Source organism: Lepidochelys olivacea (genome assembly GCF_965140295.1).
Source record: "Lepidochelys olivacea isolate rLepOli2 genome assembly, chromosome: 4".
Classification (NCBI taxonomy): Eukaryota; Metazoa; Chordata; order Testudines; family Cheloniidae; genus Lepidochelys; species Lepidochelys olivacea.
Window position 1 is genome coordinate 91834772 of NC_140414.1, and position 288358 is coordinate 92123129.

General features: G+C 40.9%; 3 protein-coding genes across 8 annotated transcripts; 1 reads left to right on the forward strand and 2 right to left on the reverse strand.

Moving 5' to 3' along the window:
* Positions 1 to 12014: 12014 nt before the first annotated feature.
* On the reverse strand, positions 12015 to 163495 carry MICU3 (mitochondrial calcium uptake family member 3). 6 transcript variants are annotated; one of them, XM_084625407.1, is made up of 15 exons: positions 163095 to 163494; positions 136780 to 136933; positions 107135 to 107166; positions 92023 to 92101; positions 80275 to 80322; positions 74745 to 74827; positions 62343 to 62414; positions 60857 to 60895; positions 53525 to 53620; positions 45429 to 45529; positions 42778 to 42949; positions 33042 to 33150; positions 28688 to 28845; positions 21110 to 21184; positions 12591 to 14442 (listed from the first exon to the last, which is right to left on the reverse strand). In XM_084625407.1, exons 1-14 carry the CDS (start codon positions 163440 to 163442, stop codon positions 21116 to 21118), a joined length of 1560 nt encoding a protein of 519 aa, XP_084481533.1. In that variant the 5' UTR covers positions 163443 to 163494; the 3' UTR covers positions 12591 to 14442; positions 21110 to 21115. The 6 variants fall into 6 exon arrangements, with proteins under 6 accessions (XP_084481535.1, XP_084481537.1, XP_084481536.1 ...); XM_084625409.1 differs by lacking the exon at positions 53525 to 53620 and having other exon boundaries at positions 12015 to 14442; positions 163095 to 163495; XM_084625408.1 differs by lacking the exon at positions 60857 to 60895.
* Positions 126164 to 128669, reverse strand: LOC311519145 (uncharacterized protein). Its single transcript, XM_084625413.1, has 2 exons — positions 127541 to 128669; positions 126164 to 126873 (listed from the first exon to the last, which is right to left on the reverse strand). The coding sequence occupies exons 1-2, from the start codon at positions 128073 to 128075 to the stop codon at positions 126716 to 126718; spliced, it is 693 nt and encodes a 230-aa protein (XP_084481539.1). The 5' UTR covers positions 128076 to 128669; the 3' UTR covers positions 126164 to 126715.
* A 9858-nt stretch (positions 163496 to 173353) lies between the features above and the next one.
* On the forward strand, positions 173354 to 179181 carry FGF20 (fibroblast growth factor 20; the record flags this gene model as incomplete). Its single annotated transcript, XM_084627326.1, has 3 exons — positions 173354 to 173829; positions 176748 to 176851; positions 178936 to 179181. The coding sequence occupies exons 1-3, from the start codon at positions 173532 to 173534 to the stop codon at positions 179179 to 179181; spliced, it is 648 nt and encodes a 215-aa protein (XP_084483452.1). The 5' UTR covers positions 173354 to 173531.
* Positions 179182 to 288358: the final 109177 nt, after the last annotated feature.

Genomic DNA, 288358 nt, shown 5'->3' on the forward strand with positions numbered 1-288358 from the left:
ACCCCGGCTTGATCCTATTTGATCAGTTCTCTTTTCTTGACTTTCATGGAAGCACTGGGCTTGCTCCGTAGACTCTGATCCTGCCAACGCTTATGCACCTGCTTAACTTTAGGCAGATGAGTAGTTCTATTGAACTCAAAGAGCCTAAAGTTTTACACCTGTAAAAATGTTTTCATGCTCTTAGCCTATACAGACCTATGAACCGTGGACCTTATCTTTTTCTGTGTTCTGTATAGTGCTGAGCACATTGTCAGTAGTCAAGACATGCGTCCCTCAATTCCCCTAGCTGTAAAATAAGGATAATGATACTTAAACACCTTTGTAAAACGCATTGGAAGTATGGACAAAAGTACTATCTAAATGCTAAGTATTACTGTAAAATAACAGATACAGTAACTGTTGTAGGCAGCCAGGGATGTCACAATAAATGGTAGCTTAAACTTTAGTGAACATGGCAGTCAGTTCTACTTTTGACATCACAATGGGTTAGTTGGAAAGAGATGAGCAGATACAGTATGCTGACTCACTTTTCCCCAAACATGGTTTAATGAGTGTTCCTCACACAGAAACACTTTTGAAATGGCATAGTAAATCCAGATTATAATTAGGTATGTATGCACAAATTAGTTGCTGAATTAGAGTTCCAAAATTAGAACTGCCAGGATCAGCAGGGAGCATTTCTCCAATCTACTAGAATCTTTGAGTGTGTCAACAATATAGTAGTTATGAAAGAGCTGGTTGATTTAAGTGTGTTTGGATTTTCAAACAGCTTTGGACAGGATCTCACACAATGGGCTATTAATGAAACTGAAGTCACAGTGTGAAAGGTATAGATTGTCATAGATTAGAAATTGGCCCTGAGATAAAAATAGAGTAAGAGTTTTCAACATTGCAAAAGTACAGCAGGGGGTACCACAAGGTTCTGTACTAGGGCTGGTATTGTTTAGTGTATTTATTAATGATTTGGATAAGGGGATTTTAACCATGAGGTGGCAAATTTACATATCAGACAAAAGTGTTTAGGTTAGTCAAAACTAGGGAGACTGAGGAATTACAAAATTACAGACCAGGTGCCAGCTCATGCCAAGGCCCCTAGGCCTCAACTGAACTCTGACCAATACATAACTGGAAACCAGTCTGGTTTACCTGTGTATTAGCATTGTTAAAATAGATGTTAAGTTTATAAGAATGTGTTTAGTGTTAAGAATTTATGAAATGTTTGTAGGATGTTGTGTGTAGTAATCTCATTTATAAGATCTGTACCCCACCTTGTAAGGTTATATTGAGTAGTTGCATTATAAAACTCTGTACATTTGTAAATCAAACAGGAAAGGAGCATTAATTTATGTAAAATGCTGGCTTCCTACAGAAGATGGTAAGTCCTGCCCACTAAGAAGGCCCACTGAAACCAAATGAGCCACTGTGAAACATCAAAGAACAAGACTTTAATTACTCCCCTACTACACCCATGAAGAGAATCTGTGCATGTGGACTCATCCCACCAGTTTGAACTCTGGGAGAAGGGAATAAAAATCCCTAACCAGAAGAAAATGGATCTCTACGCTGTTTGGACTCTGGGAGGGCAAGATTTCTAAGCAGAAGCATCCCCAGTGCAAATAATCCCATCTAAAAAAAGGTACTACAGAAACAGAAAGGGTACAGAGTTGCACGATGAGCACTGTAGCTCATGAAAGCTTATGCTCAAATAAATGCGTTAGTCTCTAAGGTGGTACAAGTCCTCCTTTTCTTTTTGCGGATACAGACTAACACGGCTGCTACTATGAACACTGTTAGTCACTGAAAGACTTTGATATAAGGGGAGACTGAAAATATTACGAGAGGAGACAAGATGAGATATGACTGAGGTATTAAAAACAATGAATGACACTGATAAGGTAAATTTGACACTCCTATTAATCATTTTCCATAATACAAGAAAAAAAAAGAGACATTCAATTAACTAAAAGACAACAAATTACTTTTTTTTTTACACAATACACAATAAACCTGCAAAAATCATTGCTACAAGATATAAAGCTTAGTAGAATAATAATGAAAATGATTAGACATTTATATGTCTAATGAGAACATCCACAGTTACATAAAATAGATTTTAAAAGTATAAGGGATAAAATGCTTCCTGCTTCAGGGCATGTGCCAACCATTTACTGACATGAATTAGGAAGAAACAGAGGCAAGTCATTCCATTATTTGGCTTCTTGCACCTTCCTCCGAAGTATCTGGCACTGTCCACTGTCAGACACAGAGTACTTGCATTAGATGGATCACTGATCTGATCTGTTCTGTTATTCCATTTCCTGTTTTGCTATATGAGGAGGAGCTGGGAGCTGGAAACTCCAGGCATAACCTGGCGAGTTAATGTTTGTATAGTACTTTGAGGATTTAAAAAGCTATATAAATGCTATTATTATGTTTATAAACACTGCATTGTAAGACTAATATTTTAATATTCCAATATCTGATTGTGTCAGCCCTTCACAGGCTTTTTCAAGGATTATAGAAAAAGGAAGTAGTATTGTATTGCTTTTTATTTACTTAAAATTCTGTGAGTGTTCAAACAGCACCTGCATGCTGGTTTATGTGCTGCAGCAGAACATTTCTGATGGCATCAGAATGTCCCCATCAGCCATTTTACAGCACTGCAGGCTACCTTAGGTGTATGCTGGAAATAAGCATGGCTCATCAATCGTAATACATGCCAAGAAAATGTTGTAAACATAAAGGCATACATTAGTTTTTGAACTGTTAATGAATCCTTACAAATCTTTTTGTTATATAATACTTACATGTCTGTGTGGTAGGTTGTCAGTGACAGGAGGAAAAAAAGATGAATTGGTACAGAGAATATTTCAGTGTACATCACATACATGCTATGCATATGGCTTTTTCAGTTGCCTTCATGGAGGACTAGATGCTCTCATCCTGTTAGGGTGAAATTTAGCCCTAGTGTAACTCCACTGGCATTAATGGTATTGTACCACTTACCTGAGGGCTGAGTTAACCTTTATATCGTTAACCAGATTAAAACGAAATAACGATTGAGAACATGGAAAAGAAATTCCATACTCTATGTAAATGTAGCCTAATGTGATACTGCCACTCCTGCCTAAATAAATGAAAGTTGGATCAGTCCTTTCGTCATTTATTTCATCTCATTAGTAAGTCATTCAGTACAGAGTCAGTGAACCAACTCTTTAGCTGCTGTACATCAACATAGATCCATTAGCTTTAATGGAGACATTCTAGGTCACAGCAGATAAGGATCTGGTCAAATGTCTTCCTACATGTTTAGAACTCAGTGGGAGCTGGGTATTTGGCACTTTTGAAAGTTATTCTAGTCATTGAGGTTTTTGAATAAGGATTTAGGAGCTTAATTCTTGGCAATCAGATTTGAAAATCTTGGACATTAATTTCCCTTTTTAGCAACAGAGGTGGGGAAAATCTAAAATTTCCAACCTTTCCTTCTCATTAGTCATAGTTGTTTATTCACAGCAGAAATCACGGTGACAAAAGGAAAAAAAAAGGGGGTGTGTGAAATGCTGCCCTGAACAAGGCCATCTCCTGTCCACAGCAACATTATGTGCTTCAGGATCCGCACCAGTTCCCTAAGCATATTAACAGTCATGGGTTGATGTGTATCTTCCCTAGGGCCAGCGGTGCATCACTATCTTGCTAGAAACCTTCTAACTAAACAACCGCTGCAAGGATCTGGGTAACCATTTAGCCTGCTGACAAACATAAGGGCTGACAGGAGTTGAGGATGCCAACTGTCAGGTTGCTAACGACACCATTTACTGCAGCACATGTTCCTCTGTAGTGGGCCATATTGGTGACAGGCCTTCCATATCCTGAAATTGGACAAAATGATTAAAACTTCTCTCATAGCTCTGCAATGTTCATGGTGACACCAACCTCTCACTACACTGACAACCATCATACGCTAAGGCAGGGGTGGGCAAACTTTTTGGCCTGAGAGTCACATCTGCATGCAGGACCATGAATGTAGGGCTGGGGCAGAGGGCTGGGGTGCGGGAGGGAGTGTGGGGTGTGGGAGGGGGTGCAGTGTGCAGGAAGGAGCTCAGGGCAAGGGGTTGGGGTGCAGGAGGGGTGCAGGGTGCAGCAGGGGTTGGGGTGCAGGAGGGGTGCAGCAGAGGGTCAGGGCAGGGGGTTGGGGTGCAGGGTGCAGAAGGGGTTTGGGGTGCGGGCTTCAGCCGGGTGCCACTTACCTTGAGTGGCTCCGGGGTGGCAGTGGCGCGTAGCAGGGCTAAGGCAGGCTCCCTTCCTGCCCTGGCCCTGCGCCACCTCCCAGAAGTGGCCAGCACCATATCCCTGCGGCCCCTGGGGGAGGAGGGGGCAGAGGGCTCCGTGAGCTGTCCTCACCTGTGGGTATCTCTCCCGAAGCTGCCATTGACCAAGGTTCCCCATTCCCGGCCAATGGGAGCTGTGGGGGTGCGGTGCCTGCAGGTGAAGGCAGCGCGCGGAGCCCTCTGCCCCCCCCCTACTTCCCTAGGGGACGTAGTGCGGGCCGCTTCTGGGAGTGGCGTGGGGCCAAGGCAGACAGGGAGCCTGCCTTAGCCCCGCAGCGCTATGGGGGTGGCAGTTAAGTGATATTCACCTGGAGCATTCTTAGGGACCAAGCCTAGGGGAGAAACCTGCAAGTTCTGCATAAGTAACTAACTGAATGACCCTGCTACCCTATTCTCATTTAATTCTTGTGCAATCTTTTTCTTTACAATATGTCCCAATCCCACTAAGGACTTCAAATTTTTACACATCACACGAATTATTTTCTCCATAAAAAGAATCCCCCCCACCGAAAACCCAGCCCACAAATATACCCTATCTATCCTGTTATGCCAGGTATACTAAACGAGCACCCTTAACACCTCCAGTTTAACTGGGCATCTTGCTCTTGTCCAACCCACCATTTCCAGCTTGTCTCCCACCCCTGCCTGTGTTTTGCCCCCATACTCTGCTCCTGCCCCCATGGGCCTGTAGGCAGCACTTGGCTACTACCCATCCTGTTCCCTCAACGAGACCTTTCCCTACTGATCTGGCAAGAACAGGCTGTATGGGCCCCAAAGCATGTCACAAGCATGCCTAAATTCGCAGATGCTATATAAACAAGGACTTTTACTGAATGCCCCGCAAATGTCATTACGCACCTCAGGCCTCTGTCCCTGTGGACTCTGGGTCCCCATGGCATCATCCACTCCAACCTCAGTGTACGATGTGGGATGTCCTACCAAGCCATGCCCCATAACATATTATATTCCCACCTGATTATATCCATATATTTAAACAATGCTGGGCTTCTGTCTGCGTAAGCCTCTACAATAACTCCCACATGGATAAGGAAGGCAGCTTCCCAATTTTCGCATATTCTCATCAACGTTGGCCGCTTGGGCATTTCATTGTCCTGCTTATTCTTCTGTGGCTTATTGTGTGTCAGCACCTCCTTGTGCAACAATGATAATTTGTTCACATGTTCATCTCTCAAAATTTTATTCCTAGTAGTACTGAGAAGGTGAATCCCATTGGGTCAGCCACCCCAGCAGAACCATACTTGAGACTGTCTGTTGGGGCACCCTCAGTGCTCTGTTGTCCTCCAGCTAACCCTGAGCAGCAATTTTATTCCACAAATTGCAGTCCTTGGCAATGAATGAGTTGAAAGGTGCCCAGAAATGTCCCCTCCATTAAGGACTCCCAGTCCCTGGAGAGGGGTCTGCTCCACCTGACTATCACCAGTCCCACAAACTCAGACCCATGCTGGGCTTCCATTACTTTGCTTCCCGACCCTCCACCTATGGGTGCTCCCAACTGCTGCAGTGACTGAAGGGTAGCTTGTAACAACTGTGTAATACCATTAGCACCCACAGAAGGTGTGTGTACCCCAGATATCTCTATTATAGTTCCTAGGACACCTGATCCTCCCCATATCCTATTTGTTACCCCACTAAAGTCCACCCTCTCCTCCACCATTTAAGCCCACCAAAGGGAAAAGTGTGCCAGGACCCTGAATCCCCCGAGGCCCCCTACAGACAACCATTGCCACACTAGGTAGAAGGAGCCCACCTTCACATCCTGCCCTTGCAACCTCTATCTGGTGCTGATCAAACTCACCCCTGCCAGCAGTGCTGCTCAGCTATCCTGCAATCTGTTCAAATGACTGTCCCAGCTCTGGCCAACCCACTGCATCTTGCAAACCTTGCAGTGCTGTGGAAACAATTTTGGAAGCAACTGCTCGGACCACTTGAATCAATTCTTGGTTGGCTGTCCCACCTGCAAATGCAGCCAATTCACCATCGGTGTGTTTGCTTCCCCAGGATCCACATCACCTCTCAGCTGAGAGGAATCCACTTGATAAGCAGACAGACCACCCTGGGATTTGCCAACCCCAGTCCTGGGTCCAGCATCTTGCCCGTGTGTCCCCCATGGTCTCTCCAGCCCCACCTCATCCACCCTGTGCTGGGTTTGAAAAGCCCTCCCCTCTCTGTTCTAGCATGCCTGCTATGCTTGGCTGTGAAGGGGAGCCAGTCCCCACCTGCTATAACTTAGAGAGAAACCTGAGACTGGATTCCCTACCCCTTCTCCCATGAACTGCCTAGTACTGGAACTGTTACTGGGGTGAGGACTTCCCCCCATCCTTGCTGATCTGTTATGACTCAGAGCTATGCCTGAAATTTCCTCTGCCTCTCCTACTTGTTATTAAATGCCTGCTTCTTCCTCTGTGGACTGGAATGGGGGGGAGGGGATTCCTCTGCCCTTTTCCTGCTCTCACTGCCCCGCTACCACAGGTTGCCATGAAGATTGCAGAGCTGAAGTCCTTGCTGCTCTGCCTGGTCTAGGTAAACAAGGGCTTCTCCTGCCTGGCATGTACTTATATAATGTCCCCTCTCTTCTGGTTACCCATGCTGACCAACTCTGCAGCTGCTGCAAAGTCACTCCACCTCTTTCTACCCCTTAAAGAGGAAGAAACCTTCCTCCAGCAACCCAGACAGCAGACCCCCGCTTAATGTGTGGCTCGGTCATTACTCCGATTCCCTAGCAAATACCTGACCACTTTCCTATCACCCTGTCTGACATGGTCAATCCAAGTTGGCTTGTTTGCTTCATGACAAACCCCTCTTGGGGTCATCTCAGACTATACCAATGAAATCAGGAGAACACTACTTAAACCAGGGGATTCCCATTTTGTGGGGTGGGTCCTATAGGGAAAGGAGAGATCCTGCCTGCTTCTCGGTTCTGTCCCTGTATTTGCTTTCTCTCCTCCCCAGTGTCGTACTGCACAACACTGCCTCTTCAACTTTCTGCCAGTAGTGGTAGTGCTGTGTAGAAATAGCAGTGGGGGACAAATGGATGAGTGAGGAAATGGTCAGTGAGGCATGGGGTTGTGGGGAGTCATCTATCCACATTGTTATGTTTGGGAATTCAGCTCAGCCCCGTTCCCACTCCAGCCTCCACACTGACACATAAAGAGCAATCAAAATGATGGCCAATGGGGCAGGGTTTGCAAGTAGTTAGAATTGTGTGGACTTTACAGTGAAGCCAGTTCTCTATAAACTTGTAAAACTGGTTGACGTTGTAGTACTGCATTGTCTGTAGAGCAGAGTGAATAATTACAAAGAATAATTTGTTTGGTACATTTATTGTGAGGGATTTCAGAAGTGAGAGGTAATGAATGGAAGATGATGATGAGGAAGTTATGACAAATGGTCATGTTCAAAGTTGGGAAGATTATACTCTTTGGAAATCTATTTTTCAGATTTAGTAAATATATTCAGTATTATGGCAAAAGTTGTATTTTTAATTGCATGGATATGCCTTTGAGACTCTTAGATAGTGTCTCAAAATGGAAACAACTCGATCTATTTAGGTTAGTGAAGAGAAGACTAAGAAGTGTACATGGGGAAAAGATTTCAGATTGTAGAGGGCTCTTTAATTTAGCAGAAAAAGGCATAACAATATCCACTGGTTGAAAACTGAAGCTAGACAAATTCATACTAGAAATAGGGAAGAATTTTATAGCAATGAGTATAATTAACTATTGTAACAGTTTACCTCTCCATCCCTTGGAGTCTTCAAACTAAGACTGCATGTCTTTCTAAAACAGATGATCGATGCAGATATTACTGGGTAAGGTTCTATAGCTTGTATTATGCAGATCAGACTAGATTATAATAGTCCCTGATGGCCTTTAAAAAAATATCTATGAATACGGTGGGGTGAGAGCAAAGTAAAAGTTCCCTGGAAGTTTTTCTGGAGTCAGCTTTCTGCCCTGAAGCTTCAACCCCTCTTCCATGTAGAGATGTTAGTTATTTTCTATTTCTGGTCAGGTGAGTGAGGCACAGTATGTGACCCAGCAGCAGAGGAGGTTTATGGGAGAGGAGACATTTGTGTCTCCTGAATACAGGACTGAAGTGAGCTGGATGAAGTTCATCATTTGCAGCCAGAAACCATAGTCTTGAAACAAAGCACATACCATGTAACTACCTGCTGTAAGGCTAAGAGGATGAAAGTAGATCACATCACCACATGCTTTCATCAACCAAATTTAGCCTCCTCAAAAAAAGATATCAAGTTAGTTTGACAGAATCTATTTTTCATAAACACACGTTGACTGGCATTAATTATATTACCGTCTTTTAATTCTTTATTAATCAACTCCTGTATCAGCCGCTCCATTATCTTGCCTGTGATGAAAGTCAGACTGGCAGGCCTATACTTACCCAGGTCATCCCATTACTAATTTTAAATACTGGTACAACACTAGCTCTCTTCCAGTCTTCTGAAACTTCCCCAGTGTACCAAGAGTGATTGAAAAGTCAACATTAACAGTTCAGCAAGCTCCTCAGTCCAAACCTTGCCCTCTATTGGTGCCTCCACATTGTTTAGTTGCAGCACATACATTTTCCAGGCTGCTAGCCAATTGGGGACAGTCTATTTGCAATGATCTCTTTAGCCAAGCATACCACCTCTGCTCCCTATCCAGAGGGTGCACCCCCACCAGATGGCATCTCTCATTGTCCTGCTTTGCTTTACCTATGTGCCTGGAACCTTCTCCCTCTCTGTGCAAAATTCTGTGGCAGGACAGCATATACATCCTGTGACATTCTATACCTTGGGGGAGCGTACTGTAACCCCCATAGTCCTCATTTTCATATAATTGTGATCTTATATATATATAGCATGCCTTGTAAGGTATCAGGGGAAAGGTTATGATCTGCTGAAAGTAATTTCTCTATCCGTAGATGTGTATCATTAATGCATATGAAGTTATGAGAACTGTGTTGTATGGTAGTCACTAAAAACATGCTGTAAATTGGGGAATCAGCCAGATATTTGCTCCCCAGAGGCAACAGCAAGGAAAGTAACCAACGCCCAGGCAGGGTGTCAAACAACCCATCAACAGCCACTGTCCAGCAAGGGAGCTACAATGCAATGACTCACCTATATGTGGCCAAACCAGTGGAATTGCTCAACCTTGCTGGGTGACTCAGCAATGCCCCCCAGACATGCCTGAACTTGTGCTCCCCAAGCACATGGACTGAGGGTATAAAACAGAGCGGATACATACTGGGACCTTCTCCTGCCCCCACCTATGCTGCAAGCAATCAAGACACTGAGAAGAAGACAAGTCTCCAACACAGGAGATTGGCCCAGGATTAAGGAACAAACCTGTATATTAAGGACTACAATAGCCAGTCGGGTGAGAAAAACTACTTAATCTACTTGTTGTCCAGTCTAATAGGGTTGAGAGTTTAGACCGTGTGCTTATATTTTATTTCTTTTGGTAACTAACTCTGACTTTTTGCCTATCACTTTTAGACTTTAGGAATTAAAGACTAGTCTTTAATTAAAGATTATGTCATGTGATGAAACCTCCAGGAATATGTCCAACCAAAATTGGCAACCCCAACCTTAGGGATAATGGCAGCATGGGTGAACTTGTATTTTGGTGTTCCCCCATCACCCCTGGCCCCCACAGGCTCCCCACCCTCCCATCACCTCTGGGCCCAGCTGCCTCCCCTCAGTGCTTAATTTGTATTGAAAGAGGTGCCAGAGCTCAGTCCCAGCACAAATTAAGCACTGGCAGGGCAGCCTGATAGCGGCAGCTGCTGGCCAGGCCTCCAGTTCTGAAGGCAACACCACAGCCAGCAGCAGTGCAGAAGTAAGGGTGGCATGGTATATGGCCATCCTTACTTCTGCGCTGCTGTGGTGGCTCGTGGTGCCTGGCACTCTGACTGAGGCTCAAGGCGAGCTTTGCGCTATCACATGGGGACTTAATCTTGACAGAGCCCATTGCCCTCCTGCAGCCCTCCGGCCACTCTTGGTTCACCAAGGATGCCATTTCAGATTTTGGCAGGGTGGGGCAACTTTAACCATTATTCCAGAGGCCAGTTAGGCACCTAAAAACTCTAGGATTATTTTTGTAGATAATAACTTAGGAATTAGCTGACAGGAGCACTGTATTTAACTCCTATATAAAGAAAGAAAGAATACATACAAACTCCAATTAAAGCCATATTTTAAATTTATATGTAAATTTAGAACAATCAAGAGATAATACAGCAAGATACTCCCAATCTCAAGCCTTCAAGTATCAATTCTGGAGCTCTAACATAGAAATCAGAAACATAAGTTTGATACTTTGTAAACTATCTTTAGTCGAGATAAATAAAAATAAATAAAATATGCTTAAAATCTCTAACAGACAAATTCTAGGTCACTGCCGTTATCTACTCTATTGTAGTTAATTGATTTTCACTCCATGAAAAACATATTTACTTAATTTTAACATATGTGATTAAGGTTTATTTCTCTTTTATTAAGAACGAGGATTTATTTTTCTAATTATTTTGGCATTTATGTTTACCAATCACAATCATGTACGTGCCTCACTAACATTTGACATTATCATTGCTATCTGTATCATACTTGGAACTGCATCTATTTTCATACAAATTTTAAGTTATTTTACAGATGTAACTAAAATTACAATTTGAAAATAAGCGATCTTCATCTGCATAGTGTCTAAAATTATGTGTTTAGCTAATGTTTTTTAAACGGGCACTGCTAAGACGAGTACAAGCTAAATTTACATTCTAGAAGGATACTATTCTTTGATTGTACCATTTTAAATAATGAATGGCAAAGCACAATATGGTAATAAAAGTAATAATGATAATTACTCCAGCCAGGACAGGTTAGGCATTTTAGAACTCACAACTCAAAGAATTAAATTTAAGCATAAGAGATAAATAAAATTATGAAATGCACAGACCAATCAAAAAACTAAAATAACAGCACTGTAATCCTTAAAGAACTCTGAAAGAATAAAATTATAGAGAATATATGTGCATTGCACATTTCAACATGCAGTACCAAGAAGTAATAAGAACAATAACAATAATACAATTGTATTTGCGGGGGGGAGTGTGTGTATTGGGGGAGTGAGAGAGAGACAAAGTGTGTGTGTGTGCGCATGTGTGAGAGACAGAGAGTGTCAGACAGACAGAGTGTGTGTGTTGGGGGAGTGACAGAGAGACAAAGTGTGTGTCTTGGGGGAGTGTGAGAGACAGCGCACTGTCACTTTAAGCACAGCACTCACTAGTCTGAAGGCTTGTTCAGACAGCAGCCCCGGCCAGCAGCTCCCACTCCTGACTCAGAAGCAGCAGTACAGACTACCCTCACCCCAGCTCAGAGGAGACCGGGTACACAGGTAGGGGAAAGGGGACACCCCAACATCAGCCTCCCACTGCCCCGCTCTGCACAACAGACCCCTGGGAACAGCTTGGCCAGAGGCTGCTCCAAAGTGTGGGGCCGGAGCTGCAGCTGGCTGCAGATGGCAGCAGAGCCAAGCAGCAGGGGGAGGAAAGGAACCCCTGCTCTGGAGGCGCCCCCCCTTAGAATGGCACCGTGGGCAGTCGCCTAGTCCGCCCACCCCTAAAGCTAGCCCATAATTTGATTCATCTGCACTGCAACAAAGGAAATTAGTTTGTTTCAAGTGCGTTTATTTTGAGATAAACAAGAATATGACAAGCATATTTTTTCATATTAGTGTACTGTTACATAATTTATTGTTATTGTACTAATAAACAAAGCAGAAAGCACAGTCTTATGAACTACTCTGACAGTACTATATTCTATTTTATGCCAGTCTACTGTACTTAGGCACCATATAGAAAAAAATACAAATTGGAAAAATGATACCAAGATTTTACATACATTGTGATTGGTCCTGCAATTGATTGCACATTGAAAAAGCAGTCCACTGCATACTGTTAATTACAACATCAGGGCCTATCAGCATTAGTACAAATCTCTTTGATTTTCTAGTTGTCAGCTGTGAGAGGAGAGTGCAGTAGGGACTGCCTGAGTATTTGTCACGGAAATGCTGTCTACAGTAGAATATTTCTGACATTTTTCTAGCTAGTATTTTCTTATTATATGATTTTTACCTAAAGCCAGATAAGCCATGTAAAAAGAAAACATTCTAACATTGATATTTCTGAAAGTGGAAATTCTAAAAAAATTTTTTTTAAAGTCAATTAAAAAATGAATAAAACCTTTGTAAATTGATTAGTCCTGAAACTTAATCTTATTAACATAGAAGAAAACATATTCTTTTCTATTCATGCATTTAAAAATACTATATGGTCTTTGAGTGACAGACAGCCACATTCTACATGATGGAAGAATAAAACTCTTTGTTGTGTTTGTGATAACAATGAAAGATTAAAAACAGTATGTTGTGCCTAATAGCTGATTTAGGACTGAATTGCACCACTAAACCAAACCTTTTTTTTTTACAACTGATAACAATGTAAATAGATTAATATTAGATAATCCGTTTTCATGCACAGATTGCTTTTATGTCAATACTGATTAATTTCATATTCAATAAATTTTCCTAAGAGTTACATTAAAATCGTGTGTGTTAAAGTGAGTTAGTATTAGGGTTTTATTTACTTTATGCTATCAGCCTTGTAGCCCCTTGTAAAAGCAGTGCAAAACTTTTAAATGCAATTGCTACATTGAGGCAAACCTGCCCCCCCAGCCAAACAAAAAAGACTGTGGATATGTAAAAACAAGCATAATTGTGCTCCATTAATCATGACTTTTTAGGGCCTAATTCAACAACAACAAAACAACAACAAAATCATTCTTCACAACATAGAAATCTACAGACATGAGGCCAGGGAGGCTACAGATTGCTTGCATAACCCATAGCTGTATTAAAACTTATTATTTAATTCTAGAATTTGATTCAGGTAGAATTCCAAAGTCTCATGGTGTTTACATTTTCCATTGTAACATTTTGTAACTGGCTGTAGCTCTGTGCTATTGCATGCATTCCTTTTAATTTTTTTAAAGCCACACCCCGGGGGCAATATTTTTTCAGTACTGCATGCCAGTCTAGCAGAACTGGATAGGATTAATTTCTGCCCCATACCATGCCCAAATTTTATGAAAAGTGCATTATTACAAGTAATACATAATTAAGCTGAAATCCGTACTCTGGCAAAAAAGTTACAGAAACACAATGCTATATATTAAGTAGCATTGTATTACCTAACATGATACAAATATTAGCTAATACTTTGCCATTTTATTTTCATTATATTGTACACAATTAGACATCTTAAAATCAGGAAATTTTATTAAACTGAATCAGTAAGATTATAACAGTAAGACTTACAGCTGTTGGACATCAGTACCTCTTAATTAACAGCAATCAATAATTCACATTATCCTATATCACAACTGCGACTTATAGTTGTTTTTAAATGACAGTTTTGTTGACTCATGAGTACTTACAACCTGTACATTCCACACTTATGCAACTGTTCTGCTACAAAGTGCATTCTCATCCCTGTTTTAACACAAATTTCATATAATATTCATTTTCTAAAAACAAATTCACATCCCCACCACATGGAAATAATTTTTCACCACTGCCAAAAGGCACATTCACCAGAATGAAAAAAAAAATTCTTTAAATGAAAGGCACATCTCAAAATAAATATAAACAACACACTTCTTTAAATACACATTCTTTAACATATACTTTTATAGGCCAGATGACAGTGTAAGTCAACCCTTAAAACAAAACACATACTGAAAAAGTGGTTGAAAAAAATCCATGAATAGATCAGCAAATCAAGTGAAAAAACCCAATGGTGATTCAGTGCATAGTGCTGCAAGTGAAAGCTACATAGTTTACCTGTGTTATGTCGTTTTTCACACACAATATCTAGGAAAAATAGTAGCAACCAAATGCTGAAGTTCTTTCTTTCCTTCAGTTTTTTATCCTAGCGTATCTCGACTCCGAAATTGCTTCCAGAGCTCTCTTAAATGTTCGCTTGTTACAGTCGTCACACAAACATAGTAATCCTTCAAACCATATTTTGGGGTCTCCTGTTAAAAATGAACAAGTATAGAATTAGAAACAGACAATGTGCATTAAATTCCTTGCCACTAGATTATATTTTACAGGTGTTCATACAAACTAGGTAAATTTTTCATTACTACAACCAGGAAGTGCTAAATCCTCAGATTAGGGAGAGAAGACAGGCGAAGTAATATCTTTTATTGGACAAACTTCTGTTGAGAGAAACAAGCTTTCGAGCTTACACAGAGCTCTTTTTCAGGTCTGATATGCAGATCCTTGCACATGAGCATGGTTGTGGATCTGTCTGAAGGTGAGTAAGCAGTTTCCAGAACTGCACCTCCATCACAAGCACATGGTTAGTATTCACCCAGTAACTCAGTCTATATTGGTAGCTAAATGAAAACATATCCTTTTGTTCAGAAGTCTCCTGCTTTTAAGATAATTTCTTCATTTTCATAGCTGTGTCAAAAGGTTCACATTTTTACACAATAAAATAAAAATACCAAAATATCTTGGTGCTTGTAGAAGACTCATGGCAATGGCTATAGCCAAGTATAAAATGAAGGCAGATAATACACAAACTTTCTTGCACTGTTATGTCAATTCTGAACAATGAGATTTCTGTTATTTCAATCCTGGAGCATCCTATAAAAAAGTACTATTCTGCTGAATGGTACTGCAGTTCTGAGACATTGACAAATACCCAGAAGAGAGTAGGCTGAATAGGGAGCAAGGATGGTCTAGTGCAGGGGTCTCAAATGCACAGCCTGCGGGGTTATTTCCTGCGGCCCGCCAAGCTCCCTGTGCCTCCCTGGAGTTATTTCCTGCGGGCCGCCAAGCTCCCCGCCCCCTGCACCCCCTCCTCCCAGTGCTCCGCATCCCCGCTCCTCTGCCTACCTCCAGGCACTTCCCGCTGCCAAACAGCTGTTTGGTGGTGCTTAGTGCTTTCCAGGGGGAAGGAAGGGGGAGGAGTGGGGAGTCGCGCGCTCAGAGGAGGAGGAGGAGAAGAGGCGGGGCTGGGGCAGGGATTTGGGGAAGGGGTTGGAATGGGGGTGGGGAAGGGGTGGGAAGAGGTGGGGCAGGGGCGGGGCCTCGTGGAAGGAGTGGAATGGGGGCAGGGCTGGGGGCAGCGGAGGGGTGTGTGTGTGTCAGTGATGCGGCCCTCGGGCCAATGTACTAGTCCTCATGTGGCCCTCCTGGTGATTGGAGTTTGAGATCCCTGGTCTAGTGGTTAGGGCTCTAACATGGGACCCAGAAGCCTAGGGTTCAATTCCCTGTTCTGCAAGACTTCCTGTGTGACCTCTGACACATCACTGAGTCTGTTACTTAGTTCCCTGGTCACATGCATCTTGTGTAATTTACTTACATACATTAACGATAAACAAAAGATCAGGTACTAGAGGGGCAAGGTAACCATAGATTTATCTTTACTTTTAAATTTGTAAGATAAATTCATCAATTGTTCCTGGGCATAAATTCAATATTTTTAAAATACACTTATAAACCAAGCTACTCTAGCCATTTATCTATGTATTTCTAATGTGCCGGCACTGCTGTAGTTAGTCTCAGTATATCAAATTAGGAGAATTTTTGCCTCTAAAAATCACACTCTCCAATGTTTTCACCCTTTTCTAAGTGAGTGTATTGTCTTGTTTTTTTTTAGACTATTTAATATACTCACTCTATGTATTTAGATGCACAACCCAATTTTCCCCTTTGTAAAATGTATGAAAAGAAAAATGGGTCTCGTATTGTATTTTTAAAGGCCCTCAATTGAGAACTTCCAAGATGAAAAATTACCTTATCTAGTTTGATGGCCTGCAATCCAGCACATTTAGATGAGGAAAAGCTTCATACGTGCACTCTGAAGGTTCTTAACATGGCCTTTCCAAATCTGATCTGAAGTAAATGTAGCTACCATCACAAATAAGCCGCTGCTGCCACTGCACACCACTGGCGGCAGCATGTCAGGGATATGTAGTTACACTTCCCAGTGAAAAGCAAGCTGTGGGAAAGACTCTGGCAGCAGGGAAAGGCTCTGGCAGCTGATACTTGTGTTGAGAGGCGTAATGTCAATATGCTTTCTAGAAGAAATGGGAGATGCTAGCTTCCTCTTACGTGGCTGGGAACACAGTCCATAGTCAGCAGTCAAATAACAAATACCCCAGTGTAACAAACACTGACTGAAGTACAGCACATTTTGCAGTGTAAGATTCTTCCTTGCAGAGCTTAAAACTAGACTTTCTTCAGTTATGAATCCAATATGATCTAAAATTTTCTCTAAAATTATGAGTGAAAAATAGTTGAGAGAATTAAACAATAAACCAAATAAACTGTGTCATTACTATATTCAATCTTTTTATCCAATATAATCCATCTACTTTACAAGACTATTGTTCACACAACACTAAAACTGGATTTGTAATCCCAGTTTTCTGCACAATCAGTAAAGAGAAGTCATTGCTCACCTTTCAGTTTGCCTGCCTCAGAGAAAAGACCTAGCAACAATGTTTCCGAGACAATTATCTGGTTTTCCTAATATTGCTTGTTATGATGGTCGAGTTTAAGTGTATAAAAAGATAGCCTTTTATTACGAGAATTGTACATTGGGAATGCATAGAAATTAAAGGTTTTTAAAACCTTTACCACATGACAAATCTAAATCTTGTTTGTATAAAACATTTATATTAGATAAGAAACTGAATAAGAAAACATAAATTAGCTTTTAGAATTCATACTTATAATATCAGTCTTCCATTGTCTTTTCTTAACAGTTTCTTGTCCCCTTTCCTCTTCAACCAAATGAACTCCTACTGATGCTAATTCACGTGCTATGCCTTGCAGGGACAGCCACAGAGAAAGAGAGACAAAATCTGCAAGACTATTGTTAACTGTTTGAACCAGGCGAAGTTTGGATCTTGTTCCCCAAAGACAGATTTCATTATTTATTATAAGGGTAGCATGCTTCATGCTGTGAAGCAAATGTCATTAGTGCAGTTTAGAGATATGTAACACATAGCAGAATGTGCTTCTGTTTCTTTTTGGGTACAGATTCCAAGTGTGGTATAATCAGTGATAAGCATGCCAAATATTTAAATATCTTTTATTACTGATCTAAGTTTACCATACAAATCATATCAAAGTATAGACTAAAGTCTTTACGTTTATATTTGGAACAACAGTAAAATTGAGAGTGATCATATTGCATCTAACCTTGGGTGATCTATATGGCAGATTTTTATATTGCAGACATACTATGTGTTTCTTTGTACATGAGGTTGGTGTTTAAATTAATTAATTTTCTGAAATAAATGTTCAGTTTCACACTGGTTAATGGCTCTGCCTTTATTCTCTTTTCAATTATTCTGTAGTTTAGTTTTGCAATGACTTTTTAAAAGGGTATATAAACTCACTTTCATTCAATAATACGTATAGTGTGAATAGTGCAGGTTCTATTGTCCCCAAGACAACTCTCAGAGCAGCAGGCTCAAAATCACATCACTTATGTTTTTAATTAATAAAGTTGGCCAAAGCTTGCTTCAATTTCAGCTCAACAATCTTCATAACATGGATTAGTATTATAAATGAATGTAACATCTTTTATCCAAAAGGAACTAAAATTACCTCACAAAGTACATATGGTATGTTTCATACATCACTACTGAAATGCAACTGCCACTAGGGTCGAGGGCATTAACCAATTGGTGCACATTAAGGGAAGGGGGAGTTTTAGCTTCAGCAAAGAAGGTTAAAAGACCAACTCTTGCAAGAAGCCCCAAGAGAATGTCCAGGTACATCAGACAGGACTTCAGTTTTTCAGTCTCACCTGAAAGAGTCTACACATAGATAAACTGAATACCATGCAGTGTACTATGTCAGAAGGATGAATTAACTCTGCTTGGATTTAAAACTCTGGTTTCAGGGAGTATGGGCACTTATACTTGATGCTTAAAGCACAAAGCCTCTCATATCAACAGAATTTTACTAGGTTTAATATTAATGTTTTGGAGTTCTTTTGAGTGATAACATTTTGTTCCAATTTGGTAAATACTTACTATTGAAACTCACTAAAAAGGCACAGTAAATGTACAGCACTTTACCAATCTATTTAAGACCTGATACCTGCCCTGAAGTTACAGTCTAAAGTATAAAGAGACAAACAAAGGTATGTCAAGGCATATAACAGTACAGGAAAAGGAGGATGCGTAAGGACTATTGGGGAAGAGAAAACAAAGTACTCCTGGAAGAAACTGCAGGATTGGGGTTTTAGTTAACGAGAGATTGAATAAGGTAGGAACAAAGGAAAGAAAGATAATGCTCAGGTTACCAAACTGGGAATCAAAATAGTGAGCCTTAGAGGTGATGTGAAGATAAAATTAATCTAAAATAATTCTTACCCTGTGTGACTAACCAGTTAGATTATTAAATTGAAAGAATTTTAAAAATCACTTTGTTTTTACCACTTCACTTGTGCAGAGAAACTAGAGTTTTGCCTGTTTAGAATGAGTTACTTTCCAGTTCTGAGGCACTAACACAATACTGCAGTATTTGGGTTGGACCCACACATAGGATTTTTAAACTACAAAGTGTAACCAAAATGTAGTTTTCTTTTTTGGAAATAAAGTCCTACTGATTCTAAGTTTCATATGTGACAGTGTGGGATATGTCTGAGTCAAATTTTGAGCTCTATCTTGTGTGTGTGTGTGGAAATTTTGGATACAGACAGCACAAGCCTGCACATACCCAAAGATAACCTATTGTACTACACTCCTGAGAGCGGCTCTGTCCAGCAAAGGTGTTGGATACCTTGCTGATGGACTAACACTAAGGGTACATCTACACAGCAGTTGGGAGGTATAATTCTCAGCTCAGGTAGACCTGCACGCACTAGCTCTGCTTGAGCTAGCATACTAAAATTAGCAGCATAGCTGCAGCTACACGGGTGTTGGCTCAGACTAGCTGCCCGAGTACAATCCCACCTGAGTCCCTGGGCACATACGCAGGCAGCTAGCCTGAGCGGCTGCCCATGCCCACACTGCTGTTTTTAGGCACTAGTTCAAGCAGAGCTAGAGCATGTACATCTACCCAAGCGGGGAATGACAAACTGCTATATAGATGTTCCCCTTAAGAGCCACTAAAATCCCAATCAGGGGCCAACAACTTTGTTTGCAACAATGGGCTTTCTACACAAGGTCCTGAAGGGGAAAAGGGGGAAGCATGACTGGTGGGCATGTAGCTTCTCAGTCTGAGTAAATGGCTAACAGACAGTGGCCTCATTCTGCTCTGTGCAGGGAATGATAATGGCCACAAGTAAAAACAACTTGAAGGAGAAAGGAGAGGAGGAACTCTGTGCAGCCTGAAACACTGACAAACCTCAGACTCACAGGAAGGGTAGATCAGCCTAAGGGAGGGTGCTTCTCAAGGGGTTTTGTGGTTTTCAAAGATCTGTAACTCTTAAGTGCTTTAAGTGTAAAGTAATTATGCTTAAGAAATTCTATTGCTAAGCATGTGTTCCTTGCTTTCCTGCTATGTTGTTCCCAAGTGGGTTAAACTAGAAGCTAAGAGCCTAGGTGGAGCTCTACAGCAGTGTGTGTAAATGACTGTGGATGGAGAGTGGGCTGTTTGGGAGGCCTCAGACTCTGATTTCAGAGTCTATGGCAGCTGGATGGCAGCATCTCATGTTCCAAGGAAGGACAGAAGACAGGTGGTCCGAGTCTGGCCTACGGTTCCAGAGCTAAAACAGTTACTACACTCTAGCCAGACCCAGTTGGTTTGGAAGCACATGGGACCTAGCAATTGTTTCCACTTGCAACAGACTAGTGATCGTACAGTGGTGTGTAGGGCCAGATTCTAACAGGCCCCTTTCCCCCCCATGAAACTATGTTTGGGACCTAAACTAGTTGTTAATGCCCCATGAGTAGCTACTATACAATTATTATTTCACCTTCCTCTGTAGCACGGGTCACTTGCTGGAGGATTCTCTGAACCTTGAAGTCTTTAAACCATGATTTGAGGACTTTAATAGCTCACACATAGGTGAGAGGTTTATTGCAGGAGTGGGTGGGTGAGATTCTGTGGCCTGCATTGTGCAGGAGGTCAGACTAGATGATCATAATGGTCCCTTCTGACCTTAATATCTATGAGTCTATTATGTACAGAAAGGAAAAAAAAATGGCATTTATGACCTTAAATCACAAAAAAGCATGAACACACACTTTCAATGGAAAGATAGTTCAAGCAGCAATGTTAGAAATACACCAAGCTATTAAAAATATGTACACTTTCAAACTAAAGTGGAATTAAATTAAATAACCATTTCTCAGTGGGAGAAGGGAAAATCTACCTTTACTATAGATGTCTTTAGTACCATATATATCATACAGAGTTATCTGAAGCATGAATAAAACTAGTTACAGAACAGACAGAAAATACCAACAGAAACTCACAAAATCTGTGCTGTGGGAGAGGGAGAAGAAGCGTTTTCTTTAATACAGTACAAACAAAGCAATAAGCCAACAAAACAATGACAGCCTGAAATAGAATTATATGACCTTGTAAAATACTATGATGATCACATTCTGATAATCTATTCCTTAATTCTGTAATGGCAAAACAGAACAGTGGCAGTTTAACATGCAGCCATTCCCATCAGCATGCTGGCACACTTAGAAAGACTAAGCAGCTAACACATACCGTAACTTATCGGCTATAGAGTTCCTTCTTCACGCAGGCTTTGAAAGTGGTATACCTCTGTACAGTTTTGTATCCCTGTGGAGCAGAAGATGGAGAAGTGTGCATATGCAGACAACATGTGAAGGCAGCCAGAGGTAAGCATAAGACAACAGTGGCATGAAAATACAAAAGAATGGGGATTAAACGACAAATAGCTAGAAGTTAGTCAGAGTAAATAGTCAATTATAGGTAAAACTTTTTTTATCATTCAGTCTTTATATTTCAAATGAATTGTAATTGAAGATAAAATTTATAAAGGAGAGGGAAATGGTTTAGCATTACAGTTTTAAAAATAAAATATATGAAAATCATTATCTTCAATCAAACAAAAAACAAGGAAAACAGTTTTCATTGTTATGCCTTCCTACTATATAATATTTGTACAAGCTTTTAACAAAAAACCTATGGCAATATTCTGACTGACCACTGGGTGGCAGTTAAATACATCAGATTATCTCAAAAACGGTTTTCAAATTAAACCCTCTCTCTCAGGTTATAACAGTTTTCTTTTAATGTCAAGTCCCATACTTGAAAAAGAGATATAAATTCTTTTATATAATATAAAACCTATTAGACAGTCAACTGTTTTAGGTCTATGCTAGTTTCTTAAATATTCCATTTATGAAGGCAGGTACTGGAAATTTAGTTTTCATAATGTTTTAATTGTTATAGACATCTAATTTATAGTGTTAAGTAACCCAGTTAGACAAGTAGACAGTGTAAGACAATGGAAGAGAAAATGACTGTGTATACTTGTTAATTTTGTATAAAGATTAGTATCTGGTCCTCTCTCCAACCCCATAACTTTCTGTCCTTTAACTGACATTCAAGTGAACGATCCCTTTTATAGAGCAAAACCTACAGTCCTGGCAGAATCTTTTTAGAATTCCAGTTTCACTTAGCCTCATGCTTTATTAAGTGCATTTGCTTTATTCAGGCTTAATGTGGCCACAGAACACTTTGTGCTAAAATACTTACTATTAATTGTAATAACCATAAGCTTCTTTGAGGCAAAACATCCCCAATAAAACAGAATTTTTAAACAATCTCAATTATTAGGAAACATTGCTCTAACAACTAATCAAAAGAACAGAATATTATTTTTCCTTTCAAGGCAGCACTCAAAGTTAAGAGGATTTTTTACTTTTATTAATCATCATTACTATGTCAAAACAGTCACATGACATGTCAATTCAAAAGGTACAATTGCAGGGTCTCTAAAATGTAGCAAATTGAAGCTTACTTGGCCATTATGAAAAACTACAGTAAAAACTGCAGGGTTTTATAACTAATATGAGAAGTTAGCATACAGGAGGGTCTCTGATTGTAGGGAATCATCTATAATTGCAATAATAATTGTATTATTTACATTAGACAAAAAAGAAATGCCATCTAGAAAAGCCACACTCCAAACAGATGCCTGCTGTTATTTAGTTTCTATTACTTTTTCTTACTAGATATTTTTAACTAATAACAAAGACTGATGCGACTTATGAGGGTGTATGGATGTATGGTATTTCACATTAAAATATTAAAACACTGCATCTGGACTTTATAAATTGAAATTTGATCTTCATTAAGTTTGACCAGCCAAATACTTCTCTGCAGATATAAAATATTGTATCAGCAGAAGCTATTAGTCTTCTTTTATCCATAAAAGCTAACAAACAGAATGTTAGTAACCATTAGGAAAGGGATCCACAATATGATAGAAAATATCGTAATGCCACTATATAAATCCATGTATGCCCACACCTTGAATTCTGGCTGCAGTTCTGGTTAGCCCATCTCAAAAAAGGTGTATTGGAAAAAGTAGGGAGAAATTTATGGAGGGGATGGTATGATGGGATCTTTGACTATTAGAGGTAAATATGCCCAATGCCCTGTGATGGGACACTAGATAGGGTGGGATCTGAGTTACTACAGAGAATTCTTTCCTGGGTGTCTGGCTGGTGAGTCTTGCCCACATGCTCAGGGTTTAGCTGATCACCATATTTGGGGTCGGGAAGGAATTTTCCTCCAGGGCAGATTGGCAGAGGCCCTGGGAGCGGTGGGGGGAGGGTTTGCCTTCCTCTGCAGCATGGGGCACAGGCCACTTGCTGCAGGATTCTCTGCACCTTGAAGTCTTGAAACCATGAGTTGAGGACTTCAATAGCTCAGACGTAGGTCAGAGGTTTGTTACAGCAGTGGGTGGGTGAGATTCTGTGGCCGGCGTTGTGCAGGAGGTCAGACTAGATGATCATAATGGTCCCTTAAAGTCTTAAAGTCTATGAAAAGGGCAACTAAAATGATTAGGGGTATGGAACAACTTCCATATGAGGAGGGATAAAAAAGACTGGGACTGTTCAGTTTAGAAAAGAGATGACTAAGGGGGAATATCTTAGAGGTCTATAAAATCATGAATGGCATGGAGAAAGTGAATAGGGAAGTGTTATTTACCCCTTCACATAACACAAGAACCAAGGGAGGTCACCCAATGAAATGAATAGGCAGGTTTAAAACAAACAAAAGGAAGTACTTGTTCACACAATGCACAGTCAAACTGTCAAACTCATTGCCAGGCGCTTATATGAAAGACAGAAGTATAACTGGATTAAAAAAAGAATTACATATGTTCATGGAGGATAGGTCCATCAGTGGCTCTTAGCCAAGCTGTTCATGGATGCAACCCCATGGTCTGGGGATGACAGCAGATGGATCACTTGATAATTGCCCTGTACTGTTCATTTACTTTGGAGCATCTAGTTCCGGCCACTGTCAGAAGAGAGGATACTGGGCTAGAGGGCTATTAGTCTCACCCAGTATGTCCTTTCTTATATTATGTTCTTAGCAAATGGAATTTGCAAAACTTGCTATGGACTTAACACATCATTATATTTATTAAGAAACCACTTCATTGAATCTTAGGACTGGAAGGTCTTCTAGAATCGAGAGGTCTTCTAGTCCAGTCCCCAGAACTCAAGGCAGGATTAAGCATTACCTAGACCATCCCTGACAGGTGTTTGTTTAATCTGGTCTTCAAAATGTACAATGATGGAGATTTCACAACGTCCCTAGGCAATTTATTCCTGTGCTTGAACACCCTGAAAGTTAGGCAGTTTTTCCTAATGTTCAATTTAAACCTACCTTGCTGCATTTTAAGTCCATTGCTTCTTGCCCTAGCCTCAGATATTAAGGAGAACAATTTTTCTCCCTCCTCCTGGTAACAACATTTTACATACTTGAAAACTGTTATCATGTTCCCCCTCAGTCTTCCCTTCTTCAAACTAAACAAACCCAATTTTTTCAATCTTCCCTCACAGATCATGTTTTCTAGACTTTTAATAATTTTTGTTGCTCTTCTCTGGACTTTCCCCAATTTGTCCACATCTTTCCTGAAATGTAGCCCCCAGAACTTGACATAATAATCAGTTGAGGCCTAATCAGAGTGGAATAGAGCGGAAGAATTACTTCTTGTGTTTTGCTTACAACACTCCTGCTAATGCAGAATGGTACTCGCTTTTTTCTGCAACAGTGTTACACTGTTGACTCATATTTAGATTGTGATCCACTATGACCCCAGATCCTTTTCTGCAGTACTCCTTCCTGGGCAGTTGTTTCCTATTTTGTATGTGTGTAACTGATTGTTCATTCCTAATTGGAGTACATTGCACTTGTCCTTATTGAATTTCACCCTACCATTTATCCAGTTTGTCCAGATCATTTTGAATTTTAATCCTATCCTCCAAAGCACTAGCAACCCCTCCCAGCTTGGTATCGTCTGCAAACTTTATAAGTGTACTGTCTATGCCATTATCAAAATCACTGATGAAGATATTGAACAGAACCAGACCCAGAACTGATCCCTACGGGATCCCACTTGATATGCTCTTCCAGCTTGACTGTGAGCCACTGATAACGACTCTTTGGGAATGGTTTTCCAACCAGTTATGCACCCACCTTATAGTAGCTCCATCTAGGTTGTATTTCCCTAGTTTATGAGACGATCAAACAAGACAGTATCAAAAGCCTTACTAAAGTCAAGATATACCACACCTACTGCTTCCCCCCATCCACACGCCTTGTTAGCCTCTCAAAGAAAGCTATTAGGTTGGTTTGACATGACTTGTTCTTGACAAATCCATGCTGACTAGGTTCCATCTTCTAGGTTTCTTCAAATTGATTGCTTAATTATTTGCTCCTTTATCTTTCTGGGTACGGATTGGTCTGTAATTCCTCGGGTTGTCCTTATTTCCTTTTTATAGATGGGCACTATGTTTGCCCTTTTCCCATCCTCTGGAATCTGTCCTATATTCCATGACTTTTCAAAGATAATTGCTAATGACTCAGCTATCTCCTTAGTCAGCTTCTTGAGTATTCTAGAATATATTTCATCAGGCTCTGGTGACTTGAAGACATCTAACTTGTCTAGTAATTTTTAACTTGTTCTTTCCCTATGTTAGCCTCTGATCTTGCTTAATTTTCACGGGCATTCATTAAGTTAGATGTCCAATTGCTACTAAACTTTTTGGTGAAAACTGAAACATGAAAGTCATTTAGCACTTCTACCAGTTCCATATTTTCTGTTATTGTCCCCCCCCACACACACATTGAATGAACAGACCTACCCTATCCTTGGTCTTCCTCTTGCTTCTAATGTATTTGTAGAATGTTTTCTTGTTACCCTTTATGTCTCTAGCTAATTTAAACTCATTTTGTGCCTTGACCTTTCTAATTTTGTCACCACTTGCTTGCGTTGTTTGTTTATATTCATCCTTTGTAATTTGATTTAGTTTCCACTTTTTGTAGGACTCTTGAGTTTCAGAGCATTGAGGATGTCCTGGTTAAGCCAGGGTGGTCTCTTGCCATACTTTCTATCTTTCCTACGCAGTGGGATAGTTTGCTCTTGTGCTCTTAATAATGTCTCTTTGAAAATCTGCCAGCTCTCTTGAACTGTTTTTCCCCTTAGACTTGCTTCCCATGGTCTTACCTATCAACTCCCTGAGTTTGCTAAAGTCTGACTTCTTGAAATCTATTATCTTAATTGTGCTGTTTTCCCTCCTACCATCTCTTAGCTTTGTTACTTATATGTTAATTTCAGTTTAGCATGAGACGACTGTTTCAGCACACTATAAATGTGACTATAATCATAGTTAAAGAGTTACACTGTACTTGCTTTGCCAATAATAAATACTGTATAATTCTACAAGGTCAAATTAGTTGGAAAGAAATTATCCTGGCTACAGAGGTGATATCTGCAACCTTCTGCAGCTTGAAAGATCATAGATACTTCCTGCCAATTTGGGCACTTAAGAAGCAGTAAGGCACTACATGCTATGCCCTTTTTCCTTTACATTCTGTAACTCAGTAATGTTTGTTTGTGTTTTATTAGACTTTATTAAAAAAAAGAAGAGAGAGTTTTGCAAGAGGTTTACAACAGACACCATTACTTACCCATGGTGGATGCTGACATGTTTTCTGTATTATTTCTGAAACCTTGCTAAAAACAGATAATCGTACCATGAAGTTTATTTCTGAGTGTGTCCTGGAGTGTTACTCTCCCGGGGAAATAATATATTTTTTAGGAATCATATGACAAGGCAATGGGTAGTTATAACCATTGTAAGAAAAATAAATAAATAAAATGAAAAAATAAAAGTGACTATATCATTGTTGTCCGTGTAGTATGGGACCAAATTTTGATACCCTTACATACAGTGAGTAGCACCTGATTCCTAGAGTAGTTCTATTGAAACCAATGGGATCACTTGTGGAGTAAGGTGCCACTCAGCCTGAGTAAAGATATCACAATCTAGCCTAGTGTGTGCAGTACACTCCCTATTTTGTGAACCAAGAGCTTTTCAAGTTGCCTATAAGGAAAGCATGGTATATGGAAAGCAAAATAGTGTCTGACGAAGGTGACTTTTAAAGCTTATATTTGGTTTCTGTCCTGCTTTTTAATAATGTTAAAAAGAAGCATACATATACTCCATATTCACAATAATTATTTAGTAACTACTCTATGCACTGCTTAAGTTAACATATACGACACATTTACAATTAGTTAACATAGTTAATCATGCAGTTAAACATCTTCTAATGGTTATAAAACAACTACACTTCCACACTATCAGGAAAAAAAATTATGGTTTGAGCATCAGCAGGAAATACATATGTGTCACCGCTTCTGAAGGAATGTCATCAACATGTTTTCTTCATGGGGCAAAATACAACAAAGAAAGCCAAGTCACCTACGAGATTCAACATCACCTTCTACACAAGACCTAACATTAATTAGTCAATTTAGAAATCTATTCTACTTTAAAAGTGAGTAATACAGTGGCTAAAATAGTATGAAAAAACAAAACCAAATTTCAATTTAACAAGTACTGTACTCTCTTTATATATGAGTTTAAAGCTTGTATCTAAATGGTTATATTGTCAGTTTGAAAAGAGCATATTACATTTTAAAACTAAATTTAAATAAATAATTTGTGATATTGCTGTATAAAAACAGTAAGAAAAATGTGTGACTTCATATGGTCATAAAATGATGCATTAATTTTTCTAACTGCTCCATTTAAAAATAAATTCTAAAGTTATTTCTAAATCCCAAATCAACTCATAAGTCTAGCAAAATAGCTATGCAATCACATAAACACCACTATGCAATGATGTTCAGGTGTAGGTCCCAATTGTCCAATGTTATTTAAAAATTCTCCTTTAAACTTTGACACTCCCAAAATTTTCTTCCTTTGCTGGTGGAGTGGGAAGAGAGTACAGAGCAGTAAGTTTTACAGATTTGCCCCGTGGCAAAGCTCTAAAGTCAATTTACAGGCTCATTTTCTTCAACAGCTTTTAGCAAATGATTTCTTATTCTCTACCAATCTTCCTGTGTTGTAATGTTGACTTTAAATCTTCTCGATACAGACCTATATGATCAAAAAGGAGATTTGGGCCACAATAACCTTGTTTATACAAAAACAAACAAAAAACTCCAAGCCCCACAGCTGCTGCTGAAAAGAGAGTCTTAACAACTGGTGATGAACACAGAAATATAGTTTGGTCCATGGCTACACTTGCAGCTAATCATGCTCAGCATGATTTCACTAATAGTTAACTTCACTAATTAAAACCTTGATCAACTGTATCTGTTGCAGACACCCATTGTCAGTAACTGCCTTTGCACAGATACACAAGGCCTGAGGTGGAAGGCACCTTCCTCCTTTCTCCCCTGTCAATGGTCCAGGCACAAACACAGTACCCGTTAAAACCTCCATCCCTACACCACTCCACACCAGCCAGGAGAAATGGCAGCGTGTACAGGAGAGCACTCTGCACTTCTGAGGTGGTCCTGTACTGTAAAGGCACAGTCTGATCCCCTATCTATGGTTCTCCCAGAACAACAAACTTCTACAAATCAGGAAGAGATTCATCTTCCAGACTGTTTCCTAAGTCTTTCAAAATATAAAGATTTAATTAGCTGTTAGTTCACAGGCTACTTTCACTAATTTGGCAATACTGAGTCAATTAAAATAAAGGTAATATTAACATTCTTACCCTGAACCCTCGATTCAATCTGTCCTTCATAATGCCAATAAATTCTTTATAACTCAGCTGGTCATCTCTGTCAACATCAAAGATCTTGAAGACTGTGTTCACCAAATGTGCTGAAAGCTTCAGGCCTGTAGCTACATACACAGCACGCTTGAATTCATCTATGTAAACAATACATCAAAAGAAAAAAGTAAAACACAGAAGTCATATTAGGTGTTTTAATTTCTGGATATATCATAAAAGCTTACATGATGTGATATAGCCTCTTCAGCATAAACTTTCCTAGTGAACCATATGTAATGAAATGCAAAAATGATGTTATTGCTAAGTTATGTTTGCACATTTAAGCAGTCAAAAGTAAGGATATATGCAAATTACAGTTGAATTTCTCAGCTCTGCCATACTATCTTTAGTTACATGATTATAGATGATTTTATATATACTTGACTATCGAAAGTTGTATAGGAAAAAAAAATAGTCTCAGATTCTTCATTGGTGAAAACTGCTGCAGATTAATTGAAATCCATTAATTTACACCAGCAGAGAATTTAGTTCATAGATTGCAATTTACAAAATATATTATATTGAGTGTAATCACATAATTGGAAAGTGTATCATAACAGAGATCTGATGCACTATATTATTGTATTATATATAAGGCACCGTAGATTTAGGTGGCACTTCCCCTCCAAGTTCTTTCTTTGATCCACTGTCCAAAGACAAAAGCCCCATCGGTACACATGTTAGGTGGTGTACCCAAGTTTGGAGATGAAAGATTGAGCCTGATCAGAAGCAGATACTTCTGAGTATATTTAGAAGCAATTTTTCAGTTGCTTATAACTTTATGATCCAATCAACTGTTCAAGTTTATGAAACATGCACCCCCTCACTAAGGGCTTTTTATGAGCCATTGCGCGCACCCCCCTCCCCATATCTTTGGGCAGAAGCCAAACATGGAAAACTGTATCCCATAGGCACTATGAGAAGGAACTGAGACACATGTGGAAACTGTTTGTCAGTTAAGGCGTACTTGTGGCACCTTAGAGACTAACAAATTTATTTGAGCATAAGCTTTCGTGAGCTACAGCTAACTTCATTGGATGCATTCAGTGGAAAATACAGTGGGGGGATTTATATACATAGAGAACATGAAACAATGGGTGTTACCATACACAGCGGGGCGGCGGAAAAAACTTTTTGTAATGATAATCAAGGTGGGCCATTTCCACCAGTTGACAATTAATTCCAATTCAGCAGTCTCTCGTTGGAGTCTGTTTTTGAAGTCCCTAATCACATCAGCCACACTATCAGAGGCTCGTTCACCTGCACATCTACCAATGTGATATGCCATCATGTGCCAGCAATGCCCCTCTGCCATGTACATTGGTCAAACTGGACAGTCTCTATGTAAAAGAATAAATGGACACAAATCAGACGTCAAGAATTATAACATTCAAAAACCAGTCGGAGAACACTTCAATCTCTCTGGTCACTCGATTACAAACCTAAAAGTGGCAATTCTTCAACAAAAAAACTTCAAAAACAAACTCCAACGAGAGACTACTGAATTGGAATTAATTTGCAAACTGGATACAATTAATTTAGGCTTGAATAGAGACTGGGAGTGGATGGATCATTACACAAAGTAAAACTATTTCCCCTTGTTTATTCCTCACCCCCCACTGTTCCTCAGACATTCTTGTCAACTGCTGGAAATGGCCCACCTTGATTATTACTACAAAAAGTTTTTTCCCCTGCCCCGCTGTCCTGCTGGTAATAGCTCACCTTAAGTGATCACTCTCATTACAGTGTGTATGTTAACACCCGTTGTTTCATGTTCTCTATGTATATAAATCTCCCCACTATATTTTCCACTGAATGCATCCGATGAAGTGAGCTGTAGCTCACGAAAGCTTACGCTCAAACAAATTTGCTAGTCTCTAAGGTGCCACAAGTACTCCTTGTCTTTTTGCGAATACAGACTAACACGGCTGCTACTCTGAAACCTGTTTGAAAGTTGTAAGTATTGCAAATACAAGGCCAAATCTACACTTATGTATGTATTTCCTTTAACAAATGAAATAAGATTATAAAGATTATTTGAGGATAATATTAATGGAGGGCAGGTATAGAGGGGAGTTAATATATCTGTAAAATTGGGGGTCCTACCCTATTACTGGAGAATCGCTAATATAGTACCTATTTTTAAGAAAGGGGAAAAGGCGAACCAGGAAACTATAAGCCCATTAGTTTGACCTCAACTGTATACAAGGGCCTGGAACAAATTTTGAAAGAGAAAGTAGTTAAGGATATAGAAGCAAAAGGTAACTGGAATAAAATACAAGGTGTTATAAAAGATAGATCATGCTAGACCAATCTGAGCTCTTTCTTTGGGAAGATAACTGATTTTTTAGACAAAAGAAATGCAGTATATCTAATCTACTTGGATTTCAATAAGGCATCTGATGCAGTTTCACAATGGAAATTATTAAACTGGCGAAGATGTACATTAATATGAGAACTGAAAGGTGGATAAGGAACTGATGAAAGGGGAGACTCCAGCAGGACATGCTTAAAGGTGAACTGTCAGGCTGGAGGGAGGTCACTAGTGGAGTTTGTCAGGGATTGGTGTTGGGACCAATCTTATTTAACATTTTCATTCATGACCTTGGCACAGAAAGTTGGAGTGTACTAATAAAATTCGTGGATGACACAAAGTTGAGACGTACTGCCAGTATGGAGGAGAACTAGAATATTATACAAGAGCTGGATGACCTTGAAAGCTGGAGTAATAGAAATGGGATGAAATTTAATAGTGCGAAGTGCAAGGTCACATACTTAGGGACTAAAAACAAGCATTTTTGATAATATGCTGGGGACGTATCAGTTGGAAGTGACAGAGGAGGAGAAAGACCTGGATGTATTGATTGATCACAGGATGACTGTGAGCTGCCATTATGATGAAGCTGTGAAAAATCTTAATGCAATCCTAGGATGCATCAGGTGAGGTATTTCCAGTAGAGATGGGAAGTGTTATTGCATTATACAAGGCACTAGTGAGACCTCTGAAACACTGTGTGATGTTCTGGCCTCCTATGTTTAAGAAAGATGAATTCAAATTGGAACAGGTGCAGAGAAGGACTACTAGGATGATCAGAGGAATGGAAAACCTACTAATGAGAGGAGATACAAGGAGCTTGGCTTATTTAGCCAAACCAAACAAAGGCTGAAGGGAGATATGATTGCTCTCTATAAATATATCAAAGGATAAATCCCAGGGAGGGAGAGGAGTTATTTAAATTAAGTGCCAATGTTGACACAAGTATAAATGGATATAAGCTGGCCATCAACAAGCTGAGGCTTGAAATTAGATGAAGGTTTGTAACCATCAGAGGAGTGAAGTTCTGGAACAGTCTTCCAATGGGAGCAGTGGGGGCAAAAAACCTAACTGGCTTCAAGACTGAGCTTGAAAAATTTATGGAGGGGTTGGTATGATGAGATTGCCTACATTGGCATGCGGTCCATCTGTAACTGCTAATATCAAATACCCCCAATGGTCATAGATAGGGCAATAGATCGGGAGGGCTCTACTACAGAGAATTCTTTCCCAGGTGTCTATCTGGTGGGTCTTGCCAACATGCTCAGGGTCCAACTGATCGCCATATTTGGGGTCAAGAAGGAATTTCCCCCCAGGTCAGACTGGTAGAGACCCTGGGGTTTTTCTGCCTTCCTCTGAAGCATCGGGCACAGGTCACTTGCTGGTTTAAAGCAGAGTACATGGTGAATTCTCTGTAATTGGAAGTCTTTAAATCATGATTTGAGGATTTCAGTAAGTCAGACAGAGATTATGGATCTATTACAAGAGGTAGTTGGTGAAGTTATGTGGCCTATGATGTGCAGGAGATCAGAGCAGATGGTCACGATGGTCTCTTCTGGCCTTAAAGTCTATGAGTCTATGAGTTGTATGTATAATATCTTCTAAAATTACAACAGATCTCTAGGCATATGAATAAAACATGAATTAGCAAAATAAGGAAATAATCAGTATTAATCAAATTCAGCTAAATATTTTTCAATTTTTGGAGGAAAAAGAATGATTAAATTAGTTTGCACTGATGGCATCTGTTTAAATGACAGTGTTCACCGAAAGTGGTGAAAAAGACAGCACTATCTTCTGATAAACAGCAGATGTATTTTTATTTTCAAATATCAAGTAAACTCTCAGTGATACAGTTATAGCCTATTTTCCTAGTAATATCCAGTTATGACGAAAAATTGTTAGGACAAGAGCAGGACTGCAAGTTGCACAAAAGATCTGTTTTTAATCACTTACTAACAAAAAAGTAATAATTCTCACCTTGTCCTATGGAACGATTTGCAAAATTATACATTTGCATTGCAATTGCAAAATCTTCTAGGTTGTTCAAAAACTGGAAAAATGATCTGAACTCATCAAATGTGATACCCTATTGAATAAAAGAACCATATTTGCATTAGTACTGTTAGAATAATCAATAGAAATGTCAAGTGAATAAACACGTTAGAAGATTGCATATGGCTATTTCATTTAGGGACATATCCGACATCCACTACAATAAATGAGAATTTTGCAGCAGACATCAATGAGAGCAAGACTTGTCCCGACATGAGTTCCTACAGATATAACACTTTTGCATGTTTGTCACAACTACAGGAAGTTAATTTTCACTGAAAAAACATTAACTTACAGTTAGGTTGTTTCATTGATTAACATAACCCTTAAACTAAGAAAATTATTATGATAAAGTAACCATTAACGTACTTTGATATAAATATTGGAATATCTTCACAGTTTAATATATACATCATGAATATAGATATATAAACAGAATGCAGTATTATTGTAGTCATGTTGGATATTAACCCAGGATATTAGAGATACAAGGTGAATGAGGTAATATATTGGACCAACTTCTGTTTGTGACAGTGACAAGCGTTTGAGCTTACACAGAGCTCTTCTTCAGGTAAATAGTTACAGATACACTGAATGAGTTCATAAGTACATGTTGTGAGTCTGAGTTAAGTTCTTTCCTGTGAATTTTTACATATTCACATTTGTAGATACTTGAGCTTTCTTCAGCTGATGCTCACAAGCTTATACTGGAGGGGCTCCTTCTGCTTTGCAATACAAGTTCTGAGTGTTAGCCAGGATTTGAGCATTGATTAATCTGCTGGGTGCGCAGTTTTTAAATGAGCACCAATGATTTTTCTTTTTCTTTTTTACTGGCTCTTCTGCTCCCTCTCTAGTTTTGGCTCCAAATCTATAGCCCTGATCACTAACTTCAAACCCCAGGCCCACTCCACAAGAGAGCTCAAGTACTTGTTGCGTGTATTGACTCCCCTGATCTCAGCTTTTATGGAAGATTAAATCAGAACCAGTACTCCAGCCTCATGCTCACTGACCTTTCAGATGCCTTCCCCACTGTTGATCATGCTCTTCTCCTTGAGGTCTTGTCCTCTCTTCACTTCCATGATTGTCCTCTCCTAGTTCTCCTCTACCTCTCTAATCACTCCTTCAGTGTGTCCTTTGGAGAATTTTCCTCATCTGCCCTCCAGCTTTCTCTAGGGGCTCCACAGGGTTCTGTCCTTGCTCCCCTTCTCTTCTCCCTCTATACCTTATCACTGGGTAATCTCAACTGCAAATACAAATTCTACTACCATCTCCATGCTGATGATTCACAGATGTACCTCTTTACTCCAGACCTGTGTGTGGCTGTGCAAACTAAAATCTTGGCCTGTTTCTCTAACATCTGTTCATGGATGTCTAGCTGTCAGTTCAAGCTCAATATGTCTAAAACAGATTTCTTAATCTTCCCTCCAAAACCCTCCCTGTTACTTCCTTTCTCAATCACTGTGGAAAAACCATTATCCTACCTGTCATTCAGGCCTGTAACTCTGTTTGACTCAGACCTCCCTCTAGGTCTTCAAATCCAGTCCATGTCTAAATCTTGCAAGTTCTTTCTGCATCACATCTCTACAATACAGCCTTTCCTATCCATCCACACAGCTAAAACTTATCCACACTTGCGTGATCGTGCATCTTGATTACTGCAACATCCTTTTCTCTAGCCTCAACAAACACAATCTTTTCCTACTCATTTCCATTCAGAATACTGAGACCATTTTCCTAGCCCATCACTTTGACTATGTTACCCTTCTCTTTGCATCCCTTCACTGGCTCAACCTTCTCTATTGCATCAAATGTAACTTTCTTGTCTTCACTTTCAAGGCCCTTATCCCCATACTATCCTATAAACTTTCATTTACTATTGAGGGGTCAGCTTCCACCTTCAGTCAGCCCATATATCAGCCTCCATCACACGTTTTAAATTTTCAAACAAGCACCTTCTTGCTTTATCCCATGCTGTTCCTTCCCATACACGTCTGCAAAGCTCTCTCATTATCTTCCTCTAAAATGCTCCTTAGCTGTGATGCCTACAAAACACTTGATGCCTGCTATGCCACTGCCTATCATGCTGAGCAATATTGTCACCCCGCTTTCCTTGTACAGGAACTCCTCACTTAAAGTCATCCTAGTTAATGTTGTTTCATTGCCGTTGTTACATTGCTGACAATTAGGAATAGGCTCGTTTAAAGTTGTGCAATGCTCCCTTCTAATGTCATTTGGCAGCTGCCTGCTTTGTCCACTGCTTGCAGGAAGAGCAGCCCATTGCAGGTAGCTGGTGGGGGCTTGGAACCAGGGTGGACCGGCAGCCCCCCTATCAGCTCCCTGCTCCCCTAAGTTCCCTGTGCAGCAGCTGCTCCGCAGGCTATCAATTGCCGGCAGTTCAGCTGTCCCTCCCCCCACTGCCATGTGCTGCTCCTGCCCTCTGCCTTGGAGCTGCTCCTGGAAACTCCTGCTTGCTGTGTGGGGGGCAGGGGAAGATGAGGGGGGCTAATGTCAGGGTGTCGCCCTCCCCCCTGCTCCTGCACTCTGCTTACCCCATCTTCCATAGAGCAGGGGGGACACACTGACGGAGGGAGCTGCTGCCTTAGGCAGCAGCTGGGTTGGGTCTCAGCTTGCTGATCTAATTAACAAGGCACAGTACTTCTGACCCCACTCTTCATACTTAAAGGGGAAATGTGCATCTCTATCTCTCAAACACACACAGGGTGTGTGTCTCTGTCTGTCCTCCCTCCTCCACCTCAACCAAGCTTCACAATCATCATCACTGTGTACCAGTATTAAATTGTTTAAAACTTGTGCTCTCTCTCTCTCTCTGTGTGTGTGTGTGTGTGTGTATAATATAGTTTTTTGTGTGGTGAAAAAAATTTCCCTGGAACCTAACCCCCTCATTTACATTAAGTCTTATGGAGAAATTGGATTCGCTTAACATCGTTTTGCTTAAAGTCACATTTTTCAGGAACATAACTATAACATTAAGTGAGGAGTTCCTGTACTCCCCTGTTTATCCATCTATGTCCATCTGTTTCTAGTCTTATACTTAAATTGTAAGCTCTGTGAGGCAAGGATCATCTTTTTGTTCTGTGTTTGTATAGTGCCTGGCACAATAGGGTCCTGGTCCATAACTATGGTTCCTAAATGCCATGGTAATACAAATAATAATAATTTGAGATGTCTTATAGGCAAGTCAAGGAGAGGAAAGGCCAGGGGAGCTGGGAAATGGTGTCAGTGGATGTTTTGTATATATTTCTTCTATTTGTATTTATAGAAGGATCAGGTTAACATGTCCTAGAAATACCTGAAAACAGTTTGACTTTATGAAAATCATCATATTTGCAACAATAGAGCTCACTCTGGCAGACCTTAGCAGGCCCACAAATAATAGAAAGTGCCTACCTACTTAGCTTAGCTTCTGGTGCAAGCCTTCATCTCTCTCTCACCCTCCTCTGGTTCCTTCTCTACAGATGGAGAGGGCATTTGAAACTGAAGGGGATGGAGTGTGAAACATCTCATTAGCATGCCACAATGACCCTTCCTAAGAATAATGTCCTGGCTTTTGCCTAGCCAGGGGGAGGGACAGCTCAGTGGTTTGAGCACTGGCCTGCTAACCCCAGGTTTGTGAGCTCAATCCTTGAGGGGGGCATTTAGGGATCTAGGCCAAAAATTGGGAATAGCTCCTGCTTTGAGCAAGGTGTTGGACTAGATGACCTCCTGAGGTCCCTTCCTATCCTGATATTCTATGATGTAAGTTATCATGTTGGATGGGTTCAGGACATCTACATATATGTGGGTGATTTTATCCACAGTGGGCAACAGTTTTACTTCCCCAGTTCTATTCATGTTTTAGATTTACCTGGGAAAGCAGTTTATATCATCCTCTGGCCTTTACCAGCCCATTCTTGCAACACATTAAGCCCAGACGGTCCCTTGCACATGAAAGCAATCCTAGTGAAACTGGCATTGGAATCAGGAAACTAGGTGCTATTCCTGGTTCTCTCTCAGACTTCCTGTGTACCTCCTGGACGAGTCACAAACTCGTAGTGTATTAGTTTTCAGCATGACTGTGGTCAGGCTAAATTTATTAAACATGCATACAGTACACTTTGTATTCAGATAGCCCCATCCATCCAGATTCTCAAAGGATAACATTAATGTTGATGGTGAGATAAGAGGTCAAATCTCACTCCCTGGCCCTCGTCAGGAATAAAGTAGCGAACCATTTAACAAACCAAAATCACAATGACAGGGTTGACAAAGGAGAAAGTGTTTTGACTTCTTTCCTAATTTTCTTACCCACAACAAATGAACAAACTCATCCACACATCAACCATGGCCAAAGCTCATAAAAAGACAAATCTGTACATCCCAAAACAATAGAGGATAAATCGCTGAGCTGAACCCTCTCTCCAACCACAGCTGTACATGACTGTTACACACGTTATGAGAACTGCTCAGAACTGCAATGATTTCTCTGACTCCTATAAATTTCCCAACTTGTGGCTGCAATGCTGCATTTTGCTTTTTTATTTTGGCTTCAGCAGTAGTCCAACCATTCCGCTGAATGGCTCAGTCTCACGAGGCAATATCATCTGAAAGTCACTGAGGTTTAAACACCCAAAGAGATCAGCAGGAGAGTGGGTTTGTGTGTGTGTGTGGGGTGGGGGGGGGTGAGAAAACCTGGATTTGTGCTGGAAATGGCCCAACTTGATTATCATACACATTGTAAGGAGAGTGATCACTTTAGATAAGCTATTAGCAGCAGGAGAGTGGGGTGGGAGGAGGTACTTTTTCATGCTTTGTGTGTATATAAAAAGATCTTCTACACTTTCCACAGTATGCATTCGATGAAGTGAGATGTAGCTCACGAAAGCTTATGCTCAAATAAATTGGTTAGTCTCTAAGGTGCCACAAGTACTCCTTTTCTTTTTGCGAATACAGACTAACATGGCTGTTACTCTGAAAAGAGATCACAGAGACTTTCAAATGGATTAAGCCCCAATAGTAAAATGCAATAAAATTACAATCTAGCTACTGTGCAACCTCACTGAGAATTATTTTTCAGGTCTTCTGCTATACTGAAGTTGGATTTTGTTTGGTTTTAAATGAAAGAAAAGATAACTGTATTTGTCAAGTCAAATCATGAATTAAAATATCACTGAACTTTGCATAACATGCTTCTGAGTTATTAGTAGCTAGAATTAATTATAAATATGTACAATTATGATAGATTTGATCTTCACTGCAACTAAAAATGCCCATGAGTGGACTGAAAACATTTGAAGTTTATGCTGATTTAGAAACTCTGGAATTTCTCATGAAGTTCTGGCTAAAATTGTGGAGCCTGGAACTGATTTGCTATAGCGAGCTCAAACTAGTGGAGGTGAATGACTAACCTGCCCTTCCCATATTGCTAAATGGGAGGGAGCCCTGTCTAAATGAGGATGTCCTGGTATGGAAAAGGTTAAGAGAACCATTGGTCTATGCACAGTACATTTTGCAGCTTCAACCTTCTGAGCTGCCATGAAAACTGTTGCCTTGTAGGAGTTGATATTCAGGGTAAAGTGGTTTATGTGATTTGACTGAAGAAGGCACTCACCATCATCCCAGTGTACTCCCCACAACCTTGAATGTAGAGGGATTTTATCTGGCCATTGGGAATAAAAGGAGTTGTGGCCAAAGAAGGGGGAAAGAGGGGAGGGGAGGAAAAGTATCACCTGAGTCAGAAGCAGACGAAAAGGACTCAGGTGACCCTCTGGACCATGCACATTTGAGGGTGGGAGGGTATTTATATTCTGTTCTCTCTTGGCAAAGCCCTCTTTCATGTCATAGCAGCAGCACCTACCCTCCCATCTATGGGATCAGAGTATACCAAGTATTATGGTCCACTGTGGACATTGCTCTAGTCACCTTTTTTGGAGCTGGGAAGGAATTTTCCCCTCACTGACAGACTGGCCAAGGTGGGGTGGATTTTCTCATCTTTCCCACAGCAGGTCAGGGCCCTGGCAGGGTAGGTAAGGAGGTATGGTTCAAGCTGTCACAACTTAACAGGTGACGGGTGCCCAGTGCAAGTACTCATTCTGTAGGAGGCCTGGTTCTCTGAAAACTCCATTTCCAAATCCAGTTTAAGGGAAGGCATCCACAAGGAAGCTGAGAAAGGGGGTCCTGCATGTGGCACAGATGGGAGACAACCCCTTTTTCCCAGTCCCTTAACCCGCTTATGGAAGGGAAGGTCCCAGCAATGGGCTGGGACCAGGGAGGGCTAACAACAGATCTCCCCAAATGTAAGTGGAAATGATTAAGGAAGGAATGATGAGTTAATACAGTTGTGGTGTATTTAAACTGCATCTCTCACATCTTGTCATTCTCCCTGTGTGGCCAGGATCATGTAAAGTGCATGTACTCCACAATTTTTGCATTAATGCCGATAAAAATAAATAGTGTGATCTCTGCACAATACAACTTTCACTGAAATCAACTGCAGTTCCAGATGCTCAGTATCTCTCAAGAGCAGGCCCACAATATTTGCTACAACAGCTCACCTTAAAGCTGGAAGAGGGGAAGGAGAAAGAGAGAGAGACAAAGGAAAAAATTAAACTAAACTAAAAAAAGGGAGGGGTCCTGGACATACAGAGTTGGATATCTTTTTCCGTTTCTAAAATAATTTTTTTGTAAAACTGACCATCTATAAAAGAGTAATAATCTAATTCTGAATATATTTTGACATGTGAAATGATCTAAATGGATTTCCCAGGTTCCTATTTAGTTTCCAGGTAAAAGTGAAGGCAAACATTTTCAATTCACTGGGCAGATTGTATTTTTAGCAAACAAAGTGGATTGTGACATGAATGTGGCACTTAAAAAGACGAACTTCCTTTAACTGCTGCTATTTGTAGTGTAATTAAAATGCCAGTCTAAATGACTCAGTATTTGGCACTAGTTAGCAAAAGTAGAACATCTTGTGAGCAGGCAGCATGCCAGCCAAATGTGTCAACATGAGTGCAGTCAGCCAAAAGATCATCACATTGTCTTATGGGCTTCTGCATATAGAAAGTCACAAAAAGACTAACCGTGTGAATATAGCAGCGTAACAGTCTGGAGCCATTTCTTTGAAAACTGAGTTCTTCGTTTTGCTTTACTGTTGGAGACTTTTATAATAATCAAACATTCTGTTTTTGCAATAGTGAAGACCTAATATTATAATGCTAAATAAGACATCAGTCATAAAGGTTAAAATTTTTTAAAGGACCTAATGACTTAGACTCCTAAGGCCCATTTTCGAAAGTCTGCAGAATATCTATGAGCCCTATTCTAAGGAGTTACTTTAGCTGCAGTCACAAGTGCATATTTTCAGAATCACTAGTATGTAACTGTAGAAAACTGAGATGTAGCCCAGCATATTGTTTTTAGAATTATGGGAATTATATGAAGGGACAGGGAAGACCTAGAACTAACATGTGAGTAAGTTCTCATTTGGATGATAGAGTTTACTAGCCAGAAAAGAAAATTTATCGGGGACATGTGGGCTGACAAGGTAGTTTCCCGGGCTCATGGTTCTGTTACAGAGCACAGCCAAGAGAAGGAAGGGAACCTACTGAGTTAAAGACTTTTCCCACCCAAAACTGACATTCGAGAAGTGAGATACTGAACTTCAAAGAGTATTTCTTATGTATAAATCAATACAAATACAGATCTTTTCTTTTAAACTAAACTATCACCTTATACAGTTAAATACATGTGTATCTCTATATCCATGATTGTGTGCCATTATTTTCCACTACCTTTGTGCTATATATATTATTGTGGCTATTAAAAATAAAATAAAGAATTTTAACAACAAACTTCTGTTTTTCCAAACAAGTCTTCACCCATATACATAAGGTTTGACTTCAACAACAAAATACATCTGGCTGCCACACAGCAGAAAAAACAATAACATACTGAAGCAAAATCCATTTCTATTGCATTGCAAGGGCTTTCAAATAGTGGCTCATATTTGGAACGGGGCCCACAAAGGACTAGTTTGTACCCCGAGAAAGGGGCAGTGAGTAGCTGCATTGCCCTGGAAGCAGACCAGAGAATAAACTGTTTCTTGGAAAGTAAGAATTTCTTCTCTGCTCCCCCTTGATCTAGAGAGTGAATTTCTTCACCCCTTTTTATCAAGCAGATTGCTCCTCCTGTGCCATGTACCAAGTCAGCTACTCTGGCTGGCAAGCGGGTGAGTGTGCAGAGCAAGGGCTCCTCAGGCTTTCCACCCGAGGGAATAAGAGTGAGAGTGGGAAGAGTAACAGGTGAGTAACCTTACTTCCTTGTACAGCTGAGTATGGGTTGTGACATCTCACCCAGAGCATTGCTGTGTCTCACATAAACTATAATAACATTCATTTTTGTGTGCTTACCTGTTATAAATATAACTTGTTTTACATTCAGCATTTTGTGTTAACTTTAATTTTTAAATGCCCTAGCTATTTTATGATATTTTAATGGTTTGTTTTTTCAGACTAACAAATTAAGGTAATTCCCAAAGCATACTTACTGCTTTTAGTTCCACAAGCGGAACTGTCAATACTATCAAAATGTATAGCCATTTTAAACAAAGTCAGACTGTTTGCAAGGACATATTAACCTGATCCTTCTATAAACACAAGTAGAAGAAATATATCCAAAACATCCCATGCTCTAAGGGGTACTTGTAACACAAGCTCTATTGATTTGCACTGATGCATTCAGCTACCATTAGATTTATCTATTGCTCAGATACACTACTGACAACACATTTGTTGCTAAATAATGAAGGATTAACTACCTAATGTTCTTTATTGTTCTTAGTTCACAAATTCTTTGAAAATATCTCTTCAGCCACTGATAAGAAACACTCACTCATCAATGGCTATCTACAAATGACCCACTATTAAGACTATTATAGAACTAGATAAAGAGTGTCAATATTGTTTTTGAAAAGGTCAGATGGTAGCAGAGAGAAAAAGTCAGAAAAAATGTGATTTTTCACTAAAGCTGAAAATCCTCAATATTAGGAAATTTCATTTCCTTACAGCACTAGCATATTGTTGTTTAAACTGAAGGTTTAATATAGTCTTAAACCACTGTCTTTAAACACCTCAAAAAAAATTACTAGATAATTCCCCCGTCATGGTTCCTTGTTTTTTAACTCTACACATTTAACAAATTAAATACTGTGTCATTCAGTATGGATTTTGTAAAACAGAAGATGCAAAGTAGATCATCAAAGATACTTAAGGTGAAATCTTGGTGCCACTGAAGTCAATGACAAAACTCCCATTGACTTCAATGGAAGTAGGCCCTGGTCTACACTGGTGGGGTTGACCTAAGATATGCAACTTCAGCTACCCGAATAGCATAGCTGAAGTTGGTGTATCTTAGGTCGACTTACCTGGCTGTGAGGTCGGCGGTGCGTCAACCGCTTCCGCCTCTTGCAAGCTGGAGTTCCGGAGTCGACAGGGAGTGCGTTCGGGGATCGATTTATTGCATCTCGATGAGACGCGATAAATCATCCCCGATAGATCGATCACTACCCGCCGATCTGCTGGGTAGTGAAATCCTGCCCTAGGATTCATCCTTAGGATTTTGAGGTTTTATCTGCTGCGCATCACTGTAGTATCTGAGCACCTACCTTTTCTTCAGGGATCCTGCAACGTACATTTTCCAGGTAACTTGATGTATTTTCCACATTTGTATATCTCAAAAGAATATGAGCAAAGTCTTCCTCGCTGATGGTATTCATCCCATTAGAATAGGAAAGGAATTCTATTTCTAGAACTTCGGTTTGTAGGTTATCCATAAATCTAAAGCACAAATATAATACATATGGAACAAAAAGTACTTTGCACTTCTACAACTCCTTTCATCCAAAGATCTCAAAGCACTTCACAAACTCAGTAATTAAACCTAACAAAATCCCTTTTTAGGCAGATAAGGGATAACCATATAAAAAGTAAGCACTGGTAGTACTGGTGAAGAAGCAGAAGCCAAACTTTCCACTTGTTTGAATCTGGCAGAAACATATTTTTTTCTTAATTTGATCAATGGTGCAATTTTTTGTGGCACAACTATACTTAGTAATGTTCTTTTAAGTGCCACCATTAGAATCAGTTTTCACCTACACTCATAATAGGTAATACAGTAATTATGGTACCTGTTGCAACAATTTGGGGAATCTGTCTGTACAATTTATTAATTCCCTCTGAGACTGTGAACTCTGAGTATGTATCTTTACCAGACTACAGGCTCCATTCGGCATATGGAGTTCTTCACCACCTTCATTGTTGTCCTGCTACCTCCATGTTGGACTGAAATTCCAACAAGGTAGTGGTACAGGGCTGACAACTGAAGGCTGTTAAATCTGGATGGTCAGCCACTAAAATTTAATTGCTCCAGAGACAAAACTGGATCCCTACCAGGAGAAATAGTTTATCAGGGGAGAGGTCACCAAACAATGAAGTCACCCAGCAAGGGTCTTGGATCAACTGTGGAGGCTGATTCAGGAGTCACCTGACAGAAGGACTGGCAAGTTATAACAGGCGGGACATAATCTATTTGCTCTCTGTCTCTCTGGCCATTTTTCACCATCTTAAAGATGTGGTAAACTGCTGTAAGGAGCTGATGAGGCAGGAGGAATGGGGACCCTGCTTCTCTGAACACAGATGGTCCCCCAAGGAAAGGGTGAGCTAGAGTGAGAGGAAATGAGTGTAAGTTTTATTATTTCTTGTCTGATTAAATAAAGAACATTAATGTGTTAGAACGTGCGCAAAGTCTGCCTGTCTGTGTTATATGCTATACTTACTCCATGTTTCCAGAGAGAATTAAACTGTAACCCTGAAGGCTCACACCCTTGGTGGGATTCTGGAGCCCATGTGTGTCAGGCACAGGCGCTGACTTCTGTTTTTGCTGGTGGGTGCCTTCGGCCTTCTGGTTTCACTGTGCGCCATGTACATGCTCTTGCCACCTACTGGTGCCTTGTGGGTGCTGAGCACCCCTCTTCTTTTTTTTTTGGTGGGTGTTTGAGCCCTGCAGCCCATATGGAGTCAGTGCCTATGCCATGTGTTTAAGCTACTGGAGTATCTTGGGGGTCAGTACTGCACCTGGGGGCCTAGGCAGGTGGACTGAGGACTATTTCCATCAAACAGTAACAGACAGAGTCAATGTTCAGGAAATGTACCAGAGACACCAAGAGAAGCAACAGTCCTTCAGCCCGCTAAGACCCAGGGAAGCTTAAAATATCCAGGTATCCAGATGGTTGGATTCCCTCACAGCAATCTAGTTCCTGAGAGGTCATAAGGGGGCAGTGAAAGTGGATCTGTGAAAACCTGCATGGTATCTTTTGGCAATTTTTTACTTTTAAATGATAACCACTGTATGTCCCTAGCAGAAGAGATAGATGTGAAGACAAAATCTCTGACCCAAAGAGGTTACGATCTAAACAGAAAATGTAACAAGCAGGAAGAGGGGAAGGGGAAAAAAAACTTAAGGGCTGCATCTCCTGCAGCCCAGTACAGCCGAGTACATGAGTACACAGGAGTGGGCATTAATTCAGTATTGGGTAGGGGCAAGAATACCACCTGCTGCAGTGGTTCTCAAAGCCGGTCTGCCGCTTGCTCAGGAAAAGCCCCTGGCAGGCTGGACCGGTTTGTTTACCTGCCGCATCCGCAGGTTCGGCGATCGCGGCTCCCACTGGCCGCAGTTCAGCGCTCCAGGCCAATGGGGGCTGCGGGAAGTGGCACGGGCCAAGGGATGTGCTGGCTGCCCTTCCCGCAGCCCCCATTGGCCTGGAGTGGCGAATTGTGGCCAGTGGGAGCCGCGATTGGCCGAACCTGCGGCCGCAGCAGGTAAACAAACCGATCCGGCGCGCCAGAGGCTTTCCCTGAACAAGCGGCGGACTGGCTTTGAGAACCACTGACCTACTGGACCACAAACACTACTTTCTATAGTGCAGCATTTCTTTGAGTCAACATACATAACTAATGACCTCCTCTAATTGATTAGCTTACAAAATCTGATGATAATAGAGGAATGTTTATTTGGCCTTTATTAAAACCAAACCAAAACAACCTAACAAATTTTGAATTCTGTGTATTGTCTTAAAACTTTCTTCATCCTTGTTTTAAACCTTTTTAGCAGAAAAGATAAAGCTAAAGAAATGTCTGATACAAAAAGATGCTTATAAAGAAAGAGTTACCTTCTTTAACTAGATATATTATGTATATATTATTTACTAACATATATGGAGGTCTTTGTTTATATAGAAAGTATAAAATCAAAGCTCACCTATAAAAATCATCAAAGTTTAGCTCAGCCTTTCCCTTCTTGCCAAAAAAATGCACAAGCAGTGTAGTATCAGATAGCAAACTTGAGATGTCATCTGCACGCTTAAAAACCATTAGAATAAGACAATTAGTTAAGGCTCTAATTGCTTTAAAAAAACTTTATCAAAGAAATCATTTTATAGTCAGGAGAAATACATTATGCAGCAAATACTTAAGATATGAATTCGTGCATCCTATGTTTGTAATGTTAGAAAGGTAATTATAGTATTCAAATCAGTGAAGTTATTTTAGTTATCACACACTTTCCATATGAAACATTCACTTGTTAATTGCAATTAGTACAACAACACACAAATCCCCCCGCCCCCCAATGAGTTAGTGGAAAATATCATGAGGAAAAAGCCATGAAAAATAAAACCAGAAATTTTAGGGGAAAATGGACTAGAAAGTAAGGTAGGACCAAGGATTTTTATTTATATTTATTTATGTGAAGAAATATATATATATATATATATAAAATTAGTTTTCTCAAGCTGCACTTTCCGTAGATACAATTTTGCAATTACATGAAAATAAAGCATTGCTATGAGTGTGTGTTTTCAAACCATCTCTAATGGTGTACTTTATACTGGAGCCACTGGGAGCAGGATTAGCCTATAGTGTGAGGTCTCAGTAGCAGACAGCAACGTTATAATACGCAAATGATATATATGGTCATAATTGCCTCATGATACAAAAGAGTCATCTTGTGAGTCATAGGAATGAGGGAATAGTGAAGATAACTAGACTACCTCTCATATTATTAAATGACATGTCATTGATATAGTAAGAGAGAACCCCCATTAGAATTTGGAGATTATGTATCATTCCACATTTTTGATATAACTAGTATTTGTTGCATTTACCTGTGTATGTGTGTGTTCATTTTTCTCTTTCATAAAGACCCTCTTGTTATAATGAAAGACTATTTTAAGAACTGGATATAACGATTCAGTAGAATGAGGCCCTGATCCTTCAACGTATTCAACATGGGCAGTGTTTCCTTGAAATCACTGGGGCTCTGCATGAGATCTGCCAGCAGAACACAGCTTCCAGGATCAGGGCATAAGAGATTTTTTTGAAACCTTGGTCACTATCTGATTAATGAAGAAGTTAAATGATTTATAAAAAATTTAGAAACAACCCTTAAATGAAGCAATCAGGCCACACATTTTGAGTGATATTGCTTTAGTTCTATCCCAAATTATTGGACTTGATAAAGGACTTTATGAAAATCTCCAGAGAAAAACTTCAGATAAATAAATTCCCTTTCTCCAGAAACAAGTGTCCTCAAAAGATACCTATTCTTAGAAATAACACATCCCCAGTAAAGGATGTTCAGAGTAGTAATTTGTGAGAATGTTGCTATTGACTTCTTTGGGGGCAGCACTACACTTAGAAACAGGAAAGCTGATTATGTGTACAAAGACTCTTACCTTGAAATGCACATATATGCCCTGATAAATTCCAGTAAAGACAAATACCAGATGCCCCCTTTATTTTTATGAAATGCATGTAATAATAGCTATAGAGACAGAGTATAACCAATCTGTTGAAATAAACCAAGGCATGGAGATTAGGAAATCAGTCAGATTTTCTGGATAAATAACAAGAAAAATGAAGGGAAGCAAGTGAATATGCCATGTCACAATGGCTACTTAGTTAGAAAAAGTTTAAATACTAGACTACATTTTTTTAAAGAAGTTATCAGCAATAACTATCAAATGGAAACGTAAGGGGTGCTCCCTATCCTATCTGAGGGAATGAGAAGAGAAGAGGTTGGATATGATGATAATCAATGGAGCTATTATTTAAGAAGTCCTAAATATGCATTAAGTCTTGAGAGATCAGTGAGGAAAGAGATTCAGCTGCTTTTCTTATGTAAAACGCACACAGTGATTTGGAAACGCCAAGAGAAAGTAAAGATGTAGGAATTAAAATATTGCCAATTATGAATATAGGGCCTAGTCTGATTGGATTTGACAGTGAAAGAAAAATTTATTTACCAAAGGATGGCAATGATGTGAAAATCATAAGTATTTCAGAGTTAGTTTACTAAAACTTCTGCAGCAGAAGCTGATCCGTATTTGGCATAAACTGGCATAGGTCTAATGAAGCTAAGACTTGGCCCTAAAACTACACATTCTAAGAATAACCTATGAGTCAGCATTACTGACACTATTCAGATATGTGAATCTTGGTTCATTATGAAGAGATGAATTGCAATAGCAAAATAACATTAAAATACATTTACTCAGCTGCATGGTGTATTGATAACAAAAATGATTTAATATCCATTGTCCAAATCCTTTAGGACATACTGTATTCACGTTTGAACGTTTTCAAAATTTACCTATTTTATTGTGAAAATTAACATTTCATATGTACTAGTAGTACTTATTAATCACTGAAGAGAAGATACTGAAGAACAAAAAAAGGAAGAAAAAGTAGTAACAACAAAAAACCCTTTCTTTTCATCGTACAAGAACTAAAGGAATAGGAGAGATACCTTTAGTAGTTTAATAAAGTCTGTTTAGGATTATCAAGTTTATATTTCACAAACTCTAACTATTCTTCTCTTTATTCCTGTATTCTTCTCCAGGGAGAAATATGATGGCATAATATATATCTGTAGAAAGACATTTTATATCCTTCAATTAAGATAGCTCTACTCCTGAAATGAACTGATTAACTGGAGAATAATAATCACCGACTATTTGTCCTTTAATTCTCTGTTGTCCTCCACTACAGGGCATAGTGCACTGAAATAGAGATACCTTGATTTTCTACATCTTTTAAACAATTAAGCTTCTAAGTACATTCAAGCAGTTTCCCTCAAGCACTCTGAACATATATCAGACAGTAAGTTAGTCTTTCATCCTGTAAATTTTTTTAATAACCTTGTTAGATTCAGGTTGCATTCATCCATATCTAAAGAACTGTGAGTACTAGCCTATTAGTTAAAAAGCAAAAAAACAAAACAAAAAAACTAGAAGTCTTTCTACCATTTCCACTTGGTCAGTCTCACTGAATGAAAAACAACAACAACAAAAAAATCCCTCAATATGCTTTTACACAGCTCTTCAATAATTTTGCACCCATGGACTAAGTCATGTTAGTCCTCTGTACCTTCATTTCCCCATCCTTAAAATGGGGATAATTATATGTATTCATCTTGTAAAGAGACTTCAGATCCTTGAATGAAAGGCAGTATGGCCTTCTATGATGAGATAACTGGCTCTGTGGATATGGGGAAAGCGGTAAATGTGATATATCTTGACTTTAGCAAAGCTTTTAATACAGTATTCTTGCCAGCAAGTTAAAAAAGTATGAATTAGATGAATGGATGATACAGTGGATAGAAAGCTGGCTAGATGGTCGGGCTCAACGGGTAGTGATCAACGGCTCAATATCTAGTTGGTGGCCGGTATCAAGCAGAGTGCCCCAACGTAGGTTCTGGGGCTGGTTTTGTTCAACATCTTCATTAATGATCTGGATTGGGGGTGGGCAAACTATGGCCCATGAGCCACATCCAGCTCACCAGCCAATTTAATGTAGCCCTCGAGCTCCCACTGGGGAGCGGGCTCTGGGGCTTCCACCGCTCCCACACTCCAGCCGGAAGCAGTGGCATGTCCCTCCTCCGGCTCCTATGTTTAGGGGCAGCCAGGGGGCTCCACATGCTGGTGCTGCCCCCACAGCTCCCATTGGCCAGGAACTGCGGCCAATGAGAGTTGCAGGGGCAGCGCCTGCAGACGGGGCAGCACACAGAGTTGCCTGGCCACGCCTCCACGCAGAAGCCAGAGCGGGACATGCTGCTGCTTCTGGGAGCTGCTTGAGGTAAGTGCTGCCCAGAGCCTGCATCGCTGACCCCGTCCTGTGCCCATATCCCTTGCCCCATCCCTGATCCCCCTCCTGCCCTCTGAACCCCTCAGTTCTAGCCTGGAGCACCCTCCTACACCCCAAATTCCTCATCCCCAGACCCACCCCAGAGCCCGCACCTCCCCTCCTGCAGCCAACCCCTCTGCCCCAATCCGGAGCCTCCTCCCACACCCTGAACTCCTCTTTTCTGGCCTCACCCCAGAGCCTGCACCCCCAGCAAGAGCCTTCACCCCCTCCTGAACCCCAACCCCAATTTTGTGAGCATTCATGGCCCACCATACAATTTCCATACCCAGATGTGGCCCTGGGACCAAAAAGTTTGCCTACCCCATATCTGGATGATGGGATGGATTGCACCCTCAGCAAGTTTGCGGATGACACTAAGCTGGGGGGAGAAGTAGATATTCTGGAGGGTACGGATAGGGTCCAGAGCGACCGAGACAAATTGGAGGATTGGGCCAAAAGAAATCTGATGAGGTTCATCAAGGACAAGTGCAGAGTCCTGCACTTAGGACGGAAGAATCCCATGCACTGCTAAAGGCTAGGGACCAACTGGCTAAGTGGCAGTTCTGCAGAAAAGAACCTGGGGATCAGGACCGGCTCTAGGCACCAGCAAAGCAAGCACGTGTTTGGGGTGGCACATTTCTAGGGGTGGCATTCTGGCCATCCTTTTTTTCCCCCTGGCCCCGCTCAGTCAACCAATGAGCCCCTGTGTGGGCCGGGGCGGCGGGCTCAGTGCGGGGGGTCCTGGTCCGGGGGCGGTCCCTGCCCTGGCCCCCCACTGTCGGGGGAGCGGGGCGATGCAGCTCCTTCCCCCCTCCTACCCCTGCTGCACGTGTCACAAGCGGCGGAGAAGCCGGAGCCAAGCGGAGGGGAGCCCGGGATCGGGGCAGGACCCGCGGCTGGTAAGGGACCCGCTGCCCCGGGCGGCCACCCGACCCACAGCTGATCCGCCTCACAGCCACTCTGTCGGTTACTGTCCCCTCTGCAGGGGTGGGGCCGGGTCTGAGATTGGGCTGGGAGTCCACAGGCGGGATGTACATCCCCAATCACCTCATTCCAAACACTGCTATAGCATTACGCATTCTTTTAACATTACCAGTATCAGTGGCTTCTGGTGAGCGCAGTTTCTCAAAACTGAAATTACTAAAAAATTATTTGAGGTCCACCATGTCCCAGAAGCATTTATCAGGACTTGCATTAATTTCAGTTGAAAGTACCACTGCAACAAATTTAAATTTCACTGAATTATTAAAAGACTACGCAAATATAAAAACCCGAAAAATTAAGTTCATATAAATTCTTTTAATGTAATGAGAAACTGGGCACACAGGAAGACACTAACATTTTTCATTACAGTGTGTAGTTGAACCCAAATTGTTTGTAGTTGTGATTTTGTTAAAATTAAATGAGTACACTAGTAGGAAATTGTTTTATTTCACTAACTACAAATTCTCTGTTTTCATTTCTTAAATATTTTAAACAGTCAATACAAAACAAAACAAAAACATTGCAAACTGCAAACATGAGTAAAAGCCAAAAAAAAGGGGGGGGGGAAAGCAGCCAACATTTTTTTTGCTTGGGGCAGCAAAAAACCTAGACCTGGCCCTGCTGGGGATTACAGTGGATGAGAAGCTGGATATGAGTCAACAGTGTGCCCTTGTTGCCAAGAAGGCTAACGGCATATTGGGCTGCATTAGTAGGAGCACTGCCAGCAGATCAAGGGAAGTGATTATTCCCCTCTGTTCGTCACTGGTGAGGCCACATCTGGAGTATTGCGTCCAGTTTTGTGCCCTCCCCCACATCACTACAGAAAGGATGTGGACAAACTGGAGAGAGTCCAGCAGAGGACAACAAAAATGATTAGGGGCTGGGGCACATGACTTACGAGGAGAGTCTGAGGGAACTGGGTTTATTTAGTCTGCAGAAGAGAAGAGCGTGAGGGGGGATTTGATAGCAGCCTTCAATTACCTGAAGGAGGTGGGTTCAAATAGGATGGAGCTAGGCTGTTCTCAGTGGTGGCAGATGACAGAACAAGAAGCAATGGTCTCAAGTTGCAGTGGGGGAGGTCTAGGTTGGATATTAGGGAAAAACTATTTCACTTGGAGGGTGGTGAAGCACTGGAATGGGTTACCTAGGGAAGTGGTGGAATCCCCAACCTTGGAGGTTTTTAAGGCCCAGCTTGACAAACCCCTGGCTGTGATGATTTAGTTGAGGTTGGTCCTGCTTTGAGCAGGGGGTTGGACTAGATGACCACCTGAGGTCTCTTCCAACCCTAATCTTCTATGATTCTATGATCTAAAATCGCTGATGTCAATGGGAGTCTTCTACAGTGAGTACAAAATATGTATGTTACATTCTATGTTGATAGACAGAGACATCTCTCCACAGTCCTATATTTTTCAAATGCTCTAGCAACTTCAGTAATTTCCAATACCCATTCAGAATGAATCCACAAGCTGAGCTCAGCAGTGTTCAACTCCACTGACCTATTGGGAGTGGGCTGTAGAACTACATAGTTTCACTCATTCTTCTCAGAAAGATACCAGAGAGTAAGGATGGGCAACTTCTCCTCTTGCTGAAGAGACCTCTTTTGTGGAGTCTGACAAGAACAAATCTTTTCTAACCTCCTTTTCAGTCTACACAATAGCACTTGAAGAGGCTGTAAGACAGTGCAGACTCCAGTGTTACCTAGCTTTATGTCACTTTTTCAGCACAAAAGTCCATGGTATCATCCATTTGTTAAGAGTGTCTGCGAGAGATAAGGATATGGATGAAAGCTAGCAAGCTCAAGCTTAAACAAAGCAAGACAGATGTGATTCTAGTGAGTAGTGGGAAATACTCTGAGAAGCTAACCAAGGATATTCGATTTGTATCAGTGATTTGCATGTTAGCTGAGAGGGTTATGCAAATGTTCATGGAAGAATTAAACGAATGCAGAAATTAGATGCTGGTAAGTTTTAATTATTGCAGTCTACAGATGTCAGTGTAACGCACCTTTAATGATGTGCTTAATTGCCTACTGGACACGTTCACATTAAAAAGGCTTCTAAAGAATACTAATCTTAAAATATTGTACATCTTGCTCATTGTTAATTTTGCTCATGTAAGTGCAACAGGTGTAAAGACAATCTGTCCCCAGCTTTGCTGCACTTCAAGCTAATCCATCTGACTGGAGTTACCCTCAGTGTGGGAGAATCCTCAGGTGACATAAGACTGGTAAAGCAGCTCCTATGCTTCCCTCATTACTGTCCCTGTTGTGATTTGCATGGCTTGAGATAGAGGTGTTACTGGGGAGCTGCTACAAGTGGCCAATCCTTGGGGCCATGACCAGCCTGGCCCAATGTACAGCAACCTCCTTCACACTGTAGCTGGGCACAGAAATGCCAGTTTGGAGGATCTGGCCTTTAGACTCTCTTTTAAATTATCAATACAAAGACATATACACATTCTGTTTATTCAATTTTTCAATGACTAGATAATGAAATAAGCTTTTGATTTTTATTATAATTTAGATACCTGCATACATTCATTTTTGATGGAATAGAGATATTGCTAGTCTTTCACAATGATTGTGCAATATCTAAAGATAAAGACTGAGATTAATGTATGCAATTGTTTTAGCTGCCTGAAACACCACTGTTTTCAATGCAATACGTTAAAAAGAATCTTTAGCAAAGGCAATATTGCTGACCATGACCTTCTGTAAAAATAAACTTGGCTACCATATGTTTAAAGCAAGTTAAGGGCCTGAACCCGCAAAGTCTTGGATACCTCATGAGAGATGCTGAGTGCGCTCTACTCTCATTAAAGTCATCACCTCACAGGATCAAGCCCTAAATGAAAAATGGTTCTTAATTTTTCAGTTATATAGAAATCAGGGTTTTTTAAAGTTAATATTAGATAAATATCCTAACACCAAGGATATAGTGATAGGACTTGATCTTCCAAATCTTGCAAAAGAGAATGCTAGCTGACTAGAAATGACAACTTCAAGTAATGCCACTGTATTCAGCCACATTAATTTCATATGACAGCTTTCCATAAACACTGTTTTTAAAAGAACTATTTTAAAAAGAAAAGAAAGAAGATCCACAACAATGGGGAAAACACTAAAATACAAAAGGAAATAAATAAAATGGCAATTTGTTCATGGACCAGACAGAGGTTTTATTATACCTCTGCAAGATCCGAAAAGAGAGCTTGGCTTGTGCTACGTCTCAATGTATCCCAATAGCTTCTGGGGACAAGGTCCTTTCCATCTGTCTTAAGTACCTGTAGAAGTTTCAAGAAGTACAACTGTTTGAAAACCACAAAACAATCATAAAGAACAACAGCTTATACACTTTAAAATCTTTTCTAACTAATCTTCAAAAAGAAGAAAACTGCATGAGTTTACCTTTGTTTTTGTTTTTTTTTCCCTGCACAAAGAAAAGTATTATATCACACTCCTTGTAAACCCAAGGCATTTTCAAAAGGGTAACAGTATCGATATCTATTTCCTTATTAGTCACAGTGTGGGCTTTACAAAACATAAGCGATTAATACACAATAAATTAACTAGATTAAAAAAATAGTCAGAATTAATCAGAGTTTTAACTGCACTGCTAAACAATAATAAAATACCAATTTAAATTTATTATATATATTTTTTGATGTTTTTCTACATTTTCAAATATATTGATGTCAATTACAACACAGAATACCAAGTGTACCGTGCTCAATTTATATGATTTTTAATACAAATATTTGCACAGTAAAAACAATTTTAAAAGTATTTTTCAATTCACATCATGCAAGTACTGTACTGCAACTTCTTTATAGTGAAATTGCAACTTACAAATGTAGAATTATTTTTGTCACATAACTGCACTCAAAAACAAAACAGTGTAAAATTTTAGAGCCTACAAGTCCACTCAGTCCTATTTCTTGTTCAGCCAATCACTAAGACAAACAAGTGGTTTACATTTACAGGAGATAATGCTACCTGCTTCTTATTTACAATGTCACCAAAGTGAGAACAGGCATTCGCATGGCACTGTTGTAGCTAGTGTTGCAAGGTATTTACATGCTAGATATGCTAAACATTTGTATGCCCCTTCATGCTTCGACTTGTAGAATATGCTTTTAAAAATCTTTTTTACAGTGCAAATATTTGTAATAAAAAATAGTAATATAAACTGAGCACTGTACACTTTGTATTCTGTGTTGTAATTGAAATCAATATATTTGAAAATGTAGAAAAAATCCACAAATATTTATAATACATTTAAATTGGTATTCTATTATTGTTTAGCAGTGCAATTAAAACTGTGATTAATTGAGACTATCTTTTTTAATCTCACGATTATTTGCGATTATTTTTTTAATCGTTTGACAGCCCTACTATAAACAGAAACATTCTGGAGTATATGTAAAATGTAAATGTATTGGCAAGCTTGTATTATTAGTAATTTCATAATTTTGTCAACATATTACTATATAAATAGATTAGGTTGCTTGTGATAGGAAGCTTGTTTTCTGATTTATCAAAGCATGACATGCACCAATAGCATTATCTAAATAGTTACAAATAATTTCATTCCAACAAAAGATCCATCCTAATAGTGTTAAGGAAAATAAGAATCAGGTCCACAGAGACTAAGTTCTAATTGCAGGATATACAGCAAGGAAACCTGATTGTGGGTGTCCACTGATCAAATTTACGATGTGCTCTATTTGAAAGAACTGTAAGCCATATCTTTTTGCCATGGAGGTGCTCTGCAACAATTTTAGAGGCCTGAGACACTTACATCTCTTACATTTTGCCCCACTTCCCCACTTTAAAACTACCCTTGGAGGTCGAACATGACAGCTTCCATCTTTCTGGCTAAGGAGAACTAGATAAGGTGATCTTGAAGGCAGTCAAGGCTTCTTCTAACTTGGCTACTGTTCTGTTGCCCTTTCCCCCGTGCCCTTTCCCCCATTAGTCTAGGCCTGATTCCCTACCTTCAGTGCTCCCAACTCCTGTCAGTCTGGCAGAAGAGACAAAGACTGGGAACTGAATTCAATCTTCCAATTACAAGTGGGAAAAATATCCTTACTTTTGTTTTTTAAAATCAGCATAAATTGTTGCTATTAAAGGTCTCATACGGTCATAAACTACAGAAATACAATGTGATATATGCCATCATGTGCCAGCAATGCCCCTCTGCCATGTACATTGGCCAAACCGGACAGTCTCTACGCAAAAGAATAAATGGACATAAATCAGATTTCAAGAATTATAACATTCAAAAACCAGTTGGAGAACACTTCAATCTCCCTGGTCACTCAATTATAGACCTAAAAGTCGCAATACTCCAACAAAAAAACTTAAAAAAAAGCCTCCAATGAGAAACTACAGAAATGGAATTAATTTGCAAACTGGACACCATTAAACTAGGCTTGAATAAAGACTGGGAGTGGATGGGTCATTACACAAAGAAAAAACTATTTCCCCATGCTAATTTTTCCCTACTGTTATTCACACCTTTTCAACTGTTAGAAATGGGCCATCCTGATTATCAATACAAACGTTTTTTTCTCCTGCTGACAAGAACCCACCTTAATTGATTAGTCTCGTTATAGTTGGTATGGCAACACCCATTTTTCATGCTCTGTGTATATATATCTTCCTACTGTATTTTCCACTGCATGCATCTGACGAAGTCGGTTTTAGCCCATGAAAGCTTATGCCCAAATAAATTTGTTAGTCTCTAAGGTGCCACAAGTACTCCTCGTTCTTTTTGTGCCCCATTGTACACTTTGCAGAATCCCGTGGGATTCCTTTTAGGACTTTTAGTATATCTATAACGCCACATAGATGTTGTGAGGAGTATTCTGCAGGCTTATTTTTGATTTTCCACACATTTAACGTCATATGTACTGAGGAAATTTAGACAGTTGAAAATTTAGAAAGGAGACCTGACAATTATATTTTAGGAAAAATCTCTCTTGAAATAGTATTCCCTATATTCTGTTAGCACAATATTTTCTCAGCTAACATATGCAGCCTTCACAGCACTCATGTTCCCAATTTAGCAAGTAGTAAAGTATGGTTACATGACTGAAGACATCATTTAAGTATGTCTTATCAGTGTAATCCACTTAATGCTCATGGGGCTGTCAAGGTTCCTCCCCCACTCTGAACTCTAGGGTACAGATGTGGGGACCTGCATGAAAACCTTCTAAGCTTACTTTTACCAGCTTATGGAGTCTTAGAACTGGTAAAAGTAAGCTTAGGAGGTTTTCATGCAGGTCCCCACATCTGTACCCTAGAGTTCAGAGTGGGGGAGGAACCTTGACATGGTGGCAGTGGTGGGATAAGGGGTCTCGAGAGTTCTTTGGGAGGTAGGTGGGGCCTTGGGTAGCCCCCAGTAATAGGGTGTGGTCTGGGGTTGTCCCTTCTGGTCTCTGCTCCAACTGCGACCAGTTTTCTTCTTCTCTGCCACCTCCACCCATCTGGCTCCAATCTCTCCTGCCTTGATTACAGTTTTGGGCTTCCCATCTAGGATGTATCTTTCTATTTCCTCAGGAACACCCTCTAAGAATTGTTCCATTTGCATTAGGAAGGGCAAATTTACTGGAGAATCAACACTTGCTCCTGATATCCAGGCATCCCAATGTTTCACAATGTGGTAGGCATGTCGGGTAAATGACACGTCTGGTTTCCACCTTAGGGCTCTGAACCTCCGATGAGACTGCTCGGGTGTTATCTCCATTCTGACTCTCGCCTTGGATTTAAACAGTTCATACTTGTTCATCTGTTCTTTAGGCATTTCAGCTGCCACCTCAGCTAAGGGTCCACTGAGTTGCGGCCTCAGCTCTACCATGTATTGGTCAGTAGAGATGTTGTACCCAAGGCAGGCACTTTCGAAGTTTTTTAGGAAGGCCTCAGTATCATCGCCTACCTTGTAGGTGGGGAACTTTCTGGGATGTGGAGTGGTACCTGAGAAGGATTGCTAGGGTTTGTTGGTATATTCTGCTGAGCCTTTACCTTCTCCATCTCCAGTGCATGCTTCCTCTCTTTTTCCCTCTCCTCCTCCTTCAGCCGCATGAGTTCTATCTGTCTTTCATGTTCCCTTTGTTTTTCCTCAGTCTGAAATCTGGCTAATTCCAGCGTTTGTCGAGCCGTGGATTTTGTCATCCTAACCTCTCTGTTTTTAACTAATTTTACACCCAAGGTTTAGAAATAAACAAACAAAACTTGGCTGTAAAATTTTGCTGTGCTGGAATAGAATACCTATTCTCTGATAGTGATTGTCAGCCTACAGAAAAAGACAATCCCCTTGTCTCTGCTCTGGCCCCAAATCAAAGCAAAAAACCTCCAACTACTTGGAAACCTGCTTACCAGCAGCCCAAAGGAAAATAAAATTCCTTTTCAAACTTGTGTTCCTTGTAAAAAAATCAAAATCCTAAAAAAAAAAAAAAAAGCCCCTGCCACTTTTGTCTCCAGGCAAATGGGTAGAACACACCCACATTTACTTTTAGAAAAAAAAAAACTGGTTTACCAAGACTGTGAATTTCCCTGCAGGAGGTTAAATACCCTGCCTCCAGGCAAAGAAACCTGCAATTCACAAAGATAATCCCCTTTGGTCTCTGCTTGGCCCCAAAGCAGAGAAAAACAAGCTGCTTTCAGTTTCAGCTGCTTTCTGGACCTCCTTTCCAGCAGCCCCAAAGGAAAAAAAATTTCCTTTTTAAAATCTGTATTTCTGGTTCAAAAAAATCTCAAATTGATCTCAAAATGATTTCAGGTTAATCCCACCACTCTGCCACCATGTCAAGGTTCCTCCCCAACTCTGAACTCTAGGGTACAGATGTGGGGACCTGCATGAAAACCTCCTAAGCTTACTTTTACCAGCTTAGGTTAAAACTTCCCCAAGGTACAAATTAATTTTATTATAATAAAATTTATATAAAATTATATTATATGACAAGAAATTTTTAGCCAATAGAACATTATCCCTTTTGTTGATTTGGACCATATATTAAAAAAATAAAAATATTGTTCCCACACCGTACAATCTCTGTAATTACCAAAGTCTTACATAGGTCTGAAGATAGTCTATCACTCAACTTTGGAAAAAATCTCTTGTCTGAAGTATGGAATCTCATTCTGGGGAGCTTCCAGAAAGATCCATAAGAGAGTACCCAATATTAAATACCATATATTGGACCTCCACAAGCCAAAATTAATTTCCCACAATTTTTAATATGCTGCAGGTAACAACTGTATACTATTCTGACCAGTATGAGGTTAGGTGCATTATAATATATTTTGCAGCTAACATTCATAAAAGTCTGAATAAAAGATAAAAACTTAATACAATTAGTATGCCTAACCTTTTCATTTCAAATTTAATGTCATGTTATAAAGCTCTTTATCTAAATAGAGATAAACTGGTTTTGATCCAACTGCTGATACATCATGTTGATTATGTATATTTTAATCTATGAAACTTCATATTTTTAAAAAAATTAACTAAAGTTAGACAAGAATATTTCTTCTTAAACCATAAAATATTGACAAAATATGCCAAATAAGTAAAAAAAAATTTCAACATGAAATCACTGCCTCAAGAAGTTACATATACTTTTGACTGCCTCATCCTTTATTTAGATACACATATTATTACATAATTATTAATTGAATAACCTGTCTTATTGGTGATGTACTTCATTTATCTGACAAAAACTGATTTATTATTGATGAAGTTAGTATTTCTGAAGCATGCACATTTTATTTTTCTACATGTTACTTTTATAATAATCCTCAATAATAAGATTGCATTCAGCTAGTCAAAACCCACATGCAACTCATGCTGTACTAGTCTTAATACACATTCACAGCATGCACCAGCTTAGCTCCAGAGAAATATCATGAGTAATATGAAAAGACATAAATAATCAAATTACTCAGACCCATTTATAGATGCATCTTATGTAAGATGTAGCCTTCAGAGCTTGATACTATGAAGTTGTGAGTACACTCAACTGCCCCAGATTTCAATGGGAGCTGAGGGTGCTCAGGACCTCATAGTTTGGTCTTTCAATGATAGAAATATAAAGTGTTCATTATTCCAATTCCAGGTCCACATTCATAGCATGCTAATAGATCTAATTCACCATTCACCCATTTATTTTATTTAAAACAATTTAAAACCCCTACTGTGCTGACTTATTTTTCTAAATGTGAGTATAAAAATAGATTTTTTTACTAGAGTCAGAAAATTATTATAAATTTAGAAATGCTTAAAGCTAAGTTTTGTTAAACTATAAAAGGAAGGAAATATAGAGATATGAAGCACAGAGTCTTTCACGCTTACATAGGGAATGATCCAAAGCACACTAAAGTCAAAAGAAAGGCTTCAATAGACTTCAAGTCAAGACTATAGTGCATACTTTTTGCCTTACTATCATCTTATTGAACAGGTATGTATTTAATATGTCTGTGCTGCCTTACCTGGGCACAATTGTATGAAACACACAGTGACAGAGTTAAAATGTAGGCATGATCAGAAACAGTACTATGTAAAAATGGCACTGCATATGTGTTCAGCTCAGGGATAAAAAGGTTCTTACCATTTTTTATTCTTGTTAATGCTGCACAGCTACAAAAGTCATGGGAAACAACTGTATATACAACTTCAAATCCTAGCCCCTTTTCTATAAATGCAGTCAAACTCCATCCATCCTAATTATCATGCTAATCTGGCTCAAAAGAATGAATTCCTCCCCATATGACCATGAAGATTGAGGCTTGGGTTTTTCCCTGGCTTTTTTATGCTAGGGAGACAGGGAAGACTATTTAAAGGAGTCTAAATCTGCTCTGCTCTGAAAGGGCATTCAGCCAAGGTCAAAGGACAGAGTTCATCAATCTAAAAATTCCTTCCATCCTCTGCCCAAACAGTAATCAAGTGTAATAAAGTCTGTCCTCATCTTGGGCTATGGGCTTCCTCTCTACCAACAGCCCCTGTTCTCATCCTACTCTGAAGTAGTTTTGTTTTATTTTATGCACAAACAGTGCAAGAAAAAAATGGTTGAGACCTTCTCTTCCTCTGTGCTGTGTTAGGATAAGATGCTGGGAAACTGACCGAACCCAAGGAATATGGTTATTACTGAAGGCTCTACCGTTATGTCCCATAAAAGGGGATGGAATTTTTATTATTAATTGTTGTTGTGGAATTTTATTTACATGGGGTAACCACCCCACCCAGAGCAGGTCTACAACTCCCTAATACACACCTGCTCTTTTTCTCCTTTTTACCTATCCAGAGGCATCCATCTGTCCTCTGGATGGGCCAGTCTGTTACTCTATGCCTGTAGCAAGTATGTGCAGCCTTCTATGGCCGTGAAGATAGAGTATACTTTTGACTTAACAAGACCCTATACTAGCAAAATTCATTTACTTGATAAAGAGCCAATTGTTATAACAAATGATTCCATCTCACTGGTGAAAACTATATACACAGAAAAATTTTGAGTACATACACTGTTAGTAGAAGTATGATATCCATAGAGTTGAAGGCGCTGACATACAGCAAAAATGGTGAAGTGAAGTACCACATTTCAGAATGAAACCAAAAAGAAAGAGAAAGAAGACAACAGAATAGGTTAAGACAGGCAAGGCTTTATCTTACACGTTACTAGAAATGTTGGTATGTTTTTTCAAATGGTGGCGAGCAAATGGTTCTTTTTTTACATCTTGTTTTTAAGACTCTTAAAACAGAAAAAAGTATAGGTTTATCATTACAACCATGATAAATTTAAGTTACAAGAATTATGCTATTCTACCTCCCTATTTTATCTCTGTAACATTCTCAAAAGTTTTCCTTCTAGGATGAAGTTTCTTTTGCTTAGACTTGGCCTAAACATGTCAACAAAATTAACTGAGCAATTAAATTTTGTTGCCAATGTGAAAAAAGTTGTGTCCCTTAGGATGAACAAATATTCTTTTCTGTGCTTGGGTTATTCAAAAATGTGATAGCTCCTAAAATTCAAGTTTCTTGTGGTTTGGGGGCCAAGTTCTGGGAAGAGAGCACACAGACAGCCCAAGATAAATTTGTTTTTACATTATGCTTTTAAAATTCAAATAAATAAATAAAAGGATTTTGCTGTACACAAAACAGTTCTTGAGCTGAGGGCTAGAATCTACAGCCCCCAAGTAGCCATAATGGTAGCCATAGGGATAAGAAGCAGATATATCCAAGTGGTACCTATATTGTGGGGTTTTGGCCAATCGATTTGCACAGTGCATGAATCCACCCGTTTTTCAAAGGAGGATTGGTAGAGACCTATCACTGAGACACATGGGGATTGCAGGGACACCTGGGGATTGCAGGGAGACGGGATGGCTGAGTGGGGGTGCAGGCACAAATGGGGACAGTGGCAGATGTGCCTGACTGAGAGAAGCTAGGGGTCAACCGGGGGAGGCTCCATGACATATTTCTCCCAATCACGCCCAGGCTCCTTCCCAGCAATTACTTCCCCTGACTCTACAAAGCTTTTGCACTGCTTCTGATGGATGCGGGAAATACTGTGTTTCTTTTCCTGAATATTTTTTGTTGTCTATATTGTTACATACATACTTGCCCCTAGGACTTGCCCACATGCATTTTGAAATAAATTACTAAACTAATTGAAACCGGTGTGATTATATTGTGTTATTTTGACAAATAAAATATGCAGAATTTTGCAGAATTTTAAAATGTTGTGCATAGATTTTTTATTTTTTTGATGCAGAATTCCTCCAGGAGTACCTATTATTCTCCGCTCAATAAACAGGCTTAGAATCAAATCAACCCTTTATATTGTTAGGAGTTATGTGATTCACTATGGTACCTGGTGTTGCCCAGAAATCTCAAAAGTGATTAGTAACAGTAAATAAATATTCTTAACTAATAAATATAACCACACTTTTGAGCTACATAAAATAATCCAAGAACCACAAACCTACAGCTATTCTAATTTTACTTACCAACATTATACGTTTCTCTTCATCTCCTTTTCTTTCTCTCTTCTCATTTTTCTTTCTAAATATCTCTTGAAGCTGCAAAACAAGCCAAGTTTATCTTCCGATCCAGGAACAGAGCTACTATGTACATAACAAACAATGCAGAATTGCCCCTGCCTGTCAATATGTCTACATACGCAATGCTGTATACATACATACACGTGCTGTAAAAAGTTGAGCTATTAAATATAGTTTTAAGAGAAATAAAATTGTGTATGACCAGAGATAGATAAATGTTCCAAAACTGTACTAAGTGGGTCATAGCCCACGCAAGCTTATGCTGTAATAAATTTGTTAGTCTTTAAGGCGCCACAAGACTCCTTGTTTTTGCTGAAACAGACTAATACGGCTACCACTCTGAAACTCGTCACCTTATACTCAGACTCTCACCTTCTAATCTCCAGCTCTCCTCACCCCCTTCTCCTCCATATGAAAAGGCAAAAATAATTGTTTGTTTTTAAATAAAATACAAAGTAAACAGCCCCCTTAGAAAACACAGATTTTAGAACAAGGGCCTCAGAGTTTTACATCATTCTCATAGTTTTAGTATCTGAAACTGGACTAGACAAAATTCTGGAGAATAAACTGTTGGGAATAATGCTACAATCCGGAAGTGATGGACCAGATGACCTAATGGGTCTTTTCCGATCTACAAGTTCTATAATTCTATGAAAAGACATATCTGTGTCTCTTCCTCCTACCGATGAACTAATTACTTGTGGTAAACAGGGCATAACTACTGGCTCATGACCAGGAGTTATCTGGTCATTCTATCGGGTCTATTCTATTGACAAGCTGTCAGTGTTGCAATGCTACTGTGCCCCAAGACTAAGGAGCAGGAATGAAACTCTCAATCTTAACCAGCAGTGGCCAAAGTAGCAACACAAATCCCTCAATCTTTTGAGCAACAGAAAAAGAATCACCTCTATACTATTCTCTGTTTTGACAGCCTGCAAAACAAGCATCTGAGATAAAAAATCAGATCTGGATCCCTTGTGTAGTAGCACAATTAATCTTAAGGAAAATGTGTCATATGTTCCTATGGTCACAGGGTATAATAAATTAATGTAATTAATTTCATCACCTGAATACGTAAATCAAGAAAATAGATCACTTATCATTAACTACTTAGCAGTGATGGTTCCTGAAGAGTGAAATAGTATGAATTTTCCATTTAAATCTGTATTAACTTCCAACTTCCACCACAATATAGAGCCAAAAATCATAGTAAAAGAAGAATCAAATCTGTTTATAATCAGACCTCTTAAAAAGGATTAGCATAATACCCATGCATAGTTATCTAAATCATTTATATACTATGTCAATCATATGTTAGATACAGTCAACTGCAAAACATAGATTAATGTAATATTACATTTGAGAATTTACAGGCTATACAGCCAAGAAATATGGAAGTGTTCCTATGGCAACGTTAACTAGTCCATGTTGCACATTTAAGATATGTAGTATTTTGGTTTACTATTTACACTGATTAAATATATACATTCATTTTCAGAAAACTATATGTACAATTTAGACAAGTTAATGTTGCTCTGAAAATCTTAATGTATATTTATTGGACCTACATGGGAAATAATTTTCCCGTCCCATGAGAATTTGAGATTTCAAAACATTGTCTTATTCCAAATTCAGATGAAAAGTCAAAATTTTAATTTTCACAAACTGATAACCTGTCTTTATTATAACACAATCTATCTAACAAATAACTCATTTGCTTATATAATGGTTGAAATACCACATACTTGGCACTCATATACTACACACTGCATAATTCAAGTAATTATACAGTTAAACTGACTTGTATAAAGTGTAATAAACCGTACTATTAGTGTGATATCATGGTTTTCAGCACTTTTAAAACAGTTTATAGTATGTCATATACAGGGCCCAATTATGCACAAGATTTGCATTGCATCTCTCAAAAATTTGTAATATTTTATGCCGTATAGGTGCTGTTGAGATGTCGGCTGTCATGTTTCTCCGTACACAAAGCACAATACACATTCTAAATTTAGATAATTTATTTTTTCAGATCAAGGAAAACGCCAGAGCCAGATTTGTATATGCAGTCCAGATTCTACTCATTGCTTGAGTAGCACAAAAGAGCCACATCCTGACTGCAAGTGGCTAATTGAGAATTCCTCCAGGGGAGGGAAGGACAGAGGTCTCACCTGGTACAATATTGATGGAGTGACTACTGAAATCTAACTTCTCCCCATCATCTGACTATGTCAGAACTTTGCTACACTTTGCCAATTCTCAGCTGGGTTATGCGTGCATAAGGTTCATAGCCAGTTTACATCAGTTAAAGTCTAAAGCTTAACCAATGCCGGGGCTGGAGCCACTATTTCTTGAGAATCAGAGAGTTAAAACTGACTCCCTGATGGCCCACAGGAGGGGAGATGCAGATCTTGGCACCGAGAAGAATCTAGCCCATAAAGTCCCCATAAGAAGGAAACAGAGACAAAGGCCAAAAGTGGAAGAACTTAGCGCAATACACAATGTGTTAGCATTCTACTGTTCAAAGACGACATCTCAGAAGCCAATTAATTAAATAAAATTTATTCCAAACTGTTGCTAGAATAAACAGCACTTTTGAATCTTGGAAAATGATTCTTCAGCAGGGGAACTCTGTCTGCAAGAGACAACAGCAACTGAATTCCTTTATTTACAGTAGTACCTCAAAGATACGGAGACCAGAGTTACGAACGGACCAGTCAACTGGACACCACGTGAAATCAGAAGTAACAAATCAGGGAGCAGCAAAGAAAAAAAAAAAAGCAAATACTGTACTGTGCCTGTATTGCATCTTAAAGGCTGTATTACATCTGGGCTGCCTGTCCCCACCCCCACGCACAGGGCAGCCACTTACAGCAAGACACTGGGGCTGCCAGCCTATGGCAGCTGGAGCCAGCAGAGCAGGAGCAGGGCTGGGGTCTGCGCTGCTTTCACCCCCCCGCCTCGCCAGGAGGGGAATGCACTGTTTTTACTTCTCTCCCCTGGCTGGAAGTGGGACGGGCTGTTTTCACACACACACAAACAGCCCTGCCAGGAGAAGGACAAGCTTGCAAACTCATGCCTGTGCCGAGTAGGGAGCTCAGCTGCTGTTGAAGCCTGGGCTGGAGTGTCGGCTGCTGGATCTGGAGACCAAACTGTGCTTTGTTCAGAGCTACGAACATTTCAGAGTTACGGACAACTTCCATTCCCGAGGTGTCCATAATACTAAGGCTCTATTGTAGTATAACAGTGAAGGTGCAACAAAAATCAATATTTTACATATCCCTACCAATGTGCTTCACAGATGACAGATTGTTTTAGCCCTTATATCCATTACACTTTGGCTTCTTAGCTGAGACTAGCACAGATTATGCCAGTTATTATGGTGGAGGTTTTGCCTGCTATAAATTACAGGGAGACAATGAAGGCCCTCATTCTGTAATACACTATGCACAGGCACGCCATATGGGAACAGATTTCAGAGTAACAGCCGTGTTAGTCTGTATTCTCAAAAAGAAAAGGAGGACTTGTGGCACCTTAGAAACTAACAAATTTATTTGAGCATAAGCTTTCGTGAGCTACAGCTCACTTCATCGGATGCATTCAGTGGAAAATACAGTGGGGAGATTTATATACATAGAGAAAATGAAACAATGGAGCAGGATCCTGTTGCATTCATTACCTAAGACCTGGGTGAACTTCTGGAAACTGACCTTTTGTGCAGAAAAAGAGCTATGGGATACAAATGAGAAGAATACTGAATGTGAATGAATCTGGGAGCACTATCTTAGGAACATTGTTTGAAACAAGATAATAGGACTGAACATTGAAAACAATGCAAAAAAGATCTCCAGCAGTAAGGGGACAAAATCCTTCTGTTCTCTGACCTCAGCCCTATGACATAAGCAAAGAAAAAAAGCTAACACATCTGAGGAATTAGTTTTTAAAAAAATTATTGAAGCCAGGGTGCTGTATCCAGAAAAGTTAAGGGTGATATAAATCTTCTCTTGGCATATTTCGAAGTTCTCTCTGCAACTAAATCTGACAAAGGGTTAATTTGCCCTATATTACAGTTCAGAAAGCCATTTTATTTGTAAAGCTTATACGGTTACTTTTGTTATTAGCTTTACTTTCAACTTTGCAGTATTTGAATTTTGTTTAATGGAAAGGTACTGTGGAAAAGTTTAAAAGGGGTCAAGTGGTCATCTATCTGACCTGTGGCCAAATTCAGCCCTGGTGCAAATAGGTGCAGTGCCACTGCATCAATGAAGTTGCATTTAGAAATACAGAAATGTAGGATTGCAAGGAACTATCTAGTCCAGCCTGCTGTGCTAAGGCAGGACCAAGTATACCTATACCATCCCCAACACGTGTTTGCCTACCCTTTTTTAAAAAACCTCCAGTGATGGGGATTCCACAACCTCCCTTTGAATCCTATTCCAGTGCTTAATTATCCTTATAGTTAGAAAGTTTTTCCTAATATCTCACCTAAATTTCCCTTGCAGCAGATTATGCTCATTACTTCTTCTCTTACATTCAGTGGACATGAAGAACAACTGATCACCATCCTCTTTGTAACAACCCTTTACATGTATGAAAACTTATCAGGTCCTCCACGCAGTCTTCTTTTCCCAATATTAACCATGCCCAGTGGTTTTTTAAAGCTTTCCTCACAGGTCAGGTTTTCTAAACCTTTTTCATTTTTATAGCTCTCCTCTCGACTTTCTCCAGTGTGTATCTTTCTTAAAGTGTGGCACCAAAATCTGGACACAGTACTCCAGTTGAAGCCTCACCAGTGAGGAGTAGAGCAGGTCAATTACCTCACATATTTTACATACAACACTACTGCTAATACACCCCATAATGGTATTAGCCTTTTTAGCAACTGCATCAGATTGTTGACTTACTCAGTTTGTCGTTCACTATCACGAAGGCTCCATGTTGGTCACGGAGGTAGCGGAAGTCACAGATTCCATGACTTTCCGCAACCTCCGTGACTTCTGCACCGGCCAGTGTGGCTGGCCCTGGGGCCAGCTGCTCAGGTGGCTCTGGGGACAGACATACTGGCCGCTCCTGGAGCAGCTCTCCAGTCAGCCACTCAGGCAGCCCTGCTGCCAGCCGCACCGGCCACTGCTTGAGTGGCCCCAGGGCCAGCTGCACCAGCCGCTGTTTGGGCGGCCCCAGGCAGCTGGCCCAGGGACTACCCAAGCAGTGGTCCCAAGAGCAGCTGCTGCTTGGTGGCCCCTGGCAGCAGTCCCAGGGCAGCTGGAGCAGCTGCTGCTCGGCGGCTGCTGGCAGCTGGCGCCACTGGCCCTGGCCCCCCGCTCCCCGAGCAGCGGGCCAGGAATTTTTGTTTATTGCCCATGACCTGTCCATGATTTTTACTAAAAATACCCATGACTAAATTGTAGCCTTAACTATAACCCCCAGATACTTTTCACCAGTACTACTGCAAGGTCAGTTATTCTTCATTTTGTATTTGTGCATTTGATTTTTCCTTCCTAAGTGAAGTACTTTGCACTTATCTTTATTGAATTTTATCTTGTTGATTTCAGATCAAGTCTCTAATTCATCAAAGTTGTTTTGAATTCTCATTCAGTCATCCGAAGTGCTAGTACCCCTTCCCAGCTTGGTGTCATCTGCAAACTTTATAAGCATACTCTATTCTCCTCTATCCAATTCATTAATGAAAGTACTAAATAGGGACCCAGGAGAGACTCCTGTGAAACCCCACCAGATAAGTCCTCCTAGTCTGACAGCAAAACATTGATAACTACTCTTAAATACATTGTTTCAACCAATTTTGCATCCACCTTAAAGTAATTTAATCTAGATGAAATTTCCCTAGTTTGCTTATGAGAATATCATGTGGGACTGTATCAAATACTTTACTAAAGTCAAAGTACAACATGTTTGTGCCTTCACCCCTACACACTAGGTCAGTAATCCTGTCGAAGGAAAATAGGTTGGTCTTGCATGATTTATTTTTGACAAATTCATGTTGGCTATTACTTATCACCCGATTACCCTCTAGGTGCTTACAAATTGATTAATAATTTGTTCCAGTATCTTTCCAAGTATCAAAGTTAAGTTCACTAGTCTTTAATTCCCCAGGTCCTCTTTGTTCCCCTTTTTAAAGACAGGTACCTCTTGGACCTCACCCATCCTCCATGAGTTTTCAGAGATAATTGCTAATGGTTCTGAGACGGCTTCAGATAGTTCCTTAAGCCCCTAGAGTGAATTTCATTAGGCTTGGCTGCCTTAACTTGTTTACAGGCTGAATTAGGCATTTAATCTTTTCATTATATTTTTGATATTACAGATTTCTTCTTAATAGGCAGCAGATATAAAACAAACAAAAGGAAGTATTTCCTCACACAACACACAGGCAACCTGTGGAATTCTTTGCCAGAGGATGTTGTAAAGGCCAAGTCTATGACAGGGTTCAAAAATGAATTAGACAAATTCATGGAGGAGAGGCCCATCAATGGTTATTAGGCAGGATGGACAGGGATGGTGTCCCTACCCTCTGTTTGCCAGAAACTGGCAATGCACCACAGGGCATGGGTCACTTGATGGCTACCTGTTCTGTTCATTCCCTCTGGGGCACCTGGCATTGCCCACTGTTGGAAGACAGGATACTGGGCAAGATGGACCTCTGGACTGACCCAGTATGGCCGTTCTTATGTTCTTGTGGTTACTTTACGTAAGACCAAGATGGAACCAGACTCCTGGCATGCAAAATTAAAAAGGTCATACAGAAGTTTTTAAACTAACGGCTAAAAAAAAAAGCTAAAAGGTGTGGACGAGTATGTGGTTTGGATAGAGACATCCCTGAGAGCAGGATTTAGAAAAGGGGATACTCTATATCCTAGAAAGAGCGAAGATCAGACAAAGAGCAGACAAAAAGCATACAAAGTCCTGAAAGAAACTGAAGAGAAACAAACTGTCAAACAAAAAAAGAGTCCCATTCATTTACATCACAAGAAGGCAGACAACTAAATATTGACAAATTTTATAAGTGCTTGTTTACAAATACTAGAAGTCTAAATAAGATGGGTACTTGAGTGCCTGGAACTAAATGAAGATATTGATGTAATAAGCATCACAGAAACTTGGTGGAACAACGATAATTAAGGTTAAGATTTTGTCAGGGTTATTTTTAGTAAAAGTCAGGGACAGGTCACAGGATCCCCCCACTGCCTAGGGCAGCTGAAAGCTGCAGGAGCCACTACCACTCACAGTGGCTCAGAGATCCAGGTCCTCTGCTGCCCAAAAGCTCTGGGGGCCCTCCACCGCCCGCGGCAGCTCCAGAGCTCAGAGCTCCAGATCCCAGAGCTCCAGATCCCTCTGCTGCCTGCAGCAGCTGAAAGCTGCAGGGGCTGCTGCCACTCACAGTGGCTCAGAGCTCCGGGACCCCTGCTTCCCATGGTGGCTGAGAGCTCTGGGAGACCCCTGCCACTTGCAGCGTCTCGGAGCTTCAAGATTGGTGGCTTGGAGCTCTGCCAGCTGGGGCTGAGAGCTCTGGGTCCCCCTGCCACCCATGGTGGCTGGGAGCTTCAGATCCCCCCACTACCCGCGGCAGCTGCGAGCTGCATGGTCTCCTTGCCAGTTGTTGCAGCTCAGAGCTCCAGGTTCCTCCGCAGAGGGGTGGTAGCTGCAGGGGCCCCCACCACTTATGGCGGCTCAGATCTCCAGAGCTCCTGCCGGCTGACAGCTCCAGCCCCGCCGCCCTAGGGCTGAGGTGGAAAATATCATGGAGGTCACAGAAGTCATGGATGCCATGACTTTGATGACATAATCTTAGCCTTAATGATAGTCAGTGGGACATAGTATTACCAGGGTACAAAATATAAAGGAATGAGAGAGTAGGTCATGCTGGTGGGGAAGTAGCACTATATGTGAAAGAAAGCAAGAGTCAAATATTAAATGAATCAAACAGTACAACAGAATCTCTATAGATAGAAATTCCATGCTTGAATAATAAGATTATAGCAGTAAGAATATACAGGTTGAACCTCTCTAGTCCGGCACCCTCTGGACCTTAGTGCTGAACCAGAGAATTTGCCGAGCCATGAAAGGTCAATGCAGACTTCCAGCGGGTCTCCATAGGCGTGGGAAGTAGGGGTGTGGGGGGTGCTGCAGCACCCCCAGGCTTTGCATCCAGCATGGCCCCCCGCCCAGGGGCTCCGATGCCGGCCCCAGGTCCCAGCCACCAGCCCCTCGCCCGGGGTCCCAGCCGCCGGCCCCAGGTCCTCCCCCTCTCTTCCGGAGCTTGAACACCGTGAATCAGCTGTTTGCAGCGCTTCGGAAGCACTGCGAGGGAGGAGGTGGAGTTGGTAAGCGCGGGGCCACTGGCACACAGTGGCAAGGGGGAGGGGAGCAAAAGGGGGAGGCTTGGCGCCAGTAGATGCTCCGCTCCCGCTAATCTTTCCCCATGGGTGTTCCAGCCCCAGAACACCCATGGAGTCGGTGCCTATGCCAGACCATGGATATTGCCAGACCAGGGAGTGCCGGACTAGAGAGGTTCAGCCTGTACTACAGACCACTTGACCAGGATGGTGACACGGTGGCTCTGAAATACTCAGAGATTAGAAAAAAGGAGTACTTGTGGCACCTTAGAGACTAACCAATTTATTTGAACATAAGCTTTCGTGAGCTACAGCTCACTTCATCGGAATGCATCCTTTTCTTTTTGCAAATACAGACTAACACGGCTGCTACTCTGAAACCTGTCAGAGATTAGAAAGGCTACAGAAAACAGAAAACTTAATAATAATGAGGGATTTCAATTATCTCCATATTGACTGAGTACATGTCACCTAAGGATGGGATGCGGAAATAAAATTTCTCAACATCATTCATGACTGTTTCTTGGAACAACTACTCCTGGAACCTACAAAGGGAGAGGGAATTCTTGATTTAGTCCTAAGTGAAGCACAGGATCTGTTCCAAGAGGTGTATACAGCTGAACCGCTCAGTAATAGTGACCATAATGTAATTAAATTTAATATCATTGTAGGGGAGAAAATACTGAAAAAACCCACCACAGTAGCTGTTAACTTCAATAAGGGGAACCATATAAAAATGAGGAAGCCAGTTAAATGTGAATTAAAAGGAAGAGTCACAAGACTGAAATGCCTGCAAGCTGCATGGAAACTATTTTAAAAAACAGTAATAGAGGCTCAAATTAAATGTGTACCTCAAATAAAAATAAAACAGTGAGAGGGCCACAGAAATGCCACCTTGGCTGGAGAAAGTAAAAAGAGACAGTTAGAGACAAAAAGACATCCTTTATAAAATCAGAACTCAAATCCTACTTAGGAAAATAGAAAAGAACATAAACTCTGGCAAGCCAAGTGTAAAATATACAATAAGGTAGAGGAAAAAAGCCAAAAACCAAAAAACCAATCCGAAGAGCAACTAGCCAAAGACATAAAAACTAGCAGCACATTTTTTTAAAGTACATCTGAAGGAATAAACCTGCCAAACTATCAGGGGGGTACTGGATGATCCAAGTGCTAAAGGAGCACTCAAGGAAGACAAGGCTGATGTAGAGAAGCTAAATTAATTCTTTGCATCACTCTTCACTGCAGAGGATCTGGGGGTGATTCCCACATATGAGCCATTCTTTTTAGGTGACAAATCTGAGGAACTGTCCCAGACTGATGTGTCAGTAGAGGTAGTTTTGGAATAAACTGATAAATTAAACAGCAATAAGTCACCAGGACTAGAAGGTATTCACCCAATAGTTCTGGACTTCATTCAAACAATAAAATACAACTAAATAGATAAAATTCACCTTTGGGCTAAACTACAGATTGAAAAATATTTATTTAGATTTGTAAAATAACAAAGGTACACCTCTCTCAGTTCAGGGCAACTACACCTGTAATCTCACCCTGTGGTCCAGCAAGGGCAAGTATTCACAGGCTTCCGGCTCCCCAGCCATCAACTCTCTTGGGCAGAGACACGTGCATCTCTCAAACTTGACCAGGGTATTTCCAGGCTGCACAGTTTCCTGCCTACACTGGCAATTCCCCACCAATGCAGATTGCCTCAGCAGGCCTGCTTTCTCTTCTCCTCAGTCTATAAACAGCGTAATTAGCCACAGTTAAGTTACAATACAACTCTTTTTAAGCAAGCACATTTAGTAGTAAAGTAAAAAATCATTTCAGAGAAAATATATTAAAACAATAAAATCAACAACAACACCCTACATGCATGCTAATAAGCTTAACAGAGATCACCCCTAGTTGGTGTCAGTCCTTCCAACCCTTCTCCAAGTATTGGGGCCCTTCTCTTGGACAGAAGGTCCTGTCTGTTTTCCGGAACATAACGAAGCCCCCGAGTCAGCTTAAACTCAGGTTAATTATCTAAAGTCCTTCCTTTGACTTTGGCCTCTGGAGAATCCACTTTGAACTAGCAGGGGCAGCGAGTAATATGGGCCCATGGTACCCATGCTCCAGCAATATTCAGGGCCGAGGGGCCTGGCTCCACCAATGTATGGGGCCGGGTTTCTCCCCCGGCCCTACCTGCTGCCCCCTGTGCGCCTCCCCTGAAGGTCCCCTGCCCCCCGCCTGATGCCCCCATGCGTCTCCCCTGGACCCCACAGCATCCCTGCCTCAAGCGGGCGGCTGTCCCCGGCAGCTATGCGCTGCGCTCCACTCTGCCAACTCCTGGCACCAACTCCCGCCGCAGGGTCCTAGTGCCCCCCCATCCACTAGTGTCAGGGCAGGCTGACCCTGCCCTTCCGCCTTAGACGGACAGACCCTTTCCTTTTCCGGTGGGACCATCCACCAGCACAGCCCCCCCCCCACCTGCAGTCACCGCTCCTGCCCCACACTGGGCAAGGGGCAGCCCCATTCCCTACCCCCAGTGAGGCTACAGTGAGGGGCAGCAGCAGGGGAGGAGGCGCACACGCACCTACCACACCCACCACAGCAGAGGTGAGGGGGCTTCCTGGATCTGACAGGGGCTCTAGGAGCACGTGCAGGGACAGTGGTGTCAGATGAATGTGCTGCCAGGAGTGGAGAAGGGGCCCCTCCCTCGGAGATCGCTGCTGCCAGTGCGGGGGAGGGCTGGAGGGCGTCCTCCTCTCTGGCCCCAGCCCGGAGAAGCCTGCCTGCACCCCAAACTCCTCATACCTGCCCCACCCCAGAGCCCGCACCCCCAAGCCAGAGCCCGCACCCCTCTGCACCCCAACCCTCTGCCCCAGCCCTGAGCCCCCTCCTGCACCGTGAACCCCTCATCCCCAGCCCCACCCTGCAGCCCTCCCCTCAGCACCCCAACCCTCTGCCCGAGCCCCTCCCATACCCCAAACCCCTCACATTTTTACATTATTTTAAAACATATATATTGGCTTACAAGGCAGGTGTGTGCACGCGCGCGCGCGTGTGTGTGTGTGGGGGGCTTGGACCCGTTTGGGCACTACCAAAAATTATACAAACCTGCTGCCTGCTGGATGTGTTACATCCTGAATGAGTACCCAATCACACTCCACTGTTCTTAGTTCCTTGAGGGCTGTAGTTACTCTCCCGCATGGAATTACATACAATCCCTGGCCCACAATGATACACGCAATACAGTAAGAGCTCCCCAAGATATTGCAGGAAATTGTCATATCTGTCACAACACCTAATCCAAAAGCTCTAGGTGCCCTGCCATTATTTAAAAGTACAAATTATTCAGACTCCAGTCAGCCTTGCCACCATCATCATCCAGGTGTAATAAAACTATTAAGGGCCCAATTCAGCAAATCACTTTAGCATGTGCTTCACTGTAAGCCTGCATTTGAAATCAATATGATTTACACAACATTGTATCGCTTTGATGAAATGGGACCTTAATGATATGATGGGGTTAAGCAGCACAGCAATATCTCAATTCCACCTCAGAGCCTCTCCAAATGGTCCCCAAAATAGACTAGCTTTGTAGCATGTCATGAAAGTTAACAGATTCAGGTTATTCTGGACCAAGTGGGGAAATAAACAAAGGCAAGAGGCCACCTGGAGAACATCCTGCCACAAGCTCTCTCATTGTTATACCAAAGTGTGCCTAGCTCAAGTAACTGCTGACCACAGCTGTGGCAATATTAGCCCAAAAGGAATTTTATTTGAGAAATTTATTAACAACAACAAAAACAGTAGACGGGAAATGGGAATTCAACTTCAAAGCACAGCATGCAGTACATCTATGCACCATTATAAATAGTTGACATTTACAGTTACCTACCATTTTATGCAATCTCTCATTGTCATACAGAATTTAAACATAAAAATAGAATGATAGCAAGATTATGTCAAAATACTCAGAAACTGATCAAAGAGCAATATCTAATATACATACCACCAAGAACTCCTTTTTGTCGACCATCTCATTGCCATCAGTATCAAACATGTTGAAAGCTATTTTAAAACCTGCATGAGGCTCTGCCAGAAAAAGAATACAATTGTCAATTATTTGCAAAAAGTGATGATAAAAGTTTAACCTTTATGAATATAAACTGAATATTTTAGATCAGATCCTCAACTAGTGTATATCAGTATATTTGTGCATATAAACAGTGTATAACTGACTTACAGCAGCTAGGGATCTCACCTTATACATTTGTTTCACTTTCAACATTTCAGAAGCTTAATGCAAACCTCAAAGTTCATAGATTGAAAAAAAAAAGAAAAGAAAGAAAAAGGGTAAAACATCTTGGAGCAGTGGTGGTTTGGTATTGAGGAGGGAGAAGCAATCACACATGGCTATTACCTGTTGTCACCTCCTAGGGGAAGGGCCAATGTTCCTCCCAGTGTCATTGTGGAAATTGAGGCAAAACCCATTCCGTGGGTGGGTGGCGAGGGGCGGGGAGGTTATGTGCTTACAGTATTAGAAGATTTAAGAAAAATATTTTTACAATACTGCTTAATTGAAGTGAGCATCCGTTGTGGCACTGAAGTCCAAAGAGCGATTCTGAAAAGATATATATCTGATTCCACACTTCTGATCTGCAAATTATGTTGATTGGAATGTCAGATAAATAGAGACTACCATATTGCTGGCACAATGCACCTTAATTCAGAGCCAGATTTCCTCAGCAAAAATACACACAGCCAATACATTTGTACAACTTTTGCTAGGAAAGGCATGACCCATCAAAATTAGTTAATAAGCCCCCCACAAAATTATAAGATTTTTGCAATGATGAAATATCATCCAAATTTTAACTTAAAAACTTCTTACCATTCAGTTTTATAAAAACTGGCTTCTACTATCCAGGAACAAGAACTTGCTAAGGACAATACAAGAAACAACATACTGACCAAGGTGAAATCCCTGAACAGCGTTAGGTGAGAAGTGACGGTCCTAAAGACAACCTTATCTTTGTGAAAGAGAGTAAACAGGCTATCTTTTAAAATACCCTACAAATCACTCATTGCTGTCTTTAAAAGCTTTGGAAACAGCCAGAAGAAATGACATCTTAAAAGAATACAGATAAAGACTAGTAAAGATTAAACAATAGAATTCAAAAGCCAGGCTATATTAGAAGCTTATGCAATAAACCTTTTAAAAATCTAGCAATATCGAAGTAAGCAAACAATTTAGTATCCTGTGAATTATGGCAAAAAGAACAAACGGGGCAACCAAATGAAATTTAAGATATCACTCACAGAACAGATTTAACAAGGAAATAGATTTAGAGGATACAAGGAAAAGGGAAATAGGGACTAGGCAACTAACAGAATCTCAAGACAAGGAATAACCAAGAGCTGTAAAGCCTTCTTCTGTTTAGCACTGTATTACTTATGTTAGGTAAATAAAAGGTGACAAACATGCACTCTCCCCCATCCCACTGAGCTCTATTATATTTCAAAAGCCTGGCAATTAAATACAAGGGGACACATTCACCCTATGTATAACTCCACTGACTTTTATAAGACTTAATGTCTCACCTGAGGACAAAGTATCAAATGACTTGGAAATAATACTAAGAGGCTAATAGAACATTTTGGTATACCAAAGTACCAGTAATTTATTAACCAGAGGTTTCAGAGTAGCAGCCGTGTTAGTCTGTATTCGCAAAAAGAAAAGGAGGACTTGTGGCACCTTAGAGACTAACAAATTTATTTGAGCATAAGCTTTCGTGAGGGAAAGGGAAGAAGGAGGATCCTGGGAACTACAGGCCAGTAAGCCTCACCTCAGTCCCCGGAAAAATCATGGGGCAGGTACTCAAGGAATCAATTCTGAAGCACTTAGAGGAGCTTATAGATCAGGAACAGTCAGCATGGATTCACCAAGGGACAGTCATGCCTGACTAATCTAATTGCCTTCTATGACAAGATAACTGGGTCTGTGGATGAAGGGAAAGCAGTGGACGTGTTGTTCCTTGACTTTAGCAAAGCTTTTGACAAGGTCTCCCACGGTATTCTTGCCAGCAAGTTAAAGAAGTATGGGCTGGATGAATGGACTATAAGGTGGATAGAAAGCTGGCTAGATTGTCGGGCTCAACGGGTAGTGATCAATGGCTCCATGTCTAGTTGGCAGCCGGTATCAAGTGGAGTACCCCAAGGGTCGGTCCTCGGGCCAGTTTTGTTCAATATCTTCATAAATGATCTGGAGGATGGTGTGGATTGCACCCTCAGCAAGTTTGCAGATGACACTAAACTAGGAGGAGAGGTAGATACGCTGGAGGGTAGGGATAGGATACAGAGGGACCTAGACAAATTGGAGGATTGGGCCAAAAGAAATCTGATGAGGTTCAACAAGGACAAGTGCAGAGTCCTGCACTTAGGACGGAAGAATCCCATGCACCGCTACAGACTAGGGACCGAATGGCTAGGCAGCAGTTCTGCAGAAAAGGACCTAGGGGTTACAGTGGACGAGAAGCTGGATATGAGTCAATAGTGTGCCCTTGTTGCCAAGAAGGCCACTGGCATTTTGGGCTGTATAAGTAGGGGCATTGCCAGCAGATTGAGGGACGAGATCGTTCCCCTCTATTCGACATTGGTGAGGCCTCATCTGGAGTACTGTGTCCAGTTTTGGGCCCCACATTACAATAAGGATGTGGAAAAATTGGAGAGAGTCCAGCGGAGGACAACAAAAATGATTAGGGGACTAGAACACATGAGTTATGAGGAGAGGCTGAGGGAACTGGGGATGTTTAGTCTACGGAAGAGAAGAATTAGGGGAGGTTTGATAGCTGCTTTCAACTACCTGAAAGGGAGTTCCAAAGAGGATGGCTCTACACTGTTCTCAGTGGTAGCAGATGACAGAACAAGGAGTAATGGTCTCAAGTTGCAGTGGGGGAGATTTAGGTTGGATATTAGGAAAAACTTTTTCACTAGGAGCGTGGTGAAACACTGGAATGCGTTACCTAGGGAGGTGGTGGAATCTCCTTCCTTAGAAGTTTTTAAAGTCAGGCTTGACAAAGCCCTGGCTGGGATGATTTAATTGGGGATCGATCCTGCTTTGAGCAGGGGGTTGGACTAGATGACCTCCTGAGGTCCCTTCCCACCCTGATATTCTATGATTCTATGAGCTACAGCTCACTTCATCGGATGCATTCAGCTGTAGCTCACAAAAGCTTATGCTCAAATAAATTTGTTAGTCTCTAAGGTGCCACAAGTCCTCCTTTTCTTTTTATTAACCAGAGAGGCTCAGAGAATTATGAATACCATTTCCTTTCAACTTCTAAATGCCAAGGCAGCACTAGAGAAAAAATGATGACTAAGATGTTAAATGAATCCTTCAGAGAATTTTCCAATATGATTTTCCTTTTAAAATATCAAATGACATTTTTATTAAAGTGACTGGCCAAAAGTTTGGGTAGAAAAAAAATAGATCTCCCACTGATTAAAGAGATGCTGCTATGTGCCCTTGGTCAGGTCTTAATGCTACCAACTAAAACAATCCATACTCATGTTCCCTGATATTGACAAGAGGAACAGTTGACAAGCCGATTCTATGATTTAAAGCACAGTCCTATGGCCATATATTCCATGTCTCTAAAAGGTATGCAATGTTTGCATTTACTCCACATGTACACCATTATTCTAGTAGGTCCTTTTGAGCACTTGGAAGGAAAAGTTGAAAACCCAGTCATATTAGCCTGAACTCCAAAGCTTATTACATTATTCAATTTAGTAATAATTTCTTGCCTTTACTTGTGGCCCTATGCAATGATGGACCAAAGCCCGCTTCTTACTCTGCCATAGTTACATAAAAATGGCATCAGCTGATAACCTCAGTTGTTTGGATTTCGAAAATTCCAGTTTAACGTCTAACATTCGGACAATTGAACTATTTTGTCCTTCAGTCAAAAAATGGGTAAGGCACCTCCCACTTCACTTCTTACCTATAATAAAGAATCTCATTTTTGGTCAGACATTAGTCCATTTTATGGATATTATTTGTAATGGAAAAAAAATTCAGCCAAAATATTCTAGAGCAAGGGTAGTCAACAGGGGGACTGTGGGAAAAATCCAGATCACTAGAGGCTTTTGACCAGACCACAAAGCTCTGGGGGAGCTGTGAGCAGTTAGTGTGTGTGTGGGGTGTAGTGCAGGCAGAGGAGTGACTGGCTGTGTTCTGGTGGGCTTGGAGGAGCTGGCTGCTGGGGCTGACTCATAACTGGGGGGCAAGTGCTGCCCTGCCCTCCCTAAATGGAGCCCCGCCAGGTACGCCGGAGCTTAGAGCTTCAGCCCCTGCTGGGAAGCGCTGGGGCTTCAGTCCCTGCCGGGCACACTAGGGTTCGGGTCTTCAGTGCCCCCGCCGAGTTACAAGTCAGTGCCAGGCGCCTGTCGGGCCGCTGCTGTCTGCACTGGGTGCCTTCCAGGGCTACATTTAGGGAGGTCTGTGATCATAGAAAAAGGGTTCCTCAGCAAATAGTACCTCAGGCAGTCCATAGACCACTTCACTGCCACGACCTCTTTCTCAATGATGGATACAACTTTCTCCCTGGAGAACAGCTTTTAGCTTATGTAGAGTATGGGGTTTTCTTCTCCCTTAACTTCTTATGAAAGAAGAGCCTCTAGCTCTACATCTGAGGTATCAGTTTCTCATATAAACCTCTTTGAAAAGTCTGGATTAAAAAGAACTGGGTTCTGACACATACAATCCTGTGTATATGATTCCATGCTTACACTTGAGAATTCTTGCATGAAATGCCCAAATAAATGAAGCACTGTTGTGGTTCTTGTGTTTGATTTTTAAATTCCAATAGATGACAGTTTTAAAAGCCTATTATTTGAAGTTAACAAAACTTCTAAAACTAGTTCGTAAATCTTTAATTTACAAATCTAAAATCTCAAACAATTGTGTTAGTTATGGAAAATCTATACTATACATAATTGACTCTAATACAATCAAACAATTAAACCTTCTACATTCTTCTATATTGTTTTCCCAGGTGGAAGACAAAACAAATATTTAATTCTGTTAGTGTTTGTTGTTTACCAATAAATATTTGGCTCAGTTTTAACAGATTTTCTAAAACTATGTAAGCGGATATCATATATAGATTGAAAAATAATATTTACAATTTATTATCTCTCTCCATCTTCAGAAGTCCTTTATAAACTTTAATAAATTTATCTAACAATTATGCAGCAATTTCAGAGGACTGAGATTATACACTACAAACTGATGTTCAATTCATCTGATAATCCTTAATCTCTCATTTTCAGTAAAGGGTGCCCATGTAATACAACACTTCAATTGAAACGTTACGAGATTACCCTGGGATAATACAGTGACCAAGTTATATGGAAAAGATGGATGTGATTTTTTCCCATATAATTTATATAATTTTTAAGTGAACATAAAATATTCTAATGTATAGCAATAAATTCAGAATCACAAAATTGCAGTGAGTTTTTTTCAGAATACTTACTTGTTAAGATACAAAGGAGAAACAGATATTCTGTGTAGGAAATCAAACCTAGAGACAAAAAAAGTGTCATGTCATATCAACTCTAATGAGCCTTCATTTGTCAAGCTTGAAAAATTAGAGGTTTTCTTTACACATATATACATTACAGCTGAGCAAAATTGTTCAGATGAAACTATTTTTCAGTCAGAAAGCAGATTTAGGTTGACTGAAACATTTTGCGAATTCATGTATATTCCAGCAAATTGTTTCAGTCAAAACAAAAAAAAGAGAACATTTTTCCAAAAAGTCAAAATGAATCATTTCAACATTAACAAAACGAAATCTTTTTTCAGGCAAGATTTCACACAGGGATCTAGGCATTATTCACAAAAATGGAAGTAGGGGCACTGTCATCCCCCTTATAACCTTTAGTGCAATGGGTAGGGTACTCATTTGGGATGTGGGAGACCCAGGTTCAAATCTCCACTCCAGAGCAGGGATTTGAACCCAGATCTTCACTCCTTCTAGGTAAGTACCCTAACAACCAGGCTACTGGGAATTCTAAAGGGGGTCTCCCTCGCTCTGTCCTGTTGAAGCTGTTCCACTTTCTATAAAATACTTGAACAGTCATTGAGGGGGGAGAGCAAAAATGAATGACTCTATAGCCTTGTGCTCAGGACACTCACCTGGGAGGGAGAACACCTACATTCCAATTCTTGCTCCAATGAATATTTATTTATACAAAATGGAACAGCTTCAAAAGAAAAGATTGAGAGAGCCCCACACTAGAATAGGCAGCCAATAGCCTGGTGGTTTAGGCACTCTGCTCCAGACCTAGGCTGTCCACATTCAAGGTGATTGCGTTAACTACTGGACGAATGGTTATAAATCACCTCCTCCTGTTTTCCAAATGTAGCCCTTCATTTTCTTTATCTTTTAGAACAAGTTAAAAATACCCAAAAGGTTTTGTTCAATGTGAGCTTACTTTTTGATATTTTGGAACTGTCAGAAAACTAAAATCTCTCTCTTTCTCTCACCAGCGGAGAGTGGTTTGTAGTCCAGGTAAGTTGTTCTACAAATACACTGCAGCCTTACTACTAAAACACTAGGTTAAACATATATTAGTCTCATCCCTTGAAAGTAATGTGCATGATGCATTACACCAAGTTTTTCCAAAACCCCAACCATGACACATGGAAGTATCTTATGGTAGGTTTCAGAGTAGCAGCCGTGTTAATCTGTATCCATAAAAAGAAAAGGAGTACTTACAGCACCTTAGAGACTAACAAATTTGTTAGTCTCGAAGGTGCCGCAAGTACTCCTTTTCTTTTTATCTTATGGTAGTATACAAAGGTTTCACATTACAATTAAAACTGTGTTCTCTCCTGATGTCATCTTTAAATTTGTTTAAGCTTGGGTCATAATTTTACTGAATGTTAGTACACATATCTAGTTAGGAATTTTGCTTCTCACATTGCTTAACAATACACAGATTTTAGTATTTGGCTGCCTCTGTGTATACATACATACACTCTAATTATGCTTTGAAGTTTACATTCAACTCTTATTAGATGAGCTTATACATTTTAATTAAATAAAAAGAAAAGGAGTACTTGTGGCACCTTAGAGATTAACAAATTTATTTGAGCATAAGCTTTCGTGAGCTACAGCTCACTTCATCAGATGCATCCTTTTCTTTTTGCGGATACAGACTAACATGGCTGCTATTCTGAAACCTTTAATTAAATATTGATTTTTAAGGCTTTGTTAAAAATTGAAGTGTAATGTCAGAACTATTTACCAATTTAGATATATATGAAGCACCTATTCTAGGCCTCTCAATACTTCTGCGATACTTTAAAAATCCAATCACAAAAAATTTTGAACTGGTTCAAACTGCAGAAAATAATTGATCAGGCTTGAACCCAACATCCGTATTATACACTCATTACCACAAATTGCGCTCCTTCTTCCCCAAAAGCCTGGGTAAATAGATAATCTTGCAGAATGCCCAGAAGGTCAGTGAATTAGGGATATTCTGGACTCTTTTCAAAATGGGCTGCTTAAGGAATAATTACTGCCTTGAGGGTCTACTGGAAAGGCTTCAGTTCCATTAATCTTTAATGGCAGACCACCAAAACTGGTCCCTAGTCCCCAACATGATAGGAAGGGCACTATCTCAAAAAACACAGGAATTATGAGTTGGTCTATAATATTAGCCAAACTCCAAGGGTGAGATTTTTTCAAGTTGCAGGTGCCTAGTGGGATTTTCAAAAGTGCCTAGACAGCTAACTCCCATTTATTTCAATGCAAGTTAATCACCTATGTGTTCCTGAAAATCCCATTAATCTCCTATCTGCATCTTTAGGTGCCTACATACCTTTAAAAATCTAGCCCTAAATGACTAACTTCCAGTCCCAAACCAAAAACTAGACTATCTGTGAGCACTGAACCAGGAACCACCTGGAATTTCTTCATGGTCATCATAGTGGCTGTGAAATCCAAAGCTCATTCCAACAATTTGTCATCCATACACATGTTAAAATCACTGATTGCTATTAGCCTTGGTACCTCCAAGGTGGGTCAGCAACTCACACGGATAATTTGCAGCACATCAGCTGGTTCTCCTGAACTTATGCCAACTTAAATGCATCCTGGGAATAGCACAAAATGAACATATTGTAATTAATCTAGCCTGGGTGCAGGAAACTTCCAGCTTTTCAGGCTCCATACAAAAATCATGCAGAGTAGATCTTCATCTGTCTTTTTTAGGCTAATACTGTACAGAATACCTCGCTTGACCCAACTGTGCCCAAACCGGTAAAATGGTAACATCCAGCCACGTTTTGCTAATACAGGCAAGCCTGGGGGGCAAAAATCCTAATTAAATCATGGACTGTTGAAATTCACTGATCTTCCACCTATCAGCATGAAGCTAAAACTGGGATTTTTGTCCTTAACTATAGGTAAAACCAGTGAAACAGAAATTATGCATTTTGACCTCACAAGGTATTTTTCTGACTTGTCTCCTCCCATACATGAATATAGGAACGGAGGAATCCAAACACCCACAATTAATTCTTTGCATACAATACTACCATATTCCCTACACATAGCAACATTTTTCAACTCTGTTGGCCCTCTGCAGTGATTATTGAGTGGTCATAGCTGCCACACCTCAATACTAGCCTGCATTGAAGATCCTTTGTCTACAAAGCCAAACTAAGAAGACTATTCACTCTCCCAAACACCTTTACCAATAACATCCCAAAACCTCACAGCCATTACCTTCAGAATCACTCCCTACATATTCTCCTGTACAACATTTCATTTATCCTAAATAATCCTACACCCAGGCCATTTATCCTAAAAGGGCAACGCTTCCATGATGGATATGTCTCCTACCCTCAAAAAACAAGAAAAAATACCCAGATCATTTTGGTCTTCCTACTGAGGCTGGAATGTGGGGATGATGTAAAAGGAAGGCAGTTGATTAAGCTATCATTTAATCACACCAAACCACCTATCCATCCCCCAAATGAACCCTTACACACCCGTAAATTCACTAAATTTGAACCTCTTTCCTCTCCGACCCTAGCCCAACCCCTAATTTCAGAAAATAAAATAAACAAACATATTTAATTCTTCCCCCTCTTCCTCAGTCTAAATGGAAATCCCTGGAGTAAACCTTCTGCTGCCGCTGGTGGTTGTTGTGGTGCAGCTAAAGTAGGGAAGGCTTCTAAGCAGTTCTAATACTAATTTATAAGGAAAATGGATAGTATCTCACTCCCGCCACCCCCACAAAATTGTGGATTTGTAAACAAAATGTAGCTGCTTCTGCTAGCATTTCAAGTTTAAAAGCAGTTACCCGAATAATAAATACAATCATGTATTCTGCCTTGTGTCATCTAGATTTTGTACAGTACCTCAGAAACTGAGAATTACTGTTATGTGTCAAAGACCAGTTCCAATTTTTCATTAGGTCTGTGACTACTTGGAAGGTCAGCTACCTAGAGATCAAATGAAGCTGAGATATAGATAAAGGGATGTAAAACATGCTTGAGTAATCAGTCAAATGTAAAAAATTATTTTACAGATTGTTTTTCAGTGTTTGATAATAAAGTGTTTTCAGTGTTTCTTTGTTGTAAAATAAAGGAAGGAAGAGCAACTGTCAAGTAGTATGTCAGCAGACATGAAGGGAGCTATCTAGGAGGCCTTGAAAGCATTCCCTCCTTTTGTTTGTACTAGTATATTGCAACCTATGGACAGATAGTTCTGGTTGACTGCCCTGAGTGTTATGGGAGAAAGATTCTGGAATGACTATAGCTCAGAAAGAAGGGATAACTTGAAGACCACATAGAAGGTGCAGAGGTCACTTGAGGTGAAAACGATTGAAATAAAAAGCCCTGGACCATATCCTTAGTTGGTGTAAATTGGTGTAGCTGAACTGACTTCAATGAAGCTCTACCAAAATACACCAGCTGAGGACCTGCCCATCTACATACTTTATATCAAAATGCATACATTGTAGCAATAAAGCCTAATAGAGAGACAGTGTGAACTAGGAGATTAAGACTGGATTGGGACTCTGGCGATCTCGATTCTATTCCTATCTCTGCCTTTGGCATGTCATCTCTCTGCCTCTCACATTCCCTATCTATAAAATGGAGACAATGATACCACTTTTGTAGAGTACTTTGAACCTACTAATTAAAAGCACTGTTATTATTCTACCACTTTGCTCCAATTTTACACCATAATTTTATTAATTTCAATTGACTCTCACTGGCAGAAAACTGGAATAAGACACTGGTGAATCAGATGCAGAAATTTTAGAGATATTTGTATTACACAATTCACAAAGCTTATTATTGGATACACTTTTTAATGGAGAATATTTTTAGAAGAGTTATTTATATTGCATATGTGATTGCCTACTATATGGTAATGTTTACATTATTTAGAGCATATCTGTATCTTTTAAAAGTAGAGTCACATCAACAACTATTAATAGAACATATAATGTAATTCTCAATTGATATGAAGATTATTTTATTATCAAATATTGATAAGAAACAAGCACCTTTGTGCTTTCTCCCATGCTGCCCCATGCTTGGGAGGATCTGCCTGTAAGTATCCACAAAGCTACTTCACTATATTCCTTCAGATCTCTTCTTTAAAATCTCCTTTGCTGTGATGCCATAAAAAAACTTGACAATGCCCGGGCCACTAGTGTGCTGAGACCACTACCTATCATGCCAAATGTAACAGAGCCCTCAGAGGGTCAGGTGGTTTACTGGGTAGCACACACAGTATTGCCTCTCAGCAGGAAAGCCTTTCAGTCCAGTTCCTCACCCAAGGATGGGTTTGGCTTCCCCTCAGGTTTGCAATGTCCTTGCCCTTTTCTTATCAGACATGGAGTAAGAGTGGCATGTCGCTTGTGCCCCCTCCTGCAGCAGTGGAAGTAGGTAGGGGAGCCTGGGTCCTCTCACTCCACCGGGCTCTGAACTAGGGCCCTATGAGAGTCAGTAGTGTCCAGCATCCTGCAGTGCCCTCGGAGTTACCCTCCCTCGGTCACTTCCTACCATCTGTCTCCCCCCAGAGCTCCCAGTCCAATATAAGGTAACAAAAGAAAAAGAAAAAAACAAACAAAAACTAAACCTTAAGCCCCAACTGGGCTCAGTATGCAGTCCTGTTCCTCAAAGGGAGGCTTCTTTGGCACCCTTGTCCAGGAAGGTCTATCTTCCTCCCCAGCCTCCCACTTCTGAGCTGAATTTCTCCCTTTAAGCTTGCTCTGCAGGTCTGGAGGGGAGGGGCTACCTGGGTCCAGTATTATCCTTTAACTCCCTTGGAGCCAGTGTGGGGTTTGTCCACCCCTTCACACCAACCAATACAATCTCATTGTTTCCTTGTACTCCCCTGTCTCTATCTACCTATGGTCTCTTGTCTTATACTTAGATTGCAAACGTTTTGAGGTCAGAACTGCCTTTTTGTTCTGTCTTGTACAGGGTCTACCCTACATAAAATAATTCAGCCTGGGAATAACAGTAAAATATGTCAAGATCATGATAGTTAAGAACTGCTGTAGATGTTTAGATAAGATGGTTTAGAAATGCTTTAAGATTTTATTTTCAGTGAACAATTCAATCTACACCTGTACAAAATAAAAATAGGGAGATCACACCTTTGCAGGTTATTGCATTTTTATACTGTATATTTGGTTGTGATATAAAGTATTTCCTTGGATTCAGTGTCAGTACTTAGCAAACTAGACCATAATTCATGGCACATTCAACAAAAGGAAATAGGCATTTTACAGAAGAATGTCATAACTTTTTTGAGATAAGTCTCTTATATCAACATAAACCAAAAGGGGACAATCTGACCTAAACAAATATCTTGAGTTACAGAAATAAGAGAAAGTCATGAGAAAGTAATTAAGGGCCCAATTCACAAAGGAACTTAGGCATTGCAGTGCTCAGCATTGCAACACCTAACCTGTAGGTGCCCTGGAAATCACTGGAAACCACAAACCCTGAGTTGAGTTAGGCACCTAGTCTCCCTATACAATGCATGGGCAGAGGTAGGCACTCGAGAATGGGATCTATAAAAGACATTATGCTAGGCTGGGAGCTGCCTAGGATAAGCAATGGGAGATGCCAATGAAGGGGGTTTGTCCTCATCTCCACCCATCTCATGGAGTTAGGTACCCAAGTCCAATCTGCTTGCGATCCACAGCCAGGAGTCAAGTGCATAAACTGGTTTCAGAGTAACAGCCGTGTTAGCCTGTATTTGCAAAAAGAAAAGGAGTACTTGTGGCACCTTAGAGACTAACCAATTTATTTGAACATAAGCTTTCGTGAGCTACAGCTCACTTCATCGGATTCATCTGATGAAGTGAGCTGTAGCTCACGAAAGCTTATGCTCAAATAAATTGGTTAGTCTCTAAGGTGCCACAAGTACTCCTTTTCTAAGTGCATAAACTGTTTCTTGCAAAAAGAGCAGCACACACTCCTAACACCACATGAGGACAACCAGTAGTCATCCTCCATTATAACATTTAGCCTAGTTGTTAGGGAACCCACTTGTGATGTAAGATCCTTGTTCAATCCCCCCGTCCCCTGATGAGAAGAAGGGATTTGAACAGGGAATCTCCCACCTCTCAGGTCTTAACTACTAGAATATGGGGTAGTTTCATACAGGTCTCTCAATTACGCTTGTTGAAGCTGTTCCTCTTTGTATTAAAAAATTATATATATGTAGGGCCAGAGAGAGAATGAGAATGACTCTATGGTCCAGTAATGAGGGTACTCAGCTGAGAGGTGGGAATGCCCAGTTGAATCTCTTCTCATCAGGCAGATGGGAAGCTGAATCAGCATCTCCCACATTCCAGGTAAATACCCTAACCTGATGGGAAAAGGTTATAAGAAAGGCCTCCTCCCTTCCCCGCCTGGCTTGTTTTGTGTGGCGTTAGGCAGCTCAGATCCTGCTTCTGGATCGGGCGCTGCAGGCAAAATACATGGGGCAACATCTATCTCTTCTGGTTTGAGGATCAAGTTAGGGTTTAAGTATGAGATAGGCACCCAGACACCTGCCCAAGGCAGCAGTGCACATGCCCAGAGGCAGAAACTTAGATGCCTAGGGAACTTTTTCTTGCAAAATGTAAACATTGAATGAGTTCAGGCACCAGCTGAGTGAACAAAAGGGAGCAGACAAAGATAAAGTTGGTCATAAGGATACAGATAGAAAGCTTTCAAATTAGGTACTGAGGGCCAGTTTTTAAAGGTAGTTAGGTGCCTTGTTTTCAATGAGAGTTAGGCACAGGTGTTTTTGAAACATGTTTTGAACTCACCCTGAGTTACCAACTCAGAAAGCTAGTTTCACAGATAAGAACATAAAAACATGAGAGCTGTCGTACTAGGTCACACAGTGGGCAGTACCAGAGCTTCCAGGGGAGTATACAGAACAGGGCAATTATGGAGCGATCCACCCTGTCTTGCCTCCTGGCTTGTGGCAGTCAGAGGCTTAGGGCTGCCCTGAGCATGGGGTTGTATCTTGACTATTTTGGTTAATAGCCATTGATGAACCTGTCCTCCATGAACTTTTCTAGTTCTTTTTTTAACCCATCTATATTTTTGATCATCACAACATCCCATAGCAATGAGCTCCACAGGTTAATTGTGCGTTGTGTGAAAAAATACTTTCTCTTGTCTGTATTAAACCTCCTGCCTATTAATTTAATCGAGTGACCCTTATTGCCATGATAATAGATGCAGCCAAATAATAGCACTGCCACTCCAGTAATTTTTTTAAAGACACTTACAATAAACTCAAAAAGATTTTTTCTCCCTTCTTCCTCCATCGTTTTGTAGCCAGACCATCTCACTGACCCACCCACAACACCCTTCTCTCCAATCCCTCAAAGGCCCCTGCATTGTTGTAATTTTCCCTCTAGCAAATGAGACCTACACAAAGTTCCCTGTGGAAAAACATCCACCACAAGAAGTTGCTAGAAAGGGAGGCAATACTTTTTCAATCAGTGATTACAGTGCCTCCACAATGCTCCCAGTCCAAAAGCAGGTGACTGCTTAAAAAATACTCCAATCTGTGCATGTAGGTACTGGGAAGGATTGAACATTATTGTGCATACCTGAAGTCAGATTTTAGTCTGAACCAAAAAATAAAACCAATGGAAAAATGAAAAATAGCAGAACTGGAATTTAAAAGGCCAAAAAAAACAACTGTATGTGTTCCTCTCCCATTAGTAATTAAAGTGTCATTTAGCATTCAATTTAGTCAAACTTTTAATTAAATAATTCCTTTATATTTTACTTCATACCTTTTCTAAATCGAAGGTACATTTGATGTAGATATCCAGTTTTGCACCTTGTATCATATATGAGGTACATGGAAATAATTTAATATTACTTTCATGTGAACTGCACAAGAACTTCTCAGCCTAACAAAGTAGTTCCATCGTAAGGTATCTTTTAATAAAGGATAGGTCACCAAAAACAAAAGTGTTGCTGGAATTCTGCAACAGCCCTGCATGAAGGAGACATACTTAAGGACTGAAGAGTAACACAGTTAAAATATATAAATAAATATATGGTTTTAACAAATGTTATGTGAAGAGTGAGAAAGGTGATTCCTATTGTTAAATATTTAAAATTTGAACCCTAATTTGAGCCCTAGTTCTTACAGAGTCTTTACTTATGTATGAATATTTTTCAATGGACTAAGGCATATGTAATAAATAAATAATAGTTATACCTCATGTAGTGCTTTTCATCAGTAGAGCTCAAAGCATTTTCCAATATTGGATTTTTACAGAACGAAAAACTGAAGCACAGTCACTTTGCCCAATGTCTCAACTGGAAATGGAACCCAGATCTCCTGAGTCCTAGCACATCGTTCTAAGCACATAACTTGACATCACTGAACCAGTGTTTATAAACAGTCTAAAAATGGAATGTTTGTGTTTTACTTAGATGATCTAAAACTCATATTTTTATGGAGCCAAATTCGTCATAGCAGAAAGCAAACTATGGTAATTTCTCTTGCAAGCATAACATATTTATAAGGTGCACACCAAACTTCAAGGAAGCTATTTTTTTTCTCTTGAGGAGTCTAAAAACTCCACAGGAGAGAGGTAATCTATAGCTCCATAACTTTACAGGATTAGGCTGCACAAGAGCTACATAGAGGACAGGTTTCACTGCAACTTTATACATGCTAAGTGTACTTGCTACATACTCTCTAGTTTTGAATTATCCTAAAGTTAATACAAATGGACTTAGGTACAGTAACTCCACATTTAATGTCGTCCCGGTTAATGTTGTTTCGTTGTTATGTTGCTGATCTATTAGAGAACATAGTCATTTAAAGTTGCGCAATGTTTGCTTATAACGTTGTTTGGTTATGGGGGCTTGGAACCAGGGTGGGCCTGCAGACCCCCTATCAGCTCCCATCCACCCTCCCCAGCGTCTCCCACCTACCCCGCAGGTCAGCAACTCCCCCCTCCCTCCCTGTGCCTCCCGCCTGCAGAAATCAGCTGTTTCGAGGCATTCAGGAGGCTTGTGGGGGAGGAGCGAGGACACAGTGGGGTGGGGCCTTGGGGGAAGGGTTGGAGTGGAGATGGGCCTGGGGCAGAGCTGTGGGTTGAGCATCCCCTGGCACTTTGGAAAGAACAGAAAGAGGAGCAGCTGGACAATCCACCCTCTTTCACTCTCTGACTCTACCACCTCAACCAAGCTTCATAATCATCATTGCTGAGTACAGTATTAAATTGTTTTAAATTGTTTAAAACGTATAACGTATATGTATATGTCTTTTGTCTGGTGAAACAAATTTCCCAGGAACCTAACCCCCTCCCCCCCATTTACATTCATTCTTATGGGGAAATTGACATCATTTCGCTTAAAGTTGCATTTTTTGCTTAAAGTTGCATTGACATCATTTCGCTTAACATCATTTCGCTTAAAGTTGCATTTTTCAAGAACATAACTACAACGCTGACGGAGGAGTTACTGTGTAATAAATCCTGAAGCTTTACCCCCCCAAAAAAAGCCTTATTTCAGGGCTTCAGTGCCTCTCTTCGATTTAATGCTGACAACAGTGAGCAGCAAATGGTTTTCATGACCATGAAGCTGAGGCATGCCGCAACACTTTTAGTACCGTTCCAAAGATGAGCTTAGTTTTGGGGGTTTCTTTATAGCTTATTGTAAATGTTTACTTCAGTTTGAAACCTAACAAAACTGAACTGCAGTCAACCCAGTATTGGTATCTGGCAACAGCACAGAAAAATACCTACAGCCCCAGTACTCAGAAAAGACTTAACTCTTCCAAGGTGTCATTCTAACAAGAATCACCAGTTCGGGCAGACTAGTATTTCAAGATCACTTTATTCAACCTGCTGTAATAGATAATATTTTTGGTTATATCATCTTGTAATAGTTGTCTGATTTAACTAATTTAAGGCCAGATTTAAATTTAAAAACTCCATGAGTCTTCTGCTACTGTGGAAACAAACACAAGACTAAATAGGTTAATTTGGATGGCTTTTACAAGTTTCCATAGTACAGAAACCAACAGGTTTTTAGTGAATATGTACTTTTTAAAAAATATATCAGAGATCTAGAGTGAGATTATATCTTTTCCCAATAATTAATGTGAAGTTTGATGGTCAGAAGCTATGAAGATTTTCAAAACCAAGTCAAGTCAAAACCTTGATCTGCAGAAGTTTAGAAATTGCTAATGCATAAATCTGATTTTCTTGATTAAAGAGTTGAGGTACTACATGGGATTTTAGAAATCATCAATTAGTATTGTGGGGAACATGAATAACTGAAGTTTTTCAAGGAAATCAATACACATTACTACCTTTGCACCTATCAAAACTGAAAGTCATTCTGTATCCTTTAATTAAAAGTATTTTATCTATGTCTCTTTTGTAGGTAATTCTCATTAAAAGGACAAAATTAAACTTGAAACATTTAAATACCAATACAACACACTTCAAAAAACTGTTCCAGATTCAGATAGTACTATATATAGCGATCCTACGGCAGCTGCAATCATGATCAAACAATGCAGATATTGAAGGAAATTTTGTTAGTCTCTAAAATGTAAAAGACAACTGTTTTCCCTCTTTTTGGAAAAAAAATTAAGAATTCAACTTAAAAGTGCATATTTTAGCAACAATATTTCCACTATACAGAATCTAAAATAGATGTAGTAAAGTCATTCAGTAAAATAAATCTTCCTCACCTTTCTCTCTAAGATTACGGAAAAGTTTTGATGATCCTTTCCAAACTGGTGGTGTCTCTATAAGTATCTGATTCAATTCCTGAAAAAAAAAAAAGAAAAAAAATTAAAAACCACAAAGTAACTGGTAAAGTCGTTATCAGATTAAATAGTGAAATCTAAAAAACTAAGACCAGAGGCAAGTAATTTTACACAAACCTCCTATTTAACTTAACTCCCAATGTATGGCAGCTATAAGTGGAAAAATTTTAGCTTACAAAAGCACATGGGCCCTGATGCGTCAAACACTTAAACACAGCATAAGGTTTGCTCATGTGAGTAGTCCTGATATCAGGATCAGGAGCAAATCTGTATTCATACTTAACCGTTTATAGGACTAGGGTCTTAACTCGTTTCAGAGTGGTAGCCATGTTAGTCTGTATCAGCAAAAAAAAAAAAAAAAAAAAGAGAGAGAGAGGAATACTTGTGGTACCTTAGAGACTAACAAATTTATTTGGGCATAAGCTTTTGTGGGCTAAAACCCACTTCATCAGATGCATGCAGTGGAAAATACAGTAGGAAGATATATATACACAGAGAACATGAAAAAATGGGTGTTGCCATACCAACTGTAACGAGACCAATTAATTAAGGTGGGCTATTATCAGCAGGAGAAAAAAAACCTTTTGTAGTGAACTCAATACACCTTATGCATGACTGAACTTTTCAGTTTGTTGCTACAACTCATTCATTAACGTATTTTTATTGGGGGACTGATCCATAGCCATTGAAGTCAATGGAAAGACTCCACTGACTTCAGTGGGCTTTGGTTCAGGCCCCAATTTGGTTGCATTACTTTTATGATGTCTAACTTCACTTACACCAAAACAAATTTCACACTAGAAACCTGAGCATGGACTCCTTAAGGCTTACAAGTTATTCACCACCTTGCAGGGATACCAGGATACATTCTGCTCTCAATTACACCCATGAAAAGTACAAATCAAACTGCAGTAATTCCAGTAAAGTCAATCAACATAATATACTTTAACACCACAAGGGGCGTAAAACAACCCAGGAGAGGGCTGTGGCTGGGGGCAAGTAGTTCCCAGGCTGATTGGGGAAGTAGACACAGCTGGGGCCATGCCCCAAACAGACCACAGCTGCCCTTATAAAAGGGCTGTGAGCCAGATATTCAGACAGTCTCCTCTAGTGGTGGAGAGAGATGGGTGTGGCTGCTGGGAGAGTATACCAGGGTACCTGAAGTGAAGCAGGGCTGGGGAAGGCCAGAGGAACTGGGAGGCTGCAGGCCTGGCAGATGGCCTAAGACAGGGTACTGGGGTTGCAACAGGGCAACCCAAGGGTAGGCAGAGGCAGCAGCTCCAAACTCCCCTTGCCTGTGATGAGTTGCTTATACACTGCTAGGTGGTGACTAGCAGTAGCCATATACTGAGGTGAGGATGGGACAGGGGGTTGGGGTTCCCTGGGGAGGGGAGACCCAGAGACTGGGGGGGTACTGCCAGGGGGTGGGACCCAAGGGAAAGGGGCACTGGGGTCCAAGGGGGACACTGGGCGCCAGCAACAGGTGAGATACCGGCTGACAGAGGGTGCTCTGAAGACTGGCAAGCTAATTCCCTGGATGACCAGCAGGAGGTGCTGCCGGGTGAATCTTGCATCGCTACACACCAGCATCAATAAGAGCAGAATTTTGTCAGCTGAGCACCCTTAACTTCTGCTGAGTTTCACAGGAGTTGAGGATGCACAGCACCCTCAAGAGGCATCCCCACACCTTGCAGAAATGGGTCACATGAGTTTTACACATCCAGTCAGAAGAAATGTATTGTGGAACCTTCATATCCATAACATTTTGATTTTCAAATCATTACTAAAAGCTGCTGGTAAATCTACAGAACAATAATTATTTGCAGAAATAACTTCAGATAAATCTGTTAAAATCATGATTTGTCCAGGGACAATGCACAAACAAAGTACTACAATTTGTCAAAGGGCTTTCTAAAAATTATTTTCTTAGCTCTACTCCTGGTAATCTGGTTAATTACCATATTAAAACAAATTTCAGATTTCTGATTTTGTATTATTAATTAACAACAAATAATTTTAAGTGAGAACAGATTTTACTGTAGTCTGACTGCTGTAGAGTAAACAAAAAAGTGTAGAATTTACATTATTTATTGAAGGCAATCCACTTGGAGAGATACACATGATAAGGTAACCAAACTACAGATCCTGTCTGGGAACATTGTACAAAAATAAAAGCTTGCTACTTTTAGATCTGGTGCCATTTCTTCCTAATAAAAGCCTCAGTCATGCAACTGGGTTTACATGGGTGCAGAAGTCTGCATAAATAGATCCACTGGAAGGATCAGAGCATGAACCTCGTTTCAGATTAGCCAGAAGCATAATGGAAGCCAAACAAATAAAAGGCAAATTGTTATATTTTGAGATTTATAAAAGTGTTGTACCGGTGTTAGTCACAGGATATTGGACAGACAAGGGCGGGGGTGAGGTAATATCTTTTATTGGGCCAACTTAACCATAGAATATCAGGCTTGGAAGGGACCTCAGGAGGTCATCTAGTCCAACCCCCTGCTCAAAGCAGGATCGATCCCCAATTAAATCATCCCAGCCAGGGCTTTGTCAAGCCTGACTTTAAAAACTTCTAAGGAAGGGGATTCCACCACCTCCCTAGGTAACGCATTCCAATGTTTCACCACGCTCCTAGTGAAAAAGTTTTTCCTAATATCCAACCTAAATCTCCCCCACTGCAACTTGAGACCATTACTCCTTGTCCTGTCATCCGCTACCACTAAGAATAGTCTAGATCCATCCTCTTTGGAACCCCCTTTCAGGTAGTTGAAAGCAGCTATCAAATCTCCTCTCATTCTTCTCTTCCGCAGACTAAACAATCCCAGTTTCCTCAGCCTCTCCTCATAACTCATGTGTTCCAGTCCCCTAATCATTTTTGCTGCCCTCCACTGGACTCTCTCCAATTTTTCCACATCCTTATTGTAATGTGGGGCCCAAAACTGGACACAGTACTCCAGATGAGGCCTCACCAATGTCGGATAGAGGGGAATGATCATGTCCCTCTATCTGCTGGCAATGCCCCTACTTATACAGCCCAAAATGTCATTGGCCTTCTTGGCAACAAGGGCACACTGTTGACTCATATCCAGCTTCTCGTCCACTGTAACCCCTAGGTCCTTTTCTGCAGAACTACTGCCGAGCCATTCGGTCCCTAGTCTGTAGCGGTGCATGGGATTCTTCCGTCCTAAGTGCAGGACTCTGCACTTGTCCTTGTTGAACCTCATCAGATTTCTTTTGGCCCAATCCTCCAATTTGTCTAGGTCCCTCTGTATCCTATCCCTGCCCTCCAGCGTATCTACCACTCCTCCCAGTTTAGTGTCGTCTGCACACTTGCTGAGGGTGCAATCCACACCATCCTCCAGATCATTTATGAAGGTATTGAACAAAACCGGCCCCAGGACCGACCTTTGGGGCACTCCACTTGATACCGGCTGCCAACTAGACATGGAGCCATTGATCAGTACCCGTTGAGCCCAACAATCTAGCCAACTTTCTATCCATCTTATAGTCCATTCATCCAGCCCATACTTCTTTAACTTGCTGGCAAGAATACTGTGGGAGACCTTGTCAAAAGCTTTGCTAAAGTCAAGGAACAACACGTCCACTGCTTTCCCCTCGTCCACAGACCCAGTTATCTCGTCATAGAAGGCAATTAGATTAGTCAGGCATGACTTTCCCTTGGTGAATTCATGCTGACTGTTCCTGATCACTTTCCTCTCCTCTAAGTGCTTCAGAATTGATTCCTTGAGGACCTGCTCCATGATTTTTCCGGGGACTGAGGTGAGGCTGACTGGCCTGTAGTTCCCAGGATCCTCCTCCTTCCCTTTTTTAAAGATGGGCACTACATTAGCCTTTTTCCAGTCGTCTGGGACTTCCCCAGATCGCCATGAGTTTTCAAAGATAATGGACAATGGCTCTGCAAGCACATCCGCCAACTCCTTTAGCACTCTCGGATGCAATGCATCCAGCCCCATGGACTTGTGCACATCCAGCTTTTCTAAATAGTCCCGAACCACTTCTTTCTCCACAGAGGGCTGGTCACCTCCTCCCCATGCTGTGCTGCCAGTGCAGTAGTCTGGGAGCTGACCTTGTTCGTGAAGACAGACGCAAAAAAAGTATTGAGTACATTAGCTTTTTCCACATCCTCTGTCACTAGGTTGCCTCTCTCCTTCAGTAAGGGGCCCACACTTTCCTTGTTCCAGGTGAGCCTGACTGTATAAAAAGCCAGTCGGCAGTGAACCAGAAGAGCAGCTAACAGCAGGAGTTTGCCTGGGAGTTCGCCTGGGGAGAGCCCATTGAGGCTTACATCTTGCCGCCTTCTCTGAGTAGTTACTGCATCTCCTGAGGAAGCTTGTAGGAGGAAGGTAATATGGATGGGGGGTGTTCAGCTGTTGTGATCTGCACTGGATGTGCTATGTTTGTCTTTCTTCCACAGGACAGAAGCGACTTTGTCTGTACAAAGTGCAAACTGGTCTCCATATTGGAAGAGAAGGTTCAAGGTCTGGAGCAACAGATGTTGACCCTGCGTTGCATAAGAGAAACTGAAGATTTCCTGGACAGACGTCAGGATATGCTTCTACGGGCACAAGGTTCTGAAGATTCAGAGCAGGCCGCACAGCGGGGACAGGAGGCCGGCGAAGAAATTTGGCATCATGTGAACTCCAGAAGAAGAAAGGGGAACGTCCATGTATCGGCAACGCAGATACAGGTAAATAACCGTTTTCATGTTCTCTCCACAGGTACCAATTCGGAGAGTGGACCACATGATATGTCTGAGGGAAGGGAGCAGAAGGAGACTCTGCCAGTTGGAAGGCATGAGATGCACCGTCCTAGGGTTGGGGGTTCCATGACCACCACTCCCAATTGAAGGAGGCGAGTGGTGGGGGTCGGGGACTCTCTCCTCAAGGGGACTGAGTCCTCTATCTGCCACCCCGACCGGAAAAACCGAGAAGTCTGCTGCTTGCCAGGAGCTAAGATTCCCGATTTGACGGAGAGACTACCAAGACTCATCAAGCCCTCGGATCTCTACCCCTTCCTGCTTCTCCACGTGGGCACCAATGATACTGCCAAGAATGACCTTGAGCGGATCACTGCAGGCTACGTGGCTCTGGGAAGAAGGATAAAGGAGTTCGAGGCGCAAGTGGTGTTCTCGTCCATCCTCCCCGTGGAAGGAAAAGGCCGGGGTAGAGACTGTCGAATCGTGGAAGTCAACGAATGGCTACGCAGGTCGTGTCGGAGAGAAGGCTTTAGATTCTTTGACCATGGGATGGTGTACCAAGAAGGAGCAGTGCTAGGCAGAGACGGGCTCCACCTAATGAAGCAAGGGAAGAGCATCTTTGCGAGCAGGCTGGCTAACCTAGTGAGGAGGGCTTTAAACTGGGTTCATTGGGGGAAGGAGACCAAAGCCCTGAGGTAAGTGGGGAAGTGGGACACCGGGAGGAAGCAGGAGCGTGTGAGAGGGGAGGGCTCCTGCCTCATACTGAGAAAGAGGGGTGATCAGCGGGTTATCTCAAGTGCCTATACACAAATGCACAAAGCCTGGGAAACAAGCAGGGAGAACTGAAAGTCCTGGCAAAGGGAAGGAATTATGATGTGATTGGAATAACAGAGACTTGGTGGGATAACTCCCATGACTGGAGTACTGTCATGGACTGATATAAGCTGTTCAGGAAGGACAGGCAGGGCAGAAAAGGTTGGGGAGTTGCACTGTATGTAAGAGAGCAGTATGACTGCTCAGAGCTCCGGTATGAAACTGCAGAAAAACCTGAGAATCTCTGGATTAAGTTTAGAAGTGTGAGCAACAAGGGTGATGTCGTGGTGGGAGTCTGCTATAGACCACCGGACCAGGGGGATGAGGTGGACGAGGCTTTCTTCCGGCAACTCGCAGAAGCTACTAGATCGCACGCCCTGGTACTCATGGGAGACTTCAATCACCCTGATATCTGCTGGGAGAGCAATACAGCAGTGCACAGACAATCCAGGAAGTTTTTGGAAAATGTAGGGCACAATTTCCTGGTGCAAGTGCTGGAGGAACCAACTAGGGGCAGACCTCTTCTTGACCTGCTGCTCACAAACCAGGAAGAATTAGTAGGGGAAGCAAAAGTGGATGGACACCTGGGAGGCAGTGACCATGAGATGGTCGAGTTCAGGATCCTGACACAAGGAGGAAAGGAAAGCAGCAGAATACGGACCCTGGACTTCAGAAAAGCAGACTTTGACTCCCTCAGGGAACTGATGGGCAAGATCCCCTGGGAGAATAATATGAGGGGGAAAGGAGTCCAAGAGAGCTGGCTGTATTTTAAAGAATCCTTATTGACGTTACAGGGGCAAACCATCCCGATGTGTAGAAAGAATAGTAAATATGGCAGGCGGCCAGCTTGGCTTAACAGTGAGATCCTTGCTGATCTTAAACACAAAAAAGAAGCTTACAAGAAGTGGAAGATTGGACAAATGACCAGGGATGAATATAAAAATATTGCTCAGGCATGCAGGAGTGAAATCAGGAAGGCCAAATCACACCTAAAGTTGCAGCTAGCAAGAGATATTAAGAGTAACAAGAAAGGTTTCTTCAGGTATGTTGGCAACAAGAACTTCTGTTGGTGAAAGCGACTATCTTTCTTTGGGCCAATAAAAGATATCAGCCACCCTGTCTCTCTGAGATGTATACAGTTAGTTACAATTGTCAATATATATTTTGAGGGATGTGATACACAGTGGGATTGAAAAATGATGTAGAGTTAAAGGCCAGGAGGGACCACAGGATCATCTTGTCTCTCATCCTGTATATCACAGGCCACCAACACACTGAACACAACACCCAAAAGTAGACCAAAGTATTACAGACCAGGAGACTAAACTATTATGTGCCACAGGCAGAGAATAGCAGGGACTGAAGTGCACCAATGCCTAAGACTCCCTGAAATCGAAGGGAAATAATTAAGTGTGATATACTCAGCAAGTGACTCTCTCCTCAGACTACAGAGCATGGTGGAAAAAACCCCTAGGCCACTGCCAATTTGACCAGTCAGCTAAGCACCTGAGAGAGAAAATGCCAAGTGCCAACTCAAAGCACCACCCCACCTCATCCACTGTTTCATCTCCAGCTGTGGCCATCTTGATGCTTCAGAGGAAACAAGCAAAAAAATTATATTGGGGGAGATCCCTTCCTGATCCCTGCAGGAGACTGGCAGAAGCCCTGAAGCATGAGATTTTAGGAACATAAGAAAAACCAGAAGGTACCTCCCAGGATGCCAAACCCAGATCCCACAATCACAGGCAACCTCATCACACAATCTGACTCATATATTTATCCAGCTCTCTCAAAACTAATTGTTTACTCCCACAACTCCTATGGGGAGGCTGTTCCAGAATCTCACTCATCTCATTTTGGGGGGAGGATAGCTTACTGGTTTGAGCATTGGCCTGCTAAACCCAGGTTTGTGAGTTCAATCCTTGAGGGGGCCATTTAGGGATCTGGGGCAAAAATTGGGGATTGGTCCTGCTTTGAGCAGGGGGTTGGACTAGACTACCTCCTGAGGGCCCTTCCAACCTGGATATTCTATGGCTAGAAACCTTCTAATTTCCAGCCTGAAGTTGTTCGGAGATAGTTTATACCCATTTGTTCTTGTGCCAACATTGTCCTTTAGCTTAAATAGCTTTTCTCCCTCCCTGGTGTCTATTCTCCTCCTTATGCATTTATATAGAAAGCAATCATAATCTCCCTTAGTCTTTGTTTTGCTCAGCTAAACCATCCAAGCAATTTTAGTCTTCGCTTCTAAAATAAGCTCTTCATTCCCATCATCACCCTAGTAGCCCTTCTTTGTACCTGTTCCAATCTGAATTCCTCATTCTCAGAAATGGGTGACTAGAATTACATGCAGTATTCCAAATGGGGTCTTGCCCTATCTCTACAGCAGATGCCTCGCCTGATACACTTGCCCTTTTCCATCATGTTGCTGACTTCCATTCATCCTGAGATTGACTAATACACCAAGGTTTTTCTCCTCCTTTGCCACATTTGACAGAGGCACCCCCAGCATACAGCAGAAATTCTTGTTGTTATTTTCTCAGGATACGTTTACAATGCAATACAACATCCATGGCTGGCCCACGTCAGCTGACTTGGACTCTCAGGGCTCAGGCTGCAGTTTATACTGCAATATTATAGCACATCTGTGATTGGGCTGGAGCCTGGGCTCTGGGATTCCATAAGTACTTCACCTTATTTCTAGCTCTCCAATTCTCAAGATAGTCCAATTCTTCCTGCATAATATTCCAATCCTCCTGTGTATTAATGATGCCTCCCAACTTTGAATCATCAGCGAACTTTTTGTGCAATAGTCATTAATAAAAACACTAAATAAAAATCAGTCCCAAGACCAGTCCTTGAAGAACTCCACTAGCAACCTCTCTCCAAACTGACTGTTCACCTTTCAGAACAAAACACTGCCTTCTCCCCTTTAGATAGTTCCTTCCCCAATTTATAATTCTTGTACTAATGCCCATCTTTTCTAGCTATTACTTTCCCATGTGGTACCATGTTAAATGCTTTACTGAAGTCTGTATATTAGATTTACTGTATTTCCCTTATCTTAAAAACAGTGAAGAAGGAAATTGTTAGTGTGGCACCTTTGGTAAACCCATGTTGCATTACACTTTTTCCATTTGCCTTCATGAATTTAATTATTTTTTCCTTCACAATTTGTTCTAAAGCCCGGACTACGGCTGAGGTCAGACTAACAGGTCTGTTATAATCCAGATCCCTTCTTCCCCCATCCCCGCCTTTTTTTTTTTAAATATAGGCATGATGTTAGCTATTCTTCAGTCAAAAGGTGCTACTCCTCAAAAGACTGAAATTTTAAAATTGTCGCTACCTGTCTTGCAATTTTATGTGTCAGTTCTTACAGTATTCTAGAACAGAAATTATCCAGTCCCCCATTTTGAGTACAATAAGCTGTAAGTTTTTCTTCCACCTCAGAAGTGGTAATTTCCATTTCTGTAAACTGATTTCCATCAGCCATGCTGTCCTTCATGCCCATATTCCATTTTATCATCCTTACTGAGAACCAAGGCAAAGTATTCGTTTAGTCTCCTCCCCATCCATACTGTATAGTGGCACAACCTCATCCTTCCTTATTCTTTGTATATATAATAAATACAAGATTTTTAGTTTTATATAATTTCCTTGGTAAGTGCTAATTCAGCTTGACTTTTAGCAATTTTTATTTTATTCCTACATTTTCCAACTTCCAGCATGTAGATTTCTTTGATCAATCCTTTTTCCCATTCCCTATAGGCTCTCTACTTACATTTATAACCACCTCAAAAATGTTATTCCATCCAATTGGGTCTGGAGCCTTTCCCTACAAGGTTTTTTCCCATTGCTTGGGATGAAAATTGCAAATACAGTAAAAGCTGTGTTATCCGGCACTTTATCAACCAGAAAGCTCTATTAACCAGCATTTCTGATATCTCCCAATACAAATCTTCAATCTAGTAACCGGGACTAGTATACTGCCCAGGAGGTTATGCAATTGCACATTCTGCAGTCTACTTTAATGCAAAAAAGGCAGAAGACAAGTAAGCAAGCCAATATCAGGGATTTATTCAAAAAAGCAACTTCCAGGGTGTGTCATTGGGCTGAATCTAATGACCCTATCTCCTACACCTTCTACATCTACAATAATAAACTGATCTTGATAATGGTGACCCTGAGGCACTGCAAGATCCTGAACTGCCTTCTGAATATCAAAGAAAGATTAAATTATGTTCAGTATAATTTTAGTGTTAAGTGTATTTTTAGTGATCTGGATGTACACCATGCACTCACAGCCCACAGTGATACATAGTGTCGTAAGATAACCTACTGTATAGAAAATTATACCTGTATGCACCGAAGTGCTTCAAGAAAGCAACCACTCTGCAGTACAGTACTACTATTGGATTGGTGAGTACCTGTATACTATTTTATACTTTATTCATTTTATTGTATTCTAATTCCTTGAAAATTGGTATTCCATTGGTAAGCATAACACTTAGTTAACTGGAATTTTTGACTAGTCTATTTCCCCCATGCCGGATAACACAGCTTTTACTGTAGTTTTTGTATACTTAATTCAAAAAAATTCCAAGCACATCCACATTTAAATCCCTGAGCTCTTCAATACAGTTGACTTCTTTAATTCCCTTAATTTCTCAGTCTGCTCTTTTGAAATAAAAAAAAAATAGTTGACAACCTGGTTTTGGTTATCCTTCTATTTAATTTAAACTGAATCAATTCATGATCACGGCATCCAAGATTACTTCCTATAGCTACGTCTATGATGGCCTCACTACCTACCAAAAACAAGTTTAAAATTGCATCATCACCTGTTGCTGGTTTGGTAACTACTTGATGAAGAAAACTCATCATGACCAGGAGTAACTGGACCCTACCAGTATTAGTAGCATTTATTCTTCAATCTATAGCTAGAAAATTTAAGTCTCCAATTATGATAAATTCCTGATAGTATTTCTCTAACAACGTTAGAGAGATCTCTATCCATATCCAAGTCCAACCCTGGAAATCTATAGCAACTACCCAGCACTGTCTTAATAGAATCTCTTTTGCAATCCTTCCCCAAAGTGATTTTGACCCAAACAGATTCAGTTTTGTCCATACTATTTCTTTACAGTTTATCGCATCCTTATACTACCCCAACAGCTTTACCTTTATGTATATCACTCCTAAACAGAAAACTAAAATACTCTTTAGTTTTGAATGCTATTTCACCAGGTTTCCATCATGTCTTATATCCGATTTGACCTCCTACACTATTTGTTCCAATTCCTCCATTTTATTGCCTAGACTCCTTGTATTCATGCACAAGCATGTCAGTTGTTTTCCTCAGAACTCTCTCAGTTTTCTAGTCAAACTAGAAATAGTCCTTTCACTAACTGTATCACCCACCTGACTACTACTCCAGTTAATATTTGTACTTTCTTTCTCTTTGCTGTTCATACTCTTTCTTACCTTCTGGTGTTCCCTTACCTCTTACTTCTTCATTTAGCTGATTTTCCTCCTCCTGTGTATTGAAGTCAGGCATGGAGATTACACCAATCTCTCACAGCCTCCTCCCCATATTTTCTAGTTTCAAGTCCTTAACAACTGTGCCAGCCTTGGACCCCCACTAGAGTGTTTGGGGTATTAACCTTTCGGGATCATCAGGCGAGAATAGTCTTCCTCTGTGAATGTCTTGCAATGGTTGATTAACCCCGAACTTTCCTCACAGCACTAATTCTCGAGCCACTTGTTGATCTGAATTATTTTGCTACACCTTCACTCTCCTTCTGTAGGGTCCAGAAGTATCCCACTGAAAGTCATCTAAGCTTCCACTTCGTTGAGCATCTTACCAAGGCTAACAACTGTCCTGGATCCACTCCAGTGGGAATCTAACAGTATCATTCATCCCAATATGCAGCACACTCAATGGATTTTTTCCCCACTCACATTAGGATCCTTTCCAACCTCACATTCACATCTCAGATCCTTGCTCCTGGCAGATAAAACACTCTTCTGTTCTCTGGTTATGATCTGGTGACAGGCCTGTCGATTCTTCTTAGCATGGAGTGGAGTCCCCATTGACAGAGTCTCTTTCTGGTGTTTATAAATCTGTCTTATGTTCTCTCTCTCAGTCACCGGTACATCATCCTCATTTTATCTTGGGTTCCACTCCATGACTCTCTCCATCATCTCTTCCATCCCTTATGCATACACTTGCTTCCCTTCTCTTCTTCCGCACTGTCGCAACTTCTGTCTGTTTCTCTTCCTCATTTTCCAGTGCAGCAAACTTTGTTCAACTCTATTTCACCTTCACTAGCCAGTCTCTTCTTCTGCATTGTCCTTGTGGTCAAGCTCTTCCATGGATCACCCTCCTCTTCTGGCAGTTCACCCTCAAGGTCCGCTTTTTTTCAGCAGTTGTCCAAAAATCTTGAGTTGTCTGTACCACCTTGTCTCCATTATAACTTCAAATCCCTGTCTGAATTCCATCATTGTCTAATCTCGAATACTTGGATCTTTTCTGCCATGAATCCTAACTGGCGACATTTCATGCATAAGTAGCTTCCATCAGATACATAATCCTAGAGTGGGTATGTCCCACAATTTCCACATCCAACCATCTTCCTGTCCTCTCCCCTTCAGATCACTTCTAATGTTGCATCAGTAGCCATCATCTCTTTCTAGTCCCTACTCCTAGGGGGGAAAAATGACAAACCTCCCACCTATAAGCTCCCACAAACTCGGCTGCTAGCTGCTCCAATGTCAACCAATGGCTTGCTTTTAAATTAGCCAAAATAGGGCCAGGTCTCGACTCAAAAGTTAAGTCGACCCAACTACGTTGCTCAGGAGTATAGACAGCATTAGGTTGACAGAAGAATTCTACCAGCGACCTGGCTATTGCCTTTCGGAGAGGTGGATTAGCTACGCTATGGGAGAACCCCTCCCATCACTACTGGAAGTGTCTACACTGAAGTACTAGACTGGCAAAGCAGTAGTGCTGCAGCTGTGATGCTGTAGCATTTCAAGTGCAGACAAGTCCTAGATCAGCATGGCCCCCTCGTTAAAGGCTACCAGCAAGCAATGGATCAAGTCACACACTTGGAACAGCTCACTCAGAAATCAAAACTGTGCGTCCAGAACACAATCACCACTCTCCTCTCAGGGAAAACTCCCACAGAAACTCTAGTTAGCTGCTAGTTGTTCACTGCCAATGTAAGGCACACTGTTGTAACACTACAGTGGTGAGTAAATGCTAATGGTTGCTATGATTGAGTAAAGCATGATCAACAGTTTCTATATTCTAAAAATAAAAACTGTTTTCATATTCCTTGAAATTGGAAATGGATGAATGTACTGAAATATACAGTGCATAAATACAGACAGACAATTTGTCATTGTGGTTTCTGCAAATATGGTTGTATTTTTGCTTAAATGTTCTGCGACTCCTGCAGTACTTTCAATGAAACAGTTTTCTTAAACTAACAGAGATCATGGAGTACTTTATTCTTTCAACAATAGACATTAAGAGGAATGGAGGGAGACAGCAGCTGAAGGCAGTATTTGCTGCTGAAGAAAGTCTTGGGAGACTCATGGGGATGGAGGTAGGGACAAGCTCCTTCAACCAGTCTGAGAAGCAAGGAATAAATATCTTTTGCTCCTTCAAAGACATCAACCTGTTGGAGGAGACGAGGCACAAGTATCCATTACACTTAAAGAACAGTGTATTTAGCCTCCATAGACTTCCATCCAGCCATGGGGCAGTGAACCAGCAGGAGTAGATTACAATGGAACCAGTTTTGCAGTCAAATTAAGGGTCTCCTTAGGATATTCCTCCTCATGGTTTTGTGACGGTCATTAAGAGGGTGTAGAAGGAAAAGAGTCCCTTTTTCCCCAAAATCTCTAGCCTGGCTAGATGAAGTCAGAACACAGCTTCACGTTCCCCTGACCCACATGGATCTCCTTTTAGCTGCTTCAGCAGCAAATACTGCATCCTGGGAGGAGGTAACAAAAAAGCCAGAGTTCAGCCCTGCTTAAAAGCATGTAAACGTCCAACTACAAATTGGTCACCGATCTGAACAAATGCACTTGGCCATATTATACTGTTTCTATTCTTGATTAATCTTCTCACAGTTGAGACCCTCTTGAAGACTGAATAAAATCAAATCACCGTCTCAATTACCCCATTAGTTTTGAATTCTGAGTAAGATGCTCTAAAATGAAATGACTAATGAGAACTAGAAAAGGCTAGTTATGTCAAATGATTAGACAATTCAATGTGGCATGTCTAAAAGTTATCTGAACCACTGAAAGCCTGGTTTTTGTAATTACAAAGTCAAAAACAAATGGCAGTGGGGGAAGAGACTAAGCATGCCAGCCTCTTATGCCTACCTTGCCCCGTATCTCCTGCACATCTAGAAAGCAGTGGAAGGGGTATCCTCCCCTCTCATCAATACAGAGCGGGTAGCCCCAAGACTCCTCCCACAGGCAGATTTAGCCCTTAGGAGAAGTAGACTTGGACAAACTCAGCAACCTGGTGATGTCGTAAGAGTTCTGTAGGCAGGTGACCCTACTGTAATACATAGTACTTCTAAACCTCATTTCCTTTAGGTGATTACGGGATCTTGGACAATTAGTCTCACTCACTCCTTCCTCCCAGTACATGGTATATGGATTAACATGGAGTTTTATATAGAACGGAACAGGCATATGTTTTTTTTTTATGCTGTTTAATCCAGCCTTCTACAATTCTATTCATCTACATATTTCAGGAAGTAACTTTTTTTAAATTGAACAAAGTTGTTTTTTCTATCACCACCACCACCACCACAAAAAGGTGGTAATCGGATTTTGTGCCCAAACTAGTACATTTTCAAGACAATTTTGCAAGTCTGCCTTAATCATGTTTTCATCATAGCTCCTTTTTAAATTATTGTTCACTCATTGCCTTACATTCAGTTAGAGACCAGTGAACAGCATCCATATCCGCTTTGGGCTTAAAATGCAGCAGCTGTGCCACTGTAACACTTTGGTGTAGACATTATCTAAGATGATGGGAAGGGTTCTCCCATCAGTATAGATAATCTACCTTCTCTTGAGCCAGCACTGTCCAATGGCGATTTAGGTCATTTTAACTATGCTGCTAAGGGGTGTGGATTTTTAACACCTCACGTGATACAAGTAGGCCAACCTAATTTTCTAGTGTAGACTAGGCTTTGGAGGAATAATTAATCATTAGAGCCAGCAATCCTTTTACTAGAGACTAAGTGACTATTGTGACATTCCAAGAAGCAGAAGAGGAAGTGTCTCTGTTGTTGGGTGTGTTTTTTGTTTTTTTGGGGGGGAAATCTGGGATTTATTAAAAAAAACAAACTCACCCATAAAAACAAAATGGTCTAATCCTTTCTCCTTGTGGATGCAAGTTTATAGCATATATTTACTTATATGTGGAGAAATCTAAGGTTGCAAGATACAGAAGGAACTATTGCTCACCTGTTTTGAAAGGGACCTCCACTTTTTAGCACCTGAAATGAGGGAGAAAAATTAACGTAATGGAATCAGTTAATAATTTAGCCCGTATGATTTGCATCAAAGAGAACATATCTCTACTATAGTTAACTTAGGGACATATTCCTGTCTTCAAGCAAATTGCATTTGGTTCCAAAGCATTTAGTATATGCTGTTAATGACATTTTTCACAATCATACAAAACATACTTTAAAAAAAACCTATGTAAAGATATATTTCCTTACTAACCGCCGCTTCGGTGAAAAATGATATCTACATGGTCTCTACCACCACAATATTCAGTTAAAAATTCTAAAGAGGGAATGGAGGATGATCCAGGTATACCTGTAGAGTCCGTACATTCAGATAATTTGTATTAGTAGTACTATTACAACTGAGATTGCAGTTCTTTTGTGCTAGGCACTGTACAAACACATAGTAAGAGACAGTCCCTACCCCCAAAGTAAGAGACAGTCCCTATCCCCAAAGAACTTAAGTCTTAATGGACACCACAGACAAAAGGTGGAGTGAAAACTGAGGCACAGAGATGAAGTGAGTTGCCCAAGATTACACAACAGTTCAGTGGCAGAGTCAGAAACAGAGCCTAATTCTCCAGATTCCCAGTCTGGTGCCCTGTCCCTGATAAATCATGCTATACCTCTGAGGACTGGTCACTAGTAGCCTTCCTTTCTCCTTCAAGACATTTTTTTCCTGCAGATTCCCACAATAGGGGACTTGCAACTGATGATAGTCCTTAAGAGGATGGTTAAACAGACTAAAGCACTGTTCTCCCAGAACAAGCTTCCAGAGGGAACTCGATCAAGACAATGTCTGTGAAAGCATGAACTGAACTGAACTCCAGGTAGCAGCCTTACTATTCACAGATTCAGAAACTTCATACCTCCTATGCTTTCAAGATTATCCAGATGCTGCTGATTAATTTCATACAACATTATAGTGGGGCACCAGCTCTGCTACATTTAAGGTTGAGAAGACTTTTTTTTTTAAAGGCTGAGTCTTCTAAATGCTCTAAAATCTGCATGTTTACTCCGACACATGGCTGGTGAGATGAAGACAGCTGGGAGACTAAGGGCAGGTCTACACTTAAAATGCTGCATTGGCGCAGTTGCACCGCTGTAGTGCTTTAATGAAGATCCCCTTACCCAACAGGAGAGAGCTTCTCCCATTGTCTTAGTTAATCCACCTCTGTGAGAGGCAGTAGCTATGTCATAGAATCAGAGGGTTGGAACAGACCGCAAGGGTCATCTAGTCTAACCCCCTGTCCAGATTCAGGATCTCGTGTCTAAACCATCCAAGACAGATGGCTATCCAGCCTTCTTTTGAAAACCACTAGTGAAGGAGCTTCCACAACCTCCCTATGCAATCTGTTCCACAGTCCAACTGTTCTTACAGTTAGGAAGTTTTTCTCCTGAGATTTTATCGAAATCTGCTGTGCTGTAGTTTGAACCCATTGCTTCTTGTCCTGCCCTCTGGGGCAAGAGAGAACAACTTTTCTCCATCTTTTTTATGGAAAAAAGTATTTGAAGACCATTATCATGGTCCCCCTCAATCTCTTCTTTTCCAAACTAAACATACCCCATTCCTTCAGCCTTTGCTCATATGGCTTGCATTCCATTCCTTTCATCATCTTTGTCGCTCGCTTCTGGATCCTTTACAGTTTCTCCACATCCTTTCTATTCACTGGTGACCAGAACTGGACACAGTACTTCAGCTGAGTCCTAACCAGTGCCAAATAGAATGGTATTATCACTTCCCATGCCTTGAATGCTATGCCTCTGTTAATGCAACCTAAAATTGCATTTGCTTTTTTTTTTTCGCAATAGCATCAGATTGCTGACTCATGCTGAGGTTGTGATCCACCACAACTCTCAGATCCTTTTCAGCAGTGCTGCTACCAAGCCAGTTATCCCCCATTCTGTATTTCTGCATTTGGTTTTTCCTCAAATGTAGCACTTTTGTCTTTGATAAATTTCACTTGTTGTCTACAGGCCAATTCTCCAATTTATCAAGATCCCTTTGAATTTTAGCTCTATTCTCCAAAGTGTTTGCAACCCCACCCCCAGCTTTGTCACCTGCAAACCTGATCAGTATGCTCTCTATTCCGACATCCAGATCATGAATAAAGATGTTAAACAACACTGGACCCAGAACAGATCCCCATGGAACCCCACTTGAGATCTCTTTCCAATCTGACATCATTCCATTCAGAGTTACTCTTTGTTTGCAGCTGTTTAACCAATTATGTATTGACTTAATGGTAATTCTGCCAAGTCCGTATTTCTCTAGCTTATTTATCAGTGTGTCGTGTGGGACTGTTTCAAAAGCCTTGCTGAAGTCCAGGTATATTATGTCCACTACATTCCCCTTATTCACCAAACCAGTTACCCTGTCAAAGAAAAGAATTCAAGCTGGTTTGGCATGATTTGTTCTTGGCAAATCCAAGCTGATTGCCAGTGATTACCCCTTCATCCTCCAGGTATTCACAAATTTGAGAAGCTCTCCTGCCAACATAGCACTGTCTACACCAGTGCTTAAGTCAGTAAAACTGAGTCACTCAGAGGTGTAGATTATTCACACCTCAGGGCAACATAGTTATACCAAAGTAATTCTGTAGTGTAGACTAGGGCTAAGGGTATTGTCTACGCTGCAATTAAAAATCTGTGGCTGGTTGAGGTGGGAGGGTCCCAGAACCAAGGCAGCTAGGAAACTAAAGGAATTAGCCTAGGAGGAAGGCAGGGAGGTGTGTTGCTGGGTTTTTTTTTCCTTTCCTTAACTTGAAGTACTCTTCACGGAAGAACACATCATGGAAAGAAAATGACATATCGCCAACACCACTGCTAGCTCTTCCTCTGCCTACATGGAGAAACTAAATTAATTCTTTGCTTCAAGTCTTCACAGCTGAGGATGTTTGGGAGATTCCAAAACCTGAGCTGTCCTTTGTAGGTGACAAATCTGAGGAATTGTCACAGATTGAAGTGTTGTTAGAGGAGGTTTTGGAATTAATTGAGAAACTTAACAGTAACAAGTCACCGGGACCAGATGGCATTCACCCAAGAGTTCTGAAAGAACTCAAATGTGAAATTGTGGAACTATTAACTATAGTTTGTCATCTGTCCTTTAAATCAGCTTCTGTACCCAATGACTGGAAGACAGCTAATGTAACGCCAATATTTAAAAAGGGCTCTAGAGGTGATCCTGGCAATTACAGACCGGTAAGTCTAATGTCAGTACCAGGCAAATTAGTTGAAACAATAGTAAAGAATAAAATTGTCAGATACATAGAAGAACGTAAATTGTTGGGCAAAAGTCAACATGGTTTCTGTAAAGGGAAATCATGTCTTACTAATCTATCAGAGTTCTTTGAAGGGGTCAACAAACATGTGGACAAGGGAATCCAGTGGACATAGTGTATTTAGATTTCCAGAAAGCCTTTGACAAGGTCCCTCACCAAAGGATCTTATGTAAATTAAGTTGTCATGGGATAAGAGGGAAGATCCTTTCATGGACTGAGAACTGGTTAAAAGTCAGGGAACAAAGGGTAGGAATAAATGGTAAACTCTCAGAAGGGAGAGGGGTAATTAGTGGTGTTCCTGAAGGGTCAGTCCTAGGACCAATCCTATTCAACTTATTCATAAATAATCTGGAGAAAGGGGTAAACAGTGAGGTGGCAAAGTTTGCAGATGATACTAAACTGCTCAAGATAGTTAAGACCAAAGCAGACTGTGAAGAACTTCAAAAAGATCTCACAAAACTAAGTGATTGGGCAACAAAATGGCAAATATAATTTAATGTGGATAAATGTAAAGTAATGCACATTGGAAAAAAATAACCCCAACTAAACATACAATATGATGGGGTCTAATTTAGCTACAACTAATCAGGAAAGAGATCTTGGAGTCATCGTGGATAGTTCTCTGAAGACAGCTGCGCAGTGGCAGTCAAAAAAGCGAACAGGATGTTAGGAATCATTTAAAAAGGGACAGAGAATAAGACAGAGAATATTTTATTGCCCTTATATAAATCCATGGTACACCCACATCTTGAATACTGCATACGGATTAATAGATTAATAGATATTAAGGTCAGAAGGGACCATTATGATCATCTAGTCTGACCTCCTGCACAATGCAGGCCACAGAATCTCACCCACCGACTCCTGCAATAAACATCTCACCTATGTCTGAGCTATACTGGCATTAGAAAAGGTTCAGAGAAGGGCAACTAAAATGATTAGGGGTTTGGAATGGGTCCCATATGAGGAGAGATAAAAGAAGCTAGGACTTTTCAGCTTGGAAAAGAGGAGACGGGGGTGGGGGGGATAGGATAGAGGTATATAAAATCATGAGTGGTGTGGAGAAAGTGAATAAGGAAAAGTTATTTACTTGTTCCCATAATATAAGAACTAGCGGCCACCAAATGAAATTAATGGGCAGCAAGTTTAAAACAAATAAAAGGAAGTTCTTCACACAGCGCACAGTCAACCTGTGGAACCCCTTGCCTAAGGAGATTGTGAAGGCTAGGACTATAACAAGGTTTAAAAGAGAACTGGATAAATTCATGGAGGTTAAGGAATAGTATCCCTAGCCTCTGTTTGTCAGAGGGTGGAGATGGATGGCAGGAGAGAGATCACTTGATCATTACCTGTTAGGTTCACTCCCTCTGGGACACCTGGCGTTGGCCACTGTTGGCAGACAGGATACTGGACTGGATGGATCTTTGGGCTGACCCATTATGGCCATTCTTATGTACACCTTTGGGGCCTCCCATCAGATAAGCATCCTGACCCTGGAGGCTTCTACCCAGCCCCTGGTCTTGACTTTCTGGGAACGTGTCCTACACATCCCTGCCAACAAAAGTCAGGTAGGGAGAATAACCTCATGTGAGAGGTGTCTGTTGGAGGAGGCCCTTGGGAAGCAGGCAGAGGTGAAAGTAATCTGGTACAGTCTGGTATGGAGTACCGGTAAAAAAAAGATGCAGTAATGTACTGGCAAATAAGTGGAACATTCAGTACTGGCTCACTTTCACATCTTTGTGGCTGCAGAACAAAAAGTTAAAACTCAAAGCTAATAAAAGCTTGGAAAGGAAAAACTCACTGTCACATCTGTTTGTTGTATCTCTCCCTCTCCTCCTCCAGCAAGGCTGCTGCGGCTAGGCTCCCTGTTCCCCCGACCCTTCCACTCTGCAGGGGCTCCCCTCTAGCTTGTAGCAGGGGGACTGGCTGAGGGAGAAGCCTCCCCAGGTAGCCTGCTGCCTGCATAAGAACAGTTTAAATTCAGCTGTTCACTCCCTGGTCTGAACCGGGAGTAGGGGCTATTTTGGGCTTCCTTGTTAATTTCACTCAGGGTTGTTGCTGGGAGTGGGGTTGTGTGAGACCAAGACAGGGGCAGAATACAATAGGCATTTGGCCGCACAGCTTAAATCCAGAGCTAATGAAAGCCAGTGAAAGGGGAAAACTCACAGTCACAGGTTTCTCTCCTCCCTCCTCCTCCAGCCAGGCTGCGGACAGGGCTAAGCTCAGTGCTTCCCTGAACCACTGCACTCAGCAAGGGCTGCCCTCTAGCTTGAAGCAGGGGGACCGGCTGATGGAGAAGCCTCCCCAGGTAGCCTGCTTGCCTGCACAGGAACAGTTTACATTTAGCTGTTCACTCCCTGGTTCAGACTGGGATTTGGGGCTATTTCTGGCATCCTTGTTAATTTCATTCACGGTTGGGGGGAGGGCGCGGGAGGTGGAAGGTGAGACCAAGGCAGGGGCAGAATACAATAGGCATTTTACTGCACAGCTTAAATCCAGAGCTAATAAAAGCCAGTGGAAGGGGAAAACTCACTGTCACATTGGTTTCTCTCCTCCCTCCTCCTCCAGCGAGGCTGCCCGTTCCCCCGACCCCGCCCGCCTCAGCAGGGGCTGCAGCGGCTCCCCTCTAGCTTGGAGCAGGGGGACTGGCTGAGGGAGAAGCCTCCCCAGGAGGCCTGCTGTCTGCATAAGAACAGTTTAAATTTAGCTGTTCACTCCAAGGTCTGAACCCCAGAATTAGGGGCTATTTCTGGCTTCCTTGTTAATTTCACTCACGGTTGTTGGGGGAGAGGGGGGTACTAAAGCCTGGGTAGTTCTTTTCTGCCCCCTGGATGAGGCAATCTTCAATAATATAATACACAAAAAATACAATCAAAGTCAGAAACCACTTCCAAGTTCAAATCTATCCCATTCCCTCCCCAGCAGAGGATCGTGGTTGTGATGTCCAAATTGCTTGCAGATCCTCTTTGAAATGTTACTGTTTTAAACAAAAACATGGAGAACATGGTGGGAAGATGTGTTCTGATGATTGGGGTTTATTTTGGGCAAAGCAATTTTAGTAAAACAACTAAAGATTCACAGGGAAAGCAAATAGCCCCATAGACAAAACCACAAAGGGACTGGAGGGGAAAACTGGATATTCAGGGAAATTATTGTGCCTCCTTTGAAAGAAATAGTAGTTTTCATTCCACCCGCTTTATATATTGAATTATACAGCTTAAATGTCTTTAGGACATAGGGGCTCAGATCTCTTTTTGTTTTGTGGGTGTCGGTGTCCTGCAGAGTGCGGAGACTGAAACTGACAAAACTTTCTCTAAGTATCTTGTATATTCCGTGGCAGCTATTCTAGTTGTCCTTCATTCACCCCGCCTTCCCCTACTAATAGCCACATATTGGTGTACCCCCTGCAAACTTTTATGCACCTGGGAGGGAGATTAAACAATCCTTGATATCTGACTTGCTAGGAAATAGGGAGCGTCCAGGGAAAGGGGGGCACCGGTGGGCATGGCGCAGTGGCTGCCTGGCTGCGGTTTTTGACTTGGTTACTTACCCATTTGCAGACCCAGCCCAATGGCACCTGCTGGCTCTCTGCAGGCAGCAGCCCGCAGGGGCTGGTTGCTGGGGTCACTGCTGGTCAGCAACAGGCTGCAGCTGCATCGTTTGTGACACATACATACTGTACGTATTGCTGCCCTTGTGCAAGCAAGCGGCCAGCCATTGCAGCGGCCAGGCACATTCTCCAGGCGTGCAGCCCGTGGGGAGGGCGCCAGTGCCCTTTTGGGGGGTGCAGGGACCACGGAGACAGTGTTTCTGCAGCTAACACCTCAGGAACTTCTGCAAGAGGCAAAGTCTGGCTGGTACTGTCAGTGCACCTGTGGACAGCCAGCTTTTGGGTTGCTGCTTAATGGTGTCCACAGGAAAACTTCCAGCCTCAGCAACGGCTACTCTGTCAGGTTGCAGGAGGGAGCCACCTGGGAGGCAGGGGAGGAGACAGAGGTCCAGGGGGCATGCAGCAGCAACAACACAAGCGATAGGGGGTGGCAGGTGGGGGCTGCCGCTCCAAGGGGAACCACTACCCACAGCAAAGCCGCCCCAGTCCCTGGCTCAGTCCTGGCACGTGGAAGGTGTGAGTTGGCTAGCCAATGGGGGCAAGAAAGGGGCAACCCTGGGAAGGACTAGATGGAGCAAAGCATCCTTATAGAAACTCCCACATTGGGCCATACAGCTGATCTTGCTGATCTCCCTGTTGTCGTGCCATGCCTCGAGATGAATGTGCTGCATGTCTGCCCTTTCCAAGCCACAATCTCACATATGGCATGGGATTCCACTGAGTATAAGGAGGTCTCACTGAGTATAAGGAGGTCCCACACCTGAAATGAATAGCAAGTCCGCCACATGACTAGTGGTAAGTACAGTCCATTTCACTGTAATGATGTTGTTCATCGCACTGAATCCTCTTTCGCAGTCAGCGTTGCTTGCAGCAAGGGTGTCCACTGCAAGGATGAGTTTAAGTTTAACAGGAATGTTTTTTCCTCCAGAAGCCTTGTATTCAACAAATCATAGAATCATAGAATATCAGGGTTGGAAGGGACCCCTGAAGGTCATCTAGTCCAACCCCCTGCTCGAAGCAGGACCAATTCCCAGTTAAATCATCCCAGCCAGGGCTTTGTCAAGCCTGACCTTAAAAACCTCTAAGGAAGGAGATTCTACCACCTCCCTAGGTAACACATTCCAGTGTTTCACCACCCTTTTAGTGAAAAAGTTTTTCCTAATATCCAATCTAAACCTCCCCCACTGCAACTTGAGACCATTACTCCTCGTTCTGTCATCTGCTACCATTGAGAACAGTCTAGAGCCATCCTCTTTGGAACCCCCTTTCAGGTAGCTGAAAGCAGCTATCAAATCCCCCCTCATTCTTCTCTTCTGCAGGCTAAACAATCCCAGCTCCCTCAGCCTCTCCTCATAACTCATGTGTTCTAGACCCCTAATCATTTTTGTTGCCCTTCGCTGGACCCTGTCCAATTTATCCACATCCTTCTTGTAGTGTGGGGCCCAAAACTGGACACAGTACACCAGATGAGGCCTCACCAATGTCGAATAGAGGGGAACGATCACGTCCCTCGATCTGCTCGCTATGCCCCTACTTATACATCCCAAAATGCCATTGGCCTTCTTGGCAACAAGGGCACACTGTTGACTCATATCCAGCTTCTCGTCCACTGTCACCCCTAGGTCCTTTTCCGCAGAACTGCTGCCTAGCCATTCGGTACCTAGTCTGTAGCGGTGCATTGGATTCTTCCATCCTAAGTGCAGGACCCTGCACTTATCCTTATTGAACCTCATCAGATTTCTTTTGGCCCAATCCTCCAATTTGTCTAGGTCCTTCTGTATCCTATCCCTCCCCTCCAGCGTATCTACCACTCCTCCCAGTTTAGTATCATCCGCAAATTTGCTGAGAGTGCAATCCACACCATCCTCCAGATCATTTATGAAGATATTGAACAAAACCGGCCCCAGGACCGACCCTTGGGGCACTCCACTTGATACCGGCTGCCAACTAGACATGGAGCCATTGATCACTACCCGTTGAGCCCGACAATCTAGCCAGCTTTCTACCTTATAGTGCATTCATCCAGCCCATACTTCCTTAACTTGCTGACAAGAATACTGTGGGAGACCGTGTCAAAAGCTTTGCTAAAGTCAAGAAACAATACATCCACTGCTTTCCCTTCATCCACAGAACCAGTAATCTCATCATAAAAGGCGATTAGATTAGTCAGGCATGACCTTCCCTTGGTGAATCCATGCTGGCTGTTCCTGATCACTTTCCTCTCATGCAAGTGCTTCAGGATTGATTCTTTGAGGACCTGCTCCATGATTTTTCCAGGGACTGAGGTGAGGCTGACTGGCCTGTAGTTCCCAGGATCCTCCTTCTTCCCTTTTTTAAAGATTGGCACTACATTACCCTTTTTCCAGTCATCCGGGACTTCCTCGGTTCGCCACGAGTTTTCAAATATAATGGCCAATGGCTCTGCAATCACAGCCGCCAATTCCTTCAGCACTCTCGGATGCAACTCGTCCGGCCCCATGGACTTGTGCACGTCCAGCTTTTCTAAATAGTCCCTAATCACCTCTATCTCCACAGAGGGCTGGCCATCTCTTCCCCATTTTGTGATGCTCAGCGCAGCAGTCTGGGAGCTGACCTTGTTAGTGAAAACAGAGGCAAAAAAGGCATTGAGTACATTAGCTTTTTCCACATCCTCTGTCACTAGGTTGCCTTCCTCATTCAGTAAGGGGCCCACACTTTCTTTGGCTTTCTTTTTGCCAACATACCTGAAAAAACCCTTCTTGTTACTCTTGACATCTCTCGCTAGCTGCAGCTCCAGGTGCGATTTGGCCCTCCTGATTTCATTCCTACATGCCCGAGCAATATTTTTATACTCTTCCCTGGTCATATGTCCACCCTTCCACTTCTTGTAAGCTTCTTTTTTATGTTTAAGATCCGCTAGGATTTCACCATTAAGCCAAGCTGGTCGCCTGCCATATTTACTATTCTTTCGACTCATTGGGATGGTTTGTCCCTGTAACCTCAACAGGGATTCCTTGAAATACAGCCAGCTCTCCTGGACTCCTTTCCCCTTCAAGTTAGTCCCCCAGGGGATCCTGGCCATCCGTTCCCTGAGGGAGTCGAAGTCTGCTTTCCTGAAGTCCAGAGTCCGTATCCTGCTGCTTACCTTTCTTCCCTGCGTCAGGATCCTGAACTCAACCAACTCATAGTCACTGCCTCCCAGATTCCCATCCACTTTTGCTTCCCCCACTAATTCTACCTGGTTTGTGAGCAGCAGGTCAAGAAAAGCGCCCCCCCTAGTTGGCTCCTCTAGCACTTGCGCCAGGAAATTGTCCCCTACGCTTTCCAAAAACTTCCTGGATTGTCTATGCACCGCTGTATTGCTCTCCCAGCAGATATCAGGAAAATTAAAGTCACCCATGAGAATCAGGGCATGCGATCTAGTAGCTTCCGTGAGCTGCCGGAAGAAAGCCTCATCTACCTCATCCCCCGGTCCGGTGGTCTATAGCAGACTCCCACCACTACATCACTCTTGTTGCACACACTTCTAAACTTAATCCAGAGACACTCAGTGAATCCCAAGTCTGTGTCTTGTTGTTTGATTCTCAGTTGATCAGCCAATGCTCTTATTTTCTTTTCTCCAAAATGGGGATTCTCTGGAATCTCTTGCCATTTTTCAAGATTCAAAACTGACAAACTGTTAAGTTCTTATAATTGGAAGTCCTTTCTTCATGTGTGCTTTGATTGGCTTTGTTTGAGGCAGTTGTGAAGAGCTTTGTCCTCATGTTGTCAATGACTGCTTGAATGAATTGAGACAAGTTGATTCTGGGGCTTTTTCCAGCGCCGTTTAATTTGCTGTTTTTGAACATCATGGATTGTTCAGCCTTCTTAGCTTCTTCAGAGTGAATTCCTGGGTCTGTTTTTAGGCTTTCGATTCTCTTGATGTATATTTGCATTAGGTTGTCTGCTTTTGGAATGGTCATGTTTCGTTCTTGTAACATCTCAGACAAGTTCTTCAGTTCTGTCAGCACATCCAGCATTAACAAAAGGCCCACTTTGGAGAGATGTTAACCCCTCTTGCAGAATGGAGCTTCAAATCTGAAACATAATGACATACTGTGCACCCAAGTTTACCGTCCAAAGCAAAAAGCCAGTAGTTTTTCTTTTTGAACTCCTCAAACTGCATTTTTGACCACACAGCAGGGTACGGTGGTGGAGTATCAGCTTTTTTACAGAGCAATTCAGCAGTTTCATTTGTCTCCTCTCTTTGTGGTGGCTGCAGCTCACCACATGACAAAGGTGTAAAAGTGTCAGCATTTTTTTCCCTGTGAATGACTAGTTACAGCTTCTTCATTTGTTGCTGTTCTTTTTGACTGACAATCCCCCATTTCCTCACTTTTACGTTTAAACATACCTGTTAGGGTCTGCTGAACATGTATCTTCTTAGGCAGCATTTTTTTCCCCACTTACTGTCCTCCTGCTGTTAATAGTGCGCCTGACAAGACTTGACCAATAAGAAGCAAGCCCGTGCAATTACCATGTAGCGGTATGGCACTCAAAAGTTAACTTTGGAACATCCACATGAATGTCTTCTTGTGAAAACAAAATCTTCTTGTCTTCCTTGACAGATCTAAATCTACTCGTATTCCAGGTATGTTCTAAATGTATCTGTTCAGTATGGATGGATCTCTCAGAAAAGATAGCTCTTCAGTGTAGGAATCAGACCAAAAGCCCCGCAGGGGCAAGATGCCATTAAGCAGCACACATTAAGCAGAAGTTCCTGAGATGTTAGCTGCAAGAGTGCAGAGGGCACACCAATGGGTGGCTATTAGTAGGGGAAGGCAGGGGTGAATGAAGGACAACTAGAATAGCCGCCATGAAATATACAAGATACTTAGAGAAAGTTCTGTCAGTTTCAGTCTCCACACTCTGCAGGACACCGACACCCACAAAACAAAAAGAGATCTGAACCCCTATGTCCTAAAGACATTTAAGCTGTATAATTCAATATATAAAGCGGGTGGAATTAAAACTACTATTTCTTTCAAAGGAGGCACAATAATTTCCCTGAATATCCAGTTTTCCCCTCCAGTCCCTTTGTGGTTTTGTCTATGGGGCTATTTGCTTTCCCTGTGAATCTTTAGTTGTTTTACCAAAATTGCTTTCCCCAAAATAAACCCCGATCATCAGAACACATCTTCCCACCATGTTCTCCAAGATATTTTTTTTTAAACAGTAACATTTCAAAAAGGATCTGCAAGCAGTTTGGACATCACAACCACGATCCTCTGCTGGGGAGGGACTGGGAAAGATTTGAACTTGGAAATTGGTTCCCGATTTTGATTGTATTTTTTGTGTATTATATTATTGAAGATTGCCTCATCCAGGGGGCAAAAAAGAACTGCCCAGGCTTTGGTACCTGCCCCCCCTGCCAATAACCATGAGTGAAATTAACAAGGAAGCTAGAAATAGCCCCTAATTCCATGGTTCAGACCTCGGAGTGAACAGCTAAATTTAAACTGTTCTTATGCAGACAGCAGGCATCCTGGGGAGGCTTCTCCCTCACCCAGTCCCCCTGCTCCAAGCTAGAGGGGAGCCGCTGCAGCCCCTGCTGAGGCGGGCGGGGTCGGGGGAACGGGCAGCCTCGCTGGAGGAGGAGGGAGGAGAGAAACCAATGTGACAGTGAGTTTTCCCCTTCCACTGGCTTTTATTAGCTCTGGATTTAAGCTGTGCAGTAAAATGCCTATTGTATTCTGCCCCTGCCTTGGTCTCACCTTCCACCTCCCGCGCCCTCCCCCCAACCGTGAATGAAATTAACAAGGATGCCAGAAATAGCCCCAAATCCCAGTCTGAACCAGAGAGGGAGCAGCAAGTTTAAATTGTTCCTATGCAGGCAGCAGGCTACCTGGGGAGGCTTCTCCCTCATCCAGTTCCCCTGCTACAAGCTATGGGGGAGCCCCTGCAGCCCCTGCTGATTGCAGGGGTCGGGGGAACGCGGAGCCTAGCTGCGTTGGCAGCCTGGCTGGAGGACGAGGAGGAGGGAGGACAACAAGAAAAATGTGACAGTGAGTTTCAAGCTTATTCCAATAGTAAAGTTTTATTACAGACAGTACTGGTAGAAGTAATAGTAGCTTTATTTTCTATACCTAAGTCATGCAATGGGAGGGATCCATGAAGTATGTAGGAGAGGTGGGTTGCTTGTGTTTGGACTGTACTGTTAAGAATTGTAACTTACGTCTGGCCCCGCCCCTTCCACCTGAGGCCCCGCCCCTTCCGGGGTGCGGGAGAGCAGGACCTGTACCGGTAAGAGCTGTATTTTAGTTTTACCCCTGGGAACAGGTACCATAGTTGGAGAAGGAGGTGACTCAGCTGCACAGCATCTGGGAGCAGGACAACTTCATTGATAGGATGCATCTGGGATGGAGGATGCTAGCCAACTACAGATGACTACACCAGCACCAGAAGAGGAAGGGAAACTGACTGCTATATAGGAGGGAGACTAGCTGCTAGCCACCATGTGCCATATATTATGCTCCACCCCTCACTCATCAATATGAAGAACCAGTATGCTATACTGCAACACGAGGTGAGGAGCAAACCCCACTGGGTGAGGAGCAGGAGCCAATTTACCCCCAAATTAGGAGGCTTATGGCCACCCTCACCCAAGAGTAGGAGGCATAAGGGGCTGGTGGTTGGGGACTTCCTTCTAAGGGGGACAATGGCATCCTTCTGCCAATCTGACATGATGTCTTAGGAGGTGCACTGCCTCCTTGGAGCCTGTGTCTGAGCCATTACAGAAAGGTTGCTGAGGCTCATCTGTCCCTCTGATCACTACCCCATATTGCTCATAGACATGGGCACAAACAATACTGCCAGGTATGACCCTGAGCCTATAAACAGTGTGTATAGGGCTCTGGGACAGGGGTGAAGGAGTTGGGATACAGGTTGTATTCTTGTCTATCCTCCCAGTTGAGGGAAGGACAAAAGCAGCGGGAGACATCATGGAGATGAATGCATATCTGCACAGATGGTGTTGACGGGAGGACTCAGGCTTCCTCAACCATGGGATGCTGGTCCAGGAAGGTCTGCTGGAAAGAGATGCAGTCCTCCTGATCAACAAGATGAGGAGCATCTTTGTGCACTGATTCACTAACCTAGTGAGGAGGGGTTTAAACTAGGTTCACAGGGAGCAGGTGACAAAAGCCCTCAGCTAAAAATAAAAATTGGTGATCTTAGCAGATGGCTAGGTCCATTATGGCTCTATCTGGAGAACTTCAATGACCAGAAAATAAAAAAAGAAATCATACAAAGAGTGGAAACATGGAAAAATTGCTCAGGAGGAGTACAAAAGAATAGCACAAGCATGCAGGAACAAAATCAGACAGGCTAAGGCACAAAACAAGTAACAGCTAGCAAGAGATACAAAGGCAACAACAAGAGGTTCCTTGAATACAATTGGCGGCGTAAGAGAGAGACAAAGGAATATATACGTCCTCTACTTAGTGGAGGTGAACTAATAAGTGATGACCCCAAGAAGGGTGAGCTGTTTAATGACCATTTTGCTTCTATCTTCACTAAAATGGTTAATGGTAACTATTCATAGAATCATAGGACTGCAAGGGACCTCGAGAGCTCATCTAGTCCAGTCCCCTGAACCCATGGCTAGACTAAGCATTCTCTAGACCATCCCTGACAGGTTTTTGTCTAATCTGCTCTTAAAAATCTCCAATGATGGAGATTCCACAATCTCCCTAGGCAATTTATTTCAGTGCTTAACCACCCTGACAGTCTGGATGTTTTTCCTAATGTCCAACCTAAATCTCCCTTGCTGCAATTTAAGCCCATTGCTTCTTGTCCTATCCTCAACAGTTAAGAAGAATAATTTGTCTCCCTCCTCCTTGTAACAACCTCTTATGCACTTGAAAACTGTTATGTCCCCTCTCAGTCTTCTCTTTTCCAGACTAAATAAACCCAATTTTTTCAATCTTCCCTTACAGGTCACGTTTTCTAGACTTAATTGTTTTTGTTGCTCTTCTCTGGACTTTTTTCAATTTGTCCACATCTTTCCTGAAATGTGGTGCCCAGAACTGGACACAATACTCCAGCTGAAGCCTAATCAACACAGAGTAGAGCAGAAGAATTACTTCTTGTGTCTTGCTTACAACACTTCTGCTAATACATCCCAGAACGATGTTCATAGTGTTTGTTTGTTTTTTTTGGCAACAGTGTTACTGTTGACTCATATTTAGCTTGTGGTCCACTATGACCCCCAGATCCCTTTCCACAGTACTCCTTCCTAAGCAGTCGTCATTTCCCATTTTGTATGGGTGCAACTGATTGTTCCTTCCTAAGTGGAGTACTTTGCTACTGAAATATTGAATTTCATTCTATTTACTTCAGATCATTTCTCCTGTTTGTCCAGATCATTTTGAATCATAATTCTATCCTCCAAAGCATTTACAACACCTCCAAGCTTGGTATCGTCCGCAAACTTTATAAGTGTACTCTCTATGCCATTGTCGAAATCATTGATGGAAATATTGAACAGAACTGGACCAAGAACTGATCCCTGCGGAACCCCACTCATTATTCCCTTCCAGCATGACTCTGAACCACTGATAACTACTCTCTGGGAATGGTTTTCCAACCAGTTATGCACCCACCTTATAGTAGCTCTATCAAGGTTCCTTCCCCACTCTGAACACTAGGGTACAGATGTGGGGACCTGAATGAAAGACCCCCTACACTTATTCTTACCAGCTTAGGTTAAAACTTCCCCAAAGCACAGATTTCTTTCTTGCCTTGGGAACCAGCTTAGGTTAAAAACCTGGTATGCTGCCACCACCAAGAGATTTAAACAAAGAACGGGGAAGAGACCACTTGGAGATGTCTTCCCCAAAAATATCCCCCCAATCCCTACACCCCTTTTCCTGGGGAAGGCTTGATAATATCCTCACCAGTTGGTACAGCTGAACACAGACCCAAACCCTTGGATCTTTAAGAACAATGAAAAATCAATCAGGTTCTTAAAAGAAGAATTTTTATTTAAAGAAAAGGTAAAGGTCACCTCTGTAAAGTCAGGATGGTAAATAGTTTACAGGGTAATCAGATTCAAAACATAGAGAATCCCTCTAGGCAAAACCTTAAGTTACAAGAAAGACAAACAGGACATTCCAGCACAGCGAATTTTACAAGCTAAAAAAAACAAAAGAAAATCTAACACATTTTCTAGCTAGCTTACTTACTAACTTTACAGGAGTTGGAAGGCTTGCATCCTTGATCTGTTCCCGGCAAAGGTATCACACAGATAGACGGATGAAAACTTTTTTTCACCCCCTCCAAATTTGAAAGAATCTTGTCCCCTCATTGGCCATTTTGGGTCAGGTGCCAGTGAGGTTACCTTAGCTTCTTAACCCTCTACAGGTGAAAGGATTTTGCCTCTGGCCAGGAGGGATTTTATAGCACTGTATACAGAAAGGTGGTTCCCCTCCCCTTTATAACAAGCTCAATCTAGGTTGCAGTTCCCAAGTTTGTTTATGAGAAGGTCATGCGAGACAGTATGAAAAGCTTTACTAAAGTCAAGATATACCATGTCTACCACTTCCACCCTAGCCACAAGGCTTGTTACCCTGCCAAAGAAAGCTATCAGGTTGGTTTGACATGATTTGCTCTTCACAAGTCCATGCTGACTGTTACTTATCACGCTATTATCTTCTAGATGTTTGCAAACTGATTGCTTAATTATTTGCTCCATTATCTTTCCGGATACAGAAGTTAAGCTGACTGGTCTGTAATTCCCTGGGTTGGCCTCACTTCCCTTTTATAGATTGGCACTATATTTGCCTTTTTCCAGTTTTCTGGAATCTCTCCCATCTTCCATGACTTTTCAAAGATAATTGCTAATGGCTCAGATATCTCTTCAGTCAGCTCCTTGAGTATTCTAGGCTGCAGATCATCAGGCCTAGGTAACTTGAAAACATCTAACTTGTCTAAGTAATTTTTAACTTGTTCTTTCCCTATTTTAGCATCTAATCCTACCTAATTTTCACTGGCATTCACTATGTTAGACATCCTATCACCATCAACCTTCTTGGTGAAAACCGAAACAATGAAGTCATTAAGCACCTCTGCCATTTCCACATTTTCTGTTATTTTCCCCTCCTCATTGCACAACGGGCCTACCCTGTCCTTGGTCCTCCTCTTGCTTCTAATGTATTTGTAGAATGTTTTCTTCTTTCCCTTTATGTCTCTAGGTAGTTTGATCTTGTTTTGTGCCTTGGACTTTCTAATTTTGTCCCTACATACTTGTGTTATGTTTATATTAATCCTTTGTCATTTGACCTAGTTTCCACTTTTTGTAGGACTCTATTTTTTTTTATTATTGAAGATCTGGTTTAGCCCCAGGTGATTTATTGCCATACTTCCTATCTTTCCTACACAGTGGGATAGTTTGCTCGTGTCCTGAATAATGTCTCTGGGCATGGCTACACTTGCAGATGTAGAGAGCTTTGAGTTAGACCCGCCTTCAAGAGCGTAGTAGGGAAAGCGCTGCAGTCTGTCCACACTGACAGGAACAAGCGCACTGGCGTGGCCACATATGCAGCAGCATTGGGAGCGGTGCATTATGGGCAGCTATCCCACAGAGCACCTCTTCCCATTCTGGCACTGTGGCTTGTGGGAAGAGGATGGGGGGTGCAGGCATTCTGGGTCCCGTCCCAACGCCCCGTGATGCATCGGTTTGCATCCCAGCAATCCCTGTACTTCCGTCCACATTTGGCACCATCTTTCAACGTTTTTTGTACTGCACGCTCTGTCTTCCCTTTCAATCTGTGGGAATGGAGCCCAAACTGCTGAGAATTATGCTGACAAGTCTCACCAGCACGTCATGTTTGGCAGTCGAGTTATTCCTTTTGATCCAAAGTGACAATGAGGGCTCCGACATAGACTCAAGTAACGCATATGACACGAGTGTGCTTGTGGCATTCACAGACCTGCTCACCACTGTGGAACGCCGATTTTGGGCTCAGGAAACAAGTACTGAGTGATGGGATCATATCATCATGCAAGTCTGGGAGGACGAGTAGTGTCTGCAGAACTTTCGAATGAGAAAAGCCACTTTCATGGGACTGTATGAGGAGCTCACACCAACCCTGCGGTGCAAGGACACGACACTGAGAGCTGCCCTGATGATGGAGAAGCGGATGGCTATTGCATTTGAAAGCTGGCAACTCCAGACAGCTACCAATCGGTCGCTAACCAGTTTGGAGTGGGGAAGTTGACCATTGGAATTACGTTGATGGAAGTTTGTAGGGCCATTAATCGCATCCTGCTCAGAAGAACGGTGACTCTGGTGCATGACATTGTGGATGGTTTCCCTAACGGCGGAGGGGAGATAAATGGCACGTGCATTCCAATTCTGGCACGAGCCCACCTAGCCTCCAAGTATGTTAATTGGAAGGGGTATTTCTCTATGGTTCTCCAGGCGCTTGTGGATCACCATGGGCATTTCATTGACATTAACACAGGCTGGCCTGGAAAGGAGCATGACGCTTGCATCTTTCAGAACACTGGCCTGTTCAGAAAACTGCAAGCCGGGACTTTTTTCCCAGACCAGAAGATCACCGTAGAGGAAGTCGAAATGCCCATTGTGATCCTTAGAGACCCATCTTACCCTTTAATGCCGTGGCTCATGAAACCCTACACAGGGAGCCTTGACAGCAGCAAGGAGCAGTTCAACAACAGGCTGAGCCAGTGAAGAATGACTGTAGGGCGTGCTTTTGGCTGTTTAAAGGGCTGCTGGCGCTCTCTGTATGGGAAGCTGGACCTGGCCAATGACAGCATCCCCGTGGTTATATCCGTGTGCTGTACCTTCTGGAACATTTGTGAAGAGAAGGGTGAACGATTCACTCCGGCACGGAACTCAGAGTTTCAACACCTGGAAGCTGAATTTGAACAGCCAGAGAGCAGGGCTATTACAGGGGCCCAGCGTGAGGCTGCAAGGATTAGGGATGGCTTGAGGAAGCAATTTGGGGCTGAAAGCCACCAGTAATGTCTGGTGCCCTGCACGGGAGTGAAGTTCAGTGGTTCCAATGTTAATAGGAATCTGTGTTTGCTACGCTGACTTGCGGTGCCTGTTTCTTTCCTGGTCTAAGGTATCTTTTACTTTATGCAATAATAAAGAATGTTTTCAAAGCCAAAAAATCCATTTATTGAAAAGAAACACAACTGCTTGGGAAACTGAAAGGGCAAGGGGGTGGGGTGGGGAATGGTACAATCAAGATTTGCATATGTCCTGTTATCATACTAAGCCTTGCTGTCTGGAGTGCTGTGCAATGAGTCCTGCACTTCAGGATGGCTATACTGCATGGTGATGGGGGTTGAGTGCAGAGGGTAAGGGTCATATTTTCAGGGCTGGGTAGTGAAGCTACAGGTGTTGGAGGTAGCTGGTGGTGGTGAGAACCCGGATGTTGGGGAAAGTGGGTTGGAGGTGACATGGGGGCACAAGGGAAAGAGTTTTGGGACAAGGGCTGTGGGGGGCGCACAGTAGTGTTCCGCCTGCATGGCTACGAGTGCCTGGATTGAGTCCGCTTGGCACTCCATTATGCTTATCAGCTGATCCGTGCTTTGCTGCTGGAGCACTGAACTTTTGTGCCGGTGCTCCTCATTCTGCTGGTGGATCCTCCTTTCACTGTCCTGCCACTCCTGCACTTTTCGAGTTTTCATTACTTGAAAGCTGCATTACTTCATGCAACATGTCTTCCTTGCTTCTACATGGCCCCTTTCTGATTCTTTGGAGTCTTTCGGCCAGTGATAACACGGACGGCTGAGATCTCACGGTTGCACCTGTAAAGGCAAAATGCAACACTTAACAGAGGCAGCATTGTTTACACCAGACAGAGCAATGATTTCCCCATACTTAAGAGCAAGCACAGTCGACACAATAGCATAATTTGCCCGTCCCAAAGCAAGCGCACATAACCCACAGGAGCCCCAAAATGGTGAGTAAGCACAGGGTCAAGCGTGACTGCTTGTTTCACAGCTGTACTGTCCTCTGGGTTTCTGTGCCTTGGGGAGAGCCAACAGTGGCAGGGGGCCCCTATACTGAACACTGTCCCCAAATTTTCCACAGGAGTTTGTCCTGGAAGATATCTTGCTGCTGAGGGTGACCTGGGAAGCAAGGGAGGGTCTTCTACCGCAATGCGGATTCCACCCTGACTCATATGCAACTTGCCTGTATGTAGCAATGGTCGCCCCACCCCTCACAGCACAGTGGCACGGACAAGTTAGCCTTACTGGGACAAGGAACACAGTGGCTCTCCTGAGAAACCTGCGCAAGCGCATTGCCCAAGTTCTGGATGAGATCTTTGAAGAGATCACAGAGGCCGATTACCACGATGTGAGAGAGCACTTCAACACCCTATTCCACATCAAGGAATGCATGCAGCCGTAACCCTCCTCACTCCAAGAGCCCGCACTGAATAACTTCCTTCCCAAAATAAAAGCCGCTTACTGGGAACCTCCTCTGGTGTTTGTCCTTCCCCAAGCACCGGCCACCGCGACTGGCTACCTTCCTCCTGGCTTGAAAACAGCTCCTGACTGCATGCATCTAGGGATTGCGGAGTGTCTTTCTCCGCCTCAGCACCCTCGCTCCTGCTTTGCTGCTGCTGCTGCTCCTCTTCCTCTCGCCTTGCTGAACTGGGCTCTGAAGTGTCCATGGTGGTACTCAGAGTGTAGGTGAGGTCGGCCCCAAGTATCACGTCCAGCTCTTTGTGAAAACGGCAGGTCGCAGGGGCAGCACCGGAGCAGCTGTTTGCCTCATGGGCTTTGTGGTAGGCATTCTGCAGCTCCTTCACTTTAATCCTGCACTGCAGTGCGTCCCGGTCATGGCCCCTTTCCATCATGTCTCTTGATATCTGCCCGAAGGTATCATAATTCCTATGGCAGGAGTGCAGTTGGGACTGGACAGCTTCCTCCCCACAAACACTGATGAGATCCCTCACCTTGCCATTGCTCCATACTGGGGATCTCTTGGCACGTGGAGGCATAGTCACCTGGAAAACTTCGATGAGAGCACTCCACCCCTGGCTGAGCAAACAGGAAGGGAATTTTCAAAATTCCCAGAGAATTTAAAGGGCGGGTCTGACGGTTGATCATCTGAGGGCAGGGCAGTAGAGTTCAAAGTGATGACCAGAATGGCTAGAACAGGCATTGTGGGACACTTCTGGAGGCCGATCAGAGTGCAGTAACAGACCACGGCATCCACACTGGCGCCGTGGCACTCCAGTGGGGGTGCACAAAACGTTATTCCACTCGCCGAGGTGGAGTACCAGGAACGGACCAGCCGTGGAGTCAATGCACTCTACGTGCCTTGCCAGTGTGGATGGGTAGTGAGCTAGTGTGCCCGGGGCTCCTTTAATGCACTGTAACTCACAAGTGTAGCCAAGCCCCCTCTGAAAAACTGCCAAGTTACTCAACATAATGAAAATTAACAAGGGGGAAGGTATACAAGCCAAAATAGAAAAATAACAGGTTAAAGAATATTTAGATAAGTTAGGTGTAGTTTAGATGGCAGGACTTGATGAAATTCATCCTAGGATACTTAAAGAAATAGCTGGAGCAATCTTGGAACCTTAGCAATTATCTTGGAGGACAGGTGAGGTCCTAGATGATTGGAGAGGGGCAAACATAGTACCAATGTTTTAAAAAAGGGAACAAAGATGTCCCAGAGAATTATAGACCACTCAGCTTAACTTTGATACCTGGAAAGATACTGCAACAAATGATTAAACAATGAATTTTTAAGCATCCAGAGGATAACAGGTTTATAAGGAATAGCCAGCATAAATTTGTCAAAAATAAATCATGCCAAAAATCAACCTAATTTCCTTCTTTGAGAGGGTTACTGACCTAGAGGATGGGGAAGAACCAGTAGACGGGATGTATCTTGATTTTAGTAAGGCTTCTGATGCAGTCCTACATGATATTCTCATAAGCAAACTTTGGAAAAGTTATATGAAATTTCAGTAATTGTTTTCGTTTATACAAAAGCAAACAAATTAAAATGATAAACTACTGTAAAATGAGTGGTTTCAGAGTAACAGCCGTGTTAGTCTGTCTTTGCAAAAAGAAAAGAAGTACTTGTGGCACCTTAGAGACTAACCAATTTATTTGAGCATGAGCTTTCGTGAGCTACAGCTCACTTCATCGATGAAGTGAGCTGTAGCTCACGAAAGCTCATGCTCAAATAAATTGGTTAGTCTCTAAGGTGCCACAAGTACTCCTTTTCTTTTTGTAAAATGAGTGAACAACTGGTTGAAAAACCATACTCAAAGAGTAATTATTAATGGTTCTCTGTCAAACTGAGAGGGCATATCTAGAGGGGTCCCATAGGGGTCAGTCCTGGTTCCAGTACTGTTCAGTATTTTCATTAATGATTTGTACAACGGAGTGGAAAGTATAATTATAAAACGATGACACCAAGATGGAACGAGTTGCAAGTTCTTTGGAAAACAGGATTAGAACTGAAAACTACATTGACAAACTGGAGAATTGGTTTGAATTCAACAAGACAAAATTTAATAAAGATAAATACAATGTACTGTGCTTAGGAAGGAAAAATCAAATGCACAAACACAAAATGGAGAACAACTTGCTAGGTGGTAGTACTGCTGAAAAGCAGCTGAAGGTTACAGTGAATCAGAAATTGAATATGAGTCAGAGTCAACAACATGATGCAGTTGTTAAAAAGACTAATATTCTGGGATGTGTCAACAGGAGTGTAATATGTAAGACACATGAAGAAATTATTTGACGCTTCTCAGTACTGCTAAGGCCTCACCTGGAGTCCTGTATCCAATTCTGGGCACCACACTTTCCAGGAAATACGGCGACAAATTGGCGAGAGTCCAGAGCAGAGCAACAAAACTGATAAAGTCTTCCTAAACTGATCTCTGAGGAAAGGTTAAAAAAATGGGCCGGTTTACTCTTGAGAAAGAAGACTGAGGGGGGACCTGATAACAGTCCCCTAATATGTTATGAAGAGGAAAGGAATCAATTGTTCTCCATGTCCACTGAAGATAGGAGAAGTAGTAATGGACTTAATCTGCAGCAAGGGAAATTTAGGTTCGATATTAGGAAAAACTTTCTAACTATAAGGGAAATTAAACTCTGGAATAGGCTTTGAAGGGAGTTTGTGGAATCCCTATCATTGGAGGTTTTTAAGAATAGGTTAAAAAAACACCTTTAGCAGATGATCTAGGCTTACTTGGTCCTACCCCTGCACAAGGAACTGGAGCTGGTGACCTCTCAAGGTCCCTTTCCGCTCTACATTTCCCAGAATACAGCCCTCTGGGGGGTGGTGAAGAGCTTTTCTTAAAGTTCACAGATTCAACCAACTTTTTTGGAGGGGGGAGCCTATATGCTACAGGGTGTGGTGGGGAAGGCAGGCAAAGGAGAGACACACAACAATCTTCTCTCAGGTGCTTAGAATTTACTGTAACAACCATGTAATAAAACTGTCATGATTTTAGGATGCAGACAATGGTTTGAGATTTCTCTTACTGGCCTTGTTGGGAACTACACATTCTGAACATTTCAAAGCCATGACCATTATCTCTATTCCATTATAACAAAGTGTACAGGGTGGGGCAGGAGAAAGGGAGCACTTAGGAATCACACAGCAATCATATCAACCTAATGGAAAGAACAGTGTACTGGCACCAGAGGTGTTGGAACAATTTTTATAGTGGGGGTGATGAAAGCCACTGAACAAAACTGTAAACCCTGTATATGATGGAAACCACTTCACCAGGGAGTGCTACCACACTCCCAGCACTCCTGATTGGTACTCAGAAAATTGGGATACTATTCCTGGATCTCTCACTAGCCTTCTTGGTGACCCTGGGCTAGTCACTTCACTATGTCACCACTGTACAGATGAAAAAAAAAAGAAAGACTAAGATGTTTTCCGCCTTGGGAAAGTGCTTTGAGATCTACTGATGAAAGACACTGTGCAAGAGTTAGGTATCATTATCATCATCGTTATCTGGCCACAGCAGCATCTCAACTCCACACCTACATGATAACTGGAAATGCCTAACTGTCCACTAATTCCTACCAACACATTTCTCTTTCTATTAAAAAAACTAAAATTCATTAACAAAACTTAATTAATATAGAGTTATGGTTGCCCACTGATGTCTTGTGACTTTTCAAAATACTGAGGACAGCAAAGAAGATTCTTAAAATGAGGAAATACGCTTAAGGTACCTGCCCATTCAAACTTAACTCTGGCTTCCTTGATCGATGCCCCAATATGCCCATAACACACGTACTCACATTCTGCCTTTGCACCAAACAGAAGTTACCTATATTTGCCCTACATTCAAACAAACAAAACTAATTTTCACGACCCTTCAACAACTTTTACAACCCCTTCACCCTTATGCACATGATGCCATCTAAATACAGTATTTTCCATTTACCCTTCATAAAACCCACAGACCACATTTATCTCCCACTTAACTGTGGCAAGAAGACCCCTGTGCCCCACTACTGCCATGATCTACACAACACAGTACTGTAATGAGACCACTGAATCTCGGAAGGTACATATGAACCTCTTTCCTTTGATCATATATATGGGTGTCAAGAAGATGGGCTCACCCATGCCCCCAGAGCACCTCATACTACAATCACAGGTCTGCCAAGCTTCTCCAGCTGATACTTCCATCATTCAGTATAGCTACACCTAACAGTGAATGCAGCTGTAGTTCATACAAACTCCACCCAGTGGGTACTGTCAGCTCCAGGAGACCAGAGATAAGGTTGCATGGACATGTACCGTAACCACATTTTCTGGTTTTCCAAAGTTAGAGTTTTGCTGAACTCAATGTTCTGGAAGGGCAAGAGATACCACTGATCAACCTTAACTTTGCATTCATGGAGTTTTTTGTTAGAATTGTATAACATTAGACACAGCAGCTACAATGGAATTTAATTAGTTTAGGAATAGTACCATTCCTCATACTGAGATTTGAACATGACAACTTGGTTATGTTCATACCTCAGAAAGTCTGTGACAACACCCCCCCGCCCAATAAGGTTTGGTATTATCAAGCCAAACATGTAGCAAGCTGGACGGTTTTTCATGTAACTTTGTGTTTAAAATCTTAAATATGGATTACTCATCTCTCTACTGTACATCTTTTATAAAGTCAACTCATTCTGATATAGGCTGATTTGCATTTGTATTAGTTGGGTGGGGGGGAAGAGCCAGGCATTGAAGAGTATTTTGAACAGAAAACATTTGTCAATCATGAGACATTAGTTTAGAATGGCAAGCTTGACATTATAGACAAGCAAGTGGAATTTTACATTGGGCATGTGAACACACACAAACCCTACAACTCAGCATTTGGCTGTCTATAATTTTTGTTGAGTCAGATCATAAGTTAAAATAGAGCAAAACACAATTGTATTTCTTCCTCTTTCCAAAAGTTTTTTTGAAAGTGTAAACATGTCTCCATGTGATAAAAATCAGAATTACAAGCTTGACTTCTCATAAACATTTTCAGATAATACACTGATTTATTTCATAAACCCAATCCTTCACTAGAAATATAGGAATATAATAAAGTTAATTATAGCTTTTGTTTTATACTATAATTTTACTACAACTGTCTAAAGTTAAACGTTTAGTTATAAAAAATACTTCACATTTTTACCATACGACTATTATCCAATGTTTAGTCACTGTTTAATCAAAAAGGAAGCGAGCACACTCTTGACTTTTGCAGGGTTTATAAGATTTCCAGGGTAAATCAGTCACAATAGCTGTATTTACTCTACCAGAAATCTCATCCAAGTCTAGTAGTATTAGCTTTTCTATATAGCAAAAGTAAATAGCTACTACTATTACTCTTCAAAGGGCACTTTTCCTTTCTGACAAAACTCAAGGCTCTTCTAGTGTTCACCCACTGAAAGTTTAAGTGCGAGTTCTGCCCTCCTATGTTCTCCATAAGATATATGGACAGCCCTTACAGGCCCAAATCCATAACAAGTTTAAAGCAAACAGAAAAAAAAAAAGATTAAAAAAATGCAAGACATGATTTTATTTAATATTTAATCTTTGATTCAAAAAGTCATCTTTCCATGTCATTCTATATTCAGTAGAACAGGGCAGACAGCTAGCAATCTCTTCAAAATTATAACAGTAGGAATAATAATAGTAACACAAATAATTTATTACTTTACATCTTCACAGCTATATACAAATTTTAATTAAATACTCACATCTCTGTGAAATATTAGTCAATTTACAGAAGAGGACACAGACCCAGAAACATTACAATAGCTGTGTTCCACATAGCAAATCAGTGGCACATCCAAAGTCCACACAGCAAATGAGGCATTAAAAGATTAGAACTCAAATGTTCATGGAATCAGAAGCTGGAAATGGGAAAGACCTGACAGTCGTCTAGTCCTTCCCATGGCAATGCTCACTAGTGTACATTTGCTAGCCTTTCCCCTCTCTAATTTTAAAATAACTCAAACAGTAGAGCTACCACCTTAATTTCATCCTCTTACATTTAGCTACACACTCTTATGCTATTCCTGTAAATAATTACTCTCAGTTCTGAAGTCTAACTTTACAAAACTAGTAGCATTAGGAATCAACATGTCTGACTGCATCTCTAAGGCTTTATAGATTAGCAGGATTTCCAGATTAGTATTGTCTCTGGCCTCAGAGATTAACTACATGCATTCAAAGGATTTTGATTCAAATAAGGTTTACTGCATTTGAGCTCAGAAGGGAAAAGTGGCTACTCCATCTCCAGATTCTCCTCCCTTGGTGTAGGGTTAATAGCATATCCTGGGAGAGCTAACACTGGACTTGCAATATCAGCTAGGTGGACTTCTGCGACAGAGATCAGGTAATGCACCTCACTGGCAATAAGATTATGGTTTGTGAATGATGAAAGGCTTGATCCTCTGCTATCAGAGCCAATGGGACTTTTGCACTGATTTCAATAGTAGGATGAGCAAGCCTTTATTGACTAGAGATCTTATGTTGAGGATGAAATCATTGTGTTTATCTATTTTGGATCCATGTGCAGTAGCTGGCTGCTTATTGCACCAGGTTGGAGGTAGTAGTGTCTGGTAATAGTCTTTCCAAGCTTTGGCTGATGTTTTCTCCATTTCTTCTTCCTTATAATGATCTATACTGTGGAGGATGATTTTAAGAAGCATGCTTAATTGACAATGACAGGAATTTAGCAGTGTGTTGGATAACTAGTGTGTCACCAAACTTCTCAACTCCCAGGATGACTAAGTGAAAGTGAACTGTTGGTGAGATCTGGAGATGCAACAGCTGTTCAAGGTATGGTTCATGTGCTCAGCACCCTTGAGTTCTGTGTTATTGCTATACTGTGGGAAGCCTCTACTTCAGAGTATCTGAAAGTGGTGTTGCAAGTGGGTGGCTTTAAATAAAGTGAGGCATTAGTTTGTTTGGAGGATGGTAGAGAAGGAGTAGCCTAAATCCTGATGTAAAGCTGGTACTTGATGTTGTCCGAGATGCTAACCTTGCTTTGAGACTTTTAGGGATGTTTATTGAAAAAATAGGGAGGAATTAAGGAAGTTGCTTGGACTTCTCCCCTCTTCTAGCCTCCCCTGGGAGAAATCAGGACCTACTCCTCCTCCGCCTCCTATATACGGTCGGGGGGGAACCTGGGTCCACTCCTCATTGTGCTCCTGACTCCCACTTCCAAACAGGGAGAAGGAGAGGATCAACCCTAGGAAAGCTGCTCTTCTATGCCGCCTAGGGCTCTATTATGTTGACCAGTCCCAGGCCTGGATCTCCTTTCTGGGATTGTCCCTGTCCTCTTCTCACTCCTGTCATTTTCCCTCTCTTTTCTTCTACCATCGCTGCCTCCTCTTGCCCCTCTGGCTTCTCCTCCTCTGCAAACTGTATAGTGAGGGTCTGCATGGTGATTGTCAGTGGGGTTGAGGCACTGGATTCACCACCAAAGCCTCTGATTGCATGTTGAGCCCTAACTGCCCTGTGTGGACTCTGTTGGCTCACTCTAGTGTCTCACTGTAGTTGAGCAAGGTCCACACAGAGCAGTTAGAGTGCAACATGCAGCCTGTGGCCTGGATGGTGAATCCAGCAGCGCCCCAACCCATTCAAAATTACTGCAGCTTGCTTCCTATCAGACTGTCACTGCATAGTCTGTGCATATGCCAGGACTACTGAAAATTAGGGATGAATGAAAACTTTAAATGCTGCTTCCTGAGTCAAAACTTCAAAGTTTTGGAAGTTCAGCTGATGTGTTGGTTCTTGGCAATAGATAGGGGTCTCTGGGCTATTCTCTGCTGTGAGGGTGGAGGTATTCCATCGACTTAGTCCTCATTAATGGAAGGACATTATACCTTTCTTCAAGAGTTGTCATGGTAGGCTCTGAGTTGTCATGGTAGGATGAGGAAATATCTTTTATTGGACCACCTTCTGTTGGTGAGAGAAACACGCTTTCGAACTTACACAAAGCTCACCAACCTTGTCTCTCTGATATTCTGGGATCAACCTGGCTATAACACTGCAAACGTCAAGAGTTGTAGCAGTTTTGATATCACTTGATTCAGACAGTTGCCACCTCTTTTGTGGTGCTGCTGCTGAGAGAAAAGGGAAGGAAACTGTAGTCTGCAAAGAGTCTTTCAAGATCTACTTAAGCTGCATTAACTGGTTTTGCCAGTTCCCTGGTGATGGTTTCAGCCCTCTTTGTGCTGTTGACTTTAGAAAGAAGGACTTTGACAACAACTCAGGTCAGTTATCGTAAATCACTCCTAAGCAACACAAGGCATTCACTTTTCCCAGGATGTTACTGAATGTTACTACCAGAGCATTCCACGTTTGAGAGCCAGAAAATCAAGCCAGTTAAGAATGTTCTGCGTTTGTACAGTGCCTAGCACCCTGGAGTGCTGGTCCATGATTAGGGATCATAGGCATTACAGTAATACAAATATTATAATAATAGACAGTAATGTTGTGTCCTACTACTCAGTCTGCCTGTACATTTATCTTTTGGTGTTGAAACTGACATTTATAACAAATCAACTAAAGCTGTGTTAAAAGTGGAAAACAAACTATCAGGGAGCTTCTTCTGTGAATCTGTAAATGCAGAAAATTGATTCCTGCAGGGTCTGAGGTTCTTGCTCAGAATGTTATTTGCTCTTTGGCCATGAGATGCCTTACATAATCTTGAAAGAGTGAAAAATAAAAACAAAATAGATTACAATTCAAAATGGTGAAAACTGCAATACAAAACTATCCTAGACAGTGCTCAGGGAAAAAAGCATTTTCTACACTGTGAGAAGGACACAAGAGTTCTACAGCAGTACTAGCATATTCAAAAAGAAGCTGGAATTGAAACTGTCAGTACAAATGAACTTCAAATTCTGCATGCCTATTATGCAAGGTGTGCCCTATAAGACAATACAAAATGTTTAATTAAAGACTTCTAAGGGATTAAAAAGGAATTACAAAATTGGCTTTAATTTAAGGGCAATCAGTATGAGAAACCCTATAAACTTTTTGGATACCATTAAAATGAATTCTGCATTCTCCTTTTGGATTCTCAGCAGTTCCTTTTCATATCAAGTAAAACAGAAACAGTAATTTAAAATAAGTTGAAAGATAACATGCATCTTCAACATTTAAAACAGGAATTGCATCCATACCAAAATCCTACTTACGTTTGGGTGCATCACTTGTAACAGACTGAATGAAGTCATATGGGGTCATATATAATTGGCCTTCAAATTCTAAACTAGCAAATATACGAAACCGTTGCTCTCGAGAAGTTGCATAAAGGTCCAGATCTTCAAGGTCTAATCTGCTTTCTGTGATCTTAACAGAAAAAAAAGTATGAAGGAAAAGATGTTCTATTACATTCAACACTGTCTTCAAGACTCACTATAAAGCAAGTTGTAAATGTAAAAGGTGTAAAGTTAAATGCATGCATAAAAGTTTTGCAGGATAAGGGCCTAAGATTACCAACAGGGTCTTATTAATCTTATTTTGTAAGTTTCAGCAACATACTTCCTTTAGACATGAAAACTGGCAAGCTTAGGACAAGTCTACACTTAAAATGCTGCATCAGTGCAGCCTCACTGATGCAACTGCACCGCTGTAGTGCTTTAATGAAGACACTAAGCAGAGGGAAGAGAGCTCTCCCATTGGTCTAGTTAACCCACCTCCTGGAGAGGCGGCAGCTAAGTTGATGGGAGAAGCTCTCGTGTCTACATAGCGCTCTCTACACGGGGGTTAGATCAGTATAACCATGTCGCTCAGCGGTATACACCAGATCTTACTGTCAGACAAGAGGAAAACTTTCACTATGTTGATTTGGAGAGAAAAGTTCAAGGGTACCTTTGAAAAACTCACAAAAGTCTAACAATAACTGGAAGACAGCTTGGGAAACAAACTTCAGATAATACTTAAAACTTGTACACAGGACAATTTGAAAGAAAACATGCAATGGGAAGGGGAGAAAATACTTTCTTTTTTTTTTTTACTTCCATGTGTAAAGTGCAAGTGTCGACAATTTTATATGCAAGAGGTTCTACAGATGTAAACTTTCTATGGATATCCTGGATTCAATAGCTAGTACTATCAACACTGTTATACTTTGTGAGGAACAAACAGAACTCCTCTAAAGTTAAGAAACAGCTTAAATGGCATAACTTCATATGAAGTTCTGAAGTTTGTAAATGCCTGGAGTACTTGAACTCTTGGGATACTGCCAAAGACCTTTCATCTCATCGTGTGGCTGCAGGTGGACATTCCACCCCCTCAGCTCTCTCTCACACTCACACACACACAGAAATATGTATTAGTGTTGATTGGCATATTGCTACTATCAAGTGACTCTATAACTAACTAGAGTAAAATAACAAAGGATATCAATCCTCATGGTTCTCTTTTCTATTCGCACTGTTTAACCTGATAATATAATATTGATTTTGTGAGACATGCACCTGCACCCCTAACTGCCAACTGCTGCTTGTAAACATTCCTTGGCCATGTAGCTAGCCATATGCTTCTATGGAGGCAATATCAAGAAGGAAAAAATAGTATTTCAACCTGTTCATCACAAATGCAGAGAAAAACAACAGCTTAAAAATGAAGAGCAATGACACAGTTAACTTTTAATAGTATTTAAAAATCAGAAAGCAATATCTAAGCAATAAAACAGCTAGAATGTCACTCTACCCTTTTATTCATTTCACAGACATACCACTGAGTTAGTTTTGCCACCTAAGCAATTTTGAAACTATTAAGTCAAAGACAACAATTAACAGATCTTAAACAGTAGTTCATTTTTTTTAAACCACCCAAGAAACTAGCCACAGAAAGTTTATTTTTAAAGAGGAGTCCAAACACTTCCAACAAAGGGAACAAGCTTAAGAGATGTTTGCAGTTAGTGTCCACCAAGAGATAACAGTCTTAAACTACAAATGGAAGGTATTTTTTCAGAAATCTTTGTAAGGGTGAGGTTTAGATTTCAGTGATTAAAAGGAAAAGGCATATTTACTGGGTGGTCACAAATGTAGGCTTTCTTGAGTTCTGATTTCCAAAATGCAAACATTTAGTCACCTGAAAAAGTAACACATAAAGTAAAACTACAGGGGTGAAATAAAACCAAGCTGCTTCCAACTTGTAGCCCTCCCAATGACTAAATTGGTGTTGTAGACCAGATGCAGGGCTGGGCTCATAAATGGCTGAGTGTCAACAATTGGTTGAAAATTTCTCTTTGGGAACACATGACAACAGTTACTTTGGACTGTAGGTCAGAAATAAAACAAACCAAACAGCCAAAAATAAAATACATATAAAAATAAAAATTCAACCTCATTAGGGACAATCTAGATGAAGTTGCTGTCAAATTTTTCAATTTCTACACTTGTAGATATGTTAAACAAGGGTCCTGTACAAGTACCACCACAGATTTATCTTGAAAGACTATATGCAGTCACTTGTTATGCTGCCTCCTCAGTTCCTAGCAGAAGAAGTTAAAATAATTGGCTATGTAAAGCTATTCTATCACTTGGCAAAATAGGTGAGAAACTTTTTGTGACCTGAAGGAAATAATCCATAATCTATGTTGAGAAGGAGGAAGGAGAACTGAAAAAAAAAATAAGTGCATCAAGTATTTGCTTCTGCCAATTGTTAACAAGTTCTGTGGAAGTGAACTTCTTATGAATCACTTTCTCACCTCCAAGACAACTCACAAACTGCAAAATTAGGAAGCCAATAAATTTCTCAGATTCAGAGACTCTATTAGGTTGAGAGAGAGCCTACAATTCATACAGCAGTATCATGCAATTCAAAATTTTTTATTTTTAGAAATCATTGTATCCAAGATTACAAGGACTATCAGTCCCCCACTATCCTCCCATGAAGAAAGTGAAGCTGCTTGATCCTCCTTACTGGATATCCCTCTTTACTGGAGATCCCTGTCTGTGTATCTAGGGCATATTTAATAGTATTTTGGGGACAAACAAGACCTCTTCTGTGCAGTGCAAACCACACACACAGGGCTCCTTCCAGAAGGTCCAAATATTTTTCTACATTTTAGGTTAACATTTCTATATATTTTAAAATATATCAAAACAATCAAATTTAAATTTAGAAAAAATGTTTGCTACGGACAAAGTAATAGTTTATCAGAACTGCCATTAAGAATTTTTTTAAGATCACATATAGGCTGACATTACAGTCTTGAGAAGTGACTGTAACTGTGGCATTTTGGGATCCCAAGTTTTAACATTTTCCAGTGCTTTCCAAATCAAATGTACAAGGATAAGATGTTTTTTCTAACTGCCTGCCCTGCAAAGTCACCATGTAATGAGAATGGAAAGCTGGGTTCTTTCCTTCTTGGACATCCATCAGCAGTAATAAAAGATCCTGCAGGCCAAATTGTGCTCTCAAATTATACACATGCAAACCAGTTGCATTCAGGTTATGCTTTCAGTGAAATTTGTGCAACCCATCCTCTTCAGTGTGTTTGCACAGATGTAACAGATTATCCCTAAAATCAGAGTTTTAGTTAACAATTCTGTTTATGATATATATGAAAAAAGAGAATCCAGATCATTCCCTCTTAGTTTGTGCAACTTCTGCAGGGCTAGAGAGTGGACAATTATTTTTAGCACTAATATTAGCAGATACAATTCTGAATACACACAGGAAACAAGCATAAGTGCCATTTTTGCCCCGTCATCTTTCACAGTAGGATTGCATTTTAAGAATTTACTAAACAAGTATAATCATAATAGATCACTTAGGAAGTTTTAGCATACTTTTCTATTCAGGTGCAGTACTTGGAGGATATGTTGAGGTTCTGTGCACTTTGAGCAATTCAGACCATATCAAGTAGTGTTGCTTATGTTTCCATGGAGACACTTCCAACCGTATTTACTGCATTGTCAGACACATACTTTAACATTTCTTAAATGCTGAGTGCTACAATAAAAATAAAGTGACACCCAGTACTCAAGGAAGTTGGCCGGGAACCTCAGCCAACGGGAGCTGCAGAGGTGGTGCCTGCAGACAGAGGCAGCACACAGAGCCCCTTGGCCACGCCTCCCCCTAGGAGCCAAGGGATGTCGCCACTTCTGGGGAGCCCCCAACCCAAGATAAGCGCTGCCAGGGCCCTCACCCCTTCCCACGCCCCAGCCCTGAGCTCCCGACCCAAACTCCTGCTGCTGCTGCTGCAGGGTGGGGAGGGGCGGTGGCCCGAGACTGCCCCAGCAGCGGCCAGTGCGGCTGGCCCAGGGCCCACCCAAGCTGCTCAGGTGGCCCTTGGTTCCGTCATACGAGCCACTGCAGAAGTCACGAAGGTCATGGAATCTGTGACTTCCATGACCTCTGTGACAAACTCGCAGCCTTAGTTATGCTACAAGTTGCTCCCTGTCTACTTAACTCAAGCACATTCTGGTGCACCTATGACTGCATAAGTCTCAGAGTTGGGGAAGTTTTACTGAAGCAGCGCGAGCACCAAAACAGATGGATCATTCAGTAAGATTCACAAAGCCAGGTAAATTCTAAAGGAAAGTACAGTGGTGTTGACAAAGTAGGGGGGTAAGAGTCAAAAAGACTCCAATTTCTATTTGAAGTTTTTAAAGCTTATCCAAACCAAATCTCTTAGTAATTATCGGCAATCTTCAAAAACTTTCATGAAAGCATATCTCTGACAAATAAAAGAAAAAAAGATTTTTCAGACTTCTATTTACTAATCCTCTTGGCAATCTTGTCTACTACTTACAATGATCTTATATCATGTTATAGTTCTGTGCCTTTTAAAAACTGGACGTGGCCATTTCCCTTAAGTGCACTGTCACGAACTTCTGATTAGCAGTTTTATCTCAATTTTATGAATAGCAGGTTAGTTCTGGTTTACCTCATCAGCTGACCTGCTTCGCTTAATAGGATTTACCAAAAAACAAACAAAATCTACAACACTTTTTCTTTCAGCCTCAAAATTAACGTTTCTATTCACAAGCAAGAATCTTTTTTTAAACAAAGTATTAGGGTTGAAAGTATGTTTTAAGGGAGTCTCACTGACACCCAAAAACAAACAGTATAAAAGCCCCAAACATTAAAAATCTGGAACTGAGGGACTTAGCCAGTTAAGTTAAGGGACTAAGCCAGTTGCCAGCTGTCATGTAAACCTTCATCATTCTCTATCACGTCATGACTTATATGGTCAACCCAGTTTTTAATGTTGGGGTTTTGGTCTCCTTATACACCGTTTTTAAAAATAAAAGATAAATTTTCCTTATAAAAGTTAATACTTTTTTGGCAATGTTAGGTTGCCACTGTAACATACTTTCAAACAACTCTTTTTAATGAAGTAACTGTTTCTGAATTTCCTTAGAGTTTTTATTTAGGGGGTTATTTCTTGTGGGTGTTTTGTTTTGTTTTATTTTTTTCTCAAAAGAGTGACATACACCAAACCTATTTAAATTTTTTAAGGTCAGCGGGAGGGAAGTCCTTCTTTGACAGACCCTTTTGGAGACTAGCAATTCCGTAGGAGATAGGTTTCAGAGTAACAGAAGTCTTCTGCAGTTTCCACAGTATGCATCTGATGAAGTGAGCTGTAGCTCACGAAAGCTTATGCTCAAATAAATTGGTTAGTCTCTAAGGTGCCACAAGTACTCCTTTTCTCGTAGGAGATAGGTTAGTGTTAGAAAGGGAAAGTGGGTAGGAAATGGAAAAGTAGATAGCGGTGGGAAAAGCTTTTATCCATATTCAAAGCTTTAAAGTATTTAAAGCTTTATATCCAGAAAGTTAAGCATTTTAAAGTTTCACATGAATAAAATTGCTCTTCTTGATCCCCTACACTCCATCATCTTACAACCTGACCTCTTGTCATATTGACATCCATGTCTTGCCAGTACTTTTTCTCCTTACCAGTGTGCTCACTCCTCCCATACAGACCTCTATTTTAAAACCCGAGAGCCTGGCCACTTTCCATATACCACCCCCACGCCCAATCCTAAACCTCCAGTTCATGTCCCTCCAAGTTTCACCCCCAAACTCCCATACCATCACTCTCCAGCTCAGCACGGGAGCAGCATAAGGTCAGTTTATACTGATAAAGTTAATTTTAAACACTGTTCTGTATACACATGAAAACAGATCTACAGAAACACAGCCATAGCCAAAAGTAACAGGAAAGAAGCATCGTGGCCCTTGGCACACACACCTTTGAGCTTTTCCCTTTTCTGGCCCAATTTGCAGGGTGTCAGGATGTATTGTCCTGGCTTTCTTCTGCCTAGTCCAGAAACAAAGCCAAAGCTTGGTTAGCTTTAGCTGAGAAGGAAAACAAACAGCCCTAAATTTAAAATCTCTTGCAATAAGTACAGATTAATGGTCAGTTCCTCCTTGCTGCCCCGGGTTGGGCCTGGTTTATTGAACCTGTTTCCTGTCTGGGAAGGGATGGAGAGGTAGAAAAAGCAACCATATGTGTACCTCCTCTTTGTATCCTTGCTCTAATGAGTCCCTAGGTACGCCCTCCCGTAATTACCTAAGAATGGGTTACAGAATCATAGAAATTTAGGGCTGGGGACTTTGTCCTCTGATGTTAGTTGGTGCTAAACTGAAGAAAAATGGACCCTGATGCATATGCTGGGGGACTGTCCAACAGTCAGGCAGCTGTGGAAAGAGACAGACACAATAATTAAAATAACGCTTGGCTTCAGCAACCAAACCTCAGCTGAAAATTATATCATAGGTTACACATGTACTACGCTGATTCTTGAGGGCCGCAAAGATTGTCAAACCCATAATTTTACAAAAATGAAAGAGTAGGCTTATTCCCAGACTAGAGCAGTGGTATTCAGACGTGTCTGAATTGTAGTGAAGGAAGAGTAACTCATCGATGCAGAGACCAAGTAAATAAATTTGAAGACATTTGGACCATGTTTCTTGATACATTTGAATAAAGATTGCTGAGATAGCGCAAACAATGCCAGACATCTCCCCTCCCTTGTGCCCCCACTTTCCCTTTTTGCCTGTTTGTGAAGGTCTCTGTGTGTGTCTTTTTCCTCCACCCTAACATGTTCTAGCTGTGTATTATTGTCTGATTTTGTAGGGTCTCTTCTTGAAGCTTTGACACATTGCATAATTCCACTGATAGCTTGTGAAATGTGTGGCATTTGATAACATACAAGCAGTAAGTCATTTAACGTTGTTTTTTTATTATTTCTTTATTAAACTTTTTTTAAAATTAATCCCAAAAGAAAGAAGCAGAGGGCTGGAAGATACCTCAAGAGGTCACCGAATTCAGGTCCCTACAGTGAAGCAGGACCAAGTATTCTGCAAAATTCTGCATTGTGCAGTGGCGCAGAATTCTCCCAGGAGTAAATCTACTAGTCTTAATTCATTGCTAGTAATTTAACAGTCTTTATCAGAGACTTAGCTGAATAAACATAAAGCATCTTAATTCAGGTCAACCCATTAGTCCAACCTAAAGCAACAGCCTCCTCCCACTGTCAGCTCCCAGACCCTGAAGAGTCTATTCATTCTCGTAAAGCCATAGTAACATCTTTCTTTAGTCCAAACTTATTAATGTGTTTATACATCAGTTATCTTAATAGCTTTCTATAAGTTGTTTAGTAGTCTCCTTTGACCTAATGACCATCTATATGTGTTGTATTATTGAAGTTGTTCTTATTAGAAGAATGATGCCATTTTCATTTTCTTGCTGCTGCTGTACTTCATCATTTCTTCTTTCAGCTGAGTTTGGTCTTGCAGGTAAGAACTGCAAGTGTCTGATTTAGTCTATACACTTGATCATTCAGTTTCAAATAAGGTAGGTTATGCAATTCTCTGCCATGATTCTTTTGATTAAAAAAAGCTCAACTGATATTTAAAATGTATTCCTTCCCTTATATTCTTCTTGGAAAAAAAAGAACTAATAAACTGTGTAGGCAATAAATCTTGCTGTAATGATGTTCTACAACAGGGGTTGGCAACTGTCAGCACACGGCCCATTAGGTAATCCGCTGGGGGCCACAAACCATTTTGTTTACATTGACCATCCGCAGGCACAGCCCGCCACAGCTCCCAGTGGCCATGGTTTGCTGTTTCCGGCCAATGAGAGCTGTGGTAAGCCGCAGGCCGGTGCTGGCTGTCGCTTCCCACAGAGCCCATTGGCCAGGAATGGCGAACCACAGCCACTGGGAGCTGCGGGAGGGGGCCATGCCTGCGGACGGTCAACATAAACAAAATGTCTCACGGCCCGCCAGTGGATTACCCTGATGGGCCACATGCCAAAGGTTGCCAACCCCTGTTCTACAATTTAATAATGTCAAAGACACTAATTAAATGTTCAGTATTCAATAATGTCAAATAGGCCAGCCAAGACAAGTACAACAAGGACTGCCACAACATAGTACTTCCACAGTCCATAAACACTGCACAAAGAACTCCCAACACCCCCGCCCTGCCATGGGTTAACAGCTGCACAAATTTCGGGCCTAAGACTCAAAATAAGAGCAATAGGCATCTGACAATATTCACCCACAAGATGGGTTGATTTAAATCACCAAGAGGAAAGCTGGGATTTAAATAATCAATTTTAATCAATTTTTCCATTTGTACTTCAGTTATTTTCTAAGGAAAGGTACAGTCTCATTGGTTAATATAATCATTAAAACCATAAAACCATAAAAAAACATTAAAACATGCCCATTTACCCTAATTATAACCCAATACAACAGTAACTCTTCGATGATATCACACAACTGTATGACAGTGGTCCCCAATGGTGATCGCCCCACACCGAATTGGTTCGCTATGGGCCAGCAGCACTTGGGGGTGGCCAGCTTCCAGATGGCAATTGTGACTTGTTGTCCACAGATATGGCGCGCCGCATGCTGCTCTGCTGCCATTGTAGCTCCAGGATTAGTACAGCACATCTCCAAAAAGGTTGCCTTCCTCCCATCCTAAAATTCTCTCACCACTGCTGGTAATCCCAGATCTGCAGGTGAATCCTTTCCTATCAATACATTCTCGTTACCTGAGCTCAGAATCTGCACTGTACACTGTGAAGCTGCTCCAGGAACCAGTCCTCTTCTAGGAGTTCCTCGGTGTCTCTCATCTACGTCCCAGTTCCACCATCACTGAAGACACTCCTGCTACATCTATTCAGTGGTGTGGCACGTGAAATCTCCAGTCAAGTTCCACCAGCTGAGTGCTAAAATACAGCCCAAGCAGCCTGTGTGTATCAGAGGTTGCCAGCATAGTGGTGAGACAGCAATTCAAAAGTGGCACTAGACCACCCATAAAGGTAATACGAAGCAAAGACAGATGAATCATGAGATTTTAAACAATTTTATCTATCCTGGCTTCTGCTAGGCATCCCACAATGCAGTGAGAAAAATTCCATAATGCAGAATGCTCAGCAGTGAAGCATACCCTCTGAGAACACCATGCGGCAAACTGCCCATGTGTACCCAGTGATGTACATTGACAGAGGGAACACCATCCCATGTGCATGCTATTACTGCAGCTTGGATAATGCATGTAACCTTAGATGCAGCAAAAAGCTGCTGATTCTCACACACACACACACACGTAGACAAGCCCTCAAAATTTTGAATGGTACACAGCAATAGCATAATAAAAAAAAGCAGGTGACAAATTGATGTTCCTGTCCATATTCCAATGGCATACTTTAAATGTCTCCCCTGTCTAAAAAACACTCACATATACTTCTGCATAAAAGATATTTCACAGCAATTTTTATAAAATGGATTAGTTCATGTCAGCAGTCATAAGTAAACCTACAGCAGCCAAGTGTTCACACATTATGAAAAGTGTTTTCCCTCTAAGATACATTTTACTGTCAGGTTTTCATCATCAGGGAGAATAAAGGCCATTTTGAAAATCAAATCATATTCTGGCAATATCTTTTTGAAGGGACATATGTTTGCCTCCTTACATATTAAACATGTCTTACAAACATCCTGAACACTAAAAAAACTAGCAACCTTCTCAAATGGGGCCTACAATAGTCTCAAAATCAAAGTTATTCTGTATATGTCCTAAACACTTTATGGAGGTGCAAAGCTATTTTACTGTGCTACCTGGGTAGCTCTCACTATAAACAGTTTGAGATATAAACAGCTGAACAACTCTCTGAGATTAGACAGGTACTAGGATGGATATGAAGTCCTAAAGTGAGAAGCTTTATAATATATAAATATACATATATAGCTCTAAAATATGTCCATAAATTATTATGATAATCCCCTACTAAACAGATGGAGGACCATCTAGCCCCTAACATGTTCCTGAAAGTCACTTCCCAGAAGTATTGTATTTAGAGCAGATAGACTAAAAACACTGATGTAAACACTATTGCAGGCCTTGGAGAATTTTAGTCTTTTCTGATTAAGAGGCATATTTGTACTGTATACCTGGCATTTAGGGAAGCATATTATATTTAGGATCAATCATGAAAATGTTGCTTTAAACAAAAGAAAAAAGAAAGACGTTTTAGAAGATGGATAGTCCTATTATGTAACATGCGGTGTGCTATTACATAGCTACCACTTTTTGCCTTAAATGTGGTGGCATTCCAACAGTGAGTGAGGCAATTTGTGTATGAAACAGTTCACTTGTAAGTTGAGTAATTTTATAAGTGTTTTAGGAGTGAAGTGAAATTATTCTATGTACAATTATTCTCTTTTATCCTTACTTCTCTCTCCTCATTCCCCACTCAAATGGAAATATCAAAAGTGTGAGTGAGTCTCTTGCTGTGTCCATAACTCATTCCTGTCTAGGAGTTCATCTCTATTTTTCCACAGTGGACATAACAGCAAGCCGCAAAGTCCTTGAAACACCTGTACTCACCAAGAGTTCACCATATTTCACCCAAACTTCCCCTTAGGCTTGTTTAATCCCAGGGTTCTCATTTTAGGACTTCATATCCATCCTACTAACTGTCTAATCTCAGAGAGTTGCTCAGCTGTTTATATCTCAAACTGTTTATAGTGACAGCTACCCAGGCAGCACAGTAAAATAGCTTTGCACCTCCATAAAGTGTCCTAAAGCCAGGATCCCATTTTGCACAATAGCATAAAAATTAAACTGCTGCAGTTGTTGTAAACTCTTAATATATTTGAAAGCAGTAATTACAAAGCTATGGCTCAATTTTAATGGAAATAAAGCATTCAGATAATACATTACATCATTATCCTTCCTATAAACACCACAAAGGACAAGTTCACTGCCAAGTGTTTGTCTCATGTTACTTTAGGTCAATAATTCAAAAGTTTCACTCTGGCAAAAGAGCTGGTTTTCCCATGGAGACAAGGTTAATGCCAAATAAAGGATTTGCTGCTTGAAAATTAGGAAAACTGATGCCTACAAGCTGATAATGCTCTAGAAAGGTTACCTGAACCAATTATATCAGTTATCTAAGTTCAGAACAATACATTGCCTTTCACCACCTCAAAGCATCAACAAATAATGTCAAATAGTCTACAGGCTATATAAGGCAAGAAAAAATTGCCCTATCATAAGCCATCTCCACATAAGAGAGAAGACTTCGCTATGCTCCAGATCACATAAGTATTACTTTGGCTTTTTCTAATTGACACAAAGAAAGAAGACTAGCATTTGATTTCACCTAAAGAAGCCACTATTTACTACTAGGAAATATCTTTTGCTAGCAGTCAAACATGTATTCTATTATAATAGTTTAATCTTTTAACAATTATGTTTTAAATGAGCAGATTTCACTGATTTCTTTTTACAAAGTAACCTGTATGAAATCAATGAGGTTCTGTACAAATCATTAAAATAAAAAGGTTTTCAAAGTCTGTACTCAGCTCCCTTCATTTATATTTGGCTTCAGGCTTATTTAATATGCTTCCAAGTAGATAAAAGCAGTATACATTTTATTTTCATGGTGGGTGGCCAACAGGTTAAACATCAAATTCTCTGTGTGGGAAAACCCCAAAGTAGACAAAACTGTTTTGATGCTTAGCAAAGTTCTATTTCTAGTACAGCCAACTCTCCTGCTAACTGATCTCTCTTAAAATATGTGACAAGGATATTATGTGAAAATATTTACAAGCATTGCAAGATGGAATGTATTTAAAATATTGTGTAGAATGACTGGTTTGAATAAGACTTTACAGGGAATCCTTGTGATAAAGTTTAACTAGAACATAACTACAGTGTTCCAAAATAGTAATATTAGCACTAACATTTTACATTAAACTTTTGATGGTTAAAAATTCTGTTCTTCTTTTTCAGCTATCTAGATGTATAAGTTACCAATATTCCATCATTAATATTGATTACGAAAAAAGGTTTAGCACTATATCAATGTGTTAGGAGCAGAATGGTTTGGAATCTGGAATTCTCAAATCCCAGCTTCTCAAAATGTATTCTTTATTATGCTTCTATAGGTGTTTTAGATTACCTGTTTAAGAGAAGTTACTACATTTAAAACACTAGACACACACAAGAGTTAAGTTTCTATTGTTAACTTGCCCACATTGCATATACCACACACACACAGAGGTATGAATTAATAGCCTACTTAGTAATCAAAAATTTCATGTGTGTGTGCGCGCTGTAGAGGCAAGTTAATGTTATGAAAAACCCTAATTTTTGCATTTCCTGACATTCCTTACAGAACTGGACAGTTCTCTTTGCTTTCAGTTTAAAAGGACTCATAGAACTGTTACTTACCATATGGTTCTTTGAGATGTTGTAGTCAGTATGGTTCCCACTATAGGTGCACATAGGCCTCATGCTGAGGCCAGGGGATTTTTGTTTTGTTTTTAAAACTAGTATCCAGCTGTGCTGTGCATGCAGCCCATTCTGACAGCCCTCAGCTGCAGGATGTTCACGTGTAATTTCAGGTTTCTTGAGACTACATGCCTTGATTTTTGCAGATGGTTCAGATGGGCAGCTCAGCCTGTCCCATGTGTGTCCACATAAAAGCCATCATCATGGAGCGGACCAAGAATGACATGAATTTCCCCAGCCCCCCATATTTACTGGGCCTACCCACAAACCAAGCTCTCAGAGGACTTGAGGTGGGACCATGATCCTGCTATTCACATGAGGTCTGGATGGGAAATATGCATACCTCAGCCACAACTGTAAAGGCCACAGCTGAAGTCTGGCAGGCAGAGTCACATGTGTACACTCTCATGTTCATATGCCACTGACTGCAGATATCTGAACCTGTCCTCTGGCACACAGGTCTTTGCTGATCTGGAGTCACAGCTCTTATGGACTCCCACCTGCAGTAGTATGAGAGATGATTTCTCAGTTCACAAGGAATCTTAGCTGAGAGAACAGGGAAAGGATATATTCCAAGGCTGACAGTCTCCAGGAGCAGGTCGGAACAGATCAGCCAGTCATCCAGGTACAAGCAGATGTGGATTCCTTGTCTTCTTACAGTGTGTTGCAACTACTGCCAGACATTTTGGTGCTGTGGATGCTCTGAAGGGAAGAACCATTATTGGTCACAATTAGGCCCCACTGATAGTCTTAGGTACTTCCTATGGGCCAGGTAGATTGAAATGTAGAAGTACATATCCTGTAAGTCAAGAGCCACAAGCCAGCCTTGAGAGGGAGAGATGGAATGACAGAGGCAAATGTTACTGTCTCAGGTTCAGGATGGTATGTAATATGTTGAGTCTCCTCAGGTTGAGGATTGGAGAAAACCCCTTTCTTCTACAGAATGAGGAAATCCGAGAAGTCTCTTCACTTGAGCTATTTTGGGACCTGCTCTATGACTCTTGGATGAAGCAATTAAGCTACTTCTGGTTTTGGTGGGCTCTCATAAGACAGGTCCCTGAAGAGGGAAAGGGGTAAAGAGTGGAATTAAATGTACACACACCTCTAACACCTATCTGACTAGGGTGACCAGCTGTCCCGATTTTATAGGGACAGTCCAGATTTTTGGGTCTTTTTCTTATATAGGCTCCTATTACTCCCCACCCTCTGTCCCGATTTTTCACATTTGCTGTCTGGTCACCCTATATCTGACTCATGTCATGGCAGACCATGCTCACTGGGATGGGATGAGGCAGTTTCCAAAAATTGTGCTCTCTCAATTAGGTTTGATGTGGCTCTCAACTGTCTCATCAAATCTGCTCATGTGTAAGACTATAATTCTGTCATGGAGGTCAGAGATTCCACGACTTTCTGGGCCCGCCCAAACAGAGGTCCAATGGCCAGCCCCATCCCACTCTAACAGCTGAGCAGTGACCAGGCCTGGGCCAGCCCTAACATCGTCTGGGGTTAGGTCAGCCTCTCTGGGGCTGGAGCAGCAGCAGTCAGCCCTGCCGCAGGAGCAGCAATGAGGCTGGAGCAGCTGCAAGCCCTGGCAGAGCTGTTTTTACCCCACCCTTGGGTATTTTTAGTAAAAGTCAGGGACAGGTCACAGCTTCTGTGAATTTTGCTTATTGCCCAAAACCTGTCCCTGACTTTTACTAAAAATGCATGTGACAGAATCTTAACCTTACTCATGTGTCATAGGAGCAGAGTATGTTGCTGAGGAAGGCAGGTGCCCCTGTTGTGTCTTGGATGCCTCTTGACATGGTTGTCTGCACTGGCAGGGCATGTGCATTGTTTCAGCTGGGGCTGAGGACTGTAGAGCTTCTGGTACAGAGCAGGGGTGTACGAAGGGTAGCTTGAGTCCTTCATGAAGCACAGAACATTGTCTATCCACTTGAACACCTCTGAGCCCTCAGTTATGGCCTGCAACTCTTTTGGGCTGGAGCCATGATGCTCCATAGTCACCACGGTTGCCAGACTTAGTTTGTGCCAGCAGAGACTGCTATCTTAAGAAGATTTCAGAGTAGCAGCCGTGTTAGTCTGTATTCGCAAAAAGAAAAGGAGGACTTGTGGCACCTTAGAGACTAACCAATTTATTAGAGCATAAGCTTTCGTGAGCTACAGCTCACTTCCTCAGATGCATATCGTGGAAACTGCAGCAGGCTTTATATATACACAGAGAATATGAAACAATACCTATTCCCACCCCACTGTCCTGCTGGTAATAGCTTATCTAAAGTGATTTCCAGCACAAATCCAGGTTTTCTCACCCTCCACCCCCCCACACAAATTCACTCTCCTGCTGGTGATAGCCCATCCAAAGTGACAACTCTTTACACAATGTGCATGACAATCAAGCTGGGCTATTTCCTGCATAAATCCAGGTTCTCACATCCCCCCACCCCCATACACACACAAACTCACTCTCCTGCTGGTAATAGCTCATCCAAACTGACCACTCTTCAAGTTAAAATCCAAGTTAAACCAGAACATCTGGGGGGGGGGGGTAGGAAAAAACAAGAGGAAACAGGCTACCTTGCATAATGACTTAGCCACTCCAAGTCTCTATTTAAGCCTAAATTAATAGTATCCAATTTGCAAATGAATTCCAATTCAGCAGTTTCTCGCTGGAGTCTGGATTTGAAGTTTTTTTGTTTTAAGATAGCGATCTTCATGTCTGTGATCGCGTGACCAGAGAGATTGAAGTGTTCTCCGACTGGTTTATGAATGTTACAATTCTTGACATCTGATTTGTGTCCATTTATTCTTTTACGTAGAGACTGTCCAGTTTGACCAATGTACATGGCAGAGGGGCATTGCTGGCACATGATGGCATATATCACATTGGTGGATGTGCAGGTGAACGAGCCTCTGATAGTGTGGCTGATGTTATTAGGCCCTGTGATGGTGTCCCCTGAATAGATATGTGGGCACAGTTGGCAACGGGCTTTGTTGCAAGGATAAGTTCCTGGGTTAGTGGTTCTGTTGTGTGGTATGTGGTTGTTGGTGAGTATTTGCTTCAGGTTGCGGGGCTGTCTGTAGGCAAGGACTGGCCTGTCTCCCAAGATTTGTGAGAGTGTTGGGTCATCCTTTAGGATAGGTTGTAGATCCTTAATAATGCGTTGGAGGGGTTTTAGTTGGGGGCTGAAGGTGACGGCTAGTGGCGTTCTGTTATTTTCTTTGTTAGGCCTGTCCTGTAGTAGGTAACTTCTGGGAACTCTTCTGGCTCTATCAATCTGTTTCTTTACTTCTGCAGGTGGGTATTGTAGTTGTAAGAAAGCTTGACAGAGATCTTGTAGGTGTTTGTCTCTGTCTGAGGGGTTGGAGCAAATGCGGTTGTATTGCAGAGCTTGGCTGTAGACGATGGATCGTGTGGTGTGGTCAGGGTGAAAGCTGGAGGCATGCAGGTAGGAATAGCGGTCAGTAGGTTTCCGGTATAGGGTGGTGTTTATGTGACCATTGTTTATTAGCACTGTAGTGTCCAGGAAGTGGATCTCTTGTGTGGACTGGACCAGGCTGAGGTTGGTGGTGGGATGGAAATTGTTGAAATCATGGTGGAATTCCTCAAGGGCTTCTTTTCCATGGGTCCAGATGATGAAGATGTCATCAATATAGCGCAAGTAGAGTAGGGGCTTTAGGGGACGAGAGCTGAGGAAGCGTTGTTCTAAATCAGCCATAAAAATGTTGGCATACTGTGGGGCCATGCGGGTACCCATAGCAGTGCCGCTGATCTGAAGGTATACATTGTCCCCAAATGTGAAGTAGTTATGGGTAAGGACAAAGTCACAAAGTTCAGCCACCAGGTTAGCCGTGACATTATCGGGGATAGTGTTCTTGACGGCTTGTAGTCCATCTTTGTGTGGAATGTTGGTGTAGAGGGCTTCTACATCCATAGTGGCCAGGATGGTGTTATCAGGAAGATCACCGATGGATTGTAGTTTCCTCAGGAAGTCAGTGGTGTCTCGAAGGTAGCTGGGAGTGCTGGTAGCGTAGGGCCTGAGGAGGGAGTCTACATAGCCAGACAATCCTGCTGTCAGGGTGCCAATGCCTGAGATGATGGGGCGCCCAGGATTTCCAGGTTTATGGATCTTGGGTAGTAGATAGAATATCCCAGGTCGGGGTTCCAGGGGTGTGTCTGTGCGGATTTGATCTTGTGCTTTTTCAGGAAGTTTCTTGAGCAAATGCTGTAGTGCTCCTTAACCCCAGCCCTTGACATTGTGCAGGGCTTGGTGAACTTCTCTCCAGACTCTTTGCAGTGTCTTTTTTTTAAATGAGAGAATAGTGAGCTTCTTCTTGAGCTTCTGCCTCTACACTCAGAGCAGTCTGTCTAGGTACTTCACTTTGATATTGGAGATGTTGGTGTCAGCTTCAGTGCTGAGGTCCTCTTTGATGCTAGACATGTCAGTTTGTACCAGGGCTGATGTCAGGGCCAGATCTTTCCTTGGTGCCATCTTCTCCATGCTAGTCTTAGGCATTGCCTGCCTGCTCAAGAGGATGTTGGAGGATACTGGTTTATCCACCAGTAGGATTCTGAAACTAGTTTCCTCCATGTCTGACGGACTCGCTTCTTGCAACTTGTTTAGCAAAGAGAGACAAGCACCCTGAGCATCTGCTTGAAATATGTGATTTCCCTAAGCACAAGAGATACCTATTATGTCCATCCTGAAAAGGGATTAGTCCAGTCCAGGATGAACAGGGCTTGAAGCATGCAGGTTTCAATGTCACCATATTAAGGAACCCTGTACAGGGGACAGGATATACAGAGAGGTCTACACAGTAGAGTGCGGTCCATATGGGTCAGATTAGTTCCCAGTAGTCAAATATTATAGATTGGAAGTACATCTAAAGAAGTTTAGCCTGAACTAAGAATTAACAGGTTAGAAATTCATTGGTACCATCTTGCTGCCACAAGCAGCAAAAGGGAACTAAGAGAGTATCACAGGCATGATGTTCTTTATGCCCTCACACAGGAGCAAAAGGAAGCACAAGAGTGGTCCCAATGGACACTGCTATAAAAAAAATCTGGTCTTGTGTGCAGAAGGTACATTGCTGCTTGCAGTGGGATCCACACTGACAAATACTTGCATATTCTTCATGTTTGTACTGAAATTAAAAAAGACACCAAGAAATATATCTGTTGGATGCGAACTATAAAATTTTGTCTTCTTGTGAAGCATATGAGCAAGTTAAAAGCCTGATAAAATTGGTTTATAGAATATGAGTGTCAAGGTCCTTCCCCACTCTGAACTCTAGGGTACAGATGTGGGGACCTGCATGAAAGACCCCCTAAGCTTATTTTTACCAGCTTAGGTTAAAAGCTGCCACCACCAAAGTGTCCAGCAAAATAACAGGGGAAGTGCCCACTTGGAAATGTCTCCCTCCTGCAAAATATCCCCCCAAGCACTACACCCCCTTTCCTGGGGAAGACTTGATAAAAATCCTCACCAATTTGCATAGGTGAACACAGACCCAAACCCTTGGAACTTAAGAACAATGAAAAAGCAATCAGGTTCTTAAAAGAGAATTTTAATTAAAGAAAAAGTAAAAGAATCATCTCTGTAAAATCAGGATGGTAAATACCTTACAGGGTAATCAGATTCAAGACATAGAGAATCCCTCTAGGCAAAACCTTAAGTTACAAAAAGACAAAACCAGGAATATACATTCCATTCAGCACAACTTATTTTATCAGCCATTTAAACAAAACAGAATCTAATGCATATTTAACTAGATTGCTTACTAACTCTTTACAGGAGTTCTTACCTGCATTCCTGCTCTGGTCCCAGCAAAAGCATCACACAGACAGAGAGGACCCTTTGTTCCCCGCCCCCCAGCTTTGAAAGTATCTTGTCTCCTCATTGGTCATTTTGGTTCAGGTGCCAGCGAGGTTATCTTAGCTTCTTAACCCTTTACAGGTGAAAGGGTTTTTCCTCTGGCCAGGAGGGATTTAAAGGTGGTTAGCCTTCCCTTTATATTTATGACAATGAGGATTCTTTTTGTTTATAATATTTTCCTCTGTGAATATGTAAGGTTTGATTCATATTTAATTTGATGCCCCCGTTGGGTCAGTGGCAGGGACTGAATTCAGGACTTCTGGATCTAAATGCATGAGCCATTACTACCTGTGCTAAAAGAATCACCTCTGTTAGCTCAAAGACTGTAGCCAACTCATAAGCCTGTATGTCCAGCCACTTGACAGAGAACCACATTAAGTAAGCATGGGTTAGAGTTGTCTTAAAGAAACAACTGAAAAGCAGCTTTCTAATAAGAGACATATGGGAATGTGAGAGTACAAATCACATCTTAGAAGGATAAATGAAAAAAATATCAATGGAGTTACTGAATTCAGTGAAGCCATCTTAACACACTTATGTTTCATATTCACTTAAACTCTGAATAGGATGAATACAACTCTAAAAGTTTAGTAAATATAAAACATAGCCCTCAGATGCTGAAAGAAAACAATGGTCTTGATGTTTATAAATACCTCAGTAAAGAATAACTGGAATATTTCTATCCCCAGTAATAGGGTGTGTCATAGCAATGAAGATCAACTGGGAGGTTTTTATGGTTAGTTCTTGGAATTCAATCCTCTGGGACCAACATCAGGCCTCTCTCAGGTGAGACACTCCACTTCTAGAACGTACACCCTCTTGGCAAGTCAGAAAGCCAGTCTAGGGAACTTAAAACCATAATAAACAACGAATGTTTAGATCCGAAGAGAGTGGTTTTAACCAAACCTATTATCGGTGGTTATGTAACTTGTTTCTAAAATCTGTATTGAAATAAGCATTTAGTGACGATAACTGGTTCTCTTAAAAACACTTTAGAAAAGAAAACACTTGTGTTTAATTTCCAGAACACTTAAACACCTACCTATGTGTGGTAATTTAAAAAAAAAAAATGGTGTCATCATGGAGCACTTCAATTTGGGATAAATATGTTGAAGGTCTTATATAGCAAGCAGTAAAATATCCAAATTACTAAAAGTTATAGATGAAGTAACTATTTTGGATCTCATTATCCAGATGAAGACAGAGTTCCCACTAGACTGGAAATTGCTGGTTGCCTAGGAACCAGTGATCATGATCCAATTACATTGTGTATGGACAAACAGAGGACAGTCCCAACCACAAGATATACACTTAATGCTTCAGTTGAGGAAAATTATGAAGAATTTAGACAGAAAAATGTGAATGAAATTGGCAATTGTTTAAGAGTTTAGATGGCCCAAAAGCCACAAACCCACCATTGCAAAAGAGGACAATTTTGTTTAAAAATCCCATTCTGGTTACTAAGGGAAGTATATGTAGCAATTATAAATTTAACCTTTTTTCTTTTTGAAGTAGATGGCAAACAATATCAATTAGAAACTGTAAAATATATATTAAAAAAATCCATGGCTGGCATGGCAAAGGACAAGTGTGTTTGTTTTTTAAGTATATCAGAAACAACAAACAAAACTAACAATGGCATAGGCCCATTACCAGATGGAGATAGTAATTTGTTAATAACAATGCAGAAAAGGCAGAAGAGTTTAAGTATTTCTGTTCTGTATTTGGAAAGAATGACAATGACAGACTCATATCACAGCAGGATGAACTGCTTTCTAGTCCACTAACAAAGACACTGAACAGCATCTACTAGCGATAAACATTTGTAGTTCAGGAGCCCAGAAAACTTGCACGCAAGATACCTAAAAAAAAAGTTGGTGAAAGAACTCTGGCCCGTTGATTATGTTAATTTTTAATAACTCTTACAATACTGGGAAGTTCCAGAAGACTGAGAGACTGCTAATATGGTGCCAATATTCAAAAAGGGGAAGTGGGAAGCATAGGTAACTATAGGGTGGTTGGTCTAACACCACTCCCAGGCAAAATAATGGGAAAACAGATACAGAATTTAATCAGTAAAGAATTAAAGGATGGATATAGAATTAGTGCCCGTCAATATGGTTTTACTGACAACAGGTCTTGTCAAACAAACATTTTTTTCCTTCAGATTACAAGTTTTGCTGATAAAGGTGACTGCGTAGAAGTAGACTTTTGTAGTACCACATGATATTTTGACTTAAAAGCTAGCACTATACAAGATCAATAGATCATATGCTAAATGTATTAAGAACTGGCTAACTGATAAATTGTACAAAGTAATCATCAGTGGGGAAAATAATCAAATGGGGGAGGGCAGTTTCTAGTGGGATTTTGCAGGGATCAGTTTTAGGCCCAACACTATTGAATATTTTCATCAATTATCTGGAAGTAAATATAAAGTCATTTCTGATCAAAATCTTCAGATGACAGACTGCCCGAGGGTAAATAATGATGAGAACAGGGCAATCACACAGAGCAATCTGGATCACTTCAGTCAGTACAGACCATGGGTTTACTGATAGACAGGATCAAAGTAGTAGCTGTCGGTTCACGAAGGCCAAGAGCTCTGTGAAACTGTTCGGCCAGTTCAGGGGCACTCCAGCTCTTCACTGAAGCAGTGGTTGCTTCGATGGAAACCAGAAGCTCTGTGAAACTGTTCAACCAGTTCAGGATCCTCTCTGAAGCAGCTGCCTTACTTTTTCTACTTCCTTGCTTTTGTGGTAGGTATGTCATGCATATAGCAAGCTTAACTCGCACACGGCATCATGTTTTTGTACTACAGTAACAATATAAGAATGCTATTTTATCCCAGGTGTTACATCTTAGAGAGGTATACTGACTCTTTGCTACCATATTTGTATAGCTTAATTAAGAGGAATAGTCATCTCAGTGAGGAAGGGTCCAGTAGTTAGTGCATTAGTCTGGGGCTTGAGAGACCCTGCTTCAATTCCCTGCTTTGCCACAAGTTTCCTGAGATAACCTTAGCAAGTCATTTAGTCTGTGCCTCAGTTCCCTCCTGTAAAAATGGGAATCCCTTTATCTCCTACATCACAGATACAGTAGAAACTGTGTGGTGCTCAGATACTACAGTAATGTGGGCCATAAAAGTACCTAAAATAGAGAGATCTCCACCCTAGAAACTTTTCAAAGTATATTTTTCTTTTCAGTCCAATAACCGCATCACATTATTAAATTCTATCAAGCTCTCAAAATGTTAGTATATAAGAATCATAACACAGCCAGTCACATTGGAGAAACCTTCTTCTCCAATGTTTCTAATACCTCATAACCCCTGCACTGGATGGAATCAAACTACTCAAAGACTGAAGGCTTACAGCTGTCCAAAAAGAAACAATGGTCACTACTCAACACTAGTCCAACCAGCTTTATGATGAAAATAAGTCTATATACAATATCATAAGCAGAGCTGGTAATGATGCATGTAGTTAAGGTTTGCAAACACTTCCCATTGTAAGACTTTGTTTCAATTGTTTGAAACTTTACCAAACTTTAACCTTTCAGGCTGAAATTTTCCATTGCAGGCGGAGGCCTCAAGCTGAGGTTTTTTAAGAAAGTTGCAGCAAAAGAATTGCTCAGTTATTTCCCAAAGTGGGATTGGAAAAAAATTAATTGTTTTGCCCATATTAAAAATCTCCCAACTCCTTTGTTGAAATGCTCTAGTAACTCCATGCTTTGGAGCAGGAACTTGAAGTTTGGAAGAGGGAGTCATCCCAGTGTCAACCTTTTTCTGTTGTTATGAAAAACTGATCAAGTTACGACCTTCGAAAAATCTCAAGTTGTACATGCTCAGTAAAGACTTGTCTGTCAGCTAAATTCTCAGAAGATGCCATCTGCACGAAGCATGCTCCAACCCAGGTCTGCAGGGAATGAGAAAGATTTCCCTGCAATTCCTTCTCCTGGCTCCTGAAGGTCACTGTGGCACAGGACACTGAAACTGAAAGAAGAGACACCCTCTTTCCTGTGCTTTCACTGCTCTACGTGCTGACACCAGGGAGATTGGAACTGGCTGGTCAGAGAGGATGGGGGAAGTAATTTGGGAAGGGAAACTAAGAAGGGGAACCCAAGGAGGGAAGATCCAGAAGGGTCGGTCCTGGGGCCAGTTTTGTTCAATATCTTCATAAATGATCTGGAGGATGGTGTGGATTGCACTCTCAGCAAATTTGCGGATGATACTAAACTGGGAGGAGTGGTAGATACGCTGGAGGGGAGGGATAGGATACAGAAAGACCTAGACAAATTGGAGGATTGGGCCAAAAGAAATCTGATGAGGTTCAATAAGGATAAGTGCATGGTCCTGCACTTAGGACGGAAGAACCCAATGCACAGCTACAGACTAGGGACCGAATGGCTGGGCAGCAGTTCTGCGGAAAAGGACCTAGGGGTGACAGTGGACGAGAAGCTGGATATGAGTCAGCAGTGTGCCCTTGTTGCCAAGAAGGCCAATGGCATTTTGGGATGTATAAGTAGGGGCATAGCGAGCAGATCGAGGGACGTGATCATTCCCCTCTATTCGACATTGGTGAGGCCTCATCTGGAGTACTGTGTCCAGTTTTGGGCCCCACACTTCAAGAAGGATGTGGATAAATTGGAGAGAGTCCAGCGAAGGGCAACAAAAATGATTAGGGGACTGGAACACATGAGTTATGAGGAGAGGCTGAGGGAGCTGGGATTGTTTAGCCTGCAGAAGAGAAGAATGAGGGGGGATTTGATAGCTGCTTTCAACTACCTGAAAGGGGGTTCCAAAGAGGATGACTCTAGACTGTTCTCAATGGTAGCAGATGACAGAACGAGGAGTAATGGTCTCAAGTTGCAGTGGGGGAGGTTTAGATTGGATATTAGGAAAAACTTTTTCACTAAGAGGGTGGTGAAACACTGGAATGCGTTACCTAGAGAGGTGGTAGAATCTCCTTCCTTAGAGGTTTTTAAGGTCAGGCTTGACAAAGCCCTGGCTGGGATGATTTAACTGGGAATTGGTCCTGCTTTGAGCAGGGGGTTGGACTAGATGACCTTCTGGGGTCCCTTCCAACCCTGATATTCTATGATTCTAAGATTGGGAAACTCATAGGGAGTACTGGGACTGGAAGGAGGCTCTGGAGAAAAGGGAGGAAAGACAGAAACAGGCTGGAGAGACAGGGTCAGAAGGGGTCAAATTGTGAGGTTGTCTGTGACCACTAGAGCACACTCCCCTCCGGAACCTGGATGGAACCCAAGATTCTTGAGTCTCATCATTCCTTTTCTGTCAGCAAATATTGTGAAACCCCAAGTATGTGTCTCAGCCCCTTCTAGTGGCTGGTCCACATGGAGGATGTCAACCTACTATGGCCATTAGTTTCTCTGTTAATTCAAGTGGCAGTGGCAATGGATCTAAACATTCCAACCCTGGTGATAAGTAATGTGGATGGCAATATGTCATCATGACAGAATTTTTGTTAGCTTTTAAAAAAGTTTAGGCATGGGGGCACACTTTCAAAGTGAAACCAAAATACTGAATAACTGCTCATTCAGTAAGCACCATCCAGCCTGCACAATGAATGAGGAAGGGATCCTGGGGAGGGGGCAGCAATGTAATCACAACGTATACCCACAAGTGGAGTGAACTCAGGTTACACAGGCAGCCTAACTCTTGAATTTCCCAACTTTTCAGTGCTTCACTTTACAACATTTACCATAGCTTAGTGTGTAAGATATATTAATACAGAAAAAACGTAATTATGAAGTTAATTGTGTATAGCAAGCATACTTGATACAAACGCCCAAAAGCCAGGAAGTGAAAGTTAAGCCACCTAGCAGCACATATCCATTATTCTTCCACATACAGACACAAACCTAACCATCATAAGAACTACCATATACTGCAGATCACATACCGCAATTTTAACTCTGCCCTCTTTTAGCCCTTCTACACACACACCCCTTTAATATCTTTTCCTCTCAACACCAGTAGTTGTGGATGTTTGGTATACTACATGGGCGTCTTGGGAGAGAGTAGTTTGGTAAAGGGTTGGGTACAGAAGGGTGGTTAAAGGGTGTGATTGAAGGGTAGCAAGCCTCAGGTGGCAATTAGGTTATAAGCACTAAAAAATTTAAAAAGCAGACAAAACCCCAAGCAATTTTCCTACTTTAATTTTCCCTGTGCATCCTGTCTACAAGACTGTAAGCTCCTTAGGGGAGGGACTGTCTGTGTCAAATCACTCGTGTTAATAGTAAAAAAAAAAACAGTTTGTGAAAATGTGCTATGTTTTCTGATACGTCTTACAGTATAAAAATCATTCTATAATCAACATTTATGTCATTATGCACTAAACATGTCACTATGCCCCAGTTTTAGATATGATAGGGCAGTGGTTCTCAACCAGGGGTCTGTGGCCCACTGGGGAGCCTCGAGCAGGTTTCAGGGGAGCTGCCAAGCAGGGCCAGTTTTAGAATTGCTAGGGCCCAGGGCAGAAAGCTGAAGCCCCAACTTACAGGGCTGAAGCCCAGGGCCCTGAACCCTGTCACATGGGGCTGAAGTCAAAGCCTGAGCAACTTAGCTTTGCAGGGCCCATTGTGGTGTGGGGCCCTGGAATGGCCTTGCTCGCTACTCCCTAATGCCGGCTCTGGCCTTTATATGCAGAAAAAAGTTGTTGTGGCACATGTGGGCTGTGGATTTTTTATAGCATGTTGCGGGAAACAAAAAGATTGAGAACCCCTGTGATAGGGCATCTAATATCCAGGACTTCATAAATCAGTATTTTGAGAGACTCAACTTAAATTCCCTGCTTTGCCACATGTTTCCTGAGAGACCTGTGGCAAGTCATTTAGTCTGTGCCTCAGTTCCCCACCTATTTTCCATTACTGTACAGTTAGCCAGCACGTTAATCTGCAAAACATGACCAACTGTTATGCTAATTATATGTACAAAGCAGTATAAAATTATAATTTCTTATGCAGTTTGATATATCTTGTCAATTGCCATCTAAAGATATTATTGAATTAAAAAATTAATAGTTTTAACTAATAAGCAAACAATGCAAAAATTTTGTTTCAATCAGCTGGAGTTCCATTTGTAGCACAATACACTTTTTAAATCAAGCTGGATGAAATGAACCATCTGATTTAATAATGATAGTTCCACACTGTGAAAAACAGTAAATGGTCCCTTTGACAGCAAATCCAAAGTTGAGGAGTGGTTGTTATAGCATACTTCTTGTCATCTATTATTAAATAACTGTATTGCACAATACAGGAGGAAACAAACAGATTGTTTACACATCTTTTACACTTCTGTTTTTGTATTTTAACTTTCTGCCTGATCCGACAGACAGGGCAAGTCCAAGCACTTGTCCCATGCAGATGGACCCAATTAGGAGAAAGTGACACTGACAGCATTTGGCACATAGTCAAACGCACAAGATATTCACACTGAAAAGACAGAGCGGAAACTATTTCTCTCTCCAGTCTTTCGGTCAGCCACCTGCGGGGTTAAGTTCTCAGACAAGAAGCTCGGTTGTGAGCATGACAGCATCCCTTTAAGGTACAATGGACACGAGTTTTGGACCTGAAACTGTGTTTCCCTAAATCTTGCCCCTGACTCGCCTATATAAGTCTACACGGGGGGCACAATCCTAGGGGCGCGCCACACACAGGTGCCAAACCGCTGGGCACCACCGCACCTCTGCTCATCCCCCTGCTGGACACGGGCTGCCAGGGACCCCCGCCCCGGGGCGGGGAGCAGGGAGGCACCGGACCCCGAGCCAGAGACCAGCATCCCCCCTCCGGCCCGTTATCCGCTCCCGGCTCGGCGCTCACACACCTACCGTCTCCTTGGCAGCCGCCGCTACGGGGATGGGCAGCAGCCCCCGGGCCGGGTCGGGCTCTCCGGCTCCTGCGGGTCGGCGCTCGGCGGCTGTCTGCGCCCCACGGGGCCGGGGGGGCTCCGGCAGCCGCCCGACCCGGCGCTCATAGAGCCGGTAGCCCAGGTAACAGGCGAGAGCCCCCCCGGCCGCCCCCGCCGCCATGCCCAGCTCCCCCCGCCGGCCCGGCCCCGCCGCCTCCTGCCCCGCGCCGGCCCTCAGGGACCTGGCCAGCTCCGGCCCGCCGGGCAGGGAGCAGGAGTGCGGGGGACCCAGCAGGCGCCACCGCAGAAGGCTCCGCAGGGCGGCCATGGCCGCAGCTCAGCCCGAGTGACGGGCAGAGCGAGCCGGGGGAGAGGAGCCGGCAGAAACCTCGCGAGAGGGCGGGGGGAGCGACGCGAGACTCCCTTCATCCCAACCCCTTCCCCAGTCCCTCCACCGTCTGCACCTCATCCCCGCCTCGCCCTCATTCTCTGCCCCCGTCCCCTCTCCTAGTCCTCTGTCCCTCCTGCCCAGCCTCCTTCCCCCGCACGTCCCAGCCCCTGGCCTCCCTTCGCCATTGCCCCCTCCTGTCATCTAGCCCGTCCAACCCCCTCCTCTGCCTCACGCCTTACCCCGCCTGCCCCATCCCCTCATCCTCTGCTTGTGCCACCCCCACAGTCTGGGGGAGTTCACCGCCAGTATTGAGCACTGAGCCTGCCTCTGCAGCTGTTGTAAGACCTGCTTCCTCACCAACCTTGCTTACAGTGTAGTGTATCTGACGGCCTAAATGAAGTTTGTTGGCGTTCCCAGGCAGGTAGTTCTCAGTGGACAAGAGTCCACACTACAGAAGCCACCATCGCAGCCCGCAGCAGAGCATTGTGTGTGTACACTGAAGTTCTCCATCATTCAAACAAGTAGTCCCTCTAGGGCAGATGTAAGGCACTTTGATGGGCCAATTTTGGCAAGCTTGGAGTGCCACTTCCCATTCTGTACATAAATAAGCCTTCAGTCTTGGCCATCAATCTGCCACCTTCCACCAGCATGACATAATTCTTATTTAAAATAAATGAACACACATTGTGAGGATATTGTATAATCTCCTTATGAACTGTGCATAGCCATACTACATGGGTTGTTTGATCTAGTCTGATCATGCAGAACATGGTTGAGCCTGGACAGTATATGAATTGGAGACCAACAAGGAAAACATGTGAAATGAAATCCAGTCTAGTGCTTTTGGGCACTCATGAGTTTTAAGTTTCTCAGACTCATGTCAGTAGCCTCCTGCTACCACACTGTACTAACCTGAATGGAACTATACCCATATTCATCAGCCCAGTAATCCAATAGGTCATACAAAAATAAAAGGAGGACTTGTGGCACCTTAGAGACTAACAAATTTATTTGAGCATAAGCTTTCATGAGCTACTTCCGATGAAGTGAGCTGTAGCTCACTAACACATTTATTTGAGCATAAGCTTTCGTCTCTCAGGTGCCACAAATCCTCCTTTTCTTTTTGCAGATACAGACTAACACAGCTGCTACTCTGAAACCATACAAAAATAAGTACTTCTCAGCTTATACAAACTCCAAAATCTCTGAGGGCACTACAGTAATTCTAATTCATAGTATCACTTAGAATACCATGACTCAATTTATCTCTTATTTAACTCTTGACTTCATTGTTCTCAAGTGTTAGAATCAACAGAATGAAAAAATTGTTATAACTTTGGACAGTAGGTAGGAGCATTTTTATTCATATATTGCATGCAAGTTTATGTAGGGAAAGGCATGCCACCTAAACAGACCTAGGTCTCAAGATTAAGTGTCATACTGCTGTGGAGTAATACTTAGATTTCAGTGACTGTGGTTCCAATCCAAACCTCATTGAAGGCAATGGGAGTCTTTCCAGTCACTTCACTAGACCGCCAGAATCTGTGACTACACTATGGTGCAGATAAATAAATGTGTTACTTAACACCATCCAAATCCTTTCTGTGCCTACTCTTAAAATTAATTGCTCTATCCAATTACCCAACAATGTTCTGTTGACACCTGAGGACAGAGTCCATAAACCAAATTATATTAAATATTTGAGGCTTATTTAATTTAGAAAATAAAAGAGTGATCATCAAGGTAGGTAAGAGTTAAATAGAGTATATTTGGCTGAGTCTAAAAAAATAGAGGAGAAACCTAATTTGCTTAGGCAAAACAACTTTGGGTTACTAGTAGAAAATTGTACTTAAAGGATATCTAGAAAAAGGCATTTCTTTATACCTACTGATAAACCTACCTGTAGGGTCAATGGTCCATTGTAAGACTGGCTGAAATTTTCAGAGTTGGGTGTCTAAAATTAAGCTTCTAAATCCATAGATTTGGAAATCTAACTCTGAAAATTAAGCTACTTTAATTACATAAATATGGACTTCACAGTCCAACTTTAGGGACCCCCATGGTCCTGTAGTCACCAACCATAGTACTCCATTATGTCAGGGTGCAACGCTGCAAGGGCTCCTCATCTCCAGCACCTCCCGCTGGCCATCTTCTCACCAAGTCTTCCATGGCTCAGCATAAAATTCAGTTCCTTTCCAGATAACAAGAAGATCCAACTGGAAAGTTCACAAAACATCATAACACAAAAGAGCCTGCAGCCCCCTTTTAGGCTATTCCTCAGCTCATCCTTTGTGGTCAGCCTTCACCCCCATCTTGGGCTCAATATTCCTTCCATTAGGCTTGCATACCGCTTCCTCAGAAGCTGGTAAGGGAACCCAGGCCCACCTTCTACTCTAGGTTCCATCTCAAGTACCTCATATTACACAGCTAGGTCTGCTTTTTCAGACATGCGACTGTTTCCCTGGGCCACTTCCTACCTCTAAGCTCCCTTGTGTTGCTTCTCCACAGCATGTGCTTAATACATCCTCCCTTTGGTTCTGAACCAGGCTTCTCCCCAGGTCCTCTCAGCTTTTTCTTTCTCCGTTGAACTAACCACTTCCACCTCTCTCAGGTTCCACTAAAGTGCTCTTACTGACCCTATCTCAGGGCCTGCCCCCACAGAAGCCTAACTTATTCCTTGTGGATTCTCCTACCTGGCTTCTTACCAGTTTAAGTCCTATTTCAAGGCTTTTCTTCCACGACAGCCTGACCTGCTCTCTGTGAGTTTCTCTCCACAGGCACATCTTGCCACCTCTGCAGTCTCTCCCCCAGTGAGTTCCCTCAGCTTCCCTATCAGGCTCTGGTGCCTAATGATTTTTATCTAGCTCTGTCCCTTCTGTCAGAGAGGCAATCAATCAATCACAGAGGCACTAACTGGCTTGTCAATCAAGTGATGGGAGTAAGCCCCATCACAGGACCTAATTAAGAAAATTTTGTCCTGTCCTTTCCAAATCTATCTCATTGATCATGTGAAATGGTCCTTCAATCAGTCAAATGTTATATCTTTCTGACTGTCTAGTTTTAAAATCCAATTTCAAATGAACCTTTCGTGAACATAGTACTGCCAGTAAACCCATTTGATGTGTGACTCGTTAATCACCCAATCCCCAAAAGTGTATGGACCATGAGTTATCTTACCATTGCATATTGTTTCCTTGAAACTGGCATCTTTAGACAGGAATTTGACTTTTCAGTAGCACCTTCAGGCTAATCTTTTGTTCAGTTCAAAAAGCCCAGTACACATCTGTAACTACTTGTGTCTGAGTATGTTCCTCAGACCCTCCCTGGTGAGGTGTCTGCTTAGGAACACGTGTGGAGACTATTCTTATAGGAAGTTTAAGATTCCAAGTTAGCTGCAGATCTGATCTGCCCTGATTCAGACCACCTAATTTAAATAAAATAAAATAAAGTCTTCCAATGTCATTGTTAAAGAACTTGTTTAAAAGCTCCTGAACAGGCCATTTAAACACATGTTGGTAGATATATCAATATATATGCAAAAGTTGACCTCTCATCTGAATATAGACATGTGCCCTCCATCTATCTTTTCTTTTCCACTCCACTTATATGGGAACTACTCATATGTATCCAGAGAAGATTGGACCTAACAGCCACATATCTTTAAAAAGCAATTAATTTCTCTCTTCCTTTAAAAAAAATCAAATAAAACAGAAATTCCATCCTATGGGAAATTTTGAAATTTCAGCATTTGTTTTTGTCCTCAATCAGGTTGAAAAGTCAAAATATTAAAATGTTTTGAGGAACAAAAAATTCTGAAAAAATTTAATACAGAAATATTGATATGTTTAATTTCAACATTTTGGAGAGAAAAAAAAACATTTTGATTTTCCTAATCAAAATGTTTGATTTTTGGTTTGCCAACCTGAACTTGTTTTGATTCAGGCTGACAGTAATCTCTGCATCTGCCTGAGCTGCTGCAGAACCTTATGGGAGCTGTAGTTCCATTGTTCATGTCCCCATTCTCCTCCATGGGTCCAGCTCCCCACCTACAGCACATCTCCCATGATGCCCTCAGCAGTCAAATAAAACACTAGATCTCTGAGCAGAAGAGTCTAAAGCACAAAATCATCATAACAGTTATCAAATTATACTGGAAGAAATACATAGAAAGTAAAGGGTAGAATAGGTAGTTTTAAAAATCTGCATTAAAACATATATAAATTATGCATGCGATGAACTGATTTGTGCTACTAATGTGGTGCTCAGTACACAGTACACTTTGTACGGTATGTAATGAACTGAAGTTTTTCTTGCAAAGTTGGTTATATTTTTAGGTATTATGGGCCTCAATCAGATCTCACTGTTTTTATATCTGTTTTATCCCATTGACCTGAGTGGGTTATTCCTGATTTAAGTAAAAGCTGAAGAAGGCTCACATTTTGTAGATACCTCTTTGTCAGCAGTAGGGCTGGTTGAAAGTTTTCCATCAAATCTGTTTTTCTATGGAAAATTTTATTTTTGACAAAATGAAAATTTTCATGAAAACCATCGGCTTTTACAGAAAATTTCAATTTTTCATAGAAAAATGGAAAGCCTGAAAACAAAAATATGTTCATTTTGGCTGAAAACCAAAATATTTTGACTCTGAAATACCACTTCAGTGCCTCGTGGAAGTTGTAGTTTGAGTTCCTCATGCTCCTATTCTCCTCTATGAGCCTGGCTCCCCAGCTGGACTATTTGTTCTATGAGGTAGGCAACCATTTGAATGCACCATCTCCCCATAGCAGACCATAGTGCATCTTGGAAGATGTAGGTAGTCTGACCGGGGAGCCCAGCCTATAGAGGCAAATGGGACCATGAGGCACCCAAACTACCATTACGATCAATCACCATGGTAATATTTCAAAATCTAAATATAGTAGAACCTCAGACATACAAACACCAGAGTTATGAACTGACCAGTCAACCACACACTTCATTTTGAACCAGAAGTACGCAAACATGTAGCAGAGACAAACAAACAAACAAAGAACCAAACAAAAAAACAGCAAATACTGTACAACACAGTACTGTTAAATGTAAACTACTAAAAATAAAGGGAAAGCTTAAAAAAAAGATTTGACAAGGTAAGGAAACTATTTCTGTGCTTGTTTCATTTAAATTAAGATGGCTAAAAGCAGCATTTTTCTTCTGCATAGTAGTTTCAAAGGTGTATTAAGTCAATGCTCAGTTATAAACTTTTGAAAGAACAACTATAATGTTTTGTTCAGAGTTACAAACATTTCAGAGTTATGAACAACCTCCATCCTGAGGTGTTCATAACTCTGAGGTTCCACTGTATTGTGTTTTATGGCCAAAATATTTTTGCCAAATATTTAATCAGAAAAACTAAATAAATATTTTGAATTTTGGCCAAAATATTTAGTTTTTATGATGAACTATTTTGGTTTTTAATTTTTCACCTGATACATTTCTGCAGAAAAATTCAATGAAAACTGTTTTTCTCCATTTTTTGTAATTTTTTTCTGTGGAAACCTGCCACCTGCCCACCCATTTTCCAGCCAACTCTAGTCAACATACTGATTTTGTTTAGATTTTGTAGAATTGTAGATTTTAAGGATGGAAGGCACCATTATGATTAACAAGTCTAAACTTCTGCATAACACAAACCATAGACTTTCACTAAGTGATTCCTGCATCAAAAGTATAGCTTCTGATTGAGTTAGAGCATTTAGAAATGCAATCTTGATTTAAAGACTTAAGGTGATGGAGAATCCACCACATCTATAGATAAAGTTGTCCCAGTGGTTAATTACTCTCACTGTTTAAAAAAATTGCTTGAAATTGCTAGTCTGTGTCTGGTTTGCGCTTCTAGCCACTGGGTCTTGTCATGCCTTGGTCTGCTAAATTAAAGAGCCCACTATTATCAGAAAGCTGCTCTTCATGTAGGTACTTGTAGACCGTGATGAGGTCATCTCTTAATGTTCTCTTGAATAAATTAAATAGATTGAGTTTTTAGTCTGTCACTCTAAGGCAGGTTTTCTGCACCTCGAGTTATTCTTGAAGTTATTCTCTTCTGAACCCCTTTTTCAGTTTGTCAATGTCCTATTTAAAATGTAGACACCAGATCTGGTAACAGTCATAGTTTAGCTATTGCCACATGCAGTGGTAATAATACCTACCTACTTCTACTCAATATTCCCTTCCTTATGTATCTAAGAATCACATTCACCCTCTTAGCCAGTCCATCCAACTGTGAGCTTGTGTGCACCATGATCCTTAAGTCTTCTTTTTTTGTCATTGCTTTCCAGAATGGTTACCCATATTTCAAATATCGCCCTTAGTATTCTCCCAAAGTTCATATATACACACGCTCAATGTATTTCATATATTAATATGGTCTTAAAAATGGTTTTGTATGTGTGTCTGTGTGTGAAACAGATGTTACATTTTATATGTTTTGTACAGATTCATTTGTTGTAGAACTTATAGGGAAAGTGTTGCTGTATGTACTCAGAGCAGTGCACAACCCAAGGAAAGATCTGACCCCCACCAAAGAGCCCAACAGATCGCCAAGGGATATCCAAGCCCCCTTGAAAGAGAGCCAAGACCAAGGAGTTCATAACAGCATGCATGTTCATTTTCTGACCATCTGCATATGTGGAACATTCTACTGCTAGTGGAGTTTCATTTTCCTATCTCAAAGGGAAGGGATCTGATTTTGGGGCATAGTTTGGAAAATTACTCCTTTCCCCCCTCAGTGAATCCAACATACATCTATGACTTATTTAAGTTCAGTGGGAATCTGAAACACTTGCTCCTCAATACCTGCATGATCTTCTGCTATTATTGTCCATTGAAAATAGCCCATACTGTGTTTTTTTGTGAAGATACAGAAAAGATTTGGTAATGATTGAGGTACAGGAGTAACTCAAGTAGGCAATACCCATATTTTGTTTTAGAGTTGGCACACCATTGTTGCAAGGATGTTTTTAAATATTAAAGCACAGTAAATTTGGAAGATATAAATCTTTAGAGCCTATATGTTTTTTCCAACTGTGTCATGTGATACATGTATAAAAGCATCAAAGTTATCAGTGAGCTCCTTTCTCCACTCTGCAGGCAGCCACCAACTATTGCTCAGGACTATATGCTAATCTTAGAAAATGTACAGTAATTATATTGTCTGCAGAAGCTCTAACTACCTGCAGTAGAAATAAAAATTGGACCACATATGTGTTTGTTTAACAACATTGAAAGTGCGGTCTCTAGGAAGTATAGGTAAAGTTGATTAGATTGTAGTGTATACTTAAAGTTGAATAATGTACTCTTGTAAAAACACTCTTCAAAATTATTTAACTTCCCATGATATCGTCACAGAATGTGCAGAAAATCTTTAGTGTTATCTTTTCCTGTCACATGACTAGTGCAAACAAGAAAAAAATCCTTATCTTTTTGCTTCTTTTCTGGTACTTTATAAAATAGCATAACCGGTTCAGCAGCCAGACATTAAAGATTCCGGTTTGAAAAAGTCTATGTTTTGTATTTCACTCTACTTAATGCATCTCCATTGTGAAACAAGAATGATTTTATTAGCAAGAAAGTATCTGAGGAGCTGATGATGTTTGAAAAAACCTCTGGTACAGATAATCACATGCGGAATCTAACCAGAAAAGCCCCTTATTGCTTACTATATTCAAATAATACTGGAACCTAGGAACTTTTCATTGGAGGAGCATCTCTAGGCTCAGTAGGATATTCCCTTTAATATGTGCTTTAGTCTATGTCCATCAGTCTTGTGCTGAACTGAATTAATTACAGTTTGATCCTGAAATAACTGTTATATCAATAAAAACACTTGATGTGCGTTTCAAATGTTTTAGGTATCTAAATCAGTGTACAGGCTACTTGAGAAATCTGTGCTATATAGATCACTCAACTTTGATCTATTTCTTTGATTTAGCACTGCAATTAAGAAGATTTGGTTCAAAGAGAAAGCTCATTGGTTGATGTTTTACACTGATGTGGTAATGTTTACACAGATGTGCTTTGAAATCTCAATTATGGTGAATTTTTGGGTCCCACCACATGACAGACTCCTGTTATTTGAAAGGTAAAATAATATAACATCTATCTGTAACAACCTTCAGAGCAGGTCTGCCAGGGCTCTCTTCTGAGGTGATTTATCTGATCATTGTATTTAGTGTGAGTTTTTTTGGTTTTAAATCCCTCCACAGTAAATCACTTGCTTTAAAGAACCCTTTTTATAATTCAGGTGCATACAGGGGCAGTACTTAGGACTGCAATGATGAAAAGGTGTAGCATTACTTGCTTTAAAGCACCTGCCAATTAATTAGCCCCATACTCTCCACAGCAAATAAAGCCAAGCAGTCAAATCTATTTGATCTCCCAGATTTAGACTGTGACTGAAAAGCCCATGGAGCAAGATTGAAAAACTAATCTTTCATGATTCTCTACAACTTTTTGTTCAAATGAAAGCTTAAACCAGCCAAGTGACTTTCAAACCTTTGAAAGATTTAACTATGAAAGATCTTTGGGTTTTACACCATAATACATTAATACTGGTGAGGGCACACGTTGCAATACTTGCATGCTAATGAATATACTTTAAGATAGTTTTCAGTGTTTAAAAATTACTATTAAATATGAAAAAATCAATAGAGTGTAAAAGTCAAGCCTTGATAGTTTTAATATAATTGTTTTAAAATATCAATGATCGTTTTATACTATTCATTTGAAAGGCAGAAATGCAGCTACATCAAGTTACCACAGTCCTAAATCAGCCTCAAAGAGATCTTAATATTATTGATGCAAGAATTAAAACATATTTTAAAGGCGATACTGTAGTTAAATTGTAGGCGTTCCTATACTGTGGTGATTAGATATATCATCTCTCTCTGTCGGAGTATGTACTGTGAAACTATTCTCACACCATTTCCTCCCTCTTTCTCTCTATGTGATTTAAAAATATTAATCAAAAGTCACTGGTCTATCTCACTGATATGTTTAAAACCACTCTGCCGATACCAACAGACATTGATCAATATCGTATCATGTTTGTGATGAATTAAATAGGAACGCGAATTTTACAGAGGGGGAAAACATCCCTGATTATGCAATTTCTTTTAAAAATCCCCCACCTTGGAACTTAAGTGATAAAAGGAAAGGGTAATACATGAACATTTTATTAGTGTTTTACAATCAGGGAGTAAAACTGTCAGATCTTTGTTTTTTCTTTCATGTGTGTCTGGGCAGGTCTATCCCTCAGGTAACGCCCTTTATCCTTCTTCTCTCTTACCTTTCCTTGCACCTGTCCACGTAATGCACTGCAAGCTCCAAGCAACTCCTGAGTCCAACACTCCTTCTCGAGTCCCTGCCAAGCCGGGCTCCTTATAGCTGCAATCTATCATTTTCGAAATACTCACATCAAAGGAGGCTGAGCAGCAGCGTCAACAACAACAACAAAGGGGAAAAGAGTGTCTATGCTACCGCTCTGCAAAGTTGGATGCGAGCTCTCTCTCTCTCTCTCTGTCTGTCTATGGATTATTTTTTATGGCTCTGCACACTGGGAAACGTCAGAAACTCCCCATCGTCATTGCAGATCAGAAAAAGGTGTGAGGAGAGGAGAGATCGGTTTAAAATTTCAAACGCAACCTCTCCGGCGCGCAAGAGAGGGCTTCATTAGCATATGTCCGGGGGGACCAGCATATATACGGGCTTTGTATATAAACAGAACTCTAATCTGATCAGTTTCCCAGGACACAACAGCAGCACCAGCAGCTCTAGATGTTGATGCAAAGCCAGCAGCAGACTCCCACATTCTCGGAGTCAGAAGAGGCTCCAAAGACAGGCAGCTGTTGTCCCAGTGCAAAGTCCACCCTGCCTGAGATCATCCAGGAACAGCTCGGCCTGAACGTTTAGATCTCACTCTTCTCATTTGATTATTGTTAATTTACCTTTCAACTCATCGCTCGTTAAACCTCCTCCCTTCCAGCGGGCTCTTTCATGGCTCCCTTAGCCGAAATTGGGGGCTTCCTAGGAGGCTTGGAAGGGTTAGGGCAGCAGGTGGGCTCCCATTTCCTGCTGCCTCCTGCCGGGGAGCAGCCGGCTCTGCTCAGCGATCGCCTGGCTCAGGCCGAGAGGGGGTCCAGAGGTGGAGGAGGTGCGGCGACTGGGACTGCGGATTTAGCCCATTTACAGGGCATCCTACGCCGGAGGCAGCTCTACTGCCGGACGGGCTTCCACCTGCAGATCCTGCCCGATGGCACCGTGCAGGGCACCAGGCAGGACCACAGCCTCTTCGGTAGGTAGCAGCTGCAATCACGGAGAGCTCGGATCTCAGCCTCATCCGTCCCGCATAGAGAGGTGTTTCTATTCCTCGTGGAAAAGAAACACTTACATACTTACTGCAAAGTAGAGCAGCAGAGCGGTCCGATCAGAGTGCACCACTGGGCAGGTGTTTAGCCCGAGACTCCCAGTATAAAGCTGTGCATTCCAGCCTTAGACCGCAGGGGCTGCACACAGAACTCAGCATGACAGAACATCTCTTCCTATGTCATTCATTAACGAGAAATGTCTGTGTGGAGCGTCCAGAGTATGTCGGTTTATATGTACATACACATATTCATTAGTATATGTATGTAAACTCTACACCTACATTTGTATGTAGCAGCAAACTCAGAAAGAGAGGTTCTATCACGGTGATGTTTTTTCTATTCAGTACCTAAAATTTAATGTCCCGGACTTGCCTCTGCAATCTCAAAATCTCTAAATCTCTTTCTAAACAAACAAAGATCATGGAATCGTTAATCTTGCTAAACCTCTAATCTGCTTTGTTTTGCAATGCGGAGAAAGCTGCACGTGGGATTGCACAGAACTACAACTGTAATGTAATCACAACAGTAATGTTTCTTTTATTTCCTTTTTAAAATGGTTTGTCCATAAACCAAAAGGGGGGGGGGGGATATCCTAAGGATGTAAATGGTTTCCTGACATGTAAGGGTAAATAAGAAGGAATGTATGTAGGCACTGCAGCGTTATCTGAACAAACCTGCTATTGTTGACCATCAGTGAGGTTTTTTTTGTATTGATTTAACAGGCACAAAAAGGTGATTAAAGAGTTTTCTATCATCTCTCCCATAGTCAAAACAATCAGCTGGAATGGCCCTTAACTGATTTTATAACACATTGAAGTACTGGTGTTTTCAGAACTAAAAAAACTGTAGTTAAACAGGTTTCAGAGTAACAGCCGTGTTAGTCTGTATTCGCAAAAAGAAAAGGAGTACTTGTGGCACCTTAGAGACTAACCACAGCTCACTTCATCGGATGCATACTGTGGAAAGTGTAGAAGATCTTATTATATACACACAAAAAGCATGAAAAAATATCTCCTCCCACTATTACCAGCAGGACAGTGGGGTGGAAGGAGGTATTTTTTCATGCTTTTTGTGTGTATATAATATGATCTACACTTTCCACAGTATGCATCCGATGAAGTGAGCTGTAGCTCACGAAAGCTCATGCTCAAATAAATTGGTTAGTCTCTAAGATGACACAAGTACTCCTTTTCTTTTTGTAGTTAAACACAAAGTTATTCACAGAAGGGAGACTTTCTACAGCATGTAAACACAAAATTGTTACTTTAAAAAATGATTAGTCCAAGATCAAAGATTTGCAGTGTTTCTTTCAAATCTTCCTTTATTCTAACCCTATTCTCCACAGGTTTGTCTGATGTGGTCTCTGTGAGGGTTGAATGGCCTGCTTATTATGGTTTATAAAAAGAATGGCTTTGAAAATGATATCAGAAAGACAAAATACCTCCATGTCTTTTTATGGGACCTTGGACATTAGAAACTGGGAAATCTGTGATGATTTACATCCAATAAAAAGTTCTTAATGCTTGCTCCTTGTAAAGGATTTAGCTGGTTTGTCATTTAGCATTGTAAATAAGAGGTATGCCAAAGTTCAGTTAAAACTCAAAAGATTGTAAATTACAGTACACTAATCTCTCTTAAGACGGAAAATGGGTCAGAATGTAAAACAGTGTGCATAATGAGACAAAAAGGCATGCCCAAAATATTGGAAAGACTATTCCATACTATCACATTAGTTTAATAAGTTTGTATTATTATTTTAGAAATGTGCTAGGTGTGAAGCAAAAGCAACCTCACTTTGGGACTCTGTTTACATTGGTAGCAATTTTAACAGATATGATTTACACATGTCCTGTCTTTTTTGTATTGTACGTGTAATGTAATCTGTACATATTGGATCTCAAAATACTTAGTGCTTAGGGCAAGAATGGGCTACTAGCAAGGTTACAGGTAAATTGGATCCTTTTTGGTCACATAAGTGGTGACATAGTTTAAAGAGACAGAATATAACATAATTTAAATACTGTAAAATGGGCCCAATTTCACATCGCAAATGATGAATAATGAATCAGAATAACAAATATTTTAGGCATATTTAGATAATAAACGTTCTAAATCAAGTGTTAGTTATATTCCACATATTATGATCAGTTTTGTAATTTTTTAAACATAGTATACATGCACCATATTGTATACATATACAAAACCTGCCTCTGAAATCAATGGGATTACTCATGTGAATAGGGGCTGCAGATTTGGGCCCACATGTTGGATTAGATATACAGCAAATATGTTTTTCTTCTCTATGGGAAGACTCTCTGGTATACAATTCCCATCTGTATTTTGACTTGTATTCACATGATATCATTATTTTGACTTCCACCCATTAGATATAATTAAAAGTGTTGGTTTCTTAAGATAGTGCTACAGAGAAGGTGAAATATATCTCTGGATAGTTCAATCTTACCCTCCAATGTATGAAAAGACACTTCATCAAATACTGTATAATCATCTACTGAAATTGTATAGCCCTGAATCCTAAATGAATAGTTTTAACCCATCAGTGACAGATAAAATCCTTTCTTAACTAAGTCATAACAAATGTTTCTGAAAAAAGCAAATAATTCTTTTTCCTTGTGGAGGCTTCTAGTCTGCTTTGAACTAAAATGTGTATGAAATTAGTTCAGTGGTAGACATGTAAAATAGGAGTATTCTTATATATGTATGTAGGCCACATTTGCTATAGTACGGACAAATAAATTATTTCACCTGCTTCTAAATATATTATATATATATTTCTTGACTTTAACACATGTGAGTTAAAGCAGCCCTACCCTTGTACATTTAGGTATCCTTGAATTCATCAGTGTGGCAGTGGGACTGGTCAGTATTAGAGGAGTGGACAGTGGCCTTTACCTTGGAATGAATGACAAAGGAGAACTCTATGGATCTGTAAGTATTAGCTTATATTTTCTAAGCCACATTTGGATTTTAGACCTGACATACTGAGTCAATTGTTAATAGCGGGCAAAAAACTCAGCCAACCACTGAAATAATGGAATATGCTAACTTTCTTTCCTGTTAAAATAATGTATATCATTTGTGTCATTCAATCATCCTGAGAATGTGTGGTGATGATAGCTCAAATCTTTACAGTCTGAGTCAAATATCATGCACTTGGAAAGAATTTAATTAGCCTGAGAAAAAGAGAATGGATCAGAAATGCTTCTCCTTAACAAAGACAAAAGAAAGAGAACAATGTATGAATGAATGAATGAATGAATGAATGAAAGTAGCCAGTTTAAGAAAGTCTTAATACTTAATATAGTTACTTAGTGACTGATTTTCTTTTTAAGATCTACCCTACAAATCTATCAGGCTCACTGCATTTTTCACCATAAAAAATACTGATATGGAAAACAGAGGAAAAAGATAATTCTACAGAAAAATACATAAATAAATACAAAACCCTGGATTACTTGATTTGTGGTCTGCTGATCCCTTATAATTCAGCAGGTGGCACTTTGGGGCACCTGCTTTTTTTCAACATCTGAACGAAGACCATTAAACTTAAACAGCTTAGTCATGTACCACTGTTATTTTGAAAATGTGAGGAGTATAAATGAGGCAATATCATTTAATCCATACTCTGATTTAAAATTAAACTGTTAAGACTGAAAATAAGCTTGTAATTATTTCAAATGATTGTTTTTTGTTGAGAAATTTCAGCATAAGACACTACAAACTATAGTCTTTGGTTCTACAGCAGTATCAGGCTAACATGGACTCAGATTCTTCTCCATTTCAGTTTTCAAACCTTGAAAGATAAAATACTCTCTGTCCTCCCCTCCCACTCAAATGTTCTGCAGTAATAAAACATACACCTTTGACAGGAGTTTCAAGTCTACAACTTCTATTCCTATCACGGATTGGTTTATACCCTTTCCATAGATGATGGCTGAATATAATAATTTTTTACAATAGATTGTGAATTCTGGGCATTTTATAAACCAAAAGGAAACAGTATGTACATTGTCATTGTTTGTGACTTACCTTGTCAATCAATGACATCCTTTAGTGTTTTAGACATTTTTTAGGATTGAAGGTTGAGAGGGGGAGGCATTTGTTGGTCTGAATGAGTATGAAATGGTGACAGATGGTAATATGTTTCTGATTCTTCCATCTTGATGCAAGCTTTACCTTATCCATCATAATAATGAACCATACACACTGAGTCCCTTTCGTTTACAAAATGTCTTCCAGCAATGAGTAATTATGTTTCTCCAAACAAGATTAATGTGGTCACCAAAGTCCTTGTAGTGATCCTAGTTATTTTAAAAGTTGGGGAATATAAGTCACAAATACTAGGTACAGCCACAGCAGTTGCTTTCCAGTTCCAAAGGGATTGCCTTTCTCATCTGTTACATTACATCTTTACCCAGAAGGCTCATATGTGTATAAGGACAGCAGTGACCACATTCCCTCCAGCATAAGGGAGGTCTAAGCCATTCTATGTTGGATATGTTCAGTAGTCAAATACATTTTTTAAGGTAACAATCTGTATTTTCTTGACCATTTAAGAACAGGAACACTTAAACACATATTGTCAAGTCTTATATTTTCTCTGCCTGTATGTACATATTCAAATCTCATTTTGAGGGTGTCAGATAAGATGCTGGAGATGTGTGTTTTAGTTGACTCTTGCATGCGTAACACCCTCTTCAATCCTAGAGAAAGTCAGCAAAATGGGATTTAAATCCAAAATTGTACACAAAGTGGTGCAGGTCTGGTACTGATAAAAGGGAGCCTTGTGAACAAATAACTTTCCCAACTGCTCTAAAACAGTTCACATGCCACAGGTATGATCAGATTTACCCTCTTCCCAGGTTTGATTTTATTAGCAAAGAAATTAACAATAAGTCAACATATACTCCAATCCACTTTAGTTATCACTGTATCTCTTTATAGGAATATGTTCAGAAATTGGTTACTGAAAGAGCTCTGACCTTTTATTTTTCTATCTTTTTTTAAAATAGGAGAAACTAACTTCTGAATGCATCTTCAGAGAACAGTTTGAAGAGAACTGGTATAACACTTATTCTTCCAACGTGTACAAACATGGAGACTCGGGTCGGCGGTATTTCGTAGCACTTAACAAAGATGGTACTCCCAGAGATGGGGCTAGATCCAAAAGACATCAGAAATTCACACACTTCCTACCCAGGCCAGTGGATCCCGAAAGAGTCCCAGAACTCTACAAAGATGTGTTAGGATACAGTTGAAATGGGACAGAGTGTTTGAAAGGAAACCAAAACAAAACCCATTCTTTCCTACCACAGCTTCCATGGTAACACAAGCAGGAAGAACTTTCAAATACTGCAGAGTTACCAGGCTCTAGGAGAGTGGATTTTAACAAGCTGTTTAGTGATAGCCTCCATTTCCTAATGTTTGGATATAGGAGACAAAGCCTTAAAGTTAAGAGTGGACAAGCCTCTTTGAAGTTTGCTGACCCTGTTGCTGGCCAGTAGAGAGCGGGAGGTTGGAGTCTGATTTATTTTTAAAATACCAAACTCGTGCCTAACTTGTCTGGATTACTTATTATTCATAAACTAGAGAAAAAATAACTACCTAAATCATGTGGAGTGGGACAATAGTCAGAAAGTTGAATGAAATGGTAAGGAATAGGCTGTAAAACAGCAATAAAGCCTGAGAACTATATCTGAAGTTATAATGGCTATACTACAAGTGACGGACCTTGGAAGTCAATGCATTTCAGTCAGAGCTGGAACTTTTCTTCAGGATGGACCTATTTATACATTTCCAGATGACATATATTTATTTTATATATTTATTTATTAAAGAGTTTATTTTTACTGGGATATGAAGACACTACAACCCCTTGCCCGAACAAAAAATCATTGACAGTGCCAATATTTACTCTGAGGTAGTGTCATCATGCAAAAAAGGCATTACATCCCAACAGGTTCAAAAACAGAGTATCTAAATTTTCATTTTTTATAAAGTATAGATTAGGTTATATTTTTATGCACACATAGTTGTCTCATGGATCGTTGTAAGCTGAAGAGAATGTTGGTTGCTTTTGACTTTGAGAATGCCTTACAGATTTGTACTGAATTCAAACGCATATTTAAAAAGGAATTAAACTATGTTTTACTTTACCATTTTTACTGTCATTCTTTAAGTGAAGAGTTTGCTAACAAACTAAATATATATAGCTTTGCAAAACTGCAAAAGGTTTAATGACCATAGTAAAGTAATCTCTCAAAAGTTTGTGTTAGCACTTTAAAGCCCATGGTGAAAAGCCCACATTGAAAGCCCACAGTGCATGGCATTTTAGCTAAGTGACTTCCATTGACTTTAATAATAGTTGAACAGCTAAATGACTAAACTCTATACAGAATTTTAAAAACTGAAGAGTACAAGTGACCAGCATATAAGAATTTTTGTTCTTATCAACTTCATTATGTTTACAGTACAATGGTAGTGCAGTACAAAGTCTTTGAGCTCACTGAATGAAAAGCTCTGTAAAAGTGTAAAGTATTGCTACTATTGTATTCTTAAATTATATATTTAACAGAATGATGTGCAGAAGATGTTACACAATGTTCTCATAAATTAGCATGCAGATATTTTTTCAGAAGATGAAGACAAAATTGAAACTAAGCACGCAGTTCTGAATGACAGACCATAGATGTGCCTTGATTCAGTAGTTGCACACATGTATACACGCCAGTCATGATCTACATCACCCAAAAGCAACGTTGAGGGTTTAACCTAGGATCTCCCATTCCAAAAACATAGTCTCAGTCATTAGCCAACTGAGCTAAAGGAACATTTCCACCAGGTGTAATACTATCACAGGCCAAATTCTGTATGGTTTGACTTTATAACCTATCTAGGCTAGCTGATAGAGCGTTACATACTCTATCATGACTGACATTAGAGGGCAGCATTACACATACTTGGTCTCTGAAGGAGAAGATAGATGGTTTTGTGTTTGAGGCAGAGAACTGTGAGTCAAGAAAAGAGAGAGCTCTGCTCTCTAGAGACTTCCTGTATAGCCTTGTGCAAGTCACTTAACTTCTCAATGCCCCCGTTAAATGGGTTTGAGGTCTTTGGTACTGTGTAAATGCAAAGTGTTAAATGGAATAATGTATTATTATTTATTACATATGAATAGCACCAACAAGCAGAGTAATACTAAAAATGCCTTTGATGAGTTAAAAGCAGCTTCCACAAAAAAGTATTGCTATGTTATGGCACTGTACATTAGGTCAGATGTATACATCTAGTGTATCTCTCATTAAGATAATGAAAATGGGGTGTAGTTTTGTGCAAATATCCGTGGTATATGTGCTATGCAGCAGCATTCATGAGTATCTACCTGTGATGGGGTGTTCACCCCACACTAGCCTGGGAGGGGTTAATGAGGAAGGGGAATTATGTGGCCTAAGTAATTCCCTGAATGATGACAGAGCCCAGCTTGAGAAGTAACAGGTGGGGCTAGGATAAAGCCAGGAAACTGGCAACAGAAAGGGGCTGCAAGGGAAATAGTCTGCAGTTACTCTGGGAGAAGAGAGTTTGGGCTGGTAACCCCAGAGAGGGGGAGAGCCAGAAGGTAGAACTAAGAAGTAGGAAGATGTAGGAAGGAGGAGTCCAGAAGAAGAGCAACATGGTCTGGGAGTAAGCAGGCCACTGTCCCTAGAGATAGGTTCCCTGGGCTGGAACCTGGAGTAGAGGGCAGGCCTGGGTTCCCCTACCAGCCACTGGAGAAGTGGCATGGCCAAGGCAGTGAAAGGAAGACTGCCATTTTTGTATGGATGGACTTTGATACCCCAGAAGGGGCAGGCTATAGTGACCGGGCCAGAAGCCTAAGTCATGAAGGAACCCCCGAGTCCCAGAGAAAGAGAGAGAGACCATGGGGAGAGGAACAGGCAGAAGGGAACATTGGATGTGTGAAGAGCTAATCCCCAGAGCAACCGGTAGGAGGCACTCTAGTAATGAGTGGACACCATGACACTATTCAAAGCCAGAATTTCAATCAAGAGCATTTTTTTAATATAAACTACACTTGCAAGAAACATTAATATAGCTAAATGTCCTCAGTTCTATAGTTAATAGAGAACTGGCTGCTTCATATATATAAATATAGATAAACATATTATTTCTACTCATATCTTTTTACTTTCTCCAAGAAGAAAATGAAATATTTAGCACTTGGATAACAGGTGGCCAGGGTTTAACAGATCAATAAACTAATTAAATGAAATTGTGAAAGGCACCATTTAAAAAAATGAAGAGGGAAATGTAGCACAGAGGGCAATGTAGCACAGAGAATATCAGAAATATTTTGTACTAAGTATATATTGATACATAGATGGTATAATCCATTCCTATTTACAGTAGTTGTTATTGGTGATGTTGTTTTTGAAAAGTAAATTAATGATTAAATAACAACCAAGCTAAATGGAAGGATATATTGGATAAGTACAGTAAATAACTCAAAAGTCATCTCTGCATGCTAGAAAGGCAGAACACAGTTTATTCCACACAGTTGTCTAGGTTTTGTGACGGATCTGTGAATACAGATCTGGCTGACAGATTTTCATGTGTTTCTGGCAAACATGGTCAGTGTTTAATCTGTATTTATAACCATAAGTGAGTTTCTGACTATGTGTCCTTGGTTTACCAGTTAGTTTACATTTGGAATATGCTTTGAAGGTGAAAAAGCATTACAAGTATTTTTAACAATGTTACTATTATTTTGTGTCTCATCATGGCTGTCCTGATTTTTTAACAGACATAACACAAACCTGAATAGTTACAGGGATTAGCTCCATCTGATAAATAAATAATATGCAGCTGGAACTTGAAGATCCAAATGCTTATACAACTTGCATCATCAGGAAATACCATATATTTCTATAAAATACTTGCCTCATTTCCATATATTATTTGACTATTGAAATCCCGTATTACAGATATCCCAGTAGTAATGGTCAAAAATGTAGCGCAAAATTACATGGCATATATATATGCTCAGATACTAAGCGATGGGCAGCACCTGACATGTCCCTCCAAGCACTGAAAGGCCTATCAGTCTCTCTCTCTTTTTTTTTTTGGCTGTAGCATACTTCCACTGACAAAAGTAAGAGGATATTGTACTATGTGTCACAATGTGTTCAATTTCCCCATTCCATTCTGCTTTTTGAGTGTATTTCCATTCTGTTGTATTCTGTCTATCATGATCCTCTGAAACAGTTGATGTGCTTTGTAGTCGGAAAAGTGCTTATGTAAAAATGACACTTTAATGAACAGACCTGCCTTTGTGTGTACTCAGAGTCATATCTGTGGATTTTAGTGACTTTTTAAACTGTAGGGCCAACATAGTTAAGAGAGAGTCATTTCATTCTATTTAATCAGCAGAAATGACTAAATTTACTAATAATGTACACCTGTGTAACTCTAATGGTGTAGTGCTTGGAATGGTATGGGCTTACACTGATATTACCAAGAGTATAATTTAAAGGCAATAAGGTTTCACAAGTGTAATTGAGGGCATAATATGAAGGCAATGGGATGCACAGGTGCAACGGAGGGCATAATTTCATACCTGTCAACTCTATGGGTTTTCCCCTATAGATCAGGGCTTTCAAACATTTCTATAGGTTCTATAGCCAACATTTCTTGGCTTCAAATCCTCTTTTGCCACTTCCCCACCTCCTGGGGAAAGAAAGCCAATCAGAGCTGCTACGCAGCCTGATGGACATTCTGATTCTGCACTCTCCGTAGCAGGTAGAGCTCCAGCTCTTGCTTCCCAGGTGTATAAACAATGGGTGAGAGCTTGTATAGCGCTCAGGCCTTTGATCTCAGAGCTGGCTGGGAAGCAGCAGTTCCCTGCCATCTCTTCAGCTCCCCATGTGCCCTGTGCCTCACATGAGCCCCCATCCCAGTAACCAGATGCCCCCTGCCTCTCATGTGCCTCTGAATTCCACGCAGGTGTGCCATCGTGTTCTTCTGCTCACCATATGTCCCAGATGCCACCAGTGCTATTTTTTGTCCCTGACCCCACACTGTTCCTTTAGGACAGTGCCCAGATGGGACCTCTACTGAACCCATGGAAACCTTGACTTTGCCTATAAATGATAGGGCTTATTGTGTGCTGTCCCTCCTCTGTTGTAGCTTAGTAGTTGGCTTGGAGGATACAACTTCTGAACTTCTCCTGGGAGTGATGGGTTGAGTATGGAAGGAATCGGTATGAAGTGTAGAGGTGTGAAGTGTATGAGGACTGAATAGCTAGATGTGTTCAGGATGGGTGAGTGAAAAATGAATGGGTGTATGGAGTGGGCATTTAGGAGTGAATGTGGATTGGGGATAGGTGTACCGAATCAGTAGCTGTATGTATTCAGTGTGTGGCTATGCAGAATGAGTGGATGTAGATGGTGGAGTAAATTGTCTGGGGATTATGATCCTATGTGGACGAAGAGATGGGATGCAATAAGAATGGGTGTGGAATAAATATTAGTTGAAATGTATAGAATGAATGCATAGAGTGGGTGTGAGAAGGACAAATGGGCAATGTGTCCATGAATGTATGCATGTTTATACATTTCTATGCAATGCATGTAAATCAGAATTGTCTTTTTTTTAGTTTGCAAATGTTGGCAGGTATGTAGTTTGCCTCAATTTGCCAGAACCTCAATTACTGATAATCCCAAAACGAGTTGGTAGGGATAAAGTTAGGAAAAAAACACCATCTTTTTAATTGTTAATTGAGGACATTTGATGTGGAAATCACTGTGAGATAAACATGGAAGCTCGTGGTTCCATTTTTACAAAGTTACCTTTCAGAGTTAAACCATAAGGAATAATTCTAATTCATTGTATATTAGTTACTTGAACTTTATTATACTTGGATTACTTTTTTAAAATGTATTTTTTTCAGTACTGTGTAAAAATAATCATACATATATGGCATTCAATATTAAAAAAAAAGGTGGGGGAAGCCAAAATAAAAAAAAAACTGTATAGATTTTCCCCATCTCTAACCAATTAAAGAAACTCAGTTGTGGTGTGGCAAGGAAGATATATATTTCCAGAGATACTTTTCACGCACAAAAATCCATTCCAAATGCCAACAGATTAAGTAACCCAGTTTTGTGCTCCAAGAAATGAAGATTTTCATTAATCCGTATTGTGAACAGAAGGGTCCAGTTTAGGGAAAACTGGGACTGCTAACTCGATGCATCTTCCAAGCACACTGGGAATTTTAAAGAGGGATTATGCTTGAGGCTTTGTCTTCCCCAGTGTGGGCCTATGTATAAAGTACACAATCTGACCTTAACCATTAATAATTAGATAGCTGACTGCAGATTTGTTCCCAAGGCCTCAGCCCTGCAAATTGTTCCATTTGGGGTAAGGGTTCTACATGGGCTGGGGGGGCTCCTGTACCCACTTCATTTAAATCAATGGGAGTCTGCATGGGGACATAGGTCCATCTGCACAGAACAAGCTGCAGGATGAGGGCCAGAGAATGTTTCTGTATTCAGGTACAACAGTTGTAAATTAGAATACTGGTTATCCTCCTTTGTTTTCTTGAGTATTCACAGTTCGAAGAGTTTATTCTGCAGACCCATGTGACCTTGATTAGTTTACATTTGATGTAACATGCCAAAATCCCAGTGCTTTGCAAATGATTTGATTTCTGTACCAGTTATTGTATTTTCAAATATACTTGATTGGGAATTCCATATCTTGTAAAGACTGATTTCATGTAATGAATCATCATACTCAAGGTATATTTTAGAATATTCAGTTCAAAATAGCCTGACTAGAAGACGGCCATTAAACAGCCTTTGCTTTCAAATCAGAGCTGGTAATAAAAGAGCTGGTCTCTTATAACAATTCCATAATGAGCAACCTTTAATTCATCACCAACAGACCAGTAGTAGTGTAATAGAGGTGAGATTTCTCTTTCTACAGCCTCTTTCAAGACTTTTAGTTTTATCTTCTGTCATCACCTGTAGTTTTTTTTGGTAAATTTTCAGTGTGCTTGTGCATTTGTGCTTCTATATCACACTTCATGTTACTCTCTCTTTCTGATTAATGTGCCCTTAATAATGCGTCCGCCCCAAGTAAGCAAGAGCTTACTAAGACCAGCAGTTCTTGCTAGTACTGATGCACATGTCTGAAGTGAAACTGGTAACTTTGAAACAGTAATCTTTGTATGCTAGGTAGAGGGGTGCAGTTGTTAAAGGCTTTGTAACAATGGCTAACAGTTTATGGTCAGCTTGTATGTCAAATTGTCAAACATATTGGTGATAACTTTCACACGCAAATGCTACAGTGAGCATCTCTTCTATTTGGATGGAACTTCTTTAATCTGACTCATCAACAGGGACACAATTAGTTGAAACACCAACCTGAAGAACAGAGTTCATGTTGTGAAGCACCAGAAGTCACTTTTAAAAAAAGTGCAGAACAAACTGGTTATGCAAACAGGAGCTTTATCTTCTCACCCCCGCCCCCCACCCTTCTAATTTTTCATAGCCATTTACAGTCTTTCTGCAATAACTCTTTAAGGCTGTCTACACTCAGGTTTTGTACCTGTGTAACTCTAAGTTAAAGGTGTGATTTTTTTTGTTTGTTTTTAAATTGATAAATTGTACAACCCCTAGTGCTGACACAGTTATACCAGTATAAAGGTGCTTTATATCAGTATAGCTTATTCCCCTTAGTGTATGGGAATAAGCTGTACTGGTATAAACACTTTTATATTGGCATAACTGCATCCACACTGTGTGTGTGTGTGTGTGTGTGTGTATTGCTTTAATCACACTGGACAAGGCCTCAGTGGCATAGTTATTATGAACATTGTGGTAGTAATTTGAAAAGCCTCTACTGGTTCCAGCAAATCAGCTGCTACCTTTTTTCCCCACAATGGAAAGGTGAAGATCTTTTTATAACTTCATTAAGTTCCTTTAGATCTAAGCATGCTGTTTGTCAGCGTCTTGTCTTCATTTATGTTTTGTACATTGCTGGTGGTTAACAAATAAATAATAATAGTGACGAATAATGGATCAGATAATTCTTCAAGGTGAAAATGTAATACAGCAAAAGATTGTATCACACTTTCTGCACCCACCACCATGGTGGAGATACTCTATTGGAGCCACACAGGTGGACAGTAGGGAAATGCTAGTGATCCAGAGCTCGCAGAGAGCTATCACAACCAGGAGAAGGGCAGTCTTACCCAGTGGCCAGAGCAGGAGTTGGGAGTCAGGCAATACCAGATATCAGGAAGTCAGAGTCTGAGACAGGCCAGAGGGAAAACCAAGAATCAGGTGTCAGGGAGGGCCAGGTAACCAGGGGATTAGCAGTAGAAGCAGGTATTGCGGAGAAAGCAGTCCTGGGAGGGAGAACCCAGCTGAATGAACAACTTTCCGTGCTTGGGTTACATAGGGGCTGGGGACCAATCAGGACACTCAGGTTTCCACCAATCAGAGCCCAGGACTCCCTCTGTTAGCATTCAGCTGCTATTCTGGTCAGTGGGTGGCAGGTTGGGAGTGCTTATATCTTAAAGGCCCTGTGCACCCCTTCAAGACCCATGGTCCCTGACAGAAGCTGATACCTGGGGATTTGTGTCCTAGTGGATCAGGGGCTTTTTTATCAACCTCATGGCATATTCTGCAGAGAGGCAAATCTTGCTGTGATAATGAAAGGACTAGGTAGTTGACGCAGTGAAGCCAGCCTTTTAGAAATTTCCTCCCCTTTAGTTCCCTCCTTTGGGTTTTCCTGGGAGAAGGGCTCTTGGGCCCACTGATAAATTCTCAGATGTATTTGGTTTTTCCTACTACACCACTGGATATATCAAGTCATGTGACTGGTGACTAATCTTTCTAAACCTGATCCTGATCAGGTGACTGAGGCCAGGAAATAAAATAAACTCTTATCTGCACTCCTGTGAATCAGATCTTTTATAAGGTAACAGAAGTAAACTACATTTTCACAAGATTGGAGATATGAGAGGATTATTTTGCCCCTTACTGCATTTTTGTCAACAAGTGCTACCCCACCAAACCTCAATGGCTTTCTGACTGCATGGTTGCTACTTGTGATTTTTACTGTCTGTGAATGGATGAGTACATATGTTACATGAGCACTGTCAATAGAATTCTAGCATTGATAAAGTATTTCATCACACTTTACAATGCTTTATTGAGACTACCAGTTCAGAGACTCATAGGCAGAAGGGCAAAAAAAGTGTAACAAATTTCTCAAGCAAAACACAATTAACTTGGAAGTATTGTGACAGGGTAGTCTGCTATTTAGGGCAGTTGTGCCTAATGGTCAGCCCCATTCTGCCACCTGGCTTGGCCATTAAAGGGTTTGGAAGGGTCTAATAGATGCAGATAGAGATCTGGGAATGCCTGAGAATTGGGGAAGGAATCTGGACACTGCATCTTTAAGGGCCTGAAATCTTGCAGATAAGGTAGGGCTAGGTTCCCCTCTCACTCAACCAATTGGGAATGAGGTGGGAAGGGGAGCAGCATAAAGGCTGCCTCCTTTCTCAGAGCAGACAGACACTGATAAAAGAAGGGTGGCTTTTTAAATTGGAAGGCTAATTTGCACGGGTGTTCAGCTGAAGGGAGCTGGCAAAAGCCTTGCAGCTAAGTTAAGGCAAGAGGTTTGAGATACGTTCCCAGAGGGCTTAGGGAGACTTCCTGTTTAAAGGAGAGAGACACTGAGAGTTTTAAGACAAGGGGCAGAGAACTGCTAGTATAATCCAGCTGCCAAGAGCTGAGACTGGCTTTTAGGAAACACTTCTGTAGCTGGTCCCAGGAGAAGCTGTGAAGAACCATAAAGGTCAGGACAGGAGCAGCAGTCTGCAGATCATAAGAGGTAAAGGTGTAAGTAGCCCAGGGAAAATGGGAAAGGGATGGAAGGAATTGTCCTTAAATGCCTAAACAAGGTCCCAGGGCTGGAGCCCAGAGGAGAGGGTGGACATGTGTTCTACTGCCTCTCCCAAGGCCAATAGGAGAAAGCAACTAAGGTGGCCACTCACATGTTCCTGGAATGCTGGCTATTCAGTAGTTCTGGGAATGGCTTGGGTCTAAACCTGCTGGCATGACCTTGTATGCACAGTGCATGTGAGGTCATGATACACAGAGGGCTCCATTTTTAAGAGCATGCCACACTGGCCCTGCCAGCATGACCTTGCATATATGCTTTCTAGGTCATGTTGGTGGTTGGAGGGGTGGAGTGTCATGCTTTTAAAAATGGTGTCCCTGTCCAATAGTGGACCAAAAAGTCCACTTTTGTCCCAGTACTAGGTGGGATTCAAACCTCTCAAAAAGAGGACCACCTGGTTTAATACCAGATGGATGGCTTCCCTAAAAGAAACACAGGTGTCAAGAATAAAAGAAGCCAAGAACAGAAGTGCCAGAGGCTAGGACATGGGCTTGAACATTAGATTTTCAGTTTCCTATTTTCTGGACTTTTCTGTGAACCCCCAGAAGGGGAATGAAATGAACAATGACATGGCTGGAGGACTAGGCCATATGTTTTGTCAGACTATTGTGGCGCCAGACTAGCTGAAGAGCGTGCTAGGTTGAGAAAATCTTTGGAGCACTGAACCTGGAGGACCCCTGGAGGTGAAAGATCCCTTAGGATAAGTAGTTACAAACAGGCTATGTACCAGGAAAATAGAACAGAAAAACAGTATAGGAAGGAGGTCAAACAATTGCCTCCATTGTTAACTGGAGAGGATATTGGATTTCAAACAGAAATTGGCTGGCAACATGCTAAAGAAACAACTAATTGATCTGCAGCAAAGTCAGATGACATAATCACCCTGAAGGGTCAGTACTAAAGGAGGACCTCACAACACCTCAACAAAACCAAGGGTGACAAACACTCTGCTTTTTGAGGACATCCGGGATGCTATTGATATTGCTTACTTGTAAGAGAATCTCTAAGCTGAATTTTGCAAGGAGGGAAAGTAATGTAAGAAAACAGCCTTTTGAACATGTGTTTAATAAAAAAACTTCTCTAGTTTTAGATTTTGGAAGGTGCATAAGATATATTTTAAACCAGCAACATACGAAAACTAAACAAAGCTCTATTCACGCACTGTAGCATTTTCAAAAATCACAAACCACACCAACATTACTTTCAGGGTCACCATCTGTCATAAATATAAAGGGAAGGGAAAAAACACCTTTAAAATCCCTCCTGGCCAGAGGAAAAACCCTTTCACCTGTAAAGGGTTAAGAAGCTAGGATAACCTCACTGGCACCTGACCAAAATGACCAATGAGGAGACAAGATACTTTCAAAGCTGGAGGAGTTGGGGGGAGAAACAAAGGCTCTCTCTGACTGTGTGATGCTTTTGCAGGGAACAGAAAAGGAATGGAGTCTTAGAACTTAGTAAGTAATCTAGCTAGATATGTGTTAGATTCTGTTTTGTTTAAATGGCTGATAAAATAAGCCGTGCTGAATGGAATGTATATTCCTGTTTTTGTGTCTTTTTATAACTTAAGGTTTTGCCTAGAGGGATTCTCTGTTTTGAATCTGATTACCCTGTAAGGTATTTACCATCTTGATGTTACAGAGGTGATTCTTTTACGTTTTTTCTTCAATTAAAATTCTTCTTTTAAGAGCCTGATTGCTTTTTCATTGCTCTTAAGATTCAAGGGTTTGGGTCTTAGTTCACCCATGCAAATTGGTGAGGATTTTTATCAAGCCTTCCCCAGGAAAGGGGATGTATGGTTTGGAGAGGATTTTGGGGGGAAAGACATTTCCAAGTGGGCTCTTTCCCTGTTATATATTTGTTAGACACTTGGTGGTGGCAGCAATAAAGTCCAAGGGCAAAAGGTAAAATAGTTTGTACCTTGGGGAAGTTTTAACCTAAGCTAGTAAAAATAAGCTTAGAGGATCTTTCATGCAGGTCCCCACATCTGTACCCTAGAGTTCAGAGTGGAGAAGGAATCTTGACACCATCTTTTCAGCATCATTTTATGTATGTGTAGAATCTAAATTATAACTCATATGTACCTGTCTAATACCTCTTTATGTATTAACAGTAGCATATTTCTGAACAATGCTTTGTAATTTTATTATTTACAGGTGTTTCTTTTGTTCATGGAAATAATGTTAGTCTCTGTGATTGACAATCTCCTTGTGGGAATAGACTTAAGTCTTTGTTATGTGCTAGATCTTTCAGTTATCTTTAATAAAATTGGCCATGAGGTGCCATTGACATGACTATGGCTTTTAGGGTAAAAGGAATTGCCTTAAAGTGGTTCCATTTATTCATGGTGGAGGGATCCCAGAGGGCGGTGATAAGCAACTGCTCTTATACCTGGGAACTTTCAGCTACGGAGTCCCAGAGGGATCAGTCTTATCTCCCCTTTTTATTCAATATTTAACTGAAGTTGCTGGGTGAGATCATGAAGTAATATTAGTTATAGGGTGTTCAATACGTTGATAATACTAATTCTACAGTTCCTTTTTATTAGACCCAGGTGGTGTCATTTCCTTGTCTGGCAGAAGTAAGGACCTGAATGAAAGCCAGCTGGCTTGAGCTCTGTCTGAATAAGATGGAAGTTATACTTAATGGGCAGAAGGAAGCATTTTGAGTAACCTGCAAAGTCTCTGTCAGCTGTCACAGTTGGAAATGCCTACTGTGTAGAAGGTCTTATAATCATTTGGGTTCATGAGTTCCCGCATCAGAACAGCAGATAAACTTTTTTCTTTTCAACTGGCAAAAGTTCTGTGCCCTCTTCTCTTAGGTTTAGAGCCCACCGTGGCCATCTATCCCTTTTGGAAAGCAGTGTAGTCCTGTGGCTAGGGCAGTGCACTAGGAGTCAGGAGAACTGCATTCTCTCCCTGCTTTGCCATTGCATCTCCCGGTTCAACCTTGAGCACATGTTTTACACTCTGCTTCAGTTTCACCATCTATAACTTGGGGGACAATAATGCTTACCCACTTAAGTTCTGTGGACGAAAAGTGCTATAGAACTGCTTACACCAACCCAGTTTTGGGTAGATGCCCCTTGTTATAGAAATCCAAATAAATTTTAGTTACTTATAGGTTACTTGTTACTTATAGGTTACTTGACTGCCATACTCACCCTGGGGCTAACTATCTTAGGGCTTGTCCACACCAGCGCTAAGTCTGCAGAAGATGCTCTCCTGCCCACATAGCTTCTGCCTCTTGTTGAGGTAGAGTAATTATACTAACAGGAGAGTGCTTTCCCAGTGGCATAGCGTATCTTCACCAAATGTGCTGTAGTGGTGCAGCTGTGTTGATTTAGCACAGTAGTATAGACTAGCCCTCAGTTATGTCAAAGATCAGGTATGCCAAATTTGGTTGTATGCCCCCTCAAAAAAGTGGACTTGTGACAACCTATTATACTTTTGCTCTACACTCACTGCTAATAACTTTCTGCTCGTAAATGTAAACTGCTAATTACTGTCCAAACAGTCCTACATAGGATAGAGCCCAGCTACGTAAGATGGGAACCAACCTGAGTGCTGCAGCACACCTTGGCTTGAAGTGGTTTCCATCATATACACGGTTAACAGTTTGGTTCAATGGCTCTCAGCAATAACCCCCCCGCTCCCAATACAAATTGTCCCAGCACCCCTGTAAGAAACCACTCTCTCCCTCTCTGACCCACAATGTCACCTGTTAGTCCAGAACTCATAAGGTAACTCCCCAAATTTGAGGTTGCTGTGTGTAAGATATTGTCAGGTGCACTCTGGAATTCTTTCTCACTGGAAATATATCATGGCCAAACTGAAGAAACACTGTTTGACTTTTTACTAACTGCTGGATCCAGGATCTTAGCATTCAGCATAGTGGCTGTATTTTCATGTCTTCATGCTATAAAGTTGTGGAGGCTAAAGGCTTTAAATCCCAATATTTGGGAAATACTCTTGCTTATCTTAATTATGTAAAGTGTTCCCAGCTACTATAGGTGTTAGAGTAAATGACTGCAATGAACAATAAAGTCATTTGTAGATGTTATTACTAGATCAATGCATTTACATTGGGCAAAGCTCAGTTTATCTAATTCTAATTTATTAACAGAGCCTTTCCACAATTTGTCACTGTGTATGTGTCTGGTGGGTATTAGGATCTCCACATTTTCTCTGCTATCTTACTTTCTTTCACCAGCTTTGGACCACTCATCATGATGACTCTCTTTCTCACTGACAGTGTTTGAAAGCTGATCCCCTGAAGCCCAACATGACTTGAAGAATAGTCAGGGGTGGTCTCTGGAGAACACAGTGACTTCCAGGAGTTGAGTATGAGGCTTCTGAAATTACTCCACCCCCTCACATTCTGGGGATCAAGAAACTGAAGTTGCGGTCCAAATCAGAACCATTGTGTAGTAGTACAACATGTTGCCCCTTGTTTCTCAGGTGCCCCGCATAGACCATTTGAGCAGCCCCACTGACAGAGTTTTAAAAGAAAATGTAACTGATGTCTGACATATAGTACAGTCATGTTTTCATGGAAAAAAGATACTATTGTTTCAAACAGCAAAACCTTTATATCTTATGGAATAACTTCAATAGTTCTACAAAAGATTTGGTTGCTTAAAGTTAGTCAGTGTACCCACATGCTTTCATATGATTCCTTTATGATGCTGGCCAGCAATGATGAAATTAGCATATTTTCATCTATATACAAGTTGTTCATAAAAAAACTTGAAAGGGGTAGTTAGGAAAATCCGAGTGCTGAAACATTTAAAATATGCTTTCTGGTCACAGTTTTGTGTGATTGTCAGCCAGAGACTATCATGATCAAGGTAGCTTGCCAATTGCCTGCCACAGATGTATTTATTACTATAATGGGGATTTCCTATCAGAGATCTGAAGACACCCACTCTTGCACATTATTTTATACTAGATAATCTATACAAATCAACAGAAGAGATTTGATATGGAATATAATGAAAAGAAATACAGTAGATAGGATATTACTTTGATCTAGTGGACTTAACTGAACTTATTTGGATTTGTTGTGCAACTTATATGTAACTAAATATGGAGAAGGAGCTTGTCTGGTGCTTTGCTATGTAAAATAAATAAGTGTGGCATGTAGGAAGGGGTGGATTTTATTACTGATTTCAAAGGGTGGGTCAGCATTGAGTAACACATTTCTTTCACTCTAAAGGGGAAGAAGTAATTTAAAGAAATTCTCTTAGGCCTATTAGAAAGCACACAGAAATGTCCAACTAGTCAGGTCACTAACTGGCTGAACACTTCTGTGCCTTGTTTTCTTTCCAAAAAGAGATGAAGCCTGGATTGTATTATTGGGGAAAGGGAAAGATATTTTTTAAAAAATTATTAAAAATCTGGTGCCTGATGATGGCACTCTTTGCTTTTGCCTCTCCAACATGTAAAAACAGAATGTGGTCATCTGTTGTGGTGTGTGGAGTAGTAAAGAGCACACTGCATACCTGCCAACATTTGCAAACAAACTCCAGTAAATTCTAATTTACATATATATACATAAATAAGCACATATATTCACAGACACAGTCCCCGTTTGTCCTACTCATGCCCACTCCATGCATACGTTCATTCCATACCCACTTGCACTCCATCCTACCTGTTTACTTACATGCTCATTATGAATGTCATCTCTGGATCCAATTTATTTCACCACCTATCCCCATTCATTCCATGCTCACTCATCCACTCATTCTGTGCAGCCACACACTGAATACACATTGTCACCTGTTCTCTAAACCCATACCCTCACTTCACACCTACATACAGCATAACCACTGCACACATCCTTTCTGAATACATCTCCTTGCTTATCTGTGTACGCTTCCCATTGCCCTCAACAACAGTCCAAGCTACACAATGGGAGGGAAAGCACACCCTAGGCCCTATTTTTTATTGGCAAAGCCCAGGGAATGATGGAGTTTCCATGTGGTCGGTGCAAGTCCCATTCCTCCCATTAAATAGTCTCAGTCCCTGAGTCCCTTCCCCTGAAGATACCAATGCTCTTTTAGTGGGAATGGGGGCTGGGGAGATTTGGTGTCCCCCCTGAAGGTTGGAGATGTGGGACAATGACATCCCCTGAAGACAGGAGAGGTGGGAGAAGGAATTGGGACACCTCCCAGAAGAGCCCTACAGTAAGCAGGTAGCCAGGACCTGTGGGTTCAGTGTAAGAGGATGGGGGAGAAGGATGGCAGGCACATGAGGACAATAGAAGGGGAAGTCAGAAGCACATAAGGTCAGAGGGCACATGGGAACACTGAGGGGGAGGGGCAGAGGCTCACGCAGGAGGGAAATAAGAGCGATGCAACATCCTCACTCCTCTTTCAAACAAAAATAAAAAACATTCATTTTTTGTTTCTTTCAAAAATGTTCATGGAAAATAGTTACCATTTTCCAAACAGCTCTACAAAATATGGCACTTGTGGTTTGTAGTACAGTACTTGGTATCACTTAGCAGAGAGGCCAAACATTAAACACTAAAATTACCAAAATGGGTGGCAATTGCTGCCAGGTATAGCGTTGGTTATCTGATGCAGACACCTACTCACTGGAAACTAGATTGACAGCACTGGCTCATTTGGTAATCATTGGTCATCAGTTATCTCATAAGTTTTTGGTCACCAATAGATGATGGTACTACAGTGATGAGCTTTATATTACATTACCCTTCACAAGTCATTCTGCCATAGACAAAATGTTTTTACCCAAGAGCTACACATTAAAATTCAGCACTGCAGTTTTAATTTTTCAATTTACATATGAAAGGGAACCATGTTCTTTAGATCCAGCATGCACTAATGCTTTCCAAATATTTGCAAGTGCTGCAGAAAAGAATCCCACTGACTGAAGTTTCCTCATTTACCAAAAAAAAAAAAAAAAGTTAGAAAATGTTCCATGAGTGTTAGCTCATGCTATGAATTTTAGTTAACATCTGAATAATTAGGATACAGGTCCTGTCAAAGTATTTCAGCATTAAGACATGACAGGGCATATTCCATAGGGCTAATAAGACATGCCCCAGGTACATCAGGAACTCCAGCTACCTATGGCGTGTATCAATGGACTTATAGAACATGATCTGCAGTATCTTATTGTATAAAAATATTGCCCTTCAGTCTTGATGAATGGGAAAACAGAAAAAGGTTGTAAGCAATTCATTTTTATTCAATTATGAATATTAAATATCTATTTTCTTGTTAAAGCGCTATATATTTTCTAGTGCTTACCATGGACTTCTCATCATCTCCTATAATAGACAGTTGTTCACAACTCTTCCTGCTCTCCTGGGCCCAGTGGCAACATTGATTTGTTCTTTTCTGGCGGCTAGGTAATCTACTACTTTTGAAAAAGAAAATTAAATGGAGAGACTCTTGACCCTTCCTTTCCCTTTCAAATAGTATGCTTTATTGTAATAACTGAGGCCACGTCCACACTTCAAACTTTGGTCGATGCAGCTTACTTTGGTGTAAAGCTGCTGCAGTTAGTATATCACTTGTGTGCATACATACTTGATGGCCTGTGTTGGCACTTTGTGCATTCACAAGGAGTGCTTGTGTCAACGCAAAGTGTGGTGCACCATGGGTATCCTTGTGTGCCATGCACTACTCTCCAGCACAATGGTTTTTTGGAGATTTTTGCAAATGTGTTGTGGGATAGAAATGAGCTGTGCAGAGAGCTAGTGGTCAAGTCCCCATCATGCAACTTTCTCCATCCCATAATGCCATCCCTATCCTGTAATTTTTGCATCTTTAAAAAAAAAAAAACCAAACCTGTGCAGAACTTGTTGCTGTCCATCATCTGGCGGACGTATGAGCCCACAAGCTCTGCACTGTTGTCAAGAATGTTGCAAACACAGGCTGAGTGATCCTCCAGTATTTGCAGAGCCTCAGGAAATACCGCAACAACGGGCTGCATGATTTCTTTGAGGACAGATTGCTATGGGACGTAGCAAAAACCAATTCAAGTTGGTTGTTGGCATTCACGGAGCAGCTACAGAGGGTGGAGCTCTGCTTCTGGGCCTGAGGCACAAACACTGACTGTGGGATCACCTCATAATTCAGGTTTGGGATGACTAGCAGTGGCTTTAGAACTTTTGGATGTAAAAAGCCACATTCCTGGATCTGGGTATTGAACTCACTCCAGCCAGAACATGGACACTAGAATAAGAGTTAAATTGACAGGGCAGAAGCAAGTGGAGATCACACTGTAGAAGCGTGCAATGCCAAATTACTACCAGTCAGTGGGAAATCATTTGGAATTGGAAAATTCACAGTGGAGGGCCATTGTTCAAGTGTTTACAGCTGTTGATTGTATTCTGCTATTCAGGACTGTGACTCTTGGCAATGTGCAGGACATCAAGGATAGATTTGCAGCTATGGGTTTCTGAACTGTGTGTGTGTGTGGAGGGGAGGGGCAATAGAGGACATGAACATCCTATTTTGACCCGACCCCACCTGACAACAGAGTACATCAACAGAAAGGGCGGCTACTTCTATGATTATGCAAGCGCTGGTGGATCACTGGAGATGCTTCACCGATATCAGTGTGGGATAGTGCATGACTCTCACATGTTTAAGAACACAGGACTGTTCAGAAAGCTTAGAGCGGACATTTTTTCATGACTGATAGATTAGCATTGGTGATGTTGAAATGCTCATAGTGGGGGACCCAACTTACCCTTTGCTCCCCTGGCTCATGAAACCACACACCGGTCACCGTGACAGGTTCAAGGAAAGATTCAGCTACCGGCTCAGCAGGTGCAGAATGACAGTTGAATGTGCTTTTCATAGATTGAAGGGACACTGGTGGTGCTTACTCACCAGATTAGATCTCCATGAGAAAAATATCCCACTTGTTTTAATTGCCTGTTGTGTCCTGCAAAATATTTGAAAGGCAAAGGGGGGGATGTTGTCCTGGGGATGGAGGGCAGAGGTGGAGCGGCTGTCTGCCGACTTCGAACAGCCAGACACAAAGGCAATTAGCAGAGCTCAACGCGCAGTTATGTGGTTCAGGGAAGCCTTGAAAGAGCACTCTGATGGCCAGCAACAGTGATGTGCTGTGCTAGACAGTGAGCTACTTGGCATGGAAATTTTGGGGGTTGTTAGGAATGGTGCAGTACCTGGCATACGTTTCTGAATATCAGTGTCTTTTAATGAACCTATGAATTATTCAGTGCTTACTGTACATTTATAACTTTTATTGCCATGTGGTTTGCACAGAATCAGTAGTTCCATTCCATTACCACTAATGAGCGCTTTCAGTAGCACTAGGAATTCTGCGGTATATGTTATGAAGTAATAGGGATGAAATTATTTCCAAAAATAAAAAATTATTATGTTACAAGGTTCAAAGAGTAATTTGTCGTTTAAAAAATATTGTGCAAATGTATAAAATTAATAGAATGCCAGAAAACATTCATGTCCATTTATGCCAAATATACACCAACCGTTGCTCTCACAGGTCTGTGTGTGAGAACCTGTGGTTTGCCTTACTGTCCCCTGGCATGGAGTGATAGGGCTAGGGATATGACCATGGATGCTATGTGGAATGTGTGTGTGTGGGGTGGGGGGCTAGAGAGCTGCTAAAATGGAGTTCTCTATTGATTGACTTCAAAGGGAGGTGAGCATGTGTTGGACATGTAGGTCAACAGGAGTCAGCAGCATTTGTGTTTGCTGCTGGAGAAGCCCCATTATGTCTTGGTGCATCTCCCTCTCCTTTTCCTGCTGGGACTTTCTCTTGTCCATTCTTTCCTTCTCCATGTTGTCTGTTATATTTACCCTCCAGGTCCTCTGATCAAGGTCTTGGCTTGCAGGATCTCACTGAACATATCATCATCTCCTCCTCCTCAGGGTCAGATGTTCCGTGAGTGTGGAAGGGGCACCCTTCAAGGCTGAAAGAGCAGCAGCTGCAGAGAAGACAGATGTATTGTTGGATTGACAGTCCAATGAACAGTGAAAGAAAAGTTTCCGAACTGCCTTCCCTCATTCCTATAAAAGTTTTAAAATCAGAAATACTAATTGACACATCAGGTTTGGAACGCCTCTCTGCACAGCACCGCTCTCCAGCCATAGCCATGGTGACTATGGCCCGCTGAGGCAGGGGAGAAGGGAAGTAATTGTTTGGCTGTGTAAACCCCAAAAAACTTCAGCCCCTATTTCCAAGGCTACAAGTACAGGGCAATGGCACTGTGTACTGCCACTATTTTCCAAAGCCGGTGGTGATTTTAACTGATCCCGCTCCTGAGGATAAAAGAGGCACAAAAAGCACAGCTGCTGCTGGCATCCTGAAGCTGCCTGGGCCTGTATGCTGCCAGGTCACTAAATTCAATGGTGCTGCCAAAGTCAGGGCCGAGTGGTGTGGGAAAGTGTCCTAGTGTGGAGGAAGACTCTTATCTCTAGAAACCTTTGGGGGAGGATTGCAGAGAAACGTTCATGGAGATTCTCGCTTTCAGAAGGACACAAGGGACATCCCTGTGTACATAAACAAACTGCTCTGCATGGCCTCCCTAATCCTGCAAGGGAATGAAAAGCAGATATATATGCTACAAGTTTGTTGTACTGCTATCTCTGCTTGTATGAGTAAAACAATGAAAAGCAGATACCTGTGTCCTGGTAACTTTGGGGTTGGGCTGGGTGCCATCTTCACATTTAAACTTTTTTAAGGGAGAATGCATGCACACACTTACCTGAAGTACCTTCCCTTGGATATGGCTCATCTGTGCTAGGTTGGTGGAACTGGATAGACTGTGGTGGAGTCTCAAAAAGATCCTGGTTTGCGGCATAACTGGCCCCCCCTTGCTCCATGCGGCCTCTTTCCTTGATGTTCATGGCAGAGGTCTTTGTCTCAGGTTCCACTGAGTTATCCTTGATTGTCTATAGGGTGCTGTTCTCTGCCAAGTGTGGCATGCAACTCGTAAAAGTGGCAGGGCTATGGCTCAGCACCAGATTGACTGTTGGCTTCCCTGTCCTTGTGGCATACCTGCTGCTGTTTCTTCACTTTCATGCAGCACTGTTGTTGATTCTGGCTGTACCCCTTTGTCTGCATCCCCTGTGCAATCTTTTTGTCCATGTCCATGTTTCTATGGCGGGTCCATGGCTGAGCTTGCACAGCCTCTTCTCCCCCACAGGTCAGGAGATCTAATACCTTCTGTCTACTCCCGGCAGGAATGTGGCTGGAGCATGTAGCTGGCATAGTTGGGTGGGCAGTTACATACAACAAGGGAGAGCTCGCCAAGCTGGGAAATCAGGAAAAAGCATTTAAAAAAATACATGAGGGTTTTTAAAGCAAGGGGGTGACTTTTGTGACCCCCAGGCAGTGGAGTTCACATCTGTGAACACAGCAGTCACTGTCATGCATTAATGGACAGCTGCTGGAGGACTACTCAGGTTGATATAGGTCATGCAGTATCTACACTCACACTGCATTGACCATGGCTCAATGCTGTTCAGGTAAGTGGTGTTACTGTGTCTCTGTAACGGGGCACTTACGTCAGTGGGAGATACACTTGAAAACACGCATAAATAGGTTGATGCAAGGTGACTTATGTTGACCTAACTTTGTCGTGTAGACTGGACCGAAGTAACTGAGCCATTTAAAATGCAGCAGGAATCAGGATGAGGGGAGATAGTGGGACACTCACCCTATGGCAAAATTTATGATTTATTGCACAAAGATGGAGAAAAATGACATGCACAAGTCCGTGGGTCCAGATCTACTGCATCCAAGAGTGTTGAGGGAGTTGGCTGATGTGATTGCAGAGCCACTGGCTATTATCTTTGAAAATTCATGGTGAGCGGGGGAGGTCCCGGATGATTGGAAAAAGGCAAATATAGTGCCCATATTTAAAAAAGGGAAAAGAGAGAACCTGGGGAACTACAGACCAGTCAGCCTCACTTCAGTCTCTGGCAAAATCATGGAGCAGGTCCTCAAGGAAACCATTTTGAAGCACTTGGAGGTGAGGAAGGTGATCAGGAACAGTTAACATGGATTCACCAAGGGCAAGTCATGCCTGACCAACCTGATTGCCTTCTGTGATGAGATAACTGGCTCTGTGGATATGGGGAAAGCGGTGGATGTGATCTATCTTGACTTTAGCAAAACTTTGGATACAGTGTCCCACAGTATTTTTGCCAGCAAGTCAAAAAAGTATAGATTGGGTGAATGGACTTTAAGGTGGATAGAAAGCTGGCTAGATTGTCAGGCTCAAGGGGTAGTGATCAACGGCTTGATGTCTAGTTGGCATCTGGTATCAAGTGGAGTGCCCCAGGGGTCAGTCCTGGGGCCAGTTTTGTTCAATATCTTTATTAATGATCTGGATGATGGGATTAATTGCACCCTCAGCAAGTTCGCAGATGACACTAAGATGCCGGGGAGAGGTAGATATGATGGAGGGTAGGGATAAGTTCCAGAGTGACCTAGGCAAATTGGAGGATTGGGCCAAAAGAAATCTGATGAGTTTCAACAAGGACAACTGCAGAGTCCTGCACTTAGGAAGGAAGAATCCATGCACCGCTACAGGCTGGGGACCAACTGGCTAAGGAGCAGTTATGCAGAAAAGGACCTGGGGATCACAGTAGACGAGAAGCTGGATATGAGTCAGCAGTGTGCCTTGTTGCCAAAAAGGCCAATGGAATATTGGGCTGTATTAGTAGGAGCATTGTTAGCAGATTGAGGGAAGTGATTATTTCCCTCTATTCAGCACTGGTGAGGCCACACCTGGAGTATTGCATCCAGTTTTGGGGCCCCCTACTACAGAAAGGATGTAGGCAAATTGGAGAGACAGTTCAGCGGAGGGCAACAAAAATGATTAGGGGATTGGGGCACATGACTTACGAGGAGAGACTGAGGGAACTGGGGTTATTTAGTCTGCAGAAGAGTGAGGGGGGATTTGATAGCAGCCTTCAATTAGCTGAAGGGCCGGTTCCAAAGAGGATGGAGCTCAGCTGTTCTCAGTGGTGATAGATGACAGAACAAGGAGCAGTGGTCTCAAGTTGCAGTGGGGGAGGTCTAGGTTGGATATTAGGAAACACTGTTTCACTAGGAGGCTGGTGTAGCACTGTAATGGGTTACCTAGGAGGTGGTGGAATCTCCATCCTTGGAGGTTTTTAAGGCCCGGCTTGACAAAACCCTGGCTGGGATGATTTAGTTGGGGATTGGTCCTGCTTTGAGCAGGGGGTTGGACTAGATGACCTCCTGAGGTCTCTTCCAACCCTAATAGTCTATGATTTTATGAAAAACTGCTGTGCTCTTTGGGGGCTGGAAAGGGAAATCCAACCACCCCCAGCCTGGGGCAGTCCATGGGGCTGGAGCACTTCCCTCGTTGCAACCCATTTGGACTCCTATATGGGGGTGCCCAAAGCTGGATTTAGTTTGAAGTGGCCCTTCTCCAGCCTGACTCTAAAGCTCCCAACTCCACTGCAGTTTATTTGGAGCCTGTGTCTGTGGAACCTAGAAGCCTTCTTTCAGTGACTGGATCATGGCTTGTCATGCCTCATGGTTAGAGCAGGAGTCAGAAGTCAGTTGCCAGAGCCGAAGTCAAGAATTGGAGCCATGGGCCAGAACTGGAGTCTGAGGCCAGATCCCAGAGCCAAGGATCAGAGCTGAAGTCAGGAATTGGAGTCAAGGGTCAGGACTGGGTTACATGGAGTGAGGCAAAGCAGGAGCAAGACTGGGTGGCATGGCGCTGGGTCCAAGGCGGGAGCAGGTTTGGGAACAATCAGACACAGGAGCTATCGTATCCAGGGGTGAATGCTTTGAGCAGCTGCTAAATTGCTGCTGCTGCTCCTAGGCTTGATTGTTCCCAGCCAGTTGCTGACTTTTCCAACCAGTCAGGTGGTGTAGCCCATACAGCAGCCTACTACAGGCCAGCTGAGCTTAGTAGGATGCCTGGTGACTTGCTTTGCTCCAGACCCTGACTCCTGATGCTTCCATGCATTGTCACTATCTATCATGATGTCACTAGAAGCTTGATTGAGTAGTAAAATCTCTCAGGATATGGCCAAATCATATGTACAGTCATTTGCAAGAAAATTATCCATCCTGCACTTAGCTCTTTCCTTAAAGAAGGAAGGTGACTATTGTGTAGACAGGGGTAAGCAAGAGGGCTCTCTGGGAAGATCTGTATATTTTTTTCCCTAGAGATTTATGTTTATTTCCCAAAGTGAAGTGTGAAAAATATAACACAGCAAACTGCCTATAAAACAACACATAATCCAAAGGTGAGTGGCTACCCAGCATCCCTACAGCATGAGTTGAGTAGAGAGGGAATCTAACACTAACATACTTCTTGCTACATGCTGTTGTTTTTATAACATGAAAGTGCTATTCATTGAAATAGCTGCTGCTTTGTCAAAGATCCTGTTTTTCATGAAACGGTTAAGTCTGCTCAAGATCTCTTCTCTTGAACTTGCTGAACACTTTCACAAAGACCAGGAACTCCTCAAAACTATTTAGTGGGTTTAGGAGTGGAGCAATAGCTACTCTATCAAAGAGTCTGTTAATCATGAAACTTTATGAAACTCTTCTACCTACTCTGTACTTTTCTTCAACAAAGTGGCTGTTTCTTTGTTGACAATGATCTCTGATCCAAAAAAATGTGTCTCTGGACTAGCAAAACCCATTCCCCATTTATTGTGTTCTTCCCAATTTCAGATACAGGGAACATTACTCAGGTGAAAATGACAGTGATGCATTCCTTTCCTGAACTGTTCATAAAACCTCCTGCATAGGAGGTCAGAGAATGAAAGTAACGGACTGTCCAGTAACTGCAGTGCACAAGGTAGGATGAGTAGTCCTCTTTTCTTTTCTTTTCTTTTCTTTTCTTTTCTTTTCTTTTCTTTTCTTTTCTTTTCTTTTCTTTTCTTAACAAAATGATTATACAACCCCAGAGACCTCTAAATTCTCACTATGCACAAATTTCTGACTTTCTAGTCTGTAGTTTTTATGCTAGAAGGATCAGAAAAATCACAAAATACAAAATGTGAGTTTCATTTTAAGGTTAGTTTTTAATGAATTAGAGCACACAAACTAAAATTTACTTAAATCCTCAGAAAATCCAAACTTTACTCAGAAATTATGTGCTGAAAAAATTGGACAGACCCTGTAGTTCATACAAAAAACAGAGGTTGAATCCCATTTTAAATGCAAAATAAGACCCAGCCTTAGCTAGGGAGCTGCAATGGCTCTGTTGTAATTCTAAAACCTCACAAGTCAACCTGCCATATACATGTTTTCCTGGCAACTAAATGACATGGAGTTCCTGTAGCATTCCTTTCCAGAAGGCTGGTTGGAGTTTTAAGGATCCAGGACTGATTATATTAATTGTCCTGTATCAGATCCTATTTTAACAATAAAAATCCTTTAAGGTATATTTTGATGTCATTGGGTTGCCAATCATGGCTAGTGCAACTCCTTGCATCTAGGTCTAGGAATGTAGCTCTTGGTGCAACAGGTGCCCCTTTGCTGTTTAGTGCTCACTCTGTGATAATTTGGCCCTGCAGCCAAGTAACCATTTAATCCTCCCCTTTTGGGGTTACAAAGTCGAACAGGACAGTTGTCTAAATTCCATCTCCAGATGTCAGATTTCAGAGTAGCAGCCGTGTTAGTCTGTATTCGCAAAAAGAAAAGGAGTACTTGTGGCACCTTAGAGACTAACAAATTTATTTGAGCATAAGCTTTCGTGAGCTACAACTCACTCCAGATGGTGTTCAGACCCACCTTAAGGTTTTGTGCCACTATAACAGTGGCTGGCAGTGGAACCCAGGCCTGCCCTTTACACAGGTTTCAAGCCCAGGGACCCTATAACCAGTAATCCAGGTCCTCAGTCTCTGTCCCTGTTGAGGTTTCTCTAGGATTTTTCTTACCAAGCCTCTCTATCATCTTACCTTGTTTACCACAGGAGCCTAATCTACTCCTTGTGGCTACTTCACCCCTTCTAGCTTCTTGCCAGATCCCTAACTCCAGGCTCTCAAGGCTTACTTTTGCCCTGTACAGCCTCCTTGTCTCTGATGATCACCATCATCCCAGGTGTAATGGGATGTTAAACTGTATTATACTATTCCACCACTAGGTGGCACTGTGTATGAAAGACCTTATTTAAGCTAACCTCAGCCATACTGGAAGAGCACTACAGGACCTTATGATGAACACATCTGGTTTGGTGTATATAAGCAAGCTATGTAGCCCATCCATACCTGGTATAGAAGATCATGACATGGTGTCAAGAGTAAGCTAAGAACAAAACCAGAAGGAACAAAGCAACAAACTTGCAGTATCTCATCAATATGAAAAGGACTTGTGTGGACTGGACCAGGCTGAGGTTGATGACACCTAGCGGTGTCTGCAGTGGGGTTAGGTTGATCTTACTCCATTACATCCATTGGGATAGAAATTGTTGAAATCATGGTGGAATTCCTCAAGAGCCTCTTTTCCATGGGTCCAGATGATGAAGATGTCATCAATATAGCGCAAGTAGAGTAGGGGCATTAGGGGACGAGAGCTGAGGAAGCCCACCTTGATTATCATACACATTGTAAGGAGAGTGATCACTTTACATAAGCTATTACCAGCAGGAGAGTGGGGTGTGGGGAGAGAAAACCTTTTGTAGGATAAACACCCATTTTTTCATGGTTTGTGTGTATAAAAACATCTTCTGTATTTTCCACAGTATGCATCCGATGAAATGAGCTGTAGCTCACGAAAGCTTATGCTCAAATAAATTGGTTAGTCTCTAAGGTGCCACAAATACTCCTTTTCTTTTTGCGAATACAGACTAACACGGCTGTTACTCTGAAACCTCTCATCAATATGCCACTCTTCAATGCCCCAGAGAACTTCAGCTTTGACAAACTTTCAGAATGAACAGACTGGAAATAAGATTTTGCACTGCTACCAAGCTTCACAAAGAAACTGGGGATATACAGGTATTGTCTTTAATTTATGCTATGGGAAAGCAAGCAGAGCATATCTTTAAATCCTTTGATTTAGTGAAGAAATTTATGCTATGGGAAAGCAAGCAGAGCATATCTTTAAATCCTTTGATTTAGTGAAGACAGTCACAAAGATAATTGTGAAATGGTTCTGGCTATGTTTGATGCACACTTTATACTCCAGATAAATGTGGTTTATGAAAGAGCACATTTTCATCAGAGAATTCAAGAACTGGGGGAAATGCTGAATGTTTGATTAAAAACTCTGCATACATTGGCTGAAAACTGTGATTTTTGGGAATGCAAAACATGAAAGTATCAGACAGGCTGGTTATTGGGTTAACTGATAAAAATCCTTTAACAGCAGCTACCACTGAAGAGTGACTTAATCCTAGCCACAGCAAACAACAGACAGCAAAACAGTCAGAATTAGTCAAACAATAGAACAAAACTTAGAAGCAACTTGAAAAACCTGAAACTAGCTTAGAAGCTATAAACAAAGACTTGAGTATTAAAAATCTTTCTTTCTCATAAAATCCCTGAATCAAGGAGGGAGAACTCCCAGGCTAAGAGGGACAAATTCCAGCCTACATGCACAAAGTATGGAAAAAGTTATATCCCAAGAGATGACATGTCCAACCAGAGATGCATGGTATAATACATGCATGAAATATAGAAATTTTGTAGCTGTTTGCTGCACCAAAGCAGTCAGGGAGTTGGACTCATATTATAGAAAAGAGTAATTGTTTCTGGGATCTCACTTGTGAAGATATAGTCTGCCTGGAAAGTGAAATTGAATATTAATGGCAAGACTATTGACTTTAAAATTGACTTAAAAGTGGATATCACAGTCATCTGAGAAGGGACTTGCAATGACCTTGAAACTCTCCTGGAGCTGAAGTCACCAGAAACAGCACCTGACTAGCCCTGACTAGCCCTGCATGGGCCAATTCACCAAACCACTTACAAAGACAAAAGCTATGCATTCAGAGTGCATATGGTCAAAGACAAACAACCTTCTCAGCTGCAGTGTGGCAGCCATGATGGGCCTAGTGAGAAAGGTGGAAGAACTTGATGGAGGATTTGATGATAGGAGACTTCTGAAAGGAGATCCAGTACAAATCAACTTAAGAGACAATGCTGAACCATACAGTGTACAAACATGCCTACAAGAGAGACCTTGGAAGAAACTAGCTGTAGATTTACATGATTTCATCATTATGTGGTTGTAAAGGACTATTTATCCAGGTATATAGCAATGAAGTACTTGAAAGACCTAACATGTTGCAGTGCTACTGAGAAACTGAAGTGCACTTTTGCTCACTTTGGTATCCCAGAACAACTAGTGATGGAAAACAGATCACAATTCACTGCAGCAGAATTTAAGTCATTCAGAATGAAATGACATTACTCACAAGTGAATGAAGAGGTTGAGAGAGCTGTACAGACTGCCAAGAAAATCATACAGCAGAAGATCCATTCTTTGCTCTTCTGAATTACAGATCAGCACCAATAGTGGCTACTGGATATAGTCCAGCACAACTCCTGATTGGAAGACAACTCAGAGGTTCTTTTGCAAGGTTGGAACAGTAGTTATGTTCAAAGTGGCCAGACATGACGAGAGTAGCCAAATTGGATAAAAAGGCTAAGAGAGCTTTATGAACACTTTTACAACAGACATCACTCAGAGAACTGCTGAGTCTAGAACCTAGTGACAGTGTTCAGGTTAAATTGGATGGAGAAAAACGATGGACCAAGCCAGCTGTTGTGAAGAAATAATTCAGTGGAGAGATCAACAGAAACCATCATTGTCTACAGTTTGTTCCCTAAGAAGAACAATCAACAGAGCAAACTCTACAGATGGTGGATGCTGAACAAGAAGATGACCGCTCAGGGATTCCAACCAATCACAACCAGTCATTGCAACTATTGGGCAGCCAGATGATCAAGTTGTTACATTTGGGACATGTAATTAGAAAACCAGCATGATTCAGAGATATTTAATAGAATGGACTGTAGTGAACTTCAAAGACAGCATGATGGTAAGAATGTAGAAAGAACTTAAAGGGGGAGTTGGAATGTTAAACTGTAGTATACATTCAGCCATTAGGTGGCGCTGTGTGTAAAAGACCTTATTTAAACTAACCTCAGCCATACCTGGAAGCTCATTAAAGGATCTTATGATGAACACATCTGGTGTGTAAGCAAGCTCTGTAGCCAGTCCATATTAGATACAGAAAAGCATGATGCCAGGGAGTTATTTTAGACTCCTTTCTTTTCTTTTTCTTTCCATGGAGAAACAGACTTATCTGGATTGTCTACACCTGCCACCAACTATAATTTTTAAATACCTAGCAGTTTATATTCTCTTGTTCTACCCTATGTCTGTCAGGTATTGTAACCATGCCTTTCTAATACTATCTCATTTCCCTGATATTGTTACTAAACATTAATATACCATTTGTTATCTTAAGCCATTTAAATTCCTCAAAAAGCTTGGTAATCAAGCTTTACAATTACAATGTAAGCTTTACAATTACAATTGGTAATCAATTGTTTCTTCTACCTTAGAGCATGCACATAGTACATCTTTGTGGGTTTTTTTATTTGAAAAAAAGTTTCATTTAAGTCAGAATGGTCAGTTAGTATACTAAACCAATTCACTTCATTTTCCTATCCAGGCCCTGAAGAACGCCATTATCCTCAACTCTAGGGCACAATGCAAAAAATGTTCTTCCTCATTTTTCATTGATCCAAATTTTTTGCCATTCTTTTAATTTTTTCTGTACTAAAACTTTTGAATTCCTGTTTACTCAAGAGTATTTCTATGTCTATCCTTCCATGTCTTACAGTGCTTGTAGCTGCTTTGTCTGCCGTTTCATTCTCCATATGCAGTGGGATCCAAGCTAATGCCACATGTATCCCCATCTGAACTGACGTTAGAAATAAAATTTCATTGATTAAATCTCTTCTACATACTGACACCCCCCCTTTTTTTTATTGCCATAAGGCCTGATACTGAGTCCAAAAAAATGACTTCTGCTGCTGGGCATACATCCCAGATCCAGTTTAACACTAGCATTAATTGCTGCTTGTTTGTTTGTCATGACAGCTACAAAATTGGATATTCTTTTAGCTGCACTAATTCCCAGTTTTGATGTACAATGTGCCATCCCTACTCTTCTTGTTTGGACCTGTCTGTATATATTTGACACAATCTACTTTTCATCTATATACTAGTACACTTCATTTTTTTTTATATACCCATTGTCTCCTTTTTACCCTTAAGTTTATAGAATAAATCCAAATCCACATTTGGACATGTGGCTTTCCATCCCATGACCAAAAGTTTTGACTTTGAGTTTTTCCTTGTCTTTTAACTCCTGCATCCATGTTTTAACCCAAACAGCATGTGGAGTTCAAAGATCCTGTGCTTTAGTCTGCCTACTGTATTTGCAACAATCCTCATAAATTTGTTTGTTACTTTCATCATTGCAATTCCCATTAAGTTTCGCCCAGGAAGTTAGGACCAGTAGTTTCATTTGTAGTGTAACTGGCATTTCACTAGCAGCTATCTGTAGTGCGCATATGTGTGTTGTAAAAAATGCACTGCACGCAACGCATAGTGCACTATTAAATCTAATTTTTTTAATTCTGATTTTGATGCTGACCCTAGAGCTTGGCAGCTATAGTCGATACCTGGTCTGATTAAGGTTTTAAATACCTTCAGCAGTGTCTTCTCATCTGCCCCCCAATTAGTCCCCGCAACCCTTTTAAGCAGGTGATTCTTCTCTTGCATTTATTTTTAACATAGTCTATATTATCTTTCCAAAATAATTTAGCATCAAATATTGTCCCTAGGAATTTAAACCTTTAATCTTTATCTAGCTGTACAGACACAGTTTATATTCCTTTGTAGCTTTCCTTTTTGTAAAGATCAGTCTTTTGGTTCTAGCAATGGAGACCTTAAAACCCAAGCATTTCCCCAGTTTGAAATCTCTTGTAATGCTTTGTGTCACTCCTTGTTCCCATATAATATTATACAATTCCAAAGGAACCCTCAAACTGCTTTCAGGAAGATAACTAAACATTACATTGCATGCATTAATTTTACCCAGTGATGTATTTTTGCTTATATCAATAGCTTTCTCAAATTCCTGCACATAAGACCTTCCATTCAGTATAGTATCTTCAAGTTTTTCCCCCACTACATAATAGTTCATGCCTCTATTTGATGCATTGCCTTTTAATATGGTGAAACTGAACTTTGATTGTCATCATTACTCACCCTTTGGAAAATTTCTGTGAAAAGTTCTGCTTTCTCATTATCAGAACTTCTAACTATTTTGGCAGGCCCAACAAGATTGGGAAGTCACTACTCTTATTCTGAATTCCATGAATTCTTCTAACATGCTTGTGTATTTCTGTATTTTTGTGTATTAACATGCTTTGTGTGTTTTGGTATCTTTCTTTAACCCCCCACAATACTTCCTCCAACTCTCTTTGATTTTTTTTTTTAATAATTCTTTGTGCTTTTGATTTCCACTGCAGAAGTGAGTTTTGGGGTACTTCAATATCTTAGGTCTGGCTACAGTAGCTCTTGCTATTATCCCTTTTATTACATTGTCATTGAAATTCTCTGTCACCACTCTCACACAGTGATCATTCACAAATTCAGTACATTTATATGTAAATATCTCCTAGTTAGCTTTCTTAAAATTCCAGGTGAGTAACTTTACATTGCCTTCAACCTTGTCCTAGAAAAGTAATAAGATAGGGAAACGATCACTCCCCATTCCTTCTTCCTTATGTATTTCCTTCTTCCTTATGCATTTGCTTGCAATATCTGTTTATGATTCCGGGTCTAAGCAAGAAAACCTACCATCTGCTGCATTAAATCTAGCTGGGGTGCCATCACTTAAAACCACAAGATTGTTTTTTGTCTATGGGCCTTTCTAGACAGGCACCATTACTATCAGTTGCCCTGCTTCTGCACAACTTATTATGACTGTTTCGGTCACTGTATGTAATGTATGGTCTTTTTGTGTTCTTTGCTATTTCTTGTTATTCTGAGCTTTCTAATTTCCCTCACGAGCTGTATGTATTATAAATCCTTAAAGAAATATTTCTCTTCTGCATTGGGATCTCAACAACATTATATTTGAGACTTACTTTTTCATTCTGTAATTCTATATAGTTTAGGGCTTGTCCACACTTAAAACACTGCTGCAGCTGCGCCATTGTAGTGCTTCAGTGTAGACAATACATATGCTGACGGGAAGGATTCTCCCATTGACATAGCTAATCGACCTTCCCAAGAGACAGTAGCTAGGTTAACAGAATTCTTCTGTTGACCTAGCGCTGTCTACATTGGGGGTTGGGTCGGTATAGCTACGTTTCTCAGGCATGTGGATTTTTCACACCCCTGAGAGATGTAATTCTACCAATGTATAATTCTAATGTAGACCAGGCCTATATGAAAGTACAAACATCTCCTCCTCTACCTACTTTTTGTCTATTGTCTAATGGCAATATACCTTGGAATTTTAAAAGCGAGCTTTCCAACTGACCGTGTTTCCTGGATACTTATGATATCTGGTTTAATTCTTATTCCCAGTATATTTTTCTCTTAGTTCTTGAGCTTGTGCTATCAAACTGTGACCATTCCAACAAAAGATTGTGGTTCCCACACTAATCCTATTTCACCATTATCCTCATTTAAGGTTGCATGAATACAATTCATTGACAACTTGCGAACATAGAAATAGTTTTCCATTGTCCTTGCTATAATTTTAATTTTGTATATTCCCCTCCCAATTTGATGTGCAATTTATCAGTTCTATCATAAATGCAATAAACCTCTCTTTTCATCTGCAGTGTTTATCATATCTTTTATAGAATGAGGCCATATCTACAGTTCCCATCAGTTCCTGTGCTGATTTTCTCTTCGTTTTCTGCCTGAGGTTTTGAGATTCTTCTTATACCTTCTGCATAAAATATGTTAACAATTTTTGTCTTTTGTATCATTTTAGCTGGTCTTGTTGCAGTACATATGCTGGACTCTGACTCCCACCACAGTTACTACACATGCTCTCCATCCCTTCTATACAATTTTCATAGGACTGCTAACCCTGCACATTTACTGCATCTCATTTTCCCATTACAAACATTTGTTACATGGCCATACCATTGGCACTTATCCCTTCTTATGGCAGGAGGAATATATGGCTTGGTTCTAAATATCTGATACCTTAGTATTACTTTTTCAGGTCGAGTCCCTCCTTAAATGTAATCAGGACAGAACTTGATGGCTTGTTTTATTCTCCTCTTTTATTAATTAGAGTATTAGTAACAGAGCACAGAAGATAGCTGATTACTTATCTCATCATTGGTCAGGCCCAGTGGTACTTTGTATACTACCCCTTTGTTCTGGTGAAATACTTTGGTAGCAGTTAACTTATTTTAACCTTCTGTAAAGTTTTAGTTTTTAGCAGTTTATCAGCCTGCTCTTTGCTTATACTTTTAACTGAAAGATCCCCATCTTGCAACCTCCTGGCTATTATGATATCCTCTATGCTGTTTTTAATTCAGTCAGTTACTTTCACAGGGTTAACATTGCCTACTCTTATTTCTTTGGCTAGGAATCTTACAATTATAACACTTTGGTTTATTTCTTTCCTCAACTTGGCTTTTTTCACTAAAATCATCATCATCATAATTCTGCTTCTATTTTCTTTTTTCTCCCTACTTTGTGTTCATTCTCTCTCTCTAACAGACTTTTCTTCAGTTTCCAGATTATTTGGGGTCATAAAATTCTCCATCTCCCTCAAACCTCCCACCCAACACTTTTTTTTTTGCTGCCCCGACCGCCACCGCTGCTCCTTCCACCAGCCCTTCCTCCTCCAGGCCTTCCAGCCCAGAGCCCAGTGAGCTTCTAGCCCTTTTCTGCTCTCAGCTTCTTGTCTTTATAGTGCTGCCCAGCTGTTCCCCAGTTGGGCTTCACTGTCAGTTAACCCTGGTCCTTCTTCTCTCAATTGATGCCAGGTGATTTAACTGGCCTCTCAGGCCCTCATTAACACTATCTGAGCTGACATGGGGAGTATGCCCCATCACATTTGAGGAGGAAAGACAGTTAGAGGCCTATTGCCACAAAGAATTATAGAACTGTGGGGCTGGAAGGGAACTCGAGAGGTCAGCTAGTTCAGCCCTCTGTGCTGAGGCAGGACCAGATATATATAGGACATCCCTGACAGGTGTTTGTACACCAGTTTTTTTAAAACTTCTAGTGATAGGGATTCCATCTCCTTCCTTGGAAGCCTGTTCCAAAGCTTAACTATCTTTATCCTAATATCTAACCAAATCTCCCTTGTTGAAGTTTAAGCCCATTACTTCTTGTCCTAGTATCAGTAGACATGGAGAAAATCAATCACTGTGTTCTTTGTAACAGCCTTTTAACATATCTGAAGACTGTTTTCAAGTTCCTTGTCAGTCTTCTTTACTCAAGACTAAACACGCCTAGTTTTTTAAACCGATCCTCATAGTCCAGGTTCTCTAAACCTTTTATCGTTTTTATAGCTCTCCTCTAGACTCCCTCCAATTTGTCCATATCTTTCTTAAAGTGCGGCGCCCAGAACTGAGCACATTACTTCAGCTGAGGCCTCACCAGTGCCAAGTAGAGCAGGATAATTACCTTCTGTGTCTTGTATATGACTCTTCTGTTAATACAGCCCAGAATGATATTAGCCTTTTCACAGCTGCATCATACTGTTGACTCATATTCAATTTGTAATCCACTATCCCCACCTGATCCGTTTAAGGAGTACTAACTCCTAGCCAGTTATTCCCCGTTTTGTAGTTGTGCATTTGATTTTTCCTTCCGAAGTGTAGTACTTGGCGCTTGTCTTTTTACTGAATTTCATCTTGTAAAATTTAGACCAATTCTCCAATTTGCCAAGGTCATTTTGAATTCTAATCCCGCCCTGCAAGGTGTTTGCAACCTCTCCCAGTTTGGTGTAATCTGCAAATTTTATAAGTATACTCTCCACTCCTTTTATCCAAGTCATTAATAAGCATATTGAACAGTACCAGACCAGGGACAGATCCCTGTGGGACCCCACTTTGTCCTCCCAGTTTGACAGCAAACCACTGATGATTATACTTTAGAGTATGGTTTTCCAACCAGTCATGCACCCACCTTATAATTTCATGTAGACCACATTTCCTTAGTTTGCTTATGACAATGTTATGTGGGACTGTGTCAAACGCCTTACTAAGATCAAGATATATCACTTCTACTGCTCCCCCCCCCCCTGCTTCCATGCAGTAGGCCAGTAATGTCTTCTGTCAAAGAAGGAAATTAGGTTGTTTTGGCATGATTTGTTCTTGAGAACTCCATGTTGGCCATTACTTATAACTCTATTATCCTCTAGATGCTTAAAAACTGATTGTTTAATTATTTGTTCCAGTATCTTTCCAGGGATCCAAGTTAGGCTGGCTGGTCTATAAATCACTGGGTCTTCTTTGTTCCCCTTTGTAAAGATAGGTACTATGTTTTCCCTTTTCCAGTCCTCTGGCACCTCACCTGTCATCTATGAGTTCTTGAAGACCATTGCTAACAGTTCTGAGATTGCTTCAGCTAGTTCCTTAAGTCTCCTATGATGAATTTCATCAGGTTCTGCTGACTTGAATACATTTAACTTATCTACATGTACTTTAAACTGTTCTTTCCCTTTAAACTGTTCTTTCCCTATTCTGGCTTGTGTTCCTTCCCCTTATTGTTAATATTAAATGCGGTAAGCATCTGGTCACCATTAACCTTTTCAGTGAAGACTGAAGCAAAATAGGCATTCAACACCTCAGCCTTCTTGATGTAATCTCCTTCTCTACTATGTAGAAGACTTAATGCTTTCCTTTTTCTTGCTCTTGCTTCTAATGTATTTATAGAACATCTTATTGCCTTTTATGTCCCATACTATGGTTAACTCATTTTGTCCTTAGCCTTTCTGAGTTTGTCACTACATGCTTGTGCTATACTTTTGTATCTGTCCTTAGCAGTTTGTCCATGTTTCCACTTTCTATAGGATTCTTCTTTGATTTTCAGGTTATTAGAGAGTTCCTGATGGAGCCGTATTGGCCTTTTAGTATTCTGCCTATCTTAGCTCTGCATCAAGCTAGTTGTTATACCTTTAATAGTGTCTCACCTAATAGTGTCATCACCTAAGACTGTTTGTATACTTACTCCTGGAGTGATAATGCAACTTAAAACCAGATGCTCTCTCTTATCAGGCACCTGTACTGTTTGTTTTATAATTTGCAAAGTGAATTTAAACTCAAAGGAAACAATGCAGCAGTTCTTACTAGGAGTGAAGCTTTCCCAGCACAAATTCTGTTGCTATCAGAACAGGTAAGACTAAGGGAAAAGATGGGGAAGGACAGATGTTGGCTATATTGCTTTATCTGCCTTTTCCTGGAGCATGGCTGAAACCTTACTGACGGAAAGTGCAGATTACTGGAAGGATGGAATGACTCAGAGTGCAGGAAGCACTTTGCACATAGAATCTGGGAAACAAAAGGAGGTAGTCCACATACATTTCAGAGATCAGAATATGTACACTGCTTATGCAACAGAGTACATTCCTGAAAAACAATCTCTTGGAGAATGTGACACTTGACAGTAACAGCCATAATGACACCTGGAGCATGAACAACAGCATCAAAAATGCTATGGGTCTAAATGAGCATATATGTGAAGTTAGAACATTTTGGGCAATGTCCTTTTCTGGCGTAAACTGATGTTGCTCTTTTGACGTAAATGGAGCTACACCAGTTCAGGTTCTGGCTTTTGTCATCAACCCAGGATAAAGCAGTACAGTCACGGGAAGCTGTCTAGATATTCTTTTGTATTAAGAATAACTATGAGAAAGTTTGTGCAGCGCTAGGGAACTTGTTTTAGAGAACTGAAATTTCAGCTGTGGATAAAATTTGTTGCAGTGCAAAGGTCCTAAGTAAGGCTATCTGTACCACTTAATTACTTAATGTGAAGCATAATGAGAAATACTAAAAAACTGAACTCTGTGAAACAAGACTCTTCTTGACAGTCAGCAAATTATCATTGGCCTGCACTGCAAAACCATTCCAGGAATGACTGGTTTGGTAAACTCAGAAATGTAAAACAATGCAAGGGCAGTGAGTAAGTAAAATATCTTGCCTGTTTGATCTAGAATATCAATATTCTTAGATATGCCATCCCCCAAACAGCAATTCTACTATCATTTTAATACAGTACCTATCCTCTTCTGTCTGTTACAGATATGTACAGGTACGGGGAGAAGAGGAGTGGAAGGGAAGAAAGAAGAATCCCTCAGTATTTTTCGGGTGATTATCTCTGTCCTAGAGAAATAGTGTCAGAGAAGTAATATCTCCTTCTTCAAAATAATGGACCATATCTTTGTCTCCATAGAGTCTGCTTTGCACCAGTGCAGCAGTGCAAAGCAGTCAAGCTGACTTACACAGCACACAGAAATCCCCACTGGTATAGAACAGGCATAGTCAGCTCTATCCTATGCCCTCTCTTAAGCTCATGGGATAAGACATACAGTATAATGGTCCTGTGGCTGGAGTGAGGCTGTGGTTTGGTGATCCCTGGCTGCTAGCCACCATTGCAGCTTGGCACAAATTAGAACAACCCTGAGGCTGCTCTAAGTTTCATCAGGGGCTGAATTGGCCTTCACGTAGCCCAAAGATCAAGGAAGTATAAAGAGGTGCTTAGAATCACCTTTATCCTCACCTTGTTGGGTCCTGCACCAATAAGCTGGCTAGACCCAAGGAATTAACTATGAAAGCAAATGATATATCCTTATCAAAAGCTATTACCTTGTTGCAAAAGAAATAATAACTTTGATATCTGAACACTCACTGTGTCATGCATGGTTATTGACACTTAACATTTCACTTTAATATTAAGATACAATTCCACCTGTTGGATTTGCACATCATAAAGTTGTAAAAGTAAAATTTTCTTTATAAACGTTTTGTTTGCCCCCTAATTTAAAATCAACCAAGTATTGTGAGGGAATGTGAAATGCACATATATTCTGTAAAAATAAAAAAAATCAAACTTTTGTTTTGAATGGTGTACTGCCATCTAATGAAATAACTATAAATTACATGAAAACATTTCTCTCACAGTATTGCACTCTTGTTGTTTTGGACACATGTGGTACAATATGTCACAAAACTACCATAAATTCAGGAAATCTGTAATTGTGGAAAAAGACTTAAGGGTTTATTCACAACTGAAAGTTTGAGCATAACACTCACTCATCGTAACTGGAGTTATGTGCATACAACAATGAAAAACTTATCCCTTTGCTAAGGTTTGCATATAATGAAATGTCTAATCAAATGAATACAATGAATAAAGTTTCCTGAAGAAATAAACAATAAAGTAAACACAGTCCCATCTTACAGTTCACTGGAGATTTATTTTTGACACCAGCAGCATCTCCGTGCCAAATGCATAGCCCTGAATGCTGCTTAACATTGCCACAATGGTCCAGGAAAGTTGTTGATCCAAAGTGATTTCACAGAGACATTAAAGAACCTCTTGTGGTTAAAGGCACAGGGCTAGGAGTCCAGCCACTTGGTTTCTACTTCTGGCAATAAAACAGAATTCCTCTGTGAACTGCAAGTTACTAAGGGAAAATCCTGCCTCTTCCTGTCAGTGTGAAGATCTTCAGACAGTGCTGCTCTGCTATGTGGAGCTGGGACAGGGTGAGGAGAGCTCCTGGATTACATCTCTGTAGGGGCTCCTCGCACTTCGTGTGTTTTGGGTTTTTTTGCAGGATAGTTGGAAGCAGGCTGGGATCCATCTCCTTTTGGATTTCCCCTGTACAGGAGATGCTCTGGAGGATGGTGACCCACCTTAGTGGCTCCTATACCAGTTACTGGCTGGTTGGGTGTCTGGGAAAGGGATATGGCTGAGGTTCATCATTGGGTGGGAAGTAACGTTGTCTTAAAACTCCATTTATATCCCTCCTCCTCAGCTGCACCAGGCACAACTGAAGTCCTGACCCAAGATATTTTTGTCTTATAGTATAAGCAATTCCATATATGATATTTTCTGAGGTTTAAATCTTGTAATTAAAAATACAATTAGTGATGAAATCAGGCATAGTTTAATTTGTTGCATTTCAAAACATATACATTGAGAGGTGGTCCTCAGTCAAAAAGTGCAAAAAGAATTGTAAACCTAGTCTGACTCTGCTTTCAGCTACATGTGTGCAAATCACCATTAATAAGTAAAAATAAATAATAATAACCACTCAGTGCTTCCAATATATCAAACTTTCCCTCCACAGATCTTAAACTACTTTCCAAAGATGAGTAAGTATAATTATTCCCATATTTCATGAATGTACTCCGGTGTAATTTAGAACAGAATTTGGTCCTTAATGTTTGTTTTACAATCCTACTTTAAACCATACTGGCATGATCCACTGCTATTTTGTTTTGTCTTGGTAATAAAGAATGTAACTGTTGCCAGTATTGTTAGGATCACAGTATGTCACTGAAACTTTACATAAACAAGGGAGGAAAGGGTGTCTACTGTTTACTGACACTAATAAGTGTTATAGTCTTGCCAATCAACAAGTACTAGTTCTGACTTTTCAGTAACTGAGAGCATTCTGTTGACTTTATGGAACGCTAGTGTCTCCACACAGGAGGAGATCAAAGAGATGCATTATGTTTCAATACATAACTTTATGGGACAGATGGAATTCACCCAGAGAGACCCATGACACCTAAGGCCAGATTATCAAAAGTATCAGACACTAAAACCTATTAGCACATTCAAATCTTTATCCCAACACTGTCAGCACTGTTTAGCTCCATTTAAAGAGGCCAATTCCATCAGAATTTTAACTACTGCAAAGTTCAAATGTAGGTTAGGAGAGTGGTTAAAAGAGGTGGAAAGGCCATAAGACCCTTCTTTTGCCATTTCTTTTTTCCATGTGGGTAACGTCACAAGTGCCAGGATACCATGTCTTTGAAAAAGGGGGAAAAATGGTCACACTGGTACGCATGCCAAGCCTTAACAATGTATTTGGAGAAGTGATATTTTTTAAAAACTTTGCAGAATCTTCCTACCTGCGCCGGTCACAGAACACGAAGAAAACGGTTTGCTGTGTCATCCCTGAATAACTTTGCGCCAGTTTTCAGCAAGAAACCCAAATGCACTCTTGAGGGAGTGTACTTCTGGTCTCTCTCACACATTTCTTACAAAATTTTCTGTGGTTAAATCCTGACCACTTTATTCCAGGCCCCATTCTGCTTTCTGATACACTGACAGAACCAGGAATAAAGTCATTGGCTTCAGAGGGATGAGTCTTGATAAACTGTGGTGTAGGTGAGATCAGAATCTGACCCTCAGTTTTTACACAGGCCTTGTCTACATGGAAAATTTTACTCGTTATACTAGTATAGTTAAACTGGAATAATGCCCCTATCCCACGTAGGGGGACACTTATTCTGGTAGAGTTGGTTTCTTTGGTTTAGCTCAAACCCATTCCTAAGTGACATAAATTAAGACGAAATAGCCACTCTTCTACCAGAATAAGAGTGCCCGTATGATGGGGTGGGGCATGGTTATGCAAGTATAACTGTATTGGTTGAAATTCATACCTTAGCTTATATTGGTATAATTTACCCATGTAGACAAGCCTTCAGGCCTAATTTAGGCAAACTGCTATTGTATCCAATGACAATTTGCCCGAGTGGACTAGACTATGGACCTAATAATTTGCCCCTAAGTTTCAGAATTGATTCCATACATGACAATGTCTAAGTCAAGAAATGTGGAAAACATTTTCTCCTTTAAGGACATATTTTCATGCTTGGTGGCAATATCAGAAATGATAATGATGAACTTCAGCCAAAACTGGGGTAAGGGACTGAGTCTGATGGCCTTGCACGCACACAGGTCACACTGGCTTCAGCATGAATATTGACTATATAAAGACTCCAAGATCAGTTCCAATGTGATACATGTTTGGACTCAACTGGAGCCGAATTATTTCAAGAGGGCTGTTAATCAAATCACAACTGCCTCAGAAAGGTAGGGAGAAAAATTAGACCACTGATTTTTTTGGCAACGAACTCTGTGAAGTGGATGGATACACTACAGTGAAGGGTGTGATGTAAAAATATAGATAAAGAAAACAAATTTAATTCCCTACCTTGCTGAGAGTAATATTGTGGACTCTTTGTAGCTGTGAAGAATTCAAAACTTATTTCCATTGCAAGAAAAATCCCTCCGAGTAGCAAGTAGCCTCTCATAGTATGAGTATGAAACTCAAATACTTTTGCTACTGCAGGCACAAATTTAGTATTTCCTCTGTGTCCTGTCTTACTTTGGATTAATATTCTGTTTGTGTCACTGCCCTAGCACAGTCTTTCCTTTTTTAAATAAGAAAATCAATCGGTGGCTAGAAAGGGTTAAAAAGTTGGATCACCGAGCAGGTGTTGGTGAGCAGACTTTTTGGTTTACCTCTTGGCCACTCATGCAGTGCAGGTGTTGAGCCTCGGCATTTCATCCCGTTTGAAATCTGGGCTTTTGTGTTTGTCACCTGCAGGAAACCCCCCCTCCCCCAGCTTTGTTGTTTAGGCTGAACAGGATAAAACAGAATTTATTTCTGCTTCGTCTTAAGGTTGAAACGACTTGTGCAGCTATAGCTGCCAAGCTAAGAGGTGGGAGTCTTGTTTTAACTTGACCTTGTATATTGGTACCGTGCATTTTTTACAAACCAGTAACAATTAAGAACTGAGTAACAGAAATCCGGCACTTAAAAAAAATGAATGTGGTGCAATGAGTATTATATATTTACTTCCCTACCCCTACAGCTGTCTTGTGTGAACTCCCCGAGATGCCCAATCTGGTGGGCAGCCCCTGAGCATGTTATTGGATGGGGCCCCTTCACACAATTTAGGTGGCTGAATGCCTGTCTTCCCTAGTGTATTCATTGCTCTGGGGCTTAGGCAGGAAATAGGCACCCAGATGCTTCCAGTAAGGCAGCAGTGCACACGCGCACTTGGGCGTGTAGAGCATGGCGGCAGTGGGCAGGCCCAGAGGCAAAAACGTAGACACCAAATGGGTTTAGCCATCTACAGGGTCAGGTGGCAGCCGAGAGGCAGTTTTGTGGATCACAATGGTGCCTAAATATGGGACTTAGGAGCCTGAGTCTCCTTGTGGATCACACCCATAGTGCACACTTTCTTGGGCATTTTGTTATCTGAAGGAAGTCTCCTAAGGATGCTATTTCTACAGGAAAGGCACATTTGGGATCACTGACCTGTTTGCTGTGAAATGCTAAACTGATGTAGGCAACAATTTCAGAACCTCTCTTTTGCTCTTTTCCTTTACTGAATTACTGGAAGGCCTACCTATCATAGCCTGCTAAATATTCTGTGTGACAGAGAAAAATTGTGATTGAAGTCTGTCTATAAATTTACATAATAAATGGTTTAATCCCATCATACTACTACTTTAATTTTTTGCAAAATGAATATGATTTTGAATTGCCACTCTTTTCACCAAAAAATAGAAAATTTCATTTTCCCATACTGGACACGTTGTTGTTTAGGACTGATTTTATGGTAGCACCCGAAGACATCTATCAGGAGTGGATTGTGTTAGGTGCTGTATGAATATATGGCAGGAATACATGGACTTTGGCTCAGATAGTTTGCAATGTTGGGTCCTGATCCTGCAATGGACAGAGCATGGGTGGATTGTTGTGCCAGCATGAAACCTTACTGAAGGCAATGAGGCTCTGCACGGGTGCAGCAGTTTGCCTGTGTGATTTTAGTTGCAACAGTAGGGTCTATGGCCACAATACTGCAGCTGGCTTTGCACAAGTAGACCAAATGGTCTGATGTCAATGAATCTATGCGTGCATCCTGAGGTCAGCCCATGTGTAACTCCTTCCAGGATAACAACCTAAAATAAGTCTAAGACATACATAGGGTTTGTCTACATGGTGTGGCAAAGCACAGTAGAGGGGTGTGTTTTATAGAGTGCTCTAATGTGCTGCGCTGTAGCTGTCATGTGTAGACTCCTGGTGTAAACTAAAAGGCATCTAGGTTGCATTAACATAGTCCTACCAGGTACCCTTTAGTTCACACCAACAGGGTCTACACAGGGCATTTAGAGTGCAGCATGTTAGAGTGCTGCCCAGATCACATCACTCTAATGCACTTTACCATGCTGTGTAGACAAACCCTTTCTTTCTCACAGTTAGCTCATTTCAATTGTGCTAAACTGATAAATAAAGTTGGCTAAAAGCTGATTTTTTTCTGAGAAAATTTTAATTTGGAAAAAAATAATCCACTTTCATCACAAAATTTGTCCACAAAATTTTCCAAACAGCTCAACTGGTTACACATCTGGACTGTTGGTGGAAAAAGTATTTGACAGCAACCCATGGTATAAATACAGCCACCCAATGGGCTGTTCCAGAAATTGGGACTAGCTGGAGTTCAGAGGTGCCTTTCCCTTGGGAATGGCCCATGTCCCAGGAGCTAGGAGTAAACGGTTATTCTAGCTTTATAACAACTGAGGATTCCTCTTGCCTAAAGGGGACACCCTGTATAGCAAACTCGTCAAGGTGGCTTTCAGGAGTGGCACACGACAGCCAGAGCAGGGGTAAGAATCTGGCTTGAAAGCTGGAGATGGGGTCATAGGGCATATGTCCTTTTTGCCCTCAGATTAAGACTGCCAATTTTTCAAATTGTTAAGCATTAACTGCATTTTCCTATATGCCAACAAAAGAGAGAGAACAATGGCATATCACTACCAGTCATACTGTACTTCATGTAGTTACATTCCCCTTCCTGAACAGTCACATAATGCATGTGATAAATAGCAGCATATTTCTGCAACTCTTCCACAGAACTCCGCCCCCACCTTTTAACTCCTTGAGAGCTGTACAAAATGCACACACAGAGGTCACTTTCAAACCTGCTCATATTTGACAGCAATGGTCCAAAACATTGTGATACTACTATCCTAAATGCAGGATCAGTAATGGGCCCAAACACTGCTGTATCAATATATTTTTAAACCATTATTTTAGAATACAGTCACATATTCTTATAAGAGATCATGATAGTTCCCTTGCATGCCACTGTATTGACCTGAAAACAAGGATACACCCCATACATAATGGGATCCTGATCCATGACTGGATTCCTAGGCAATAAAATAATACAAATAATAAATAATAATATACAAGATTGTGAATTGATAAAATGATGCAGATACCATTTTGGGACCAACTCTACAGTTTTGAGAGAGAATTATTACCTAAAGAAGTCTGTGGGTATATGGAACTCTTGGCTGAGATATGTCATAAACCCAAAATACTCAAAAGGGGCTAAACTTGTCTTCTGTCTAGGTATTTATATTGTGATTATCATCGTGGTATCTGAGCACCTTGCTTCTTGATAACAAATTCTTGCAAAGGCAGTTGGAAGTAGACCTAAACAATTTTTTTTGGAAGGGATAAAGCTCAGAAGCCAAGAAACATGACTAAAAATAACAATTTCCTAAAAATCTAAGCAGGATGGATAGCTTGGCTATGTGAAGAAAGTGTATCATCTTTATAACACCATTTACCTGTTTAAATCTTATTGGTGCATACTGTAATTATGTTTGTGTTTTCATAACACCACCTGCCAACTTAAATTAAGATGCATTTTATTATCAGGTCAGGGACACTGAAAGATTTAACTGGGAATTGGTCCTGCTTTGAGCAGGGGGTTGGACTAGATGACCTTCTGGGGTCCCTTCCAACTCTGATATTCTATGATTCTATGAATCTCCCTTTAAAACAGGGAAATTATCTTTGTTTTGTCCCTGGTTTCAATACAGCTGTCACCGGTACTCCATTATTCATTTTGGTAACGTTAACCAGCTGCCAACTTAATGTCTCCATTGCTGGAGTCTATTTAAGAATCCTCCCTCTCCGGCAAATAATCAGGACAATTTAACACTTGTTCTGAATTAGCAAACTGCTTTAATGCTACATGAAACCTAAATAGAAAGTTGTATATGTTTTTCTTTGAATCTCTTTCATGTCTGAACATGACTGTCACAGAATTATTTCATTAACTTTTGGTAAAGTGTACTAAAAGTATTAACCCATTTGCTTATATACCACACTGTGCACATTGTTTTTCCCTTATTTTTATATTAGTACTGCCTCCAGTCTTGTTAATTAAATCATTATTGCTGTCATCAAAACACAATTTGCTACTATATTGCTAATTGGCTGTTAAGCTAAAAAAATCACATACTGCAACAATTTGTTAAACACTAGCTTCTGATCATTAAAAATGATTAATTTGAACTTCTGAATTTCTGGAAGGTATACACAACAAGATGAAAAACAACTTAAATGAAACAGATTATTGACTAAAGATTGTGAAAATTCAGTGTTTTGGACAATAGCTGTAGCAAAATAAAATACTTTAGGCTTCCATCTGAAAATATTAAATAAATGTGGTTGCCTCTGAAAGCAGATAGTTGCTGAGGTGTTGTCAGATTATACCACAACCAATAGTTGCATGGGTGGATACTATAGTGCACCAGTAAAGAGAATTTATGGAAATCCCAAAGAAAAACAATTATTAACATATAATGTTAAGATTGAAAGACTATCATTTACTTCAACTAAAAATATTAAGGAAAACCTTGTAATGCTATTAAAATACACAAATATCAGAAAGCTGGAAATGCCAATATTTTGATTTCTTATATGCTTTGCTCCAACCTATCCTGCAGTGAATTTTTGCATGTGAAATTTGACCTGGATTCCTTTGGTTTTGGTGAAGTTATGCTTTGAAAACTGGGTTTATAATGGAAAATAACAGTCATCTTAAGTATGGAAGGATTAGTGCTCCTCTTAATATTGTCCTTTCTACTGGACATTCAATAAAAGATATTGAAAACCAAGCAAACACAGAATTTATGGTAAATGCTGCTAATGGTAATAACTATACTGACAAAAAGTCTCCTTATACTACAGATTTAAACTGTACATGAGAAACCATAAATTTTTGTCTTTGCAAAAGACACTCACCATTCTTGGTATTTTTGACAACTGTGGTGGTTCTATATAAATGAATGGGATATAATTATTCTGACTACAGGTTGGACAGAATATTAGGTTAGGTCACAGAAGTGGGAGTTGCATTGTACTCATTATATTCATATTGAAATTCGGAAAATCACTACAGGGTAAAATGACAATGGGTGGAATCTGTTTAAAAATCCCATGTAACAGAAATAGTTCTGGTCCTGTTCATGCCAAATTATGGGAGAAGGGGAATAGGGTATGTGGCCAGTTCCCCTGAAGACCCTGTAGGCTGCAGGGAGTGGGTCTTACATTTATTCCCACACATGGTAACACTGCAAAAGGGATGGCATGTTGGCCTTCTTTCCTGGAGAGCTCAGGAAGGGGAGGAAGCTTGCTAGCTTCCCTCTAGGATAGGGAGGGCACATGCAGTTGGCAGAAGACACCTTAATATTGATGCTCAAAGAAAGGTTCGGAGAAAGGAAAGGTTCAGAGAAAGGCAACAGAGGTAGTTAGAATTAGGAAAGGATTTATATCTGACCGGAGACTGCAAAGACTAATATTATTTATCCTCAGAAGGAGTGAAGCTAGTAAGACTTAACTGAAGCTTCAAAATTATGAAGAATATAGTGAAAACAGATGTATCACTTCACTTTACTTTGTCTTACAACACAAGTCCAAGAGGCCAATTGATAGTACTTTGGTGCATAAATTCAGAACAAATAAAAACCCTAGTACTGACACTAAACTAGGAGGAGAGGTAGATACACTGGAGGGTAGGGATAGGATAGAGAGTGCCCTAGATAAATTAGAGGATTGGGCCAAAAGAAATCTGATGAGGTTCAACAAGGACAAGTGCAGAGTCCTGCACTTAGGACGGAAGAATCCCATGCACCGCTACAGACTAGCGACCGAATGGCTAGGCTGCAGTTCTGCAGAAAAGGACCTAGGGGTTACAGTGGACGAGAAGCTGGATATGAGTCAACAGTGTGCTGTTGTTGCCAAGAAGACCAATGGCATTTTGGGATGTATAAGCAGAGGCATTGCCAGCAGATCAAGGGACGTGATCGTTCCCCTCTATTCGACATTGGTGAGGCCTCATCTGGAGTACTGTGTCCAGTTTTGGGCCCCACACTACAAGAAGGATGTGGAAAAATTGGAAAACATCCAGCGGAGGGCAGCAAAAATGATTAGGGGACTGGAACACATGACTTATGAGGAGAGGCTGAGTGAACTGGGATTGTTTAGTCTGCGGAAGAGAAGAATGAGGGGGGATTTGATAGCTGCTTTCAACTACCTGAAAGGGCGTTCCAAAGAGGATGGATCTAGACTGTTCTCAGTGGTAGCAGATGACAGAACAAGGAGTAATGGTCTCAAGTTGCAGTGGGAGAGGTTTAGGTTGGATATTAGGAAAAACTTTTTCACTATGAGGGTGGTGAAACACTGAAATGTGTTACCTAGGGAGGTGGTGGAATCTCCTTCCTTAGAAGTTTTTAAGGTCAGGCTTGACAAAGCCCTGGCTGGGATTATTTAGTTGGGGATTGGTCCTGCTTTGAGCAGGGGGTTGGACTAGATGACCTCCTGAGGTCCCTTCCAACCCTGATATTCTATGATACTTAACACAGCATGTAGTCAGTGTATGCAGATGTTACTTCTGCATGATATCAAACCAATTACTGTACCTGGATTTTGTGTATGCATGTGCCTTTGTCCACTAGTTGACACAATGGCTGTAAAGAAGTGATGCTTATAGATTCCAAAGGAAGTCCAGTCCAGGTTTTCCTGGCTGTAAGTTGGTAGCTATGGTGAAAGGCAATATTGAAAAAATATATTGAGGAGGGAGAACATGGGAAAAGTTCCTCAGACTTCATGTGGTCTGTGAAGGATTTAAGAGCAAAATGACAGAAAACTTTTGGGATAATAAGGATTTGTTAGGATTTAAGACAACAGAGGCTGCAGATTAGTTGCAGGTTTCCCAGTGATTTATACTTTGATTTTTGTGCTCTGTATTTCCACCATCAAACAGCATGGTGGCGGTGGTAAATCATAAGCAACATATAGATTCAGCCACCTGATTGAATCTGGCACTGCTTCTGTGGCTTTTCATATTTTAGACATGTAGGAACAGTGAGCTTTTATAAACTTGGCCTTTGGAATAATGAAAGATTATGTCTATATGTGCTTTTGTCTTTAAAATGCCACACTCAATGGATTTAATTTATAGTACTAACCTTAATTAGAATTTTTAAATGATTGCTGGTTATTGTTGTTCCAAACAGCTCATGCAGTCTATACAAATATTATATCTAAAAAGTTTGCTAAAAGAATATTAAAGTTGCAAAATCAAGCACTAAAAAGTTAGGAAATGCAAGCATTAAGGTTGTCTGTGTAACCTTAATTTGCCCCCCTTGTGTATATGCATTATGATAAATGATCACTCACTATTTCCCCTATGTCTCAGTCAGTGAATGGGCAGCTATCCAATATTTCTTTGAAGGCTCCTTCATTCAATATGTTGCCTCAGGCCTTATTTAACACACACCACCCAAATAATTACATTATTATCTTCTTTCTGAGAGTTTCTATAATATTCATCATAATATCTGAATGCTTCACAAACATTATCAGTCACCTTAACTTAAGTATCCGGAAAGATAATGGAGCAAATAATTAAGCAATCAATTTGCAAACACCAAGAACATAATAAAGTAATAAGTAACAGTCAGCATGGATTTGTCAAGAACAAATCATGTCAAACCAAATTAATAGCTTTCTTTGACAGGGTAAAAAGCCTTGTGGATGGGGGGGGCAATAGATGGGGTATATCTTGACTTTAGTAAGGCTTTTTATACTGTCTCACATGACCTTTTCATAAACAAACTAGGGAAATATAACCTAGATGGTGCTACTATAAGGTGGGTGCATAACTGGTTGAAAAAACATTCCCAGAAAGTAGTGGTTTACAGTCAAGTTGGAAGGGCATATTGAGTGGGGTCCCACAGGGATCAGTTCCGGGTCCGGTTCTGTTCAATATCTTCATCAGTGATTTGGACAATGGCACAGAGAGTACACTTATAAAGTCTACGGATGATACCAAGCTGGGAGGGTTTGCAAGTGCTTTGGAGGACAGGATTAAAATTCAAAATGATTTGGAGAAACTGGAGAAATGATCTGAAGTAAATAGGATGAAATTCAATAAGGACAAATGCAAAGTACTCCACTTAGAAAGAACAATCAGTTGCACACATGCAAAGTGGCAAATGACTGCTTAGGAAGGAGCACTCCGGAAAGGGATCTGGGGGTCATAGAGGACCACAATCTAAATATGAGTCAACATTGTAACGCTGTTGCAAACAAAGCAAACATCATTCTGGGATGTATTAGGAGTAGTATAAGCAAGACATGAGAAATAATTCTTCTGCTCTACTACACGCTAACTGGGCCTCAACTGGAGTATTGTGTCCAGTTCTGGGCACCACATTTCAGGAACGATGTGCACAAACTGAAGGAAGTGAGGGGACATGATAACAGTTTTCAAGTACATAAAAGGTTGTTACATGGAGGAGAGAGAAAAATTGTTCTCCTTAACCTCTGAGGATAGGACAAGAAGCAATAGGGTCAAATTGTAGCAAGGGAGTTTTAGTTGGGACATTAGGAAAAATTTCCTAACTGTCAGGGTACGTAAGCACTGGAATAAATTGCCTGGGAAGGTTGTGGAATCTCCACCACTGGAGAGTTTTAAGAGCAGGTTAGAAAAACACCTGTCAGGGATGGTCTAGATAGATAATACTTAGACCAGCCTTGAGCGCAGGGGAGTGGACTAGATGACCTCTCGAGAACCCTTCCAGTCCTATGATTCTATGATCCTATGATTAATACATTCATCTTCACAATACCTTTGTAAGATTGGCTACTATTATTATCATCCCCATTTTGCAGCTATGGAACCAAAGCACAGAGAGTTTAAAGCCAAATTTGTCAGAAGTGTCCACTAATTTTGGGTGCTGAACTTGAAACACACAGGGACTGATTTTTCAGAGTACTTAGCATTTTTCAGCACTTTCTATGTTCAAAGCACAGCATCCATTGACTTCAGTTGTGCTTATGGGTGTTCAGCATTTCAATAAAGCTGGCCTCATGTATCTCATGTTGGGCACCCAGAAAATGAGGAATAGAAATAATTAGTGGCTAACTGTGAAAAGTTTGCTTTAAGTGACTTCCGCATTGTCATATAGAAACTCTGTGGCATGAACAGGGACAGAATCTAGTTCTCCAGGGCAACGTTCAACTTCCTTAATCATGAAACTATCCTTTCTCTTCCTGCAGTCCCCTTCTTCATTCATTACACACCTTCCACCTGCTTCAATAAATGAGGTGAGGGACCTACAGACAATAGCCTCATTCATTGCATAACTCTGATACATTCCCTAAAGTCTCCTTTATCCTGTGTACTGAGTGAGGCAGGAAAAATAGTATGTGATCATGTAATTAAAGACCACATCGTAGTACATATATAGAAGGGGGTTGAATTAAGGTTGCACAGGCAGCCTTAGAATCATACAATCATAGAATATCAGGGTTGGAACGGTCCTCAGGAGGTCATCTAGTCCAACCCCCTGCTCAAAGCAGGACCAATCCCCAACTAAATCAACCCAGCCAGGGCTTTGTCAAGCCTGACTTTAAAATCTTATAAGGAAGGAGAGTCCACCACCTCCCTAGGTAACACATTCTAGTGTTTCACCACCCTCCTAGTGAAAAAGTTTTTCCTAATATCCAACCTAAACCTTCCCCACTGCAACCTTAATTCTGGCGTTTCCTCCTGAATGCTTGACTTTGCAACTTTAGTGCTCTTAATGTAATTTTTGGATGTAATTTCCTAACTTAAAAAAAGAAACCCTGAAAAAACAGAAATCCCATTACATGGAATCATATTGACCTGCATGGATCATCATCAGAGTTTGGACCTTCTTATTGGCAGCACAGAACTGTATCATTTGAGCTAACAGAGTAACTGGTAGCAATAGTAGGCTGTTATCTTCTATGTGGACCAGCCAATGCAAGAAGACAAGATACACACATTGTTTTTTGGGTTTCACATATATTTGCCTACAGCAGAGGAATGTAGAGACTCAGGACTCCTGGCTTCAATTCCAGATTCTGGAATGGAACGTATTTACTGGTTATATACCCTTCTGCCTCTCTACTCCTATCTACCACCCTCAACCCAGTTCCTGTCCCCTCCATCTCTGCTCTTATCCATCTACCATGCCCTGGCTCCTGTCCCCTCTCTAGCTTCTACTATCCACCCAACTCATCATAGTTCTTGCCATCCTCTGCTTCTATTAACTGCTAAAGGCCCTGGCTCCTGCTCAAGTCCCCTCTGTTCCTATCCACCACCATATCCCCTGGCTTTTGGCTACCTGATCTCAGCATCTTCTGTATCCCTCACTCCTATCCATCCCCTACTCCTCCAGCTCTTGCTCCCTCCCACTCTGGTTCTTGCAACACCTCCCTCTTCATTTCTCACCATTCTGCATTCAAATCAGGTAACTTCCTCCTCCTCAAAGCATCTTGGACATCAGCTGGGGGGAAGCTGAGAGCACAGAAAACACTGTCTCCTTGCTCTCAGTTGCAGTGTCCAGTGGCACAGGAACCTCTAGCATGTGGAAGGAGCAATTGCAGAGAAAGCCCTACTTAGCCCTGCAGCCCTGGGCTAAGCATGCTCAGTGAAGGTGGAATCTCTGGGGAATTTAGCTACCAAATTCTAGAAAAAAAAGTAAACTATTTGGAGCAGGGACTATCTTTTCATTCTATGTTTGTGCAGTGCCTAGCACAATGGAGTCCTGGTTCATGATTCCTCAGCACTACAGTAATACAAATAATAATAATATTGAGCATGGGCAAACTGCAGTTTTTCAGAGGTACATTCATCCCTCTCTCCGGGGTGATGCTCCTGGCAAATTTCAAGTCCCTGCTGTAAAGAATGGAGATGTTAGAGCTTCTCAGTGAAGCAACTGTAAGAATTTTTTTAGCACAAGCAAAACAATATTTTTTCCCTAACCTCGTTCTTGGATATAGCGAGAAGCTCTCTTTCAATAAGGGAGGTGGGAGTGGAAGGATAGGATGAGGAGTGGGGTGATGCTCTTCATGGGAAGCTATAAAAATAAAAACCTCAATAATAATGGGGGATTTCAACTACCCTATATTGACTGGGTACATGTCACCTCAGACGGGATGTTTCTTGACACCTTAAATGACTGCTTCTTGGAGCAGCTAGTCCTGGAACCCACAAGAGGAGAGGCAATTCTTGATTTAGTCCTAAGTGGAACACAGGATCTGGTCCAGGAAGTGATTATAGCTGGACTGCTTGGTAATAGTGACCATAATATAATTAAATTTAACATCCCTGTGGTGGGCAAAACACCACAGCAGCTCAACACTGTAGCATTTAATTTCAGAAAGGGGGACTACACAAAAATGAGGAAGTTAGTTAAACAGAAATTAAAAGATACATCACCAAAAGTGAAATCCCTGCAAGCTGCATGGAAAGTTTTTAAAGACACCATAACAGAGGCTCAACTTAAATGTATACCCCAAATTAAAAAAACATAGTAAGAGAACTAAAAAAGTGCCACATGGCTAAATAGCAAAGTAAAAGAAGCAGTGAGAGCCAAAAGGCATCCTTTAATAAGTGGAAGTTAAATCCTAGTGAGGAAAATAGAAAGGAGCATAAACACTAGCAAATGAAGTGTAAAAATATAATTAGGAAGGCTAAAAAAGAATTTGAAGAACAACTAGCTAAAGACTCAAAAAGTAATAGCAATTTTTTAAAAAGTACATCAGAAGCAGGAAGCCTGCTAAACAACCAGTGGGGCCACTGGACGATGGAGGTGCTAAAGGAGCACTCAAGGACGATAAGGCCATTGCTGAGAAACTAAATGAATTCTTTGCATTGGTCTTCCTGGCTGAGGATGTAAGGGAGATTCCCAAACCTGAGTCATTCTTTTTAGGTGACAAATCTGAGGAACTAGCCCAGATTGAGGTGTCATTAGAAGAGGTTTTGGAACAAATTGATAAACTAAACAGTTATAAATCACCAGGACCAGATGGTATTCATCCAAGAGTTCTGAAGGAACTCAAATGTGAAATTGAAGAACTACTAAGTGTAGTTTGTAACCTACCATTTAAATCAGCTTCTGTACCAAATGACTGGAGGATAGCTAATGTGATGCCAATTTCTAAAAAGGGCTCCAGAGATGATCCTGGCAATTACAGGCCGGTAAACCTGAATTCAGTACTGGGCAAACTGGTTGAAACTATAGTAAAAAACAAACTTGCCAGACATATAGATGAACTTAATTTGTTGGGGAAAAGACAACATGGCTTCTGTAAAGGGAAATCATGTCTCACCAATCTACTAGAATTCTTTGATGGGGTCAACAAGCATGTGGACAAGGGAGATCCAGTGGATATAGTGTACTTAGATTTTCAGAAAGCTTTTGACAAGGTCACTCACCAAAGGCTCTTAAGCAAAGTAAGCTGTCATGGGATAAGAGGGAAGGTCATATCATGGATCGGATGCTAGTTAAAAGATAGGAAACAAAGGATAGGAATAAATGGTCAGTTTTCAGAATGGAGAGAGGTAAATAGTGGTGTCCTTCAATGGTCTGTACTGGGCCCAGTCCTATTCAACATATTCATAAATGATCTGGAGAAAGGGGTAAACAGTGAGGTGGCACAATTTCAGATGATACAATACTACTCAAAATAGTTAAGTCCTAAGCAGACTGCAGAGAGCTACAAAAGGATCTCATAAAACTGGGTGACTGGGCAACAAAATGGCAGATGAAATTCAGTGTTGATAAATGCAAAGTAATGCACATTGGAAAGCATAATTCCAACTGTATGTATAAAATGATGGTGTCTAAATTAGGTGTTACCACTCAAGAAGAAGATCTTGGAGTCATTGTGGATAGTTCTCTGAAAACATCCACTCAATGTCCAGCGGCAGTCAAAAAAGCGAACAGAATTCTGGGCATCATTAAGAAAGGGATAGATAATGAGACAGAAAATATCATATTGCCTCTATATAAATCCATGGTATGCCCATATCTTGAATACTGTGTGCAGATGTGGTTGCTCATCTCAAAAAAGATATTTTGGAATTGGAAAAGGTTCAGAAAAGAGCAACAAAATGATTAGGGGCATGGAACAGCTTCCATATGATGAGAGATTAATAAGACTGGGATGTTTTAGCTTGGAAAAGAGATGACTAAGGGGGGATATGATAGAGGTCTATAAAATCATGACTGTTGTGGAGAAACTAAACAAGGAATTGTTATTTACTCCTTCTCATAAAACATGAACTAGAGTTCACCAAATTAAATTAATAGGCAGCAGGTTTAAAACAAACAAAAGGAAGTCAACCTGTGGAACTCCTTGCTAGAGGATGTTGTGAAGGCCAAGGCAATAACAGATAAGATAAGAACTAGACAAGTTCATGGAGGCTTGGTTTATCAATGGCTATTAGCATCCCTACCCTCTGTTTGCCAGAAGCTGGCAATACACAACAGGTAATCACTTGATGATTACCTGTTCTGTTCATTCTCTCTGGGGAACCTGGCATTGGCCACTGTCAGAAGACAGGATACTGGGCTAGATGAAACTTTGGTCTGACGCAGTATGACTGTTCTTATGTTCTTATGAAATGAGGGGTGCTACTGAGACTCAGTGGGGATGGGGAGAGCTGGCTGGGAAGCGGGGTTCTGGTGGTTTGTAGTCTCTCTTGCTGGCTGCTGGGGGTAGATGCTTTCAGCCCTGGCCTGATCAGCCTTGTTCCTACTTGCTCCCTGACCTAATCCTTGGTTCTGTTGTGGCTGCTCTAGCCTGTCTGGTTCCTACTCTTGTCGCTGCCCCGCTGCATGCATGCAGTTTACAGGGAGTATTGGTTCTCAGAATGTGTAGTGAAATTATGTTTGAGGGAATGAAACATAGAGTAGCCTCCCCGCCTAGGTGACCATACTTCCTGTTTTGGCCAGAACAGTCCCTTTTTTAAGCCCTGTCCCGGCCGTCCTGACTTTTATTTCAAAAGGAAGAATCTATCTCATTTGGTCTTGCTGACTTGATCAGGTGGCAAGAGCAAACAGGACAAATGCCCACTTTTGTAAAAAAAGTGGAGTGTGGGGGAGTGAGTGAGTGAGTGCCTGTGTGTATGTGTGGCCAATGGAGATGCCAGCTTCCCCCTGCCCCAGCAGGGGAGGCAGAGCTGGGAAGGGGAGGCAGTGTTCCAGCATAGGTTCCACCCTTGGGCCCACAGCCTCCTGAAGGGGGCCCCCACAGTTTTCCAGCAACCGGCCCACAGCCTCCTGAGGGCCCCCCCGCACAGCGTTCTAGCCACGGGCAGACACCCAGCATGGAAAATTTCAGCCTGAACAATTACAATCTGCCAAAGTTAAAAACAACTGAGAATGGGGCCTTAGAATTGGAAGTGTCAAGAAACCTTAAGAACCGGCAGTACTACTAGGTCCACCTATAATATGCAAAGAGCTGATGCATTGGTTATATTCAGTAGTGCATTCACCCTGACCACAAATCCTTGCACAGTTTATTTCACTATAATGCCAAAGGAATATTGAGCCAAACAGAACCTTTGGGGCAAAAAATCAACCAGTTGAAAAGGTAGCAAAATGCAAGATGGACTTGAAAAGCAGTGAAAGAAAATAACATCATAGCAGATCTGTTTTTTTTTTAGATGTTTGGTACGCACACATTATTACATTACAATGGAATGATAAAAGTAACTGTCCTAGAAGCAAAAATCAACTATAATCATTAATGTGCATAGTTTGAGGCATTTTGATATTATTAGTTAACTTTTGAAACAGATGCAGAAGAATTCATAGAAAAGGAAAAAAAGACTTCGAAACATAAAGAGGCACAAAAGAATTTGAGATGATATCCCTAATGAAACACAGAGGTTCAGCACTGTGAGAAAATTAAAAGTTGGGCCAAGAATCAAAGAGAAGCTCAATAGACTTCAGAAGGCTTTTTTATTGTCTGGGATCAAGGAGGTTTCATCTTTTAGTGTGCAGAGGGCTAATAATGATCTGCTAATCTATGTGAAGCATTTATTTTGTTTTCCTTGTCATTTCTAAAAGTCTATTAAAGCTTATATATAAGGGATTGTAGGCTGGAAATCAGATGTGACTATAGGGCTGGTGTGTATAACACCACATCAGTGTTATGTGATGTTCAGGAGGATGTGGAATGCTTTTAGGATTGTCTAGAGGTTAAAGACTTTAAACACTGCTACTCACTTCAGTCACATTCTAGGAGCAGAGAGTAGATAGAGACCAGAACAGAAGCACCTGGGGCATATTTGCTCTACATAGAGATTTGAGAAGCCAGATAATAAGATCCATAATATATTTCTAACTTTGTCCTTAATGTATAAACATAAATAATTTTCTAAAATAGACAAAATGGTAGCAAACACGGGGACAAGGGGAATATCTAAAATATTATGTTTAGACTTTGTATTCAGTTGAATCGTGTTTTGTAATAAAACATATAAGAATTGGGAGCTGTCTTTTTAAAAGACTTTTCATAGATTTAAACGTCCAAAGAAACAAAGCATATGCTTAGCAATGGAAATTTATGTAATGCAGAAGTGAAATCCTGACCTTACTGAAGTCAATAGGAGTTTTTCCACTGATTTCAATGGGACCAGGATTTCACATTCACAAAACCCCAGGTTTTTTACATTCCTGTAAATTAACATGATAACCAGAGCCACTGGGTTGGGGACAGAACTTAGTTTTCTTTTTCCAAGACCAATCAAATGTGGAAGCAATAACTTAAAGTTAGTAAACTCTTAAGAGGAAATGCGACAAATCAGTGATGCAGTTGGTCTGAAAAATATAGCTTTATATTGTTGAGACTAAATGACACCATCTGATTAACTGCTACTGAATATACAGTATACCATGATCATTCAGCAGACATATACCTTAGGTATTATCAGATGGATCCAACACATCTTGGATGTTCAAGTGATGATGGAATATCCATTTAAAATGACAGCTCAGTAGGCTCCAGAGGAACCAGCTACGAAGGAGTAAAAAGCACTTATTAATCAAGACATAGCACTTACGAATATATTTTGCAACATATAAGTGATTTGCAAATCAAGCATCTTCTTCTGTTTCTATTGACGTCAGTTGCAAACCTCCCATCAGATACATTGGAGCAGTCACTTAATTAACTAACAACTGATAACACTTTCTATTTATATAGCACTTTTGATTCATAGATCTCAATGTGCTTTACAAAAGTAAATGTTGTCTCAATTTTACAGGTGGGGAAACTGAGGAATAGAGAGGAGAATTGAATTGCGCAGGGTCACACAGTGAATCAGTGGCAGAGTCAAAACTAGAACCTGGAAACACTGACTTTCGGATTGGTGGTCAGTCTATTAGACCACTGTTGCCCCTCCATTAATAAAATTGGTTTTCTCCTCAATATGGATCTCTCTTATTTAGTAGGGTATTAAGTTTTTAGAAAATCTGCAAAGTTGTTTTATATGAGGTCTATGAGCTACCAAATGTCAAAAGTGATTAGTTATAAGAATATGTTAAACTCAGAAGGATGAGTTTGAGAATTATATTAATAAAAATCGGGTGGACAAATCATTATTAAAGTTTTACTCTTCCTTCCTGCTCCCATATATTTTGCGCATAATGGACCCCACACAACTCTTTTTGGAAAAACAAACCTGGATGTAGCAAACAATGATGTACTGAATTTTGATTATTTTTTTCCCTTTCACAAACTTTGTGCTGCACATATTTCTCTGATTGAAAACAGATGTCCTGTAAAATATAGGGAGGGGGATACCAGCCAACTTCTCAGAGAAAAAAATCTCTTGTTTTTTCCTCATATTAGTTAATATTTAAGATAGGTATGACATACAGGACAGGCTTTGTACAATAAAGAACAATATTGAAGTGGTAGGAAGGATGTACTATATATAGATCTTTTCATCTCTAGATTCTGTGATTTTTATAATTTCTTGGCTACTTTATGTAAAACTTACATACAAACAAAAATCCCTCCTTCTAGAATAAAGTAAAATGGAGATCTAGGCTACTGCAGTTTGGCACTGTTGTAACCAGATTAACTTTAGTGGAATCTCATGTGTAACAAAGTGTGGAATTGGGGCCATTGTGAAAATCTGAAATTGCATATTTGACTTACGCTTACAAGTTTTTGCTGGGTTTGGTCAGCTATGCAAATCATCCAATCAAGGAATAGAAACAATACCATGTGACTTGCACAAATGTCCAGCCCAGAACCAGTTGTGAATTTTGAATGTTATCAAATTTACAATTCAAAATTTGTTTTCAAGGTGAAATTCACCCCCGTCCAGAGGGCCAGCACAAGGGAATAAATGGTGCTAGCCCTCTAAATGTCACCTTCAGTTAAGATTCAAGCTAAAAGTGTGATTTTCATAAGTATCTGTGCAAGTAAAGCATGATAAATCAACTGTTAATGGAAAGCAAACATGAAACTATGGACACATCAAAATTGTTTTGATCATGTACATGAGACATTATTCCACTATTTTCTTGGGTCTATTCTGGGCCAAATAATGCAGCCATTGACTATGACTGCTCATGTGTGTGAGTACTAAGTATGAATAAAGGATAAAGATTCTGGCCTTCTGTTAATACTTAGGTCACACTATAGTTCTGATCCAGTGAAGCACATAAACATGTGCTTAACGTTAGTTACCTGAGTAGACCTAATGACTTCAATAGCACTATTTACATTCTCAAAGTTACTTGCATGCTTAAGTGCTTGCTGGATTGAGATATCTGCTCTAAGAGGAGCGCATGAGTGGATGCTAGTGGCAGTATACATGTCAACTAATGTTCCATCATTTGTTGCAGAGGGAAAACCGGTGTTGGGGAAGAACATCTGTGAAAGTGTTGTTGTAGCCATGTTGGTCCCAGGATATTACAGAGACAAGACGGGTGAGGTAATATATTTTATTGGACCAATTTCTGTTGGTGAGAGAGACAAGCTTTTGATCTTACACAGAGCTGATGAAGAGCTCTGGTGTCTTGAAAGCTTGACTCTCTCACCAACAGAAGTTGGTCCAATAAAAGTTATTACCTCAGCCACCTTATCTCTAATAATATTTTAGTGAAAAGTTACTTTCACTTAAATTAAGGTTGTAAATAGTTCAGTAACGAGATCCTCATAACATACATCCTAATGCACCCAAACCTGAACTTTTCCTTTCAATCTTTAAAGACAAAGGAAATCTGCCCAAAACTTTTTTCTATTTTTCTATTTTTACTTTTTAAATTTCTCTACTTTCTTTCTTTTAATATTATTTAACTTTGTGATGTTAATCTCCAACTGGTGGTTTTTGTGGTTGAGCACTTCAAATTACTCTTGGGTGGAGTTTTGTTCTAAACAAAAATAATGTTCGGGTTTCTTGATGACATTTCAACAAGATTTACAAGCCCACATGAAACGATGGTATAAATTACTAAAAAGTCTCTTCCAATTTCTTTTTTATTTTTGTGTGTTAGAATAGATCTATGCTACTCCCCAGAAATATAATGGAGAGACGACACAATTTAAAAAGTGATGCATCAAATAAAAAAAAAATCAACCGTCATATCTCAGTTCATTAGGGCATATATTTAAAAACATGTTGTATTGAGACAGGTACATTAATGCTAATGACATTCACTTCAACTCACTCACATCTTAATCAGTCTCCTTGGTAATTTACAGCCAGATCTAGAACCAGATTGTAAATTAAAGATAGACCGTGGAACTCATTGAGGGTGAAATTATAGCCCCTTTGAAGTCTATCGGAGCTTTGCCATTGACTTTGGTGAGACCAAGATTTCTCCCTGATTGTTCACTGTGTTATGGGATGTGACACTAATTAGACCAGATATTGCAGACATATTAACACTGGATTTCTACTCGAGTCACAAAATCTAGAATTGCTATGGTGTGTTCTTATAGACAAAGCATTCCTGTGCAAATGAACCAGTGCTGAAGAAAAATGAGGAGAGCAGAGTTAAAAGCAATCATTTGATTTGTACAAAAGACACTATTAGTGTACAGAACTGTATGCAAAGCAATGCAGTATTGTTTGTTATAAGGAGTTGTAAAGTGGACTAAATAGTAAATTGCCTCAGCATTAAGGCTTTTTTCTAAAATGTACTTACAGTGTCTGTGTGGTACATGTGGAGCTGCAATATAATGATCTAAGAATACTGATATGTAATCATTTTATGATATTATACATGACCTGGGCTATTAGGTGAAACTACTGTATATTAGGTTATTATACTGTATGAATTTGTCAATCTTGTTTAAGGGGGGCAGTGGAAAAAACGCTCAGGAAAGGAACTCGATGGCTGTACATAAGCAACCTCCCAGCAAATCATTTTGGGAACAAGTTCAAAACGATGGCTTACTTCCAGCCCCCATACAGTACCTACACAGCTGTTTTGACTCTGCTGGGAGCCTAGAGATTAAAGGGGACACCAAATGGTTAAAAGAATTGTCTGGAGAGAAAGAGGAGGGGGAGTTGAGGATACTGTTCCTGGAGAGAACATACTGAGACCAAACAGACACAGGTTAAGGTGGCCACTCATACATTCTCGGAATAGTGGCCATTCAGGTATTTCTAGGAATGGTGTGGGCCCACCTCCGCTGGTGTGATGGTGTGTGTGAGGTCATGCTACTAGGGGGCTCCATTTTTAAGAGCTGAAGAGGGCAGAGTGGAGCCCCCTTTCTGATACCAGAAAAAAAGCATGTCCAGTTTTGTTCCAGTATGGACAGGGGACAAATCTCTCAAAAAGAGGACCATCCAGTTTAATGCTGGACAAGTGGCCTCCCTAACACAAATCTTGAAGGAATGTCTGAAAGCAATTGAGATCTTCCCTAGCTCCCTGGGAAGGTAAGCCTTAGGTAAAGAGAGGAAAATGTGTAGACTCCTTATTATTTTAAGATCTGTTTTCTTTCAAATACTTTTGTGCTAAATAAATAATGCCCTAAGGAGGATGTTTGATTACTGGATACAACTGATATAGCTTCCAGAGGGAACTGAACTGGAGGTATTGAACATGTCAGGCCTGCTGAGGTAATCAGAGTTAGCACCTGAGGATTACAGCCCAAGGCATGAGGGAGAATTGCACGCTTCCACTCTGAGAGAAATAATGGCTTACGGCCTGAGACCTGATAGGAGTGCACAGGAGCAGTCAAAGGTGCAGTCAACCTGATAACTGTGGCAGTCTGCCTCTTTCATAGCTACAAAAAATTAACGAGACAAAGTGAACCTCAGATCTGAATCAAAAATAAAAACTATGCAGTGTACTCAGGTGCATAAAATCTCTTACCCAGGTAAGCTGATTGTCATAGCAGTCATATCACTGAGCAAATGTGAGGGGGAAATGCAAAGTCATGCTCAATTAAAAATAGCGAACAGGTTTGTTACACCTTATTTATCCATTAATTTACCAACAAGACAAGCCACTCATTGGGCACTGATTAATGAATGTGTTTGATTCTTTAACCCCAGGGTAAGGAAGAGGTCAACTGGCTATCTTTTCTGTCAGCTCTAACATTCTTTTGGTGTGTGTGGGAAAAATTCACTCAGTTTAAGCATTAGTCAAGTCTTAGTCTTGCAGAGAGTTAGAGGAGTCCTGAGTGATAATATTTAGGAACATATTTTCAAAAAAAGCACAGGAATGGAAAGTCCCTATGAATCTTACTGTATATATTAAAGATATGTGCCAAAGCTAAGTGAGAAATGCCACCTTTAAACCAATAGGCTGAAGTATTAGATGGATAATATTACACCTACTATTACAATTTACAAGCATGAAAAATTTGGGCCAAGTTCTGCAATTCAGAGGGGCCAAAGGACTGTTCCAAGTTGAGTTAGCTGCAGCAATCCCATAGACACTGCTGTGCTGGCTGAAGAGCTGCTGGAGCTCTATGCACTCTGCCTTGCCCTCTACCACCCCTTAGATGCCTCCTCTTTGCTCCTGACTTGACCTTCACATGGAGTGAGGGGAGCTGGTGTCATAGAGCTACACAAAATAGCTGGAGCCAGACTGAGAGTCTGACCCAGTGGTTCTGATCTCATTTATACCAGTTAGACACTGGATTAATTCCATCGACATCACTGGAGACAGTCCTGATTTAGGATGAATGAGAGGAAAATAAGGACCGCTTAACAATAGGGGAAGTACAAATATTAAACATAATATTTTCTGATGTTTACATCTACCCAGAATATCTTATCTGTAATGTGTGTTAAAGGTCTGATATGAGATGAATGGATATGATTTCAGTTAAAAAGTAATATTATAAAAAATTGTAGGGCTGTCTAAAGATTAAAAAAAAATCACAATTAATTGTGAGATAAAAAAACATAGTCACAATTAATTGCAGTTTTAATTGCATGGGGTTAAACACTAATAGAATATCAATTTAAATTAATTATAATATTTTGGGATGTTTTTCTACATTTTCAAATATATTGATTTCAATTACAACACAGAATGCAAAGTGTACAGTGCTCACTTTATATTATTATTTTTCATTATAAATAATTGCACTGTAAACAAGAACTGTAGTGCAATCTATCATGAAAGTGCAATTTACAGATGTAGAATTGTTATTTTTTTTTTACATAATTGCACTCAAACAAAACAATGTAAAACTTTAGAGCCAGCAAGTTGAAGCATGAAGGGGCATATAAACTTTTAGCATATCTGGCATGTAAATAGCTTGCAACATCAGCTACAACAGTGCCATGTGAATGCCTGTTCTCACTTTCAGGTGACATTGTAAATAAGAAGCGGGCAGCATTATCTCTCGTCAATGTAAACAAACAAGTTTGTCTTAGCGATTGGCTGAACAAGAAGTAGAACTGAGTGGACTTGTATGAGGTGAATTGAAAACGACAATTTCTTTTATCTTTTTTTTTTACAGTGCAAATATTTGTAATCAAATATAATAATTATATAAAGTGAGCACTGTACACTTTGAAATCAATATATTTGAAAATGTAGAAAAACATTCAAAGATATTTATAATAAATTTTAAATGGTATTCTATTGTTGTTTAACAGTGTGATTAAAACTGCAATTGATTACAACTATTTTTATTCTAGTTAATTTGTTTTGTTTTGGGTTAATTGCATGCACATGTTTATTTTGTGGTTATAAAGGAGCTTGAAAAATATGTCTTTACCTTTCCAGTATAGATAAACAATTTCTACATTACTGCTAGTTACATCTTCATAGCAGTTTCCATTTCCTAGATCCCACCTGTTAGTAATCTCCCACTTCCCTTCACCACCACATTATTGACATTCTATGTCCTTCAAGAAGAAACAGATAGCATCCTGCAGAGTAATTGCCATTTGTTTAATCCCCTGAGCCAGATTCCTCATTTAATGATTGATTCCCTGTGCATATTCCATGGCCAACAAATCAAAAGTATAGATTCCTTCCAAAACACCATATAATTGCTTTGGAGCTGTTAATAGGACACGGTATTATTTTTGTATAGATTAAAGTGAAGAAATTAAAACCTAACCGAGGCCTTTGGGAATTGAAGAAAATAAGTGGGAATATTGGGTGTTCAGATGGAGATGCATGGACCTTTACTTCTGAGGCACCTAGTATTCAGTTACAAAGGAAATGGAAAACATCACAAACAAAAAGAAACGGAAGAATCATTCTTTGTCAGATATAGCAGTTTGATCTCTCACTATCTGGAATAACTTCACAATCTTGGTACATTTATATGGTTTATTTTAGCTTCAAAGGCAAATATTCTTTTCATAATTCTAAGGGCAACAATCCCTATATCCAGACTCATAAGGAACTAAAATAAATTTTGCATAAATCAATTTGGATTTGGTCCTAACTCACATCTTGTTTATAAAACAAAATTTCAAAACAGGTTGTGTTGTTAGATAGCCAGAAATACAGTAATAGTAGACTCATTGGCTACCTATCCTATGGCTGATTTTTTTTAAAGTGTGCTTACAAATCTTTGGTTAAATGAGTAAAACGTTGTAACACACATCACAAGTTAGAGTTCACGTTAGATGCTTATATAACAAAGCACAAGCGGATATTATTATTATTATGTATTGTTTATATTGCAGTTGAACCAAATCATTATCAGGGTCCAATTGTGCTGCACAAATAAATACAAAGAGATAGTCCCTTTTACAAGAAGCTTACAGTATAAGAATTGATTAGTATCTCCTGTGGTGATTGCCCCCACCAACAACATAGTGACAATGACTGTGGAGTTCTGCGAATAGCAGTGTATAGGAATGCAGCACTTTCTCAGCTGGTCATCTGCAGGTTGCTGGTTTAATCCGGGGGGCGGCGGGGAAGTGTAACAAATGGTTTTCCCATAAACCACCTTCTCATGTCTGCCAGTTTAAAACAAACAATCAGACAATAAACAAACCAAACTACTGTAAGATCTGAATTAGGTGCCTTCAATGATAATAGTAATTCTATCGTGTCTTGCGGGTCAAGATTTCACTGTGAAACTATGGATGAAATGGATTTGGGAAAAAACTCTGCTCATTCCCTAGTGATTCACTTAAAGAAACCACAGGCCAAACTGTATAGTAAGAACCTCATTTCCATTGAAACAGATATATGAGGTAACATGGTAATTGAATTAGCGCCTAGTACTAGGGAAGGTGGTTACCTCTAGGTCAAAGCTGAGGTCATTTGTGGGTCATCTGAGATAGCTCTGACTGCAGCTGATCTGCACAGCGTTTAGCATTCAAGTAAGCCAGGGATTTTATACTGCAGAACTGCTGTTCCCCAATAGAGTTTCCTAAAGTCATTAAAAAAAAATCAAACCTAAAATTATTGATGAAAGACATCAAGGCCCTGTCTATACACAAAAGTGGCATCAGTTTAAGTAAAATTAGTTTAAAAACTGTTATTAAATTAGCACAAACCCCCTCCTTGTGAACATGCTTATGTATGTTTAAAACTTGCCTTATCAGTGTAGCTTGCCTCTAAATTTCTTGACACAAGCTAAATTGAGATAACACAGGTTTAAACTGAATTCAAAGTGTCCACACAGTGGATTGCACAGGTTTAATAAAACCAGTTTAAAAACACACATTTTGTTAAGCCAACACAACTTTGTGTAAATCTACAAAGCAGAAAATATCAGTGTCCTTCTGGATTGTTGACCAAATCCTGGAAGATTGCAAATGATGTCTCAATAGCAGGCTGACCTAGCCAAGGGGAAGACTGACTTACGGAGGAAGAAGAATAGGGAAATGAAATGCAGTCATTTAATCAACCATGGCAAAATTCACCCCCATATAGAGGACCAGCACAGGCTCCTATATGCCACTTCCAAGAGTTAAGGCTTAAAAGTTTTGTAGGGCCTGAAGTAAATCCTCTGGAGTAGGTGCGATTTTCCATTGGTGACGCTGCCTCTGCATTATGCGATATGCTCCCAGCTACATGCATTCTTGTAGTCATTCTCACGTGCCTGTCTTCTTTGTGACAGTAGAAATGGGAGAAGACAGTCTGCACCCAAGGATAACCTGAAGTAGATATTGTGGTGCACAGCACGTAAAGCTTGTGGTGTATGGAGGACTGTGTTGGAGCTGCAAGCTATCACTTTCAGTATGTGTCTGGGATTTCCTGATCCTGCTTTCAGGCTAAAGTGCTTTGTAGGGAAGAGTGCAATCTGTGTTTCAGGCAGCAGGCAGTCTGGAAAGAGCCAGTCTAGAATACGGTGGGGTGAGCCATGTCTCTTTGCCCTCCAGAGCAGCCGGCTTTCTCTCTCTCTTTTTTGGGTTTCGTGTGTAATTGTTCTGAATTCTAACCTAATGTTATGTTGCAACCGTTCAAGAGTGTTTTGTTTTTAATCCAGCTTCTCTGTGTGTACACCATGAACATAACAGTTCTAAGAATCAGTAGTAGCAGAGGCTCATTAGCGAGAGCCTGTGGAACAGTAGCCTCAATGGTATATTAAGAGTATGTCTACACTACAAGTGCTACAGCAGCACAGCTACGGTGCTGCAGTGCTGTAATATAGACACTCACTGCAGTGACAGAAGGGGTTTTTCCATTTCTGTAGTAAATCCAGCCCCTCAATAGGCAGTAGCTAGGTCGATGGAAGAATTCTTCCATCAACCTAGCTGCATCTAGAGTGGGAGTTAGGTTGATCTAACAACGTTGCACAGGGCATGAAATTTTTCACAGCTCTTAGAGATGTATCTAGGTTGACCTAAGTTTTAGGTGTAGATCAGGCCTGAGTTATTGAGATGCAAGGCCTGATTCACTGCTGCCTTACCTCTGTGCAAAGTGAGTGCTGATTGGATATGAAATGCTAACATGCTAATTTCATGGCATTTCCCTGCCCCCTCTACTAAGATAAGCAGGGCAATCATGATTCTAAGGAACGGCAGGAGGGAGAACAGCAAAATAAAGATAATGGATTTCAAGAAGGCAGACTTTAGCAAACTCAGGGAGTTGGTAGGTAAGATCCAATGGGAAGCAAGTCGAAGGGGAAAAACAATTGAAGACAGTTGGCAGTTTTTCAAAGAGACATTATTAAGGGCATGTAGTGGGGTAGCTGCCCCACTCCTGCAGAAAAGGGGTTAAAAGGAGCCCTGGAGAGGGCTGCAGCAGGGAAAGAGATTAAGAACAGCTGGGGGAAGTTGACTGAGTTGCTGACCACAGCTGTGGCCAGCTCAATCAGGGCCCAGCTGGCCCTTATAAGAAGGCTGGGGGCAAAAAGTTGGAAGAGTCTCACTCTAGCCCTAGAGTGGGAAAGACTAGCTGCCTGGGAGCAAGGTACCCAGAGCTGGAGCAGGACTGGGGAAGGGCAAAGGGAGCTGGGGAGCTCCAGCCTGGTAAATCCCCAGGCTGCAGGCCTTGGTAAAGGCCCAGAAAGGTACTGGGGCTGCAGAGGGGCAACCTGGGATTGGCAGAGGCAGCTGGTCCTAAACCCTTGCCAATGATGAGTGGCCATTATACTGCAGTCTGCCCCAGTCAGCGGGGGGCTAGCTGATGACTGGCAGTAGCCACTGAGGCAAGGTGGGTTTAGAGGATTGGGGGTTCCCCTGGGAGGGGAGATCCAGAGCGAGGAGCTACTGCTGAGGTAGAACCCAGAGGTAAAGGGCACTGGGGTCCAGGAGGGTCATGGGGCCACGAGACATCAACCTGAAGAGAGCCCTCAATATGCTGGAGAGCTAATTCCCAGGACAACCAGCAGGAGATGCTGCACTGGTGAGTCATCACCTCGCTACAGGGCACAAAAGCAAACTATTTCACTGCGTAGGAAAGATTGGAAGTATGGCAAGAGACCACCCTGGCATAACAAGGAGATCTTCAATGATCTAAAAATCAAAAAAGAATCCTACAAAAACTGGAACTAGGTCATATTACAAAGGATGACTATAAACAACACAAGTATGTAGGGACAAAATTAGAAAGGGCAAGGCACAAAATGAGATTAAACTAGCTAGAGATATAAAGGGTAACAAGAAAACATTCTACAAATACATTGGAAGCAAGAGGAAGACCAAGGACAGGGTAGGGCTGTTACTCAGTGCAGGTGGTGGGAACTAATAGAAAATGTGGAAATAGCAGAGGTGGCGATTGGGCATGTAACATAGTGAATGCCTGTGAAAATGAGGCACGATCAGAGGCTAAAATAGGGAAAGAACAAGTAAGGAATTACTTAAATAAGTTAGATGTCTTCAAGTCACCTGGGCCTGGTGAAATGCCTCCTAGAATACTCAAGGACTTGACTGAGGAGATATCTGAGCGATTAGCGATTATCTTTGAAAAGTCATGGAAGATTGGAAAAGGGCAAATACAGTGCAAATCTATAAAAAGGGAAATAAGGATAACCTGGGGAATTACAGACCAGTCACCTTAACTTTTGTACCAGGAAATATAATGGAGCAAATAATTAAGCAACCAATTTGCAAACATCTAGAAGATAATAAGGTGATAAGTAATAGTCAGCATGGATTTGTCAAGAACAAATCATGTCAAACCAACCTGATAGCTTTCTTTGACAGGGTTACAAACCTTGTGGATAGGGAGGAAGTAGTAGATGTAGTATATCTTGACTTTAGTAAGGCTTTTGATACTGTCTTACATGACCTTCTCATAAACAAACTAGGGAGACCCAACCTAGATGGTACTATAAGGTGGGTGAACAACTGGTTGGAAAACTGTTCCCAAAGAGTAGCTATCAGTGGTTCAGTCATACTGGTAGGGCATAATGGGTGGGGTCCCACAGGGATCAGTTCTTGGTCTGGTTCTGTTCAATATCTTCAATGATTTAGATAGTGGCATAGAGAGTACACTTATAAAGTTTGTGAATGATACCAAGCCGGGAGGGGTTGCAAGGGTTTTGTAGGATAGGATTATAATTCAAAATGATTTGGAGAAACTGAAGAAATGGTCTGAAGTAAATAGAATGAAAGTCAATAAGGACAAATTCAAAGGAGGAATGAACCATCAGTTGCACCCAAACAAAATGGGAAATGACTGCTTAGGAAGGAGTACTGTGAAAAGGGATCTGGAGGTCATGGTGAACCACAAGCTAAATATGTAACTCTGTTGCCAAAAAAAAAAAAATCATTCTGGGATGCATTAGCAGGACTTTTGTAAGTAAGACATGAGAAGTAATTCTTCTGCTCTACTCAGCACTGATTAGGCCCCAACTGGAGTATTGCATCCAGTTCTGGGCAACACATTTCAGGAAAGATGTGGACAAATTGGAAAATGTCCAGAGAAGAGCAACAAAAATGATTAAAGGTCTAGTAAACATGACCAATAAGGGAAGACTGAAAAAATTAGGTTGTCTTCTCTTTTCCAGAAGAAAGAGGACATGATAATAGTTTTCAAGTACATAAAAGGTTGTTACATGGAGGAGGAAGAAAAATTGTTCTTAACATCTGAGAATAGGACAAGAAGCAATGGGCTTAAGTTGCAGCAAGGGAGGTTTAGGTTGGATATTAGGAAAAACTTCCTGTCAGGGTGGTTAAGCACTGGAATAAATGGCCTAGGGAGGTTATAAAATTTCCACGCTTGGATATTTTAAAGATCAGGTTAGACACCCACCTGTCAGGAATGGCCTAGATAGTACTTAGTCCTGCTGTGAGTGCAGGGGACTGGACTACATGACCTCTCGAGGTCCCTTTCAGTCCTATGATTGTATGAATAGAGTCCTTAGCATAGAATTTATACCTGGCAGAAGACTGTAAATAAAACAACAGTTGAAGCATACTGTGTAAATTGTTAGTGGTGGAGGAGTGACTTGGGGCTGTATTGCTCTTTATGCAGAGCCCCTTCTGTGGTGAACAACTCCCCCTTAATTGGGGATCCAGGACCAGTGGTGGCCAGGGGAGTTCCGGGTAGCAGCCATGCTCCAAGGATGTGGAGGGTTCTGTGCAGATCTTGGCCCCTTCTGGATGCCCTAGGATCTGCATGAATTCCCTGGGGTGGTGTGATGGGGTGTACAAAGGCATTAAAGGGCATTACTGGGCCCATGTAGTCCTGCCCCTTCAAGCCTGCTGAGCATGCTCCAACCGGAGAGGAAGCTTAAAAGGGAGCCACTTGGCTCAGAAGGGGAAAGATGGGGGTGGAGGACTGACCTACCCTGAGGGTTCCTGAACAAGGGTGCTGAAGAAGCCCCCACCCCGCCCCCGTGAGCAGACTACCTGCAGAGCCCAGTTGGGGTTGAAGTATAGTTTTCTTGTTTTTATTTTTATTATCTTTGAGACTTTGGGGGGGATGGATGGTAGGAAGTGACCCAGGCAGGCGGCTCTGGGGTACTGAAGAGTGCTGGATATTGTTTTTCACAGGGACCTAGGTTGAAGCCTGGTGGAGTGGGAGGGCCTGGGCTCCCCTACCGACTGCCCTTGGTGCAGGAGGACATAAACCCCATTTCCACCCTATCGCTTTCTAGTAAGGAGTGGGAAAGGACTTTGAAAAACTGAGGATAAGCCACATACAAGGGTTAGGAACTGGAGTGAAGGCCTATCCTGCTGGGAAGTGAAAGACTGGAAAATGGGTAATCACTAGGCCATCTGGTCCTCTGAGGACTCTACTACAGGCTGTTCATTCCATGTTGGACAAATCTACCACCTCAATGTGAAAGAAACTCTGCAAGGTAAACCCTTCTGAAGTTTTCCTCCTTGTAAGTCTCCTCACTTGGATTTTGCTGAGGGAGGGGACAATCATGCCAAAGGATAGTCATATTAAATATTAATATTTTTCATTATTTAGCATTATGTGTTTAGTCTAGACTCAGACCTTTGAATTGATGGGAATGGCTATATCTATGCATCCTTGAAAATCTTCGTTAACTTACAGTTCTATGGAAATAAACATAGACTTCTATGGTGTCCTTCCATGTTAGCAAGTGCAGAAAGAGAAAGCAAAGCATATACCCTGATCTGTGGATTTTGTGCACCGTTCCTTTGTGCTTCATCATTCCCTTCTGGAACTGGGGGGCTGACTGCAGAAAGTACATCCAGATAAAATAAAATATCTTGGTCTAATCGGGGATCAGACTGGGGATGGGGGAGAGGAAGCCATTCCGTTTATTATACAAATACTTGTATTTTAACAAACAGGAAGAGTGGACAGAAAGGATAGAAGTGTCCTTCTCTTTAAGTCTTGTAGCATTTAATTTTCTCTTAATTTTACAGCTAAGAATATTAAACAAAATTTTCTCTTTAATGTGCTTGCACAGTTTAGTATAAAAATATGGATCTCATTAATTATACTTGTGTTCTGTAGTCCCTTGGATTTGGATGTAATTCCTATCCAAGTTTTCTCAGATATCATTTTTTAATGTAAGGTGAAGCCCCTCCACCCATTTTTTTACAGATATTGCACATAAAGATAATGTTAAATCCCTGGTTTACTCAGTTAATCTAGTGATTCTTTGTAGCCTTAAGCCATTCCTTTTGGATTAGTTAGGTACGGTGCAGATTAAGAAATCACCTGTCACACAGGTTAAAATATTTACATCAAATTGTCAAAATTTATCCAAGCTACAATTCAGCTTCTTCCAAACAAGTCATAGCAAGTTACCATAAAAAATTCATAGGAAAGCAAAATAAAGAGGAATGCCTCTGTTTGAACTACTGCTTTGTAGTACTTTCCTGTATGTGTGATACTATATCTAAAGTAGACAAGTCACCTGCAATAATTGCATACATCTGGAGCATGGTATCTTAACAGGATCAGATATGCAACATTTCTAAATTCCTATATTCGGAGGTATTTAAATACTATTTTATGCCCACAGAATAGAAACAATATTTCATGTAACCTACCTAGAAATAAAATTCAGTGGCAAAAAAATTAGGGTTGTCAAATGATTAAAGAAAAATGTAATTAATCATGAGACTAAAACAATAGTTATGACTGCAGTTTTAATCACACTGTTAATAATGGAATACCAATTTTAAATTTATACATATTTTGGGATGTTTTTCTACATTTTCAAATATATTGATTTAAATTACAACACACAATGCAAACTGGACAGTGCTTGCCTGATATTATTTTCGATTACAAACAAAAAATCGTATGGGTGACGGGAGAGTGGCGGCTGCTATCTGGGAAGGCAGCACCACCTCCAGCAGACGTAAGGGTGGTGTGCTATGGTATTGCCACCCATACTTCACTGCGCTGCTGCTGGTGGTGGCCCAGCCTACAGAGCTGGGTGGCCAGAGAGCGGTGGCTGTTGGCTGGCAGCCCAGCTCTGAAGGCAGAGCCGCCGCCACCAGCAGCAGTGCAGAACTAAGGGTGGCTTGGTTTTGACTGTTGAATCCCTGAAAGGGATCCTACTTGTACAGTACAACTTCAGGCACACGTCTTCCGAAGACTTTCATGGCTGCTTGATGAACAATCAACCACTGCTGAGATGTCTTGGCACAACAGGAAGAAGAGCAGCAGGAAAGTACCGACTGCATGTAAAAAGGTACATTTAAATTTTATTTACATTTGTTTTTGAGGCCATAACACTTGTTTACAAATGTTAGATATTAAAAGTAGAAAGAAACTGTACCTCTCCTTCCCCTCCAGCTCTGCCTTTCCTGGCCAGTATCCTCTATTTGGGAACTTGAAATATTGTAACCCTAAGCTGTAGGCAAAAAACCCAAACCAAAACAAACAAAATCCACTCCCTGGAAACTTTTTAAAAATGGCTATTTTTGGGGTGGCTTATATCACCAGAAACCCTGCCTCACCTTACTCCAAATTTGGATCACTAACTCCAACCTGTACCCTCCCGAGGGCATACCAAGAACATAAGAATGTCCGTACTGGGTCAGACCAAAGGTCCATCCAGCCCAGTATCCTGTCTGCCAACAGGAAAGGAGTACTTGTGGCACCTTGGAGACTAACCAATTTATTTGAGCATAAGCTTTCGTGAGCTACAGCTCACTTCATTGGATGCATACTGTGGAAAGTGTAGAAGATCTCTTTATATACACACAAAGCATGAAAAAGTACCTCCTCCCACCCCACTCTCCTGCTGGTAATAGCTTATGTAAAGTGACCACTCCCCTTATAATGTGTATATGATAATCAAGGTGGGCCATTTCCAGCACAAATCCAGGGTTTAACAAGAACGTCTCGGGGTGGGGGGTTAGGAAAAAACAAGGGGAAATAGGTTACCTTGCATAATGACTTAGCCACTCCCAGTCTCTATTCAAGCTTAAGTTAATTCCAATTCAACAGTTTCTCGCTGGAGTCTGGATTTGAAGTTTTTTTGTTATATCACAACTTTCATGTCTGTAATCATGTGACCAGAGAGATTGAAGTGTTCTCCGACTGGTTTATGAATGTTATAATTCTTGACATCTGACTTGTATCCATTTATTCTTTTACGTAGAGACTGTCCAGTTTGACCAATGTACATGGCAGAGGGGCATTGCTGGCACATGATGGCATATATCACATTGGTGGATGTGCAGGTGAACGAGCCTCTGATAGTGTGGCTGATGTTATTAGGCTGTCCCCTGATGTGATGGTGTCCCCTGAATAGATATGTGGGCACAGTTGGCAACGGGCTTTGTTGCAAGGATAGGTTCCTGGGTTAGTGGTTCTGTTGTGCGGTATGTGGTTGCTGGTGAGTATTTGCTTCTGGTTGGGGGGCTGTCTGTAGGCAAGGACTGGCCTGTCTCCCAGGATTTGTGAGAGTGTTGGGTCATCCTTCAGGATAGGTTGTAGATCCTTAATAATGCGTTGGAGTGGCTAAGTCATTATGCAAGGTAACCTATTTCCCTTTGTTTTTTCCTACTCCCCTCCCCCCTAGACATTCTTGTTAAACCCTAGATTTGTGCTGGAAATGGCCCAACTTGATTATTATACACATTTTAAGGAGAGTGATCACTTTAGATAAGCTATTACCAGCAGGAGAGTGGGGTGGGAGGAGGTATTTTTTCATGCTTTGTGTGTATATAAAAATCTTCTACACTTTCCACAGTATGCATCCAATGAAGTGAGCTGTAGTTCACGAAAGCTTATGCTCTAATAAATTGGTTAGTCTCTAAGGTGCCACAAGTACTCCTTTTCTTTTTGCGAATACAGACTAACATGGCTGTTACTCTGAAACCTGTCTGCCGACAGTGGTCAATGCCAGGTGCCCCAGAGGGAGTGAACCTAACGGGGAATGATCAAATGATCTCTCTCCTGCCATCCATCTCCACCCTCTGACAAACAGAGGCTAGGGACACCTTCCTTACCCATCCTGGCTAATAGCCATTAATTGACTTAACCTTCATGAATTCATCCAGTTCTTTTAAACCCTGTAATAGTCGTAGCCTTCACAACCTCCTCAGGCAAGGAGTTCCACAGCTTGACTGTGCTGAGTGAAGAACTTCCTTTCATTTGTTTTAAACCTGTTGACCATTAATTTCATTTGGTGGCCCCTGGTTCTTATATTATGGGAACAAGTAAATAACTTTTCCTTATTCACTTTTTCCATACCACTCATGATTTTATATACCTCTATCATATCCCCCCTTAGTCTCCTCTTTTCCAAGTTGAAAAGTCCTAGCCTCTTTAATCTCTCCTCATATGGGACCCATTCCAAACCCCTAATCATTTTAGTTGCCCTTTTCTGAACCTTTTCTAATGCCAGTATATCTTTTGAGATGAGACCACATCTGTACGCAGTATTCAAGATGTGGGCATACCATGGATTTATATAAGGGCAATAAGATATTCTACATCTTATTCTCTATCCCTTTTTTAATGATTCCTAATATCCGATTTCCTTTTTTGACTGCTGCTGCACACTGAGTGGACATCTTCAGTATCCACGATGACTCCAAGATCTAACTTCTGATTAGTTGTAGCTAAATTAGCCCCCATCATATTGTATGTATAGCTGGGGTTATTTTTTCCAACGTGCATTACTTTACATTTATCCACATAAAATTTCATTTGCCGTTTTGAGAGATCTTTTTGAAGTTCTTCACAGTCTGCTTTGGTCTTAACTATCTTGAGCAGTTTAGTATCATCTGCAAACTTTGCCACCTCACTTTTTACCCCTTTGTCCAGATCATTTATGAATAAGTTGAATAGGATTGGTCTTAGGACTGACCGTTGGGAACACTACTAGTTACCCCTCTTCATTCTGAAAATTTACCATTTATTCCTACCCTTTGTTCCCTGTCTTTTAACCAGTTCTCAATCAAATTTCAAAGAAATCCAACTAAGCATGTCTATTTTAGAAGATTTAGAAAGGTTGATCTTTAAACAGAAGTCGTGATGGAAAAGGAATGTTGTACGTAAGACATACGAGGTAATTGTTCCCCTCTATTCAGCACTAGTAAGGCTTCATCTGGAGTACTGTGTCCAATTCTGGGCACCATGCTTTAGGAAAAATGTGGACAAATTGGAGAGTCCAGAGGAGCTATAAAAATGATAAAAGATTTAGAAAACCTGACCTATGAGGAAAGGTTAAACTGGGCATCTTTTGTCTTCAGAAAAGAAGACTCAGGGAGGACCTGATAAGAGTCTTCAAATATGTTAAAGAGGATAGCACTCATTTGTCCACTTAAGGTAGGACAAGAGTAATGGGCTTAATCTGCAGCAAGGGAGATTTAGGTTAGATATTAGGAAAACCTTTCTAACTATAAAGGTAGTTAAGCTCTGGATAGGCTTAAGGTTGTGGAATCTCCATAGTGAGGTTTTTAAGAACAGGTTGGACAAAGTCTTGTTGGAGACGGTCTAGGTGTACTTGGTCCTGTCTCAGTGCGTGGAACTGAATTTGATACCTTGTGGTCCCTTCCACCCTACATTTGTATGAATCGATGAGTCTATGAAACTCAACTACAGTGGCACTGCTGCCTCACTAAAATATTTCAAAAGCTAGCTGTATAAATGGACACAAATATAGATAAATAACAAAAGTATGAGTCATATTACATAATTTTATCAGTTTGGTGAAACGTAAAATAATTGTGCCCACCATGATAAATTTCTATTTCCCTGATCTTATATCAGCAAGTGTTGGCTAAGGGGCCATGATTAAACCTAGGCTATGGTTTGGGTTTGAGAGGGCTACAGTCTCTCAAACTTTCTTTAGGGACCAGCTATTCTTTTGAAGTCAGCCATTGCATTTCCATGGCTTGTTTACAGATTGGTGTGTGAATTCTCTGCTACATGGAGATGTATGTTCAAAGCCTGGTGACTTGGGCTTTGTACTGAGGGAAGTCGAGGTTACTTTCCACTCATAAACTTGAAAGTCCTGTCAGAATCTCATTCTAGATATACTGAAGAAGCTGTTGAGAAACTAGAAATGTTTTTGAAAGTAGTAAATGATCTGAATCTTGTCTGGTATTTGCTTTTGAAACAGAGGGATCAGTGATTTGATCATTGGGTAACAAAGTCACACAAACCCCTTTTTTAGGGGCTCCTTTGCTTGTTTTGTCTCCTATTTTCTATGTGAACTGTGATGGAGGTGATGCTCTTCAGTTTTTAATATTACATCAAACCCCTCTACAACCCACATCAATGATATTATGGTCAGGCTCTTTTATGTGTCTCTGGAGCTTGTTTCTCACTTGATTCAATAGTTGTCACACACACAATCCTGCTTGAGGAAAACAAAGCCTCCAACACCCTCAAATTAACATGTGACAGATGTGGGCTCAAACAGCCCAAGAGGGTGTGCTGGAGAAAAATATCAAGTTTCATTTATAGTGTTAACTGAAGGTATGTATTAGGTTTATTTGCTTCCCCCCAAAATGCTGTTTTTTTGATAGTTTTAGGCACTGGTGTAATTTTGGAAAAAACACAGGGAGAGGGCAAAGTTGCGTCAGCTTATAGAACATTTATGTGATTAGATTATATTGTGCAAAATTGAGGTGGGGTGGAAAGCAAAGCAAATAGACCAATGAAAAGTCTAGAGGGAAAACCAACATCAGGGGACAACTGCCCCATTTGCCCCATAGGAAATGATCCAGTTTTAGGATTTCAGTAGGCCAAATTGTCACCTCAGTCCACACATGCAACTCCCATTGTCATAAAGTGATTTGCTAATGGAGGTTCTGTACACATAGATTTTCAACACTTAGAAAAATATCAAGAGTGATCTGTTGTCTTTTGTGCTTGAATTAAAGTGATATTTTAAATAACCATTGTGAGTTAAAAATCCATTCAGTCACTTTTTGAAATCTTGTTTTTTTTTTTTTTTTGCATGTCCATCTGGAGACACCTTAGAGGGATCTGATGTTCAGCCCTCTCTGAAAGGCATGCTCCTTTAAGGTATCTAACAATGAAGACTGAAAATTGAGGAAACAAACTATTAATCACTTCTAAAAATATTGGCCAGACTGTAAAACTCCATTTGCTTGGAAGTAGAAGTGCCTGAATAATTAGTAATGTAAGTTATTCCATGAATTTCACTTGATGTTTGTGTTGGCAAATTGTCCAGAGGCAGGCCATGGATTTCTTGAATGTAATTTATTATTTGACATTAGTTGCACAATAATGTCTGAGTTGTTCTTGGTCTGAAGCTCATTCATTAACAGTTCTTTGCAAATTTGAAATTTGAGCAGTGTAATTGGTCACCAAAGTTATATGGCTTCTGTTTCCTGGTTGGATGACCGTGATTCCTAGAATGAGTATTCTAGTATGAATACTCCTTGGAAAGGAAATTTTAAATTTCCTTTCCATAAATTGTCTTTAATATTTCTTGAAAATGTACTGTTAATATTCCTGACAGTAAGCTCATTCAGTATAAGTGCCTTCAGAAAATGACACACAGGGGGAGTGAAAAAGAGTTGATGGAAATTCGTGGATTTTTGTTTTTGTTTGCGTTCAGTATTTTTCTGGGAACAATGGACAATAGAGCTGTTTATCTGCAACTGACTCTGTAATGAACTACTGTATCTTTTACTGAAGAAGGATCCATTGTTGAAAGTTTTTGTCAACCTACTTAACGACTTCTGGATGTGAAGAGTGATTCACAAATTGCAAAATGATAAGAAGTAAGAAATAATGTAAAATATATTCTTTTTCTTTCAAAATGCAGGAATAGTAATCTTTTGGTTACATATCACATTTATCCTTTCCATTACACTTAGACTTCATGGAGATTTTTCCAGTGATGTTAATGAAAAGTCTGACAAGCTGCAAGTGTAAAATTTGACCATAAAAATATAGCAGCTATTCTCCATTAGACTGTTATAGAAACTTACAGCAGACAGCACTAATATTGTGTATGAGATATTTAAGAAACTGGAAGAGATACTCAAACAGTAGGAAATTGTGTGTTAAAAGATTAACAAAGGATTAATATGGCCTGAATGCTGTCTATGTAGATATATGCTAAAGCTCCAGGGGTAACTTTAGGTATTGCAATAGATAGTAAAATGTGTGCTTCTAACTTTAGGCCTCAGGTACATTTTCAGTGTGGCGCAGAAGGAGTTATGTAATACATTGTGCAAGTAATTCTTTCCTGATACATCATTTTCCTTTGTACCTCCACTAGTTAACACTCTATACCGGTAAAAAGAAAAGGAGTACTTTTGGCACCTTAGAGACTAACCAATTTATTTGAGCATAAGCTTTCGTGAGCTACAGCTCACTTCATCGGATGCATACTGTAGAAAATCTACTCTATACCAGTAGTGATCAACCGGTCGATTGCAATTGACTGATCGATCCTAGAGGATCTCCCAGTCAATCGTGATCTCTGGTAGTGCAGTGTGGCTGCCACTAAGGGAGACTCCCTGCCTACCTTGGCCCCACACTGCTCCCAGAAGCAGCCAGTGCGGTCCTGAGGCTCCAGGGGTGGGAGGGCAGAGGTCTCCCTCCATGCACTGCTCCTATGTGCAAGCACTGCCCCCGCAGCTCCCATTGGCTGGGAAAGCTGCAGGGGCGGTGCATGCAGAGAGGGGCAGCGCACAGAGCCACATGCCTCCCCAGGGGCACACTGGCCCTTCTGGGAGTGGTGTGGGGCTGGGGTAGGCAGGGAGCCTGCCTTAGCCTCGCTGCACCCACCGGTGACCAGGAGCCACCAGAGGTAAGTGCTGCCTGGCAAGAGGCTGCACCCCAGCCCCCTCCCAGAGCCAGCACCTCATACCCCTCCTGCACCCTAAGACCCAGCCCTGAGCCCCCTGCCCAGAGCCCCCTTCTGTACCCAAACTCCCTCCCAGAGCTTGCACCCCTCACCAGCTCCTGCTCAGCCCAGAGCCCCCTCCCACCCTATGAACCCCTCAACCCCAGCCCAGAGCCTGCACTCTCTCCCAACCCCCTGCCCCAGCACAGTGAAGGTGAGTGAGGGTGGGGGAGAGCAAGCCATGGAGAGAGGAGGGAATGGAGTAAGCGGGGCAGGGCTTTGGGGTTGGGGTGGAGCTTCAGGGAAGGGGTAGATCCTGGATTGCCCTTAGATCCAAAAAGTGATCTTGGGCATAAAAAGGTTGGAGAGCACTGCTCTATACCTTTTAAAAACCTCTTTCATAATTGTACATTAGTGGCCTGATTAGTTGCACATGGCCTGCTTCTAACAAAAACAGGTTGGCAGGGCAGAGTCTTGTCAGCCTGTGGGGAGGTGCTCAGTATCTGGGCCAAAAAGTTGAAGGTCAGGACAGGTCAAAATCGCAAAGCCAGAGTTTGTTACCAAATTGAGTGTGAGTGAAAATTGGGGTCAGGCTGGGCCAGGGTCTTGCATGGGTTGGCCTGATATTAAGCCAAAGACAGTAAACCAGAATCTGAGTCAGGAGCTGGGCTAAGGTCAAGAGCCAAGAGTCTGGGATGCAGGCAAGTGTCAGTGAGGAACAGCAAGTGGGGTCTGAGGCAGAAGCACGCCAGAGGTCTGTGTTGCTCACCCAACTCCCAGAAATGGCTTCCTGGTTTATATGGAGAGTGCAAGCCAATCAGAGAATCATGGAGAGCTGTTCCTGCAGGGCTGAGTTTCTCCGCCCTTCTTGGTGGCAACCCTACCTGGGCCCCTGGTGGTGAAGAGGAAGCAGCAGCTGTCTCAGATCCTGGTTCTAGGCCTATGGGTTCTTTTATCACCACCTTTCTCCCTTCCCCCTCCTTTTTAGGATGAAACCAGGTTGACTTTTCTAGATAAGCCTTATGAAATTTTCTCACCAGTTCTATGACCACACCTCAGGAGGCAGGTTTCAAAGTGTTCTCTGGGTCCATATCCTTCCCAATTTAGAAGGTAGTACAGATATCCCCGGGGGCATTTGGAATCGAGGATGGTGTGCACCTTCATAGTCTTCATGGTCCCAGACTTTGAGTGATGGAGGTGGAGAAGCAATTTGTCCAGGGAAGGGGTGCTCAGTATAAGGTTTTAGGAGGGAGTGGGACATACAGAATATGGTGTGGATCTTGAGGGATTGGTGAAGCTGTAATTTGAAAGTGACTGAGTTGATGTGCTGCCATATATGGAAAAGTCCCAGAAACTGGCAGTCCAGCTTGCAGGAGGGTGTGCTGGATTAAGATGCTTTGAAGAGAGCCAGACTTTCTGGCTCATGGAGAAGGCTGGGGTTTCCTGGCACTGCTGGTCAGCATACCACTTGTAAACTCTCTCCTCATTCGCTAGATGGTCTTTAAGTTGGACCAAGTTGGTGGCAGCTAGGTTCAGTGAGGTTACTGGTAGTGTTGGATAGAATTGGGGTGGAACCCCAAATCTGTGAATAAGGGGCTCCATCCTATTGAGGCATGGTCTGCATTGTTGTAGGAAAACTTGGAAAGTGGTAAGAGGTGGTACAGTTATCTTGGTGATAGTTAATGAATCATCTGAGATACTACTCCAGTACCTGGTTCACCTTCTCAATCTGCCCATCTGCTTGGGAGTCGTATTCAGTGGAGTTAGAAGTATGGATGTCCGATAGTTGCAGGATTTCATGTGAGAAGAGTGAGGTGAATTGGAAGCCTCGGTCTGAGCCATGTGATCTGGGAGCCCATGAAGACAAATAACATGTCTTATCAAGAGTTGGCCAGTAACCTCAGTTTCAGTGAAAATGAGGTAGGATCAGAGGCTAAAATAGGGAAAACAAGTTAAAAATTACATGATGTTAGATATCTTCAAATATCTAAATATCAAAGGCTTGATGAAATACACCCAGAATACTTAAAGAGCTGACTAAGGAGTGCCCATCTATAAAATGGGAAATAAGGATAACCCAGGCAATTACAGACCAGTCGGCTTAACTTTCATTCTTGGAATGATAATGGAGTAAATAATTAAGCAATCAATTTGCAAACATTTAGAAAATAATAAGGGGATAAGTAACAGTCAGCATGGATTTGTCAAGAACAAATCATGTCAAACCAACCTAATAGCTTTCTTTGACAGGATAACTAGCTTTGTGCATCAGAGGGCAGTGGTAGATATGGCATATCTTAACTTTAATAAGTCTTTTAATACTACCTTGCATGGCCTTCTCATAAACTAGGGAAATACAACCTAGATGGAGGTACTGTAAAGTGGGTGCATAATGGATTGGAAAACTCTTAACAGAGAAGTTACCAGTGCTTCACAGTCAAGCTGGAAGGGCATATCAAATGGGTCCCAGAGGGGCCAGAAGCTGGGAATGGGCCACAGGGGATGGATCACTTGATTACCTGTTCTGTTCATTCTCTCTGGGGCACCTGGCATTGGCCACTGTTGGAAGACTGGATACTGGGCTAGATGAACCTTTGGTCTGACCCAGTATGGCCGTTCTTATATAGGGATCAGTTTTGGGTTCTGTTCTGTGCAATATCTTAATCAATAATTTAGATAATGGCACAGAGTACACTTATAAAGTTTGCAGAAGATACCAAGCTGGGAAGGATTGCAAGTGCCTTGGAGATAGGATTAAAATTCAAAATGATTTGGAGAAATGGTCTGAAGTAAATAGGATGAGATTCAATAAGGACAAATGCAAAGTACTCAACTTAGGAAGAACAATCAGTTGCACACACACAAATGGGAAATGACTGCCTAGGAAGGAATACTGCTGAAAGAGTTCTGGGCACTATAGTGGATCACAAGCTAAATGAAAACATTGTAACACTATTGCAAACAAAGCAAACATCATTCTGGGATGTATTAGCAGGAGTGTTGTAAGCAAGACACAAGAAGTAATTCTTCTGCTCTACTCAGCACTGGGTAGGCCTCAACTGGAGTATTGTGTCCAGTTCTAGGTGCCACATTTCAGAAAAGATATGGATGAATTGGAGAAAGTCTAGACATGAGCAACAAAAATGATGAAAGGTCTAGAAAACACAACCTAAGAGGGAAGATTGAAAAAATTGGGTTTGTTTAGTCTGGAGACCGAGAGGGGACATGATAGTTTTCAAGTACATAAAAGGTTGTTACAAGGGGGAGGGAGAAAAATGTTCTCCTGAATGTCTGAGGATAGGACAAGAAGCAATGGGCTTAAATTGCAGCAAGGGTGGTTTAGGTTGGAAATTAGGAAAAACTGTCAGGGTGGTTCAGCACTGGAATAAACTGCTTAGGGAGGTTATGGAATCTCCATCATAGGAGATTTTAAAGAGCAGGTTGGACAAACGCCTGTCAGGGACAGTCTAGATAATACTTAGCCCTGCCGTGAGTGCAGGGGACTGGACTAGGTGACCTCTCGAGGTGCCTCCCAGTCCTAGATCTTGGAACAATGGAAAAATCAGTCAGGTTCTTAAAAGAAGGATTTTATTAAAAAAAAAAAAGGTAAAAATAATCTCTGTAAAATCAGGATGGAGAATACTTTATAGGGTATTCAGATTCAAAACACAGGATCCCCCCTCTGGGCAAAACCTGAAAGTTACAGAAAACAGGAATAAACCTCCCTCTTAACACAGGGAAAAATCACATAAAACAAAAGAAACTAATCCGCCTTGCCTGGTTTACATATACTGATTGCAATATTGGAGACTTGGATTAGGATGAGTTGGAGAAGATGGATTTCTCTCTGGCCTCTCTCAGTCCCAAGAGCAAACAACCCCATAAACAAAGAGTACAAACAAAAAACCTTCCACACCCCCCCGCCCCCCAGATAAGAAAGTATCTTGTCCCCTTATTGGTCCTTTGGGTCAGGTGCCAGCCAGGTTAGCTGAGCTTCTTAACCCTTTACAGGTAACAGGATGTTGCCTCTGGCCAGGAGGGATTTTATAGCTCTGTATACAGAAAGGTGGTTACCCTTCCCTTTATATTTGACTGCTTTTTAGATAGCTAAAAAGCTCCTTATCCAGCCATGTTGGGACCTGTCTATATGATGAAGATGCTGGGATTTGTCTGACACTACAAAGAAATAGTAAAGAGGACAACTGGGCTATTCTGATCAAAATGTTAGAGATCGGTGGCTATTAGAACTGGCTAATTACTGAAGAACAGTACTCAGACCTTGATTCAGATTAAAAACTGCTGTTTTACTTGACTATTTTCATGATCCCTTGTTGTTTGCTATCACACACAATTATGTGATTGGATTTTATTTTCATGAATATTTGTGGAATAGTTCCTTTTCAAGCCAAAACAAAATGTGATTTAAAAGAATAATCACACACCAAGAACAGAGAATAGTTTGTGAAAAATGCATTGGCTGAACAATTTTTCAGCCAAAGTATTTAGCTAGCAAGTCTGGGTATCAAATAGATTAGAAATCAGGATCAGTTTGTGAAAGGCTAAATTTGCAGCCAGTATGATTCACTATTGCGTAATTTGACCAGCTCTAATTACTTCTACTTAGGTGTCAGCAGTTCTAATGGAAGGCAGAAGGATAAAGTTCACAACTTGAAGCATCTTGTTAATATTTAACATTTCCCCAAAGTACTGAGGAGTGAGCAAATAAAACCCGATCATCTATTTAACAATTTTCTGTGGCATGGAACTGACCTAATCTTACACATTTGTTCTGAAGTGTGAAGTTGCTGAAGACTGTACTAACTTCTTAAATGTTGAATCATACTAAATCCATTTAGAGGAACTTGTCTACATTTGTAAATGTCTCTGTAGGTAAGGGTTAAAATGGGATAAAGGGACTATTTGACATTCCCTGAGTCGAGCAGTTTTTCTTTCTAGACTTTCAACGCCATCATCTTAAATAATTGTGAATGTAGACAAGAAAAAGTAGGGCTGTACTTGTCACACTGCAGCATAGTCTTCCTTTCTTTATTACACGACATCTTTGAACTTGTGTGCAAATATTGAATCTTTCTGCTGTAATCCTTAGTGTCAGCTCACCCACTACTGCTGGGGAGCTTTGTGCCATAAAAATTGGACTCCGAGACCCAAGGAATTAAATGGATTATGTATTTTCCCTATTGCATTATTGATTAACAAAGCATTGGCTTCTGTGTCTCTAATGGGTCAGATTCCATCTTCATTTACACCTTGTGATCCCATTGATTTCAGTAGGATTGTGGGGTTGTATCTGAGTGCAGAACTTGGCTCAAGGGACCAAATACAGCTCTGGAGGAATGCCATTTAAATCAGTGGATGAATTTTAGCCATTGGGGAAGAATTCTGCTGTCACTTAACCTTGTGGAGCTCCAGTTAAGTCAATGGGGATGCCCTGGTGTAACTGAACAGAATTTGGTCCAGTGTGTCTATTTTGAAGTTTGCCTACTTTATTGCCTGTTGTATAATACCTTTCTGACTTAGATCTGTGTAGCTGTTCTCCCATAGTTCTCCTACATCTGCTAAAACACACATGATCTTGCTTTAATGCCCACAAAGTTGACTTCACTGTGTGGATGAGTTACCACAATTGCATCTCGTACAGCTATTGCCAGCTCCAGTTGGCTCCAGCTGACTCTTTGTTTATAGTGTATTGTATGAAACTGGGCCAAACAAAGTGCAAAATAACTGCCATCATGAATCAATAATAGCATCAGGGGACTCGAAACATTCTCTTCATTTCTCAACTGTTGTAAGGCAAGTTTTCAGAGCTGCCGAAATCTTGTTTCGGGCCCCTACTGTACTATGCTGGGCAGTTACTCTTTCCTTAATCAGATAAACTGTCTGGCCTGAAACACAGCCCTTTTCTTTTCACAGACTGCTCTGTTCTCTTCTCTCAAGAGTTTTTGCACAGCACAGGGCCATGTTTCAAGTTAAAAGAAAAACTTGGGCTGACTCATTTTTACTTGCAGCCCTCTGTGGAGTAAGCTGATGGGGAGAGGAGGCAAATTGTTACACAAGTGATCCATCAAAAAAAGAAAAGTTACTTCCTACTCTTTCTGTCTTCAACCATAGGTAGCAGAAAAAATATGTATTTACCTTTAGGAACATCTACTTGTACAGTTGCCTTCCAAAAAAGCTATCATCCACACGTGTGGACATGCGCACATATGCACACACCTTTTTGGTAGAAGTAAACTTTCCTTTCTGTGGAAAAACTGTAAATCAATAGTCATATAGCTGTAAGAAATAGCCTAAAACCAAAACTTTGATTCTCAGACTGAGTGCTGAATCATTCCAGAATGTACTAAATAGGGGCCAGATTCTGGTATGCCTACTTGTGTGGGGTAACACCTTACTTTACAGGTAGTCCCATTCATTTCAATGGCTATGTGACCTGCATAAGGGTATCAGAATCTGACCCTCTAAGCTGTGATTGATTGCCACTGCTTGTGTCTCCATCTCTGACTCTGACTCCTCCTCCAGATCTACAGTGTTACCCTCATGTTACAATTTTTTTTATACAGAGTTGAGGTATTACAGGCCACTTTTCCAGTAAATTGTTTTCATCATCGATGCAGACTTGTTTTGAATATTCTTTCAGTATGCTCATGGGAAGAATGAACAAGCAGAACCTGTGAAAGATTTATTGACAAGTTCTCCTATTAGGTAGTACAAAAAGGGAAATATTTTCAATAATATCAAGATGCAAACAGCTCCTCCAGTGATGTGATACTTGCCTGAACCAGAATGAATTAACCCTACATCTAGCTTTTGCCATTTGAGCTTTTTTTAAAAAAAGCTAGATGTATCCTATATTTATACAGATTCTTTAAAGTCATAAAGCTCTAATTGTTCCCTTGAGTATAATATTGTTTCTGCTACAGCAAATGCTACAACTGAGCAGTCACAACTGCCCCATTATAATGAAGAGGTACAGTAGTTAAATGCTGTGGGCCATGTGATGACTGGCCCTTGCAAGGTGTGCAATATGTGTATGGAAAGGTGCAAGCAGCAGCCACACCCTTAGAAGGAATAGGGACATGGAACTTGTTAGTTCCTCTGTAGGAGAGCTGAGTGAATAATTTGGTTTTTGTTTTGTTAGTTCAGTTGAAATTTTTGGCTCACCCCAAAATTGAGGCATGTTAACTGGTAAAAAATAATGCTGGTCTTACCTATATGCCTCAGTTTAAACATCTATAAAATGATGACAATATTTACCTACCTCCTAGGAGTGCTGTGAGACTAAGTATGGTAAAATCTGTAGAGAGTTTTGGGTTCTTAAATGGAAGGTACTACACACCTGCAAACTATGAATGAATAAATTCTCAGAAAAGCAACTGAGTTATTTGCTTCTTGATTAAAAAAAGCAATAGTATGTGAGTGTTGATCTTGTGGATGCAGGGGATTTCTTTGACTGAACTTTTTTTTACTTTTGATAAAAGACACCAACCAAACAGGCTTTGGCTAAATTCAACTCTAACTGCCCTGAAATTAGTGGTTTCTTTATAGGCAACGAGCCAATTTCTATGTTGACATAAGCTCTGTAAAATTCTTTTGAAGTCATCAGGTTTGCACAGGGTGTGAATCGCCAAAAAACTCAGACCTACTAATACGTAATTTTGTAGGTTTACAATAGCAGTGGTGAAAGAGCCTGCTATTGTTTACAAGTGTGAATGCTACACCTGGAGGCTGTGTAGAGAACTGCAATATTTTAATATCGGAGAACAGTGTTATCTGGCAATGCCTGTCCGTGGAATTCTGGCCTGAGTTACACATGTGTAACTCCTTTTAAGTCAATGATTCCAGATGGGTGCAAAAGGGCTGAATTATCTGATACCTTTTCTTTGTGCCTGGTAACAGTGAATGGCTTTCTTAAAAAAATGCATTACAAAATTAGTTTGCAAAGGGAGGGTATTTTATACGCATTTAATGTACCCTTCTTAAAACACCCAACCTGTTATAATTTTACAATGTAACTTTAAATTTTAGCAGAAATGTATTTAACTTTTGGTATGGACAAAATTCTGCCTTCAGATGCAGGTGTGCAGTTTCCGTTGAAAGGCCAATAGTATTTTTGAATGTGACTTCCCTGTGGACACGTGCAATATTAGCATCATAAAGAAAATAATTGGCCTACTATCTGCATGGATTTTCCCCAACCCAACATGCATTGAATCCATTTACATAAATAAAATATCTGCACATAGAGGAGGAAGAGACATTGGAGTAAAATCCACGTGGATCAAACAGCAGAATTTTGCCCTATATTAGTGATTTTTTTAAAACCCTCTATATAAATCTACATTCCACTTTAGTGGGATGGGGGGTGTGTGACATTTTCAACCACATGAATAATGGAAGCAGTGAACAATTTTAGAATTAAGCACCGACTATATTCATAGTATTTCCTGACTATATTGTCTCCTTGTAAAAAGTACAGTAGTAATACTGGATGGCACATCAGTGATTTATTTAATGCTCAGTAGATACCTTTCTGAGATTGCTAAATGCAATACAGGATGTTGAAATCCCTTTAACACTTTTTCCAACCGGGTAAACAAGTATGGAAAGATGTAATTGCAGTCACACTGATAATACACAGTAGTGAATTCTGTATAATTTATTGAAGAATTAATTTGGGTTTGTCTCTGAATAGGATGAAAATTACTTGAAAGCTGCCTCAGTGATGGATTTGAGTATGGACATTTTGTGTCAAGTGAGATTAGTAAAATAGGTTATGATAGATGTATTTGATTAATTCTGAAATAGGCCACTTTGGCTAAACAATAGATTTTTTTTTTTTTCACATGAAATATAAAGGGACATGATTCACATTGCACCTGCAGGATCCTGGCGTTTTTCAAAACCAGTCAAAATATAGAAATTTTTAAATGTAAAAAAATCTCTTGTATTTTGGAATAACAACATGAGAAAATGAATAACTCCAGTTTATCATGACTATGGGGACAGGAACAGGCTCTCAGCTTGTATCGCAGCTTCATGCTGTTTTACTGGCTGCAATTTCCTCTACAGTTCATAGTACAGGGGAATGTAAATATCCTGGATTGCAGCCTCAGTTGGCAGAATACGACATGGCTCTCTACTTCATTGGAGCTACCCACAAACTGAGAATTTGGCCTTCCGACTTACATTTGTGCACTCTGAATTTCTACCACCCTTTTTAACTTTTTTAAAAATGAAAAAGCATGCCTCCATCATCTGAATACTTTTGTAAAGTATTTGTAATAAGTGCACTGTATCTACTCATATCATTAGCGAAAATGTATGCATGTGTGAAGTTATGAACTTTTGTAGAATTAGTAAGCTCACAAGTGATTTGTGTGTTGGAATGGCCTCTGAGTCTTGAGACATCCATCACCATGGTGAATAAAACCTTCTATTGTATAGGGGAAAACTTACCTGACACATGATGGCTTCCTAGAGATGACAACTGGGGAAAACCTTAAGGAAACATACTGTGGTGAAAACTGATAAAAATGAAGCTTGTGTAAAATCTTCAGGTGAGCTAATCATTTTGAAAAAATCCATATACTGTAGCAATTAATAATGAATTTTTTTTCTAACTACCATAGGCTATCAGGGCACTTAGGAGGTTATTTTGGAATTCGTTTATATACTAAGAAAATCACTTCAGGTTCCATATTGTCCCACTGGTCTGCTATGCCACAATGCACAAGAATTGTGGTTTTACTATTAATATATTGTAATTATTTACATCACAGGAACAAGGAAACTCCTCTGGGGCAAGAAATTAGTCCAGAGAAGTTCAGTTAAGTAGCCTTTCTGGCCAGAGTTTTAATAATATTCTTTCATAGACTGATTAGCAGGGGCCAGCCACACACATGGCAGCAGAAAATAGGATTTGTTTGCAGGATAGCTTTTATAAAGCTATCCTGCAAAGTTTACAAGTCTCTATTCAAAGCTAAGTCTATGCACTCTAGCTTAGAAAATGAAACTTCTAGCAACTAACCATGCCAAAAATCTTCAGATAACTCTTATAAGAATGACTTTGTACTTGGACTAAAACAGTGTTCTGCTATGACACACAGCAGACTTTAAACAACTTAAAGGGCCAGTGGAGGATTCCCTTGGCACAAAAGAGACCTCTGGTGTAGATGAGGTTATGTAGGCCACTCCCCTTACTCCTGGAGCAGGTGGGCATGGCCATGGAGAAGTGTGCAGGGGCGCAAATATCCTTACTTTCCAGACTACTGGGGCTGTGGGCAGCTGGCAGCCCAAGGACTGGAGAGATGAACAATGGCATAAAACTATCTTTGCATTCTCCCTCCTGAGGTGCACTAAGTCTGCAAAAGCCACACACATTCCAGCCCTAAAATTTTATGCCTAGGATAGTCAGATGGGGATAGAAAATATAGCCATGAGTGCTCAATAGACCCTTGCCCTCCCATTTCCTTAATTTGTATTAAGGTGCTATAAATGAAGCAAAAAGGGGGTAAAATATTGTGGTTTGTGTAAATCACTTCAGTGTATAGAAACTAAATGTAAGTTCTCTCCCTCATTCACAATGTAAAATAAAGTGTTCATTTAAAAACTCTCACTTGTCAGCAGTCTTTCTATAAAAGCCCTTTTACCATCCTGGGGCTATGAAAGATCAATACAATAAATGTCTGGAGTATAAGTAACGTATCAATTTCAATTAGTGCAGGTTAAGGCCAAAATTTGGCAGCTTTTTAATGTGTACAGAGGAATTTCTGTACCAAAAAATCTTAAAGTGAACTTAAGGTTGCAAGCACATGCCAGTATGTTGCATGCATATTACCATTTCACAAGGTTAATTTAAAACAAGCAAATAAACCTCATGTGTTTAGAAACCCAGCAAGTGCAGAGTTAAGTTTGCCTGTCAATTTTTGTAGAATAATTAGACTTCAGCTCGGAATATAGCCTACCAATTCTGAGGCCAGAATATCTTTGTGCGTGGGGGGGGGGGGGATTTTTGGATGGTGATGGCAAAATAAAGTTTACAATGGAAACTCAGTTGCAAATTCCATAAAGGAAGAAACAACCTTTTTAGCCCCAGAAAAACTAATGTTGCACACAGGTCTCAATGCTTTAAGAGACATAGGACTATATTCACCACTGGTGTAAGCAGGCACAGCTTCATACACTTCAGTATTATCTCCATGTTTAATAGCATCACATCACAGAACATTTGCAATCCTCGGAAGCGTTGTGCTCTTGGACATCGGCTCTGATTTTAGTCCATGAAGTACTATTTCTGTATTTATTCCATCCTATCATACCCTGTTTAATTTGCATAGTAATATTGGCCATGAAATGTTTTGGAAAACTCTTGTCTGAAAGATGCTATGGAAAAATGAACTACATTATTACATATATACTTGGTGTGAAAATTCAGCTATAGATCTGTTTTCTTTTTAATTTATGAATTCCGCAGAATTACTGAGCACAGAGTTCCCACTGTGGGTCTTGCTATTCTGCTAAACGGGTCAATAAGTAATTCTTACAGGCATATTACTCTGGAGGCAGAGATGAAAATATTGATTGGAATGGGCACATAGATCATTGCAGTAATTATTACAAATCTATGAATTCCCACAGATTTGCAACATGGGGAATCAGAAGTGATAGGTGATCTGCACTTAATTAGAGACTGTCTTAGTATGTTAATAGGGATCAAAGGTCAACAGTAAATGTATTTTGTATCTGAGCTCTTCGTGTCATTATCATGGATTCCAAGGGAGGTAAATCCCAGGATTGCTGAAAAAGTATTGATTGTAACAATTTCCTAAAATGAAGTATTTAATCATTTGTCAGCCAGAAACCCCCACTACAAGCTGGGCTCTAATACATATGTATATGGTACATAATTCCATAAAATTTAACCATAGCTATAACTTGAGTATTTATTGTAGCTTCTAAGAAACAAAATATATCTTAAAAGAATATACTGTTTGGAATAAAACAAGCAGAATACACTTTGGATTCCAAAATCATTCTGATCTAAGTATCCATTATTTTAAAAATAGGCCAATATTTAAAACAATTCAGATTAGAAACTATGGTACCAGTTTTGCATAGATTACATATGATTTTTCACTCCTACCTGCCCCGCACATAAAAATATCTGTGTTCCAACAGTCGACTAAGTTTGCTGAATTTTCGGGTTTCAGAGTAGCAGCCGTGTTAGTCTGCATCAGCAAAAAGAACAGGAGTACTTGTGGCACCTTAAAAACTAACAAATTTATTTGAGCATAAGCTTTCGTGAGCTGTAGCTCATGGAAAGCTTATGCTCAAATAAATGTTAGTCTCTAAGGTGCCACACATACTTTTCATTAATTTTCAGTAATTTTCCCAATAAATTATTCATGAATAATCGTTTAGGAAGGGCTATAATCCCTCATCCTTCAGTGAATAAGCCAACCTCTCACTACTAGGGTTTAGAAAGAAACTTTCTCTGATACAGGTTATTCCACAGCTGCCCACTACAGGTGTCCTCACATTTTCTTCTGAAGCAGCTGGTACTGGCCACTGTAAGTGAAAGGATAATGGATAGATAGGTTAATGTGGTCTGATCTAGTATAGCCATTTCTATGTTTCTGTTTTGAAAAAGAACTTCACTTTGAGTGATAGGATGTGGAATGAATTTAAGTAAAAACTGATCATGGTTTGGGGTTCAATGGAAGTTAAGACTTGGTTTGATGGCCTAGTAATAATGGTACCTAGCACTTCCCCCTGATTATCCTGGTACTCAGGGTAGGGAGCAAGCCTGGAATGGGACCATCAAAAAGTTGGCCTGACATGGATAGTAACAGAGAGGGAGGAGACTAGTTTCTTGAAGATTGACATGGGGGTCTATTCAAATAAAACAATAGTTCACCTATCAAAAAGCTAACCTTGTAAATGCAAAGAGTGGAGCTCCATGTAAGCTCGAAAGCATGTCTTTTACACTAACAGATGCTGGTTCAATAAAACATATTACCTCAGCCACCTTGTCTCAAGAAAAAAATTAGTATGTTAGGTTCAACATCAGGGTTACTGTCAATTTTATTTTAGAAAGGTACTAAAGTAATAACACTTACAGACGGCCCTCAACTTATGTGATCATTCCGTTCCAGAAAGCCTTGTGTAACTCAGATTTTTTGTAAGTCGGAAATGTATACCCGTATATTACTCACAAATTTCTGCAACTCAAAAATCCTATTTCTGGCTTATGGACTTTTCCCGTAAGTGCAAATTTGCATAAGTTGGGTCTTGCATAACCCAGGGACCATGTGTATAGTACTTTTCATCTTCAAAGAGGTTCTACAAATATTCATAAATTTAGTCTGTTTGATTTGGGACAGAAAGCACTGAATAATTATTGTTCTGCCATCAGACCTAAAAATCCATGTGAGCTGGGAGCATGGAACTGGTACTACAAAGAAGAAAACTTATCGCTTTTAAAAAACAATCAGACTTCAAATTGTTAATGTACAAGATTATCCATAGTACGCTCAGGCCACAATCCTGAAATTAGATCCCCAACGGTGGATATCTTTGCCCAAATAGAGCCCCCTTGATCAACTCTTGTGCGTGTGCGTTGAATTACAGATTTGAGGCCATACTCATCATCTGAAGGACCCAAACCCAGATAGATGAATAATTCAAAAACTGAATGTAACCCATCTATACAAAAGAAATTGGAGGCATAGAGCAATCAGTCCTTATCAAATCCAGACAACCATCTCAAAGATCCTCTGATGACACTGACCACACACATGTACCTCCTGCAAATCCTCTGAATTCTGTGTGGATATATAGCCTCTTTGTGTACAGTATACTGCACAAAACTAACCTCAAGTGAAACTGGAGATTTTCGGTGAACTGTCTAACATCTAATGGCTACAGAGCAGTGGATTTAAAAAAAAAAAAGAGCGATCTGTACAGGTTTTTGGAGAATATTTCCCTGGGTACAATAATAAAGTAGTTTTCATACTATAATTTGAAAGTTTGTCCATTAACTGTTCAATGCTCTCCTTTTAACTTCACCTAGCTGGTGTAATGATCAAGGAACAGGATCATATCCTAAACTGATGAGCCCATTATCTCTATCCAGTATCTCTTACTGGTTTCACTCATATAGTTTGCATACTTTCAGTTTTGGAAAAAAAAAAGTTTACATTGTATTGTACTGTAATAGTAAAGTGTTGACACCCTTTCTTTGGGCATTTGCCAGCCAAAGCTGCATTTTCATATACATTATTATACTTTGCTAAAAGAGTTAAAATTTCCTTTGTGACAGGTGTTAAATTACACAGGTTGAAATGCATCATATATTTGGCTACCTACTAGCCCACACCCAGTTGACCTTTAACTCTCCAGGTATTTTTCTGAAAACAGTAAAATGTAGGAGATAGGTGTGCACAGTTGCCTGTGATGTTATTCAGAAGCTAAAAAGAGCCCAGAGAAATTCAAGGATTTAACATGACTTCTACCTGACAGAACCTTACTGAGATCAAAGAATGACTGGTTAGCCATTTAGAAAATACAGCAGCTTAAGCTAAAGCCTAGGCAGTGCTTAACTGTTGAGATGCACAAAATTTACCTGCCAACATTTGAAATGGAGGCAAATTACAAGTTGATGGGGTTACAAAAAAAGTTGTTAACCTTGAAAGTCCTTTATTGACAATTGTAAATCTTCTGTAGACCTACATATATTACTCTGCACAAAGCAAGGCAGCTTGCAAGGTGGTCTGAAACTCAAAAGCATTTCAGAGTCTCTTTTGTTTTTGAAACCCATCCTATATCAGGAGACTGATTTTAGTGCTCATGAAACTTGAAGGATTAAATTAACTAGATTTCCCGTTAAACCGGATTAAGAATGGTTGGGCTCAAAGAACATTGAGCATTGTTGGCCATCACGGAAGCCAAAACAAAAGTATATTTTCATTTCCCTTACAATTGCCCTCCTAGACTGCAAAAAATTATAGAATCGTATTTGGAAAGGACAGTTCTGTGGTTTTTAGTTAGTACAGCATAGGTAAGAACAAGGAACTGGCTGACATAGTTGCTCAATATTATCATTAGAACTGTGCCCATCTGCCAAATCCAAATATACCAGACTTGGGGTTGACCTAGAAATCTTGATCAATATCCAAATATTATGTATCCAGCCCTTCTTTTATTCTATTATTTCTTATGGTGATATGTGGGATTTTTATTGTGTGGACCAGTGATATATACATGAAGACTGAGATCATAGTGAGATCTATGTTTCCTGATCTTTGTATTGATAGAAGTTTCTTAGGTTATAAGAATGGTCTAATGGAGGTGGAACCCTAGCAAAGTGCACACAGTCAAGATAAGGTCCAAATTTACCTACTTCCTGGGGTTTGGGCTTTACTGGTAACACATCCACAAACAGCAAGAGCTAGAGCCTACACTTTCTCCACAATCTGGCTTGTTCTTAGGGTTATTCTCACTGTGTAGAGGAGTCATTTTAACCTCTTTTATAACCTGCTGGATGCAGCTGTCATTATGACTCAGCATTAATTATCCTGTATCTTTTGACAAAGTTAAAGCAGCTGTCACCAGGATGATTGAATAGAGAATCCCTGCATCCTTGTGCGGTGTCTTGGAGCCCACCATCCTGTTAGAAAGTCAAAGCCCATATTATAACTGCAGGCCTATAGTACTCCTGAGGAATTAATTACAGCTCAGAATGAAATACCCACAATTACAAGAAAGAAGATTGTTCCTTTGAAAATCTGTGCTATCCATTTGGTTTGCAAAGTAACACCAGGTAACATCATTTTATTCTGCTAACTAGTGGAAGACCATTCACTCCCTCTCCTCCTCCCCCCGGTCTTTACAAATATTTCTCAGATTCAGATCTTTGTCACCAAGTTTGAACTTTCTTTTGCTGAAAGAGTGCTATGCAAAACCAGAGTCTCTCCAGTCCCATTTCATCCCATAGACAGCACTCATGTGCACCAGCTCAGGAGAGAAAGAGAAGTTACTTATAAGACATTGTTCCTTCTGTCAGAAGCATCTTCTTCCACCTGTTGTGGGGGATTGAGCAAGAAACACACAGTGGATAATTATAGAATAACCTGCCCATAATGGAAGTTCTTTCCTAATTATCATTAGTTGATAGCTGGCTTTTGTCCTGAAGTATGAGAGCTTACTTCCCATCTATTTTTTCATGTGTAATGAAACTGTAGATATTTTTGTTAGCCACATAAACTTTCAATCTTTTCTTAATTCTGACTGAGCGCTTGCTCTCCATGATATCTTATGACAATGAATTACACAGGTTAGTTATTTGGACAAAAATACAAATTATAAATAATAAATCCTTTTATCAGTATAATAAAACTTCTGAGCAGCAGATTCACAATTTTCCCCTGCATCAGGAGTGACTCTGAGGGTCATAGTTCAGAAGGACGGCAATCCAGCAACAAAATGTCTGGGTGCTGGAACGAGACGGCTTAGTGAGATGCTGAGAGCCAAGCATCAAAGCATGTTATAGTTGTGTCATCACCAGGATTCAGGATGAGAAGCCTGCAAGCAGTAAGCATAAGGCAATGGTTAGAACAGGACAACAGGGGAACAATGCAGAGGATCTTCCAGTGACATTGTAGGCGGGAGTGAACACTGACTGGGAGAATCTAAGGGCTAATGTTTAATTGCTGTCTAATAGAGGAATGGGCCAGAGAGAGCACTTTCCTCTACTAGGCTTGAAGAGTCACACAGTATGGGTGGGGTTTCTAGCTACTTTGCACCAGCAGAGTAGAACCAAGAACTGGGGCCAATATATTTATCAGCTCACACTAGAACTATGGTAAAGTTGCTTCATGGTTAATTTCACTTACATACTCACAGAAAGCAATTTCAAAGTTGAACCAAATTTTAAATACACAAGTACGAGTGTTTGCCAACCGTTCTATATAATTAGTGTGACCCACCCCAACTAACATAATTCAAATAGTGACTATTCATAGTATACTCTGGACTTGATTCCCCTTTATTCTAGTGCAAAGTGGGTGTAAAAACTGATTTGGTAGTGCTTTACCCCACTTTGCACTAATGTAAATGACTGTACAAGGCACAGGGCAATAAGGAGATGGACCCTCAGTGGTCAGTCCATAAATAACAAAATTCATCTAATAATTTTGAATAACAAATTTGTGAAAGTTGCTGTCTCATGAATCAGAAAAAAGCTAAGCATGTCAGCTAAAGTATTGATTATTATTCACTTCACCCTACTTACTCTTTTGGGACCATGGCAGTGTTATTGGTTACTTTTAATGAGTATTGAAGGCTTGGGTGCTTTAAGCCACCTTCACGTCCTCCCATTTCTGGGCTGTTCTGAGGCTGGTACTGCCCTTAACAAACTCTATGCAGCCTGTCTCTGGCTGCTTATGGTGGTTACTTCATCCTGAATCTTTGCAGTACTCTGTGCAACGGGGCCACCCCCCTTATTCCCCCCATAACTCTTCTACATGCCCCCCCTCCTGCACTCCCAGCTCTAGCATGCCCTCTAAGCCAGGGTTTGTGTGGGGTCCTGTTTCAGGCCGATAAAGTAGACTTATAGCAGTACCTGCACTAGAGGCCTTCTGCTCTCAGCCAAGAGGCTTTCCTGATCCTTTCACAATGCCACAGCAGTGTTCAGGGACTGGGCCAGGTGAGAGCCTCCCTCCTCATATGGCTGTGAATTTTTAAAGTGCATATATGTTAAGCTAAAATAATGACAAAGGACTATATATATCCCTTTGAAAATAAGATAGAAACAACATACTATGCACCAAGATAGCAACAGTTTGTCAGGTAAGTGACCAAAATATAAAAGAGTAGATTGAAAAAAAATTGCAAACTTTCTGTAAATCAACTGGAAATAGCCAGTGAAATAAACAGATCATGAGAATAACTCACACAATGGTATAGAGAATGGCCAATTTACTATAATAATTATCTTAGTAAAGAGATTATGTTCATACGCAACCCTTTTAAAGTACCTCCCTGACATTTTTTAAATCTTTTGTAATGTATAGCAAGATTTTAAATACAGACAAACTAGAATTTGCTTTAGAATGAACAAGGAAAGTTTCATTCAGTGAAAAATCTCAAGTAAAGCAAGCGTTTTTTTGTTTTTTTTTAAAACCAGACTGGAGAGAAGCTCATTGTATTGCCTTATACTTTTTGTTCTGGGCACCTGAGCAGTGAACAATGTGCCACTTATCAGTAGAACAAAAGATTCCTTCATTGGCCAAATGCTGGGAAAGATGACAGCTGCAAAATCAGAGTCAGTAAGGACAGGTAGCTTGCCTGAGACCTAATAGGAAATGGACTATTTATTCAGGCAGACTTTAATGTCCAACCCTATCTAGTTCAAACTGAAGTAAGATTAGCCTCCTTTAAAAACATGTACATGTTTAATGGTAACCCTAGATGATTATAATTGTGAGAGATCAGGTACAGAAGGGGAGAAGATACATTGTAATATGTTGATACACATTAGAAACTGTGGCTACTTTCAATATACTTACAAATATTAATCTTTTATCCTAATTCTTTGCTGAGTCTGTATTCAAAGAAAACATGTATATTCTTATATCTTTAGTGTAACAGTTACCATAAACAAAATTCTCAGAAATTGCTCTATTAACACATTTAGCTGGCGATAATGTACTGGATGAATCAAGTTCTAAGGACTTAGGATAAACGTTGTTAATTTGATTAAGTTCATGTTTAAGCCTCCAGGTTAAATGGGTGTGCAGGATTTTAGGTCATGAACAGTGTTCACTGAACTCTGCTGTGTGCCTTATGAATGCCCGGCTTGGAGAAGAAGGCATAGGGAGAAACCACCAGCCCTCCCTATGTAGCAGCGGTGGCACAAAATTCAAACCTAGCATTCAAGAGAGTACTTGGGAAGGAGTCTGGCTTTTGCACCAGCCAGTACACCACTGTTCTAAGATGGTCTGGTGATGTAACCAGTCATCTAAGCAGCCAGCACATAAATGAGTGTTGGGAGCAGGCACTAATCAGGAACATATTCTCTTCCTTTAAAGGAACAGCATACGTGCTCTCCTTTGTGTACTGCAACTATTTCCAGGAGTCAGGGTTCTTGTAACAAACCCAGGCTGCCACCACAGTGTAGTTCTCACCACCGCAAGCATCGGTGGGTCTTACGCTTTAATATCGTTCCATGGAAAGTCACTCAGAGCACAGTCTGGAATCTACTATTCTGCTCTTTCTACCAGGCAGCTCCCAGAAGTGGCTGACATGTCCTGCTCCTAGGTAGAGGGGCCAAAGAGCTATGCGTGCTGCCCCTGCCTGCAGGTGCCGCCCCCACAGGTTCTGCCCCTCAGGGTCCTGGCCAATGGGAGCTGCGGAGCTGGCCCTCGGGGCAGGGGCAGCATGTGGAGCCCCAGTGGCCACCCCTGCACCTAGGAGCTGGATATGCCAGCCCTGGCCGCTTCCAGGAGCTGCGCAGAGCCAGGGCAGGCAGAGAGCCTGCCTTAGCCCCGCTGAGCGGCCAACCGGAGTATCCAGGGTTCCTTTTTGACCAGGTGTTCTGGTTGAAAAGCAGATGCCTGGCAACCCTAATCGTGAGAGAAATGAGAGGGAAGGAAGATAATGCAAATTTTAGAAGCCTTTTAAAAGTCTCACTGGAACCATGATGATATTTATGTCCTTTATGACATAACCACGTGATTCAGTTATAGGCACTCGAATCCTTTCTTTCTCCTCCCTCTCATTTTATCAGAAGGGAGTAAGTGGGGCATGTGGAGGCGTGGAGTGAAGCTGAGGTGAAGAGACTGTGAAGGAATGGAAGGGAGAGTGTTGGAGCAAATAGCTAATCAGCTCAGGGAAGAGAAAATCCAGTCAAAACCACAAAAAGTTCTCTGAATGCACAAAAGTCCCTGCTTTGACTGCTTCAGCCAGTCAGAATTGCTGCAGAAGTTTTTTGTAAATGGCCTGTGTCCTGCCTGCTTGCGACTGCTTCTCTACTCATGCACTGTTACCTCAGTTACAACCAACAGAGGTGCTTTAGCCACAGCTGCCTTGGTTTAAAAGGGACAGGACAGCTGACAGGGTGTTCTCTGTAAAGGGCCCTCAGAGCTGGAATTCATTTTATTCCTTGGCCTTCAGTTGAAACCTCTAGGGCATACTGTGAATGCCATGTGTTTTCCCAGGCTTTAAAGAAAGAAGGGGTACAGTGAAGACTGATAGACTTGGGGAGGGAAAATACTATTTGGGCGTGTTTTTTATTGATGGTTTTCTGTTTTTGGAGAGTGATTACTAGTTGGTTTGTGTGGCTGTGTATTAAATATATGTAAAAAGTACTTAGAATTTGGGCACTGCTTTTTTGTATAATTCATAAATGAGAATACATACTGCAAAAATATGGTGCATGAGGGATAACTGAGGTACAGTAAACCTCATTCTTCTGGATCTGTTTCCCTAGCTATTTTATTCTGGAGTGGAGTTGGCTATTCTAGCTTTGGTTTTGGATTGAAATGACTTTACTATATTCTATCTAGACTAAAAAGCTCATTCTCATAATGTGAGAAGTAGGCTAGTATCTTATATATTGGAGCAGGTACCACAGATATAAATAGAAACCAAATATATAAAGAGAGTGTATAGTTGTGAAATCCCTGGGCACTGGTTGCTCAGCACATGTCAAATCAAATGCTAGGGAAGTTGCCATGTTTGTGAGCTGAAGTGGGAGAGAACAGAAGATGGCATCAGAGTGATGATCCATATAGCATTCTTCATATCTGGAACAGGTCCTTTTCTAATATGGAAGAAAAGTGATTCCTTAATTGGGAGATTATTTGTGTTAGCCTTTAGATTGTTTAATTACATTTTAGGTGTGTCTTTGTGTTTTTTTTTCCTCCCCTTGGTAAAATTCTTTATAAAACATCCAGTTGAGAGAAATATAATTCATTTCCTTTGTCTGAGATGTTGTTTACTTTTGAAGGTCTATGTTTACTCATATTGTGTTAAATCCATCTTAATCATAAAAACAATCCACTTTATAACAAACTTCTATTTATGCACAGAAGACATGATGAAAACAACCCTAAATGACAGTCCAGGAGGATGAGAAGAACAGAGGCAGAAACCAAAAGTCTACAGCTAGTCTATAATTCAACAGGTAATTTGGTTTCTCTTTACCTTGTGTATGTTAGACTATTGATCACTTGCTTATTGGAAAGCAATCCTATAAGAACTACCTTCTTTTTACAAGAAATATATAATATCTTTGATAGAAAAGAAAAGGAGTTTTAGGAAGGTTTATTTTTAAGGACTTTTTTATATTTATCAATTTAAATTTTCACAGTTGTGCAAAATTATGGATTTTTAGCATTTTTTTCTGGATTTTTATCTATTTATATATTTCAAAGTTGCAGGAAATTATGGGGGAGTTAGACAATGGGTGGTCAGACAATAATTATTTAATAATACCAGATGCTGAGTTTCAAAAAGTTAGTTTTATAAACATTAAAACACAGATTGTCCACATCAGATGTGAACTGATACAAAGTAAATATCCTTAAATCAAACTCTAATAACCTCTCAAGCAGTATTTTTCTTACTTTGCGTATCTGTAAATTTTGATTATTATTCGTGGAAATATTTTTTGCCTGTTTGGTGTGAATATGGTGAAATCATTTACTGACAAAAATCTAATCCTTCCAAGCCTATTTATATATTACTTACACTTTCAGAATGACATTTGATCTAATATTAACCCGTTCTAATCAAGAATAAATAATTTTTGGGCCTATGTACATTTCAGCACATTTTTATATAAACATCATTTCTATAGGCTACAACACTTACAAGGCACAACTACCCTGTAACCTTTTAAAGAGTGAGAACAAAGCTTTTCCTTTCAATCTTAGATTCTTACGCACTTTAATAACACATAATTACATTACAAGGAAAAGAAGAGGGGAACACTGGTACAGTATTATGTACAATTTCACACTGAAGTACATGGTCATCATCACATAAGGAATTCCTGCTGCAGCTTACACAATCAGGAATGTAAGGATTACACAAAGTATGTAATGTAAATTGTTCTACTTCCTGACAGTATACAATATCACTGAGGACAATAGCTGTGCCTCTCTCAAAATGACTGCTGACTTTCTTTTGCCAGACACATGAAGATAAATCACTTAAGCTTCTTAAAGTTGGAATAATAATCTTTGGTGATTAAAACATTTGATGAAAGCTTTAGAAGATGGCCTGTTGCCAAGCTCTGATTTCCTGTTGTGCCATGTAATGTTGTTTGGCCAATGCCTGGTAAAGTTTCTGTCTCAGAACTTGGCATTGGTTGAGTCTCCGAAATGACATGTTTGAACACTTCAGGTTTAATTAATCTTTTAAATATTTTCAATCCATTCTTAGCTGCGAAATATTTTTTTGTGAATAATTATAAACACTGGGTGCTACTGCAACTCTAGTTTTACAGGTCTCAAATCTTGAGCAAAATGCCAATTTGTTGCAATATTAAATGTTAAACAAATCCGTCAAAGCAATATTCGGAACGATATGTATAACAAGTTTCTTGCAGCAATATTACTTGGCCATGTTGTATATTATCATTGCCACTGTGAGGCTGCTGATGGATAAGAACATCAATGTCCGGCAATGCAAGAAACACACATTGCAGAAGAAGACTCAGCGTGTCTCAAGATACCAGGATATGTCCTTTTCTCTAGCCAAAACCATCCAAAACACAGAATGGCTACTTATATCTGGTCACAACTAAAAGGCATAGCCAAAGCACTGCCAGAAATGGATGATGGTTTTGTGATCAGTATCTGAGTTGCTGAGCTGACAATATATGTGTATAAGCCACCCAACTAGCAGTGGTCCTTTCCAACTCTACCAAAATCACAGGGATCAGTACTAGCAACATCGTTTTTAAAATATATATATATATAAGTGATGTGCCCAAAATGACATGCTGCAAGTTCATTTATGCTGACAACCTGGCACTAAAGACACAGGCCGCAACACTCAAAGAAGTGGAAGACACCCTTAATGCTGATCTGAAGAGGATGGAAAACTACTTTTGGTACTGGCAGCTCAAACCCAATCCATTAAAACCTATGGTGTCAGCTTCAGAATTGCTGAGATGGAAAGCTAAGATAATTCTGAATATAAACTTCTGCGGCAAGGCAATTGCTCACAACCCTAACTCCTGCTACCTAGGCGTCATCCTCAATCGCAGCCTTACCTGTCAACATGTGATGCAGGTGAGCCATAGAACAAAGAGTCGTATCAATATCACCCAAAAGTTATCAGGTTCTAGCTGTGGTTGTGATGCTCAAATGCTGTGAATGGCAATGGTAGATTTGGTTTATTCCAAAGCCAAGTACCCTGCACCTGTCTGGGAAGAAGCTTGCACATAGACCTCATTGATATCCACTTATATGCAGCTATGAGACTTGTAACTGGCACCCTGAAGTCCACTCTGCTGCCTTGGCTTCCAGTCCTCACAAGCATCCTTCCTCCAGCCATCTGGTGAGAGATGGGTACGTTGCACAATTAGAAGAAAGCTCTCACTAATCAAAAGCTCATGCTCCATGACACCCTTGTTTACTCACCTTAAGTCCTGCTGACCATTCTGGGTGCTCGTAGAAGCTCTTCTGTCATCCAGCTTTGACCCAAAAGACACCTGGCAGATGCAGTGGACAAGCTTGATACAAACAATAAACACCTCCATAGATGTTCCCACCATCAAGCTGCCTGGTTTCTTGCTCTACCATAGACAGTGGATAACTATCAGCTGCATTAGGACATTATGTGGAAGGTGTGTGGAGCTGATGCACAAATGGAGAAACAAGGCTTCGCCACAGAGTGAATATGTAGACCTCCAAACCATCAAACACATTGTGAACAATCTTTTCCTTTCCAAGAAATACAGCAAAGGTGCACTCCACATCTCCTGAAGTCCTCAGATAGATATATGCATAATATATGCATATCATTGTATTGACAACAGCTAGCTTAGCCACAGAGACAAGAAGTTGGAGGTTTTGGGAACTTGATAAGGAACAACTGGGGCTTTTCACAAAAGTGGGAAAAGTGGGAGACATTTGGGGATTTTAATGTAAACTCATTAGCCTGGATTTTCCTGTTAAAAGATCAGCAGTGAAATAGTTAGCAGTGTTGTTTCTAGGCTCCAATCCTGCAAAGAGAACTGTGGAGGTGAAATGGGGCTCTGTGCAAGGTGTCCATTTCAGGATAGAAACCTTAAATTGTCATCCTTAGATTTAAGTGTCAAACTGTAGAGTGAAATGAGACAGTTCATGCCTCTTTTTCCCCCCCCCCCCCCCAGGCTCTCTACAGACTCAGACAGCAATGCATTAGTTTGCACTCAGTTCATGTTTGCAAAGTTTTCTTGTGGCACGGGGTGGATTCAGTGCTAAATTCAGTGTCTTTGGAGCTCCGAATATATGAGTTCTTGCCTTTAATGATGTCATTTTCTAACACTTTTTAAATTTTCTTTCCCAAATCTTGTAAACAGTCAGGTTTCTTTGTAAAAATTTCTCATAGCTCATCCCCTAATATAGCCTCTCATAAAATTATCTAACCATTTTTAGAACTTCCTGTTTTTCCAAGAATTTCAGCAACAATGAATTCTAAAAGTTAAAAAATATACTACTAAAAAATGTAGGCCAAAATTTGTCCCGATTTACATCCCATGTAATTCCATCAAAGTCAATGGCACTGCACACGATTAAACAAGAGCTGAGTGTGGTCCATATGCATTTTTTTAAGTCACTTTGTTTCCTATCTTTCAGTTTCATGTCTCACCTTTTATTTTGAGATAAGTGATTAGGTAAGATCACTCAGGTTTAAAATATTTAATGAGTTTTGTATTCTTCAACTATTTTATCCTTACTCCTCTCAGATACAGACTGAAAGTCTCAGGGACTGATTTTGTTGTTGCATATGCCAGAATGAAGCAGCGTCATTGGAATGCCCCATTACATATAAAGCTGTCTGATCTCTTGCTCCATGCCTGGGAAAACCTGGGGCTAAGCCAACCCTGATTACAGATGACGCTCATCTGAAAGGAATCAGGTGGTTCCAGTATAAAAGAAGCAGGAATAGGGGAAGTGGCTTAGGAAGCCATGGCAGAGTCAGCAGGTAGTAAGGAAAGTTCTCCAGGCAGAGAGGCCTGGGGGGGAAGAAAAGAAACCTTGGGTTGTCTGGACTTATGAATGGACTTTGAGTTTTACTTACAGTGTATTTTATGTTAAACCTAGTCCCCAAGAAAGGGTATTTTTGACCAGAAAAAGCCTGAAATGAAGTTTATTTGAGCAGTCCAAAGGGGAAAGAGAGAGACCCCCTGTAGTGTGACCCTATGACGTTGAGGGGTGTGTGCATGGGCGGTAGCTGTCCCAGTTATGTGGCTGAATCCTGCTGGCCCCCTCCCACCAAGGAGGAAATCTGACGGTGTGGGACAAGTCAGATGTAGAGAAGGGTGTTCATTGTTGGATGAACAGCAGCAGTAGATGCAGGCGGCAGCAGAAGGCACAGTGGGTCACACAGCAGCAGGTACAGATGATTGGACTTGGGGCCTAGCAGCACTGGCAATAAGACCATTACTTCCTACAAAGAAGGAATCTCTGTTTTTGGTGTGGAAGACAAAGGTACCAAAGATCTGAATACCCCAGGAAGTAATCTGAGTACTGAGGAGGGATATGAGTTCGAAAAAAACAGATGTATCGGAGGGGAGGGATCTGGAGTAAGGGTCTGTCCAAATATCTTAGATGTGGAAAGAGGGGGCACATTAATAGGAAAATAATGAATAATGAGGTCTGTGGGAAGGGAACAGCCCTGTAGCTGGAGAGCATCTCAGAGGGAGAGTCAAAGGGGGTGAGGGAGGGGAACATCCTGTATGTTCACAGAAGTGTTTCAGCCCTGGATGCCAGAGATGAGGGCAACAAGTGGAGGTGGTGATGGCCTTCACAACCCCTAGAGTGATTAAGCAGAGGGAGAAAATAAAGCCAGAGTTGGCTGCTGAGAAACATGATCAAAACATGGGGATGCCCAGATAATGGTAGGGTTATTAGTGTTTGGGAAAAGGGAACGAACATTGAGGCTGCAGTGAAAGTGAATGTTGCAGTCATGAAAACATCTCTTACACCTGCCAAGATGTGCAGTACAGCACTGGAAGGAGGAATTATGGAAAGCCTGTTTGCTGTGGTGGAGACGTATCAGTGGGCTGCTTTGGAAGAAGCCAGGCAGCTGGCCCTGAAGGAAAGGGATGAGCTAGCTGAGGAGCATCAAGTGACTTGAGAAGAGAGAGCGATGCCCAGTTTATCATGGTGAGTGAACTGGAAGGAGAGTTAGAGGGTTTGCAGATGGGAAAACTATCTGGTAAGGGGCAAAGGCATTGGTAACTAGAGGAAAAAATATTCTCAAGTAGGTTACCCTTGTGTGGGCAAGTTTCAAAGGAGTGAGGGGTATAGGATAGTGTGGCTTGCCCTGTCATGGCCTGGAGAGCCTGGGCTAACCAACCTGGATTACAGGATGAGCTTCACCTGACAGCAGTCAGACAATTCCAGTATAAAAGGAGCAGCAAGGTGCAGTGAAATGGGGAGACACTCATGAAACTCTGGCAGAGTCTGCAGAGAGTGTGGAAAACTCTCCTGGTAGGGAGGCCTGGGAGAGACTAGGAAGGCCTGGGGGGAAGAAAAGCCTTGAGTTATGTGGACATATGAAAGGGCTTTGTTTTGGGATTGAGTCTTATTTACAGTTTGTTATATTAATAAACCCAGTCCTCAAAGAGGGACATTCTTTGACCAAGAAAAAGCCTGAAGTGAAGTTTATTTTGAACAATCTAAGCAGGAAAACTGAGGCAAGCAGCCTATAGCATGACTCTAGGCCATGAGGGGGCGCATGGAAAGCAGCTGGCTCAGTTACATTACCCTTTTCTGAACATTCATAATCTGCATTATATCACTAGGAAGTGAAGTGACCAGAACTGAATGTGTTCTTTTGAGGTGTGGGTTTTCTTTTAGTTGATCTATTTCATAGTCTTTTAAAAATTCCATTCAAGTATCATATTTTAATTTTGACCAGTATAGCAGCATTGCCTTTGCCATAATGACTCAGCTTCACTTATAAATATTTTAGATGATAAATGAATTACTAAATCAACACTTTTCTACCTGATCAGATATACTTACAAACATGCATAAATGCAAACAAGATCAATGAGAATAGACTGTAGGTTGGCATGTTATTTAGTGTACGCTTGCTTTGCTAAAGACATAATGTTTTATCTTCAATGGAAACCTGGGAATACTGTTCAGTAATCAGGGTCAGATGTTGTCATCACTCACAAATAAGAGTTGTTAGGAAGTAGAAAATACAGAGCTTTCATTCAGCCTGTCATACGCTATCCAATTTTCAGGTTTCCCTATTATAGCAGCATTAATAAATTAACAGATTAAAGATGGATATGTTTCTATTGATTAAGAATTACTGCAAAGCACCTGAGGGAGAAAGGATTATATCTTTCTGTTAAGATGACACAAGACCACTTTTAAAATTACATTTGATGTTGGTATGGGAATGCAGGTGACTGAATGGACCTCTGTTCTTGGGTATCTAAAATCTAGCTCCAGGAGGCTTGAAGCTTGCTTTATGGAGTTGAAGCAAGTGCTAACTTCATTTCATCTGGGAGAGAGGGAATTTTCGTTCTTCAATAGTAAATATAAAACTCAGCTTGTAATATGGTGTACTCCCCATAGGAGTAAGGGATTTCTCTGCTTTATCACGTTTCCTATGTTCTTGCCTTACCCCATCCTTCAACCTTCCCTTTTGGCTTCCTTTTCTTTGTTTTTTACCAACAGTTATAACGTTTTTAAAACAATGGTTGTCTAAATTTGGAATTCCTCTTAATTTAATTTTTTGTACTCATAAGTGGATGGACCAGGTATCAGAATAGCCTCAGTAGTATTATTTTATTGGTTAAAGATCCATAATTTCCCCATGGATATTAATACCATTAAATGCTCGAACTATAAAATATTGATGTTCTACAAGGGATCTTTCCGTCCCTGAATATTTTATCAGTACAAATAGCCCATACTGTCAAGCAAATGTCCTGAGGGCACAATAAATCACAACCCACACTTCATATTTTCTCTTGCATACATGCTTTTTGGTTAGATAGCAGTGTGGCCTGAAAGAATGAGTTCTTAGTCCTGTGTTCTAATCCCTTTTCCAGGGAATCACTGGGTGGACCTGGACAAATTCATTTTCCCAGCCTGATTCTCCTCTGCCCTGGACCTTGTGTAGTCCTTTACCCTTTGCAAAGGGAGTGTAAAACAGAACCAACTCAGTCTTAAACTGAACTTAAGATTCTTGAGCTCTCCAGGGCTTTGTTTTTCTACAATGCCTAGCACAATGTGGCTCTGATCCTTGTTTTGGGAGCTGAAGTGCTACTGCAGTGCGGCTAATAACTTCTACACCCATTTGTACAGGTGTAAATGTCTGTACAAGGTGCAAGATGGTGGAAAATCTGGCTTCCCTATCTGTAAAACATGGATAACAATACTTGCCTACCTGCCTCAAAGGGTGGTGTGAGGACTAGTCAGACCTGATGCAGCTGCACAGGACGCTCAGGATGGCAAGGACCCTTGACCTTACATAGGAATGTGGGGGGGGGGGGGCTACCCAGCTCTTGGGCTGGGCTCTTGTGCCCAGGAGCACAGGAACTGACACCACAACCTCCTATTAGGAGTGAGTGAGTGAGTGGGAAAGGGATGAGGAGGGGGAGGAATGAGCACATGGCTCTAGACTTCCTGTATGTGCTGGCCAGGGGAATTGGTGTGGTGCACAGAATGGAGGGAGAGGGAAGTATGCTGAGAATGCTTCTAAGGATCCATCCAAAGGGAGCAGGGGAAGACTAGTGACTGAGTCTATTGGTCCTCCAACTGAAAGCATGACTGCCTAAAACTAGTTGATGAATTTTAATGTAGTCTACTGGAATTTCCACTAGGGATCTCAGGAGAGAGAGCGAGAGAGAGAGAGAGCCTGATTTCAGGCTCTTTCAGACTAGTTTCTAGATCAGTTCCATTATTCCACACAACCTGAGAATAAAACTATTTTTTAATATCTTTAAAAAAGACAGGCAACATGGCAGCTTTTACTGACTAGCCATAATCTAAAAAAACGTTCTAAGTGGGGTGATCACCTATAGTTAAAGGAAACAAAGGGTAAAGGTACAAAAATAAGACAACTTCCATTTGACGGATAGCACCAAGCAATTCATGGTACAAAATCATACACTCAGTCACAGTGTATGGTCCTTTACATGATTATTGCTTGAAAAACACTCTTATTCTGAGCAAATATTTTTAGTGTCGTCTTACCCAATATAGGCCATTAGGCACCAAATAAGGGATATGCTTAAAAACAAGCTGGGTGGTCACCCTAGTTAAAATGTCAGGAATCTAGAATCCACTTAACAGCAATTCATGAACTGTAGCATGCCTAATTCTAGGAAGCTGGCTCTGATGCTATTTTATGGATGCTAGTTTTGATGCTTATTTTTAAATCACAGCTGCTAAGTGAGCAAAAACCTAGAACAAGTTCACTGTTGAAATTCATTTTTAGAACATTGGTCACTGATGTGGATTTACTTACAAGGCCAAGAAAGGTAATAGCAGATCTGACATTTAGCTATAAATGCTTATGGCAGTGCCAGCAATACAGATTTGAGTTTAAAGAGGTTTATACCAGGGTCCTGGTTAACTGAACTGACTGCTTTGAGTTACTTCTGATCAAGTGATTTACTCTACACTTCACTGCCACTTACAGTAACTTTTTGCCAGCCAGCCTCATCTGTTCCATGCACACCCTTTAAAATATATCATTTACTGGAAGTAAATCTATCTTACAATGGTCATCTTTCAAGTAACTTAGAAAAAGACTGTAGGCAGCAATTATTCAACTTTATTGCTCTACCAGCTTCAGCATTTTAGCTTTAATGGGCTGCCAAACCATATAGGGGGAAAGTGCTTGTGGTATGACTAAAAAGAAAATAACACACTGAGTTAGAAAAACAAACTGTGTTCCCTTGGGGTAAAGCTAAATAGCTGGCTTTTAGACTTTTTCATGTAGCTCCACTGTATTGGCAGCTGGGATTAGCTATTTGACCTTCTTTATCACCTGCTCATGTTAACTTAGAGGTTCACAATGTTCTTCCTAGTCAAAAGTTAGGCTCCTCTGTCTATGCACATCTGCTTATTTTTGATGTTATATCGGAAAATGATGACCGAGTTAGCAGAATACTTTGTATGGTTGCAGTGGAACCATAGAGCACTGGAAAGATATGCATTAACGTAATGGACTAGATTTATATTTTGTCAGCTAATGCTAATGGTACAACTTACCTAGGCAACGCTTGAAGTTAGGTCATTATTCACTCATGTCTCATCTGTATTTACTGCAATCCACAAGTTGTTGCTTTTATATGTGTTATAATCATAGAATGGTAGGACTGGAAGGGATCTTGAGAGGTTATCTAGTCCAGTCCCTTGCATGTCAGGTGGGAGTATTATCTAGACTATCCCTGACAGGTGTTTGTCTAACCTGCTCTTA

Excerpts from the sequence above, each read along its gene's own strand:
- LOC311519145 (XM_084625413.1), bottom strand. The coding sequence starts at position 128,075 with ATGCCTCCACGTGCCAAGAGATCCCCAGTATGGAGCAATGGCAAGGTG. Across the intron at positions 126,874-127,540 it reads AACACCAGAGGAGGTTCCCA|GTGCAACCGTGAGATCTCAG; the intron begins GTAAGCGGCTTT and ends TTGCCTTTACAG.
- MICU3 (XM_084625407.1), bottom strand. The coding sequence starts at position 163,442 with ATGGCCGCCCTGCGGAGCCTTCTGCGGTGGCGCCTGCTGGGTCCCCCG. Across the intron at positions 28,846-33,041 it reads AAATCGTTCCATAGGACAAG|ATGAATTCAAGCGTGCTGTG; the intron begins GTGAGAATTATT and ends TTGTTTACATAG. Across the intron at positions 21,185-28,687 it reads GATTGAATCGAGGGTTCAGG|GGATACAAAACTGTACAGAG; the intron begins GTAAGAATGTTA and ends TCTGCTCCACAG.